At 44.8% G+C, this 243,793-nt stretch overlaps 1 protein-coding gene across 1 annotated transcript; it reads right to left on the bottom strand.

Moving 5' to 3' along the window:
* Nucleotides 1-2,394: 2,394 nt before the first annotated feature.
* LOC147703605 (serine protease 33-like) lies at nucleotides 2,395-147,549 on the bottom strand. The gene is made up of 6 exons (XM_086931941.1): nucleotides 147,273-147,549; nucleotides 135,390-135,416; nucleotides 119,114-119,279; nucleotides 19,645-19,907; nucleotides 8,512-8,681; nucleotides 2,395-4,444 (listed from the first exon to the last, which is right to left on the bottom strand). The coding sequence occupies exons 1-6, from the start codon at nucleotides 147,319-147,321 to the stop codon at nucleotides 4,172-4,174; spliced, it is 948 nt and encodes a 315-aa protein (XP_086788067.1). The 5' UTR covers nucleotides 147,322-147,549; the 3' UTR covers nucleotides 2,395-4,171.
* Nucleotides 147,550-243,793: the final 96,244 nt, after the last annotated feature.

Below are 243,793 nucleotides of genomic sequence, written 5' to 3'. Positions count from 1 at the left end.
GACAAATACAATTTTTAGTAGGCATGGGGAGAATATGTAATTTGCCCAAAATTACAGGATGTTGATACGTAGAAGAGACTCCTCAACTCCAAAATTGGAAGCTCTGGCCACTACGCCACATCCAATCCAATACTCACTTACTCCGAGCCTTGCTTTCTTCGGCCGTCTGACAGAGGACGCTTTAAGCGCAGCATGGAGAGGTGTAGCAAGGATGCATGTGCCTGCTGGGGGAGGTATTCATCTCTAAACTTGGGCTGACCTCCAGCACTTGTTAGCACTGTCTGGGCATAGGTCGCAGCTCATTAGTACCGGTTCAACACCCAAATATGGCAATAAACAACAGAAAGGGGACCAGTCAACATTTGCAAAGGTCATTCCACTGCGCGTCCCTGCATTTTTATAACTTTTGAACCGTATGGGCCAGAAAAGTATTTTTTTTTTTAATCTTCAGATTATGCATCTGATGAACCCTGAGCGGTAAACTCCGCTCGCAGAGTTTGCGGAGTTTCCTGCACTCCGCGGTAAGCAGAGCTTGCGTAATTCTGAAAAGCTTCGCTTCGCGCAGCGTAGTGGAGTTTTTTTCCTCGCTCGTGTTCACCAACGTCAAGTTGGCGAGCGCGAGCAAGAAAATCCACCTCCAGGCGAGATTTTTTCTCATTTGCGGTAGCCAACATCAAGTTGGAGAGCGCAAGTGTGGAAAATAAATCTCCCGGCGAGATTTCTCAATGCAGGGGGGGTCAAGTCTCTCATTGCGAGTGGTTGTGTATGCTTGCACATCGTAGTGTGACTGAGGTTTTTTTGCACTTTGCGTAGCTCCGCATAGTTAAACTCCGCGAAATCCGCCCAGGGTTACATCTGATGATGGATTATGTGGCAAATGCATAATAGTATGAAAAATGCTGTTACTGCACATTTTGCCTGTCTCATTAAACCAGTCATAACACGTTTTCAAAGTTTCAGTAACATGCATTGCAAAACTACTCCCCAAACTAGAATTACAACCAAAAAAAAACTGTATTATTAATCACATAGGCAAAACCTAATGCATTTAACAGTGCTTGTTTGAAACAGGTGTGATGTGGAAAAGAAAAGGTAGTGCTATTTCAGTGCTATAACACAGCTGCTGAAAGAACGGGAACCCCATCTACAAATGTTCTGGGGCCAGATGAATCAAGTAAATTCGCATTCGCAAAGGCCGAAATTTGCAGAATTTCGGCCTTTGCGAATGCGAATTTGCTAAATGGAATGTATGAAGCAAAATCTGGTGCAAAATAAGGAATCGCAAAATATGCGATTCCTTATTTTGCAGTTGCATTTAAGGAAATGCAAATTTAGCGATTCCTTAAATGCAATGTATGTAGCAAAAAAAATTTGCAAAATGCCCTTAAGGAATCGCAAATTACCACCAACTTCATAGTTGGTGGTAAGTTGCAAATTTCTTGAAAAATGCACATTTTTGCATTTTTCAAAGTGCCATGTGACGCACATACATACCCTTAGGGCATGTATGTTTGCCACATGTGCACCCATGCATATTTCAGTGGTGCAAAAGGGTGTCCTTTGGACACCCCTGCACCCTTGAAATTATTCTCAATTTGCGATTAGCAAATTGCGAATCGCAAAATGAGAATTACTTCCCATTCATTCCTACGGGCCTCCTGGCCAATAGAAATGAATGGGAAATTAGTCCTTAATTGCGATTAGCAATTTGCTAACCGCAATTAAGGAATTTTAAGAACTCGCTAAAAAAATAGCGAATTTCTACATACATCCCAATTTGCAATTCCCAAATAGCGATTTCTAAAAAATCGCTATTTGGGAATCGCAAATGATGGTAATGATACATCTGCCCCCTGGCCTCTGTAGGTCTGGGCAGGTAACAAAAGTGGTGCTCTGGAACATTTCAAAGTCACAGGCCAGATTAGGAGCAAATAGGGCGCCTGGCATACAAAGTGCCAGGAATCGAAATACACATGATGAGGATGGCAGGGGCGAAAACTGGAGAAAACTGACGGTACAGGCTGAGGGTAATGACGCTGTAACCAGCAACTCGTGGTTTCCGTTAGCAGCAGGAATGCTGCACACACAACAGAAGGACTCAGTGCAAAAACCAGTTGCAAGGATGTTTTATGCAAAGGAACCAACATGAAAGCAACAAGCCTCACATCAAGACACTGCTGCATGGCAAGTCTCTTCAAAGGTTTGGCTGAAATCAAGTAACAGCTGAGCATGATCACTTCCTGAAATAGGTACGCCAAAAAGCACTGCAAAAATGAAGTCGAAAAACAAATCCCCATTTATTTTAAATTGGGGTAAAATAACCGACTCCCAGAGTTCGGATCTCTTTTAGTAACAGCGGTGAAATAGACACAACGTGGTTCGTATGAACCTGCCTAAAATGCTGCTTGACGGAGATTGCAGTAGCAGCTTCTCTCCTCGATATAATGTAAGCATCAGCTATACATTAGATCCTCCCTTCTTCCTTGCTGCAAGATGTGTGCTGGTCCACGCAAAGAACTATCCACGCTGCTGTCCCCATCCACGGGGGAATCGTTGTGATTAGCGCAGCAGATGCAGTGGCATTAGCCCCAGCTGTGTGAGGCGCTTTCTCCACCCCAACTGCGAGTGTCTTTTTTTACTACCAAACTGGTCCAGGGGAAAGGCCATTTTTCTTGACAGACCTAGGGGCCGATAGCACCCTGCTGTGCTACAGTATAGCGACGGTGAGCTTCAATTCTATCACATTCACCAGCTCCGTGCAAGTCAAAAACAATTTTTACGCCCCATCACTTTCCAATGTCACCATCCGCCGCTAACCACAGGGCACCAGTGGAAAACTACCTCAACCACCATGGCTGGGGCCCAGTAGCCTCCTGAACGAGATCTGACCACCTATTTTAAGAACTGCTTTTTTCATGTAGTGCTTTAAATCCTTATTCACTTCACTCAGGAAGGCCCTTGGGTACCATTGTTAGTGGATAAATTCATAGTTCCATCTCTGTCCTCCAGCTGTGTGTTGCACGGTTCAGAATTTACCGGCTGTTGTGTATGATATTTCAGTCCTCCATTCTTTCTCCCATGGAAAGGGATGCTCTCTTTTCTATTCCCTTTCGGTTCCCTGCCAGCTCGCCTGCTTTAGTGTTTAAGGTCTCAGAAGGCCAAGTGTGTGGTGGTAGCAGCAAGCCTTAGCTAATTTTTATGGAGTTCCTCCTTCATATTTAAGGCTTCTGCATTCATAGTTTCCTTAATGCCCTGTTCACTCAATGAGTTTTGGTGATTGACAGATCTACTTATTTGTGAAAATTAGTTAAAACTTTTCAGACATGGTTCTTTCAGTACACCAAATATGTTTTATTCATATTATAGTACAACAATAAAACGTCAGTTCTTCTTGGCGAAAGGCTAATCAGCCGCCAATGCCCACACACTCATGGAATACTAAAGAAGTAGAATGGAGATAACAGGTATTATTGTAGCCCCTGATATGAGGAGACTGACCATCAACCTCTGAAGCTGGAAAGCCATGTGTCCGCCAAGGCTGTCTGTACACACGATTAAAACCATGGACTTTCAAGAGCTTCATGCAAGACAATGGATTGATGCAGCCTTTTCTGGTATACCCGCTTGTTTCCCAACATTGCAATACTCACTTGTATCTTTACATTTGGATTAATAGTTTATTCTCTCATTATGTGAGATGCTTGAATCCCATTATAGCACATCTGCTCTTCCAGCCTTTAGATGCCCTCCCCTTGTTATACAACCAAAGTGGCATAAAAAGCACAATACAGATTGTGGCTGCGGGCAACGACGCAATATTAGGTCATCGTCCTAGTTGTAACTATGTTCTACCAAGGAAAAGTGAGGGTTATGGGATATCAGTGTATTCAGATTAAAATCTCTTACAACAATCTTGTGTGATGGACGTAAATTTAAAATGTTCCATGATTCTGTCAGCGGAGATAGTAGACAGTGAGGCATGAAATATCAAGGTTAGTAGTAAGTACTAGGTAGTGTTGGAAATTTATTGTTCACGTTGATGTGTACAGGGAAGCTCCTCAACAGCTGTAGCATCAATCGTTAGTCGAAGTTTCTGCACTGGAAGAAGTGGGGTGTCTAGTCAGATCCCAGAGGAGTTCCACAATGGAGATGAGCCATGACTTGACCGCTACTAAAGGTGCCCCAGAAGGAAGGTCAACAGCAGTAGCAGTGGCAAAAGTGGACAGATCCAACCTCTGATGTGGCCAGCATTTGAGGAAAAATGTGCCTCCACAAATTTTACTTCAGGAACATTTTGCTGAATCCAAGTATTGTAAGCGGAAACCCTGGTGTACACCCCGGGGCGATTCCTTACAGCACATTTATCCCCCCAGCTCACAACGCCGGCCAGGTACCAGGCACCGTCGGAATCAGATTTACAGGCCAAGGGCCCTCCGGAGTCTCCCTGGAAAAGAAGACAAACAATGCACTAAGTGTCCCCAATTCACAGATTTAAAAAAAAAACTCTGCAGGCCTAAAAAACAGTAGAGCCAGATTGGTCTGGGGTTTACCATCAAAATATTTTGTTATAAATGGCAACAAACAAAAGTATAATCAGAAGATCAGATATACTGTACTTAACTCCACATCTATGTGCCATGAAGATGGATCTATCCTCAAAATATGCAGATGTGAAGTTGAGATTAGTAAATCTATCTGCAAACCAATATATACTTACCTTCGCGGCATTCTAAGTGTCAAAATTCTGACCATGGTATGTTTGCATTTTGCAATCATTCTGTAATACAACTGGTTCTAGAGCTGGTGTGCCTATATAGGTCCAATAACCTAAATTCATTGCACGTTTGTTATATGTAGGAAAACTATTGACTATATGAATGATTTCGATTTCGATTCGTTATATAGATGCATCATATAAGGCTATCCTAACATTAAGCATGCACACAGATGTCTTGGAACCGCATTATGCATCCATGGTTCAGAAAGAAGGCTGGGAAACAGGTGAGGAAAGGAAAGAGATCTATAGGGAAAACCAATTTAGAGTAAAGTAAAGATGGGTTTAGGAGGGAAAGAGTGTTTTGAAACGTGGTTAGAGATCGAATTTTGACAATTTTCCCAAGGAACACATTTCATCAGAAACCTTATGTTCTATCCATAGGATTTCATTTAAAATATGATAGAGATTCCGGGAAGGGAGGTCCTTGTTCTCTTGAAATAAACCAATTAAATTCTGGATAATCAACGACATAAAAGAAAAATCAATACTGGAAAATGGTGCTGCAGGTGACTTGGAGTCATCCAGTAACCTTAGATCTTGAGAGAGGTGGATTCAAAGAAGAATTGAGAGCAGACCGGTTTAAACACAAGATCTGGGGTGAAGATTGATCTAGAGAGTAGATCTTTTGGCACATGGCACTAGAACTGGGACCTTGAGGGAAAGTCCAGTATTAAAAGGCATACAGAGTTGGAATAGGGGGCCGATAGAGGAGTGTGGTGAGAAAGATTATAAAGTGACTGAGTGATAAAGAGGGCAACGCTAGAGAAAAATGTAGGGTGCTGGTTGGAGAAGAGTCTAGGGGTTCCAGTTAGAGACAGAAAATCAGTATGAAGAATTCAGAAGTGAGCAGCAGAAAGGATGGGTAAAAGCTGCCATTGACAGCCTCCGTTTCTCTGACCCAGGACATGGTCTTCCATGCTCTTGGTTGCGATTTACAAGTAAACTTTGCCAATAAGCAGAGACATTTGGATAAAGCATTGCCCCTGTGTAAGGGCTGAAGAATATATTAATCTTAGCAGCAGGCTGTTTTCTTACACACAGATTATGTGCAGGAAGAGGCAACAGCTCACTGAATACAATACACATGTCCGAGGTAGAGCTTAGCTAAGGTGGTGAAAAAAATTCACACCCTCATCTTAGCTTCTGCCCCCCAGAATGTGATACAAAAGCATAGTGACCCTCCCACTGTGTCCTAATGAGTAAGCAACTACACCAGTAAGTGGCTTTATGCTGACTGAATAGAACTGGAAAATGTTCATCAGGTTCCCTGCTGTTTGTCCAAGTTGTTTTCGGGTGACAAAGCAGTGTCAGTTAGATTTAGTCGGAAAAGCAGTCTGTTGACTCCATTTGGCCAAGCTGAAAGGGTTGTATGACACCATGTATGCCTAAATCTCATGGTCTTTACAACAACCGCGTCTTTACCACTTTGCCCTGAGCCTTAAAATTCGACCCTCCTGCGTTGTAATCTACCCACCCAAGCCCTATTACCTACACTAAACCCCTAACCTAAACGCTAAAACCTGGCCCCCTAGCCCAAAAAAACTACAGCCCCCAGTACCACCGCCATGAGCAATAAATACGGGCCCCAGCCCTGAAAACTGCCCCTTCACCCTCTGCCCTGAGCCATAAAACGTGGCCCCTGCCCTAAAAACTACCCCAATCCCAGCCTGAGCCCTAAATCCAGCCCCATCCCTAAAACCTACTCCCACCTACCCCCGGGCCCTAGCCCAACTTACCAAGCAGAGTCCCGGTCCTTCCTGCCGCATGCATTCTGCTTCCTCTCCCTGCCCATCCGCTAGAACGCCTACTGCCTTAATCACGCATATGCAAAAAAATGATGGATTTAGGCCCAGATCTCTGTACTGGGGTGAATGTGTGACATTGTTCTGCATTCTGTCCATCAATTGCTCTTTCTGCATTTGTCAGCCCGAGTGGGACGGGTTTGCCCAGACGTTGGTCCTGTGCTCTCCATGCCACTGGAGTCAGGCTATCCTGGCTGATGAGGGGTGAAACCCTGAAACTGGTCCTAGGATGCTTCTCTCCAGTTCAGGGAGGACCTGGGCTGGCATTTCGGGCTGGACTGTTCCCATTGGGCGCAGGGTCAAGACTGATTTGCATATGGCTGGGTTCAAACTGGAAATTCATGGGGAGCAACATAATGATGGATTTAGGCCCAGATATCTGTACTGGGGTGAATGTATGACATTGTTCTGCATTCTACCATCAATTGTTCTTTTTGCATTTGCCTACTGTATGCCCCAGAACCATGTTCAGGACAGATGCAAGTACTGTCCGGTTGCATCTATCACTGCTTAATTTGAGCCACTGCTTGCAAGCGTGGCCCACGAGCACTCATTTTTAGGAGCTGGAACGTATTTTTTCCTAATCAGTCTTTTTTTCAGAGTTTTATATAGCGCCAACTTGACCAAAAAATGTCATGTATCAGCGCACTTTATATGAGCACCAGTGGCAGTACACAAGGACACATGCATTTTTTTTGTTAGGCACTTTGCATCAGATACATGGGCAAAATATATTTTGAGGGCCCTTGTTGGAAATAATTTAGAATTTAAATACCCATTTTATGCTAACTCAATCCCGCAGATGCCAAGCACCTTGCAGAAGTAGGTCACTCAAAACTGTTGAAATATGCCTGGCCCAAATAAAGATGAAATTCTAACTACCAATAATTTTAAAATAATTCAAAGTGTTTATAAAATTAAAAATAAATGTGCCCTGCCCAGGACCCCAAAATCCCTTAGGCGATTAAAGGCAAAGAGAGATGCAACTAGAGTAAGGCAGAGAAAAGAAATGTTTTTATCTAGAAATAGGCAGCAGATAGGGACAGAGATATAGTGGTAAAGTTCACTTTCCCAAGGGGCTTCTTTAGAAGGGGGGCCCGAGTAATTGCCCCCTTTGCTCATGCCTTAAAACGTCTCTGAAGGGGGAAAAAAAGAAAGTGAAAGGCAGAATAATATTGGCAAATGGCGAATGCAGGGATAAAAAAGAATCTGCAGGAGAGATCAGCCAGGGGCTGTCTGGTAGCGTTTAAACAAGGCATGAGGGGGTATTAAGACTATGCATCCTGATATTCTTAGCTTTGAGCAAAACTTTGGTCCCCGGGGCTTATTGTTTTACAAATTAAGCACTGAACCAACTGCTTCCCATATTTCCTAGCATGGTATTCAGACTGCAAGCACTCAACATACACCAGTCATCTGAACATCCATTTGGTCACAAAGACTTCTTGGCTGAACAAAACAAGTAAAAACTGACAGAGATCTGCTAGGACACAGAAAGCCTATCCCTCTAAAGCTTTCATAAACACGTGAGTTTTACCTTTTACCCATCAGAATGAGCACATTTAGGATTGCCAATAGAGATGCAGCAGGAAAAGCGAGAAAACCATTAAAACGTTTCTGCTGTATTAGTAGCATTACACATTTGGAAATCACATTACAAATGATCACTGGTATTGCCCAAGGAATGCCGTCTATTTTAAAATATGGCAATTATAGGAACATATCGTTAAAAAAAATTCATGTTTTTTTTTGGGTCCCAAATGTATTTTAAGGAATGGAGAATCTAAGGGGCATAGGGGGATTTTAGTGCAAATACAAACTGGGAAACATGAACCCCGGCCTTGCACCAGACTGCTTACCATTATGATTTAGCCTCAGGACAGATTTCCATTACCCTGCTTGGTGGCACTCAGACACTTCAAAGACACTCACCTGGCAAGAGTCTCTTCCTCCAGCCTCATAGCCAGCGCACATCATGTCACTGAGGATTATGGGTTGGCCTGAGCTCACAACTGAACCGATATGGTAGAGGTCATCACATCTTGATGTGTCAATGATTGGGACCATCACATCCTGCAGAGTCTGGGGCGATGGGAGAGGAACTGTAGAAATAGCAATTGACAATTTGTTTTTCATTACACAGACCATGTTCAAATGGTCCTTTAACTTTTCCTGATGTGCACTGAGAATTCACTCACGTGAGCAATGTACATAATTCATAAAGTGGGATTTAGTGTATTAAAAATCCAGTTGTAATGTAGTTTAGTTGAAAACCAAAATTAGAATGAACACTTCCTTAAAGAGAAAACATTTATTCTCATAAAGACTAAACAACTTCATGCACTCCATGCCAGCAACTTCTGCCATTCCAGCCTCATCGGGAGTCAGTACATTGGAGAAGGTGGCTGGAATCTAGAATGGATACTGTGGTATTCTAGATTAGGTCTCTTGTAGAATTGTTAGTGATAGAACTGTTAGATGTCATTGAGAATGTTGGGGGGAGTATTCGTTGGAGGGGTTGTAGAAGAGATCGGTCGTGCCTGTCCGGTTTCCCTTCTGTGGTTGTTAAGCTGTTTCTCTATCCGGAATAAATCGCATTACTAAGACCTACGTTTCCTGACATCTATTACCACATAAATATTGACGACGTTTGGGATAAAGATTTAAGGATTGGAGACAGCGTGCACTCAATCGATACTCACGTTCACTCGATCGATACTCATCTTCAAACGGTCGACGAACTTTAAAAAATATTCGATTTCCTTCTTTATGGCGCTTCCCGTTTGAATATTCTCTGGTAACATACTCTTCAGTTTTATTGCATGCAACTTATTATTTTTTTTTTTTTAACCTACCACAGATACCGTGACTTTGGGATAGATTTGAGCAATGAAAACATAGATGCAGATCTGTGTCCATATTTAATTACAAGACCATGAGAGGAATCAGATCTAATATAGAATTGCCCATCAAAGACCACTTGAGCCTGAAAGTTGAGGCCGCAGATGTGACCCATAATCCTGGTGAAGTGAATTTGGTCAGAGAGATAGGGAATCAAACAGAAAATAAAAATACAGCAAATTTATCCCACCGCTTACTCCTTTAATCTAATTGGTAGAACTACCCATTTCATACTAGTGCAGACCAGCAGACCATCATGATTAACTCTTGTTTATGTTTATGTTTAGGTGATTTGTATTGCGCGCAAATACCCTAAGGTGTCTCTGCGCATAGGATTGTAAATTCAGACAGAAAACGCTGGAAGGAATCATTGATTAATATTGATTAAAAAGCCATGTTTTCAGTTGTTTCCTAAAAACTGTGAGGGTGGGACTGGTTTTGATGGCGAGAGGGAGGGTATTCCAAAGCGCGGGAGTGGTAACTAGGAAACGTCTATCTCCCCAAGAGGCTGTTTTTGTCCTTGGGATTGATAGAAGGCAGGTGGAGGATGAGCAGAGGGATCTGCCAGGGGTGTAGATATGAAAGGCGTTCCTTAGGAATCGGGGTCCAGAGTTGTTGTGAATGGCTTTGTAAGCAATACAAAGCGCTTTAAATTTGATCCTACTTCTGACTCGCAGCCAATGAAGATGACGTATGGCCGCGGTGATGGATTTGTGTTTAGGGATGTCGAGTAGAACTCTGGCTTCCGCGTTTTGGATCGATTGCAGCTCATTCAGGACCTTTACTTGAGCATTGAGGAAGAGAGCCTTACAATAATCCATCTTGGAGAAGAAGGCTTGAGCTGTTAAGGTTATGGTTCCTGATCAAAGCGCCAGGATGCCCTTTGGGTGACAGGTTCGCGCTCTACAAATACACTAAATAAATAAATAAATGAGGGCGGTGATAAGCATTTTTCCTGCTGAAGCTGGTAGGTAAGGGAGTAGCTTCCTGATTTTTATCAACATGAAGAAAGAGGAGGAGACCACTGTGTTGACATGGTGATCAAATACCAGTCTGTCGTCGAAGATGACTCCTAGGTTTCTGACCTTGGCAACAGGTTCTGGTGGGGGACCGCTTTCATTTGGCCACCAGATGGAAGACCATCCAGGGGAAAGGTTGCCAAAGGTCATGACCTCAGTTTTATCTGAGTTTAATTTTAAACAGTTTCCCGACATCCAGGAGCTGATGGCTAGCATGCCCTCCTGGAATCTGGGTGCCACTGCTGCTCCATCCTTATGCACAGCCAACACCAACTTGGTGTCGTCAGCATAGGTGGTCAAACTCAGCCTGTGCGCTTTAATGACCCTCGCCAAGTCCGACACATAGATGTTAAATAGTGTCGGACACAGCGATGATCCCTGGGGCACCCCGCATGGAAGAGCAAAGATGGGCGAGTAGAAAGTGCCCAGCTTTACTGTTTGGGAGCGGTTGGTGAGAAATGAGGAAAGCAGATCCTTGGCAAGATGGTTGATCCCCAAGGTTGAGACACGGTAGATCAGGATGGAATGATCGACCGTGTCAAAGGCAGCGGACAGATCTAAGAGTATAAGGACCGCTGCCCCACCTTGGTCTAGAATTGCCCTGATCTCATCGGTCACCTTTATCTGGGCAGTTTCTGTACCATGACCCTGCCTGAACCCAAATTGGGTTTCGTCTAGGAGGTTGTGTTGATTGATGTATTCAGAAAGCTGATGGTTCATGAGTGTTTCAAATATTTTGGCAGGGAAAGGGAGGCAGGCTATGGGCCTGTAATTGACTGATGCAGAGGGGTCGAGGGAAGGTTTTTTAAGAAGGGGTTTGATAACAGCTTTCTTCCACATAGCCGGATAGGAGCCTGTAAGAAAGATGGAGTTACAGATATCAGTAAGTGGTGCCGTGATGATCTCAGGGAAGAGTTTAAGTATGGAGGGAGGGCAAGGGTCTAGGGGGGAGCCCGATCTAATGGAAGCAATGAGTTTACTAATCTGTTCAGCCGGAACAGTCGGAAAGTTGGAGAATGTGGTACTGAAGGATGTCGGAGGGGGGTTGGGGTCAGAACCTTCGTAGAGAGGTTGAGAGGAGAAAGCTGAATATATGGTGGAGACCTTAGTAGCAAAAAATGTGGCCAAGGAATAACAGAGATCTTGTGATGTCTCGATAGACGGACATGAGGGCGGGTTGGAGAGGGTATTAACTACCTGGAACAACTTCTTGCTGGAATTCTTGGCAGACTCAATTTGGGATAAAAAGAAGGAGCTTTTAAGCTTAACAATGGATCGTTTGTATATAGCTAATGCATTATTGTATGTTTGTTTGTCCTGTGGCTTATAGTGTTTCCGCCAGTGTCTCTCAAGATTTCTACAATATTGTCTCTGTAGTCTAAGGTCCTCTGTGGACTCTTGCATCCCTATTCCATTTTCGTTTCTATACTACAGTTTTTTGCGGATCCAAGAATTAAGGACTTCACTCTTTATCCTTCTTCTCTTAAAATAGTTCTCGCCACCCTTGATAAGTGTACTACAGTATTGTTTGACCCAATTTCCTTTAAAGGAGTCACCATATGAAATAACTCCCAGTTGTTTTGTGGCCTCAGATAGCATGCTGACAGGAGTGATCTGCGAAGGTAAGAGCAGTGGACGGGGGAGGGATTCGTCAGACGACGAGGGTAAATTAAAGAAAATAATTGTTTTTCCCTCGTCGTCTGTCGAGTACCCCCCACACCGCCCCACCGCTCTTACCTGCGCGGCCGCTCCTGCAAGTTGAATGCAAAAGACTGAACATATTACAAGTTCCACCCTAAAATAATCATATTTCTAGGTCAACAGCAGTCTCGAAGATACATTTAGTGCTCTTAATACACTACAGTTACATTAGTCTGACAAATATTTCTTACCATGCAATATTAGGTGAAAAAGGAGTTAGTATGTACACCTTATGTAATTAGGCCCCACAAGGTTCGGTCTCCCCATATCTTTATACCCCCATCAAAGATTGCTATGTGTTTCTACTCCCAACCTAGGGAGACATCACTTAGCTGGAATGTATCAAATGAAGTCAAATAAAAGCACAGGAAATGCATACAAAAATGCAGTTGGTTTCTTCCTTGCTCATAGAATGAAGAGCATCTATACCCACAAACAAACAACAATGTTTGTCTTGTGGAAAAGATTTATTTTTTGATCCCACCACTGAATTTAGATGCCTTCATTGTTAATACAGTTAGTCCATGTCCCTGAGGTGTGTGCATGGACCAGATGACTTTTTCACTGCCATTATTTGTTCTCAGTGGGCTCCCATGGCCTTATTCAGGGAGGAGAAGAGTAAGGTGGTTTCTATCTCTCCTTGGTGCTTATCATGATTTCACCTTTCCCTTGTTGTTTCCCTGACATACCTCCATAGTCATTTTGAGCCAAAGGGATACAATGAAACGGTAGTGTGTCTTCTTATACATCCCAAGAATAATGACTGTCCCCTCGGGCCCCAAGCGAGCCCTTCAAACATTCCCTGTATCGAGGCCCAGCACTACCCGTGGGCAGGCAGATGGACTTGGGGGGGCAGTGGCTTAGCCCAGACCTCTTTATTAAGGGCATCCATCTCACGTAGACATAGCCAATGATCAGTGTACACCTCCCATTGGATCAGTTCCACCCCAGGGCCAGCACATGTATAGCCCAAGGAAGCCGGTCCTACTACGGTCAACATTCCTAATTGAAGGCCTTGCTCTGTGGCTGGCCTGGGCCTCGCTTTAATTCTATCGGATTGGGCACAATAGCCGGGCAGAATTGGACCACTATGTAAATCTAATATTCCTAGAAGAAGGAGGTTGCTTTCTAAGGGGGAAATGGTAGCTAGTAGCAGGAAGCAGGAAGAAACACCTGCACCCTTGGTGGCGCTGTTGGGACGAGTCTGAGTCTGAGCCGAGGTGTCCGAGGAGAGAGGCAAGAGGAGAGGAGAGGAGAGAGGAGCGTACGTCGCACCGAGGTACTACGAAGCCACGAACTGCGGGGGCCGCGGTGGACGCAGCCTTCTCCTCCCTCCCTCCCCCGCGAAGGCACAGTCTAAACAGCGGCAAGCGGCGGCGGCAGCGGCGGCAGTGGTACGAGCCGCGAGCTGCGAGGAGATAGCGGAGCGAGCTGCCGCCTGTGAAGAGCCGCGAGGAGGGAGCAGCTGTGCCTCGGGGAGTGGTGAGGGGGAGGCCGCGAGAGGGCTGCCTGGGCCGCGAGCGCTGGCATTAGCGGCGGGGACATCCACCCCCACCTCCACTGTACCCACCTCCACTCGCTACTCCCACAGACCAGAACGCCAGAAGCCAGCGCTGCTGCTGTTGGAGGTGGAGTGCCCTCCAGTGAGCTCCATGTGCTCTGCGCCGGACCAGGCTTTACAATTCCCTTCAAAGGAGCCGCAAATTATTGTTCAACGCAGCAAAACCCCTGGGCACGTCTGAGCGTGGCAGAGAGCCGCGGGTCGCCCCACATCGCGGCGGAGAGCCGCAATCTGCCCAACAGTGTGGCGGAGAGCTGCAACTTGCCCTATAGAACACCGGGCACGTCTGAGCACGGCGGAGAGCCGCGAGCTGATTCACAGCACGGCGGAGAGCCGTGAGCAGACCTACAGTGTGGCGGGAGTCACAAATCGCTTTCCAGTGCACTCTAGTGTGGCAGGACCCGCGAGCTGTCGAGCTGTTGAGCGAAACGAGGAGTCCAGAGCTCCCAGATTGAAACGCCGACGTGACATAGCGACCCAGTGGGACTCACGGGAGGCAGAGGCTTGGCCTGAATCGACCAGCTGGGACAGCTGTCTGTAAGGGAACCTGGGACACGAAGAACACACAAACTGACCCAGGTACGTGGCTACATGACAAAGCTATCCCTGTAGGATAGTAATTTCTGTCCTATACGAAACTGTTAAAGATCACTGCCAATCAACTGCTAATTAATTGCATGGAGCATATAAACATCTAACCGACCATTTTTACTTTTAATGATATAAAAATCTATCCACCTATTAAATAAACTAAACAAACCTCCACTGGGAAACAGTCCTTTTTCTCTTTGATTCACATGCAGTGGTGAAAAAGAGCTCAAGCCTAGACCTTTCTGGAGCAATGAGATCCGGAAAAGAAAGAAAGTACACTGCACCCAAGCGAAGGAAGCCCAAGCAACCAGACGCAGCTGGGGTTCAGGGCCACGCCAAGCATACTCCAAAACCTCTGAAACTCAAGAGCCTAACCCTACGGGATTACTTTAGAAAGACCCCATCAAAAACAGCAGAACCAATACAATTATTAGAGAAACACCCACAAGCCTCGGAGGCAACCACCTTTACAACCTCTGACCACTTAGGGTTTGACCTTAAAGTACCACCGCAAAATTGGGTATTCAACACAATGCCAGCAAAAGAACCGTCAGAGGTTTTTATTTTTGGGTCTACCTGCAGCAACCAAAATAGGGAAAACACCCAAACAGTTCCTCTCAATCTGGAGAAGCCCTCCACCCCTCTGGCAGACGATAACGGGGTTGCCCTTCAACCGCAATCACAGCTGGAAGATATCATGTGTTCAATAGAGGCCTCCCCTCTGCCGCTACAACGTACACATTTCCCGATTAAGCCACTTACAGGCTCCCCACAGCAAACAACGACGGCCCAAATCAATGGGCAAGCCGGGCGACCGCAATCCAATGGTAGTTGCCCACCTCTAAATTCGCTAACTTCACCAACAATAAAACCATTAACAGCATCAACCGACTCAAGTCCTTTACACAAGCTATCTCCGCCTCTTGGCCAAATAAGGACTCTATCTCAAAGTCAATTAGCGCCGATGGCACCAAACGACCAATCCATGTCGAATCTGTCCCTTTTCTTTAAAACCACCTCAAATCCCCCAAGCCCGAGTCTCACTCCGGATGACAAACCTAACATAGAAGAGGACACTACGACCAGTGTTTGGCCTCATCTATTGCAGACCCTCCAACAAATCGTGACCGCACTTAACTATCATTCAATAAAACTAGAGGTGAAAGTTGATTTACTAAACACCTTGGCACTCTTTACGTCAGGGATTGACGGCAAACTAGATCAATTGAATTTGTTAATCCTAAGAGCGCAAGCATCTGCAAACTTTGTTCAACCAACGTGCTGCTGCTCTTCAATCATTGACTCCCTCTCCCTGCTCCCAGAGTACCTCTCCACAGTTATCAGGGAGTAAAGCAGTTGAGGGGGGGATACGTGTCAGCCATACTGCAACCCACTAAACATCAAGAACAGGACAAACCACTGGAGGACTGTGGTAATAAAAATACAAAAACAAAGGAAGAAGAAACGGATATCACAGGATTAATTAACCGCCTTCCGTCGGTGAACGGTCACCCCCACAGCGCTCCAATAAAACCGACCCCGACGGATGAAATCTGCACGCTCCCATCATCACCCGTGCCAACAAACCAGCATGCCAAATCTGAGGACGGACGAATTAATAGTCTTGTTTCTTCGCCCGCTCCATCAGCCCTGGCCCCTCCCAGGCCTATTCCCCCTTGCAGTAAAAGAGAGCGTAAACGTCAACGCAAAGTGAGGAACAAACTCAGGGCTAATCCCATCTTAGCCCATTAGAATCTCTTCCCCATTTTTTCGATAACCGAAAACAAAAAATCCTCCATAGAGCCCAGCGCAGTGGTACCAACAACAATCCCAACAACAATCTTGAATGGACCAACTGTGGACTTACCCATTCAAGATCTGGCGAGGAGCCCTCAGAGCCTAAGAACATCAACAATTGCCCCGGCAACGAAAACAGGGGGTAGTGATCCTGCAACAAGTATAAGGGTGAGTCCAGTTAGGTCAAGCAACACTGGACGAGAGACAGCGGCAGGAAAATCTCGGCTTTTAATGGATCTCCCCCTTTCTGGGAATGAAAAAATAACGTCAAAATTGAGTTTTACCAAAACCATTTGCAATGACATAGCTGCTCGGATCAGTCATACTCCACAATCAAAACAGGCTTCCCTCCAACCACCACAGAAGCTACATAAAAACAGATCTGATGCAACAATAGAAAAACTGATCCCCAAACCCACAATTGCACCAGAGCCGCGAAGCGACAACCAATCGTGTCATCGGATTCTATTAGCCCCTGAGTACAAATCTAAGGGGCGGCACGATATTCTCAACAGATCAAATCTGCTGAAATTAGCGGAAGGCATACCGGGGCTAGTGGGTCTGGACACGAATAACATCGAATCAATTGAATTTCTTCCTCCACGAGGAAACCAACCCTCTGAAGTCACTGTTGTAACTTTCACGCAGGCAGGCTGGGCTGGAGCCTTTCTCGAACACAAGGCTACACTGCAGAATTGGGGGATTAGAGTGCACCCCTATTCAACACCAGGGTATCCAATCACGCTGCTATCAGGAGCAACTACACCCAACAAGCCGGCCTTCACCAAAAACACAGAGCATGGGAGGCCGTTCTCTGTTCTAAAAAATGCCTCAGGGCCGGATATCGAACTTAAATGCCCTGAAACAGCGGTGAGAAACAAGGAACCAGACCACGCCTGGGGATGGCTGCCAGCAGTATTGGCCACAAAAAGCAGAAACTGACCATCTGTCACAAGTCCATCAGCAAAAATATACAATTCATCAAAATCACTCCTTCCGCCAGGGATACAACAGCACAGTGTGGTCAGCAGCAAGGGGGAGCCACTTTTCTCACTGTGCTCATGGAACATCAGCGGCTTACACCAAAATGTTTTAAATGAAGACACTATGTCCTTCCTGGGGGAACATGTGGCAATTGCCCTGCAGGAAACATGGGAACTTGAGGGCCGCCCCATTGAAGGATTCATTGAATATCGGAAACAGGCACTGAAGGACAGCCGCTTTGGCCACCCTAAAGGCGGGCTCTCCACATACATATCCAATAATCTAAAAGGTGAATTCATTCAACTTAACCTGAAAGAAGACTGGCTACTGGGGGTCAAAATTAATCTACGGAGCAGACAGCGATTGCTCTTACTTATAAATGTGTATATTAATCCTAACACCCGCACAAAAAAAGACCACCTGGCCAGATTCTGTGAAACAATGAATGATATAGCCACAGAATATCCCAACTCGGACCGTATCATCACAGGGGACTTTAACACAAACCTTTTCCAGGGGAACATAGCAGACTCAGAAGGACCCAACCTGACCAGCATTATTAAGGCTGTCCCCCAATCCAAACCCCCCACGCAAGCTTCCAATATATTAGGCGAGGTCACTGTGTTGAGACTTTACAACGCAGGGTATCTGGTGGTGAATGAAGAACAGCAAGCGATTCCCCCCCAAACTGGACTTGGTCAAATGGAAGAACAAAATCCTACCTGGACTTTACTATTTGTAATTCGGAATTCCTGTCCAATTTGGCTAGCTTCTCCGTCCTGCCAAGACTCGAAAGCGACCATAGGCCATTGGTCGTTTCTTTTGCCACAAATTTAGCTCTCCATAAAAAGGCACCATCTACATACAAAGGAATACATTCCGATAACCTAAAATGCCTGAAATGGAGTGAGTCCTACTGTCAGTGTATCCTACAAACAAGCAAGGATTTTATCATGTGTGCTCTAGATCAAATGGCCTCCCCAACAGCAATATGGTCGCAGTTATGCGCACATTTGATCAGAATTTATCCAGCGACAAGGCAGGGCCCAAACCGCACACCGCCAGCAGGAGCAACAGCACTTCCCATGATAAAAACATTAAAAAGAACAAGAAACAATGCACTGAGGTTGCTTTTAAAATCCCCAGAGAACAGCAGCTTCCTCGATACATACCATCAAGCCCAAAAGGCATTCAGGAAGGCAGTTACCCAAGAGAGAAAGGACCAGGAATCTCGATTCTGGGTTAAACTGGTATGGGAAAGCAAACAACAGAACTCAAAGACTTTTTGGTCACTTGTCAACAACATCGATCGAAATACAACATCCTTTGGATCAGCAAACATCCAGGAAGCAGACTGGATTTTGTACTTAACAGAGCACTTCCAGGCACAAGATAACCCTGACCGCCCTGGATTAACATGGGCCTCTGACATTGGCACGAGCAGAACATCGAACCTTTCACCCAATCAAACGCAGGGGCCTTCCTCATTCGAGGAATTGTCTGAAGAAAGAGTAGCCAAAGCACTGACGAAAGGGAGACAAGACGGAGCACCAGGCCCGAATGGCCTGCCACAGAGGCTATTCAAATCCGACGGCCCTTTCTGGTCCAAGGTGCTATCAAATCTCTTTAACTACACCCTGAGCCACCAAACCATTCCGGACTCTTGGAGAGGTGCTATTATCCATCCCATCTTTAAAGCCGGAGCACGAGGCAACCCGGACAACTACAGATTAATTGCCTTGTTGGATATAGAGGCAAAGCACTTTGCAGGCCTCATTTTGGAGGACCTCAGACAATGGGCAAAGGACAAAAATCTGATTCCTTTAAATCAGACAGGGTTCGTTGCCAAATCAGGAACAATGACAAACTTATTGGCAATCCTCACCATCATTGACAAAGCCCTTACAAATTCCAGGCAGCCTTTGGTTAAGGCGTCTTGGGTTCTTCAGTGATTAACTGGATGCTGTTTATATCTGGTGGTTGGGAAAAGACAGACTTGCTCAAGCTCCTCAAGCTATATTGAGGATGAAGAGCTGGATGGAGTCGGTGCATCTCTCTTCTTCTTTGGCCCCACCCTTTTCTCAGGAAGGGCGGGCGAGAGAGTCAGTAGACCCTCCCCTGAAAGCTTATCCTCTCTACAGCAGTCTGAAGCCTTAGAAACCAACTCTAGCTACTACAAACCTATTCTAAATTCACAGCACTGGCTACCTTTCAAACTCCACCCACATGGGTGCCACAACGGATAGCCAACTTAGAGTGTTAACGGCCAGTTTCCTGCCCCAGGGTAGGAGCTCCTCAAAAAAGAAATGAAGACCCATGAACATGGGTTAGATTGACTGAAATTAACTCCCTGCAACAACCAAAGGCTGCATTTTAATGTATGGTAAGTTACACACCAAGCCAGTCAGCATTGTAACCTTTCTCAAAGAGACAGACAACGGTTGCTTTTGTCTTAACATTGATACCAACACAGATAAATCAATTACGTGGTGGTGTACCAACAACACTCACTTGATGAGCCAATGGCTCCCCAGCCGGTGACCCAGCAGTTTAAACCAGATGGGAATGTGACTGACGAGGCTGGCAGGCAGATGGGCAGGATGAAATCAGTGAAGGCCACTGTGGTCGTCAGCTCCAGCAGCAGGATGTCCCCAGGACCTTCTTCAGAACTGTAGAGCGAATTGGCGATGATCTGCTTGACTGTAGTGCACTGCGAGTTAGGGTTGGAGTTCGAAAGCTGGTACATTCCCAGGCAGACTGTGTAGGAGGACTTCCTACATGAAAAATAAAAAGATTTAGCCAGCATGGTGCTAACAATATGAAATGAAGGTCTGGGTCATTTGGGAATATGGTCAAAATCAAAAGACATGAGTTGAGCACAAGAGGTGTGGTTTAACATGTGTATGCTGCACATTTTATCAGCTGGCTAAGAAAATCCACAACCACATATTTCACCACACCCATCCAGCAAGCATTTCAGTCTCCCCATCTGGTGCACAAGGGTGTTTTTATTGGTAACATTCCTTTCATTCAAGGTCATAAAAAATAGGCTTTAATGAAGGCTTTACTTGCCTTCCAACCTTTATTCTACATTGAAATAAAACCCAGTCTGTATGAAACGGAAGCGGGCCTTCAAATCAGTCCGTCTTTTCCTTTCCTGCTTTAATGTGCTTCAACCGAATCTGTTAGCACATTAAACCTACAACTATTGACTTTGGCAATTCTCATTACCTCATGCGGTAACACCAGCAATATGTCAGAGGCAAGGCTTGCCCCTGTTTGCACGTGTCCCCGCTACACAATAATGATAGAAATTCCGGACGACATTGTGTGGACGTAAAATGTGCTTCCAAGCAGTGCCGATTCTAGAATGACGTTTACTCGCTTTATAAAATTGGACACAAGGTGGTCCCAGCAATTTTACTTTTTAACAATTGATAATTTTCTGATAGCAGCTGTAGGAAATGACCATCTTTTGCTTGATGGCTCCTCAGATTTCTTGCTGGTATTACCTGTTTTTTTGGCTTTAGAACTCTGTTCACTTTCCCCCTGCTATCCAATAGTAAAGTGTCTGTGCGCCCCCTTTTAACATGGTCAAATTGTCATACACATAACTGGAATATTTAACTTGCCTTGGGGGGCCAATCCAGCAGAGAGCTGTACCTGCTGTCACGCCAGCACGCCAACACGCCGAGAGCAGCTCCAGCTCCTGGGTGGGGAACGCTGTAAGTCTCGCCGCCGCTGCTCCATCCTCGCGGCTGGAGACTACAGCTCCCAGTGAGCTTTGCGGGCACTTCCTGCCTCCCGCACTCTTCGCGCCCGGAGGCGCTACAAAGAACAGATGCTCCCCCCGCGTCGCCGGACGCGCGCCGGCGACGCCGGGCGGAGCCCGGGCAGAGGGCGGGCAGTCTAAGGCCGTCCAAGGACGAACAGGGACGGGACGGGCCACATCCCTTACATCATGGGTACGCGTAAACTAGTAACATCGGTGGTAGGTGAAGTAAAGGCTAAGGTTCCTAAGTACACCACCAGCATAATCACTTATCTGACTACGAAAGTGGATGAACTCTCTACCCAGATTGCGGAGTCAGAGCGTGATCTGGGCCTCGAAACTATTCCAGTGGGCGCAGGCACACCGAACACTTCCACCATCAACTGTATTCCGTTGGAGCCAAGGGTCATTATTGAGTCTTGCAGAAATTATCATGCCCCAGTCCCCCACTGTACTTCCTATCCCGGTATTGCCAGAAACTGTGATACCTCCCATACCTGTGGTCTCTGGTGACAAAGAGAGCACAGCAAGCAGTCAGCCTGGGGATCAACGTGCTATTTACATCACTGAGGAGGGAATCTCGTCTCTTCTAGAAAAACTCTTCTCGGACAGACTTGAATCCGCCCTAATCCAGATTGCCTCTGATATAACTGAGACTCTGAAGGATTGTGTTAAGGACCTTTTGGCGAAATGCGACCGCATTAATGATTTTTTAAATAATCAGGCCCTTACTTCGTCCACACGAATGTCATTATGTCCTCCAGTTGTACAGGTTTATGCACCCAAGGTTGGCGGTCCCCTGACTAACACGGTTACTAATATGGTCACTGATAACCCTGTGCATAATAAAGGAAAAGCCAAAATGGGTATATCCACGCCTATTTTGGAAGCTGTGCCAAGTTTAACTCCATTAGAAAGGCCTCGAGGTTTAGAGGGGGGACGGGCGGGAATGATACCCCCAGTAAATTTACCACCGGATGCAACACCGTTTGTGGCAATACTGGTAAATGTGCCCAAACTTGCTGACGGGGAGGTAGAACAACACGAAACCCTTCTTAATCATGTCAAAAAATGGTGCAATGCGAACTGTTCGGGCGAAAGTAACATTGCAGATAATATACTGACAGGTAGAAGGGTCAACTGGGTGGGCAAAACTAAGAAATGTGTAGCAGGGGACTTTGTAATAGTCAACTTTAAATCTTGCAATGTCTCTAGCCGCCTCTTTTGGGATGCTTCCCCCCTGGACCCAGTAGGTAAGGGCGTTCGCGCTATGCCTCTGGGTTTTTTCTATCCCCCAGCACATAGGACAGGTGGCGCCGGGAAAACTAGGCTGCAGCATATCAATAACGCATGGGCTGAAGATAGACTAATTTCGCCTTTACAAGTTAATCAATGGGTGACAAAGCAATCCAGGGTTGGTGGTACAGTTAATACTTTAAGGAACACGCCTATTGACGATATAATCCTGTCGAATAGATTTACGGGTCTTGCAAATCAGGCAGATATTGACTGACTAGAGCATGATCAAACAAGCAAGAAAGCCCTTGGCCATGATAATACTAATATTGTCCCATCATGTAACATATCAACCACAGCCGGTGAAGGCCCAACAGATTTGGGTAGGGGAAATGTCAGGTTACTATCCTGGAACATTGCGGGCTTACGCGCAAAGCAGGAAGACCCGATTTGGCTAAAAAAGTTAAAAGACTATGATATAGTGGCCTTACAGGAAACTTGGGCAAGAGAAAATGTTTTTTGGTTGGATGGCTATACATCGTTCTTTGTTAAAGCCCAGAGTTCCCCGGCGGGAAGGGACAGAGGGGGCCTGTTGTTTCTAGTGTCCGTTAATATAGCAGGCAGTGTTAAGGAAATTCCCAGCTCCTCACACTATTTTCAGTTGTTGGAAATCCACCAAGCAGATAAAAATAAGATAGTTTTAATAAACTGTTACAATTCTATGCAGGGGGGCTCCCCAAATTTTGTCCTAGAAGGCTTATCTTCTCTTTTAACTGATTATATGTCAAAACAAACCACTTTTGTACAACTCATATTAATGGGAGATTTTAATGTTCACTTGTGTGGGCTACATTGCCAGATTGAGGATGCTGCTGGTCCTGATCACACGACTCTGCCACATTTTGAGCACAGCTCAAAGGGTTCAGCTATGGAAGATCTGTTATCATCTAATGATCTATATGAACCGGGGTTTTCTGATTTAAATGATCGTGTGGTCACATACAATGCGAGGGGAAGTGAATCGATTATTGATTATATTTTTATGTCCCCGGGTCTTCTCCGCTATGTATTGTTTTATAACGCCATAGTAAGCGGGTTCAGTGACCATAACCCGGTGTCGCTAGTTATGGACGGCTCTCTTGGTCTATGCAAAGGGGCCTTGCTGGCCACCTCTGTGAAGGATGTAAAGAGTAAAGACCAAGGAAGGCGTCTAAAATGGTGTAAAGTATGCCCTGAGGACTTTCTAGGTCTAATTGAACAAGAATTGGCAGTGGAACTTGAGACATGTAGGGATCTAGATATGGGGGGGAGAGAGGTAGTTGCCGCCTTTGAGGCTATCTGTGCTAGAGTGGAAGATGAGCTCACAGTTAGCCCAAAGAGGGGTCCTGCCCCAGCTTATGGTTGGTTGGATCATACATGCTCCAAAGCTCACTCTGCACTGTTGAAAGCGCTTAAACATTCCACCAGAGACAAGTCACTGGTAGCACAACTGAGGAAGAAATACGCTGAGGCGGTAAAGACACGGAAAAAAGTTATTAAAGAAGAAGCCTGGGACTCTTTAATGGATTCAACCACCCTCAAACAAAGTTCTAAATTCTGGTCTATAATTAATAACCCTTTATTTGCCCAATCAAGAAATATAGATCTTGAAGTAAATATCCCTGAAGCAGAGCGGCTTAAACATTTTTCTGCAATATATGGGAGTAACAAAGTTTCTGAGACATTTTATATGCCTTGCCATTCCATTTCGCTACCCAAACTAAAATTTAGTATAACTGAAGTCGAGGTTGCGATAAAAGGTTCCGCTGAGAACAAAGCCCCCGGTCAGGATGGGGTTCCTTTCGATCTTTATAAATTAAACTCAGAGATGTGGGCAATGATACTAGCGAATGTTTTTAACTGTGTACTTGTAGGGGGTTTTCCTAAAACCTGGTCATGCTCAATCATAGTTCCTATTTTTAAAAAAGGGCAAAGAAGTGACCCCAAATGCTACCGCCCTATATCCTTGTTGGATTCTTCTTTGAAGGTCCTGGGTAAAGTATTGCTTGTGAGAATTAATAAGTGGACACTGGAAAATGATATCTTATCGGATGCCCAGTACGAGTTCCGTTCAGGACGAGGTACAGAGGACCAATGTTTTAATTTACATTTGATAATCTCAAAATATACAACGGCAACAAAGGGGTCCATTTTTGTTGCCTTCATGGATCTGTCCACAGCCTTTGATTTAGTTAACAGAGCTCGGCTGTGGTCCATGTTGTTAAAATTGGGACTTGACCCTCCTCTTGTCCACTTTCTGGCTGAACTTCACAAAGACTTAAAGGCATCTATTAGAATGGATCAAGAAGGAAATCGCACAGCTTGGTTTAAATCGAGCAGGGGTGTACGGCAAGGCTGCATCCTTGCCCCCATGCTGTTCACTTTATATATAAATTCATTGGAGAAAAATCTTTTAACTGCTTCTGTGGATATACCGCGTGCAGGAGATACTCGTATTCCTGTTCTCCTGTACGCGGATGACGCTGCATTAATAGCCCGGACACACTTAGGTCTTCAGAGACTTTTAAATGCATTTAGTGAATTTATGTCCTCACTTGACCTAGTGGTAAATAACTCAAAATCCCATGTTATGGCATTTGGGGCCGTTAAAAATAACACCAAATCCTTCTATTGTAATGGTGAAGCGATCACTAGTGTCAAAGTTTTTACTTACCTTGGTGTAACTTTTGATACTAAGGGAAGCTGGATCCCACAAATAACAGCCAAAACTAAAGCGGTGAGGAGCTCGGCAAATGCAATTTTAAGCTTTTCAAGGAGACTTGGTGGGAAACCGAGTGGTGCATTATTAAGCTTGTACAGGGAAAAAACACTGGCAATAGCTAGGTACGGAGCAGGTCTGTGGGGCTATGTGAAAAGTGAAACCATCCAAAGGGAGGAGAATAAATTCCTCCGGTCTATATTAGGGCTCCCCCAGTCGACAGCCACATTCTCAGTTCATCAGGAGCTTGGATCAGGGTTCATTACCGATATCCTTTCAATGGCACCTATTCTTTTATGGATTAGGATTTGGATCAACAACAACTTAGGTTTGAATCATAAAATACTGATGGATTGTTTAAAACTGGACAAATTTAAAGATATCGTCTGGCTGTCATATATCTATAAGTGTTCATTAGAACTTGGACGCCCCAAGATATTTTCCTCCCCTCTGGGTTTGAAAAAAGCAGACCTAGATTGGGTCAAGCTTAACTTTTTCAAACTGAAGAGCTTGGAGAGAGAGGAAAACAACTTACAAGACCCACGGTCAGAGCCCATTTTTTGACGATTACTTGTCTAGCTATTCAACCGTACCTTACCATAGTAAACATCCCTTTTCATAGGTGGCTTCTGGTTAAATTTCGGTTTAACCAGATTTATACGGTTCTCTGTGATAGCCATGGTTGGTACAAGCCTGAGGATGCACCTGTGTGTAATTGCGATAATTTTTCTCTCCAAGATAATATGCATCTAATGCTGTTCTGCCATTTTTACAATATTCCAAGACAGAAGTATTTGGTGCCTTTATTGAAGGGCAAAGCTTTTTCACAGGCAAAACCAGCCCTCCTGTATTTACAAATGTTAGAATCACCCTTGGTTATGTTTAGCGTGGCTAATTACCTTGTTGCTGCTGTCAGGATTAGGAGGAGGAGAATGCAAATGTAATATAGGGGTCTGTGTTGGAGGATAAAATGTTTCTTTTTTATTCATCCATAAATTTTATCTAGCAATTATTTTTAGCCGTTTTAAAACTGTGTATACATATTGCTATTGTTGTATGAAATTTTTTATGAATTTGGATTGCCTTTTTTAATTGATTGTAGCATGCTTTTATGATTTTTAACTAAATCGAATAAAGTGGTTTTGACTTGACTTGAACTTGCCTATAAGTCCCTATTATGTGGTACAAAATGCTATAAAGGCTTAGATGTTTAATGCCACCAGTGCACTGCAGCACCTATTGTGCCATCTACTGTACTTGCAGTGCACACATGGTTTAGATCTACCTACGTAGCCTGTGACAACGCAAAACATGTAATTGTACTTGTCAAAATGAACCCCTTTTAACTGGTCGAACCTTTCATTTAAATATGAAGGCTACCCTATGTAGACGTCATAGTGCACATGGCATGTGTACGGCATTTAAAGGAAGTACATGTACAAATGAAATGTTAGCATGTCCTTACAGCGGTTAGCACCCAAAATCTATTTTCACTGTGTAGAAGCTGTCTTTCTTATATGATACCAAATACAGTAAGCTTCTAGGCCATGTTAAAATGACATGACACTCACGGCACGAGATGCTTATTCTTTTCCTTACCCTTAGAGACACAGCTTTAGTAATGCAAGGCTTGCTCAAAAACACATATGTAGCAAAAGAAGATGCTTGCTTCCACAATTAATGTTCTAGCATATCACATTTCACAATGTTCCTGGGCACTGTTATTATGCTGCAATAATTATCTTGAAAGGACTAGAATAGATATCTTAAAGTAGAGTGGAAAGTCCCAAAATCTGCCCTCGTGGGACACGTGGTCAGCAACAGTAGACTTAGAACCTTAAATGGCAAAATCACACTGTAGGCCCATAATTATTGGACAAATGAATTGTGCTCAAGATGTGCTACGTATGATATGATGGAGCATCCTTTGCAGTTTGGGCCTATATAAACTGTCACATACGTCACATCATAGGACATTCAGTATCTATGCTGTCTGTCTCCGTGTTGCACGTATTCTGAATTGTTTGCTGGTCTCCAATAAATTCTGCTATCTTCTGTACTGACAGAGAACTGTATTTGTGGTATTATTTCTTATTTCTATTTCAGCATCCTCATTTGGTGGAGAATGTGGGAGGAATGAGGGAAAAAGTTATACTATGGCTACAAAGCTGGGGATCATGGTTATTGGAGTTGATCATCATAGTAATAACAGTTTTGATCACTCTGTGCATCATGATCAATGTTTGTCCAGCGTGCTGTGCTGCCTTTTCTGCAGCCAGTGCCAACTGTGTAACAAGAAGTAGTAGTAATAGACACCACACACACGAAGACGAAGGGACCGAAATGAAATTGGCAAATAATTCCATTATGTGATTTGGTATCAGATGGGGGGATGTAGTAGCTGTCTTTCTTATGTGATACCAAATACAGTAAGCTTCTAGGCCATGTTAAGTTGACATGAGAGTCACGGCACAAGATGCTTGTACTTTTCCTTACCCTTAGAGACACAGCTTTAATAACGCAAGGCTTGCTCAAAAACACATGCGTGGTAAAAGAAGATGCTTGCTTCCACAATTAATGTTCTAGCATATCACATTTCGCAATGTTTCTGGGCACTGTTATTATGTTGCAATAATTATCTTAAAAGGACCAGGATAGATATCTTACAGTAGAGTGGAAAGTCCCAAAAGTTGCCCTCGTGGGACACGTGGTCAGCAACAGTAGACTTAGGACCTTAAATGGTAAAATCACACTGTAGGCCCATAAATATTGGACAAATGATATGGGCTTAAGATGTGCTACATATGATATGATGCTGCATCCTTTGCGGTTAGGGCCTATATAAACTCTTACATACGTCACATCATCGGACATTTAGTATCTATTCTGTCTGTCTCTGTGCCTCACGTATTCTGTATTGTTTGTTGGTCTCCAAAAAATTCTGCTATTTTCTGTAATGACAGAGAACTGTATTTGTGGTATTATTTCTTATTTCTATTTCAGCATCCACATTTGGTGTGAGAATGTGGCTCCAGGATCATGGATGACTTCACTAGCTGGCGGACAGACTTTGGCTTCCATCGGAGTTCGGAGACGTGAGGTTCGATAACATTTATGTTTCTTTTCTCTCCTCCGCTCCCTTGGATCCTGAGGAACTGCGTACACCTGTAAGTTGGACTCGTCATATCTCTGGTTCCTGCTAACGTTCTCTCAGCACAGCTGTTTAGCGTCTACATAATGACTTCTCTACTCCACTCTCCGCCACACTTTTTGCTCCTTGTCAAGGCCTTTCTGCATGCACCACTATGTTTGTGTCCCGGTAATATCTACAGGACTTGCTTTTGTTTTTACGGAGAAATGTCTCTCTTTGCCATCCTACTTATCACTTTTTTCTCTGCTTGTAGTGGCCTTTTTCTGGCTCAGATCACTTATCTTTTCTGCTGTTATCACTCTGCTGAGGACTGTGCCTCTGTTTGACCCTCGCATTTCTTTATCCTCCTCCCTTTGCAGGCTTTCTTTGATCTCTGACACTGGTCCCGATCTCTCCAACCTCCCTTTAATGTACAGCTTTTGCTCCACGTTTTAGTATCTGGTCCTGGCACCCTCCCCACCTGGCCGGTGACAGCAAACTTCCGCCAGTTCCATGCACACAGTGACTCCCTGGTGCTAAGCAGCACTTGGCTGACTATGTTCCAAGGAGGGCGAACTACTGCACCACCCTGTCTTGCCTGCAGAGAGTCCCCGGCTGATGGGCAAGGGGGATGTTCCAAGTTACTTCAACTGATGGGAGCAGAGGTCAGTACACTTTGCCACGTTCAACGTAAGCCGGTAAGTCTGGATTGGGTTTTTCTCTGCCCTTTGGGTTGTAGCAGGTAGCCACCCGTTTTAGGATTTTGGCAGTTTTGTTCCACTTGATACAGGAGGCTGCGGGTGTGGCACCCCTGTGGCTGCTCACAGTTTGTGTGCAGATAGGATATTGTCTGGTTTGTGGCCAGTCAGGCTTCTCTTTGAGGTTGAAACGGTTTTCTTTTTTTTCTTTTTTCTCCCGTGAGTAATACATTTTGAAGTTCTTATGACCTCTGAATCTGGTCCAGCTAACTACCCTCCCCTCAGACCCTGGCCCTGTATCTCATCCTTTATGAATGCACAGCTGACTCGGCCTGATTCAAGACTGAGGAGCTGGCAGCCTCCGGCGGGACGCCAAAGGAGGTCTCCTGTTGTGTCTAGGGTTACACCTAGCCACAAAGAGGAGGGAGCCTTAGTTGTTCTATTATCTATAATAGTGGGTTTCTCTGCATTTTTTATTGTGTCATTGTCCTGATCCTCTCATACATTGTGGCAAAATACAGTTAGGCTTGTAGGGTGTTTTGAGTACTTGTCAGGTTATCCTTTTGTTTAGGTATTTTGATGCTACGTGACTGACATAATTGATGCTGCTATTACCTGTCAACAAACTTAACCACCCTCCACCACTATTTACCACAATACCAAATGTCTCTTAAAATTCCCACCCCTCCACAATGTACTGGCTAGACTCATTTCTCTTTGCTCTATACTGTATATTACCTCCCACCTGCGTTTTCTTCCTTATGTCCTCTTGCATTTTATCCCTATGTCCTCTGGAATACCAATAATATTTTCCCTATTTCCACTGTTAATATTCTAGGATTAGCACACTCACTCAACACCCACTCACATCACTTTTCATCAACAGCGCTGCTGCGCAGGGTGCAACAGTGCTGCTTTCATGTTTTTTGTGTATTGTCTGAATTGCATCTGGAGTTTACCTCTTCTACACTATTCCTTTGAATGACTGGACCTCTTGGTGACCAGCCATAGAGTCTTCAATTCTGTCTACCCACTTCTCTCGCCCACTTACGGGATACTGGGAGATTGCAAGGAGACGGAACTACTAATCTTTCTTCTAAATACTTTCCTGTCACCCTTCACTCTGTTCATGGGACGCCAGTAATAAGCCCCCAGAACACTCTCTAATTCTTACTTGTGAAAGCTGTGAACTCATATCAAATGAACTGTCTGATTGCATGACAAATGGCTTCCTCTGCTATTTGTGAACAGCTGAAGTGTGGCTGAACAGCATATGATAATGCTCATCCACCCAGTGTACCGTGTATCTGTAGTATAGTGAGACCCCTGTTCCCAACAATCTGTCTGGTAAATTTGAGTTGTAACCATAAGGCAAGGAAGGTTAGTGCTTGCACTCCAACACACACACACAATCTCTCTCACCATGGGGAATTGCACAAGTAAAAGTGATTTAAATAGCAGTCAGACAGCTCCCCCGAACGATTCCCCCACCTACATTGTGGCCCTACGCCCAGGACTCAGTTCCATACTATTTATACACAAATGGCATGATCTGACAGCTAAAAGACGGGAATTACAATTCCCATGTAACGGGACTTACGATCTGAACAAGTTGTCATATTTGAGACAAATGTTAACATTAAGAGGGAAGAAGATAAGGCCCTCAGAATGGGAATCCTTTCATCAATGGGACTTGGTCTTAACGACATGCGTGCATTTAGCAACATAAAGTCAAAGGACCATAGAGAGTTACTAGACGTTAAAAACAGAATGATGAGTGAGATAGTGAAACAGAAAATAAGTGAGGATAGGAGGAAGGTAATATTGGACGTGGTAGGAGTATATCCATCCATCCAGGTAGAGCAAGAAAAGCAGGGAGGTAAGGAAGACAAGGGAGATGACGATTCAATACTAGAAGACCTTTTATTGGGGTGAATAAGGTCCACCACAGTCTCACCCTCCGCTCCCACAGAAGAACCCTCTGAGCTAACACAAGCACAGCAGGCAGACACAATAGCTTTATTACGCAAAGTTCTCAATGGGGACGCAACCAAGATAGAAGTGGACACCGTCCAAGACAGTGCAGTATTACAACTAATGAGGACAGAAGCAGTCAGGGCTGCATCCAAGTATTGTAATAAAAAAGAACAGTTGTTAGCAGAATGTGCACAGCAAAGAATGACAGCCCCACAATTAATAGATAGTAAATGAAAGCAGCTATTCAATGATACAACAGCAGACGATGGGCTAACCCTTACTCAGTGGCAGTAATTAATTTGGGATGCGTGCAAATATGCACTCCACACAGTCCATGACATCACCGTCATTGAACAAGTATTACAAAGGACCCAGCAGGCTAGGCGGGATAGTATAAGTAAACCGAATAGTGCTCCCTTTTCCACACACGCCTCGCCCACACTACCAAAGAAGATGCTGAAATCAGCTGTAGCAAAATGCAACACACTGTTACAACAGATGGTGGAAGGAACATTACCTGTAGACACTTTCACTGAACACCAGGACAGACAATACTTAGAAAAGGTGTTAACATTGGCTCAAGCACAACTGATGGATAAAGGCCCACACACTCACAACACATACATCCAGCAAATGAAGAAGGCACACCCGACACAGTAGCTGACCCACCTTTACCGGCACAGTATGGCTGGGATACGGCAAAGTTCAGCTTCACAGACTCAGACCTACTGATGTGGGAGGAGGCGAAATTCCAAAACACACTACAATATGCAATAGATAAATTACAACAATGGAAGAAGCTGGTGCACATATTTGCAGTGTTGAACGCAGTGCAGACTCTCATCCCTTGCACAGCAACACCAGCCCTCATTATGCCCCTATGAGAAGTACCTCCGCCACCAGGTAGTGGGGACAATAATTTGGCATATGCCCATGTCCCCTGGTCCAGACAAGATATCATGTGCTTTACCAAAGACTTTCCAAAGCTCAGAGAAGAACCAAGGAAATGGAATGTTGAGCTGGATAGAATGGCAGCATTGGGAGGATTATTATGGAGAGACTTTGATACATTACTCAACATAATAGTGCCTAAAGATTTGTGAGAAGATTGTACAGTGAAAATGAAGAGGCCAAAGGGGGAACCAAAGAGGGGAAAGGGAGGAGTACCAGGGGGTGAGGTGGAAGAGAAATACAGAGAAGTAGTGAAATATTTAAAAGAGAAAATACCAGAAGACAAGGTTAATTGGAATAAGATTACACATACAAAATAAGGAAAAGGATGAGAGTGTGCACTCCTATTTCGACCGCCTTCTGCAAATTTATCAGTAGAACAGCGGCCTAAAGAATCCAATGGGAGAGGCAATGCCAGCCTTTGTCACAACGTTTATCCAAGACCTGAGACCACTGATTAAAACACACCTGCAAACATCTTTTGTTTGCTGGCAACAAGAGCCCATAGAAAAGGTACTGCTCTGACTATCAGTCCAATGCACAGACAATTGAAGCGAAAAAAGTAAAGAAAGAGAAAGTAAAATTGATGGTAGCGCAGGAAAGATTTTATACAAGCCAGCAAGCGAGAGGAAGGGGCAGGGTAAGAGGGAAGGGTACCGGAAGACAACAAACCGGCAGATCAGCTTCCCTACCTTCACCCAGTACAGCTTGCTTCTACTGTAAAGACCCCAACCACTGGAAGGCAGACTGCCTGATATTAAAGAAGAAATATGGGGAAACACTGGCAGACAGACTAGAGGTCAGGTGAAGGAATATACATCGATATTGTATAATGTTGACCTAATGTATCCAATATATTAACATGCCACCTTCGGAAAGCCCCTTGTAAATACACTAGAACCATGCATACATTAAGAATCGGGCCTTGACTGAACAAAAGCCATTTTGTTATTCATTTCCCTGTGTCTCTTCCTTTAGTTAGGAAAACACGTGACTTGCTACTGTGTAGAGAGCCTGAGAGGTCGGCCTGGGCTATGAACGGACCATTGATTCTAACTTAGGAAACTCAAGGTCACATGTGTCTTTCTTGTAGGATGAGCAGATTCTTGCAGGCGCCGTGCCTGTACTCCCGTGCCCCAGAACGAAAGGGAAGCACCTTTACTGACCAACCCCGAATAGTTTGAGCTGAGTTTCGAATCAATCAATTGTACCTTATATGGGTTTTTCTGTTGGCTTCACGAGAAGTGGTACCTTTCAATGTACGGGGTCTTCATGAGGTATGCTGAAAGTATATATGCACTGTTTTGAATGTAATCCAGCAGTCTCCTCTGCGCACCTTTGAGGGTGAGGACGAGAGAGAGGCTCCCCTATATAGGGCGCTTTTGCAAAATAAACGATTGAACCTTCTCCATTGCCGATGATTTATTCTTGGTAAATAAGGTATATGGGCTATTGGTAAGTATAGCTCTATGGTATATATTTTTAGTACTTCAGATGGCGACTCCGCCGGGACTCCGCAATAGGGTCGTCCCCTCCTGTAAACAGGAGAAGAGGGACAGGGAGAGGTTCTGGTCGAGTGGGTGGATTGAAAAAGGCTCCTAATTCAGAAACCAGTTTGTGGTAGAAAAAGGAAATTCCACTCTTGAGCCCAGTGACCTTCCCAGCTGCTAAATAACCCTTCGCTGGAGTCCTTCGGGCTTAACCCGGAACAGCTGACAGTGTTGGTCTATAAAGGAGTCGGCAGTGGAGAACATGCAATCAGACCTGAGTGCACCAGGTGAGTGAATTGTATTGTTTGTTGATGTCATTGGACCAAGCACTTTGGAGAAGTGGCTTATTGAAACAGTTAACTGTATTTGGAATTTGGTGGTTAGTGAACCACAGGGAATTCGGGGGTCTGACGTGGCAGTGGAGTGACTGCACGGGCAGATGCCTCACAGACTTGTTTGGTGATTATTTGGGACAACATCGGATGCCTTAGTGTTGCACGGGGGTGCTCACTCGGCCGGATCCTCTTCGGAAAAGCCTTAGGAGCAACTGGGTAAGCTTGGGGTCTGGAGCTACGCGCCAAGTCGCCCCGGCCCAACCAGCACAGGACTATGGGATGGTCTGTAAGAGGGTTCATGGTTCGCCAGTCTGATGAACCCAGGGCAGTCTTTGGGCTGTCACTTTTGTGAATCTGTGTGGTCTGGAATCCGGCGTGATCAATTCCCCGAACAGGAGTCGACTGGCTCTGTTTGATTTGGAAGACATGTCATTTTGTATTTTGGAAATCATTGCCTTGTATTAAGAACCGTGACTGAATTGCGTTTATCGATCGAAATTATGAAGTTTATGTATGAGTAGTGAGTGAGACTATATGATTTAGGAGTGAATGAGTATGAAAGAAACAGAGCGTTGACGTGAGTAAGTCCAATTGAAACGGTATGAGTTATTGAATTTATAAACATGTTGTGTTTTAGTAAATCATGGCCTAGATGTATCATCGTTCCCATTTGCGATTTCTTAATAGCGATTTTTACCAAATCGCTATTAAGAAATCGCAAAATGGGATGTATGTTTAAAATCGCTTTTTTTTTGCGATTCCTTATTATTCCTAATTTGCGAATTCGCAAGTTGCGAATTCGCAAATAAGGAATAATTTCCCATTCATTCCTATGGGCCAGGAGGCCCGTAGGAATGATTGTGAAATAATTCTCAATTTGCGAATTCACAATTTGCTAATCGCAATTTGAGAATTATTGCAAGGGTGCAGGGGTGTCTCATGGACACCCTGCTGCACCCCTGAAACTTACATGTGTGTGCATATGGCCCACATACATGCCCTATGGGCATTTATGTGTGCCACATGCCACCTTCAAAATTGCTTAATTGTGAATTTTGAATGGAATTCGCAAATTAACACCAACCTGAAATTGGTGTTAATTTGCGATTTCTTAACCTGAATTCGCAAATTGAAATTGCTTCATACATGGCATTTAAGGAATCGCAAAATTGCGATTCCTTAAATGCTTAAGCAAAATAAGGAATCGCAATTTTTTGCGATTCCTTATTTTGCTAATTTCTCATATATCCCAAAAGATGCAAAATGTCCGTTTGCGATTCGTTAAGGCCGAAATTCTGCGAATTTCGGCCTTAACGAATCGCAAAAGGCTTGATACATCTAGGCCCATGTTTTGGATGTTGCTGTCGCCGGAGTGGACGTCTGGAAGAAAGACAGCCTGCTCCTCCGGAAGGCAGCCCCAGTTTTGATATGTACGTGAAACATGGTATCTCTCCCATTTTGTTTAATACACTTTGGAACAAGTATACCAAAGACAATTTGGAACTACAATGGCCTTTAATGGGGTCTTTTGATGAAAGAAAAATTACTTATTTACAAAACAAATTGTTTATGAAGAAGAGCTGTCAAACTATGTTCGATTCCTTGAACCTATGGTTAAAGGAGGCGAAACGGCGGCGAATAAGAGAAGAAAAATTGGAAAAAATTAAAGCAGGACAGACTGTAACCCAAAAAGCAGTAGCGTATGAAAAAGAAAAGGTTGAAAAAAATATTGAACAAATGGATAGACAATTTCAATTACAAACAGATAAGAGTTATATGAACGAACTGAGGCAGAAGATGATATAGAGGAATTATTAGAAGCCCGTCCGCCACTTCCATATGCCCCTCAAGGTTTATATCCTGCGGTGCCAATAGCTAGAACGGGGATGGGTGGAGCCTCATCTCCCGCAGAGGTGCCCTCAGTCGCTACCGCACCGGTAGCCATGCACCCTCCGGCTCGGTTGTTTCCTCCTCCTACCCTTCGTCCAACTACCTCAGACTTGATTACTTTGGTACCTGGGCCAGTTGCTGCTTCCCCCTTGCCCCAGGTAGTTTTAACACCCCCAGCCGTAGGACCAGCGGCCTCCCCTATGGGAATAACCACTGCCTCTTCAGATGTTATGCCATGATGCCCCGTGGGGGGTTTGGAAGGCCGACGAGTTTTCACTCGTTCATCCTTAGGATCTGAAGAAAAACGGACTATTGAGATTCAGGCATCCCAATGGATGCGGAATCCGATTTATACTTTAGAAGATATTTGGAGTACTATGAAAGATCTTGAACCAGTTGCGCAACAACTGGCATTAGAACACATGGCAATCTGTTTAATTTCCTTATGGGAACAGTGTTTTGAAGAAGGGCTGCCTCCCCAGATACTATGTGATATCAGGGATCGAGCTTTTAAGTTTGAATTAACAGTCGAAGAAGTATTTCGGAATGTCAAGACACTGATACATTATCGGGAGCGCATGCATAGGAAATGTCCAGACTGGGGGGCACAACATCCTATGAGAGAAGTACACCCTCTCTTCCATCCTGAGATTCCCGAGGTAAAAGATGTTGGCGGAGCAGTGATTAGAAATCGTGTAGAGTCGCGATTCCAAGAACAATGGGTCTATACCCCTTGGAAGCGAAGTGAGGTTCTTACATTAAAAGCCCAACTTTCTGACCCACGTAAAAATCCTACAGCCTGTTATAAAGAACTAGCAGCCCGTCCCGACGTTGTCCGGGTATGAATTGCTGCCGGCCATTAGTATATTGTTTTGTAGGATTTCGTTTAGATAGCATTTCTTATCTGTCACAGGCCTGTGAAACGCTCCGATTCACAGTGCACTGCTGATGCACTTAAGAGTGCCCGTTCAGTAGTGTGTGAACTCGAGTTTCCCTACTTTATTTTTCCTTGCAATATTATATAGCGCAAACTCGACAACATGGCTTGAGCACAATTTACATTACAGAAGAACACATTAATTTGTGGTAGGCACGGGGAGACAAAGCGATTTGCCTGGAATCCTAGGATGTTGAGCTGATGCCGAGATTCGAACGTAGCTCCCCAGCTCTAAAGTTCGCAATTCTAGAACTTGTGGCAGGAGGTGTGTCTAAAAGTGTATGTCGGTGCTGGCCATCAATGAGAGAGACATGTGCAATTTTTAAATGGGTGGTGAAAAAATATGAGTATGTTGCTGGAGATGTGGGACGCCATGCCACCAATGTACTTACCGGGGGAGGGTAAACACCCATTATTCCGCAACTTTCTTTCCGCATACCATCACTCTGCATACTTTCATTACGAAAGTACCATGACTCCGCAATGCCATTACAACGCTTGGCATTACATTTTATATGCTTTTACCACACATACATTTACAACGAAATTCGATGTAAATGCATGATTGGTAAAAGCATGTTTTTTTTTAATGTTTAGATAAGGTAAGTATGGGTATAGGGCTGTATGTTTTGGGGTACTGAGGTATATGTTTTGGGGTGTTTGGGTATTTCAAGGATTCAGATATAGTTTTGGGTTATGGGGTACAGGGGTAGTTTTAGGGTTTAGGGATAGGTATGGGTTTTGGGGTACGGGGGTATTTTTAGGGTTCAGGGCTAGGTTTGGGTTTTGGGGTATAGGGGTATTTTTAGGGTTCAGGGGTAGGTTTGGGTTTTGGGGTACAGGGGTATTTTAAGGGTTCAGGGCTAGGTTTGGGTTTTGGGGTACAGTGGTATTTTTAGGTTTCAGGGCTAGGTGTGGGTTTTGGGGTACAGGGGTATTTTGGGGTTCAGGGGTAGGTTTGGGTTTTGGGATACAGGGGTTTTTTAGGGTTCAGGGCTAGGTTTGGGTTTTGGGTTACAGGGGTATTTTTAGGGTACAGGGCTATTTTAAGTGTTCAGGGCTAGGTTTGGGTTTTGGGGTACAGGGCTATTTTAGGGTTAGGTTTGGGTTTTGGGGTACAGTGGTATTTTTAGGGTTCAGGGCTAGGTTTGGGTTTTGGGGTACTGGGGTATTTTTAGGGTTCAGGGGTAGGTTTAGGTTTTGAGGTTTAGGGGTATTTATAGGGTTCAGGGCTAGGTTTGGGTTTTGGGGTATAAGGTATTTTTAGGGTTTAGGGATAGGTTTGGGTTTTGGGGTACAGGGTATATTTATAGGGTTAAGATGGGTTAGTGTTTAAGGGTGTTGGGGTATTTTAAGGAGTAAGGGTGGGTTATGATTATGGGGTGCAGGGGTATTTAAAGGGAGCAAGGTGGGATTAGCACATGATATGAGACATGGCATGAAGGGCGGAACGTACCACATGCCCCCAGCGTTTGTCACGCCCCCAGCACACACCCACAGCACAACGCAGACACGCCCACAAGGGACTACTTTGCTGACACAGTTCTTTTACCTTTTAAATGTATATGGTGGGATTCTGCATAGCCTATGTCCTTCTGCTGCAACTGCCCTTTCCAATGCTGTATTGGGTGTTGTGATTGGTGCTGTGGTTCCTGAGATTACCCGCCTCAAAGGTGTGGGCTCTCTCTTTATTATATTAGTATGGATTAACCGAAGCTGCAAACTCGGCCGTCATGACTTTAGCTGATATTGAGTTATTTTTCGGCCTCTTGATACCAGTAGATATATGGAGACAGGTACATGACTCAGATCATGCTGCGGAACTTGGAGGGACCTTGGATCAGATTAAAGTTTAGGATAAAGATCGGAAGCCGGGTGATAAACCTAAAGATGAGATTTTAGCTATACCCGCTCGTATTATAACATACATGCAAACTCTTATTCCCCCACGAAAAATGGATTGGGATAAATTAACGGCTTGTAAACAGAAAAAGGATGAAAGTGTGTCTGATTTCTTCACCCGGTTTGAGAAGGTATTTATTGATTTTAGTGGACAAGACTTGTCCACGGAAGGTGAAACCGATCATTTGTGAATAGATTTGTCCTAATTTGTTGCCTGAAATAATGACACGATTAAAGGCTGCTGAAAGTACATGGACCACTTCGGCCCCTTAAGTTATTCTTAGCATGGCCCAATATTATGAACATCGGGAAAATGAGAGCAAGGACAAATCTGATAAAAAGGATAAAGAGTTAAAAACTCGGGTGCTGCTGCAACAGGTTAGTAGAGGACAAAGTGCTAGAAGGGGAGGAAGAGGTTCATTTTCAAGAAGGGCAATGATGGGACGAGGAGGTGGAGCGGGTCCGGCTCCTGATATAGGGATAAATCAGTGTTTCAATTGTAGACAAGAGGGACACTGGCGAGCTCAGTGCCCAATATTATAAGGGCTAGGTGCTTTTAATAGAGGAAGAGGACGAGGTGATAGTGATCGGAATAATATGAGACGCGGGGACATGTCCGGTGGTGAGTCAGGAAGGAACTATTTTGATGATCCTCAAGGGAGACAATACTACAATGAGGATTATAGGGAGGATGGATATGATGGAAATAGTTACACATGAGACAGCCACAGACAGAGCAGGGGCCACATATCAGTACCAGTTGACCAACAGGGGCCTTATGTAAAGGGGCAATTGATGGGGAAATCTGAGAAGTTTTTGTGGGATACTGGAGCAATGAATAGTTCTGTTGCTCATTCACTGGTCCCAGGGGCTGCTCTGTCTGGGAAAAATAATGTATCAGTGGATTTCTCAGGAATCCCAGTAGTAAGCCCCTTTTCTAAGCCACTTCCATTAATTATCGGCCCAATTAGTGTGGACTCTCCATTTTTGCTTACTTCCAGTTGTGGCGGGAATCTGTTGGGATTGGATATATTGAAGAAACTGCATGCTCGTATTTACTGTTCTCCTGATGGTGTTTATTTAACTATGCAGCCTCCTACTAAATGCGCGTCTCAATGTTTTGTCAAAAATGAACATCTTCCACCTGAATTTTCCAAAATTCCCCAGAAGCTTTTGGCAACGGGGGACACAGATGTGGGATTGTTAAAAATACCCCCGTTTCGATTACCTTAAAACCGAATGCACATTTGCCACGTATCAGCCAATATCGAATTTCGCCAGAAGGCGATCAGGCCTTATTGCGTATCATTCGTGACTTGATTAAGAAAAGAGTGGTAGATGAAACAGCTGCTAATGTCTGTAATAGCCCCATTTTACCGATTCTGAAAAAGGCCCCACTGGATGGTGACCCTGATTATAAAAATATGTATAGTTTTGTGATTGACTTAAGAGAGGTTAATAAAATAGTGATTCCCCAATATCCTGTGGTTCCGGATATCACTGCAATCCTTACTATGATTCCCCCTACTGCCCAGTGATGGATTTGAAGAATGCTTTCTTTAGAATTCCAATCCACCCTGACAGCCGTCATATTTTTGGATTCTCGTTATCTGGCCGCAGTTTTATATTTTGTCATTCTCCTCAAGGCTATACAGAGAGTCCTAGTATTTATAGCCAAGCACTAAAAGCAGTACTAGATGAATTAGTCTTACCCCCTGGTAATGTTCTCATCCAATATGTGGATGACATACTGGTAGCATGAGACACGGCAGAAGGTTGCAAAGAGGCCACTGTCAAACTATAGACTCATTTAGCGGCTAATGGTGATAAGGTATCCTTATCCAAATGTCAGTATTGTCGACAGGAAGTGACCTACCTTGGTCATTTACTGTCGAAAGCGGGGAGAAGACTAACTCCTGAACGAATAACTGTTATTTCTAACATGTCTGTACCCCGGACTCAATGTGATGTTCATGCTTTTCTTGGCATAACCTCTTACTGTCGCCAATGGATTCCTAATTTTTCTCTTCTTGCTAAACCCTTGGTGCATTTGACTACCAAAGATGTGCATGAACCCTTGCCCTGGACGGATGAATGTCAGGACGCTTTTGATTCTTTGAAATCTGCTCTTTGCTCTGCACCCGTCTTGGGTACTCCGGATTACCGAAAGCCTTTTGTACTCTACGTACATGAGGTGGACGGTTGTTCACTTTCAGTGCTAACACAGGGTTTTGGCGGAAAGCAACAACCTTGCGCATATTTTTCGGCAGTATTGGATAATGTTGCCAGAGCCCTTCCTAGCTGTCTAAGGGCTACTGCTGCTGTGGCGGTGGCCATTCGACAGTCGGAGGGGATTCTGTTGAATACTGACCTCACAGTGATGGTACCTCATGCTGTGGATATATTATTGAATCGAACAAAAACCCAGCACCTTACGAGTGCTCGATTGACTGGTTACAAATTAACTTTATTTGCACCCCACATTAGTATTAAACAATGTGCCGCTCTGAATCCAGCCACGTTACTACCCCTCCCTTCGAGTGATCAAAAGGACGATGTCCATGATTGTATATTTCGGACTGAAGAAGAAACGAAGGGACGAGTAGACCTCACTGACACCCCTTTATCTGAACCCCAAGGGGAGTTGTATGTGGATGGCTCATGTTTTAAATTACCAGATGGCACGACAGCAGCTGCATATGCTATAACTACCCTCAGATCTGTAGTGGAGACCGCTCTGGTTTCCCAGCACTCTGCACAAGCAGCTGAACTAATAGCATTATTAAGAGCATGTGAACTGAGTGAAGGTTTAAGAGTAAATATTTTTACAGACAGCCAGTACGCCTTTGGCGTAGGCCATAGTTTTGGGCGGCTGTGGAGGGAACGAGGATTTCTTACCTCCCATGGTCAGAGGATACAACATGGCCCTTTGATTGAAAGATTGTTGAATGCCTTAACCTTACCAGAGAAGGTGGCCATTATCAAGTGTAGCGCCCACAAGAAAATTATTGATACCACAGGGGAGGGAAATGCCTTTGCCGATCAGGTAGCGAAGGATACAGCGCAAACTAAAATGCCTGCTATGTTCCCCAGTGTATCAGCAAGGCGGGTGGCGGAGACAACAGTGTTTGACAATACTATTGAAAGTGTTAGAGAACTACAGAAAGAAGCTACCCCTGATGAAATAATAAAATGGGAACAGGAAATAGGGAAGTTGGATAAAACAATTGTTGGATTGACTTGACTGAAAAACATCGATGGCTTTTGCCCAATGCACTGGTGTATGCAGTAGTTGTGATGGCTCATGGTCCCGCTCACATTGGTGCAAAAGGCATTTGTGCATTATTAGACCCTGTATGGAATAACCCGAGTATTTCAAAAACTGCTGCCCATGTGGTTAAATACTGCATGGTCTGTTTGCAGTATAATCCAGGAGGGAGGGAGACAGTCCCTAGTGGGAATTTTGCGCCTCCTTCTTTACTGTTTAAAGTAATACAAATGGATTATATTCAACTCGAAAGGGTGAATAACCTCAAGTACCTGCTAGTGGTGGTATGTGCTTTTAGTAAATGGGTAGAAGCATATCCTACCAAAGATAACACTGCTATGGCCACTGCAAAAGCCCTAATCAAAGAGTTCCTGCCCCGATTCGGTTTGCCTCGAGTCATTTGGACGGACAACGGGGTACATTTTAATGCAGACCTTGTCAAATATATTTGTAATGGTTTATAGATAAAACAGAAATTTCATGCAGCACGACATCCGCAGTCTGCAGGGCTGGTTGAGAAATATAATGGTACACTGCAGTTAAAGATGGCAAAGATTCAAGAAAGCACGGGCTTGAGCTGGCCTGATGCTTTGCCCCTAGCGTTAATGTCATTAAGAGTAACCCCCCCCATTCACGAGCCGGGCTGTCACTCTATGAGGTTGTTTTTGGTCGACCAGCTAATGTGTGGGATGTCCCTAGACCTAGGACCTTCCGTGATATTGATTACCCTATGATGACAGATTACCTGTACGCTTTAACCAAAGATTTACGTTCCATTCATCAACAGGTATCAGCCGTACTGCAGCCGCTGCCGGAGGGTCACGGACACCGTTTGGAGCCAGGACAGTGGGTCCTAGTCCGAAATTATTAGCAGAAATCGAGTTTGGAACCGAGGTGGAGCCGTCCCTACCAGATTCTATTGGCAACTCGGACAGCTGTGAAAGTGGACGGGAAGAAACACTGGATTCACGTTTCCCATGTGAAAAAATTGCCCCTTCCGCTCCCTCTTGACCAGCAGAACTGAGACGGAATTCTAACGCAGGAAGGAGAGCGAAGGTTGAGTGGTGTGCCTTTCTCAGATGCCCTTGAAATCGGGCAAGAGGAAGGATCGTTGATACCACAAGGAGACAAATCAGTCCCAGCCCCTGAGTCCTTTGATAGGGCTGATTCCTCAGAGGTTTCTGAGAACCTTGTTGCACCGAATGTCCCTGCTGCTGTCTTGTTTCATGACCAGGGACAACCTGGCCATCTTCAATACAATTTACGGCCCCGAAAGCAACGCGGTACCCCAGTTTCGGATTCTAGGAGATAGGGAAAGACTTGAGCTGTAGGGTTGAAGGTAGCTGTTCACTGGGGTACTGAGCAAGACACTGGACTGAACCCGTTGAGAGCTTGGAACTGTTACATTGTTCTGTTCAGAAAGAAAGACTGTGTTACACTAAGGGCCTAACTTGCAACAGTGGAATCAAAGTGTGGTGTTGTTCCTTTTTGATGAACGATAGGAGCCTGCCTTGAGGCTCTTGGCGGACACAGGAAGAAGGAACCCTTTGGCAGTTGGCTTGCACCTTTTCCCGAGTTTAGTTTGGACTTTTAGTTAGGATGTATCCCTTTGCCCGGTTTGCCCTTGAAGATGAACGACCCCTTGCTCCCCGAACTTTCTCTGAAAACATCCCCATGTTTTCCGGTTGGGCTATCAGAGTGAGGATAGCCTTTGTAATAATTATTGCAGTAATCATGATAATATTAATGAGTGTGTTTGTGTACTTAGAATTTCAATATCCTATGCGTAAGGTGTTAGGTACTACAACAGCTCCGCCTGAACATTTATTTTATACTTTGCCTCCCCATAAGGAAAGACATCGAGAAAAGTATGTTAAAAATGTGTTCATTGAATTGTTACATGTAAATGTAAATGTGTGTATACTTGGAAAGCGCACTATCACCTATAAGGTATCTTGGCGCTGTATACCACTGTGGAACCCTTCCTGGCTTTCCCTGTGAGATGCCCCTTACTGGGCATCTCCAAGGTGAGGCCAGGCATCCTAGCGCTTTCGGGGCCGTTGTGGAGAATAAGCAAGCTATTGCCCAGAGTTGCAGAGTGGGACCCATGATTAGAGTAGGCACCTAGGCGAGAATTATCGAGTCTGTGGACATTGAGCCCAAGACCCTGCCGCGTCAGGAATTGAACCCTGGTCCCGGGCCAGACCTCCGCCTCAGGGTCTGCCGCTCTAATCGGTGAGCCACACTTGTCCACATCAAGCTCATAGCACCACAAATAGGACAAACTGTTGGGTATGTGGCCTTTTGCCATCTGTAATGCATTGTCATGATTTATTCATGTCTTTGCCATTATCACACTTAGCGAGTTGTGAGGCCTGGTTTCAGTTGCTATCTCCTATGTATTTACATTATGTAGCCGACCCCAAAAGATATACTGAAAAGGATTATGAAGCTGTTTTAAGATATATAGAACAACATCAGGGATTTGACGCTTTGGGAAACCAAGGAGAGGGATCTTTAGACCCAGATGCCTGTATGAATATGTATACCACTTATGAGAATGCTACTTGGCTGAAGAAATGTTAGATTTTGAACACTTTAACTCCACGCAATATTTCCAGTATTTCCAAGATCTTAATGTCACAGATGATAAGGCAATGCCAGTTCCCATTTTAAATAGTACTGCTTCATTTTGTATTAGAGGTAAAGGTCATGTTATGGTAGGAGACAGCAGATATAACTACACTTACATTTTGCATACCACTAGCACCCTGCCCTTGATAACTCCGTCTGTGTATTTTGTATGCAGTGAAAACGCTTACAATTGGCTTCCCCGAGGATGGGCAGGGCAGTGTTACCTGTCTTTCCTTTATCCTCCAGTATATATAGCCCCTTCTAACTATCATAAGAATCACCAGTTGACTAAACGAAATTCAGAATTTATACGAGCTAGTAGAAGTATCGATACTGACAGTACGGATCAGACTGACACCGCCTTACAGCAGTTTGTGGATATAGCAAAGGGTCTCTTTCCTATATGGGGTCCTATTTTTACCAGCAGAGATGTTAGATGTCTGTCCAGTATAGTGGAAAATGTAGTTCAAACCACCGCTGGAATTTTGACTAATCGGACGGTAGAGCGTCAAGCTACGAGGCTTGTTTCGCTTCAAATGGTGCTTGACGTCATCCTAGCTGATCAAGGAGGAGCATGCCGTGTGATCAGCAGCTCCTGCTGCATGTATATACTGATTCTGCTCCAACTATACATTTGGCCATTCAGAAATTGCACCGCTTGGCAGCGGAAGTTCATGCTGACACTGGTACTTGGTCTTTAACCGGGTGATTCTGGAACCTCTTGTCCACCTGGGGTTGGAAGATCTTCATGATCCTTGCTGGATTAATTGGGGTGGTATTTACTTGTTGCCTATGCCTGCATTGTGGGCCAGCATGTTGCTCTTATTGCGCTGCCAAGCTTACTTCCTCATTGACAGTTTCACGCCAGGCGAAAAAAGAGAAACAGTTAGTGCAAAAGGAAGTTACAGATCTGAAGCAAATAGATGAGGGTGTGTTTTTGGATTAAAATCTGCAGTTTTCTTTTTGTATATATTGGCTACATCAGGCCAAAAGGGCGGTCTGAAGGAATATAAATCGATATTTGTAGTTCCGTGGGTTTTTGGCCCCTTGGTTCGGTGGTTATGAACCCGTAAAATGAAAGTCGTCGGATATAGACGATTCTGGTGTCAGCGGACCGCAAATGACGAATGCGGTATGTACGAGTGTTTTCGCATTCATCGATCAATTAGAACACTATGTATTTAGGGATTTCGTTTGAACCTTCGGGTTCCATTTTGTGTGTGGCAGCCATTTTGTGTGGTTGCCCTCATATAGGCCGATGACTGCGGCCGAGTAAGTCCTTGAGACACGTACACCTTAGCTGACTTTTGAATGACCTGGCCAAACTGACTCCCTTGCCCGAGGCTGACCTCGCTAAGCTAGTTCCTTGTTAGCAGCTGGTCAGATAAAGATCAAAGAGCAGGACGTGCCGAAGTTTATGGTACACTGCATCCACCTTTTCTATCTTGCTTCCAATCTGTTTCTGCTCCTTCCTTTACGACATAATCACTGATTTAGGTTGAGGTTTTATGATGGGTTTGTCCGGCCTGATCGAACAAGAAATTGGAATGTGCTTGGTCATTTCTGGTGGGCTGGACAACGGAAAGTAGGATTGTCGTCATGTGATATGTTTTGAAATGTCACCATGTGATTGGCTAGTTTGTATGTAATCAATGCCACCTTTGGAATGTGATTTTTGGCATAAAAGACCATGCTCCGCTCATTGAATTTGTGCAGTCTCTAGCGAACCACCCGTGTGTGCTTCGTAGACCTCTGTTCCTGGTTGCAGCCAATAAACTTTGGTCTTTGACGTCATCAAGAAGTGTCCGGTGTCTCTGTACTCTAAGACAGGTGAATCCGAAGACATTGGGCATTTTCCCCTGGCGCCGCTGGGTTCTAAAACCCGGTTCTTCAACTGGCGCCCAACGTGGGGCGACTTCAGCGGTACCGGTCCAAGCCCGAAGATCGTGGAGAGCTTCGTGTGGAAATTCTGGAGGAAGGCCTGCCACTTCATCGACCCCTGTATGTCGTCGTGGTCCGAAAGTCTTTGCTGCGAGGTTCCCCGCTTTCCGACGGCTACGAAGGACTGCTGCCCTGACTGTCGCCCTGTCTTGGAGCCTAGACGATTTGTAGAGCGAGACGATTGACGGGTCTTCTGGTGGCGCCATCGACATTTCAGTTAAGTATGAGTGGAGCGTCTCCCAGTCCTTAGTTTGTTTTGGTATCCCTTTAGCGGATCGCTTTGATTTGGTACCTGCAGGCCCCAAAGCCAAGGGATTCGTGTATTCACGAGACTATCGTTTTCAGATTTTCCCTTGTAGTTTGAAGCTAGACTAGTGAGCGAAGATGCCTGGTCTTAGCAGACTTGGAAAGATATTTGGTTGTGGTTGTTCTAAGGATTCCCGGTTAGAGGATTCGTGTCCGGTTCCTCCGATTGGGACTCCGACCTATGAACTTCATATTAAACATGGAGTGGGTCCTATTGGTTATAATGACATTTGGGTAAAATGTACGAAGAAAGACGGTGTCCTACAGTGGCCCCATTATGGTAGTTTTGAAACTGAGATTTTAGATAATCTCGAGGTTAAACTGTTTAAAAAGAATGCCCGGCCGGCAATGTTTGACTCTTTCCGCATATGGCGCAAAGAAGCCAAACAGAAAGAGATTAAATTAGCGAAGAAAAACAAGAGAGAACAAGGTTTGTCAATGGTGCAAGCTGCTATAGCATATGGGGATAATGAGGATGAGCAAGAGAGTGAACAGATGCTCAGGGTTAGGAAGTTAGAGGTAGATAAATGCTACCCAGTTTTGCCGCTTAAAGAGCAGGAAGAAAAGAAAGATCTTGCGAAAAATCCTTTAATGTTGCATTTATTGAGTTCACCACCCCCTTATGTACAAGATGCTACGGCACCGCTACTACCAGTTGTAGTTCCACATCCTCCGATTGTAGTGCCACCTGCAATTCCTCCACAGCCAGCTCCTCTTCTGTTGGCTACTGTTCCTTTGGCGCAGCCTCCTCAGGGTCCGCCAACTTTGCTTCCTTCTTCGTTTGTTACTTCTACACCTATCTATAATACTCCTTCTGTTCCGACTTTGGATTCTCCTACTGTTGTTCCATCTTCTCTTATTCTTTCATCTTCTCCTTCTGCTAGACAGAGAATGACTGCTGCTTTTTCTGGTTTCTTTTCTCCTTTGTTGGGACAATTGGGTATGTCTCCTATTAGTGAGCGTAGACAATCACGTAGTCAGTTGCCTGATACAGATGAACGTACAGTTTTGGATCATTTGGTGCGTAAATAGATTACGTACGCTTCTCAGTATGATCTTGAGGGTGTTATGGATGTCTTCCTTCAATGGGAAGCACCAAAGCAACGGTACGTTTTTGAAATGATGTGTGGGTTCCTCCATGAACAATGGGTTGAAGAAGTAGGTAAAGCTCCTGATGAGTTGTACGGAATACGTTCTGAGTTCGCGAAAGGGACCGTTGTGGGTCCTCGTGACGTTGGGAGAGCAGTTGTGACTATTTTGTCGTTTCGTAGTGACACTCCTTCTGAACGATTGTTTGAGTCTGATTCGTCAGTTAGGAGAGCAGCGCGTCAATATCCGATGCGAGAGGTTCCTCCAGTTTGGAGACCTACTGACGGAAATGTTGCTGCACACTTTCAACGAGTATGGGTACATGTTCCTTGGAAGCGTGTTGAAGTTTTGGCAATTAAGCAGTCTTTGCCTGATCCGCGCAAAAATCCAGCAGGATAATATAAAGAGCTCACCCAGACTGGGGGTTTGTGCATCATGAACTTAGCAGATATAGATATGTTGTTTGTAAATGTTGTCCCACAGCCTATTTGGAGTAAGATTCGACATACGGATCATGACCAAGAATTGGGTGATACATGGGTTAATCTTCATGCTGCGAATGATAGACAAGTGGGAGGTGCTAAGCCTGAAGATATCTTTACTCAACTCCCTGGTAGGATAATTACTTATATGAAGACTTTGATGCCTGAAGTGCGTGTTAATTGGGACAATTTGTCTGCATGTAAGCAGAAGAAAGATGAGACGGTGTCTGATTTCTTCACGCGGTTTGAGGAGACATTTGTAGATCATAGTGGTCAGGATATGGCTACTGAGGGTGGTCAGAGATTGTTTGTCGACAAATTTGTACATAATCTGCTTCCCGAATTATGTAATAAGTTGAAAGATTCTGAGAGTGCTTGGCCTGTTTCCACGTCAGCGCAGATTTTGGCCACAGCCCAGTACTATGAAAATAGGCACAAAGATGAGTTAGAGAAAGCGGATAAGAAGACTAAGGAATTGAAGACTAAAGTTCTTCTACAACAAGCTTATCCACCCCGTACTAATAATCAACGCGATTATCAGCAGAATCAGCAATATTCGAGAAACTCGCAAAGAAACGAGTCTTCTCAACAGCGTTTTCCGTATGGGCCTAATCAGTGTGCGTATCGTAAAGAAGAGGGCCATTTCAAGAATAGTTGTCCGGTTTTGTTACAACGCACGAATGGTGCTTCTGGTGTAAGAGGTCGAGGTGCTCAACAAGCACCTAGAGGTAGAGGTTGAGGACAGAATCTGCGTTCTTTGCCTCCACAGAACTCAATGAATAGTTTTGATCAGCAGCAAGGTTCGTCTGGTAGGACAGCTCAGTACTATACGGATGATTACTACGTTGAAGGTGAGGAAAGGGATGGTAATGATTGTTAGGACAGCCATGGACAAAGGGAGGGAGTTGTTTCAGTTCCAGTAGATCAGAGTGGACCCTATGTTGAAGTGATTGCATCAGGTGTGTCAGAGCCTTTTCTGTTAGACACTGGTGCTACGAAGAGTTCTATAATACACTCTAAACTCCCTGGCGCACCTTTGTCTGGCTTTGAGAACGTTTCTGTAGGGTTTTCTGGCGCCCCGGTTACAAATCCAATTTCTGCTCCGTTGTCTCTTTCTGTTGGACCTCGTAAATTTGAAGCACCCCTCATTTTGACTACAGGTTGTGGTGAGAACTTGTTGGGATTGGATTTATTGAAGAGATTGTATGCGACGTTGTATTGTTCTCCGTCAGGAGTACATCTTACGTTGGGTGAGAGAGTGATCTCTCCGATGTACATGTCGAAAGACAGATTCCACCTGAATTGTCTTCTTTACCGGATTCGTTGTGGGCTGTTGGTCCGAACGATGTAGGTCTTTTAGAGATTCTTCCATATGTTGTGACACTGAAGACGAATGCTAAACTACAGCGCATTCCACAATATCGTATTTCGAGTGATGGTGAGCGTGCACTTTTAGCGATTATTTATGATCTGATCGAAAAGGGTGTGATTGAGGAAACGAGAGGTAATGTGTGCAATAGTCCCGTTCTGCCTGTTCTGAAGAGAACTGATTCTTCACAGCCTCCTGTATATAGGTTTGTGATCGATCTTCGCGAAGTGAACAAGATTGTTGTTCCACAGTTTCCTGTTGTGCCTGATATTACCGCTTTGTTGACTCTGATTCCGGCTACAGCCACATGGTTTTCGGTGATTGACTTGAAGAATGCTTTCTTCAGCATCCCGATTGCCGTGGAAAGTAGAGATATCTTTGGATTCTCTTTAGGAGGACGAAGTTTCCACTTTAAGCGTGCTCCTCAAGGCTATTGCGAGAGTCCATCGATCTATAGCCAAGCTTTGAAAACACAACTTGATCTATTGGTTTTACCTGATGGTGCTGCCCTTATTCAATATGTTGATGACTTGTTAGTCGCTGCTGACAATGAGGAGATTTGTAGAGAAGCCACTTTGTCGTTGTTACGCCACTTGTCTGATTTCCATCACAAAGTTTCTCTCTCCAAGTTGCAATATTGTCGACAAGAAGTAACCTACTTACCTCTCATCGAAGGAGGGAAGGAAACTGACCCCAAAAAGAATTCAGGCTATTGCGAAAATGAGTGTTCCTACAACACAGAAAGAAGTACGTGCGTTTTTGGGTATTACGTCGTACTGCAGACAGTGGATCCCTAATTTTTCTTTGCTAGCGAAGCCTTTGATAGCTCTTACTGTTAAGGATACTCCAAATCCTATTCCTTGGACTGACGAATGTCAGAAGAGTTTTTCTGAATTACGCAATGCGTTGTGTTCGGCTCCTGTGTTGGGTACTCCCGACTACAGTAAACCTTTTACATTGTATGTCCACGAGAGAGAGGGATGTGCATTGTCAGTGTTGACTCAACAGTTTGGCAATAAGCAGCGTCCATGTGCTTACTTTTCGTCGACTTTAGATCCGGTAGCTAGAGCGTTGCCGAGTTGCTTGAGAGCTACGGCGGCAGCGGCTGTTTCAATTCGACAGTCTGCTGGTTTGGTTATGGACAATACGTTAGTCGTAAGGGTTCCACATGCAGTGGATACCTTGTTGAACCGCACCAAGACACAGCACTTAACTAGCGCTCGGTTGTCAGGTTACGAGCTGACCTTGTTAGCGAGTCATGTGCACATTAAACAATGCAACACATTGAATCCAGCCACGTTGTTGCCGATTTCAGCTGACACAGATGATGATATTGAAGAACAGCATGAATGTTTTCTGAGAACTGAGGAAGAAACGAAAGGGAGAATAGACCTTAGGGATACTCCTCTTCCAGAGTGTGATGGTACTTTGTGGGTTGATGGTTCGTGCTTTAAGTTGTCGAATGGTGATACGACTGCGGCATATGCTGTTACGACTTTGCATACGATTGTTGAAGCTGCACGTATTCCACATAACTCAGCGCAAGCAGCAGAGTTCATTGCATTAACGAGAGCATGTGTGTTGGCAAAAGGAAAATGAGTGAATGTGTATACTGACAGCCAGTATGCGTTCGGTGTGGCTCATAGTTTTGGACGTTTGTGGCGTGAACGTGGGTTTTTGACTTCGCATGGAGCGAAGATTCAACATGGACAGTTGGTGAATGATCTCCTTGAATCACTTACCTTGCCATCGCAAGTAGCGATTGTGAAATGTAGTGCCCATAAGAAAGTTACGGATGATGTTGGTCGCGGAAATTTGTTTGCGGATGAAGTTGCGAAAGAAACTGCGAGAAATTTGATGAGCCGAATGTATGTTGCAGGTCCGGCGAGATGGGTTCCAGATAGAAGTATGTGTGAAGATACGATTGAGAGTGTGAAATCCATCCAAGCTGAAGCTACAGAGAAAGAGTTGAATGAATGGAGAGAAAGTAGGGGTAGATTGGATTTGAATGGTCGTTGGACTGATTTGTCCGAGCATCAAAAATGGTTGTTGCCTGACGCGTATGTGCTTCCAGTTGTTGCAATGGCTCATGGGATGGCACATATCAGAGTGAAAGGGATTTGTAAGTTGTTGGCTCCGGTTAGGCAGATTGCGGGAATTCCCAAATGTGCGGAGAATTTGGTTAAGAACTGTATGGTGTGTTTGATGTACAATCCTGGTAAGGGAACTCAAACACCAGCTGGTCATTTTGCTCCTCCTACGTATCCGTTCAAGGCTTTGCAGCTAGATTTCATCCACATGGAGAGGTGCAACAACCTGAAATATGTTCTCGTGGTTGTTTGCTCCTTTTCTAGATGGGTGGAAGCCTACCCTTTGAAGGACAATACTGCCTTGTCCACAGCAAAAGCCCTTATCAAAGAATTTTTCCCAAGATTTGGATTGCAGAGAATTATCTGGAGTGACAATGGGAGTGAATTTGTGGGTCAAGTAATGCAGAGAGTATGTGAGGGATTAGGAATCCGGCAGAAGTTCCACGCTGCAAATCAACCCCAATCAGCTGGTTTAGTTGAGTGCTATAACGGCACTTTGAAGTTAAAGTTGGCCAAAATCCAAGGAGCACTGGTTTACAATGGCCAGATGCTTTGCCTTTAGCGCTTTTGTCTACAAGAATGACTGTGCATTCACGAATGGGTTTGAGTCCGTATGAGGTTGTGTTTGGTCGCCCGGCGAATAATTGGGGCGTACCAAGACCGACAAAGTTTAGTGATCTCGAATATCCTGTGTTACTTGATTACTTGCACGAACTGACGGCTAAACTGCGTGTTTTACATCAACAGGTGCATGATAGTCTACCACAGGCTTCTGAAGATCCAGGCCACGCTATTCAACCTGGTGATTGGATCTTCACGAAAAACTTTCAGCGGAGCAAGAACGAGCAGCCCCTTTGGACAGGACCCCATCTAATTCTCCTGTCTACACGTTCTGCAGTTCGAGTGCAAGGCAAGAAACACTGGATCCACGGCGTACACTGCAAGCGGGCACCATTGACCTTACCGTATGACCGGTGGGTCCAGGAAGGACTTTCAGACTCTGAAACAGAAACTGTGCCACGATTTTTGCCATTCAGCGATGCCCGTCTGATTGGGACAAATTCTGAGAAAGAAAGTGACGATCTTTTGCAACAAGCTATGCCTCCTTTGAATCGATTGAACACTACTGAGCCTGAACTTCTGTTTCAAGACCAGACATTGCCTGGAAAAGATCGTTATAATTTGTGACCAAGAGTCATGGACAAATAAAATAAATAAAGTTTTTTTATGATTTTTCTGTTTGCAGGTTGACTCTCCACCGAAGATCTACTCATTTTTGTTTTTCGAACCGCCATCCGGGTTCAGCTGTAGGGTCGCAGTTGCCGAAGTCTTTGGAGTGCAAGCCTGAGACACTAGGTCGAAGGTTCTGGTTGGCCTAAGGGAGTTGCCCTGGGTTGACAGAGGCATTCCTTAGCATAGAACACCCTACCATCGCGAGCAGCATATTTAGTTAGGATGGATTTCTTCGAGTTGGAGAGACCTGTAAGGACAATGAGTTTCAAGAATACGATACAAAAGCTAATCACACGGAAAAGATTTTTAATATTGTGTTTGTTTTTGTTATTAAGTTTAATGATATTTATAATTGGTTATGTGACATTCTCTTTTGAAGTGACGTTTATTCCCACTGTGCAACCTACACTTCCACCTACTATTTCTTCTCATTCTTTTCACCCTTTGCCTGAACACGAGGTAATTAGACGACTGGAATTTGCCAATAATTCCTTTATTCAACTTTTGCACCAACACCAGTCAGTGATGAATACAACAAATTGTTGGATTTGTGGTCTAATGCCCCATACGACCGATAAAGGTATTCCGTACTTGGTTTTGCCTTTTAGTTTAAATGGTTCTATTTGGGCTTACAAAACGATGTTCATCTATGCCCATAGCGTCTATCCCCTACGTTCACCGAAAGACAATCCGAAGAATAGTGCTTTAGCTAGAGGTATAGTCGACATGGTTAAAGGGACAAATGCAATTGAGACTATTCCGAAGGATGAGAGACAACCATATAGTGGTTGGGATGTTACTGGATATGGAGTTAGTCTGAGTGTTAACCAGCAAGCGAAAAGTTCTCCACCGATTTGGATAGTGCCCCATCAGGGTCGCTATTGTCTGCAAGGTAATGGCAAGAATCCGAGAGCTCAGCTAGGGAAGAGCGTTTGTACTGATACCTATGTATTTACGTCTCAGTCTTCCCCAGCATTTCTAGCCGCTAAGGGTACTTATTTTGTTTGCTACGATAAAGCATATACATGGTTGCCCCCTGACTTTTCGGGCACATGTTTTGTTTCGTTCCTGTTGCCTCCAACTTTTACAGCTGCGGCAGATTACCATAAGACGAGAGTTGCTAGAGGTGTCTTCAGTCAGGAAGATACTGCAGGGCAAGAGTTGGAAGATTTCTTTAAGGGTTTTCTGCCGTTCTGGGGACCGATGGCAAACAGCAGGAACATTCGCCAGTTGACGAGAGTGGTTGAGTCCACCATAGTTGAAACTGCCAGTGCCCTTAGTAACTTGACTGCTGAGCTCCAGTCGGATAGACTTATGACACTTCAGAATAGAGTTGCTCTTGATGTCATACTAGCAGACAGAGGTGGAGTATGTAAACTGATTCAATCGAGCTGCTGCGTTTTAATTCCAGACAACGCTCCGTCAGTCTTCCAGGCCATTTCCAAGCTTCATAAGATCTCCAATTCTGTCCATATAGATAAAGGAGATTGGTCGTTAATGGGATGGTTATGGAGATTGATATCCACATGGGGATGGAAGATTCTGATGGTCATTGGGATGGTTTTAGCTATCCTTTTCCTGTTCTGTCTCAGTGTACAGTGTGCTCCTGCTATTTGTGGCCTCTGTGCTACTTCGTGTGCAAGGAGACCTGTCCAGAGAGAGGTACTAAGTACTAGGATGATGCTACAGCAACATATCGATGATCTGATGATGATAGACCTAGATTCAGATTGACATGGGTTTGGGCTTATTGCCTATGTAAGGGCAAAAGGAGGGTCTGTAGTTCTGTGGGTTTTTGGCCCCTTGGTTCGGTGGTTCCGAACCTGTAAAATGAAGGTCGTGGGATATAGACGATTCTGGTGTCAGCAGACCGCAAATGACGAATGCGGTATGTACAAGTGTTTTCGCATTCATCGATCAATGAGAACACTATGTATTTAGGAATTTTGTTTGAACCTTCGGGTTCCATTTTGTGTGTGGCAGCCATTTTGTGTGGTTGCCCTCACATAGGCCGATGACTGCGGCCGAGTAAGTCCTTGAGACACATACACCTAAGCTGACTTTTGAATGACCTGGCCAAACTGACTCCCTTGCCTGAGGCTGACCTCGCTAAGCTAGTTCCTTGTTAGCAGCTGGTCAGATAAAGATCAAAGAGCAGGACGTGCCGAAGTTTACGGTACACTGCATCCACCTTTTCTATCTTGCTTCCAATCTGTTTCTGCTCCTTCCTTTACGACATAATCACTGATTTAGTTTGAGGTTTTATGATGGGTTTGTCCGGCCTGATCGAACAAGAAATTGGAATGTGCTTGGTCATTTCTGGTGGGCTGGACAACGGAAAGTAGGATTGTCATCATGTGATATGTTTTGAAATGTCACCATGTGATTGGCTAGTTTGTATGCAATCAATGCCACCTTTGGAATGTGATTTTTGGCATAAAAGACCATGCTCCGCTCATTGAATTTGTGCAGTCTCTAGCGAACCACCCGTGTGTGCTTCGTAGACCTCTGTTCCTGGTTGCAGCCAATAAACTTTGGTCTTTGACGTCATCAAGAAGTGTCCAGTGTCTCTGTACTCTAAGACAGGTGAATCCAAAGACATCGGGCGTTTTCCCCTGGCGCCGCTGGGTTCTAAAACCCGGTTCTTCATATTGTATAATGTTGACCTTATGTATCCAATATATTAACATGCCACCTTAGGAAAGCCCATTGTAAATACACTTGAACCATGCATACAGTAAGAATCGGGCCTTGACTGAACAAACTGCATTTTGTTATTCATTTCCCTGTTTCTCTTCCTTTAGTTCGGAAAACACGTGACTTGCTACTGTGTAGAGAGCCTGAGAGGTCGGCCTGGGCTATGAACGGACCATTGATTCTAACTTAGGAAACTCAAGGTCACATCTGTCTTTCTTGTAGGATGAGCACATTCTTGCAGGCGCCGTGCCTGTACTCCCGTGCCCCAGAACGAAAGGGAGGTACCTTTACTGACCTACCCCGGGAATAGTTTGAGCTGAGTTTCGAATCAATAAATTGTGCCTTATATGGGTTTTTCTGTTGGCTTCACGAGAAGTGGTACTTTTCCATGTACAGGGTCTTCATGGAGGTATGCTGAAAGTATATATGCACTGTTTTGAATGTAATCCAGCAGTCTCCTCTGCGCACCTTTGAGGGTGAGGAGGAGAGAGAGGCTCCCCTATATAGGGCGCTTTTGCAAAATAAACGATTGAACCTTCTCCATTGCCGACTGATTTATTCTTGGTAAATAAGGTATATGGGCTATTGGTAAGTATAGCTCTATGGTATATATTTTTAGTACTTCACAGGGTCAACAATACCAGCACATTGCTTAGCGTACATGATTTAGAGACAATGGCCAGCAAGGATATATGTCAAATGGCATGCCCCAAGCACAGCAGGACTGGACAGGAAGAGACGGTGGGCGCAGTGAGGCAATGACTTCCCACCACCGCCACAAGATTCATTCTAGGGATGCCTGAAAGTGGAAGACTGCCTAATAGCTCCAGCAATAGCAGTGGACCAATCTGGCCCATATGTAATGGGAACAGTGTTGGGCAAAATAATGCCATTCTTGATTGACACAGGAGCTCTAAGAATCAATGCTAAAGGCATTAGATACGCCTAAAGCACCACTTTCGGGAGTACAGGTAACAGCAGTCAGAATGACAGGACAACCCATAGATGAGCACCTAACACAGCCGCTACAATTAGTCATAGGCAGCATAACTGTCAACGATCAGTTTATCCTCAGGAGATTCTGCCCAGTGAACCTACTAGGAAGGGACTTGCTCTGCAAATTACAATGCAACATAGATTGCTCACCGATCAGGGTCCTTCTAGAAAGCAGGTCAAATGGCCCTGATGTTGCAGGCTTTCATGGCATGCACCAACCCCACCATACCCTCAGAACTGCGCAACTGCGTGCCCCCTTGAGTATGGGCTATCAGTGCCAATTATGTAGGACAGGTGCTAAATTATCCACCAATACAGATCACATTGAAGTCAGGAGCATGCCTCCCAAGAGTGTCACAGTACAAGATTTCCAAAGAAGAGGAGGAAGGCATAGCACCAGTAATACAAGACTTCCTGAAGCAGGGAATATTAAAGGAGATACGCTCCAGCTCATGCACTACACCAATACTCCCTGTAAAGAAAGCATCTAAGGGCCCAGATGTGGCCCCTGTATATCGTTTTACCCAAGACCCGAGAGAATTGAACAAAATAGTGGTACCATTCTTCCCAGTGGTTCCAAACCCAGAAACAATATTGTCCAACAGCCCAGCAACAGCCACAAAATTCACAGTGTTTGACCTTAGCCCCGCCTTCTTTACCATTCCCTGCATCCTTACAGCCAATCATATTTCTCCTTCAGTTTCCGGTCTAGATGTTTCACAGGGTGTAGACTTCCTCGAGGCTATACAGAGTCCCCCTCCACCTTTACAAATGCATTAAAACAGATTTAGACTCCCTGGTGCTAGAGGAAGGCTCCACGCTCATCCAGTACATAGATGATTTACTACTGGCCTCACCATCAAAAGAAGCATGTATAAAGGACACTATTGCAGTTCTGTGGCATCTGGCACTGAAAGGTTACAAAGTTTCCCCAAAGAAACTACAGTTCTGCCTCACTGCTGTGAAATATCTAGGCCACGAACTCTCCGAAGGGACCAGGAAATTACTGCCTGACAGGATATCCACCATCACCCACTTTCCCTGACCTCACACACAAAAGGAGGTCAGGGCTTTCCTGGGGGTGGCAGGATACTGTCGGCACTCCCTGATTATAACACTAAATTATACCTGGGGGTCAAAAAAGTTTAGTCATTCAACATGGATCACAACACCAAAATCATGCAGATAACACCAGTGAGAGAACACCATACAACGTTAGTTAATGCTGGCCAAGTCAAGGCTCAAGAGCATATGGAGAAAAGTATTCCCATCAGAAGCCTCACTATACCGCCCTCTTTTTCATCATTTGGGTTCTCCTTACCCAGGAGACAGAACGGCCGGTCTGATGTTACCGTGACCGATAGATGTGATAGGTGGTGGTATGTGTTGTTACAAAGAGTGGCTACTGAAAAAAAGCAGTGTATAGTGATAGGAGTGAAATAGTGAAGGGTTGTACTAAAATTAGGTGAATCGGGTAGAAAAACAAAATGTATTAGTATCTCCCAATCCTAAGGTTAAAAATTAAGTGTAAGTGCGGGTTTGAAATAATAACCGTACTTAACGATGGTCAACATGTTTCTGCAACTTTAGAAAAGAGTTTCAAGTGCATTCTTCAGGACCTTATGCTGTTAAAACTACTGCTTTATATGAAAGAATAAAATGATATCACCTGAATGCTCCAGGTAATGTGTTCAACCATATACTGTTACCACATCATAACACATGGCGTCGGATCCAAACAGAAAGACAAACAAACAAGAAAAAGGAACATGTAAGTGTCATGTTCACATGGTCTATATCCATTAGTACCAGCATGCCATAGTTGCGCATTCACACTTATCAGGACACTCACCCATAAGTGGTGGTTGAGAGGCTTCACCCCACCTGGCTGCGGCTCAGGTATGTGGAGCACCGCTCTAAAGAATGAGTCATTTTGAAAGAGTTAAAATTAAAAAGAACAAATGTGGCTCAAATACTCCATTAAGTATAAAATGGATTGCTCAGTGGATAACCTTGCTTACACCGATCCCCAACGATCGGTTGTGTGACTACGTTAACCAATCCCAAGTATATTGTGCCTCGCAAGCATTCAGGTTACGCCTGGAAGGATAGCCTCCAGGTTTTAAGAAAGGCTTCCTGCGCTATCTCTCTTTTGTGTTTATAACATTAAGAAGATTGCCTGCAGGTTTTAAGAAAGGCTTCCTGCGCTGTCTCTCTCTTGCGTCTGTAGCATTGAAACGCGTTTGATTTTACATAAATGCAAATGATCAAAAGGTGTCTGTGGTATTTTACATTTTAAAACGCTACATCGCAAGAAATTTAGACACACTTTCAACTAGTGGGTTTTTCATCACGTTTATTATAAACGACCAATTGATGCAAATCACTTATTTAGCGCATCACGATGCCCTCAACACGTTGCAAAACAAACATCGACTCTGGAACTACATCTCCCAGAGCTCCCAGACCCACATGATCACATCTGATCATGTGACCCTATCGACTGAGAGCGAACGCGTACGTATAAACATCGCCCCGTTACAACGAGCGGTGCCCCCCCAGACAGCTCAGACGACTGTCTGGAGATACCGACGGTCAGGTGAGCGGATAGTATGAGCTTTATGCGCCTGAAACTAGCTAACGCGTGGTTGACAACTAATAGTCACGCGTTTCATGAAACAAACGGGGCAGGCAATAATCCTTGTTGGAATCTGTAATGAGTATCTCGTAAACCCTGGTGTGTCTAAATTTCTGGCGATGTAGCGTTTTAAAATGTAAAATACCACAGACACCTTTTGATCATTTGCATTTATGTAAAATCAAACGCGTTTCAATGCTACAGACGCAAGAGAGAGACAGCGCAGGAAGCCTTTCTTAAAACCTGCAGGCAATCTTCTTAATGTTATAAACACAAAAGAGAGATAGCGCAGGAAGCCTTTCTTAAAACCTGGAGGCTATCCTTCCAGGCGTAACCTGAATGCTTGCGAGGCACAATATACTTGGGATTGGTTAACGTAGTCACACAACCGATCGTTGGGGATCGGTGTAAGCAAGGTTATCCACTGAGCAATCCATTTTATACTTAATGGAGTATTTGAGCCACATTTGTTCTTTTTAATTTTAACTCTTTCAAAATGACTCATTCTTTAGAGCGGTGCTCCACATACCTGAGCCGCAGCCAGGTGGGGTGAAGCCTCTCAACCACCACTTATGGGTGAGTGTCCTGATAAGTGTGAATGCGCAACTATGGCATGCTGGTACTAATGGATATAGACCATGTGAACATGACACTTACATGTTCCTTTTTCTTGTTTGTTTGTCTTTCTGTTTGGATCCGACGCCATGTGTTATGATGTGGTAACAGTATATGGTTGGACACATTACCTGGAGCATTCAGGTGATATCATTTTATTCTTTCATATAAAGCAGTAGTTTTAACACCATAAGGTCCTGAAGAATGCACTTGAAACTCTTTTCTAAAGTTGCAGAAACATGTTGACCATCGTTAAGTACGGTTATTATTTCAAACCCGCACTTACACTTAATTTTTAACCTTAGGGATTGGGAGATACTAATAAATTTTGTTTTTCTACCCGATTCACCTAATTTTAGTACAACCCTTCACTATTTCACTCCTATCACTATACACTGCTTTTTTTCAGTAGCCACTCTTTGTAACAACACATACCACCACCTATCACATCTATCGGTCACGGTAACATCAGACCGGCCGTTCTGTCTCCTGGGTAAGGAGAACCCAAATGATGAAAAAGAGGGCGGTATAGTGTGGCTTCTGATGGGAATACTTTTCTCCATATGCTCTTGAGCCTTGACTTGGCCAGCATTAACTAACGTTGTATGGTGTTCTCTCACTGGTGTTATCTGCATGATTTTGGTGTTGTGATCCATGTTGAATGACTAAACTTTTTTGACCCCCAGGTATAATTTAGTGTTATGATATTGTGTTTGGGGTAGGTACCTGGTTGGTCGTTAAACTTGCCCTTAGACCCTCCTCTCATTGTTTGTTGTGTATGGCACTCCCTGATTGCCAAACCATTGCTAGCACTAATACACAAAGAGGTCCCAGATGTAGTACCTTGGTCACAGGACCATGACCAGGCATTTCTCGAGCTCAAAAGTGAACTTAGCGAAGCACCAGCGCTAGGTCCCCCAGATAACAGTAAAGACTTCCACCTTTTCTGCCATGAAAAAGGTGGGTGCTCATTGGGGGTACTGAGTCAGAAGCATTGTTCATTTTACTGCCTAGTGGCATTCTATTCTACCATACTAGACCCAGTGGCCTCCGCGCTCCCGCCTTGCCTTTGAGCAGTGGCGGCAGCAGCACTTGCAGTAGGACAATCTTAAAATATAGTGTTGGCACACACCATGGTTCTGCACGTTCCCCATGCAGTGGACACGCTCCTCACATCCACTAAGACCCAGCATCTAACAAATGCAAGTCTCACCAGGTATGAGCTGACACTATTAGCACCACACATTGTAACAAAAAGATGCACCACCCTTAGTCCAGCATGCCTTCTGCCAACAGAGTATGACCTGGATTACCTGACCTCAGATGATGCATTTCACAATTGTGCACTGGCTGTAGACAGGCATACAAAGGTGCGCCAGTCCTAAAGGACACACCACAGCCAGATGCCCAAGGGGATTTGTTTGTAGATGGGTCTTGTCTGAGGGATGACAAAGGGACTCTGCAGGCCTCCTATGCAGTGGGTACCGCACCAAACTACGGGAAGGGGGAAGGCTGATGGATACTAAAAGCACACAAGCGGCCGAACTCGTGGCACTGACGAGTGCATGGACACTGACTAAAGGAAAAAGAGCAAACATATACACAGACAGCCAGTATGCCTTCGGGGTGGTCCATGACTTTGGCCAACTATGGTCAATGAGAGGATACCTCACGTCAGCAGGTCAACAAATACAACACGCACAATTGATCAGTGATCTCCTCCAAGCCTTACTACTACCATTAGAAGTGGCTATCTTAAAATGTGCTAGAAAGTTGTGAGTAGGGAGCTACCCTTTCTAACAGGAAAATGATTGGGTCAACAATCATACAAAATATAGAACTCCTTCTCCTGGATTATATAAGTCATAAGTGGTGTACATCCCTTGGGGGACAATCTCGTTAGTGAAAAAAGGGATTTGCAGTATTGTACGGGTTACCAAATTTACAACTAAAAGTCTGTTGGACCCAAAGAGTACTATGAAAACTTCATGCACACGGACAAAAGTTTTTGTAAAATGTCATTCATTTATTTTATAAAGGTTAAAATTCATAATAACACAGACCTGTTATATGAAACAACAAGAAATACACTTTCAATTTTTGCAAAAATATACACTCAATGTTAAAAAGGGTTATAAGATTAAAAAATGCTATTATAGCATTATCTACATCAACATGTTAAAACATTACATTTATTGATCAAACAATGATATAGGAACAAACTGTCGACGAGGCGTTTCGGTGCCCCTTTTGGTCTTGCACCTTCTTCAGGACTCGTTCCCTGTATTGTCACATCTACAAAGATCACAGTACATTTCATTTGGTCCCATTCCATTATAACATCAAATGCACTTAGATTACTACATCTATTCGATTGTGCCCTAATATTTGGTAACCCTCACACCTTACAATCCAAGGTTCATTTATATTGTTCTTATGCATCTCTAGTTTTCTGCATATTTTTGATATTGTTAAGGATTTGAGTATTAAAATGATCTATCTACTGGGTGGACATATATCATGGTCTTATACTATAGATACATGCTAGATGTTTATTTAATTAACATCAAGGGCTGTTTGACTTATTGACTATACAGTCCCACCCCCATGTTGACTTACCCAGGTGAATTAATATCCTGGATCTGTTGTGTCAGTCTTTATGAGCCTGTTTCCACTTATGACTTATAAAATCCAGGAGAAGGAGTTCTGTATTTTGTATGATATCTTAAAATGTGCAGCACACACTTCATTGAAAGACTATGTATCAAGAGGAAAAACATTTATTGATGTAGAAGAGAAAAAGATAGAACGGACAGGCTGCTAGCTAGCAACGGTACACATGGTAAGCCACAAGAAAGATTCAGACATTAGCAATGATTCACTGCACTTTGACCCCATGCACATACAGGAAGAGGTTGAGGAAAGTGAAAAAAGGAATGGGTAAAGGGAAGATGTGTGCTAACAACAGAGGGGTTATGGACAGGGCAAAATGTGAAAATATGCCTGACTTCAACATGCTTCCCTCGATGCCACGCCTCTTTCACAGCCCCTCCCACGTGGGCCGAGACGGCATGATCAGACTGTTTTACCAATGTTGGTACAGCAGCAAGTTTTTCCAAATAGCAGACAGACTTTGTAGGCAATGCATTATTTGCGCACAGTATAATACTGGGAAGGGTACACCAACTGCACCTGGCTCTTTACCTCTGCCCCACGGACCCTTAGAAAGTCTTCAACTAGACTTTATCGACATGCCTCCCACCCAGAAGTATAAACATGCTTTGGTAATAGTAAGCATGTTCCATAAATGGACCGAGGCCTAGCCGAAAAAGAACTGTAATGAACATGTCGCTAAATGCCTCCTGAAGGAACTTACCCTGCATTTTGGAATTCCAGCCCTTCTGAGCTCAGACAATGGGCCTGCGTTCATTTCCCATGTGATAGGGGGAATATGCAAGGGGCTTGGGGTTTCACAAAAACAACACTGTGCTTATCACCCACCAGCAGCGGGTGCGGTGGAAAGAAAGAATGGGGTGTTGAAAAATAAAATTGGAAAGATTTCTACATCAACTGAACTTTCATGGGTGAGTGCACTACCGCTATCTCTGCTGGCAATGATAAGCACACCAGATAGGGTAACGAAGCTCAGCCCACATGAAATTGTCTTTGGCCGACCCATGAACATTATAGGCCACATGTCCACTGCTCCCCTGTCCATAACAGAATATTTGCTTTTGTGTTATTGCAAGAAATTAACAGAGACATTACATTATCTTCATAGCCAGGTTCTACAGGCCCTGCCAGAAGCAGCAACTCCACTACCACATGATCTGCAGCCCGGTGATTGGGTTTTCGTAAAGGCCTACACCAGATGACACTGCCTCCAGCCGAGGTGGAAGGGCCCCCACCAGGTCCTGTTGACGACAGCTACAGTCGTGAAGTGCGACGGACTGACATCCTGGACTCACAGCTCCCACACGAAATGAGCGCCTGGGCCAGGCAACAAAGAGCAAGCTCCACCAACACCGCCAGCGGCATCAGAGGCACCCCGCAAGTACAACCTTTGATCCACCAGGAAGGCGCACACAGAGAAGAAGTAAGAAAGAGGCAGCTACCTGCTTGCTGCAGGCCAGGCCTCCAACGGAAGGAACTACATAACAGAGGCAGCTTCCTGTGGTGCACAGCAGACCAGGCACCTGGATAACCTCATGCCAGAAACACTGGTTGTTTTCAGAAGCACCAACTGTCATGTGCTAGTAACCTCGGACAGTATATCGTAAAGGCACTAATGTCACCTCTTCACAAATGCTGCCAGTTACTGTACCATTGGGATGATAGGGATACAGAACTCGCTAGTTAGCGCTGCTGGCGTCTGTACCAAAAGACACTTAGCAGTACAGAACCTGCTAGTTAGATAGCAGGACACAATAACTTTAGGTACAGCTCCAAGTGGACATTGTAATAAGTACACCAAATGTCAGTAACAAAAACTGGAAATTTCAAGTCCATAACGATACAAGTAGAAGGAACACGGCTGCGACTAACAATAAGATCAGGGTTACTGGTATGGTCCGCAGGAATATAGATAACAGGTGTTATAAGATAATCTGTGCCAAACCCCCCGCTGCTAAGTAAACTGAGACTTCTGATACTGTACCTTACTTCACTTCCAAATTTCGGAGATATCCAACTATCAGAAAAAGACACAGTAGCAACTCGCTTTGACATTTTACAGTTTGTAGTATATGCACTTGAGAACAGTGGAATACGCATCATCAGAGATATCCAACTATAGAAAGGACACACATTTTCCAAATGAATAGAATATTGGGCTATACAGTAAACCAAACACCAGATAGGATTTATGTGCATATCACCTTCTTAGCTCCATGCGTAGAAACACCTTCAATATTATCTAGCTCTTGGCCAAGGAATCCGCTTCAAAGTAAGACTGCTTTTGCCTGTCTGGGTAGCCCACTCCAGTTCCCAGATTTGTGATCACCCACAGGTGTGTATACAGGTCCACAAGCTGAAAAACTCAAGCTAGGGATCTACTGCACCATCCTCCAGGCAGTGGGAGACGAGCTAGTGAAAGACCTAGATTCAGGCAACTGGGAGGAAAAGACAGTTGCTTGAGTAAGGGCTAAACGGATCGCGACAGGAAGACACTGATTAGTTCAATGCCACATCGTAGGGAGGAAGGACAAAGGTGGCCAGAAGTGCTGCTGGCAATACTATCACCAGTACCAGGAATAATAGTAACTACATTGATAATAATATATGCAAAGGATCCCGAAATACCTTTCCTAAATGGTCAAGTTGGAGGACGGGAGCGATGCAAATGCAACATTTAATGACAGAATTTTTTTTCCCCAGAAGCAGAAATTTGGGGGGGGAGGGGTTGACATTAAAGAAGGAGGGGTGAGAGAATTGTGGGATGAATACAATGGGACTCAATATGTTGAAATGATGATGTACGTTCGTATTATGAACATATCCGAATGTTATGTTTGCACACACCTGTCTACAGACACACAGAAAGGCATGTGTTACAATGTCCTACCTGTTACTAAAGATGTGGGCTGTGTCCTGATGCGCGATATGCTCTTCACTCAGCACAACATGTCCGCATCAGTTGCACCTCCTGAGAGTAGCATGGTTGCAACAGAACAGGGGACAATACCACCCAAAAGAAAAAGAGTCCCATGCATAAACATGCAACTAACAGAAAGACAAAGAGATGCTAGAAACATTTGACAGAATACCCAGGAATGAGTGGGAGGGCAGGGAGGATGGGGACAACATGACTACAGAGAAAGAATGAGAGTTTAAAATATCAAGATTTAGGATAGAAAAAAACCCTTTCCGCCCCTTCCTGCATCAGGAACGACAGGGTGACTCAGCCAAAAAGAATACCAAAATTACCGCCTCAGGGAAAAAGCTGCATTTGACAGAAACTAATGGAGAAAGACGCCTGGAAGGATTGCATTTCATTTGAGTGCACTATAGTGGAAATGGCACAAGGTGAACAGGGATTCATAGAATGTGAAGATAGGATAAACAGGATAAGGGGAATAATGAAAGAAAAGAAAGTGTGACAGGTTTCCATTGGTGAAAGCAACTGCACACACGTTACAAGGCTAGTAATCGGAAGTACTCACCTGGACTAGTGGGTTACAAGGGACTGTTCTTTTTTTGAGGCCAGTGGGTATACTTTTATTTGCCCCTGTGATGGTATGGCAGTTGTTACCTTGCCTCCATCCTGCCTCGCATGACCCACTCCACGGACCTGATGCAGTTAGAGAACACGAGCAACCAGCCAAGACAAATTAGAAGGACACCAAAGTGGGCAGATAATTTAATGACAGGAATAGGGGTACTGATCCCTGGCGTGGGTATGGTATGCACCTCAGTTAGGATACACCAGTTAGCAAGAATGATTGAGGACTTGGCTGACTTAATAGCAGTGGGAATTGGAAATATTACAGAAGAGCTGACTGCCATGAGGGCTGTAGTGACACAGAACAGAGTTCCGTTAGACATCATCCTGGCCAAAGAGGGTGGAGGCTGCAACATCATCCACCAGCAGTGCTGTCTCTATATACCTGACAACAGCGGGAATATATACAAGGCGATAGATGTAATAGATAAAGTAAGGGACAAATCACACAGCATACATACAGGAGGAATGTGGTAAAAAAGTTATACTATGGCTACAAAGCTGGGGATCATGAATATTGGAGTTGACCATCATAGTAATAACAGTTTAGATCACTCTGTGCATCATGATCAACGTTTGTCCAGCGTGCTATGCTGCCTTTTCTGCAGCCTGTGCCAACTGTGTAACAAGAAGTAGTAGTAATAGACACCACACACATGAAGGGACAGAAATGAAATCGGCAAAAATTCCATTATGTGATTTGGTATCAGATGGGGCGATGTAGAAGCCGTCTTTCTTATGTGATACCAAATACAGTAAGCTTCTAGGCCATGTTAAGTTGACATGAGAATCACGGTACAAGATGCTTGTACTTTTCCTTACCCTTAGAGACACAGCTTTAGTAATGCAAGGCTTGCTCAAAAACACATACGTGACAAAAGAAGATGCTTGCTTCCACATTTAATGTTCTAGCATATCACATTTCACAATGTTCCTGGGCACTGTTATTATGCTGCAATAATTATCTTGAAAGGACCAGAATAGATATCTTACAGTAGAGTGGAAAGTCCCAAAATCTGCCCTCGTGGGACAGGTGGTCAGCAAAAGTAGACTTAGGAACTTAAATTGTAAAATCGCACTGTAGGCCCATAAATATTGGACAAATGAATTGTGCTTAAGTTGTGCTACATATGATTTGATGCTGCATCCTTTGCGGTTTAACACACAAGATGATGGACGGAATGTTTCACAATGGCAAAACATTCACCCTCAGTCACAGATCTGGGTTTAATCCATCGTTATTTTGCTCACCAAGCCACCCCAGTTTGAACATGGCCACATGCAAATCAGTCTTGACCCTGTGCCTCATGGGAAAAGTCCAGCCCGAACTGCCAAGCCATGTCTTCCCTGGACTGGAATCAAGCATCCTGAGGTTCCGTGACAATTGTAAGTGGTGTTTCCGACTCGCACGAATATGGTCGAGTCTGGTATCTATGAACCGCAAAAGACGAGTTTAGTGGGTGTACGCAGTTTCGCTGTGCTAACCTAAACTGTTCGTCTGTTACGTGGGTATTTCTATCTGTACCCACGGGTTCCATCTTAGATACGGCATCCATTTTGTCTCTTGCCCTCAAGTAGCCAGCGAACGGACGTTGTCCGCTTCGCGACCCTGGGACTCCCAAGATATTTGCGGAAGACACATGTCCTTTGTGAATGTCTTTATGATGAGGGGGATGATACTGTAAGGTAGATGGCGCCGCTTGAGGCTCATCTTGTCGCACGGGTTTATTGTCTCAGCCGTGCATCTCATTAGGCACGTCCCTTTGATGCCTGTAGCTCGTGTTTCCCGATACCTCCTCTTTTACACCCTTTTCGATCTCCTCACTGTTTCCCTCTTCCTCTGCACCTGTCCTTGTTCCTATTTCGATCTGTTTTACTACTGATTGGAATGCGCTAATGGTGGGAAGATGGGTTTTTCAGTTGGGAACCGCCAAATGTTTCCGCACTTATGTCCCGGGCCTTGTGTGTATTAAAGTGACCAAAGCGACCCCTCTGGGGGATAATTATGGGAACCGGGTCATAAACTTTTGTGTTCAATGTAACTCTATGGGAAAATCGTGTATAAAAGAAGCGATTCACAGAACCAATTTGAAGCAGTCTCCCCAAGTTGCACGTGTTGTACTTGTCGTGATTTCTGTGTTCCCTGCAGCAAATAAACCTTGAATCTTTGACGTCCAAGGAAGTGTCCCGTGTCTCTGTGATTCGTACGCCGGAACAGGTTACCCACGAAGGTTTCAGGTGTTGTGCCCTGGCACCGCTGGGCTCTAAAAAACCCAGTCCTTCAGTTGGCGCCCAACGTGGGGCTGCATCAGTGGTACCGGTCCAAGCCCGACGATCGTGAGGAACTTCGTGTGAAATCTCCGAGGGAAGGTGCACCCCGCTTCATCGATCCTGTTGTCGAAATAAGTGGCCCGAAGACTTTTCCCGCGAAGATTCCCGCCTCCTGACGGCTGCGACGGACTGCTGCCCTGACTGTAGACCTGTTTTGGTGCTTGGCGTAGACTTTAGTAGAGCGAGACGATTGACGGGCCTTCCTGGTGACGCCATCGATCTTTGAGTTAAGTATTTGTGGGTCGCTCCCAGAGTTCTTGGTTGTGGTTACTTAGTTGTTTCATGGTTCCATTGCATTTGTAGTTCTTGGTGTTTTGTTGTGTTGTTTGACGACTGCAGCCGCCAAAAACCGGGGGTTTTGTTCTTTGCTGGGACTTGGTAAATCCCGTAACCCTTGAAGTTTGTGAAACTCGGCTAGTGTGCAAGATGCCTGGTCGCAGTACTTTGTTTAGTTGTTTCAGGCCTTGTGGTATGGATTCCCGACTGGAGGACTCGTGTCCGATACCTCCGGTTGGAACTCCCACTTATGAGCTCAACAGTAAACATGGGCTAGGCCCGATTACTTTTAATGAATACTGGATTAAATACACGAAGAAGGATGGTGACCTTCGTTGGCCACCACATGGTAGCTTTGAGGCTCCGATCTTAGATAATCTAGAGGTTAAATTGTTCGAAAGAAAGTCAAGGCCGGCCATGTTTGATGCCTTTCGGTTGTGGCGTAAAGAAGCCCGACAGAAAGAAATCAGACAGACTAAACGTAATCAGCGAGATAATGTTGCTACCATAGTGAAGAAAGCAGAGCAATTTCAGCGCGACAAGGAGGTTAAGGATAAGGAAGTGTTCGATAGACTACAGCGTATGACCGTAGACAAATGTTATCCTACTTTGCCTACGGAGTCGGAAAAGAAGGAAGAGGCAGTTGAGGATCCTTTAATGTCCTATCTTATGAAGTCGCCACCTTCGTACGTACAGGGTACCGCAGCTCCTGTGGTTCCGGCTGTACCTATTCTTCCGCCTATTCTTCCTGTGCCTGCTCCTCAACCTGCACCCGCTCTTCCGACTGTTCCTGCTCCTTTGCCTACTGCTATCCCTACTGCTCCTCCGCTTCCACATACTCCTGCTCCCGCTACTGCTTCTGTTCTGTTAACTCCTGCTGTTGCTACTGTTTCTACCCCTTCACTTGTTAGCCCTGTGTCCTATACTTCTCCCTCTACTCGTTCTCGTACTTCCCCTCTTGCGGCTAGCTTCTTTCATTCGCTCGGACCTGTCCTTGGGTCCTCTGGTTCTGATGGTCCTCAGAGACGTAGTCAGCTTCCTGGTAACAGAGAACGCGCTTCGCTATATAATATGGCGATGGGTTGGATGGCAAATCCTCTTAGAAATCCACCCCGTATTGTACTCGACACATTTTGTCAATTTAATATACCAACCCAGAGATTTGTGTTCGAAGAAATGTGTAAGGTCCTTCGCGATCAGATATCGGCCGATGCACCTGACGAGGTGCTGACCGCTTTATCTGATCTTCAACTTCAGTTCTCGAATGGACTGATAGTGGATACCAACGTTCGACGTGCTGTTGAGCGGTTGCTATCTTTTCGTCCCACTCCGATACCCCAAGCCTTGTTTGTTGAGGATATTGAAAGACAGCCAGATGAGTCTGGTCAATTTCCTATGCGTGAAGTTCCGCCTGTATGGATGCCAGCTGATCCTAATGCTCACCCTCCAACATTGGCGCACTTCCAGAGAGTGTGGATACATCTCCCATGGAAACGCTCAGAAGTGTTACAGGTGAAGCAATCATTGCCAGACCCTCGCAAAAATCCTACAGGGTATTACAAGGAATTATCGCAGCTCGTAGACGCTACGATAATGAATCTTGCCGATATCGATATGTTGTTCGGCAATGTCGTACCGCAACCGGTATGGGCTAAGATCCGTCAGGAAAATCATCCGAATGAATTAGGTGGTGATTGGGCTGCCATTGTAGCGGCGGACGCTTTACAAACTGGTGGAGCTAAACCTGAGCAGATGATTACTGCTCTTCCTCAAAGAATAATAACATTAATGAAAACTCTTATGCCAGCTATGAGGGTGAACTGGGACAAATTGTCAGCTTGTAAGCAAAAGAAGGACGAGAGTGTCTCCGACTTCTTTACGAGGTTTGAGGAGGCATTCATCGATCATAGTGGACAGGATATGGGTACCGAGGGTGGTCAGCGATTGTTTGTGGATAAATTTGTTTCAAACTTATTGCCCAATTTGAGCAATAAATTAAAGAATTCAGAAAGTGCATGGGCCGTTTCTACCTCAGCTCAGATATTGGCTACAGCGCAATATTATGAGAATAGAGAGAAAGAGGAGAACGACCGTGCTGATAAAAAGACGAAAGAGCTCAAAACTAAAGTGTTGTTACAGCAAGCGTATTCTCCACGTTCGAATCAGAATGCTCCCCAACAGAATAGATCGCAGTCGCAATCGAACAGATCACAGCCTCGTAATGACTCCTCCTCCCAAAGATCGTCGTTAGGGTACAATCAATGTGCTTATTGTAGACAGGAGGGACACATTAAATTTAATTGCCCTGTTCTGAACGATCGCAATAGTGGTAATTCGTCCAAAGGAGGTCGTGGTGGTTCACATCAGGTATCACGTGGTAGGGGTCGTGGTACTCAGAATGGTCGTTCTGATAACTCATCTAATTCTAATAATTGTTTTGATCAACGTGGATCATCGCAAGGACGATCTGCGCAGTACAATGTAGACGATTACTACGTCGATCAGGGAACTGACGACAGTAATTACTAGGACAGCCAAAGACAAGGAGAGGGAGTGGTATCAGTTCAGGTTGATCAGAGAGGGCCTTACGTCGCAGTTGCTACATCGGGCGTCGTTGAGCCTTTTCTGTTGGACACTGGTGCAGCGAAAAGTTCTATTATGCATTCGAAACTCCCTGGCGCACCTTTGTCTGGCTTAACAAATGTTTCTGTTGGATTCTCTGGCGCCCCCGTTAGCAATCCAGTCTCGCGCCCTTTGCCCCTTACAATTGGGCCACGTGAGCTTCAAGCTCCGTTGATTTTGACTACTGGTTGTGGTGAAAATCTTTTGGGCCTGGATTTGCTTAAACGTTTGTATGCAACTTTGTATTGTTCTCCTGCGGGTGTAAAACTTACGTTAGGAGAGAGGGTTGTCTCTCCTATGTACTTGTCTCTCGATAAGCTTCCACCGGAATTGAGTTCTCTTCCTGCGTCTTTGTGGGCAACAGGCCCCAATGATGTGGGCCTGCTTGACATCTCCCCTTATGTTGTTCAGTTGAAACCTAATGTGCGATTGCCACGTATTCCCCAGTACCGTATCTCTCTTGATGGCGAACGAGCATTGTTAGCGATCATTTATGATCTGATCGAGAAAGACGTTATTGAAGAGACTCGGGGAAACGTGTGCAACAGCCCTGTATTGCCCATTCTTAAACGTACTGATCCTTCGAAACCGCCTGTTTATCGTTTTGTTATCGATTTACGGGAGGTGAATAAAATTGTGGTTCCTCAATTCCCCGTTGTGCCTGACATCACGGCGCTACTGACTCTGATTCCAGCTTCTGCATCGTGGTTTTTGGTGATTGACCTGAAGAATGCGTTCTTCAGCATCCCGATTGCCGAGGAGAGTAGAGACCTTTTTGGTTTCTCTCTCGGTGGACGCAGCTTCCGGTTTAAACGCGCTCCTCAGGGCTACTGTGAAAGTCCATCGATTTACAGTCAAGCCTTGAAGGGTCAACTGGATGCGTTTAGGTTGCCTGCCGGTGCGGCCTTAATCCAATACGTTGATGACCTATTGGTGGCTGCAGATACTCAGGACATTTGCAAAATTGCTACGGTGTCGCTGCTGCAACATCTCTGTGAGTTGAATCACAAGGTGTCCCCTTCTAAACTCCAATATTGTTGTCAAGAACTAACCTATTTAGGTCACTTATTGTCAAAGGAGGGAAGGAGGTTGACCCCAGAGAGGATTGCAGCGATTGCGCGAATGGCTGTGCCAAAAACCCAAAGAGATGTGCGTGCCTTTCTAGGTATCACGTCGTACTGCAGGCAATGGATTCCTAATTTTTCATTGCTAGCGAAACCATTGGTGGCTCTTACGTGTAAGGATGTTTCAACTCCTTTACCATGGACGGAAGAATGTCAGAAAAGTTTTTCTGAATTGCGTGATGCATTGTGTTCGGCTCCTGTGTTGGGTACTCCCGACTACAGTAAGCCGTTTATATTATATGTTCACGAGAGGGAAGGTTGTGCTTTGAGTGTTCTAACGCAACCTTTTGGCGGTAAACAACGTCCATGTGCATATTTTTCCTCGACCTTGGACCCGGTAGCTAGAGCATTGCCGAGTTGTTTGAGAGCAACTGCGGCAGCTGCGGTCTCCATCCGACAATCAGCAGGATTGGTCATGGATAATATGCTTACGGTGATGGTTCCGCATGAAGTCGACACTCTTTTGAATCGTACAAAAACCCAGCACTTGACGAGTGCGAGATTGTCTGGGTATGAGCTGACGTTGCTGGCAAGTCATATCCAGATAAAACGTTGCAATGTTCTGAACCCGGCGACTTTGTTACCAATTAGCTCAGAGTCAGATGAAGTAGCAGAACATGATTGCTACTTGAGGACAGAGGAGGAAACGAAAGGTCGAGTGGACCTTAAAAACACCCCATTGGAAGACCCAGATGGAACACTGTATGTGGATGGCTCATGTTTTAAGTTGCCGAATGGCGATGTGACTACTGCTTATGCTGTTGTAACGTTGAATACTGTTGTTGAGACTGCAAGGTTGAATCAGAATTCTGCCCAAGCTGCAGAGCTGATCGCTCTCACTAGAGCGTGCGTGTTAGCAAAAGGGAAACGAGTGAATGTGTTTACCGATAGCCAATACGCGTTTGGTGTTGCACATAGCTTTGGACGATTGTGGAGAGAGAGAGGTTTCTTGACGTCGCATGGTACGAAGATTCAGCATGGACAGCTTGTGAATGACCTTTTGGATGCACTGACGTTGCCTAAGCAGGTAGCGATTGTTAAATGTAGTGCGCATTGTAAGGTGACGGATGATGTTGGTCGTGGTAATGCGTTTGCGGATGAGATTGCTAAGGAGACTGCCCGGAACCTTAGCACCCGAATGTATGTGACGAGTTCGGTTAGGTGGCCTACAGAGTCGAGCATGTGTGAAGACACTATTGAAAGTGTGAAAGAAATTCAGAATGAGGCCACTGAGACTGAGAAGATGAAGTGGAAAGAAATTACGGGAAAGTTGGATGCGAATGGTTGTTGGATTGATTTGTCGGATCAGAAAAGATGGTTGTTGCCCGATGCGTATGTGCTGGCCATTGTGACAATGGCGCATGGGTTAGCACATATTAGCGCAAAAGGTATTTGTAAGTTATTGTCTCCTGTGTGGAAGAATGATGGTATCACAAAATGTGCTGAACGTCTGGTTAAGAATTGTATGGTGTGCATGATGTACAATCCTGGCAAAGGAACCCCAACTCCTCCTGGCAGTTTTGCTCCCCCTTCATGTCCTTTTGAGGTGATTCAGTTGGACTTCATCCATATGGAGAGATGCAATAACCTGAAGTACGTCTTAGTTGTGGTTTGCGCATTCTCCCGATGGATCGAGGCTTATCCTCTTAAAGACAATACTGCTTTGTCTACTGCGAAAATCCTACTGAAGGAATATTTTCCTCGGTATGGAATGCCTAGAGTCGTGTGGTCAGATAACGGAAGTGAGTTTGTGGGAAGTGTGATGAAGAGTGTGTGTAAGGGCCTTGGAATTAATCAGAAATTCCACAGCGCCAATCATCCCCAGTCAGCTGGTTTGGTCGAAGGGTATAACGGCACCCTTAAACTGAAACTAGCAAAGATTCAGGCTACGACTGGTCTCTCGTGGCCTGACGCTTTACCTTTAGCATTACTGTCAACTAGGGCGACTGTACACTCCCGAGTAGGGCTTAGTCCCTATGAAATAGTGTTCGGCCGTCCTGCGAACGTGTGGGGGGTTCCTAGGCCAGGCGTGTTCTGTGATCTTGAGTACCCAATGTTGATTGATTATCTTCATGACTTGACTACTAAACTGAGGTTAATTCACCAACAGGTTTACGACGCACTGCCGACGCAGACGGAGGGTCCAGGCCACCAGCTCCAGCCCGGAGATTGGGTGGTGACGCGGAATTTTTCGCGCAAGAACAATTTAGATCCGAGGTTCACTGGACCCTACCAGGTTCTCCTTGCCACGAGGACTGCTGTTCGTCTTGAGGGACGAAAGAATTGGGTGCACGCCACCCACACCAAAAAGGTCCCTATTCCGTTGCCGGCAGACCCGTGGGTGAGGAGAGGCATTGCGTCAACTGAAACCGAAGGATTGTCGGCGTTTGTACCCTTTAGCGACGCACAGCCTGTTGGAGAATCCTCAGTGCAGCAGAAAGACACTGTTGAACAATTGTCATCGAAAGGCTCAAGACCGGAACACTCAACTGATCAGCAAGACGCTGTCTCCTCAACGGATCCTTTGTTTGACGAGCAGACACGTCCTGGGAAAACCCGATACTTTTTGCGATCTAGCACTAAAGACTAATAAAAGATCTTGCTTTGCTGTATTGACAACTGCATTATCCTGTTTTCCGTGATCAGTTTGAACATTCATATTATTGTGATTATTCCTGTATATATATATATTGAGTTTCATTCTTTATACCCTTTTGTTTCCACAGCCGAGAGACATTGTTTTTGTATATATATATTTGTGAAATAAAGGCCGTAGGGCCGCGCGCGTACTTCCTTCTGGTTAGTAGGTCTTGACGCTAGGTTAAAGACCGTCGGTTCCTGGGAACTCCTAGGGATTGACTATTGCTACACAGAACGAAGTGCGTCAAGAAACGTTGCGGACGGTCGTAGGGAATGGCGTTTTCGAAGCTGATGGACTTGGAAGAAACTCAGATACAAAGATTCAAGCTGCAACAACTCAGTCGTACGAAATGTTTTGTGTTCCAAGTGTTTGTGTTATTCTTGATTGTTTCTGCATTCTTGGCGGGTGGGGTGTATTATATGATCTCTGGTTTTCTATCTCCTGTTTTACCTACTCCTACAACTGATCCTAAACTTACTACTGTTGCTTCTCCCCATTCTTTTCATGTCTTACCCGAACACGAGCAGGCAAGACGTGCAGAATTCCGCAATAATTCCTTTATTCAGCTCCTTCATCAGCATCAGTTAGTGGTTAACACTACAAATTGTTGGGTGTGTGGGTTGATGCCACATACTACGGATAAGGGAATTCCATATCTGGTGTTGCCGTATAGCTCCCAAGGGTCCGCTCGAGCATTTCAAACAATGTTTCGAAGTGCGCTAGGTTTCCATCCCATTCGAGAACCACGTTCCCCCTACTCTGGTCCTACCTCGTATCAGAAACCTTTGTCTATAGCAATAGAGGATTTAGATAGCGATATCTATGATCCCTCGCTTATTCCCGAAGAAGAGGTACAAGCTTACAGGGTCCTGAGTAGAGGCGAGTATAGTGTGTTCACTAGTGAAAAGCAGCTTAAAAGCTCACCTCCGATATGGGTCGTACCCCACATTGGTAATTTTTGTCTGATGGGTCGTGGCCGAAGATCGAAAGCCCGACTTGGAGAGAGTGCTTGCACTGAAAATTACATTCTGCCGATGGTCTCGTCCCCTGTGTTCCTGGCTGCCAAGGGTACATACTTTATCTGCCATGATCGTGCATACGCATGGTTGCCCGCTGACTTCATGGGCTCATGCTTCATTGCAAATTTGTTGCCTCCGACGTTCACCGTAGATGCCGATTATCACAAGACTAGAGTTGTGAGAGGCGTAATTAGCGAAGAGGATACTGCCGGTCAAGAGGCAGGAGACTTTTTCAAGGGTTTCCTCCCGTTTTGGGGACCTATGGTGAATAGTAGGAACCTGAGGCAGTTGACCCGAGTGGTAGAATCGACGGCTAATATTACTGCCAGTGCCCTTGGTAATATCACCACAGAACTTCAGGCGGATAGACTTATGACGTTACAAAACCGTATGGTTTTAGATGTCATCCTAGCAGATCGAGGTGGGGTATGTAAGGTGATCCATTCGAGCTGCGGCATTTTCATTCCTGATAATGCTCCGACTGTCTATCAAGCCACCTCTAAGTTGCATAAAATCTCTGAGTCCATACACGTGGATGTAGGGGATTGGACGCTACTTGGGTGGTTTTGGGGCCTAATGTCGATTTGGGGTTGGAAAATTCTGATGATTATCGGAATTGTCGTGGCGTTCCTGTTCACGTGTTGCCTTTGTGTGCAGTGCGGTCCTGCCTTATGTGGCCTTTGTGCTACAACGTGTATGAGACAGCCGCCTGTTACCAATGGGACTCGGTTGGACAGAGCTATGCTACAGCAACATCTAGATGGTCTGATGAATATCGAGTATGATTCCGACTAGTGCTTGCCTACATGAGGGCAAAAGGAGCGTCTGAGGTTCCGTGACAATTGTAAGTGGTGTTTCCGACTCGCACGAATATGGTCGAGTCTGGTATCTATGAACCGCAAAAGACGAGTTTAGTGGGTGTACGCAGTTTCGCTGTGCTAACCTAAACTGTTCGTCTGTTACGTGGGTATTTCTATCTGTACCCACGGGTTCCATCTTAGATACGGCATCCATTTTGTCTCTTGCCCTCAAGTAGCCAGCGAACGGACGTTGTCCGCTTCGCGACCCTGGGACTCCCAAGATATTTGCGGAAGACACATGTCCTTTGTGAATGTCTTTATGATGAGGGGGATGATACTGTAAGGTAGATGGCGCCGCTTGAGGCTCATCTTGTCGCACGGGTTTATTGTCTCAGCCGTGCATCTCATTAGGCACGTCCCTTTGATGCCTGTAGCTCGTGTTTCCCGATACCTCCTCTTTTACACCCTTTTCGATCTCCTCACTGTTTCCCTCTTCCTCTGCACCTGTCCTTGTTCCTATTTCGATCTGTTTTACTACTGATTGGAATGCGCTAATGGTGGGAAGATGGGTTTTTCAGTTGGGAACCGCCAAATGTTTCCGCACTTATGTCCCGGGCCTTGTGTGTATTAAAGTGACCAAAGCGACCCCTCTGGGGGATAATTATGGGAACCGGGTCATAAACTTTTGTGTTCAATGTAACTCTATGGGAAAATCGTGTATAAAAGGAGCGATTCACAGAACCAATTTGAAGCAGTCTCCCCAAGTTGCACGTGTTGTACTTGTCGTGATTTCTGTGTTCCCTGCAGCAAATAAACCTTGAATCTTTGACGTCCAAGGAAGTGTCCCGTGTCTCTGTGATTCGTACGCCGGAAAAGGTTACCCACGAAGGTTTCAGGTGTTGTGCCCTAGCACCGCTGGGCTCTAAAAAACCCAGTCCTTCAATCCTAGGACTGGTTTCTGGCTATCAGCCGTCTTCAGCCAGGATAGCTTGACTCCAGGGGCTTAGTGAGCACGGGACCCGCGTCTGGGCATACCCTTCCCACATAGGGTGAACAGCAAAACACACAAGATGATGGACGGAATGTTGCACAATGGCAAAACATTCACCTCCAGTCACAGATCTGGGTCTAATCCATAATTATTTTGCTCACCAAGCCACCCCAGTTCAGACATGGCCATATGCAAATCAGTCTTGACCCTGTGCCTCATGGGAACAGTCCAGCCCGAACTGCCAAGCCATGTCTTCCCTGGACCAGAATCAAGCATCCTAGGACCGGTTTCTGGCTATCATCCGTCTTCAGCCAGGATAGCTTGACTCCAGTGGCTTAGTGAGCACTGGGCCCACGTCTGGGAATACCTTTCCCACATAGGGTGAACAGCAAAACACACAAGATGATGGACGGAATGTTGCACAATGACAAAACATTCACCCCCAGTCACAGATCTGCGGTTTAGGCCTATATAAACGGTCACATATGTCACATGATCGGACATTCAGTATCTATGCTGTCTGTCTCCGTGCCGCACGTATTCTGTATTGTTTCTTGGTCTCCAATAAATTCTGCTATCTTCTGTGCTGACAGAGAACTGTATTTGTGGTATTATTTCTTATTTCTATTTTAGCATCCACAACTGTAAAAGGCAGGTTGGCCATAGAGAAACATTGGGAAGCAGTAAATACTAATACTGTACCTCAGGAATAGAGCCAGTGAGTAAAATAATTAAACAACTGTTTTACCTGCCTCAATAATCAGACTGACATTTAGCCTCTACCAGCTCTCAGCCTGTGCTCAGTCTTGAATAAGTGCGAAAAACTAGTGCATTGACTCCCAGGAGCAAACTGTAGGCTGACCTGACTGGGAAGAGATAACTCCTCTTAACTACCCCGGATCTGCAGACTAGGGGCCCTGGACAACCTTTTTCAAATTGCAGTCTCAAACCCTACTTGTCAGCTCTGTTGAACTACAATTAACACTTTTTGTTTTGTCAAACAGATACACAATTACCACTTTTGAACATATAACTGAAACGGATAGAACAAAGTGCCAACATTATTCTTGTGTATTCACTTTCTGGTTGCTAAGGGACCCTGCCTTTGCCCTACCAAACTTCTGGCCCTGGATTTGTTGTGGGTAGAGTGCCTGCATCAAACTGGATTTTAGTGTTAGATGTGAGAGGAAACTAGACTACACTCCCCGCACAATCTTCCCACCGTCAGTGCCCAAGTTTAATTTGGACAAACTTACACCATCTTGAATTTTTCCTTCCCAATTGTATGTTGTGCTTGCTACACCATCTTGAATTTTCCCTTCCCAATTGTATGTTGTGCTTGCTTGCAATAAGGCAAACAGGAACTACAGCAAAAGTAGACAAGTCAGGGCCTAGGTAATGTTATCCATTGCTTTCGGAAGGGACCAGGAGTCAGCCCACCCAGCAGCTCATGCCAGGCATAAAAGTGGAAAATCAGAAGTGGACTGGGCCTTTTGTATGTGACCAGAGAAGAGCCCCGAGGGACCTGACCTGCTCCCTCTTGTACACAGGACAACAAAAGGGTCAATTAACTGGCCTTCTGTGTGGCTACAGGAACACAGCAAGCTGAAAGAGCCCATTTCCTGGAGTACCCAGCTGATCAGTGGCATCTTGATCTGTACTGAGCCCTGCTGTTGGCTTCTACCTGACACCCCGTTAGTCTCCAAGTGCCATCCAGAGGTCCTTGGGTGGTTAGAGCAGTACTTCAGTGGTGGATTGGTACTTAAAAAAATGAAGTCAGAAGGTAAAATATTTGACCAGGGTGAACCTGGTTGGGGTAACAATCCACGCTCCATTGCGATCAGTCTCAAATTGGGCCTAGGTCATGGCCTACTGTCACCATTGACTACTTTTGGCATGTTGTGCTATCTTAGCACTATTTCTACTTAAAAATACGATCTTCAGTTCCCTTTTTTGGATTTTGTCATTTTGGGGTCATTGTATTCATGACGTTTAACTCTATTTTTCTACTTCAGTTTGTAATATTTAGTGTCAGACATTTTGTACTTATTACTGTTTTGGTACTGTTAGAACTGGGGGTCTCTAGTTGGCAGAGGTAGGTACCACTGTCCAAATAGGGACCCTTGCTTCTAGTCATGGTAAGAAGGATACACTCTTTAGATAACTCCTGCTCACCCACTTGGTAGCTTGGCACGAGCAGTCAGGCTTATCAAAGGCAATGTGCAAAGTATTTGTACCAACACTCACAGTAACACAGTGAAAGCACCACAAACTGACTCCACAACAGTTTAGAAAAATAAAGGTATTTAATCTAAACTACACAAGACCAAAACAACAAAAATCCAACATACACAGTTTAAGAATATCGTTTCAAAAGAGTTCTTAAGGTTGTGTTAAAATAATCCACAGTTACGTCACGTTTTACCCAACAGTACCTTTAGATGCGACAAAAGTTCCAAGTGAAAGCTGCAGCGTTGAAAAGCAAGCGATGCGTCACTCCTGAAACCCTGGGGAGGCGATGCGACAGCCCCGCTGGACGCAGCAGGTTTGTTGCGGTGACTCCGGTCTGTATGGGGAGGGATGCGATACCTTGCGTGGATTCCGGTGCGCAGGTTTCGGTGGAAGCGGCTCACAAAAGGTACGATGCGATGATCTTTGGGACGGTGACGATCTTAGGTGCAGCTGCAATGCGCTCCGCAGCGTCGATCATCTCCTCCGGTGGCCCTTCGATGCAATGGTTCTGAGAGGACTCTTGCAGCGACGTGATGCGGTCCGCAAACAAGCGGTGCTACGATCTCACCCAGTGACAACAGATTCTGCAACAATACTCTGAGCGATGGTAATCTTCCCGCACCGTCCCGCAAGCCAAAGATGTGAAGACTCTGGAAGCAGAAACAGGCGCTGCGATGATCTCGGCCTTCGCGGTGGTGGGAATTTCCTCGCACTGATGGGGATGCGCTCCGCAAGCGAGCGATGTGTTAAACTTTGCAGAAAGTTCTTAAAATCTTGGTTTCCAGCTTCCCAACACAGGTACAACTTCCAGAGGCACCACAACTGGGAAGGACAGAACTCTCTCAGTAGAGTTCAGGGAAGCTGAGTGTGAAGGCCTTTTGTTCCTGGGACTTCTTAAGAGGGAGCCAGCTCTTCTTCAGGTCCTTGGAGATTCCTTGAAGCAAGGGGACACAGCACAAAGCATAGTCCTTCCCCTCTCCTTGGCAGCATAGCAACTGCAGGTCAGTCCAGCAAAGCAACAGCAGGACAGACTTCCTTCTTCAGTCTACCAGCTTTCTTCTTGGCAGAGGTTCCTTCTTGATTCCAGGATGATCTAAAGTTCAGTGGTCTGGGGTCCTGTACTTATACTCCAAAAAGTCTGTGTTCCCTTTGTGCAGGAGGGCTCTGAACCCGGTCCAAACCAGTTCTGGAGCACTCTGTTTACATGACTCCTTCCTTCCTTTCACAGTGCAGAGCAGAAACATCAGACGCCCCACAGGAGGTGGAGACAGCATTGTGGAGGGAAAGCACAGCCCTGGAGCACTTTGTTGATATGATTTCTTCTCTCCTTTCACAGTGCAGGGCAGAGACATCATACGCACCACAGGGGGTGAAGCCAGCACTGTGGGGGGCAGGCACAGTCATATTCAGGTCCCAGGTGCAACTCCTCCTTCCCATCTAGATGCAGATCTCTCTATTCACCACTGGGCAGACTCATTCTGTCTCCTGGAATCCCCCAGCCCTGTCACTCACAAACCAGACAGTCAATTCACAAACAGCCAAAGGCACACAGAAAGGGCAGACAAGAAAGCAGTCACTTTCTAAAAGTCCTGCTTTCAAACACAGGATTTAAAAACCATCCTTCCTAAAAGATGTGTTATTAAATTCTGAGTTCAGGGATACCAGACTTCAATTTTCTATTTTGCTCCTATGGGAAGATATGCAGGTAAACGTTATACACAGCATTCCCCATTATAGCCTATGGGCAAGATAGACTTTTAATAGTGAAAAACGAAAATGGCTGTAATTCACTACCAGAGCACACTAGTACATGCTATACCTTTCACATACACTGCACCCTGCCCAGGGGGATACCTTGGGCCTTCCCTAGGGGTGTCCAATGTGTACAGAAAGGGAAGGGTTAAGCCTGGTCAGTGGGGACACTGGCCAGGTTGACATGGCAGTTCACAGACTGCACACAGGCACTGAGGTGGCAGGCCTGAGACACCATTTTAGGGCTACTCATGTGGGTGGCATAATCAGCGCTGCAGGCCCACTAGTAGCATGTGTATCACCAGCCCTGGCACACTCAGTGCTCTTTACTAGGGACTTCTTGGTGATACAAATATGCCAATCATGGATAACCCATTACAATAGGGGGACCGCCTTAGACCTCCTGTCCTCCTTCCTGGAGGCGAGAGAGCAGCGGCTGTTTTGGGACGATTTAAAATCCGACAGTTTCATCCTCCCATGTGGTGTTCCGCAGGGCTCTGCCCTCTCCCCCACCTTATTCAATCTGTACGTCCACCCCCTGGCAAACCTCGTCAAAAGGCATGGCTTTGATTTGGTCACGTACGCCGGTAATACTCAACTTATCATCTCTATAAGTGATCGGCCAGAGACCATAGTAGCCAGTTTTCACACTTGCCTTTCTGAGATCATGGCCTGGATGAGCCAGAACCATCTGAAAATAAACACCAATAAAACGGAGGTGATGGAGTTCGGGCCGGGACAATCATTGTGGAACCAGTCCTGGTGGCTCTTGGAGGCTGGAGACTGCCCCTCTCCAGTAGGAAAATTCAGGAACTTGGGTATCATTTTCGATACCAAACTGAGCTTTGGCTCACAGATAAATAGTTTGATTCCATCATGCTGTTATCTTTTTTAAACTTTGAGGAAAATACTCCTGTTCATTCCCAAAGAACTCCAAAAGACCGTGATGGCCGCTCTCCTATTATCGAAACTGGACTACTACAATGCCCTGTTTCTGGGAATTGACAAGTACCAGCTGAAAAAACTGCAGTCTTTGCAAAACGCCGCAGCAAGACTTTTACCGGGTATTCCCAGAGGCCAGACAATTTTGGCGGGCATAAAAACCTTGCATTGGTTACCTATCAAACAGCGCGTCGAGATCAAAGCTCTTACTGTGGTACACAAAGCAATTTATGGCGGTGGTGCAAAGGATCTCCAACCTCTTTTTACACTTTACAATCCCACCCGTCCCCTCAGATCAGCCAACCAGGGCCTCATCGATACCAAAAGGATTCGATGGGCAAGATGGGGGGGTAGAACAATCACGTACTGTGCATCCAAACTTTGGAACAAGATGCCACTCCTTCTGAGGACTCAACCCAATCTCCAGTTTTTCAGAAGGCGCTTAAAGATCTGGCTGTTCACAGCCATATAAGACCTCATCCCCCCAGTCACTCCCTCTACACACCACAGCGCCAAGACACCCCGGCATTCGAATGCTTTACAAGCATATATAAACAATACCAATTTACACAGAGAGCATATGCACTTTAGCACTGATCAGCAGTGCCCAGAGTCCTATTACCAACAATCCACAGGTCAGGGAAAATAAGGGAGGAAGAAGCAAAAAGGGCCATTTCCAACAGGTAAAGCATAAATACTTGACACATTTCCGCAAGTTAAGCTGGACTGCTCTGTGCTATAGCTACCAGGGGGTTGACCTCCTGTTGATTTAGTGACCTTAAGGGTTCACTCTGATTAGTGTTGGTATTATTCCTAGAGGTGGTTAGTCACCCATCCAAAATAGTAATCTAATTTCTTACAGTAGTAACTAGCAGATGCCATCTCAGCTCTAACTGCACATGTAGTTTGCCATTGTAAGGGAAAAATTATATTTATTTGTATTAAGGTAGAAAAGGGCAAACATGAGCAATATTGAGAAGAATTAAAGAAAATTCTCCAAACCTTAAGAATGACAGATTACAAATGTTAGTACTTATTTACATCACAAGACCTTCTGAAACAAACACAGAATATAACGTCATAGGTGCTGGCACATTTATATTTTGGGATTTAGAAGGATGAATGGTCAAAATGAAACTGTTTGGAGTTAGGACTATTGCCTGTAGAGGCACCTGGTCAACTACATAGACTATCACCATAACGTTTCACTGCCAATTGAATGACATGTACTTCCATAGCATTTCTAGTGTGGAGCCTCAGTCATCACACCACATGTTAATGATGTAAATATCAGCCTATTGGTGGGCAGATTGCCAGAGTCTGCTCTCATTGATATAATTGCAAGCTCTCTGTCCAAAGACTATGTCTACCTTTGGATCACCTTCAAGATCCTTCAATATGGGTGGTTGACAAATATCCAAAGCGGAGCGAGATAATTTACTGTTGGAGGTAATATAGGAAATAATTGTAACTGATACCGAAGGTAAACTGCCAAAAAGGGCTACGACTCTGTACAAAATAGACTTGATCTCATTGGGTCTAGTCCGTGATGTGTTAGTACTAATATCTCTGTCCATGGGTCATGTTCAAGGAAGTCATAGTGCTTCAGATGGTGAAGAAGCAGACTTTGGATCAGTTATACCCATTTGAATTCTGATCTATTTAAAAATTTGCCTAATGGGCAAAAATCCTTGAAACCCCAGAAAAGGTGCAATTCTGTACCTGCTTTGAGAATGATCATCTTTTACACCCTATTTAGGCAGGATTCATGATTGATGGTAAGACCAAATCTTTCATCATCTCTATCCATTATATCCTCTCTAGAGATGCTGATCTGAACAATACAGCTCTGATCCTGCGGGCCCAGCTCTGGCATTTTATATAGTCAATCACATCATATTTAGCAATCTTTTATCCCATACTGGAATTGATGGAACAGTTCTGGACTGGTGCAGCTCTTCCTCCCGTCAGGTGGAGATATACCCTATTTCAAATCCACTCTCTAACGGTCTATGTATGGGTAGGGTAGCCTCAGACTCTTCATGATCATTGCTATTATTTGAATGCAAATAAAAGCAATGTCTTTTCCTAAATCCTGATTTTTGGTTGCTGTATAATCAAATCAAGGATTGCTGAATGATAGTGAGCTGAAGATTAGGTAGTGCTTTGCTGGGTGTTAACAGATTATTGCGCTACAACACAGTCAGATTAAATCACACTTATAAGTTATCCACAATGGATATCTCAGTTTTAAAAAATGTTACATTAACATTAGATTTCGGCGAAATTTCAATTAAGCCAGCATAATTTTTTAGTTTTGAGTAACTAAATGTATGCAAAATTGCTGCTATTATGCCACATTGTGTCATTTCAGGGAGGTAATTTTGTAATGCAAGCAGCATTATGGGTAGATTTCTTTTTTTACCCAAGCAGAGCATTTGCATAATATTTTAGCATAAGACTACAAATTTGAATGCGAGCAGCAGTGTTTTAAACACCAATGATTGGAAATGAACACAAAATTACATATTTGAGTTTAACTTTTACCCAAACAGAACGTTTGGGTATTTTTTGTTTTTTGAATGTGTGATTCAATTTTCATAATTTTGATAACTGTACAAAATTTAATGCAATTACACGAGAGCCAATTACATAAGTTTTGCACACACGTCATTTTTTATTGAAGAAAATTGCAACACAACAGAAATGTGTTTTCAGTTTGTACCCTACATCATTACTCTTAAAAGCATGGGAATACTGGTGAAGAATTTTCCTCCAGAAGGTTAGGCCACAGAGAAATTGAAACATCAGTTTCGGCTACCAATCACTGTTGAGGATTGTATCTCCTTATGTGAGTGATCCTCAGAGGATTAGAGTGGCAAGAGCTCTAGAGCTGCCCCTTTTGAATTATCATTTCATTCATTTTCGTCTTTATTTCGACAAGAAAAATGTCATAAAAGTGTACACAATAAAATTCATCATAAAACATTACAATTGTTAAAAAATACAAAGGTGCAGAAACCATACAATTCATTCAATAAAACCATTTGTCTAAGGTCAAAGGCCAATCACCCGAAGACACCTCGGGTCACCTCCCCCCATGTATCACCCCAGCAGTTGCACAGTTAGATTTCATCACAATTTACCAGATACTGTCTTCTGGTATTCCACATGGCAGCCAGGAATTTTGTGACCGCAAAAACAGTTATTGGTGATAAGTCTGTTTTTAATATTCGGTAAGAGTGGAAACACTCCCTAATGCCCATATTTTTACAGATGGGGATGATCCACTTCTTCCTAGAAGCCTTGTAGGAGGGACAGAAAAAGATTGTGTGTAACTCTGTCTCTAATTCAGCCCCACACGCAGGGCAGTTCCTGGGGGCGTTAGGGTGCCAACGTGAGGTCAGAGCTCTTATTGGTAGGGAGTCATATCTCCACTGGAGGTATAGCTTCCTATGACCATTAGGGCTGATGATGTCAAAAGCAGTCTCCAGTTTATAATGATCTTTTAGAACCAGGAATGATCTTGTTAATGTTCCAGTTTGGGCATTTGATAGACAGGCCAACAATTTTTGCTCGTAATACAGACTAACTAGCTCCCTTCGAGATATGCCCCTACACGCCTCTTCAGGATTAGACCATAATGGGGAGCAACCTAACCTGTCAAAATCCTGCCTGATATATTTCAGCCAGGAAAGATTCCAGACGTTGGGAGCTTTTAACAGTTCTACAAGCTCACGCCTATAACTGGCGAGTTCAGGGGTAACCCAAAGATGCCTCCAAAAAGTTAGAGGCTTGAGTCCCAGTTCTTCCTTGATTGATCTAAGTCCCAAGTCCATCCTAAGGGGGAGTAGGGGCGTGCTGGGAGGCAGGGATACCAACTGCCTAAGAAACCTATTTTCCGTAGTGATGATTGCTTGATGGCAACTGTGACCCCACAGTTCCCCACCATAGGTCACCACTCCCCATGCCTGCATTTTATAAATTTTAAGTGGGGGAGAAATAGGTTTTGAGATAGTTTGTTTTAGGAGTTTAACACCTTGGCTGCTAGGTGTTTTCCCCCCCAGTGCTGGAACCACAGAATTCCCTCTATTCATGACGAGCTCAGCTCGTCATAAGCACAGCTCAACCGTGCCTCATGACGAGCTCAGCTCGTCATGAGCATCGAAGAGGTTAAGGATCCCCCCTGCTTTTTGCGAGAGTTTTAATTGGGTTTTGGTCTGATGTTGTGCCCAAGTCATATTCTCATTAAGAGTTAGTCCCAAATATTCGAAAGTTTGCACTCTCTCCAAACGAACACCACTTATAGCAGGATTAGGGCGGGATGTTTTCGGTGGATTAAAAATCATAAATTTCGTTTTGGAAGTGTTTATTTCTAATCCCCGGTGATAGCAAAATGACACAAAAGCATCCAAGACTCGCTGAATACCCATTGGGGTCTTAGCCAACAACAGGGTATCATCCGCGAACATAATCGCGGAGATCCCTGTATCTGCGAGCCTTGGAGCGTCTCTATTTGGGACCTTATTCAGGTGGGTGATCACTCCGTTGACATAGAGGCAAAACAGGGTTGGCGCCAAAACGCAACCCTGCCTTACCCCCCTGCCAACGGAGAAGCTAGATGACAAATTGGCTTGTTTCCCACACCTGACCCTTGTGAAATTCTGTGAATGGAGGCGTATTAAGATATCCAAAAGGGGAGATGGAATACCTAAATCCCTCAATACACTCCAAAGTTTCCCCCGTGGGACGAAATCGAAGGCCGCACGGAGGTCAACGAAAACAGTGTAAAGCGAAACGCCCTGGACTTTGACCGTTTTCCAGAAATTGAAATTGAATTATGCAAATGAACCTACATGGGCCTTCTTCAGTACTGCTTCACCTGTGCAAAGATTACAATGCAAACACAATAAGATGATGGACAGAGCACTGAAACGTTTCAGACACTCTTCCCCAGTCACTAATAAATCTGGGCTAAATCCATCAGTTATTTAGCTCATTGCGCCCCCAAGTTCAGATCCAGCCATATGCAAATCAGTCTTGACCCTGTTCCTCATGGGAACATTCCAGCTGAACTGCCAAGCGAGGTCTTCCCTGGACCGGAAACAAGCATCCTGAGACTGATTTCTGGGTAAAATTCCTCATCAGTCAGGCTAGCTTGAATCCTGCTGCAAAATGAGCAAGGAACGCAGGTCTGGGCATACTCTCCGACCTTGGGGCGAACAATGCCAACACAATAAGACGATGGACGGAGCACTGAAACTTTTCAGACACTCAACCCAGTCACTATTAGATAGCCCAGACTGATTTGCATATGGCCATGTCTAAACTGGGGTGGCAAAGTGAACAAAAGAACAATTGTGGATTCAAGCCAGATCTAATTGTGACTGGGGATGAGCGTCTGAAAAGTTTCAGCGCTCCATCCATCCAGAAAGGATATTGATGAAAAACACAATATAAAGATTGGGTCTGGACGACTCATGGAGAGGGCAAAGTTGAGGTGGGAAAGTGTAAGCTATTCCTGCAGTTTGCAATGGCAGACCTGCTGTCATCGGTTTACTAGGACACTCAGGATGGCACAAATAGTGTTTCAGGCCCTAGTGACCCCTTTTACACCCATGCCCTGGGCACCCTTGTTACCACTTTACTAGTAACTTATAAGGGATTCAAAGTCTTTGCCAATTGGGGTTACCAATTTGCTACATCATGTTTAGGGAGAGAGCACTGGCACTCTGGCCTGTGCAGCAGGCTCCAGTGCACTTTCAGAGCCATACCCATCAGCATTGGGGCAAAAGTGTGGGGTGACCACACAAGAAGGGCACTTTTCTACAAACATCAAGGGTAGTGTGCCTGATATCACAGAGTTCCCATTATAAAGGGTTTCTGGGAAACAACTCAAGATTGGAATCTCTTCAGGTTGGGAAGCGGTTTGCTTTGTCAAGAGCACAGACATCCAAACGTGACACCTGCAGCTGCATTGGTACTGAGAGGCTGCAGAGAGGCCGATGAACTGGAGGAATGAGGCAGGGCTAGACATAGCATCACTGGCACCCGGTGCAACCGTCTTTGTTGGCATCCCCAATTACCTCCTTCCCTACAGATTCCTTCAGTGCCCTCCTCCAACATTGGCCCTTATATCTTCATAGCCCCTTACTCACATTTAATTTACTTTACTGTTCTACGCATCCCGATATAAGGTGCTGGGCATTTTGCATTACACACAAATTTTATACAGAGAAAATGAATCAGTGTGTAAAGCAGTGTTATAGAACTGTTTAGGTAACACAATGAGGCTTCAAGGTGTAGAAGTCACATGTCATCTAAACAGATATACATTATATATTGAGTGCTGGACCTGGAAAAACAAACTCAGGATTTAAAATGTAACGCAGTGGTTGGGGTTGTCCGCAATAATAATAATGTTCAGTGGATGGCTTGGTATCTTGAGTTTTAGACAACCAACAAAGACTACATATCCATGCAACCATAGGAGAATGAAGGACATAGCGGTATCATATTTTTTTTAAGATCAGTCGCTGCGGCAAAAGTTACGTATGAAAACATTGTAAGCTATAGTTACAATTTCTTGTACACCCCTTTTCCCAATTGTTCCAAACAAAACCAATATATAGATGTTTATGGGCAATTTTCTCGTTTCCCTCAAGGGTCATACACAAACACTGTGTACCTATAAAATCCGAAATATGTGTGTGGGGTTGGGCAGAATGCAAATTTGGTTTGGATATCTTTTGTGTGGAAAAAAGTTAGGACTTGGTTATTTCATAGACAGATTTGCGATGCAGTGTTTTCTATAGAGGCTATATGAAATTGAAAACGTGTGTACAATGTATGCATTCATATCTATATCACACATTCACGGTTTTCTTTTAGTGGTAGTCGTTGGGGATGTCAGGGAGGTAGCATTCCTTCCATCTAGAGGCAGCATAATATCAGAACGAGGCATGCAATGGTGTGTGTATGTGCATAAAATGTACCATACATCTACGTCTGAAGAATGTTGCTTACGCATGTGTGTTAATTGCAGCCTTTAACCCGTTCATTGTAGGCAACATGATGTTCTAAGTCCTTCGCATTACCTCTGTTGTGCAGAGAATAGGAAAAATCATATCCTCACACTGAGGGCCGGGGATCACTCATTGCATGCACCATAACAATTCCCTTTGTAATGTCCCTACCTCGCATACAAGGGAATATCTTCCATTGCAGTTTGAGATGTATATTTGTTTAGCTTCAATGATGCGCAGACCGCTATGTTCAATGATGTAAGCATAATTGAAACTGAAAACAGGGATAGCCAGGTGCTCAAGAACCGACCTGAATAGGACTTTACCCTTTCCTGGGATACCCTTCCCCATGATTGCCCAAGGGCAATCCCTCATCAGACAGCCACTCACTAGCCATCAGGGATAACTTCAAGGAGTGACCTGTAAGCATGTACAACCAGTTCCCTTCCAATGAGCGGTCATATATTCTTCCTGCCTGCATAGGGAGGGAGTTTTGAGGGGGTGGGAGGATTTACTCCCAATCTGCCCTGCCCAGGAGGGCAGAAAGCTAACTACGCACTAGGAATAACATTTTTTAAATAGAAGTTAGGAATGTGTTGGCTCATCCTGACATTAGGCCAAAACCTTCACCCTTATAGTCTTAACGGTGTGAGTGTGTGTTTGTGGGGGGGGGGGGCAGCCCAGTGCCAAGATGGGCAAGCCCTGCACTCCATTCCAGTTCTCAGTTAATATTCCCTGGTGGTCAAACTGCTCTCTCTGTAGTGAGCATATAGATGTAAGCTCCCCAGACTTCCCACCCAGGAGTTCAGAAAGCCCGTGAAACCACATGACAAAAGCATGAAGGACCATTATGGTGTGGGGATAGTCCTTGGTATCTGGCCCAATCTTAGGCACCTGACAGTATGTCTAGTCTTACCATTGTGCATTCCAATCATGTTTCCTGAGAAAAACTATAGCCCACATGTGTGGGTGTTCCTAATGCATGGACCTTGTGAACACCTCATCGGTGCTGGATTGACATCATATAGTCTAAGTTTTGTAACACTTCCTGTATGGTACGATAGGCGCACCCACAAATATGAGCATCATTTTTATCAGGAGAAAAGTTGTAGGAAGAAAAAGCTATTGAAGGGTTAATCATGTATCGCACCAAGTTTCACAAAAAAGGGCTCAGTATGGTGTCGGTGGGGGTGTAGGAGAAACTGTCTTCAGCACTTTAGAGGTAAAGAGTACAGTTTAAACTTCTCCAGGGAGGCTTTCTTAAAATGACACCAGATTCTTTCTATCCACTCTCACAGCCCACATTCATTTTCCTTTGTTGGTAAACTTAATTATTCACTTTTCTGGAGTTTAACATTTGAAGTATCTGCTTTTCCAGTTCCTGGTAAGTCTAGATCTATTGTGCAAACATGAGATGAGCCTGTGCAGAGGGCAATTAATAGGTGCTTTTTATTCAACTGAAAGAGTTTTGGATATTTTCTCATCTAAGTGTTAGAATAATGATTGTTTCAAGTGCTCTTGGATTCTTCATCTGTGTATGGCAATTGTGGTTTGTTGCTTGGGGAATAAGTGTGAATCTCCCAAATCAAAATGTTTCAATCTTGTATTGGAGAATTTCAATCAGTCTCCCTGAACGTACACTTAATGTGTGGTGGGTGCTTGTTATTTACCTGAAGGATCTTCATTCATATTGATATTACTTCGCACCTTTGTAGAGCACCTTGCGCTATCTCTTAGTTGTTATGGAGCCCTTTTATGGAGGGATACAACAGTATATGAGAGGGTGAGGTTTAGTTAAGTTACCTATGTTTGATATATGCCTTTGTCAGTGAATATTCAATTTGCAGTGATTTTCCAACAGCCAGAGGCAATGTCAAGTGGCCTCATCCTTTCTTTTGGTGATTGATTACAAGCCTATCCCGATTGTACCCAACAGTTCACTTGGGACGGAGCACAAAGTGACTACAGACACCGCGGATGGGGTGTGACTGAGGTAAGCAGTTACGAATGGGCCCGCGACCTTTTGGCGCGGAGCTCCTGGAGGTGGTGTGCAGGTAGGAAGACCACAGCAGCCACGCGGTCCAAGTGACCAACAAGTGAGCTGTTGAATTGTCCCATACTAGCCCTGACGAAGTTGCCGGAATGAAAGTAGGCAACGAAACATGTTGGCCTGTATACTTGTGAATGGCTAAATAGATGCCTTTTTTAGTTGAGGACGCTCACTGCATTTAATAAAATGTCCTGCGCCAGTAAGCGGTACCTAGTTTTAACTTTGAGGATTGCATCTCCTCACTTTATTGTTTTTGGGACCTGGGGGGCACTCGGTGCTGACTTTGTTTCTCTGATTTCTCACCTTGGAGGAATCTCTTTACTTTCACCTTTTCTTCCGTTTTGAAAGTAATAGATGATGATAGTGTTGGCACACCGGTAATCATATGCCGTAGCCCCCTTGGTGTTACTAACGTGAGGTGCTTTCCTATCTCCACACATTTTTTGCACAAGGTTTTTGGTGGTGTTATTTTTTCCTCCTTTAAAAAAGGCTTGTTGTGAACTGTGGTACATGATGGTGTTCAGTTGAAATTGTGAACAGTGGGACATACAGGCAAGAAACGACTGTACTATCCTGTAAGGGTAGATATTTGAAGTAGAGGCACCCCTGGTCCTTTGAATTATAATACACTGTTCCTAGTATGTCTGGTCTTTTTGAGATATATCAAACAGGAGATGAGCCTGTGCAGAGGGTAAATAATAGGTGCTTTTATTCAACTGAAAGTGAAAAAAGGTTTATTTTCAGAGTTTTGTATAATTGTTCATCTAAGTGTAAGAATAATAATTATTTCAAGTGCTCTTGGATTCTCCATCTGTGTATGGCAATTGTTGTTTGCTGCTTGGGGAATAAGTGTGAATCTCCCAAATGAAAATGTTTCAATCTTGTATTGGAGATTCTCAGTCAGTCTCACTGAACGTATGCTTAATGTGTGGTGGGTGCTTGCTATTTACCTGAAGGATCTTCATTCATATTGATATTACTTCACGACCTTGTAGAGCACCGTGCGCTCTTAGTTGTTATGGAGCCATTTTATGGAGGGATAGAACAGTATATGAGAGGGTGAGGTTTAGTTAAGTCACTTATGGTTGATATATGCCTTTGACAGTGAATATTCAATTTGCAGTGATATTCAAACAACAGAGGCAATGTCAAGCGGCCTCACCCTTTCTTCGGGTGATTCATTATAAGCTTATACCGATTGTACCCAACAGTTCACTGACTGTTAAAATCAGCAATATTTTCTTTCACTCAGTCCAAAGATTCTATTTATGGAAGAGTCTCTTGAGATTTTCACCCTAGTTACTTGTCACAGCAGGTATTGATGAATGTGTACTGGTATCACTTCATGCCATGAGAGTGAAGTCCACAGTCTCATCCTCAAACACATATTGCTGCATAGGGCCCGGAGGGGGCAACAGGTCCCCATGCAGATCTATTCTGTTGTCCAGGGTCCAGTATCGTTTTCAGCAAGGATTGGGCACCACAAAGCAATGCCTCAATGTGTCAGTGATTGTTATTAAGTACATAAGGTCCATGAAGTGCTCTTTACATCTTGCCTTCATGGACCTACCAAGTGCTTTCAACAATGTCAAATGGGACAAGTTGTGGCTCCATATGGGCAACATGGGACTGGAGGAACCACTTGTCACCTTATCACGTAGATTACACTCTGAGACCACAGTGAGGATTCGGTACGGCCTAAAAGGTGAGAAAACAAACTCCATACCATCAATGAAAATAGTCCGGCAAGGCTGTATTTTGGCACCTTTTTTGTTTCTTATTTATACGAATGGTTTAGTGCCCTACTAGTTCATAGAAAAATTTGACTATAAGTTGAGAGTGACTTTATCCCTGCACTATTATATGCGGATGATGCTGTCCTAATAGCTAGGACAGCAAACAATTTACGGAAATCCCTTGATGCCTTTGTACTAGTTTTTATGGAATCTCTGGACCTAAAGGTGAACCATAAAAAAATCATATTTTGGTGCGCTGTCCCAAGAGAACCAAGTCCAAAATATTTATGGTACAAAGCAAGGTGGTTGAGAAAGTTCCAAGCTTCTCTTACTTGTGAATCGTTTTGAATTCCCAGCTCTCTTGGGATCCTCTAGTGGCACTATGGGCTATGCAGACCACCAGAGCTATGGAGGCTCTTTTCTATTTTTTGCCTATTTGGGTAATAAACCTGTTAAAGAGAGGATTACCTAATATAAAGCATAAGGCCTGAAGATTGCCTCTTACAGGACAGGGGTTTGGGGCCGTAGTAATTGCTCCAAGCACCAGGTGATAGAGAACACTTTTATACAAAGGCTTTTATCAGTACCAAAGGTTCATCTACGTCCTTCTGCCACCACGAATTGGGCTTAGGACACATTGAAGACAGGCTTCGTTTGGCTCCCTTTCTGCTATGACGAAAGATCTGGTTTACCCCAGAATTAGAAATCACAGCGTCCATTATTCTAGATCGTCTTCTTTCATCCAATATCGATTTTATTCCCTGATTCAGTTTGTTTGGCTCCTTTACTGTCATGGGCAAAGATCAGGCTTACCCCAGAATTTGACTTCAGAAGGTACATTATTCTAGATTGTCTTCTTTCATCCAATATTGATTTTATTTCCTTGTTCAGTTATCATAAATGTACTTTTCAGGAATTGGACCTGATTTTAATCTTAATCCTTCTAACTTGCCCCAGCAAACAAAACTTGTTATCAAAACAATTTTTACAGTTGCTGAATCTGCAGGGTTCTTCAAGTCATCTCACTGTGGGTGAGTTCGTTACAGAACCTCAACCATATGTTGTTTTCCACTTTTTGAAGGGTTCCGGGGCTAGTATAACCCAAGATCCCAGCTCCTTATGAATCCACAGACTTCCAGTTTAACTAGTACATGTAGAGTATGCTCGTAATTGGTTTTCTCCAACTGGGCAGCAAATCTATGAACTGCCTCAGTTGATTTCAACAGTTGTTTAATTTGGATGATGAGGTGGTGTCCTCAGTCTAAGGATAAGGCAAATGGTAGACCCAAATAGATAAATAGGGTTACTCTTTCAAGCTTTATGATATCAATCGAGTGAGTTTGGACCTTGGTTCCCTTAGGCCCACAGGTAATCACAAAAAATTTAGAGTGATTGATTTTCAAATTCACATTCTTCATAAACCGAGTAGAAGAAACAAAAATTGAAGTCCATATGCTGTCCCTTGTAACATGGCATCATCCATGTAAAGGAATACTGTCTCCCCAGCTGTGGGCATCCTTTCCCACAGCTAAACGGGAATTTCTCCAAACCATTAAAGAAGAAGTAAAATGACAAAAAATTAATCACTGTTTTATCTAAAACTTATCTAACCTCTGCAAGCGCAATTTGGGTGCAGTGTAGTAATATCGACGTAGAAATATCGTCTTACATTAATATCTCCGCAAAATATCGAGTGGAACAAATATCGACAACAAAAATATAGTTTGACCAGAATATCAACTGACAAGTAAGTAATATTGATAACAATAATTTAGTTGTAATTAATATTGTTTACAAAAATATAGTTAACAAAAATATCGATTTATTAATAATGTTACGTATTTTAGTGTTTTAAATGAGAATTGTTTGTTATTTTATTATATGTTTTGGAATTGTATTAGTTATTAATGTGTTTTATGTTTAATTTTGTGTTATTACTTCCGTAGCGGGTTGTGGGTTTATAGGGGAATAGGGTGGGAAGTAATTTAATTATATAAAATTAATTGATTAATTAATGTGTTAATTAATAATAGTGTAATAATTAGTTGTTAATTAATTTCAATTAGTCAATAATTAATTATGTTAATTGTTTAATTAATTTTAGGTGTGTGTTGGGGAGTTCATACTTGTAAATGGTGTGAAGGGTGGTAATTTATTATTGATTAATTAATAAATAATGTTTTAATTAATTACCATTAATTATTTAGTAATTATTAATTGTAAATGTGTTATTAAATGTAGGTGTATGTTGTGGTGTTTTTAAGTGTATATGGTGTGAAAGCTGGTAATTTATTAATTAATTTAAAAAATACATTCATTTTTATTAATTAATTAGTAAATATTAAATGTAATTGTGTAATTAATTTTAGGTGTGTGTGGTGGATGTTATAGTTTTAAATAATGTGTAATTAATTAATTGTTATTATCTTTGTTAATAATAATATATTTAAATGTATATATTAATTATGTTTATATTGGAAATTAAATGTAAAACAAATTTTTTGATAGTTTTTTTATTGCTTTGCGTTCCAGCGCTTTCCTTACTATTGTACTCACTGGAGTGGGAATAGTCATTTTTACCCCTACGCTATCCAACACTTTCCCTACTGTTGCACTCTCTGGAGTGGGAATAGTAATTTTCACCCCTACGCTATCCAACGCTTTCCCTACTGTTGCACTCTCTGGAGTGGGAATAGTAATTTTTACCCCTACGGTATCCAATGCTTTCTCTACTGTTGCACCCTCTGGAGTGGGAATAGTAATTTTTACCCCTACGCTATACAGCGCTTTCCCTACTGTTGCACTCTCTGGAGTGGGATTAGTAATTTTTACTCCTACGCTATCCAACGCTTTCCCTACTGTTGCACTCACTGGAGTGGGAATAGTAATTTTTACCCCTATGCTATCCAACGCTTTACCTACTGTTGCACCCTTTGGCGTGGGAATAGTAATTTTTACCCCTACGCTATCCAGCGCTTTCCCTACAGTTGCACCCTCTGGAGTGGGAATAGTAATTTTTACCCCTTCGCTATCAAATGTTTTCACTACTAATGTTTGTATTTTGTTGTTAAATGTATGTATTATTTTTTTTAATACTTTAATGTGTTAATTAAATATAGAATATTATTTTTTATTCAAAATGTTTTATATATTTTTATTTGCATATAATTATTAAAGTTTATAAATTAAATTAAATAAAGATAATAAGAAAATGTAATTAAGAACATATATGTATATGTACACATTTATTGTGTTTATATTCATTAAATTAAGTTTATTTGTTATAGTTAGTTAAAATATAAATGTAATTTATTTTTTTTGTTAATAATAATAATAATAATAATATTTAATTATTTAATTTAAGTTATATTATTTTTTAAAGTCAATATTTTTTACATCTATATTTTTTACATCTATATTTTTGAGTCGATATTGTTGTACTTACCTGTTTAAGTATAGGGATTCGATATTTTTGTAGTCGATATTTTTACATCTATATTTTTGTTAACTATATTTTTGTTATCGATATTTAAACATGGAACCCGCAACTTGTACCATAAACTACCCTTGCATGCGTTTCCTGATCCCCCCCAGGGATTTCATCCCATAATTTAGACCTATTCACAAGTCGAAAATAAATGTCAAAGCAAAAAAAAACTCTAGGTAAATCCATTCCTTCTTAGCCTTGGTGTATTTCCCAGTTATCAAGAGGAGGTTGAGGCATTGCTCCACCATGCCCAAACCTGGGCAAGAGCCATATTGGACTTAAGATAGAACCCCTCTGCCCAACTCTCTAGCCTTGTGAGTTAAACTCTGCCTAAAACTTTCTCAGTTCAGTCAAGCTGCAAAATTGGGCAATAGTAGGGAAGGAGGTACCCATCTCCTTTGTTTTAAAATAGGAACTATGATGGCTTCAGACCAGGTGGCTTGGAGCACTACAGCCCAAATCACATTCTTCAATAAAAGAGCCTAGAAATAACTATTACTTTTAAAGAGGTTGTTAGAACTGGGGGTCTCTAGTTGGCAATGGTATACAACTTTGACCAAATAGGGACCCTTGCTTCTAAGTCAGGGAGAGGGGATTACACTACTGGATAACCCCTGCTCACCCCCTTGGTAGCTTGGCACGAGCAGACAGGCTTATCTCAGAGGCAGTGTGTTAAGCATTTGTGAATATACACAGTAGTACAGTGAAAACACTACAGATGGACACCACACATGTTTTATACAAATAAGTAGTCTTTATATAGACTTAACACAAGACCTCAAACGACAGAAATCCACCATATTGTACTTAAAATAGACTTAAAGATGATAGAAGTTACTTAATTGAAGTTGATGATGAGTGCGACAAAGTTCTCACAAAAGTACCTGGATGCGTAACGCAAAACAAACAAAAGGTTCGCAAGAAGGGAGGTGCGTTGGTTCATTGCGTCGGGGGAGACGATAAGTCGTGCCTCAATGCTTGCGCTGAGTAGGGGATGCGTCTTGGTCCTTACCGGAGAGGAGGTGATTCGTAGATTCTCGTGATGCGTTCCGGTTGTGATACGACAAGATGACGCCTTGATGCGATGAGATGATCCGGTGCGATAAGATGTCGTCCTTGATACGACAATGTGAAGATGATGTGTGCACGCCCGGTGGCCGTCCAGCGTACTCTGTAACTTTGGATCCGCAACAGGCCCTGCGACACGCTTCTCCTGTGATGTGACGGCGACCTTGCGGCTGCGACGCGCTTCCCCGGTGATGCAACGGCAACAGCTGTGACGCGCTTCTTCTTGATGCATCGCACTTCCAGCTCCCAGTGATACGCAGGCTTCTGCAGACAGAATTTCCAGCAAGGAAATTCAGGGGGGAGCTTGAAATGAAGTCTTTTGTCCCTGAGACTTCAGTAGGAGGCAAGCACAAGTTCAAGCCCTTGGAGTAATATTCTGCAAGATGATGAAAGTTCTTTGAAAGTTCCCTCTCTTTTCCTTGACAATAAAGAAACCTCTGCAGGATCAATGGTTATATAAAAATCCAACAGAGTCATTCTCCTTGTGGTATTAATTGTCAGTAAGAAAAGTTCTTAAGGTGCCCCCTGTTTGGGCCCAAATTTAATTTCTGATTCCAGTGACCTTGCAAGAAACCCCTGGGTCTTTGAAGGAGGATCTCTTGGATAATCTGATAAGGTGGTGAAGTCTGTGGGTGGCGTCCTTGTGGGCTGCGTGTTTGTTCGTAGAGCGTTCGTGGAGCCATATCTACTCCAGTTTCCGGCATGCACGTTAGGTGAACCAGGTGGCTCTCTTGCTGGCGTGGTTGATGGAGTGTTTCTTGAGTGGGGCGAGGGTGGTGGTGCAGTAGTCGATCCACTGTCTGAGGTTGCAGGCTGCGGTGTCTGGGTTGGTGGTGTCGGTGAGTGGGTTTAGGGCGAGGATGGTGATCAGCTGGTCTTCGGTGACTTTGCTCCAGCAGCGGCGATGCAGCTGTTGGGTGCGGTGGTGCGCGGTGGGTTTCTTGAAGGTCAAATGGATGCAGCGGTGGTCAGTCCAGTGGAGCTCGGTGGTGTGGTTGAAGGCGACGTGGGTGCCTGTGGAGAAGACGGGGTCCAGCGTGTGGCCAGCAGTGTGGGTGGGTGCGGCGACGAGTTGTCTGGGGTCGAGGTTGGCGAGGTTGTCGATCAGGGTGGCAGAGTTGGCGTTTTTGTTGTTCTCAAGGTGGAAATTCAGGTCCCCAAAGAGGATATAGTCCATGGAAGCGAGTGTCTGGGTACTGGCGAGGTCAGCGAAGGAGTCGCTGAACTGAGCCCCGGGTCCGGGGGGGTCTGTACATGAGTGCTCCTCTGAGGGTGGTATTGGGGTCGGTGTGGATCTGGAAGTGCAGGTGTTCGGCGGTGTTGAGGGTGTCGTCTGCATGGGTGGCGACCTTTATTTTGAAAGTTTTATAGAGCGCGAACAAGATCCTTACAGATATAAGAGCACTTTACACACAAATGGGATAAAAAGACAAAGGAGTAATAATTAAACAAGTCATTTTGTGCAAAGATGAGCAAATGGATAACAATAGAGTCAAGGTAAGGTAGCAACGGTGCATAGGTGGTCTGGCTGGACAAAGTCATGAGAGGAAAAATAATGAGTTACGAGATTTCTTTAGTCTGTATTCATGTGAATTTAGCCAAGAGGAGCGATGTTACTTCTTTTTTTAAGGATGCCGTGGATGAGATAAGTCTGATTTCTGGAGGGAGGGCATTCCAGATCCTGGGCGCCATCTCTGAGAAGGAGCGTTTATATGTTTTTTTCTTGTGGAATCTTTGAAGTTTCAAAAAAAGATTTTTGGCGCTTCTTGTGGCTCTTGAGCCACCCGAGTTTGTCAGTTTCTGAGCGAGGTAACTGGGCGAGTTGTGGTGCATAGCCTTGTGTGTCATGCATGCAATTTTAAGGTGTATTCTAGCTTCGTATGGCAGCCAGTTCAAGGATTTTAAGTCGGGAGAGATGTGTGAGCGTTTTTTTGAGCCCGTGATTAGTCTCGCTGCAGCATTAATAGTGGTTTTTAGGGGTGCGGTTGTCGATATGGGAAGGCCATAGAGGGCAACACTTCCATAATCTACTCGAGGGATAACTAGGGCTTGGACTGCAGTCCTGAAGTTATTGGCTGGGAGGAAGGGTTTCGGCTTCCTCAATGTGTTGATTTGGAAATTAGCTCTCTTTGTTGCATTGCTGATATGATGCTGCATATTGAGATTGCAGTCGAGGGTTATGCCTAAAGATTTCGATGAGTCCACGATGGTAGGCTGAACGTTGAGTGCAGTGACATGATTAAGCCAAGCCTGAGTGATTGGGACTTTGGTGGGAGGTGCTATTAGGAGGAATTTCATTTTTAGAGCGTTAAGTTTGAGATGATTCTCTGCCAGCCAAGTCTGTGTGTTCCTGAGCGTTGTGTTGAGTAGTTTGATGTCTTCAGGGCTGTGTTTTTTAAGGTAGAGTTGGGTATCATCTGCGTACATGTGAAATTGCACGTTAGATGCTTGAAGCAGTGCGGTGAGTGGTTCCATGACTAGATTGAACAATGTTGGGGATAGGGAGGATCCTTTTGGGACACCTAGTGTTACAGGAACGGGTGTGGACATGGTATTGTTAATCTTGAATTTCTGAGTCCGGTTATGCAGACAGGAGGTAAACCACTTGAGTACTGTCCCTGATAGACCCATTCTAAGATTCAGCAGATCGAGTAAGTTCTCGTGTTTGACCGTATCAAAGGCTGATGAGAGGTCGAGTAGGATGAGGAGGCAAGTACCGTTCTGATCAAGAATTTGAAGAGTGTCATCAATTATGTGTGTCATGACTAAATCCGTACTGTGGGCTGCTCGGAGGCCTGATTGGTGTGAGTTGAGTAGGTCAAAGTGCTCGATGTGTTTTGTCAGTTGGAGGTGTACACATTTTTCTAACAATTTGGCCAAGGTAGGGATATTGGTAATAGGGCAATAGTTGTTCAGTTCGGTGGGGTCTGCTGTGGGTTTCTTTAGTATGGGCGATACTTGTCCCACTTTGAGGGAGTCCCGGATGATTCCCTGCTGAAGTGAGCTATTAATGATTTTGGTCCAGAGCGGGAGAAGCAATGGGATAAAGTCCTTTACAGTGTTTACGGGCAGAGGATCAGTGAGGTGATTAGAGGGCTTCAGTGTGCTGAGAATCTTGCCTATATTTTCTTCCGAGAACGTTTCTAAGGATGACCACGAAGCATTGATTTTTAGATCAAGGGGTGTTTTGCTTTGAGGGCTAGAGTATAGGCTTAGATCAGTGAGGAGATCTTTCCTGATTAGATTAAAGAAAGTAGAGAATTCTTCACAGGTCGGTAGTGTACGAGAAGTGTTTTGTAGTCCTTGAGGTTCATCCTTTAGGGTGGACTTGTGGACGATGGCTATTCCTCCTCCGATTCCGTTGGCGAGATCCCTGTGGGTGATTTGTAGCCGTCCGGGATGGCTATGGCGATGTTGGGCGCGGAGGAATCGTTCCCCCAAGTTTCGGTCAGGAAGGCCACGTCTGGGGCTGAGTTGTCAAGCAGTTCCCAGAGCTCGATAGCGTGTTTGAGTACGGAGCGGGTGTTGAGGAGTATGCAGCGGAGGTGGTTGGGTCCAGTCCTAGGAGGTTTGGTGGTTCTGTCACAGGTGAAGCTGCAGGTGTGGCAGGAGAAAGGTCTGTGAGTCCGTTTCGGGGCGGCTTGGAAGCAGGTGGGCTTTCGGCCGGCATTGAGTGCGTAGAGGATGCTGGCGTCGTAGCGGAGTCTGGTGTTGTGGCGTTTGCAAGGTCCAGGGGTACTGGCACTGGGCGCGGTCCAGGCGCGGACAGGCGCAGACGGGCTTGCCACTGGTGCGAGTCCGCTGCGCGGCTGCTGCGCTGTCTCCATAATAGGGGAAGAGAGAGAAAGGGAGGAGCAGCTGGGAGGCGGGAGCGGGGTGGCCAATGGGAAGCAGGGGGGGTGGGGCCGCAAGGACGGCGGAAAAAAGGCGGGCAGCAGAGAACAGGCACGAAGCAGGTGGCGGCCATGTGATGGCGTGGGGAGCAACCTATCTGCGAGCAGAGTCAGAGGTCGCTCCTTCACCACTGCACGGTCTCCTTAACCTGGGGAGAGGGAGGGAGGAGCCGCCCAAAGCGTCTAACCAGCAAAACAGGTCAAAAGCAGAGGAAGCAAAAATGGAAGGGTGACTCACACCAATGACCAGGTCTAACAGAGGTCTTTCCGGGCATCTGGCTCAGCCGCGATGAGCAAGAAATTTGGAACCTAAATTATGGACGGGCGGTCACATGGTTGAAAGACAAGATAAAGGTGTGGTCTGGACTGCCTACATTTTTATACTTATTCCTTAATATCCCGCTTTCGCTATCCAAGGCTTTTTTCCACACTCTTTGCTCACTGCTGATTTCAATGATATGGGCCAGGAAGCTAGCATGCGTATCCTGGGAGCTGCTCACATTACCCCTCACGCAGCAAGGACTAGGAGCCCTGGATGTCCCACTTTTTTTATGTTTTGTGTGCAAGCACAATTCTTCATTATTGGCTACACCCTACCCCTTTTCAGCCTCATGTAGCAGTGGAGAGGGATGTTGCGGCTCCGGTTCCCCTTCAGGTGGCTATATGCGAAACATACAGCAGATCATTGGATGGAACAGATACTGTCAAAACCCTTCGCTGGGTCTGGGACAGTCTGCGCACTAGAGCAAACCTGAAGGTCCTTTATGCCCCATCTCTCCCACTGGTGTGGAATCCTATGTTTCCGGCATTGGCAGATGGGGGTAACGTGGCTATGGCAAAATCCATGGGCTTTTACACCTTTGCCGATCTCTAACCTGGCAATGTTTTTGGCGCTCAGCCGGGCCTCACAGCTAAAAGGCACGAGGAGTTTCTCTGAGCTCTTTCTATTTTATAATATAGGAGCGACTTGCAGGCAACTCCATGACCCCTCCTGAGCCACCCCACTCCACTACCTGCACTCGAACAGATGCACACAAATGTATCACCTTGCAGACTGATCACATGACTATATATTTCTATGCAAACCACAGCATCTCTGACTGTGCCTAAAGCCAACAGGGTTGGAATATAGAGCTAGATAATCAGAGAACGGTCGACGTCTGGGCTTTTTGTTGCACCCAACTTCTCATGCTTTCTACAAATTCTAAGTTGAGGCTAATACATTTTAAATACTTGCACAGGTTTTATAGAACCCCTTCTCAATTACATCATGTGGGGATCAGATGAGATCTGCTGTAGATGCAGCTTCGCCCATGCTACTTTCCTTCACATGTCATGGCAGTGCCCACCTGCAGTGGCCTTTTGGGCAGACATATTTAGCAAAATACAAGAGATTTTGCACACCTCAAGCGAACCTCAGCCACTCATTGGAATATTAGGGTATGTTAAAAATACCAAGCCAGAGAATTGTAAGTTACATGCCACGCTGCTCTTGCTTTCCAAACGCCAAGTGGTGATACATTGGGGTGATAGACGTGCTCCTGCGAGCAAGACATGGATACAAGATGTTCTTGTTAGTCACACTTAATTGACCACCTTTTGGGAGTTGATGTAGAAGGCCTCCTGACCCAAAAATAGATGGGAACCCTTTCTGGTTTGGGTGAAAGCTCAACAAAGCAGCAATACCCCCTCCTTAACCCCTGCTGATGCTTAAAGGAACATACTAACTGAGGTTGCACAGGCATAGATGGGATGTCAGGCTGAAATACTATATAGTTATGTTAACCTGAGGCCTGCGAATTACCCACCAATGGTACTAGTCACGAACACAAACCATGTGCCACACAGTGGCGTCACACTTGCGAACCAACTATCGTCTGAGGTTGCTATTTTGATACTAAACGAGAATGTATTGCTTCCTGACTGATTGTTACGTTTTTGTGTTAACACATCGAACTGTATCTTCACTTGACTATATTGATAGTAATGTGACCTGGAATGCGAACTGTTGTTTTTTTTGTTTGAAAAATGTCAATAAACAATTAACCCTTTCGATGCTGATGACGAGCTCAGCTCGTCATCACCAAAAGGTGTCGTGTGCTGATGACGAGCTGAGCTCGTCATGGTGCCACTAAAATGGCATTTTCCAGCACAGGGGGGAAAAATGCCCAGCAGCCATGTGGTTAAAACAAAATAGGTCTTTAACATTTTCTTTTAAGTAGATCTACAAATGGTATTGTCACCTCACCATCTGCGGAGTATGGTGTGGTTAAAAATTAACTACCTAAATTTGTATACCCTGCCCCCACCCAAGTTTTCAGAAACAAAGTTTGATAGTACGGTGAGGTGAACAACAAACTCAACCTAACGTTAGTGCAATTTAGTGACAAGGAAACTATCAATCTCCCCCATGTTTACCTATATCGTATTGTACAGAATGAGCACACCAGTAGTTTGAAAATCCTCTCTTGGCAGCGAATCAAATCTAAATCATGTATGAAAGAGAGCCCTTCTTGGTTTCTCAACTCAGGGCGCACTCTGGCTACATACCATGATAGCGATCATATAAACCCCTTCTTTGCAACTTTGCTTGTCGGACAGTCTGCACCGTGTACGACAATTGTCACAAATGTTGTCATTTAAGAACTGCACACTCCCAACCCGCCTGCAGGAGTTGTCCAGGCTTCCTATTGTGTGTGTGTGGGGGTGGGAGGGGTGAAGTCAATCAATTTAATCCAGATCTTGGAGCGGTCCACAGACATTTCTAGTGGGAATGGAAAATCATTCAATTAACGCCTTTGAATTGGGTATTGTTTTGCGAACTGTTAATTGGCAGCTTATAAAAGTAAACAAGTAGCATGGCTATAATATTTTCCACCACGTTGCCCCTAGATTGTGATGTAAAAAGAAGTCTTTGAATACCGCTCAATCTCCTGGGGCAGGGATCATCCCATAGCCAACCCTCATACCATGATTATTTCATCACAGAGTTCCTTAGGCCCGCCTGAGTTCCTTAGGCCCGCCTGAGTTCCTTAGGCCAGCCTGAGTTCCTTAGGCCTGCCTGAGTTCCTTAGGCCCGCCTGAGTTCCTTAGGCCAGCCTGAGTTCCTTAGGCCCGCCTGAGTTCCTTAGGCCAGCCTGAGTTCCTTAGGCCCGCCTGAGTTCCTTAGGCCAGCCTGAGTTCCTTAGGCCAGCCTGAGTTCCTTAGGCCCGCCTGAGTTCCTTAGGCCCGCCTGAGTTCCTTAGGCCAGCCTGAGTTCCTTAGGCCCGCCTGAGTTCCTTTATACGCCAATATGCTGCTTTGTTTTTCAACACAGCCCACCCCTCCTGCTGCTCTTTAGAAAGGACCAGAACATTTTGCAAAATGATAATGTTGGGGGTGCATTCAGGGGAGAACTTTAAGAAGGATGAGCCAGTCCCCTGGGATAGCACTACCATCCGACAAAAGACGTGCCTAAATCGTGGCTATACTGCCCTTTGCCACAGACTTGGGAGAGGTTCCGGATTGCTGTGATTGGACCACTGAATGTGCTGCAGTAGCTGAGCACTTTTGGTGGATGGTAATGAGTCACGAGCAGATACATTTGTTCCATATGCTGCATTATCTTGGTCTATATAAAGGCAGCACTCTGTTCGCCTACTGGTGCCACTGTATTCACTGTTGAGAAATTTAGAGCCCTTTTTTCCAGGACCTTTTGTTCAGCCAATATCTGAGTAAACGAATCCACCAACAAGGTCTCTAATTTCAAGAACGTTTTTGTAAAAAAACTTGTTACATTTTTAATCATTTATTTAATATCCGCTTTCCTGGGAAGAATAATTCTTCAACGAGTTTATTCTTGGTCTTTCCCTTTGTGAGATCCTTACTTTTGTTCTTTATCGGGATGTATTTTAGATGGTAGTTGGAGAGACAGCTTCCTCAATGTCCAATTATGACTCGTTTAAGGCTCACATATCAGCAGTAGATGTTGGTGTAGCCACTCTCAAGTTACAAACAACATCCAACATGGCAACAAACCGTGGGGACACGGCCAAGCTGTGAAGGGTCTCTTTTATTTGTCCCAATATTTCTTTTTTGCACCAGTCCACAGCGAAATTCTGTTAGACAGAAGAGTCGCTCTTTGACTATCCCTATTTCAGAGGTTAGGACACTCATGGCAGTAGTAAAATAGGATGCAATGGAAGTCACAGGTGCTGCTCATTCTTCCTCTTCAACACAGGTGTCTTCCTCTTGCCAATTTGTAGAAATTGAATTTCTACTTACTTAGAATAAATCCAAGGGAAGTGACCAGCCCAACGTCCTCCGGGCAGTGATGGGCACAATGAGGCTCACTTCCCGCACTAATGAAACTGAAGCTGCGCTAAGTAGCACTGATGAAGGCAGACTGCCTTCACTCAGGGCAGCAGCAATGCTGAGAACCTGTGGTGCCTCCTGCAAGTGCATCCCACACTGTGGGAACTGAACCTGTGCTAAGTAGCGCTGATATAGACAGCCCATCTCCTCTCAGGGCTGAAGTGAAGTCTGGGACCAGTGGTCCTTCCAGCAAGTGTTTCCTGCACTGCAAGAACTGAAGCCACTCATTGCTCGCCCACGCCTAAAAATCCCTCCACAATATCAGAACCAAATACCTCAACTAAAGAGTCTCCTTCCACGTACCCAAGAGGAACCTTCGCTGTGCAGACCTCGCCCTCATAGAGACCCTCGCATTTGCAGAACCAGAGCAGGAGGTAGAGCTTTCTCACATGTCACAGCCAAAGCCTGAAACGAGCTCCCAGTGAACATCAGACACTCTCCCACCCTCCACACCTTCAGGAAGAACCTCAAGACCTGTCTCTTCGATTGAACCAGAGCTGCACCCCCCCTCCCAGCGGCTTCAGACCCTCATGGGGGAGTAGCGCGCTTTATAAATCCCCTGATTGATTGAAAGCCATGCTAAGACATCCTTCATCCTCTCAGGGTTGCAAAGAAACTTGGAACCTGTGTTCCCTCCAGCAAGTGCATCCCACACTGTGGGAACTGAATATGTGGTAAGTGGCGCTGATGACAACAGCCCATTCCCTCTCAGGACTGCAGTGTCACCTGAAAACAATGATCCCACCAGTAAGCATGTCCCACTCTGCGGGAACAGAAGCTGCGCTAAGTAGGGCTGATGAACACAGCTCGCCTCCTCTCAGGGTTGCGGTGAAACCTGAAAGCAGTGGTCCCTCCGGCAACCACATTTAAGTCAAAGCAGAACAGTGAGCCATTAGGACTAGGGTTCTTGATGCTGGAGCCCCAGTAGCATCGTCTGATTGTCATCTTGACTTTGGAGCTCGCAGACCTTATTTGAGTCCTAATCGCTTTAAGTCAGGTCATGAATAACATTGAAATAATGAACCTTACCCCTAAACACCAGCTAAACTGACCAATTGTTGACAGTCCTGCCTCAAAGTTGACCCCCAATCTGTAACTCACAATTTGAAACGCTAATTGTAGATGTAAGATGGCAAACCAAAATCTTGCACTTTAAATCTTCTTGGGGTCCCCCAACTTTCTCATTTAATTTAGGATACATTTAGCCTAGGCTCTCTGTCGCTGATGATTACTTCGTCTAATGTTCACTGTGTGATTTACAAGGCTTCCTGGCATTGGTCTTCTTTGCACTTGGGTGACTCACTGCTCACCTAACAGTGCTCTTTAGTTGCTTAAGAGTGCTTCCGTTGATGGGCTTTTTGCAATTCTTCAAACCACATAGTTTTTACTGTTTCCACTGGTTCCTAGTAGTGGTGTTCTAACAGTGACGCCAATGGGGTGGTCCTTTGTCACGCATAAGCAGACAAACAAAGTTCCCTTGGCAGTTTAACAGTGCCTACAGTGGGTTGGTCATCTGTCGCTCCTGGGTAGACTCCAACTTGTACATCTTGGCTAGTTTAATAGGGTCTTCAATGGGACGGTTCCCCATCATTCATTGGGGTGTCAAACTGTACTCCCTTAGTGGCTTAAGAACGGGTTCTACGCAATGGCTGTGTGTTCCTATTGGGATAACAGAACTTCTTACAGTACTTCCTTTGTAGTTTAACAGTACCTCCAATGGGAGAGTCCTCTGCTGCTTCTAGTTAGACTCCATAGAACACTGCCATGGTTGTTTAACAGCACGCCAATCGATTCTGTCTCTAATGCTTCTTGAGTGCACTTCTTACAAATAGTGGACCCCAGCGATGCACATCAATGGAGGATTTCCACCTCGAATAATGTTAAGCCCCTGCATGTGTGACTGTTCCTAGTCTTACACTTAACAAGCACACTTCTATGCAATTACATTTGATGAACCATGCATCCACTGTATTGTCAAACCTTATTCAACATGCTGCATGCATGCAGGTATGTGTGTATTTATGTGACATTTCTCTAGCACAAACCTAGCCAAAAGGCAGCAAAGACAAGCATCATGTCAATGAGTGATAGAAGATGTAGCTGGTTTGCAGGTGGGTAATGCATTGTGATGTAGAATTATTTAACACCTTGGCTGCTAGGCGTTTTCCCGCTGTGTGCTGGAAATTGCTGTTTTACTTTATTTATGACGAGCTCAGCTCGTCATCAGCACAGCTCAACTGTGCATCATGACGAGCTGAGCTCGTCATCAGCATCGAAAGGGTTAAAGAAGTGCATCTTCAACCCTTTCCTAAATTATAGTAGCACTGAGGGGGTTCTGATGGATACAGGGATGTTGTTCTAGATCCTGGGTGCATAAATCTAAAAGGCCTGCTCCTTTTTTTTATTTGTACGCCTCACCGACAGTGGCTTTGAAAAAGATGCAGTTAGTTTTGAAGTTGGGGGCAGAGTAGCTAGGGAAGTCAATGAAGTTCTATCATGCGAATGGTGACGTCATCATGTTTCTTCAGGCCTAGGATGAGATTTACTGGGGAATGTAGGATGCCCTTAAGGTGTACTTTTACCATTTCAAATCTTATTTTAAAAAAGCTACTACCACCATGTGCACACAAAGGCAGTCTTCAGCAGCACCTCATGCATAGAAAAAGCAGAGTGTGCATAACTATGACAGGGGCATAAGACTGGCCCCTGCAGTTGGGGGTTGGGGCGTCACAGCTCTTCAGAGGTCCCAGAACTAGCCCAAAACCAATGCATACCTGTGAGATGTAGAAGACTCAGGGGCCCCTCATAAAATTCTGCTGGGGGTGACATCATTTTGAGTTACACTACTAAGAACTAGTTTTGGTCTCAAAAAATTACATTCAGAAGCAATAGCTTGCAAGCAGAGAGCATGATTTCTGTCCTAAAGTTCGGACATGGCATCCCATAAAAGATTATTATTCCAAAAATTGGTAAAGCCTTCAAAGTATTATGCTATCTGTGAGTATCTTTTAAATATATTTAGTCTTTGTCAGGAATGTGTTTGCATATTTTATTTTAAAACTATTTAGCCCTACACGGACACAAGCTTAGTGCTTCTGTTGTGCCCATGCCTTGAGACTGATATTGTAGCTCTCCATGTTTTTCTCCAAATCATCCACTAAGGGACATATGTATCAAGCCTTTTTCCCATTCGCAAATGGGCCTATTCTTAGAATTGGCCCGTTTGCGAATGGGAAAAAGCCTTTTGGGTTGTATCATCTCAAAAGGCCCTCGCAAAACAGGGAATCGCAAAATTTGCGATTCCCTATTTTGCGAATGCATTTAAGGAATAACAAATGGTGATTTCCTTAAATGCAATTCTGGAAGCACCCAAGTTGTGCGTATTTGCCTCAAGAAATCGCATATTACCATTTACTTCAAGCTGGTGGTAATTTGCAGTTTCCTAGAAAAATTCACTTTTTGCATTTTTCAAAGTGCCATGTGGCGCACATACATGCCCTTAGGGCATGATTGTGCACCACTTGCGCACCCAAGCATATTTCAGGGGTGCAACAGGGTGTCCTTTTGACACCCTCGCACCCTTGAAATTACATTTGTAATTTGTGAGGACCTAATTGGCACTCGCAAATTGCGAATGTCTTTCCATTCCTTCCTATGGGCCTCCAGGCCCATAGGAATTCATGGGAAGGTATTCCTTAATTGCGAATCGCAATTTGCGAATTGCAATTAAGGAATAAGTAGGAATCGCAATTAATATTGCGAAACCTACATACATTTCATTTTGCAAGTCCTTAATAGCGATTCGCAAAAAGAATCGCTATGAAGGACTCGCAAAACGATTTTTTATGCATATGCCCCTAGGAGTTTCACTTTCCATTTAGCTTGCTAGGTCTATCAGTAGCCACTGTGCCATCTACTGCATGCTTAAATACGAATTGCGATGTTGCAAATAGTTATAAAACAATGTTATGAATATCGTCCACAGCCCTCCCAGACCTAAGAAAGACTTGAGTCACAGGTTGTTTGAATGTTTGGCACCACATACATTTGCTATGGATGATCTCCTCCTGTTGGGCGACTTACTATTATGCTGAATGGTCTCCAAAAGGGAGGGATCACTTCTGCTTACTGATCATGAGATACTATGGTTATATCAGAAAACTATTGGCCCTACACATATAGCTGGCCACATGTTAGACGTTAGACCATGTGTTTACCAACTTTCAATATCTTCTATTTGATCCGCTCAAGCCCTTATTATTGATGTGTCATTACTTAAATAGTTTTCACTTCCCAAATAAGGGTGATCACTTTAATCGCTTGAGGGCTGGTAAAAGAATGGCAAGGCCCTAGGAAAAGGTTACCTCCATTTCCTTTACATCAATCTTTCTTGCCCCAAATATAGAAAACACTCAAGATATTAATATTGCCTTTGCTGACCATCAAATCTCTTTTCCTCATACTTTAAACAAAGTTGCCAACCTTAAACAGTGCTCCCTTTACTCTGTCAGATACCACATCCCTTGATATTCAGAGGAAATGAAAGCTGAACAAACGGTCTGCAGAAGTCTGGAGAGTAGATGGTGTGCCACAAAATCTACTACTGATAGAAAAAGCAGACAGACTTGCATTACGGAATCTTCATAGGAAGTTTAGAAAAGCCAGAAGATTATACACAAACAATAGAATTGACAAATCCTGTAACTCTGTTAAAGAATTGTTTAAAGTACTAAATGATTTTACAAAGCATCACGCTTGCATAACCATTATTCCTGCTTCACAATTACTATGTGACTCACTTGCAGATCACTTTAAGGGGCAAAATTAAGAAAATGTATTGGAATTCTCCAATTTAACATGATTACTGGTAGCTTCACCCACACAAGCTTCTCTTTACAACCCCCCCCCCCCTTGTCTTCATTCAGGGAGTTTGAGTCTAACACTCAGAGGCAAGTGTCAAAAATGTTGATTTCAGTTAAATCAGGTTCCCCTTCTGACCACAATCAACCTTATTTTGCCTTCCATGAAATCCTTGTTTAACCTTTCTTTCAATTCAGCAACAAAGCCTTTGGGATGAATTTTGAAAAAGCCCAATGCGGACTCTAAAGAGCTCACCAATTATCAGCCTATTTCTTTCCTTCCTTTACTAGGTAAGAGTTTGGAGGCTCTGGCGAAATAACAACTCTCTTCTTACCTAGATGATCACCCTTCTATTGGATTCCTGGCAATCGGGTTGTAGGGTCTTTCACGGTACAGAAACTGCATTGGTGGCTGTTCTTGACTCCATTAAACTATTTCTAGATGCCTGCTGTTAGACTTGACATCTTTTAGCATGTTTCCCCTGTCTTTTATCTTTCTGACCTACCAAAATTGACACTATTCTGGCTTGAGAGCCCCCCCTAAGACCCAGATAGAGGTGAGAGCCTTTTAAAGGTCTCACTGGTTACTACAGGAGGTTTATAAAGGGCTAAGGCACAATTGTTGCCCCCTTAACAGAGTGGACTTCAAGGAATCAGCCCAGGAAGGTGATCAGGACTGATGCCTGCGGAAAGCTTTTGATGCCCTGAAGGCAGGCATTTCACAGCTCAAGGCACCAGACTTCTTCAAGGAATACGTAGTGCAGACTGATGCTTCAGAGCATAGTGTGGGAGCGGGGCTCTCATAGCTGGACGATGATGGTCTAGATAAGCCTGTAGTCTTCCTTAGCAGGAGACTACTCCCCAGGGGACATATGTGGAGGGACATAGAAAGCAGTTTTTGTTGTGGTCTGGGCACTGAAGAAGCTAGGACCCTACCTGTTTGGGACTCACTTCCGAGTTCAGACATACCACAGGCCCCTCAGATGGTTGATGCAAATGAGGAGCGAAAATACGAAAATGTTGAGATGGACCATTTCCCTAAAGGGAATGGACTTTATGGTGGAACACCGCCCTGGCACAGAACACGCCAAAGCTGATAGCCTGTCCAGGTTCTTCCGCCTTAGTGAAGAGAACTCGCAAGAGGTTGGGTAGCAATCCCTACTTTCAGCTGGTGGGGACATGTGTTAGACTTGGCATCTTTTGGCGTGTATCCCCTGTCTTTATGCTTTCTGACCTCCAGGTTTTGGCTCTGTTGTGCAAGGGCTCCTGTTGTAAATTGTGGTTATGGATTGATGATTCCATGATTGTTAATTTGATTTACTAGTCAGTCCCTAGTACAGTGCACTGTGTGTGCCCAGGGCATGTAAATTCAATGATGCTAGTCGGCTTGCAGCAATGGTTGTTCCAGCCTCACAAGCAGCCCTTCAAATGTAAACTCATCCCTGCCACTGCAGTGTCTGTGTAAACAAACTTGCCAGGCCCTGACATTCCCTTTTCTTACATGTGAGTCACCCCTAAGGTAGGCCCAAGGTACCCCTGTGGGCAGGGTTTAGTGTATATGAAAGGTAGGACATATCCTGATGTGTGTGGCGGTAGGCAGACAAAATATTGATTTTAAAATATCGACATACATTAATGTCGATGTTTAAATATTGAAGGGACAGAATATAGAAGGTAAGTAATATCGATATTTTTAATTTCGAATGGACAGAATTTTGAAGGTAAGTAATATCGATTTTGTTAGTATTGATGTTAGTAATATCGATGTTACTAATACTGATGTTAGTAATATTGATTTTTATATGATTTTAATGTATTTTTCTTTTTTTAATGTATTTTAATTAAAGTTTGTATTTTAGTACCATAGCGGGTTGTGGGTATATAGGGGAATAGGGTGGGAAGTAAGTTAATTATAATGAATTAATTGTTCATTTTTAGGAATTATAAAATAATTTTAACTAATTGGTAATTAATTTTTATTAATTGGTAATTAATTTAATTTAATTTAATTGATTAATTGGTAATTATGTCCTGTAGAGAGTTGTGGGTTCATAGGGTGGGAAGTAATTTAAATGTAATTAAGTAATAATGTATTTTAAATAATTGTTTTTGTTAATTATATTATTGGTGTTTAATTATTAATTGGTAATTAATTATTAATGATTGGTATTTATAAATTTATTTTTACTTAATTATTCATTGGTAATTATGTTTTTAATAATTATGTATTGGTATTTGTAAATAGTTTAGATTTATTTAATAATTTTTAAAATATTTTTAAATATTAGTTTATTTATAAGTATGTTATTTTTAACTTATACACTATCCAACACTTTCCCTACTGTTGCACTCTCTGGAGTTGGAATAGTAATTTTACCCCCACTCTATCCAACACTTTCCCTACTGTTGCACTCTCTGGAGTGGGAATAGTAATTTTTACCTCTACGCTATCCAACACTTTCCCTACTGTTGCACTCTCTGGAGTGGGAATAGTAATTTTTACCACTACGGTAACCAACACTTTCCCTACTGTTGCACTCTTTGGAGTGGGAATAGTAATTTTTACCCATACGCTATCCAACACTTTCCCTACTGTTGCTCTCTTTGGAGTGGGAATAGTATTTTTTTCCTCTATGCTATCCAACATTTTACTTACTGTTGTTTTTTTTGGGAGTTATAATAGTATTTTACTCCCTCTGTTATTTAATATATTTAGTATAGTTTTAGCTAATGTAGTATATAATTAATTTTAAAATTATTAAAAGTAAATAAAAAAATGTTAATTTGTTTTGCGTAATTATTTAATTTATTTTTTATTTATGTTAATATTTTATGTGTATAGCTGAATTTGTAATGTATACTATTTTTTAATTATTTACAATTTATTAAAATAATTATTACAACTGATTATTAAGTATATTATATATTATATGTATATTATATGTATATGTTTAATTAGTTTGTTATTAAATTATGTATGTTACTTATTCATTTTAAATAGTATAAACATTTTAACTATGTTTATTATATTTTTAAGTATTATTTAATTTACATATTTTACGATATTTCTTTAAAAACAATATTTTTGACATCGATATCTTTTTCGATATTTTTGTACTTACCTTGTTGGAAATAGGATGTCGATATTGGTGACATCGATATTAATGCTCCAATATTTTTGTACCTCAATATTATGTCTTTCTATATTCTGTCCGACATTCGTGTGTTGCATGTCCTGATAGTGAAATACTGCCAATTTAATTTTTCGCTATTAAAAGGCTATTGGGCCCATTGGAAAGCATGGGAGTTAATTAATAACATCCTAAGCTCTAATGACAAACGGCCAGTTCTGTATTTGAATTAATATGATAGCCGGATTCCGGGTGTGATACCATGAGTTGTGTCAGTACTGCTTATAACTGAGAAATGAAATAACATTTCTGACAATAACTATGTCTTAATGCAAAGTATTTGTAATGTCATGATTCTATCATTTTTATGAACTTTTTTAGACTTAAAAATGTATTTTTTTTTAAATCGCAGATACATCTGATTGTTCATCAATTGGCAAAATGAACTTTGAGTAAATGGGCTTGAAATATAAATTGCTTGTTGTTTTATATGTGTTTGTATATCTTTTATGGTTATTCTACCGAAATAAAGATTTTTTTAATTGAATAACATCTTATAAATATAACTTCCCATTGGGACCAGATAGGAAAATAAAGTTTAGTATGCCTGTACTCAGAATATAAACATGAATCTTTTAGTAAAGATGATTTTTATATTCTGTGTTTGAAAATAACACTTTTAGAAAGTGGATATTTTCTTGCTTAGCCAATACATGTGCCTCTGCTGGTTCGTGTATTGACTGCCTAGCTTTGGAGTGACAGGGGCTGGGGATGTGCAGTGGCTCCAATGAGTCTGGATGAGTCAGGGCAGGATTGAATAGACCTGGGCTGCATTTACAGTAGTGGGAGGAGATTTCCTTGCACCTGAATGGGCCTGGTCTGGTAGAAATTGCGGTCTCCACCTCCTGCTGGGAAGCTGGGCCAGAGGAGACCAAATTAGTTTGGACTAAGCACAGACACTCTCTGCCTGAAAGGACAGAGGAAATTGGAATACAAAATATTGGGGCCCGACCCCAGAACTTTAGAACTCTTTTGGGCTTGATGACTGCCAAGAAAAAGACCTGGAGAAGCTGTGAGGAGGACTTACACTTTGCTGAGTATTTTGCTGTGACTGCTTCTGTCTTGGGCAGTAAAAGAACTGGACTGAATTTCCTGCAACTTCTTTATTGAGTTTCTCCAAGGGCCTGAGGTGGAGCTTTCCCCCTGTTCAAGAAGTCTCAGGAACAGCAAAGACTTCATGTTCTTCTGCCACCAGCACTGGAGACTGTGTTTTGTGCTGCAACTGAAGAAAAAGCGAGGCCGTCTACGATGTCGCTGCAGACTCTGTGTCCTGAAGGCACCACAGAGGGAACCGCTGCATGCTGCACCACAACCCTGGTCTCAACGCCACCGCCACCACCGCACCACTGCTGGTACCCTGACCTAGGCACCGCACTTCCCACCGCCTCGCTTCACGATGCCACCTTGGTATCCCCAAACATCAATGTCACTGCTTGAACCGTGGTTTGACGGCACTGCTTGTAAGTTACACGACGCCGCGTCCTCATCCCACACCGCAGCCTTGGCCTACAGACATCAACTCAAGTTTGTCAGCCACCGACAGCAATTCAGCAACGGCGACATCGCTGCTTGCACAATGACCTGCCAGCACCGCGACTAGCACCACATCATTTCGCACCACAGCCCTGGTCTCACCTACATCACTGGATGACCATCACCAAGCCGCTGCCTGCGCCACAACATGAGGGTACCGCATGCCACACCACTGCACTTCACACTACAGCCCCAACGCGATTATCCCGACTTCAAACGTGAGGAGTTCGATCTGCAAAGCGTTTGACTTCAAGAGCCCGAGGACTCCTGCACCAACCTCTGGAACTGCACCTGCAAAAGTTGGCCCTTCGGGGCTCATTGAGAGGTCGCAGACACCCTACATTTCTAAAAGGTACTGTTTTACAGGTCTTCCCGACACCGTAGCTGGCCCGCAACGCCGCGGTCAGCCAAAACCGTTTGGATTTGTTGTTGACGACAGCATGATATCCCCAGACAGAGCTATCAACTTCGAGGAACTGTATTTCAAGTCTATTAAGATTACTGAAGATTTCTGAGAACTGTATGATGGATGTTTATCCTTTTTGGTCTTGTTTTGGATATATAAAAATATTGGATATTTTTCTAAACTTTTGTAGTGTCTTCACTGTATTACCGTTGGTTATATGCAAATGCTTTACACGCTGCCTCTAAGATAAGCGGACTGCTCGAGCCAAGCTGCCAAGGGGGTGAGCAGGGGTTATTTTAGGAGCATAACTCCCTTATCCTGAATAGAGGGAAGGGTCACTACTTGGAAAAAGGTGCAAACCCTTGCCAACTAGAGACCCCCATTTCTAACACCCGCCTACCAGCGATACTAGTTTTACTCAATTTGACACTGCATTAAATACCGTCTCTCATTCCATCTTGGTCCACAGACACTAGGAGATAGGCATCCATAGGAAAACCCTGAACTGGCTTAAAGATGTTTGGGATAATAGGGCACAGATGGTTTCACTGGACTCGTTCAAATCTTAGATCATAATCCTGAACAAGCGAGTCCCTCCAGGACAATTCTTTGAGTCCTACTTTTTTAACATCTAAGTGGCACTGCTTGCGCAAATAAATAAATCTTGCAGCTTTGAAATAATTTCCTATCCAGATGATACTCAATTAGTCCTTTCTTTTGCGTGAAATCCAGAAAATGCCAAGAAGTAGGTTTACTGGTTGCATGAGGAAAGCTGCCACCTAGATAACGTCAAACTGTTTACAGCTCAATGGAGATCACAACAAGATTCTGCTGTTTAGCAGGGCTCAGGCCTATTAGTCGGAGGACTGGTGGCCTCCTGAGTTAGGCTCTGCCACTTATCCCAGGAGGACAATTTTTCCAGGAGCGAACAGATTAGGTCAGCATGTGACACATGCTTCGGTATAATGCGAATGCTCAAAAGGGTTTTTCAGAGGCTCTTGCTAAGGTCAAGAAAACTTTCATTCAAGTTCTTATAATGAACCACCTTGACTCCAGAAATTCCTTGCTAGTGGCTGTCAATGAGTCACTTCTCTCTAAATTGCAAGTTTTTCAAAATACGGTTGAGCGCCTGGTCTGTAAGCTTCCTTCTGGTTCCCCATCGGTTTCCAAACTGAAAGTTCTTCATTGGCTCCCAGTTAGAAAAAGGTCTCTTTTCAAGCTTCTTTGTCTTGTTCCTAAAACTTCGTCTGGCAAGGGTCCCGTCAGCTTGTGAGAGAAACTTTCCTGTCACTATCCTATTTGAAATCTTAGATCACAAGTTCAACTGTTGTTATGCCCCGCCACATCTGTACTGTGAGATATGGCAAAAGGTATTTCTCCTACTCAGCTCCTAATAACTGGAATAAACTTCCTCTTCATATTTGCTCCTGCTCAGATTTCAACAGTTTAAAAAAAACTCTTATAGACCTTGCTATTCTGATTGACGGTCTTGCTTAGAGCAGATTAGATATAGTCTCAATGCTTGCTCCATCGTACCTTGACCTTTCATGAGGACAGCTTGGAGATAACTGAGAATGTTATCAGGTACCCATTCGCAGATACAGTATAAGAGGTATTTCCTACAGATGTTCCCGCCCGTCAAAAATATATAAGTGCATGGATGAGAGTGCTTGCCCTTTTTATGTACCATATTGTGGTCTTATTTGATCTTTGGCTGGTAATTGCGGTATTTATTTCAATAGTAGTGATCAGTATGGCTTGGGATTGCTTACCTTCCTTATTTTTACTTATCCTCATCGTATATAGTTAGTTCGGAGAAGTGGTCTATCTGCTCGAGGGCTCCAGCCTATTCCAGGTAATATGGTCTCCATCGTTCGTCGTCGCTATGGTCGCCAGCCTGAACCTTTGAAAGATTAAATCATCCCCTCGCAGCGTGTGTTGCAGTATGGACGGATCGTGTATTTGTACGAGCGTTTGTAACCTTGGTTAGCGGACCACGCCCGCCGTATTTTATAACGCGGTACATTATCCGTTTAAGTTGGCAATTCAAAATTGCTGAATTAAGCTTCGGCTTCTGACTGAACTCCACGCCTTCGGTGGCAGTGTCTCCATAAAAGCGACAGCGACGCAGAATATAGCGACAGTGGGCATAAATATGATTAGAGATTCTAAAATATCAGGACTACTCCAGCCCTTCTAATTGACCTTGCGCCTGATAAAGCATCATTTATAAACAAGTTAGCAGGTATTAATAACTCCCACCCTAGTTTACATGCTGAATAAACCACTTTTGGATGTGCTAACACCGTGTTCTGAACCAAAGGCCCTGATGAGAATCCTCGCTTACCTGTAGGATTCGAAACGCGTAGGCCCTCCACCACCTTTAAGTCTGCCTGGGTGACAAGCCGAGCTGAATTGTTTTGCCATTTCTTTCACCCCTAGTTGTACATTACCTTGTTCTTCCACTTGGTTGACTGCATCAAAAATTGTATTTATTTAAACCTGTGTTAGGAATGTACTGTTTATGTAAATAATAATTTTTATAACTAATCTCTCCAGAAATTCAGCAGACTGTGGCCTATTCTATCCTTTTTGTATCTGTCAGTTCACTGTAAATATTGTCCACTGTAATATATGGTTTCATGTCCCCCACTGTCCCTGTATGATTGGTTGTTGTAAGCCTGTGACATGTCTGATAGAATGAGAGACCTTCCTTCCCACATTGTTGTACTTAGCATGTAATACGGTTTAATTTTGAACCAATTGTCCTTTGATAACGTTAAGCAAAATAATAAAAGCTACTGACCAGCTCCAAGCCTTGAATTTTACTTCAGGTTGATTGTCTTAAACTACTGAAAGGTTATTTGTATTTAACAAAAAAGCAACCAAGGCTTGCCAGGTCATTTACACTGTCTTCCCATGCACTTGCTTTCAGGACTCTTTTGTAGACAATTCTGAAAAGGCATGGGTTTTATTTTACACCCACTGTACTTACAGCCCGTAGTAGCAGTGCGCCGCCGACACCACCCAATTGTTTGTGATTAGAGTCCCTCCACAAGCATGCTCTCCGTCCACCTGCACACTGGCCTGCCATGGCCACTCCCCGTTGAAGGCATCCTGTCCACTCACAATCCGGCTGGAAACGACTGGTTTGCCACAAACTACAAAAAACAAAACAAAGAATGGTAACATGGCAGGGATCAGATCAAGATTCATAAGGGAGACTTGGGAAATCAGTCTTCATTTGTGTGAAGGCAAATGCGCTTTGAACACAACCTTAAAAACCTTGTTCGGATTAGAAGGCAGGAATTGACAAGTCATTGGATGAAAGTAAAAAAATGTAATGGCTTCAGCAATCATGAATGTCTGCAACAGTCATTACTGTAAGCAGCAGTGCAGCAAAATCACCCCAAAAAATATTTAATAAGAAAAACAGTCAATTACAGTTTTAATAGCAACTATGGGGTGCAAAAGTAAACAATCGATGCCACAATCGTTAACACTTGCAACACTGACTGGTCCATGAAGCAGTCAAAAAGGAGCACGGACGCCAAACAGGTGCAACAGACAGTGATGGCCAGAGCAAACAATCAATGTATTGTCAATGAAAATCAAACAATATTTTTTCAAAACCTAAAACCATTTAGTGGACTCAAATCTAAGGAGACCATATTTAATTTTTGGGGAAAAGCAATCAATGTGCAAGGATTCAATCCTATTAAAACAGCTAACTAAATAGACTCTCAATATTAGTTCCCAAAAGGTGCGCGCAACATTCATGAAAATTAAATGACATTTAAAAATGCTCATAAATCACTGCAAACTGCAAAGCCTCTTTCACTTGGTGGCAGCCTTTTGAAATTAAGAGAGACAAAGTCATTTTCGTCTTCCTTTTTAAAAGAATAGGAATAACTCTTAGTACATCAATGAGCGGTTCTTGTTTGGAATCGCATAAGTTGCAGGCGTGTCTGAATTGCCCTAACAGAATGCATAAAAAGTGCATGCAAATAAAATAATGTCCAATTGCTTTTGATTTACTCGCGAAAAGATAGCTTGGAGGAGAGGTTAGGGAAACCCTTCGTCATATTTCTGACTATTTTTTGGTTCTGTGGTCTTCAAGGTCTCTTGAAAAAAAAAATGAAAAAATCGAAATTGCTTCTTGGCTACAGATTTGAAATTATCCTCAGTTGTCAAGGAGTTCCAGAGGGATTAAGATTGTGGCGTGCTCAATGAATTGTCATGTAGTCAGAGAGTGCACGAAACTTTGTCTCGGTGAAAGGGCAAGAGAGAGAAGAGATTTAAAAACCTATCCCCACAATACCGAATTCTATAGCAACTAACTAAATAATGAAGAATAGGTTTTAATGAAGGCTACTGCAGATTGAATTCTAGTTTGATGTGTGAATGCCTCATAGAAGTAGGTAAGTAAAAGATGTGCCTGGTTAAGTTGAATTGTAGGCTGTATATCACAGAGGCAAGATTCCCTGGGAATGCCATTCCAGACATCTTGCCTGAATGACCGATAGTATTGGGTTGCCGAAGAAATTTATTGTAGAGTTGAGAGATGACGTATGCTACTGCTGGAGACTTCAAGAAACACCACAGGGCCTTGACTCAACTCAGTAAGGCTGAGTCCATATAACTAAAAAACGTAACAATTGCCAATACTGAGCAAAAAATCCAAAACCTGTTTATTAGACAGACCCTACGAATAAAACATATAGGTCCACGTTTATACTATACAATCAGTTGGTTTATTTGACAACTGGTTTAGAAATCACTTTAACAATAAAGCTTTTTATACATGTGTATCAATAATGAATACAATACAGAGGGAAAGGCTATATACAAAGAACTACATTACATCATACAAGAAACCAGCACACCATCAATGCACACCCTCAAACATACCTCATACAAATTTGGCCAGACACTAATACCACACACTCACACCATCCAAACAACACTGCAGAGCGGGTCAAAGAAACTTTTGGATGGCCCATGAACTGGTGGTCAATAATCTTAATCCCAAAGTCAAACAACACAATAGATCATATGTACTCTTAAAGCGATGTAGAGATGCTTCAAACTAATCACTATTTCACATATCTAACACCAAGATCATTAAATCAACAAAACAATCATGTTAAATGATTTGTTTGACGCGGGACACACAAGGTCGACGCGTTTCAAACCCAACTGTTTGTAGGGTTCTCATCAGGATCGTAACATTCTAATGTCCTCGATTGAACCAATCGGTGGGCTAGGTTTGGGGTACCGGGGTATTTTTAGGGTTCAGGGCTAGGTTTGGGGTAACGGGGTATTTTTAGGGTTCAGGGCTAGGTTTGGGTTTTGCGGTACAAGGGTATTTTTAGGGTTCAGGGCTAGGTTTGGATTTTGGGGTACAGGGGCATTTTTAGGGTTAGGGCTAGGTTTAGGTTTTGGGGTACAGGGGTATTTTTAGGGTTCAGGGCTAGGTTTGAGCATGTCTTTTGTGGTGGGCCATCTTGGGATGACTAGCCAGACGTGCATTTTAAATCTCTTAGCCAGCTAGGTTAGAAAAGGGACAGGCCTCCAGTGTTCTTGAGAACGCTAAGTAAGGCCACTCCCTTCAAACTAAACACTGCTCTCATGCTGTGAAGAAAAACCAAAGGGGATGATGGACAGAGAGTTGAACATTGCAAGCACTCACCCTCAGTCAACTGATCTGGGTTTAATCCATCATCATTCTTTAACTCACTCCCCCACCCCAGTTCAGACATGGCCATATGCAAATCAGTCTGACCCTGTGCCTCATGGGAACAGTCCAGCCCACACTGCCAAGCCATGTCTTCCCTGGACTGGAACAAGCATCCTGGGACCGGTTTCGGGTTCATAACCCTCATCAACCAGCCTATCTTGAATCCAGTAGCAAAGTGAGCAAGGGACCCCCTTCTGGGCATACCCTGCCAACATGCACGCGATTGATGCGTTGAGACAGGGGATCGAAAGAGTGCGGAGGAGACGTCTGACTTTTTTTAACCTTATTCCCATATAAAATAATTGTCTGGTGGGTAATGAAGACGGAAATGAATGTAATTTAAGAACTAGGAAAACGAAAAAGAATTGACATTTTTTGTTACCCGGATGGATTTCCATAGGTGATTTTGTGAAAAAAGTGGTTACTCTGCTGCCCGAATCCTGATGAGGCCTGAAAGTTGATGGGCTGAAACGCGTCTACAGAATAATTGAAGACACCCATGAATCTAAAATCATATGAAATAAGTTGGGAGTATTGTTGGAACAATATAGGCAGAAGTTTATAGCCTCAAATACTCTACAGATAGGGTGATCTTTTGTGCAAGGAATGCTCGGTATGGAAGGTTGTTAAAGAGCATCCTGATTAAATAGTAGGGCAATAAGAAACAAAAAGTAAATAACGTACTTGTTTGTGGTGTTGTGTAAATATTGTGTATATATAAGTCTATGTGATGTAAATGTTTTTACAGATGTGTAAGTGAGAGTAACAGTCTTTCTTCTTTTTTGTGTCTTTATTAAAACGTGAAAAGTGGGAAAGGAAAAAAGTAACAATAAATACAGATAAGTTCTTTGCTATCAAGAGTATCTGCAAGTTGTTTGGAATAACCTTTGGCTATTGATTCTTTTTAAATAGTAAAATTTTGTCTAGAGATTAGTATTGTGAGGAAGAGTTAATTTAAGTAACTCTTCAACCTACTAAGGTGTGGCAATTTATCCCAAGGCCTTATTTTTTGTTTAAAATGTTGTGTATTGACCCAGATGCCAAAGGGTTACTTTGGGTACCCCCTGTTTAAATAGGTGCGCTTTAAAATTAGCATGTCTTTTGTGGTGGGCCATCTTGGGACGACCAACCAGACATGTGCATTTTAAATCTCTTAGCCAGCTAGGTTAGAGAAGGGACAGGCCTCCAGTGTTCTTGAGAACGCTGAGTGAGGCCACTCCCTCCAAACCAAATGTTGCTCTCATGCTGCGAAGCAAATCTAAAGGGGTTGATGGACGGAGAGTTGAACATTGCAAGCACTCACCCCCAGTCAACTGATCTGGGTTTAATCCATCATCATTCTTTAACTCACTCCGCCACCCCAGTTCAGACATGGCCATATGCAAATCAGTCTGACCCTGTGCCTCATGGGAACAGTCCATCCCACACTGCCAAGCCATGTCTTCCCTGGACGGGAAAAAAGTATCCTGGGAGCGGTTTCGGGTTCATAACCCTCATCAGCCAGGCTATCTTGAATCCAGTGGCAAAGTGAGCAGGGGACCCCATTCTGGGCATACCCTGCAAACTTAGGGCGAACAAAGCAAAACCAAAAGGGATGATGGACGGAGTGTTGAACATTGCAAGCACTCACCCCCATTCAACTGATCTGGGTTTAATCCGTCATTCTTTAGGTCACTCCGCCTCCCCAGTTCAGACATGGCCAAATGCAAATCGGTCTGACTCTGTGCCTCATGGGAACAGTCCAGCCCGAACTGCCAAGCCACGTCTTCCCTGGACTGGGGTGAATGTATGACATTGTTCTGCATTCTGTCCATCAACTGTTGTTTTTGCATTTGTCACCCTAAGTGGGATGGGTATACCCAGACGTGGGTCCTGGGCTCTCCATGCCATTGGAATCAAGCTGAAGAGGGGTGAAACCCCGAAACCGGTCCAAGGATGCTTGTTTCCAGTCCAGCGAGGATCCGGCTTGGCAGTTCGGGCTGGACTGTTCCCATGAGGCACAGGGTCAAGGCTGATTTGCAAATGGCTGGGTTCAAACTGGAATGGCATGGTGAGCAAAAAAACGATGGATTTAGGCCCGGATCTCTTTACGGGGGGGAATGAATGACATTGTTCTGCATTCTGTCCATCAACTGTTGTTTTTGCTCATGCTTTGAAAGCAGCAACAGGATTGGATAGTGCTGTTTCCTGGTCCAGAGCTTCGAGAAGACACCTGAGGGAGGAGGACGTTACACTGCAAGAAAGGATGGCAAGATCATTAACCCCTTAAGTGCTGCCTCGGTGCATTGGCCGACGGCAGCACTACCTCCCCAGTGCTGCGCACGACCATTGGACGTCCATTCAGCACTAGTTCAAATGGACAGCGCAGCACTGGGGAGGAATGTTTAATAGGATCTATGAGGTTAATATTTGGTTTTTGTTATCCCCCCACCCTACCACCCTCTGTACATGCCTGCCGCCTCTGTGCTTTGTCCATGCACCACAGAAATTAAAAGGAAATGAGGCATAGCAGCGCTGCCAGTTAGAAGGCATCAAAGACGAGTAATGACAGTAAGCAATAGGCCGGTTGCCGGCCCATTATGATTATATCCCTATCTATCTTAAAAAGCGCTTTCAGTTCTAAGTCCCCTGTAGGTCCCCGCGCTCCTCTAATATGCAAAGGGCAATTACACCCAGATTCCACCTGAAAAGGAAAGGCGGCTGTTGTCCGGTCTATAACCCCCCCCCCCCCCCCCCCCCGCTGAGGCCTGGAACTCTCTCCACTTTGACCTACGCAGCCTGCAGTATTCTATCCAATTTAGAAAGAAACTGAAAACGTTCCTTCTCAACTGATATGTTCTCCTCTCTTTTTGCCTTTCTTCTCTCTGCTTTACTCCTCTTGGGCTCGCGTCGTGACACTCTTTGAATAGCTATGACCGTTATAAACTCTGTTAACATAACAGAACATTATTTGCACACAAAGGTCTCGCAAGCGAGTACACGAGCTAGCGCATGCGCATACAGGCTAGACCTAAAAATAATGATGCACATAAGAGTTAGAAAATATACCGTTGCAGCATACTATCATTTCTACACAGAGGTCTTTGCCCGATTATGAGCAAAAAATGCAGCACTTTGCATGATAAAAATATCACTTTACAAAAGTATAAACGTCAATCAGATTTCCTGGAGTCTGCATAGGACAAGGGCTGGTGAGTGGAACAATAACCACCACTGCCACCCCCATAAAAAGGAAGCCAAAGGAAAGATCAAACGTTTGTAGGTCAGAGTACAACAGTTAAAAGAATATCAACTGGACGCCTATAAGACGACCAAGGACGCCCTGGAGATGAGCTTGGACACATACAATCTTCGAGACGTCAATTAGACCGCAGCGGTGGAGTGTGCAGCAGGAACACAGGGAACAACATTTTTCATGGACCGAGAGATGACGAACAACATTGTCGGCATCTTCTCATGTTCATAGATGCAAAGAGAAATATGTCACCATCCTATACCATTTGATTTTTTGAGACGCACAGGTTCGTGAAACAAAGTGAATACTTCGAGGTGTGGCTATTGACAGGGCGAGGGAGATATCTCAGACTGTCAGACATGATTCACATTTCTCATGAACATAATTAGTTCACGGAGTGAAACAGTATACGTGGCTAAAATTAGGGTTTCATTATCTCCTCAGCGCTGAACTATTCGAATAGAGAAACCAGAACAGTGGAATAGAATGCCGTGAAACCGCTTCCCTTTCAGGGCTGAGTCACGCGTGTTTGGAATGTAAAGCACGGGACACTGGCGCTGGCATGGATTCAAGCACGCCAGGCGTTGGTGCACCTTTGGGCGCACTGAATGCAGATGAATGCGATTTCAAAAGCCTCACGCTTGGCATCTGCGGTCACGTTTTCTTGGAAAGCAAAGTGCAACTAAACTCTGCGGACGCTGAAAGCCTCGGGCTGTATTTGTAGTCGACAGATACTTGTTATCAACACGCTACATGATTGCTCTCACTAAATCAGTAACGCTGTAACCATTAGCACTATGCCCCGGTGCATCATAAACAAGGAAGAAAGACTATTCTAGCAGTCGCCTGCTATGGAAAAATAAAGAGGAGTCCGCCTTAAATCAGCACACGGACCAGTGACGGGTTATCCTCCAGGTTCATAAAGCATGTAGCAATACCGGTAGCAATAAGCCTCCATAGCCTCTTCCAATTTCCTTGTTCCCATGCCATCAGGACAGCAGGCCACGTGGCTGGTGTTGTAGTAGAAGGGATATGCATATGCATACATGCCAACATTTCAGAAGAGCAAAGTGGGAGATTAAAAAACAAATAATCGGGAGAATGTGGCCTTGAATCGGGTTACTGGCATGTATGGGCGGCTTTGGAAGTGTGCCACTGCAGGATCGGACATTTAAAATGGAAATGCACTTTTTTTCTTACCTTTCAGAAGCATGGAGCATAATGGCAGGCAGAGAGATGGTGATGCAAGTGTATTGCACTGGCCTGGCAGGTTGCTGGCAATGATTGCCCCCCCACCTCCTCTACCCCTTCCTCCCCACCCCCCTGTGTGGCAGCCCGGGCTGAAACAGCTTCCCGGGCAAACACACAGCCGCCCCTACCCCCCCCCCCCACCTCTCCCCTCCCCAGAACTTCACAGGTCTTTAAAAGACCATTCCCTTGTTAATGACGCTTTGTTTGTTTTTCACCTATTCTAGAGCCCCTGCATCGCCACTCTGATTATTGCTGGAAGAATTAACACATTACACAATAAATACCAAGCCCTGTCAGCTGAAACCCCCGAGGAATCGGGTTTTTGCTTGCAGGAATCTGGAGGCGGGAGAGTAGCCTTGAAATCGGTAGTCTCACACCTCAATCGGAAGGGCTGGCATGTCTGGATATGATGCCGAGGTGTCCGAGGGTCAGGTAAATATCTAGAGACCCTTGGGAACATGCCAAGCAATGTCAGATCCCACAGGCTGGAGAGAGGTAGACTAAAGTGGGTTTGAGAGCAGACCCACTTTCGTGAACCTACAGCAGACCAATGTGCAGAAGAAGGGGGCACTACCGTCAACAAGGGGGACGCAGCCGTTTCCTTACAGATTTTTGTTCACAAAGTACTGTTCACATTCAGTGAGAAAATCATAGTGATAAAGAGGGTGGAGCCTGTTTTTAGGGAGGGTCATTGAGTCAGCCCAGGTTTCTTTGCCTAAATACTCACCAGGGACCAACCCTGACTAAAACGGGCCGTTAAAAGGACAAAGGGGCAGAACATCCCTGGGAGACCCCCTCCACACGACAGCTGTGTAATCCAGAGGTAAGTTGTAGGTAGTTGGGATGCAGAGGTAGCGTAGAATGATGTGGCGATAGATTCTTTCTTACTCTCTCTAACCAGTGCTATATTGGGGAAAGTGGTGGACAAGAAAGTCTTGATGTCTGGGGGAAGGGGTGGGGGTGCACAGGTACGAGTCTGAAAGAGACTGAAAGAATTCATCAATTCGATCTGGACTAAGAGTAGAACTCCTGATACGAGGATTACAAATATTCTCTAGAGTCTCAGAGAAATAAAACTGAAGCTTATCTAAAACTTATGAGACTTAGATTTATGTACTATAGCTTGAGAGAAAAAGCCAGAAAAATTGGGGCTCCATACAACCTTTCATTAAAAAAAATGTTTTTGAAAACAATGGGAAACTTAGAAATAAGTAATTTTTAACAGACAACCTGCATCACAAATCAAGATTTTCTAGTAACAAGGCATTATGGCCCATGTACGTTCATTTTCAACATTCGTTGGGTCTAGTGTCCAGCCAGTCCAAGTTAACAGAAACACATAGCCTTTTAGGGTCAGCTATTGGCCCCTGAATCTCGGTCCCTTTCCTCAGGCCTTCTCAAGTACCTCAACATTGCTCAATTCATATTTACACTTGCTTATGGAACTGAAACATTCCAACATGTTTCAGCCGTGTCGGCCCAGATGGCCCATGGCATTCATCAGGACAAGATAAGGGCTCCTATCTACTCTCTTGGGACTGAGATGAGTCCACCATATAGGAAGACCTTCGTCAATATCTGACCAGCGGGGAAGATGCGAGGCCGGTTTCAAGGAGAACTACGAGGGACGCACCTTGTGGCAAGAGTGACTACAGGGGTTCCTTCAATTCCCCCCTTCCCATCAGTAATACCACCCCTTGACTTTGGGTTTCAAGGAACACCCTACATTTTAGTAGAGATTGACGAAGGTCATACTACATGGTGGACACATCTCAAAGTATCTGAACATCCGCAGCTGCCCTGGCAGTGGCAACCGCCCACATCCACACTGTGGTTCTCTGCATTAAGTGTGGGGGGAGAGACAGGACTGTCACTAACTGATGCATAGTCGAGAGATCTCTGCAACATATGTGAGGGTAATGGTATATCAGAATGGTCCATCTTGCATCTTTGATATAAAGCAGTATGTCATCTGCTAATAAAGTAACAACACGAATCGTGTCCGCAAGCAGTATCCCCAATTCCGCTCAAACCCTGCACAAATTCTTAACTGGCTCTAACACTAACGTGAATAAAGCGGGGGCTAGCAGACAACCCTGTTTGTGCCCTTACACACCTGCATGGCAGCCAAGGTATTTTTCTCTGTCCTAGCTCACACTGCCAGCGTATTATACAGGAGCCGAATAATAACAATTGTGTGATCTCCCAGGAAGTAGCATGCAAATAGGAGGAAATATTGACTCAGTTCAGATAATCAAAGGCCTATTCTTAGTTCAGAACAAGGCAGGCTGATCAGGGCCACGGTCGTGGAGCTGCCTCCACATTCCTGAAAAGCCTGTGAATATTTAAGGATGTATTTCTGCCTGGCACAAATCCATTCTGATCAGGGCACACTAGCTTTGGGATCAGGGGGAAAAATTATTCAGCCAGAATATTAGTATGGATCTTGTAGTCAGTATTAAGTATCGTTAATGGTCGAAATTAAGATATTAAGAAATGTCACATGATTCTCTACCCAGTTTAGTTATGGATATTAGTGTAGGTTCCCAAAGCGACATGGGTAAATGATATTTTCTTACTGCTGCATTATAAAAATGCCCCAGATGGTTAAAGATAAGATCGTAGAAAGTCTAATAATATTTGACCGGGAGGCCAACAGGGCCTGGGTTTTTGTTAGTGGCAAGGGATCCTTAATCTCCCCTACTGAGATAGGGAGAGCAAGTTCCTGTCACTGGTCTGGTGTGATGTGGGACAGAGCAAGATCTCAGAAGAAGGCTGTAATAGCCTCGTCAGGAGCATTCCAATAAGGCCATAAAGCTTTGCTTAATGATCAGTGAAGGTCACTTGAATGTCCGCTTGGGTATCAGCAGATGTGTCATGATTCAGCAAAGTGCAGGCGTAGTAGGTAAGGATTGGTCTCATCTTACCATTCAGGCAAGGACGGCACTAGGCTTGTCCATCTCAATATGGTTGTGTATGACACGCAAAGCATAATTGATGGAGTGGAGCCGGTCCATTAAGGTGACATGTTCTGTTTGAGCTGTCAGAAGTGCCTCTAGGCTGAAATCATTTAGAAGAGCCTGGATCCCTAGTAAAAGCAGGTCTCCTCACTGTTTCTCTAGTACCCCGTGGGTGCAGACAACAGTGCTGATACAGTGCCCGTAATCATCAGTTTAAAAGAGTCCCATTTAATAGCTCGAGATGAAGCAGTATGATTGTTGAACACAAACTAAGATGAGATCTGTTCACGAAGAGTAGTCCGAAATGCCTGATCTTCTAATTAAGAGGGTTGATGATGCCTGGTAGGCACAGGAGAGTGAGAGGTCCGCCAGTTGGTAGCTGCCAGCAGAGTGTTGTGATCTGACACAGGTAATCAGCCAGAGACAATGAGGAGCTAAGGGAGCAGAAGCAAAGTATTCTATCTAGCCATGGTTATAGATTGTTGCGGGGGAGGTAGTAAAAAGAATATATCTGGTCATCCAGGTGGTGCCTGCGAACGTTGTCCTCCAATGACTAACCCATGAAGCCAATGTGTGAGGTATTTGTTGTGCTCTGCAGTCAGAGTCTGGGCAGAGAAGTAAAGGATCAGTCTAGCATGCAGTCAATCACCCCCGATTATCCAAGGGATCCCAGACCATCAGGTCAGAACCCAAGAAAGATGATCAAAGAAGGAAGCCTGCTCAGAGTTAGGAGCACATATGCTACCAAAACTACCGTTGGCCACCTGGGCTGTGTTCAAACAGCAAAAACAGCCCTCCCCATCTAAGATGATGTGTCGCTGAAAAGGGACCCGCAGCCTAATCCACATCAGGCAACTTTGGGCAAATGCGGAGTAGTTCGTGGAGAACAGTTGGCCATGCCAGTGCCTCTGGATCTGATCAAGCTCAGATTCAGTGAAATGGGACTCCTGTACGAGCACAGTGTGAGTCCCCCTGCCTCTTAGATAAGAGAATACTGCGTAGCATTTTCTGGTCATTTTTATAGGTTTCATGCTCTAGGTGAAAAAGCTGTAATTGCTAAGCAGCATTGGCACAGTGCAAGAAATACAAGATAATGTTGTATGAGCAAGGGTAGGAAGACGTGCTGTAAAAATAAATTGTGCTAGTCACAATTTGATAGAGTGAGATATCAACCACAGCCTGCAGGGGGGTGACAAACATGAATATGGGTAGCAAATCAGAGAGCAACTGGCCCACCATTCAAACTATTAACAATGAGTAAGCAACATGGTGCCAGGGAAGATACATAAGTGAAGTGTCATTAGTCCAGGGAGGTGTAGATTTCCAGGGCAGGCTGAAGAGCCACAGTTAGTGTCTACTGGGCTCCAATGGAGGCTGCCTCGGTCCAACCACACGATGAGCAAAAGAGGGAGGAAACACAGTTGAGCCCCGATGTGAGCCAAGGAAAGGGGTTGGGGGTTGCCCTAGAGTCAACAGAAGTCTGAGGAGTTACAATAGGAAGGGCAGGTGATCCCCAACAGAGGTGTGAGAGAAGGAGGATCCAGTGTCGCTGGGAGAGTCTCGAGATTAGGCTGTGTGTAATGATCCTGGGCCATAGAAGGTTGATGATTCCTCTAGCGCTGACCTCTGATTGTCATCCATCTAAGCCTCCAAAGACATCACACCGGCACCAACAGTCCATCCGCACTTGTGCCAGTCCAATGGCACAGCTTGCGTATTTAGGGATGGAGGGCAACTAGAGTCCTAATCTGTTCCCATTCCCAGGCAGCAGTTTGAGCATCAAAAAAGTGTGACCTTTTGACATAAAAACATTTTAAAGTCTGGCTGGGAATTAGAGGGAGCAGGGGGGGCAGATTGTGTAGTTTACATTGGACCATGGTAAGGAAGCACACTGGTACTGCACTGCGATGTTGTGATCCGGGAAAAGCATGATGTACGCACTGTTGATTTATATCAGGGATTGCCATCAAGCCTCTCTCAGCGCCTCAACCTGCTCCCTGTAATGCAGCATTCTGGCTCAGAGTAGGCAGGGATCAAATCCAGGGAGGGTAGGCCTGCTCGCCAGGACCCTATATGCTCTTTCAATGGGTAAAAAGGAGGATAATTAGTCCGATTGCATAAAACTTGTATTCCAAGTCTCAAGGTAAGACACAGCTTCCAGACCACCCGCATTCTCTGCCAGTCGCTGAATGTGTATATTGTTTCTGTGGGACATACCCTTCACGCCTTCCATTCACCCCTTCAGGTAGGTCACCTGGTTCTGCAAGTCCGTGATCAGCCACCACATCTCTGCCAACTCCGGGCTAAACTTCACAGTGGTGAACTCCATTCGGTTGTCCCTGTCAGAGATGTTCCTATGGTCACCTCGAGGCAGCCCTAAATCAACAGCATCAATCTCAATTATCATCTTAGAATGTTAAATGCTAGCTAGGATAGAGTCCAGCTTTTCTGAGTTGTCCACTGCTACAGATGGAGGGGCAGGAGGTCGTCCCACGGTTCTAGTTATCTGGGTCACAGACCAGGGCTTTCCTATTGTGGCAAGAAGATCAACCTGTGAGGCCTCAGCACAAAGACAGGGCAAGACAGATGTGCTCAGACTTGCTTGCAGACACACCACCATGCCTAGCCGCACCTGCAGCTCATGCATCAAGGCTCCTGCTGTGCCAAGTCCAATGAGATTCCTAAAGGGTACAGGACATTTAGTCAAGCTCAGCTTGCCCAGCATGGTGCAACACCAACAGAAGTAGGTCCAGAAGCCCTCCACTTGGCAAGCTCCACACTGTATTAGCACACCAGCCGGTTGTCTCTCCAGGGACGGATGGAAGTCATGAGTGGGGGGGGGGGGCAATAATGGACACAACAGTAGAGGCAGGGAGGCACCCTCAAACTTTTGACTGCAGTGGGACTGTGCTCATCAGAGCAGTCAGTTGTGGTGTTGTCCAGAACAGGAGGTGGGGAGAAGGGGCACCCACTACCAGGTGCACAGCATTGCGGAAAATAAGACAGTTCCCAGGTATCCGCAGTTTCACTCTCAAGACTCCCCTAGGAGTTTCAGGATGAGCCGCTCCTGCACATGCCACTTACTGCAGGTGTAACCAACAAGCAAGTTCAGTGAAGATTGATGACAACTTTTCCTTCAAGCTATAGGTGGAGAGTGTAGTTGGGACTGGTTTAGGCTTTCTTCAGTTTCTGTGGAAGTTTGTGTTCCTGCTCCTGGCTCCTTGTCAGAAGATGGAAGTCCATGCCCTCATAACATCCCTGATAGACTATGCCAATTCACTGTACTGGGGGCTCCCTCTGTACCAACTCGAGAGACTTCAGCTGATGTATAACGATGCTGCTCAGCTCCTGCTTAGCATCCAGAAGAACACCTCTGTTCAGGCCCATCTCAAGGAGTTGCACCTATTTAGGAAAGAGTAAAGTTCAAGGGACTGGTGTTAGCCCATAAAGCTTTCTATGGCCTAGGCCCCAACTATCTAACGAAGAGGCTTTCTCACTGTCACCCATCTAGAACTTTACGTTCTGCTCTTGCGGAGCTGGCAGTGGGGCTTAAGAGGGAGAGATGGAAAGGGCACCTCTTTCTCTGGGTTGGCTGCCACAGGCTAGAATGCTGTTCTCTTTTACCTTTGTTCTACTAAGGATGCTGGTGCCTTTAAACATGGCTATTTCACTGCACCTTTAAATCTTTTGCTCATCTCTTGCGAGATCAGTGCTAGTTGAACCTGTAGTGCCAGGATACTCTATAGAGTAGGTGTGCGCTTACAAGTGCCATTTGAATTAGTTTTCACCGGGTGTGGGCCAGCCACTCACAGAGGCCAAGGCTGCTAGACCCAACAGCGGGGTCATAATCAGTAGCTACCTCGGGGGGAGGGGGGTCACATGGGCTTCTGCAGGCCGTATTGGATGGCAGTGTCATCTGTGTGGCCATCCCACCATCCTCTGAAAGTAAAGTATGTGGCACATTATGCAGGCGTCTGTCCAGTGGCCTACTGAGCTCTGGCACAATGCCCACCAGGCCACATCATGCCGATAAGCTCCTGTGGGGTTGACGAAACAAGGGGAAAGTAATTCTCCCACCACATAAGCATACTCCAGCAGAGGCCTGCCACTCTGGCTGGGATGGAGGCCAGCGGTTTCATATTTTACACTTGCAATTGGAAATGTATGTCCACAATATACAAATGGAAACCATTACTCAAACAAGTCTTGGATAGGGTAACAAAAATCCAGAGTGTTTGCCTAGGTGTCTTAAAGTGTCCAGGCTCACACCCCTCAGGCAGTCTAGAGAAAACATGAAAATTGTCCATAGGTATGCATCAATAAAGGAGACGTTCCACCTTGTGGTTCCAAGTAACATCACTGAGAACTCAAGCTCTGGTCTAAAATGCCACTTTGAACTACTTGGTGGAAAATAACTCCAGTGTTGATATCTATTGAAGAACAATTCTATACAGGCAATGTTAATTTGTAAATAAATAAATAACTACATAAATACGTTCTGGCTCACAATTTCTCAGAAGCCCCATAGTGCTAATGCTGAATGTTGTGGTTTAAGATTACAAAGGCTGTATCGTCTTGATTTCACCTCATGAACTTTTCTTCCAATGATAAACTCTCCCTGCCCCTTTATTCACTCTTCCAAGTTCTTTTTCTATCTTGCTTTCTCTCTTTGTCACTGTTTTTCGCCCTCTCTTTATTTCCGCCTTGGTTGCTTTTCTCGCTCGTATTCTGGGTCAAAGTCTGACGAATATAAATATGTTTTTGGGCCAAAACGAAGGGTTTTGGTGGCCTCCACCTTCAACTGTATTCATTCTACAATCTGCAGCTAAAAAGCCTGTCCTATCAGAAGGACACACAGGATTTAAAAGGGGTGTTAGCACAACCATGCATTGGGGAAAAAATACCATGACCATTGGCTCAAAAGAGATAGTAGGTATTTTCAGTTTTGAGACATTCTACCTTCTGTGAGGCAGTCTTAAGCCTCTTCCAATGGGCTGGCTCTATAACGGTGAGACCGGTGCCACTGTACCGGGTGCCGACCAGGTGCCGACTTCGGGGGTGCTGTGTTTGCAAGCGTATTGCAGTTTAAAAAGTACCTGCTTCCGCGTTCTTTGCCTCCAGCAATTTTCATACAACAATTAAAGTGTCATTATAACTGATTAAAGTTCTTCCTGGAGTGAGATCGTAGTTTTGTCTAGTGGAACTTTTGACTCAAAGTAGGAAGGGTTAATATAAATAGGTCAGTGCATTTGTCAGAGAGATCCTTTTGTTACTTGCAGTGTATACGTTTAAATCCTAATATAGAACAGTGAGCTAATACCCGTCAGTAAAGAGCTGCATGCAAACTGCAAGGTATAGATTAGAGCGTTAGGATTCTTTCACCAGTCTTCCAATATTCTACTATTGCAAAACGGGTTAAATTTGGTTGAATGTTAAAACATTTTTTATTATATTTATTATAACCCCCAACCGTGGTGTTCTGTTTTACTTTTGAGTTTGTGCTTCTCCAGAACAAACAACTCAAACCATACTGTCTCTCAGTATGGAGGACATGTGCCTCCTACACCTTGCAGTCCTCTGTCTTATGTAACATTCCTTCTCATGAATTTACACACATAAGATTGATTGTCTCTGTGTAATGTGTGTGTGAAGTAAAGTGCTCTGACACCCTGCACTGGTATAAGTGGCACTATAAATCTAATTAAATTCATCTGAGTGAGAGAGTGGTTATGGAGACTTAAGGTGCACTGTTGAAGGGTGGTAGGGAGGGAATCCTTGGCAAAGGTGGCCTTTGGGGACGCCAACAAACATTGTTGCACAGGGCGCTACCAGTGGTAAAGCCGGCCCTGCCTCTTCCCTATACTTGGTCACAAGACACCCTGGGTATTGTACCACTTGGGGGAAGGTGGGGTAGAATGGTGGAAGCTAGCCCTTAGAGCTTTACAGAACTCAGTGGCCAAGGTTTGTTCGGCCTTTGCCGGGTGGAACCTGTGATACACCACATGTGAATTGAAGGCTTGGTTGTGAGAGAAACCATGATGAGCAAAGTGGGCTTAGAAAAGGGATATTTTGTGAAGCATCTTACCTTGCGCAGAGGCCATCTCTACGAGCCCTGAAAAAGAAGGAAAATGTACAATAATTATAACTTTACATTAATGACAGCAGAATCGGTTTTAACATGGCATTTGAGGCTTACGAGCAGCGGTGATAACAGATATAAGGGCTACTAAACAATATTCGATTTATTATCTGTGGATGGAAGAAACCGCCGAGGAAAACCTAGGAATCTCTTGATACACACAGGCACATATGCACGAATTAGCTATATATGTATTTATGTATGCCTTCTTGGGGGGGTGAGGTGTTGTGTGGTGTGGCATGGCGTGTGTGTGTGTGTGTGTGTGTGTCCAATGGGTTTAAGTATGTGCTAGGCCTAGTGAAGTGTGATTGGTCATATGATGGTCATTCCGGCAATAGAATATTATACTTGGCACTTGGAAGGTGAGGTTGGCCCTGGTAAGGGAGGTTGGCCCTGGACCTGAGTCTCACCTTAGTAAGTGAGGCTCGCCCAGTAAGTGAGGCTTGCCCTGGACATGCACGAATGAAAGAGTGGAGCAGAGTGCAGTGCCATAGAGTTGTGCAAAGTCAAGTGACGCCGGATGGAGTAGAGCGGCATAGAGTAGAGTGGTGCAGTACCATAGAGTGGTGCAGGGTAGAGGGCAGTGGCAAAAGAACAGAGTGGACTGGTGTAGAGTGCAGTGGTGCAGAGCGGCTGTCCGTGCAGGTAAGCATGGTGGGGCAGGGGATTAAAGAGATGATGGAATAGGGAAAAGTTACATAAATAAATCCTATTCCATGTTCACTCAACATCACCCACCCCACCGCGCTTACCAGCATGGACCGTTGCTGGTGGTGCAGAGTATAATGGCATACAGTAGATTGGCACAGAGTAGAGTGGCGTGGAGTGCTGTGGCCTAGAGTAAACTGCTGTGGTGTAGAGTGGCACAGAGTAGAGTGTCAGATTGCAGTGGCATAAAGTGCAGTGGCCTAGAGTAGAGTGCAGTGGCACAGAGTAGAGTGGCATAGTGGTGTATAGTGCAGTGGCATGGAGCAGAGGTATAAAGTGCAGTTGCGTAGAGTGACACAGTTTTGTGGTGATGGCATAGAGTTCAGCAGCGTAAACTTATATTGATATAGAGTGGAGTGGAATGGAGTGGTGCAGAGTAGAGTGCTGTGGTGTGGAGTGCAATGGTACAGAGTGGAATGGTGTAGAGTAGAATGATGCAGAGTAGAGTGCAGTGTGATAGAGTACAGTGGCGTAGAGTGCAGGGCAGGGTGTGGGAGGGAAAACAGCAACTTGGAAGGGGGATGGGTGGGAGGGAATAGAAGCTACATAGACAGGGGTATGAGAGACAGGCGTTAAACCCCAAGCACCTATTTGAGTGCTTGAATACAAAGAAAAATGACCTCCACAAACAGGAAAACATGAATGGTCACATGTACTTGGCCTATGCCCCAGGGGAGGGACAAACACAAGAAGAGGACAGGACGCCCACATTCCAAAACAAAAACAGGGACAAAGGAAATTAAACCGCCACTGAAATTAAGAAATGGTAATCTATGGGCGGGCTGTAAACCCACAATAGGTAAATAACAAGTCTTGTAGAGAATATCAAGGCGAAATCTCAAAACAGTCTCTATTGCTTTTTCTTTTTACAATCAGCGACTATTGACACACTCAGTCGCCTAATATGAAGAAATGTCAGAACTCAACTGCAGTAACCTATTTTAGATGAGTTCTGAGTCACGACGACTGCTGACAAAGTCAGCAACAGAAGGGTAAGGACAGGTCATGAAGAAATACTTGGCTTTTTCAATTTCTGCTTGGTTTCTGTAGCTGTAAAGTGACAAACCGAAAGGACAAAAGGAGATATTTATGGCAACATGTTTATTTTTTGCACTCTTTAAGTAATTTTAGAGAAGTTATACATTTTCTGCATGTTTTTATACATTCTGGGTTGCTGAACCTTTTTTTTCCCTTTTAAAAAACTGACTTGTGTGAATCGGATTTGAATATCTTGTTTCAGCAAACATCTAACCACGTTTTGATGGGTTTAATTTACCACTAGGGATTCTATTTTTATTCTTCCTGTTTGCAAACAAGCTCGGTCTTTCATATGAAAGCGCTATGTACCAAGAATTATAGTGGTTTGTAGAAAAGGCGATTGTGTGCCCATGTATTTTAAAGGTACCAAGTACCCCTGCCATATATGATAAGGCCATTAAAAGTCATCTTGGAGTTCCACACCCTAATAGGGGAATTCAGCCTTCGGCCTTGTTCATCCATATGTTCTTGGAATTCTTCAGGGACTAGCAATCTCCTTGTAATGCAAGGCAGAGCGTAGTACATCCCACAAATAACATTAAAAGGGTGTTTTGAGCTATGCCGAAAAGTGCAGGGCAACCGCTGCCTATGTGAATAAATAGTAAATGACTACATGATGAGAGTGGCATGCAATGTGACGACAAAATTAGTTTGTTTACCACACACTAAAATCCGATAGTAAACTACAAAATAGCTAATTTCAGGTAGTTTTCAAGCATTTTTGGGGCACATTTTCAAGAAACGGCAACAAAGAATTTCAATTTGGTTGAGAAGGTACTAATCAAGATAAAAGCTTTGACTTGGGAACAATGAATGTATTTTCGGACAACAGCATGGAGATTTGTGCTGACATTTTATTCTGTGAAAATAATAAACCGATATTTTAAAACAAAATGAAAACGTTACTAAACAATCTAACACTTTGATGATTTCGGCAGATGTAAAACCACTTTGTGCTAATTTGAGCGTTTTATGAGTTATTCTATTTCTTGCTGCTAGAGGGATCTTGAATATACACAATTGAAGTCTGCTATCTAAACCTCAATAAACAGGATGGTAGATCAGCGGTCCAAGCCCGAGTGATAGGGTTTTTCAATCCCTTTGGTGCCCTTTCCACGTAGATTGTCTGTAATACTATTTGATCACCACTTTACAGAGAAAGAGTAGAATTGGAAAATGAAAGGAAGTGGATGGCAACTTGTATCACTTGGAATTGAAAGGAAGCCTCCAATTACACACCTTAACTAAATCTTGTGAATTTTATAGTTTCTCCTGGAAAACGTGTGTTTACACACATTGTTTGATCTAGTGTTTTACAAAGCTTTCAAACTCTACCATCCTTGGAGTGAGAATTGGGATTGCTTGGCAAACCATGAAGTATTGAAATATGTAGACACCACTTTGCAAGCCATTTGTTTAAAACCCATGCCATTACAAAGCGGCCATAACAATGACCGAGTTGTTACACCGCATACCATTACAATGCAAGTCATTACAATGACTTGCTGTAGGGGGCGCTGGATTTTGGAATAGTACAATTTACTATTCCAACTTCAGTCTGTGTAACAGTAGGGAAGGTATTGGATTTAAAATCCAACGCCGTCTGCCCCCTACAGCAAGTCGTTGTAACGGCTTGCGCTGTAATGGCATGCGATGTAAGTATGTGTGCATTGTCATGACCCCATTTTAATGGCATGCGATGTGTAAACATCATTGTAAATGATGTTTACCGTAGAGACGTGGACCTGTATGCCCCACTTGCTTCAAACTTCACTAGCTAAAGTTACTCCTCTTTTAAAAGAGCTTCCACTCTGAAGAATTTAAAGAAATTAGGATTACTGGTAAGTAATCTAACATTCTGAAGGTTCTATTCTTTCTTGCACTAGCATTTCTTGTGAGGTGAATTCAACCTCTGCACAGAAAACAATTCAGCTGCATGTTTAAAATGTAAGGCCTTCCGGTGTGGTTAACAAAACAAAAAAACCTTGCCCACCGTTCACCTATAGTCCACAGTAAATCAATACATGATTTGGTTCTCCCTCAATAACAAACAATGTATAATATATACCTCCTTTCCATTATTATTAAAAAGTAGACATATTTGAAAAAAAATATGTAATGCATCAATAGAATTTATCAAAAAGAGGTTGCCTCCTTACCCTATATTATTAATTCTTAAACACTCATACACACTCTTTAATCTGATTTCTGTAGTGTTTGGGAGGGGATCCTCCTCAGTTGATGATGCATAGTTTCAATATTCAAAGATACTGTTGTCCTCAAGAAAAATATCTTATTAAAGCAAATTGGCGCACATTTTAGGGGGTTTCAATAGATTAGTACGACCTTCTTCAGGACATGTACAACATATGAACAAATCAAGTGCGTGTAAATCCTCATCAATGCCACTATTACTCGGGTTCCCCCAAGTTTTTAAGTTGTGAAAATATAATGCCTGCACACCTTACTGGCTATCATAGATTGTACTGATGTTACCAGTATGGCCACAAAAAATCTCCGAAAGCTGGACCAATCAAAAGCGAGAGCGGATGGTTAGAAATGACTGGCCAATAAATTAGTAGTAATAGAGCAAGGAGGATTATACTAAAGGAATTGTGGAGTCTAATTCACTTGTCATTGTTTACGAGGAAAACCAAAGCAACCGCTCAGACCTTAGAGAATACCTCTAGTAGTGCTGTTAGCAAAAGTAATATAAAGTAAAGAAGCAAGGTTGAATATAAAAATGACACTAACTGCAAAGTTCAGACCATCAACATACAACCCCTGAAGGTGAAGGGCTGAACAGAGACAATAGAAGAGAGTCAGAATCAAGCGACCTCTAGCTACCTAGTAAGAAATCACTCCTTGTGGACCACATCAAAAGTTTTATTTGAATGTGGAACCCCAGCTAATAGGGCATCTGAGCCATGTGGAATTAATCCATGAACTAGCAAACTTTAGAAGAGGCCCAATACACAGCGACACCAACCACAAGATGCAAACAATAGTGGCACACAAAGGAAGCCAAGCAAGCACTCAAACAGAGTAAGCACGCCCTCCAAAAAGTGAAAATCAGGGAAGACCATGTCCATGGAGTGTCAAGGATAAAACAGAAGTGAAAAGAGTGGAACCATGCGACTATCAAAAAACAAACCATGCACAGCAAGAGGTGAGCAGCCAAGACAACACCAAAAAAGCTGCATCAAAAGATCGGAAAGCTCAAATACTCCTCTAACATCCAGCATAGAAAATATGAAAGAGGTAATGTTAGGACAGGTATGTTCCCTAAATGGTGAATGGGCTGTACCACCTTGATGTGAGTGCCAGACTGCATGTAAAACTGGTATATTGACTTTGGTTGGCCCAATCTGCATGCTAATCTAGCATGTGTGTAGACGCCTAAGTCTGTCCCTCATAATGCGATGTCTAGAAACATTTCTGCAGCCTGGAACGGTGCATAAATTGTGCCATCATAATAGTCAGAGGTTTACTTACATACCCTGGATAAATAACATAACTCAGTGGTGGCAGCAAACAGAGTTATGGGGAATCTTTGGTATGATGAGAACTTTTTCTCTGTGTTTGGAGAAAGTACAGTAACCTGAGATGTCTTCCCTAAAGCTCCACTTTCATGCATATGAACACTTTGTGCGGACATTCCATGTGCATGGGTGTCAAGTGCAAGTATGTGTGTGTTTAGAATAACAGAATGCATGTTAAGAATTTGAGTACTGTGACCAGAGGGGGTAGATGCAGATGCTGAAATGAGGGAGAGGAAAACAGAAACATCCTTTACTCTGACGTTTTTACTTCGTAGTACATTTCCACGCATTTTTTAGATCGTAAAGATTGTTGGCACGCAAGTCTTTCCATCGTAAGACTAAACCATGCATTTCAGGATAATTAAAAAAGGGGGCTTGGGGGGGGGGGGTGTCTCCCCCCAAAACTTTAACATGTTCAATTATTAACAAAGGAGTAAAGGACAAATGGAATTACATTTTTTATTAAAATGAATGTGTACATTTCCAACCGTAGGTGGAAGTGTTACACTGTGATAGATTTTTTCAGGGGCAGTAAGCCTAGTAAAAGTATGTGTGGTGGTGGAATGCGTGATGAAGGTGTTTGTAATGTGAATGAATATAAATGCGTGGTAGTGGTATGTGTTGTGTAATGTGCGTTGTAAAGACGTGTGTGGTGAAGGAAGGCGTGGTAATGTCACACAACCTAGGGAGAATGGAGATTGTGCTACTGGTAGAAATTCAATGGGGACCTTGTCAGCAAAGGAGTACTGCCTAGTTGTTCCTGAATACGGCAAATGGTAGTGGCAGATCTTAAATTTATGTTGTTGAAGTGGAATAAGGTTCTAGGCTGGGCTTTCCATTTTGTAATCCATTATTGTCACTTCTGAAAGGCTGATACAAGTCAGTGCAGCTTTCTTGCATTGTGCTCTTACTTTGGATAATCCTAGTTTAGGCAAGCTTCATTGCAACTTGCTACAATAGTCATCACCTTACAAAAGCGAGCAGCCAAAAAATGACATTTGAGAAGCTACAAATAACATATGAAAGAGAGCCTAAAACACTTCCGAAACCTCTGACAGTGAACCCCCATCCACTATCTGGAAAATTAACATAAAAGTGTGATCAAAACCACTTCACTGAGTTTCTGTTCAAAATTCTTCTTGATCAATGAAGGGAGTACTTTGAAAAGTATTCAAGGGTTTGCTGTGTGATCAGGACTGGAGTCCGCAGAAAAGCCAGTCTACCAGAAGCGAGTACTGCAGAAGTCAAGGATCTGCCTAGAGTCTAAAAGCATGCCTGCCTGCTCAGAAAGGCAAAGATAGCCTGGCTCTGCGGGGCGAGAGTCTGCCCAGGAGGAGAAGCCAAGGGTTTTCCTGTAATGAGGAGAATCCAGAAGTAGCCAACGGGCTTAAGGCAGTAAGGTCGTTGTTGTCCGGGATTGTGAGGAGCCTCACACTATAGTTATAGTTGTGAACTGTATGAAGAAGTTACTCACTTGAGCATCATCATGCCTGGTAATTCCTCCAGAGGCCCCAAAAGGTTTGGTGCATCTGCTTCCATTGAAAGAGTTTTTCTCTCAGGAGCAGCTTAATCGGCCTAGAGGCCTAAACTGCCAAAGACCAGCACTTACTTGCATATATCCAGAGGCCACAGCTAATGAAGTCCAATGGTCGAGTAGCAGGCTTGACACTACTCAATGTTTGTAGCCTAGCAAGGAGACCGGCCTCTGACTGCAGTCCTCCTTCACCAACAATCAAACTCAAGGGTGCAAGGTAGCTAACCTCATCAGTCAGGAATGCTGATCCACAAAGCTATTGAGCAAGTAGCATGGCGCTCTGCATACATCAAATTAGAGACTGTGGCTGATTCATTTGTAGGTGAATCATTCTGTTGGTAGACTAACTGTTAGACCTGTCAGCCTTAGGGTGGTCTTCATTAGACAGTTTGAATGCTTACCCCCTCTTTTTGTTGGCCTTAGGACTCTGAGCTTTTTAACCCCCTAAACATGGTTACATTTGGCATATCCACACTTGGGATATTTAATTTACCTCTAAGTCCCTAGACTACTAATAGTGAGCCTGCAGCATGGTTTGTGCCACCAATACAAGTATGCCTTTAAACAGGTCTCAAGCTTGCCACTAAAGAGCCTTTGTGTGCTGTTTTACTTTCACTTCAATTTGGTATTTAAGACCCTTTGCAAAGCCTTTAACTCCTCTTTTATTACACATACATCACCCTTGAGGTAGGCCCTAGGTAGCCCCTAGGACAGGCTGCTGTGTACTGTGTACATAAAAAGGACATGTACTTTTAATTTTTTCACGTTGTAGTAGTGAAAAACACCTTCATTCGTTTTTCACTATTGTGCAGCCTGCTTCTCGCATAAACTAACATTGGGAATTCCCTAATACACCTTTAGGCTGTAATTCTCGATTAGAAAGGAGAAACTCTCTCATGTTTCATATCTTTGGAATGGTGATGAAAAATCCTCATAACTGGTAAAGTTGGATTTAACTTTATTATATTAGAAATGCCACTTTTAGAAGGTGGTCATTCCTCTACTCTTACAGCTTTCTGTTCCTGCCGCCAGACTCCAATTCACGTCTGGGGAGGGTGACAGCTTTACTTTGCGCATTCCCTCTTGACAGGCACAAACACTGAAAGGGTAGGTGTGCCTGAGTGCCCATCTGCATTCTGATGGCTTATCCTGGGCAAGATGAGAGGTGGAGCTGACATACCTGAAAAGGCAGTATCCTGTTCCCACACAAATGGGCTGATTACCCCCTACGCATAGTCTGGAGCCAGGGCTGGGAAGAAAGGACTTCTGTGCATTTCAAAGACCTTTTTCGAAGTCAATCCGACTTCAAAGGCACAACTGGGTATAAGTACTGGTCTCAAACCCCCTCAAATCAAACACTTCTGGACCTGTAACTAATCTCTGTCAGAAGAACTGCTGTGCAGATACAAGGACTGACACTTTGCTGGAATGCAGATCTGGAAGACCTGCTTTTCTGATGAGCTACCCTGCTGCCTTCTGCTTGCTGACCCTGAGGGACAGCTGGACTCAGCCTTAAAACCAAAGTGATGTCTAAGGCTTTTTTGACTTGCCTTCTGCCATATGAGACTTAGGGCTGTCAAAGTCTCTACCCCTGCTCCTGTGCCTAATTCTCTGGAAGTAGATCCAGATACTAAACTATTATCTCTCATCATTATAGCTACTATCTATGTAAAAAAGAAAATGCAGAATTCCTGAGGAAGGCAAACGGCCGAAACGCGTTGAAGGGAATATATTCTGTATTCAAGAAATGAAGTTATAAATTGTTTAAACTAAAAAAAAATTATGAATCAATCAGTGTAAAATTACTGTCATGTGTTATATGTAAAAAAAACTTTGTATAAAAATAACAAAAATGTTTTGATAAAATATATAAATGAAGTAAGATATAAGAAAAAAATTGATAAACTTTTAAAAAATAAAATAGAAATGCTTAACAGAAGCTAGTTGGTGGAAATTGATCTATCCAAAACAACGTCTTGCTTACTCAGAAGTAAATGTGCACGTAATCCGGTGTGTACGGTTCATTTTTACAAAAAGTAGATCCAGATACTTGCACCAATAAAATCGATACACCTCCTGCTGTCTGCTTGGAGTAAAACAACCACATCAATCACTGCATCGTCGCCACTGAAGGACAAATGACGATATTTGACAACTTTAGAGAAACCAGGTGCATCGGCACCACACAGCACTGAAATAACTGAATCGCCACCACCACTGAAGGACGATTGACACATCCCTTCTACGAGTGTGGAGAAACCCAGCACATCAGTTCGTAATCAACCCATCACGGATATGGCGCTTGGTCTTCAGAAACCACAGCATTGCCATAAACACCTGTGAAAAATCAATGCATCCCTTCATCTGAGGGAGTGTCATCGATCGGGCATCCCGGATCTCATGTTTGCGACAAGGACTTAGGTACTTTTGCTCAGCGGGCACTGTGAGTCCTGTAGCCGGCCTGCCCTCCTTTATCAATGGCCTGAACTCTTGACTTTGTCCCAGTCCAAGGCGACCCTTTTTAACCCCTATAGTGCTATTTGCTTCTAAGTGCTATAACTGCATTTATTCTTTAAAAATTCGTAACTCAACTTCTACTCGTAGGCTTTTCGTCATTCTTGTCTTATTTTACTTTCAGAATCAATCTATTTTTATTTTTCTAAATCTTTGTGGAGTCTTTTTGTAGTGTTTTTATTGTGTTGTGTTGCATAAACACTTTTTCACATTGACTCTTTATATTAGCCTGACTGATCTGTGCCAAGCTACCAGAGGGTGAGCACAGGTAATCTTTTAGTGTGTATCTGACTTACCCAGACTATGATTGTGGTTCCTGCTTGTACAGAGTACATATTCCGACAACCTCAAACCCAATTTCGAAGACTAACCTTCCCTGATATAAAACATTTGGGCATACAGCCTATTGAATGGATTACGAACTATCAATTGGGGTAATTGATCATGAGTAGCACCTGTGCCTAATCAAAAACATTTAACTGTATTTCCCCCGCTGAGTCATCAAATATGTAGAGAGTGGAAGAGGGGGGGATAGAAGAGGGGGGAGTGAGATTCAGAGAGATGGAGAGAGACAGGGTAGGAGGGAATAAACTCTATAGGGCAATCACACTTCACCCTAGCTCATTAGTGAGGATGCCATCTTTTAACTGAATCTTTTTTCTTTTCTTTAAGTGTGTAGCATTTTGTTTTGATGTGAGATTGAAAGTGCCCTTATTTAATTTAAGAAAAGCACTGGTCTTGACAGTATTTCATTGTATCGGCTGCCCACCACCCAACATCCCGAAAAGCCTTTAACTGCTAGCCCTCTCTACCATGAGAGTCAAAGGGGGAAGGGGTGAACTTGGCCCAGTTTGTGGAGCTGTAGTTGGACAGATCCCAAGACAACTTTAGCAACTGACCAAAACAACCGTGTTTGGGGCCCAGTAGCATTCCAAAATGTCTCTGACAGGAAACTGAACCCTTGTTCTAGAACCAAAGAACAAACAGAACCCTACACCAAGATAGACAAAAGAAAGACAGAAGGAGAAGGCCCTGCCTTGTAATGTAAACCTTGGCTAACAACTGCAATCTCGAGGATGCTAGGATCCCACAAGTCAGAGAACTCTAATATGCTAGAAAAGCCTCTGATGCTCACCCACCGACATGGCAGCCACCTCCCACAACTTGTGAACAGGGAGGCAGGAACAGAACAAGAGGGACACAGATAAAAAAAGGACTGGATCAGAGTCTCAAACAATGTGCAGACGTTCCAGAGGTTTGAGACACACAAACAGAGAGCCTGGTGGTATGGAATGTTTCTGTCAAGGCTGGAACCCAGATATGGGCTGGGCTAGCCCCAGCAGATGGTGACTGGCAGGGAGAGAAGATAGCTAGCCACAAGCACAGCCATCAAATCCATGAAGATGTGACAAGGACTCTGACAGTAAAACAAAGGAAGTAGTGAACATAAGGAGGCCAAGTCACGCCACACAAACGGCTTATGAAGTTGACCAGAAGACCCGCAGTGCCCTGGGGAAAATCAAAGAGCATGGGCTAGCTACATTTAATGTGCCTCTCCACCACAAATGAGAGGTGGCAACATCTGGACGCTGCCACCACCCTAGCACCAGCAACTGCAAACCTGGAGAATGAAGTTCCTGGGTGCAGCAACATACCTGCAGCCAGTGAGGCGTGAAGCAAGCCTGGCAGTAGCCACACATTTGGAGTAAAAATGGCCAGGTCACTCGAAGCCAGTGGGCATCAAAGGAAATGATTGGAATATGGAAGCACCTGGAAGTTGGAGAACAGTGTTGTTCATGTGACCGTGTACCCAGGAGTACCTATTGCCACACTGTATGTAGGGTGTCTCTAGTCCACACAACACACTCCATGGCATCCAGGAGAAAGAGCATGTCAAGCATGACTGCGTGACAAGTCCCACAGAAGAGCAAACCTCAGGACGAGCCAATAGGCACCATATAAGAGAAGGAAGTCAAAAAGAAAGCTGTATAAATGGCAGAGAAGACAGAGCATAAAGGAAAGAGTCAGGCATGACACCCTGGCCACCCCAGTAATTGAAATGTGCCACAACTGAGTTCTCCAGTGTTCAAATAACAAGGAGAATGCCATCTGCCCACCTGCATCAGTGTAGGTATGTAATAGCCTTGTTTATGAGCTCATTCAGCGATAAAAGTTTCACCTTGATCCAGCCTGCACTCCGCTTTAAGCAGGCTGTGATCTCTCTGCATCCAGTCAATATTTTCCCTTTGCATGCTGGGACTTTTATTTCTGATTTTATAAGGGATAAACCGGACAATCCTAAACTGCATAGCAAATAAAAAAACACCCACACACAACAAATACACACAGCTGTTCTAGATAAGTTAATGACCGGCGGACATGTCAAATTTGAAAGAGCTCCGGCCTAATATATCTGCTCAAGTGAATGATGCACACAGGTTTCGATAGTTGTGACTGAGGGTGCAGCCCCCAGCTATGGCCACGGTCTCTTACCTGTGCTCAAGTGAACGAGAAGAATGAGCGCCAAGCCAGGCCCGGGCATCTCTTCTTCCAGCCGTCGGCACTCACTGTCTGCCAATAGATTCGGAGTGAAACTCAAACCACGACGTTTAAAAAAATAAATACAAGACTAAAAGATTTGAAAAGCTGAGCTTCAGTTGGGAAGCGAAAGTTCTCTCTCCACCCACTTAAGAAGTCGGCGCGCAGGGGCGAAGGAACCAGAGGGAGTGTATTTGAAGTTAACCTTTCTTCGTGCGGACTCGTCTTCTAAAACGAGTGTGTGTCTCTGAACCGGTTTTGATGATGATCCACAGGTGCGCTTCAGGGCGGAGATACCAATGACAGGGAGCGATCCAATCACCTGAGCGCAGCAGAAACATGCCAGCAGCCTCACACATACTACCAGGGGCACGGAAAAGAGGTGTGGGGTGACTCGGCTCCCCGGAGGGCGGGGCTAGTCAACAGAAGAACTTCTAACGACCCTGTCCCTTCTCGGTCGCCTTAAGGAGGCTGTTAATGGTTGCTTTTGCTTTCAAACATGTAGGTTGGGTTCAGAACAGGCATTGGCAACTATTTCTAGGCGACAAGGGTAGGGGTTCTGTGTGTGTGGCGAGCAGCGATGTAGATTTCAAAACCTGAACCCTTGTTTTACACAATCGGAGGGGGGACATCTCTGGCTTGAAATTTGGGACGAAGAGCCCCAGTGCGTTCCACACTCACTTTCTATTTCATCTGGGCCACCTTTACAAAAGGGAATTGTATAATCATTCGGATCAATTTAGCTCCCTTAATTAAGGTGTCATGAGTGTAATCCTAAATTCTACTTGCAGTATAAAAGCCTCTGCTATGTTATGTGTAGTCTCGCCCGCAAGGGTACCCTGATGCTGAGCAGGTGTGTGCCCGGCTCTGCCTTTGGTAGGTTGCTTGATTGAAAAGCCCGGTCTCCAGCTTTTTGTGCGATACACGATGAGAGGAGGTGGCTCTGATGTGGAGTGGGAGGTGTACCACGCTTTTGGAGCGTTGATAGAGAAAGTTTCTAAGTATGCGTGGGATGTGTGCGAGTAGGAGTCCTGCGACGCGGAGGTGTCTGGGTGGTTGGTGGAAAGAGATGCAACTGTTCAGGTAGGTAGGGCCTAAGTTGTATAATATCTTGAATGCGTGAATGAGGAGTTTGAATAGAGCACGTTTGTATATTGGGAGCAAGTGTGGTTCCCTGAGGTGTGGTATGAAGTGAGTTCTGTGTGGGAGGTTGAGGGGCTTCTGAGTTCTGGATGATTTGTGGTCTTCTAGTGAGTTGCCTGGTGATCTCGGCATAGAAGATATTCCCATTGTTGCACTTGCTGGTGAGAGTTTTTCTTGGTTTCCTTGGGAGTCATTCGGAGACCTTCCCCACCATCTGCAGGATGTGGTGCCTCTGCAGAGTCACATCACTCACACACCAAAAGCACAATATTATTGGCAACCAAATATCTCATGTGGGCGGAAGAAGATATCAAATGCCCAGAAACAAGGAACATATTTTGTTACTTCTAAAACAAATACTCAAACCAGTCAGCAAGGGAGTGCAGGCATTCTGTGGTAAACATTTCTACTTAGTATAATGGCAGAACTGGAGTTTCCCCGGTAGGTAAAGTTACTATGTTTCTAAGAGAAATATATCTGCCTTGTGTGTGAGTGTGTGTGTGTGTGTGTATAGGCGTTTTGGAAGGGCCAGGACTGTTAATGGAAAACAGTTTTTGTAAAACCGGCTGGCCTTAATTATGAGTTTGGTGGCAAAAATCACCAAACTTGTACTTAGAGTAAGTAGTGATTCCATGGGGTTCCTTAAATAACATTGATCATGATTTTTACTGCATGCAGAGGCATCATTATTTAGCACATGTTTTAAATACTGAATGTGTGTTCTTTAGCTTATGTGTAAATATTGCTTCTGATAAATAGCACATGCGCAAAACACCAGGAGGTGTTCATTTTCAAGCATTGGAAGTTCCTGGAATAAGGAAATTAATCCCTAAGGAGAACAAACAGGCAGAGACATATACAAATTACCCTAGGACACTCCAAAAGTCAAAACAAACCATCACCCATGCCCTCATCAGCAGCAGACTGGACTTCTGCAATGCACTCTATGCTGGGATCAACAAGGACCTCACCTGCAAACACCAGAATGTCCAGAAAGCCACTGCTAGATTAGTCCTCAACTTACTGCACCACTGCCACTTCAGCAAACACCTGTGGATACTACACTGGCTCCCCGCCGAAAAGAGAATCAACTTCAAGCTTCTCACTGAAGCCCCCAAAGCCCTTCATAACACCAGACCAGCCTGTCGTGATCTCACCTGTTTTTTCTACAAGAACGTCAGGAAACGGAAGAAAGATCCGCCACCTTCCCCAACCACCTATTGTGCCTGTATAAACAGAAACAAAAGGTAATCTGGGAAAGAAGGGAAACAAAACAAGGTAAGATGGAAAAACACTCCTCCGTGACAACCCAGGAACTACAGAAGTATGTCACCTCCCAGGAAACTGCTGGAATACGTCAGTTCTATTCAAATTAAGCTGCAAATAAGGGGAACACAATTTAGAGAAAATATCACAAACTGCAAATACTAAAACTCTTGGCAGAATATATATATACCTGAATGCCCTTTGTAAAATCAAGAATGTATAGGATGATGTAAATCTGGTCAGTTCTGGGTAATGCTGCAATGCAAAAGGTAAATGTAATATATGAAATTTTGCCCCCCCCCAAGAAGTTTGTAAACTCACTTTTCCCTATAGGTGCCCACTCACTTTACCTGTAGGTGCCTACCTGCATGAATCTTGTGACCCATTCAGTCTTCTTAAGAATTGCCCAACGGTAGACAACTAAATTATGCTCTAAAACTTCAGACCCAATAGTTTTTTTAAATACAAAACAAACAAGAAGGGAAAATAAAGAAAACAGCGCAACGCACTGAATACCGTGACCACGGTTAAAGTAGAGTTCTCTTTCTTTCTTTCTTTTTTACAGGAATCCAAAATCCAAACAAAAAGGAGGCCGGATGAAACAGGGATGGGACACCCCAATGAGGAAAACAGGAATGCCAAACAACACGGATGTATGGGGACTGTGAAGCACCGGAAGTGACGTGATTAGGTACAGGACAGCTAGAACGCGAAGCGCTTTCACTCGGGAAAGGCAGGGCTTTATCCTGCTCTGCCTATCCCAGCACATACGTTCCTATCGGGGGGCCATCTTGGTAGTTCGCGGGACTCTGCGAGCTTCCGCGTCTGCTTCCGAGTCTGCAATCTTGACCTCTGTGCCGGCAAACATGACACAGTCTACATGAACCACCGCCTCTCGTTCCACGCAACACAAAGGTCCCTCCGCTCAGCCGAGCTCTCTCTTGCGATGGTACCCTGCATCAACAATACCAGAACAGGAAGATGCTCATTTTCCTTCCTCGCGGCCAAGGCATGGAACACCTCCCTCTTCACCTCCGACAGACACCAACTCTCGCCAAGTTCCTGAAGGGCCTCAAGACCTGGCTCTTCGATGAATCTCTGTAACATCCAGGAGCTGGGCACCTCTACCACCATAAGAGCCTTGAGACCCCTTTGGGTGAGTAGCTGCGCTTTACTAACCCTTTGATTGATTGAAAAGTACACCAACAACTACTTCCCATGTAGGAGTGTGCAGGGATTCATTTTGTGTGGACATAGCACCTTGAAACCAGACAAACAGCATCCACTGCCATATCACTCAGTTATCACAATTAGAAACCTGTCAGACTCTTCCATCGTGGACTCAGGCAGGGAAAGAAAGTAGAGGTTTACGGATCCTGAGCTGGAGGTCCTAGCCAAAGAGATGGCATTACAGTCTAATGTGCTGCCTCGTGTTGACAGTGCCACCACAAAACAAACAAAAACATGCATGTGAAAGGCAATTATGAACAAAATCAATCCTGAATTAACATATTCACTAGATGAACATCAAAAGCAGGTTCCAAATCTTGAAATTCCAGGTACTTAAGCAAGTTTTCAATCACTAACACAATGCAACTGTGCCAGCTCTCCACTAAAGCTCTGCCTCAAGCTATGGGAAGAAAAAATACAAACATCTTCAACATATCTGGAGTGGAAGAGATGAAAGAAGGTCCTTAGTTTGCAGGAATACAAGGTAAGAGTAATGGCAGTTGTAATGGAAGTACATGTGGTTGGTAATAAGGTGACTTGACTGAGAATTTTCATCATTGTGAATACTGACCAATGTCATTTGATACACATATTTACTTTTATCCATGTATGTGATGTTTTAGGGGATTAACACTCTCTAATGGCACTTCTAACATGTGTTGAGATTGGACTACAACAATCATAAGGCATTGTAATGTTGATGACGAAGGGTTGGTTTGTCATCCCAGTTCCTTAACAGTGATGAGTTACCACAGTATGTTGCTTCACGTCAGGATCATGACTTTGTGGTTTAATCAATAGCACATAACACACCAGTTGTGAATACATAGATCCACACCACACAGCATTTGCTCATAAATGATATGCTTCATGTTACTGTTTCAGTAGGCTTGTTCCAGCCTATGTGAGGTCACTGGGTGTACAATGGTGCAGCCAATTGACCCTAGGATATCAGGAATTCCTGCTGTAACATAGATGCTTGCTTTGCTGACATTAGCTGTGTGGGTGTCCAAGGGGGACTGTTTATGCTGCTCACTCAATCTACTCAAAACATCTAACACTTGACAGAGTGCTTTTCTAAAGGTTGCCTGAGAAGTGCCACACAATCCTAGTGTCTGCTGTGTGGTGCCTGTTGCAAAGAATTCTAGTGCTGCTAGCATTTTCAGGAAGGGGGTGGTAGTTGATCTCTAAGTTCGGCTCCAGGGTATCCATAATGCAGAAAAAAAAAATTTGTATGGTATTTCCTCTGAATTTCAAACTGACTCATATTTATGTGTTCCCCACTTTACTCTGTTAATCCTGCCCTTACGGTGTGTTGCTGTACCATTTAAGGTCATTGATTGGTGGCCTGGTTTCCATCCTCATGCTGTGTTGTTTGTTGTAAAGAACATGGATCTAGCTTAGCATGATGTAGTGGCCTAGAAGTGCTGCATCCATGAAGGTGTACTGAATAATGACAGTTTGAGGAGCTGCAATCAACCTGTGAGAACTTCACCTGTCCTTGGCTGTTTATATTGGTCTAGATCTGTGTGCAGGTGTGTGAGCTTACATTTTTTTAGGTCAAGCAGTGCATGTCCGGTGCTGTGTTTTTTGCATTATTGTGTTGGTCTTTGATTTTTGTATTGTTTTACACATTTTCTTTAATTCCCAACACTTTCAGGACTTTTTCCCACCTGCTTTTGACTGGAGAGATTTTCCACAGTTTTTTTATGTAATAGGTTGTTATTAACCACATGCTTTATTTTTTGCAAGTTGTAAATAGCACATGACTAAATATCACATGCAGTTTTTCACTCATGATCAGACGATTTGTTAAAGTCATGTGCTCATTACTACACCAAACTCATAATCAGGGCCTTTGTATTCTCTTTAAAATTCACATAGGAAGAGGCTAGAGTGTGCTAGCATTCTTTTGACAAGAAGTTAACTTGTACTTTTTGCTGTTTGTTTATATTTCAGACTAAAACTATTGTATTTTATTGGTTTTCCTGTTTTTTAGTTTGTCTTTGTATGAAAATACCAGAAAGGCTGGTAAAATATTGTCCAGGTGGCAACCCTACAAGCAGGCTAGGTGGTTACTTTCAGAGCAGTGTTGACCGCCATGACCCAACCATGTTTTCAAGACCCTATAATAGTTACAGCTTCCCGCTGAGTGTGGATGACTTGAACATTGTAAACACAAGGAGAGGATGGCTGGAGCGCTGAAACTTTTCAGAGCCTCACCACCAATCACAGACATTGTTGCCGTCATATTTTTTTGTTTACAATCTGGCCCTGTCCCTGGACATCAATACACCAAAATGCCGGGAATAGTGGAAGTGACATCAAACATGCTTTGATCTTAATGGCATTGCAGGAAGTGACATCACATGACCTTTGATTCTGATTATTTCAAGGAAGTTATGTCATAGGACCTTAGCTCTGATGATATCACATTAATTAACATGGCTGAGGTTCCATACCTGCATTATTCATATAGCACAACACAAACTAATGGCTACTTTGGATGTCACCCACATTAGAGTGGTGACTCTTCTCCTGGAGTTCGGGGGGGGGGGGGGTAGGGGTAAATCCTACTGAAGACAATTTTTTTAAAATGCTGTCAAAAAGTGCAGAATTTCACATATTTGTTGAATGCCCATCAGCTTTTATGGCGTGCCAGCCCATGAAACCTGATACTCCCCAGGATTCGACCCATTATGTTTTTAAATGTGCAATGAGTGTCCCCCATGTCAAAAATTACCTCAACTGTGGGGAAAGCATTTTGTCGTGGTGCTCCCATATGCTAAGGGCGCCACAGGCACCAAATATTGCATACATGATACAATGCCAGAATTGTCCCAATATTTACTTCCATATCCCAGGAGTGACCCTTATGTGAAAAATTACCTCAGTATGTCAGGCCAGCGTTTTGTCATGGTTGACTTCTCCCATATGCCATGGCTGTTCTCTCTATCACCAATAATTACTTTCAATATGTTATTGCCAGTATTTTTCCATAGTTGCTCCCTATACCAAGAGTTCCCTAAAGTATTCCAAAATCTTTCCACAGGTGCCCCATATGGCAAGAGTTGTTATTAGTATGCCATTACCAGTATTTGACCCCGTGGGCCAACTATGCCAAGATTTGCCTTCAGTAGTCTAGTGCAAGAATTAAGTAATGGGTGCCTCTATAGGGCTAGAATTACCTTCAGTAACCCAGGGGCTAAGGCAGACTCTCAAGCATAATATTATCCTCCCACTCACGCTCACTTACATTTACTCATACACATTCTCAGTTACTCCGACTTTCACTCATTCATTCTTGCAGTCACTCATTCATTCTCACTCTGTTGCACTCACTCTTACTTTCCCTCATCCATTCACACTCACTGCCATTTATTATTAAACTGGCCCACTCACACTTTCGCTCACTCTTACTCCTTCATTCTCATTCACTTTTATGTATTCTCACAAAATTTGAAGCACACGTTCACACTCACATTGACTCTTACTCACACATACTCTTCACTTGCGCTCTCACTTATTCCCATTTACTTTCACTCATTTAGACTCATAGTTTTGCTCACCCATAGTCATTCATTCTCACTCACACTCCCTTGCACTCACTCTTACTCCCTCATTCTCACTCACTCTTATTTACTCTGTTATTCACTATCAGTGCAAGAAACTGTGTTATTAGTTGAGGGGGTTAAGTGCCCACCTCAAGTAATAACCACAGTCCATGTCAGAATGAACCACTAAAGTCACTGAATTAACCTGAGCTCAACAACATGATAGCTATTGCACAAATCAGGCAGGCTAAAATTAGAGCTAATGTGTACAGTATTACTTCAGTACTAAAATAATAATAAAGTCAAAATGAAAAGGGTTGTGTGGAGACCGTGGAAAGTGGTGTCATCATAACCAAGTATCTTGCTGGCTGCGTTCATGGAGGTTTCTGCAACGTGCGGTTAAATGAGCATTATGTGAATACCACGGACTTCTTGGATGCCATCAAGATCAACCTTGACAAGGCACTGGGGAAGTAGAAGAGGAGCCCTTTTTTGAGAAGCAGCAGAGAATATTTTTACCTCATTTTTAACATAAAAACAGGGTAGAAAATCCAGTTTCGGGATGGCGTACGTGGTTCTGATCAAGAAAAAACGACTTTTTTTAACCTTTTGAGATTCTGATTTTAAACTTGTCTGGTGGAGCTGTAATGTGCCCCTATTCCAGTTGACGTAGTTGTCGTGCCCAGGTGGTACTAGGACCCTGCAAGGCGAGGGTCAGGACAAGGGACACCGGACACCACATCCGGTCAGGGGAGGGATTAGGGAGGGCAGAGAATGACCAGACCTCAGGGCGAGAGGTCGCAGGACGATAGGCGCTGTATGACCAACCATGATACAAATCCAATAAAGATACCTGTATAGCACCACGACATCTGGCGTGTGTTCTGTGGGCCCGGGGAACACAACATCTGGCGACGAAGGACGGGATCAGGTTCCTGCGTGCAGAAATCGTGATTTGAAACCAGGAGCCCACCCTGGATCGCATCGTGGTCAAGAGGAAGAGGGAAGAGTGAAGCGCCATCCAGAAGTCAGCAGCGACGTGGGAGCCCACCCCGACCACCGCAAAAGAAAAAGCAACAAAGCCGGTAAGCACTAGCAACAAGAGCGCGAATTTCGAAGAACTGCAAAGCCAGTGCGAGCTCTCGCGAGAGTCTCGGCGGCCATATTGGGGCCAGGCGTGAGAGCCAATAGAAATGAAGAATAAGTGCAGCGGCCGTTTTAAAGTCAGGCTGCATCGTGATTGGTCATGAAGTCCCGCGAGAAGACGGTGGCCATCTTAGATGTCTTAGAGTCAGGCCTTCAAGCCAATAGGAACCAAGAACGAGCGCGGCGGCCATTTTGAGGTCAGGCACAGCGCGAAGAAGAAGGGAAATTGCCAAAAAAAAGTGTAGAAAAGCACTGGCAAAGACAACAAAGTGTAGAAAAGCACTGGCAAAGACAACAAAGTGTATGGAAAGAAGGGGCCAACAAAAAAAATAAAGACACAAAGAGGAAATAAAGACCACTAAAGAGACAAGGAACAATAAAAGAATAGAGAGCATCACAGACAAAGGAAAGAGACAAGACAAAGAACAAAGGAGGGAGTGAAAATGGCAGACCCCAAACCAAGTGCTCAATACAGGAGACCACTACCATTTAGCTTGTCTGAGCCTCAGACGGGGATAAGATGGGAAAAGTGGGTGAGACGTTTTGAGTACTACATCGACGCAACTGATGTTACATCAGCCAAGAAGCAAGGACTGTTCATAAATTTGGTTGGAGACGAGATCGAGGATTTGCTAGTGACCTTGCTAAAAGGAGACATCGACACATACGACAAGCTAAAGACGTGTCTAACGGCCAAGTTCGACCCACAAAGAAACGTGGACTTTGAGAGGTATAGCTTCATGATCGCGTTCCGACAGGCGGATGAGACCCTCGATGAATTCGCAAAAAGGCTGCGGAAACTGGTCACCCACTGCGAATTCGACAAGTTCGACAATGAGCAGGCAATAAGACTGCGTATTATTGAGGGATGCCGCGACACAGACTTTAGAGCCAGAGTACTAAAAGAACCAATTTCCCTAGAAAACTTCCTCGCCGTAGGAAGGGCGAAGCAAGAGCGACAGGCCATGCTAAAGAGATGGAGCGAGGCAAGGCAAGAGGGGGAGAACAGATACAACGAATGACGACCAACAATCGGCCAGGAAACTGGAGGAAAGACCGGGGACACCAGGCAGTGAAGAAGCAACCGAAGGGAACATGCCACAGATGTGGACTGGAGTTTCCGCACAGAGGGCAGTGCCCAGCCTTTGGCCAGACATGCCGCAAATGCATCGGGCGAAATCACTACGCCAGCGTGTGCCAAGGGACACAATTTAGAAACGACCGGGGAAGACCTGGAAGGGCACGGATGTCAACCAGCAGACACATCAGGCACGTGGAAGCGGGAGTGCGAGGCTCGTCTGCAGAATCAGGGGAAGAAAGTGAGGAAGATAGAACAGAACGGCTGTACCTCATGACAGACGGCACCACAGAATCAGACGAAGAGGAAGGAGAAAGTGAAGAGAGAATATGTCTGGTGGACAAAAAGAAAATAAAGAATACTGAATCGGTAACTATCAATGTAGGACCACACGAAACGAAGTTCGTCCTGGACAGCGGAGCGACGTGCAACATTATGTTCATCTCCGAGTAAAAAAGAATGAAGGTGCAACCAGTCCTGAAGCCATCGAGGGTACGAGTGTTCACTTGGGGGGCGAAGACACCAGTAATGAACTTGGGAAAGTTCAAAGAAGAACTATAATACAAGGATCAAAGGCTCAGAGAAGAAATACATGTACTAAAAGGAGACATTCCCGCGCCATGCCTCTTGAGCAACGTCACAGCCCAGGTAATGGGGCTGATGGAGATGACATATAACATGTCGAGCAAGAAAAGCATCTTGAAAGAATACCCCAAACTGCTAAAAGGACTAGGAAAACTAAAAGGACGGCAGATAACATAGCACATTGATGAGACGATCAGACCAGTTGCACAACACCACAGGAGAGTGCCCATACACCAGCAGCCAAAAGTGGCCGAAGAACTGGAAGAGCTACTAAAACAGGACATAATAGAGCCTGCAGGTGGCCTGACACCATGGGTATCGCCGATAGTAGGTGTCTCAAAGAAAGACAAATCAAAAATAAGAATATGTGTGGAAATGAGGATCCCAAATAAAGCAATCGAGCGAGAGCAACATCCAGGACCACACTTGGACGACATGATTAGCTGTCTCACAGGCACAAGAAGATTCTCGAAACTAGATCTATGCAAAGGGTACCACCAACTGGAACTAGACCCTCAGTCGCGATACATCACGACATTCTCCACTCACCTAGGCCTATTCAGGTACAAGCGTCTGAGCTTCGGAATCTCGTCTGCAGCAGAAATCTTTCAAGAGACTATACGACAAATAATAAGACCGGTCAAGAACAGCCTAAACTATAGCGACCATATTCTGGTGTTCGGAAAGTCAGACGAAGAGCATGACCAAGCACGCAGAGAAGTGTGCTCGCAATTAGAGAATGAGGGTCTGACACTCAACGAAGAAAAATGTGAACTGGGGCGCAGTGAACTTGTATTCTTCGGCCATATCTTTTCCAAAAGAGGAATGAGGCTGGATCACAGCAAAGTGGAGACTCTAGAAAAGGCAAGGAAGCCCACCGATGTGGCGGAAGTAAGGTCTTTCCTAGGGCTAGCAAGCTACTGCGTGCGCTACATCAAAGACTTTGTCACTGTAAGCGCCCCACTACGAGAGCTGACAAAGCAAGGACAGAGCTTCGTGTGGACAAACGAGTGCGACAAAGGGTTTGAAGAAATAAGGAAAGCCGTGACAGCGGTGGACCACCTGGCATACTTCGCCCCAAAACGATGCACAGAACTAACTGTGGATGCGAGTCCCGTCGGATTAGGGGCAATCTTAGCACAGCATCAACCAGGAAAAGACTCCCCAAGAAACATAGTGGCCTATGGGAGCAAGAGCCTGTCAGACATTGAGAAGGGATATTCCCAACCGGAGAAGGAGAGCTTGGCAGTGGTATGGGCCTGTGAACATTACCACATGTTCTTCTACGGGAAGCCTTTCACAATCATAACGGATCACCAGGCACTGATAACGATATACGGTAACCCAAATGCGAAAATACCGCCAAGGATAGAAAGATGGGGGATCAGATTGATGGACTACAATTTCAAAATAATCCACAAGCCCGGAAAAGAACAAAATCCAGCTGACTACGTGTCACAGCACCCCTTACCAAGAAGTCGGAATCAACGACAATGGCGGAGGAATACCTCAATTTCGCACTGAAGCTAAGCACGCCCGCAACAATAACACTAGAAGAACTGGAGCACGAAACAAAAAATGACAACACCATGCAGGAGATCATGAAAATCACCAAAGCACAACGCTGGAGACACGTAAACGCCAATACCAGCGTGGAAAGAGGAGTAGACAAGGAGGAGCTGTTAGCCTTCAAAAGAATCAACGAAGAACTATCTGAAAGTGAAAAAAGGATAATAATGAGAGGCACAAGGATCGTAATGCCCAGGACCCTGAGAAGAAGAACGGTGGAGCTAGCACACGAATCACACCGGGGCATGGTAGCAACAAAAAAGATGCTGCGGGAAAAGGTATGGTTCCCAGGACTAGACAGCATGGTGGAGGAAACAGTGACACACTGTCATGTCTGCCAAAAAACGGGGCCGACGTCCAAACCAGAACCGCTGCAAATGTCCCCGTTACCAACAGCGGTGTGGAAGGAGCTCGCAGCAGACTTCTACGGCCCTTTGGAGACAGGAAGCTACCTGCTGGTAATAATAGATGAGTATTCAAGGGTCCCCATAGTGAGATCCGTATCATCGACCTCAGCGAGCGCGACGTTACTAGTACTAGACGATGTTCTTGCAGCATGGGGCTCACCTCAGACTCTTAAAACAGACAATGGTCCACCATTCTCATGGGAGGAATTCAAGAAATGTATGGCATACCTGGGAATAAACCACCGGCGAATAATACCACTGTGACCACAAGCAAACGGGATGGCAGAGCGGTTCATGCGGACCATCAAAAAGACTTTACAATGGGCGAAATTGACACAGATATCGATTGGCCAGGCCCTATGTCAAGTATTAAGGGACTATTGAAATACCCCGCACAGCTCCACGGGAAGATATCCCGCTGAGCTGGTGCTAGGGCGAACAAGCAGAACAAGACTGCCGCAAATCAAAGAAAAAGAGAAGGCAGAACATAAAGACATTGCCAGAAGAGACCAGGAACAGAAAGAGAAGATGAAGAAATATGCCGATCAAAGAAGGCACGCGACAACTGGTAAAATAGAGGAAGGGGACATGGTGCTCGTGAGGCAGCGGCAAACAAGGAAGTCAGACAGCGCTTTCTCCAGAGACCCGCTGAAGGTAACAAAAATAACTGGACCCATGATCACCGCATCAGCAGGTCAGCACCATATTACAAGGAACAGCTCTCACTTCAAAGAACTGAAAACAAAAGAAGAAGACGGGCCAAAGTAAGAGCAGACAGGAGACGCGACAGAGGCGGAGCGACCAATGGATGCCAGAGAACAGCGACCAAAAAGAGAATGCAGAAAGACAAAAAGACTGATCAAAGAGATGTAAGGAGGCGGAGATGCAGTAACGGATGGGCGAGAGATCTCTCTCTCTCTCTCTCTCTCTCTCTCTCTCTCTATCACTATCTCTCTCTCGCACGGGACGCGGAGCAAAGAGCAAGCAAAGTTTGTTTACAAGAAAAGGGGAGATGTCGTGCCCAGGTGGCACTAGGACCCTTCAAGGCGAGGGTCAGGGACAAGGGACACCGGCCACCACATCCGGTCAGGGGAGGGATTAGGGAGGGCAGAGAATGACCAGACCTCAGGGCGAGAGGTCGCAGGACGATGGGCGCTGTATGACCAACCATGATACAAATCCAATTAAGATACCTGTATAGCACCACAACGTCTGGCGTGTGTTCTGTGGGCCCGGGGAACACAACAGTAGTGTTGGACTTCCCCAGGACTCTTGGCAGGAAGCAACCTCACCTACTGTAAATATCATGTCAGCCAGTTTTCCATGGTACATTTGTAGCAAATAAATCTTCTACAGTGGAAAAAAAAGAAATACAAAACAACAAAATTTACAAGAAGAATTAGACAAATGTAAAGAAAAATTGAGTAAAAATTAATAAACAAACTGTCACCAAAATGAAAAAAAATTCAATAGTGAGAACCGGATATGGCAATGTAAATGTGTCTGTAAACAACAGGGAGGGACATAAAAGGGACAATATTTAGAGGGGTCCAGTGTGCGTGTCCCATCAAGCTATATCCAAAAATGCACAAAGTTCCCCTAAGGGTTAGTGTTAGTATGGTAGGGTGGTCTGTCTTTCTCTCTCTAAGTACGGATATACACAAGGGTCAGGGAAAGGTATCCCTTGTCGGAACTAGGGATGCCTCACACAACAGGCTGGTTTAACGGCTGTTGTCATATCGCCAGCTAGTTGTCTCGTGTCATCATCGGCTTCCTGCTCCAACGTCAAGCTGGCGCTGCAATGCCTGACGGGTAGCACGTAGTGCTACGCTTTTGTGGAGATCTTTTGTTCCTGGCCGTTGATCGAGTGAGTGTGAGGGGCCCAAGTGGTGAAGTAGTGAGCTCGAGGGGATGTGTGTTAAAAAAGGTTAGTATAGTCTACTCCGATCAATTTATTCATGTAGCTAACTACCTTGTTAAAATGAGAGGGGTACCGGGACTCAAACAAGCTATGGGGATTGGTCCCGTTCAACCCTCGTCTGTGATCAGGTCAACATGTTTCATGCCTTAACGGCAATTCTTCAGGACCTAGGTTGTGCTGATAAACTACTGGTGAGCCCAAATTGGGCTGAGGAGTGTGGTAGATACAACCTGAAGGGTCAGAGACTGGAACAGGAGGAGTTCCTGCGTTGGAATCCACCCTAAAGGGAGAAAGATAAACATATAATAATGAATGTTCTCCGCAGATTTATCCGTCCGATCCTATATCCCTAGTGTGGAGCGCTAATTAACGTCCACCCGGGATGTGTGATTAAACAACTAAGTGGAGAGAGGAGAAAGAATACTAACATCTAAGGTAGGTTTAAAATAGGTACAATTTACCGTGTTGGGTTTCCAACAAACTTATATATACTGACTCGACCATGTGGCCGAATACATTGGTTGGTACTGTGAGGAAAAAATATATATATCGCCAAAGACTAGCTCTAGGTGAGGGAGAACTAAAAACGAAGGTGATCAACTTCCTTGGACTTACCATCAATAACTGGTGCTGGTACCCACAGACTGTTCTCGTGGGACCTGCGCTGTAAGGTAATTATCTGTAAAAGATAAGTAAGGAAGAAGGGGATTGTTGGTTAACAAGGAAAGTGATTTTGAGGGGAGCAATGGCGTCTCATCAAGGTCAGATAGTTCAGTGCTGCGAATGGAACTAACGGCTAGTCCCACTGTGGTCTTGCCTACCATCCTTCGGCACCAGTGGAAACATACCACTCAAGTCAAGCTGCAGCTCGAGCGGGAACCCAGCAGGCAAAACCGGGCTACCACAGCCACCACAGCGTACCCTCATGCGTTAACCGCGGTGTCCCCAGTGTGAGAAGCTCAGTGTGAGTAACTCACCCCTACACATATGTCCTGGACCGGGTGGTGTAAGGTTGAGGGTTTACAACATACAGCAACCCACAAGGGTAGTCACCGCGGCGGTGGGGGACCCGAGTACGCCACCGGCCACACACCCACGCCAACAACCCGGGAGAGGGCAGTTCCACCATGGAGGATGTACCGGGCCTTAGTTTTGATGAGGATGCCATCGCCGAAGCCCTAAGAACTGCTCCACCCCTATTGAACAATCCAACTGCCTCTGCTTCGGGCACGTCCAATGACGACTGGGTGACTCTTACGGAGCTGAAAAAAGAACTGATAAGTATCACCATACACGGGGTGATGATGACAGAATATCTTAGAAACAACATAGCTCCACAGGGACTAATTGTTAACCTTATACCAAGATTGTTCCTGGAAGACAAACAATTCAAAACAGGCTGGTGCCAGGTGTCTTGGAAATGCACCAAAGATTTACTGTTCTTAATAAGCCAAACAGCGAAACGCCTTGCAGATGCCTAGTTAGAGAAAATCTCGGCCATAGAGGCCACGATGAAGGGTGCCGTTAATAAAAATAACAAAACCGCCTTCACCACAAAACTGGCCGACATCAACCAGGAGATGGCGGATCACCATGAATATCTTCTGAAACAGAAAACAGACAAGTTACAGAAAGATATCTCTAAATTCGAGAAAGAGAAGGTTTATCCTTATCTTAAGGATGACTTCAAGAGTAAAAAGAACAACTACTCCTCAGATGATAATTCGGATGAGAATAATAGACGAGGATCCACGAGCAGCGACTCTAGTGGAGGACAAGCTCCCAGAAACGACCGGATCCAACATCGACCCTATTGGCAACAAGGATACCAACAAGGACCAATGTTTCAGGGGCCCCCTCACATGACACCCCCATTGGCAATATCCCTTCTTCCCACAGGGCCCACCACAATTCTACCCTCTCAATCTGCCACCTTTTCAAGGCAGAGGTTGGGGCAGAGGAAGAGGGCGCAAACGAGGAGGACAGAAAGGAGTCCAGTGGCCAGACCAACCGACACCACAGACCATGATGGAAACCCGGAGTGCCACCACCAGAGGGAGGGGAGTCTAATTGTTAACCTTTCCTCGAGAACCCTGACCCCTGCAGAAACGAGCGTCTTGGAAAAAGGATTGGGATTTGTCCCCACACCCATCCCAGACAGCTTCCAGGAGATGATTGAAATCAAGAATCTTTTCAGGAAAGTACGGTTACGAGCCTTTTTTGATGGAAAACCTGAACCTACCAACCAGGATACCGGTCTCAAGAAACCTTCCACCTTTACCCCCACGGATGGGATGGTCCCTCCTGAGGTCCTTACCTTTGAGCGAGCGATCCTCGCGAGTCTGAAAAAGAAACCACATATCAAACAATTCCACAACCTGACGACTGCTGAAAGACAAGCCGCGGACACCTTGGGCAATGATGACACTATTGTTATCAAGCAAGCAGACAAGGGGGGAGCCACGGTCATACAGGATCGCCACGACTACGATCTCGAATGCAGACGGCAACTATCCAACACCACCCACTACAGGCCCCTCACTGTGGACCCGACCAAATGCTTGGCCACCACCATCATGAGTCTGGTGATCGAAGGCGAAACAAATGAGTGGATTACTAGGAAGGAAGCTGATTTCCTCATAACACCGGAACCTACAACACCATACTTCTACACGCTTCCTAAAATCCACAAAGGCATTACTACAGTCCCCGCAGACCTATTGTCTCCGGAATAGGATCATTATTAGAACCTTTGTCCCAGTTTTGCGACGTCTTTCTGCAACCAGTAGTAAAGAAGATCCCCTCCTACCTCCAGGACACCAGAGATGTCCTTCGCTTGATAAATGATGTGGACGGAAGAACAGATGTTGACCTCTTATTGACCTTAGACGTGGAAGCCTTATACACGAACATCCCCCAACAGGCAACCTTAGAGGCAGTGGAATCCACCCTGAGATTGGAAGAATGGACATCCCCCACCCCGATCTCCTTTATCATGGAATTAGCCAACATAGCCCTCACGGAGAACTTTTTCAAGTATGAGTCAGAACTATACCATCAGATCCGTGGAACTTCTATGGGTTCAACCTTCGCGCCGAGTGTGGCTTGTATATACATGGCCGCCTTCGAGAAATATTACATCTATTCTCCAGAACGTAACCCATTCCTTGAGAACCTCACCCTATGGCGTCGTTACATTGACGATATCCTGATTTTTTGGAAAGGAGACCGGACCAGTTGCAATGCCTTCTGTACGTGGATCAACCACCAGGATCCATTCCTGAAATTCACAGGAACCATCGCTGAAAATTCAATACCTTTCCTGGACCTCACAATCATACTGGGCCCGACAGATATCTCCACCACCCTCTACAAAAAAGAGACTGATAGAAATAGCCTCCTGCTCTATAACAGCCATCACACCAGGGCACTGAGGGATAACCTCCCGTTTGGTCAATTTCTCAGGCTCCGCAGAAACTGCACCGCGACCTCTGATTACCAACGGGAGGCGAACATCTTACAACACAAACTCCAGGAGAGGGGGTATCCAACGAGACTACTGAAACGATCGGCGAAGAGAGCTCTCAACAACAACAGAGAATCTCTCCTGGAAACACACACAAAGGAGAAAGAGGATATTATCACCTGTGTAACATCTTATACGAAGAATTCCTCTTTCATCAAAAAAACAGTGAACACTCACTGGGGAATTCTGAACTCGGTGAATTTGGACATCCCCCGCCCTCGTTTCGCCTTCAGAAGAACCACCAATCTGAAGGATCAATTGGTCCACACCCGACCTAAAAAGACGAGCACTCGCCCCCAGATCACTCTGTGGGATCTGCCCCCAGTCACGGGGCACTACCGTTGTGGCAATTGTGTCGTCTGTCCTCAAACTACACAAACCAAATCAGTCCAACTCTCAGATACCTTCACGTGGCACTTGAATAGACACACTTACTGCAACAGCAGCAAGTGCATCTATATGCTGACCTGTCCCTGTGGTCTGAAGTACATTGGAATGACGACATGCACGGTCAAGGTACGCATTATGGAACACAACAGCAATATCCGATGCCATAAAACTCATACCCGCCTTTATGAACATTGCAAGCAACAAGGTCACGCTGCTGAGGACATTCAGTGGGTTGTATTGGAATGGCATCCATCATCAAACCAACAGGCCCTCTACAGAATTGAACAGAGATGGGTACACCGCCTACATCTAGACACTGAGGGACTAAATGACTCCGTCCCCTGGAATATACTAACTAGATAAACTTGAGCCAGGATGACATATCTCCCTACTTTGTTTCCGACCACCCCCACGTTAGGTGCACCCTTTCGGTATGAATCCTACACACTGAAAGTACATACCGACATGTTCACACCCTAGTGGTGCAGATACAGCTTGTTATACTGCCCTACCTTGTATCCCTACATTGCAGCTTTGACATATTGAGAGAAGGGCTTACAACTCTACAACTCTGCATCATCCTTCCCAATACATTTCGGCCCTCCCATGCATCTTGATTCATGACCCATCAAATACAGCGTTGTAACTATACACTATGATTTGCTGACCTCCCTCCAATCCTGATGTTGTACCCAGAGATGAACCTGCCACTTCTCATATATTACCTCTATCACTGGGGGGCCTTACAAACCTCTGTGTCCCCCTTAGCTTCTCCATCCCTGCGACAATAACGACCGCTATGATCTTTATTGCGATCACAGGGATAAATCTCCATACCATTATGTAACTGGTTTGATTCCTGAACGCCCGCCGGAAGGGACAGGAAAACACAAACATAGGTACTCTAAATGGCCCCTTACCCCATTCTAAGATGGCGCGCCATCTGGAAGCGCCGATATCTACACGGCACCACCTGTACCAGCTCAACATAGCTACACAACAACCAATCTGTGTACATGCCACCCATCCACGAACCGTTGTCACATATCTTTGTGACCGATCCTGTCATTGTTATGGATCAGACGCCCGACATAAGGGATATGACTATATATTATGGTTAGTCCACAGGCTTTTGAACCCCACTCCAAGATGGCGCTTGGATCTGCTGCCATGACGCATATACGTCGTCATCCCCACGCACCGTGATCTCTGATCTGCTTAGCCGTGTCGCCTAGCAACCATACACTGGACACGCCCCCGTACTACGGCATCAAACCCGGTAATATAACGGCGCTGGAAACCACACAACACCGACAGCTGCTCTACGTGCCGAGCCATGTCGGTGTGTGGGATTAGGTGTAGAGGTAACTTCCTCGCGCCACTAAGGTAAGGGGGCCGCTGTGGTGGACATGTACTCCTGATACCATTCGGGCTCAATGGGTCTTCGGACGAAGCCCGCTGTTTCTTGTTGACCTGCCGCCCAGGGGCTCTAGGGAACTGCCCTCTCCCGGGTTGTTGGCGTGGGTGTGTGGCCGGTGGCGTACTCGGGTCCCCCACCGCCGCGGTGACTACCCTCGTGGGTTGCTGTATGTTGTTAACCCTCAACCTTACACCACCCGGTCAAGGACATATGTGTAGGGGTGAGTTACTCACACTGAGCTTCTCACACTGGGGACACCGCGGTTAACGCATGAGGGTACGCTGTGGTGGCTGTGGTAGCCCGGTTTTGCCTGCTGGGTTCCCGCTCGAGCTGCAGCTTGACTTGAGTGGTATGTTTCCACTGGTGCCGACGGATGGTAGGAGAGACCACAGTGGGACTAGCCGTTAGTTCCATTCGCAGCACTGAACTATCTGACCTTGAGGAGACGCCATTGCTCCCCTCAAAATCACTTTCCTTGTTAACCAACAATCCCCTTCTTCCTTACTTATCTTTTACAGATAATTACCTTACAGCGCAGGTCCCACGAGAACAGTCTGTGGGTACCAGCACCAGTTATTGAGGGTAAGTCCAAGGAAGTTGATCACCTTCGTTTTTAGTTCTCCCTCACCTAGAGCTAGTCTTTGGCGATATATATATTTTTTCCTCACAGTACCAACCAATGTATTCGGCCACACGGTCGAGTCAGTATATATATGTTTGTTGGAAACCCAACACGGTAAATTGTACCTATTTTAAACCTACCTTAGATGTTAGTATTCTTTCTCCTCTCTCCACTTAGTTGTTTAATCACACATCCCGGGTGGACGTTAATTAGTCAAGTCAAGTCAAGTCAGAGAATTTATATAGCGCACTACATACCCAGGGGGTCTCAAGGCGCTTAGGAAGGGGGGGAGGATTACTTGTCAAATATCCACGTTTTAAGTTGCTTTCTGAATGCTAGGTGGTTCTGGGTAAGGCGAAGGTAAGCGGGGAGGGAGTTCCATGTTTTAGCAGCCAGGTATGAGAAGGATCTGCCTCCCATGGTGGTCTTGTTGATGCGAGGTACAGTGGCGAGGGCTTGGCTGGAAGAACGTAGTTGGCGGGAGGGGGTGTAGAAGGACAGTCGTGAGTTGAGGCATTGTGGTCCGATGTCGTAGAGTGATTTGTGTGCGTGGGTTAGCAGTCGGAAAGTGATCCTCTTATTGACGGGTAGCCAGTGGAGGTCTTTAAGGTGACCAGAGATGTGTTCGTTGCGCGGGATGTCTAATATGATCCTGGCTGAGGCGTTTTGGATTCGTTGGAGTTTCTTTTGGAGTTTGGCGGTAGTGCCTGCGTAGAGGGTGTTTCCGTAGTCCAGTCGGCTCGTGACCAGAGCATGGGTGACTGTTTTCCTTGTTTCGGTGGGGATCCAGCAAAATGTTTTTCTGAGCATGCGAAGAATGTTGTAGCAGGAAGAGGATACGGCGCTGACTTGTCTGTTCATTGAGAGTGAAGAATCCAGGATGATGCCTAGGTTCCGTGCGTGGTCTGTCGGGATGGGTGCTTTTCCGAGGGCTTCCGGCCACCAGGAGTCGTCCCATGCAGAGGGGGATGTACCTAAGATGAGGACTTCAGTTTTGTCTGAGTTCAGTTTCAGACGGCTTTGTTTCATCCATTCGGCAACTTCTTTCATTCCTTCGTGTAGGTTAGTTTTGGCGGTGCTGGGGTCATTGGTGAGAGAAAGGATTAGTTGAGTGTCATCCGTGTAAGAGATGATGTTGAGGTTGTGTTGGCGGGCGATGGCCGCGAGGGGGCTCATGTATACGTTGAAGAGGGTGGGGCTGAGTGAGGATCCTTGTGGTACGCCACAGATGACTTCAGTGGCCTCGGATTTGAATGGTGGAAGGCGGACTCTCTGGGTTCTTCCGGTAAGGAACGAGGTGATCCATTCAAGTGCTTTTCCTTGGATTCCGATGTTATTGAGGCGTTGTAAAAGAGTGCTGTGGCAGACTGTGTCGAATGCTGCAGAGAGGTCGAGGAGGATGAGGGCGACTGTGTCTCCATTGTCCAGTAGAGTTCGAATGTCGTCTGTTGCTGCGATGAGGGCGGTCTCAGTGCTGTGTTTTGCTCGGAAGCCAGATTGTGAGGAGTCGAGGGATTTGTTGGCTTCGAGGAAGGCGGCGAGCTGGTTGTTGACAGCTTTCTCGATGACCTTGGCCGGGAATGGAAGGAGCGAGATGGGGCGGTAGTTTTTGAGTTCGGTGGGGTCCGCTGTGGGTTTTTTCAGAAGTCACCGGAGTTCAGCGTGTTTCCAGTCTTCCGGGAAGGTGGCGGAGTTGAAGGAGCAGTTGATGACGTCTCGGAGGTGCAGTGCTATGACGGAGTCTGCTATGTTGAAGATGTGGTGAGGGCAAGGGTCTGTGGGGGATCCTGAGTGGATGGAATTCATCAGGCGGATGGTGTCCTCAGTGGAGATTGGGTTCCAGTCGTTAAGGGTGTTCACGGGGGGAGAATGTTCAGCAAATGGTAGGGTGGGTTGGTTTCCGGGTTGGTTGTCGAAGCTGTTGTGGATGTCTGCAATCTTGTTGTGGAAGAATGAGGCTAGGGAGTCGCAGAAGGCTTGAGAGGGGGTGATGTCGTTGGAGTTGGCCGAGGGATTGGAAAATTCCTTGACGATGTTGAAAAGATCCTTGCTGTTGTGGGCGTTGTTGTCAAGTCGGTCCTTGAATGCTGTTTTCTTGGCCTTTCGGATTAGTTGGTGGTGAGTGCGGGTGGCGTTTTTGAAGGCGTCCTTGGTGCTAGTGGTTGGGTCTTTTTTCCAGGCCTTTTCAAGGGAGCGGCATAGTTTCTTGGACTTCTTGAGATCATCGTTGAACCATGAGGCCTTTTTGCTGCCAGGTTTGCTTTGACGTTTCTTCAGTGGTGCTAAGGTGTCGGTGGTGTTGGATAGCCATAGGGTGAGGTTGGCGGCGGCTTCGTTTGCGTTAGAAGAGTGGGCTGGGGTGTTTAGAAGGAGCGATGCGGAGATTTGGTCCGTGGTGATTTTGTTCCAGTTTCTTTGCAGAGTTAGTTGGATGTGGTTGGTGGGTTTTGGTTTGTTGTAGGTGAAGTGAACGCAACTGTGGTCAGTCCAGAGGAGATCCGTAGTGTGGCTGAAGGAGACATGATTGCTGGAGGTGAAGATGGGGTCGAGTGTGTGACCTGCGATGTGGGTGGGGGAGGTGACCAGTTGTTTAAGTCCGAGGTTGGCGAGGTTGTCCAAGAGGGTGGTGGTGTTGCGGTCGTTGATCTTTTCAAGGTGAAAGTTGAGGTCTCCCAGAAGGATGTAGTCTTTGGAGGGGAGCGCGTGTGGAGTGATGAAGTCTGTGATGTCTTCACTGAATTTTGCGCGGGGTCCTGGTGGTCTGTAGAGGAGGGTGCCTCTGAGTGTGGTCTTGGGGTCGATGTGGATCTGGAAGTGAAGGTGTTCGGAGTTAGCGAGGTTGGCGTCAGAGCTGGTTGAGATGCGGATTGATTTCTTATGGACGATAGCGATTCCTCCTCCTGTGTGGCCGGTACGGTCCTTGGGTATGATCTTATAATCTTCAGGGATGGCAATGGTGATGTCAGGGGCGGAGGAGGCGTTCATCCATGTTTCTGTTAGGAAGGCGACGTCTGGAGAGATGGTGTCTAGTAGATTCCATAGGTCAATGGCGTGTCTGTGGACCGAACGAGTGTTGAGAAGGATGCACTGTAGGTGGTTGGGGTCAGGAATCTGCGTTTTGGTCGTAGCGGAGATGTTGTCGGTGCCGATGAATTTGCAGGAGTAGCAAGAGAAAGGTCCATGGGTGTGTCCAGGAGCGGCTTGGACGCAGTTGGGGGCGCGACCGGGGTTAAGGGCTACGAGGGTGGCGGCATCGTAGGTAATGCGGGGGGCTGGGAGGGACGGGGGCCAGGGGGTATGGCGCTGGGCGCGGTCCAGGCGCGGACGGGCGTAGATGGGCTTACCTTTGGCGCACCTTCGGCGCGGGTTGGGCGCGATCACTGCGCGTGAACGCTGCACGCGGGAACTACTGTCATATATGGATAGTGGAGGGGGAGGGGCGAGGGCGGTTCAGCTGGGAGGCGGGACGGGCTCAGGGAGTACGACAACAACAACACCGGAGACAAAATGGAGGGGGGAGCAAAGCAGGGCGCCGGGGGATATCGCGCAAATAATGCTAATGCAGGCACAAATGTTCCAAACTAGCGATGATAAAACAAATAAGTTTTCAAGTAAAATTGCGATGCTACAGTTACTTGCTATGCAGCGCTGATCACCAATACCGCGTTTCAGCAGACAGGCAGACCAGGGAGCGACCACTCGGGGCAGGAGCGACGAGGAGTCACAGCGCTACGAGGTCAGGGGGCGCTGAAATAGGTAGTGGGAGGGCGGCTCAGCTGGGAGGCGGGGCGGGCTCAGGGAGTACGACAACAACAACACCGGAGACAAAATGGAGGGGGGAGCAGAGCAGGGTGCCGGGGGATATCGCGCAAATAATGCCCAGGTGCTGCGACGCTGAAACCGGCATTGACCGAGCACCCTTGGGAGAGGCGCAGTCTCATCATGACCAACGCTCTATATCCACATTTGTGAACCCCAGGGCGAGGCAAGCCACATTTGTGACTTCAGCGCACACTGGTCACATTGCTGACGTCCGAAGTATAGAGCCATCGATGCCCTCGAACTTCTGATTCCGGCGCTCGCATGCATTTAAAAGTGCGGCCACCCGGTTCAATCATAGACGGGCGCTGAAGCTTTAAACTACCGAAACACCACAATTAATGAACTACGTGGACACTGAACTACGTGGACACACAACCGCTTGCCTGACACCACTTCTTCCGCCTCTGCCTAGAAATAACAGAGACCTCCATTGTGGGTTTTCTCCGCGTACCATAGAGGCTTGTCTCATTCAGGCATGTTTTGTTATTAGATAAGTCCTGATGATGATCCCATGCATCTAATAGAGCTATAGGGATCGAAACGTCGACACCCAAGAGTGGGTTGACACTCACATTATTGTCTAAAAAGCTTGTGTACATTCCACTCCAGGCGACACTGCCAGTGATCTTTGAATTTTCTGCAGTGCCCTGTCTTTGCTCTTTTTCCTTGCCTGAAAAACACCCTTTTTCTCACCCTACATCTATCTTCCCTTTCTCTGTCAGTACGGCACAGGCTTGTGTCTTGTTATTATTGTATTGTATACTTGACATTGATTTTTGAGAATAAACTCCTGTCCCGGCTGGGTCAGGATATCTTGATCTGTATAGTTTCCATTGTGTTTCTTCACTACTTTCAAATGTCACCAGCTGCCACTGTACCTCTCCTGTGCTGCAGGACAGCAGGCTAATAATTCTTCCTCAGATTAATAGACTCCAGAGAAAGCTCTCCCGTACAGTAAAACGTCTGAAAACAACATTCTTCAAGCCTTTTACAATGAGCAAAACGTAGGCACGGGTCAGTCCAACTTCCTTCAAACTCCTGATCCATTAAAGCACTTTAACGCCTTATCGGGGGTAGTGAGCACTATTGAAATGCAACTACAACACAATATAATCTCCAAAAACAGCTCCTGCGCACGCTGTTGGTCAACATTACCAGAGGGACTCTGTACTTCTTTCAGCAGATTGTAATCCAGCCAGTGAAAGAAACAGCTTTGATATACTGAATAATATTCACATGTAGCCACTCCATGGAAGAATGAGAACACAGTGAATCAATCAGTTGGAAAACAATTCAGGCACATAAGAGGCGTGGCATGGAGAGTTACCTAGGGTGCCATCTCACTGTAAACGACTCCTGATTTTATGTGACAACATCCCTTAGACTTGCTCTTATGTCTGACTTGGAGCTTGCATAGGGGAGACTTTAGATGTCCGCCACACTAAAAAGCAAACGTTCAGCTACCAGGGTGGATGACTCAGTGGCATGCACGCTCACTGTGCTAATCCCGTGTCACTTGCTTGTTGTTACGTTCCACCACAGTACACAAGTTGAGTTGATATAGTGATGATAAAACTCGGGTGGAGATATTTCAGGTAAACTTGAATCTCATAGCAGTAACAGCACATCATGTAAGAGGCAGGCAACGTAGTGGCCACAGCGCGTCAGCGCCTCATCTCAACTGTCAAACTCTTCAGCTGGCGTTCTAGAATGCCAGCTGATGCGTCACAACAAGTGTTTGCACCCGCTGGGGTACGGGTGCCCTGAGGTGACAAGGGGCAAAGGGTGAAAAGGGAAAGCATTACAACACATCTCCTTCCTCAGGACGAAAAAGGAGAGACCATATCAAATAACTGTGATGCTGTTTAATACAATGCAAGTAACAATTTCTGTTTGACTAAATGACATTGTGCAAACAGTGAATAAAAGCGGACATTTGTTAATAACACTCAAAGTCTTAAACCAAAAAGGTTTAGCTATTGCCCGTCCAGTCCTAGCCATGCCCGGTTATCTTTCAGTCCTAATAACCCCCGCGGAGTAACAGGCATCATGCTGACTCGCTGTGTTCTGACTCTGTGGTTCCCTCACAACTGTATTCTTGTTAACAACTCTCTCTTCTTGCACTTCAACAGCCGGTGCCTCATCCACCCTTCGGGTCTGGTCATTCCCCCCCTGGTATCTACATCTGAGTCATAACCAAACACATTCCACATCTTAGTTTGTTTGTTGTACACCATCATCCTCCTGTTCTGGATCTACGTGTGCATCGCTTTGTTGCAATAGCCCATTCTTACACTTACTCCTAGAGAGTGCAGAAAAGTGCCAAACTTTTCCAACTCTCAGCAAGGCTGAATTGCACAAAATGTTCTTCACCTCTAAGGGTTGTGTGTAGCGACTCTGTCCTTTTTCTATGAACCCTGTGAGTCTTACTCTCACTCTGTCACCCAATTCCAGGGAGACTGATCTGCACTTGTGTTTTGAGTTGTGATATTCCTTACTACTTGCTTGTGAAAGTAACAAATTCTCTTTCACTGTTTCCGGGGACCATTAAGCCTTTTTTGCTGTTTCCAGCCATCCAACATTGTCCTTGCACATCGGTGATCTACCTCTCATTAAGACAAAGGGACTTGAACCTGTGCATTCATTCAGAGTCACTCTGTATGCCCACACCATTTTGTACAATTCAATTTTCCATGCCAATCCATTATTGCTTGCCAACTGTACTATTCCCTTGATAACACGGCTGAACAGTTTCACTGCTCCGTTTCCAGCCGGGTGATAAACGGGGGTGCTTTTGTGGTGTATGCCATTCCTCTCCACATACTCTCTGAAGTTTTCCTAAATGAATTGTGTCAGTAGTGACTATGCTAGGAAGATTAGGATTGAATACATGTGAAGCCCAGGCATTGCAAACATCCTCCTTGAGTGAGACAAAACTTCTTTGACATTCATTTATACATTCAAATATTTTTTTACTTTTCAACAATTGTCTAATTTCATACGTTTTGGTAGAAAAGTTTTTTACAAATTTGGAATAAAATTCCACCAAACCCAAAAACGCACGTACCTCTTCTTTGTTTTAAGGCAAAGTCGCCTCTATAATGGCACCCAACAGTTCAGTTTTGGGTCTGATGCCGTCTTGTGTTACCTCATGGCCTAGATACGTCACTTGCGTCTGTTCAAACTTACACTTATTGTATTCCGCTGTCAAACCTTTCTCCTTAAACTTCTGTAACACATTTAGTAAATTACTGTCATGCTCCTCTTTACTCCTACCCATCACCAAGATGTCCTCTTGAAAGATGAGCTAATTCTCAAAATCCCTGAATATCACATGCATGAGCCTTTGAAACATTGCGGCTGCTGATGCTAAACCAAAAGGTACTCTTTTAAATCTGTAACACCCAAACGATGTAATGAATGTTGCTAGTGCTCTGCTTTCCGGGTGCAAGGCTACTTGGTGGTAAGCCACCCTGAGATGGATGGTGGAGAACCATTGCATTTGTTTTGTGTGAGCCAACATCTTATTGATTCTGGGCAGGGGATGCTGATCTACTTTTGAGATTTTGTTTAGCTCGCGCAAATCGATGCATAGTCTCAATTTGCCATTGGCCTTTCTTACTATGACGAGAAGGTGACACCCACTCTGAGGATTTCGTGGTTTCAATTATCCCAGCTTTGTGTAATGCTTCTATTTGATTTCTAACTTCCTTTCTCAATGTGAAGGGTATGTTCCTTACTTTATGTATGCATGGTTTAGCATCTTCCTTCAGTTGTATTCTGTTCTTAAATGCTTTGAGTTTCCCAATGTGACCGCTGAACATTTCGGGGAATTCTTTGTACACGAGTAAACTGGGGTAATTTTTTGCTTGCATGAGTAGAACAGGTTCTGGGCTGTTAGGGTCCAGGATGATTCCTAACTTTCCTTGATCCCTCCAACCCAGCAACGAAGGGCCCTTGACAGATACATATAATTTGCGTTGAGTGTCTCTGTTTTTAAAAACAAATTTTAACTCCCTGTAGCCTATCATTTCAATGGGTCCCCCCTTGAATGTCTTCAAGGTCACATCTGATTGAATTAAGTTGTTGCCTAAAGTATGTGCAAACTCTCCTTCCCCCACCTCCTTATTCACTATGGTGTACGGGGATCCTGAATCTGCAACTATTTCTATGTTCACCCCCCTATCACCATGTTGCATGTGGGTTTCTTCTTTTACCTTCACCCGTGTTAATGTTAAGCACCTCGGGTTCAATCACATTAAGAACATACATGTTCATATCTGATTCACCGAAAGAATCTGAGTCAAACTCCTCCTCCTGCACAACTAACTTAACCTTGTTGTTACCTTTCCTCCTATTGCAAACCTTAGTGTAATGTCCTACTATGCCACAATTGCTACACCTTTGTGAGCGGGTGGACACCTTCTGTCATCAGCTAAATGATCCGCACTACCACATCTGTAGCATTTCCTCTGTGGCTTTTCCTTGGTGAGATTATTTTGCTTTGATGCATCTGTAATCCTCCATTCCTGTTTGTGCGAAGGCTGATATCTATGCTTCCTCCCATTTATTCTTGCCACTGTTGATGCTTCATCTTGCTTTGCTTTGCTTTCAGTCAGTACTGCTTTAGCACACCTACCAGTCAATTCTGCCCTCTTCACAATATCAATGACTTCCTGTAATGGCTTCTCACCATTAGCCCATAATAAGTCCTGGATGGCAGAATTAGCTGAGCACATGACAATTTGATCTCTTATGAGTTCATCATGCAGATCTCCCCGACAAGTTAAGGCCAAATTTTTGATTGCTGCCAAAAAATCCTCTATATACTCTTCCTTCCCCCGTTTCCTATGGTAGAATGTGTACCTATCTAGCGCTACACAAACTAATAACTATCGAAATCTTCCAATGCATTCATGTATACATCTCCCTGCCCACCTGTGCGTATTTTCTTATTTATTCGATTGTATACTTTGAGACCCCCAGCTCCTAGGCAGTGCAACAATATTCCCTTTTTCTGCTCAGGTGTCCTATTGTTCTTTCCAACATCAAATGTTGATATATAATCTGCAAAGTACTCTCGCCACTCCTCCCACTTAAATGCTGGTTCTCCAGCAGTGGGCAGGAATGCTTGTGAAATGAAATGAAATGAAAGAAAACTTCTATAGCGCTACTTAGCCCAGAGGCATCAAGGCGCCTATCAAGAAAAAATCACAGAAAAGGCAGATACCACAAACTAACGGTAGGCTTTGGCAAAGAGCCATGTCTTCAAAGCCCTTCTAAAGGCTTGCATTGATGGCAGGGACTTAATTTCACAGGGCAGAGTGTTCCACAATTTCGGAGCAAGGCTAGAAAACGCCCTGCCTCCCCACTTAGCTCTTCGAACGCGGGGAACTGATAACAAGAACTTTTTGGAGGAACAAAGGTTTCTGGCGGGGGCATACGGGACCAGCAGGTCTCTTATTCCTCCCGTCCCATTCCTGGTCAAGGCCCCATAGATCAAGCAGAAAACCTTTAAGGAAATCCTGGCTTCGATCAGAAGCCAATGCAGGGATTTCCTAGCGGCAGTGGCTGACGAGCGCCTGGGCACGACCAGCACAAACTTAGCCGCAGCGTTCTGCACAATTTGTAGTCGCTGTAACAGGCCCTTGTTTATTCCTGAGTATAAGGCATTACAGTAATCGAGCCGGGAAGCTATTAATGCGACCACAATTTGCTTGCGGGCTTGCAGGGACAGATAGTGTTTGATCTTCCGCAGGATCTTGATAATACCCCAACAAGTGGAGATTGTCCTATTCACTTGTTGACCCATGGCAAGGGCCGGATCAATCATGACTCCCAGGTTCCGAGCCAGGGCCGTGGGTACAGGGCAAGCTCCCAGGGATGAAGGCCACCATTCCGCGGACCAGATGTCCTCCTTCCCACCGAACACTAGGATCTCTGTCTTCTCGCCGTTCAGCCTCAATGAATTGTCAATCATCCATTGGACAACTGCCTCCATACAGTGTCTAAAATTGGAGGCAGAGGAGCTGACGGACTGGGCAAGAGACACCAAGATCTGAGTGTCATCAGCGTAGGAGACTACCTCCATCCCAAACGATCTAATGAGCCTGGCAAGTGGGGTCACATAGATGTTGAAGAGGGTCGGACTTAATGCCGATCCCTGTGGGACCCCCACACTGCACAGGATTGGATGGAGATAGGAACTCCCCCAATTTAACTCTCTGTTCCCTCTGGTCAAGGAAGGAGGCCAGCAAACTAAGTGCTGGCCCCTCCACCCCTATCTCCCTCAGCCGAGATATTAACACCAAGGGAGACAGGGTGATAAGTTGTACACATTCCGAAACGCCATATTGGTTTGAGTTGTGGGCGCACTGGAAGTTGATAACTCCGATAAGGAATCTTGATTGTCCATGTGTCTGGTGACTGCCCAGGGATTGTTTGTAAAAGATGATCCTAGAAGTGAAGACCAGGATAATTACAGTTCTGTGAGCTCTTGCAATACATTTAAAATGTAGGGCTTTCTCTTACATTTGCAAAAGTCTTAACTTCCCCGTTATAAACTTGAATGGTTATAACCACTGTGTAAAGGAGATGTTACAATACTTCCTTTTGAACGCTAGATGGTGTCTAAAAACAAGATTCTCCTCACAAAATTGACAAGGAAGGATCTCCTGTTGCCGGGTATGAACTGGCTCGCATTAGTGTGAAATTTATGTCAGAATCAGAAGTTAGGCGCGCCCCTTTTTAAACTTTCAACGCGCAGCTGCGCATGTTAATCCAATGGCATATAACGTTGAGGAAGCAGGGGCGTAGCACGCTTTCAGTCAGCTGAAGTTATTCAAAATACTTTTGCTGAGTTTTCAGTCAGAAACACTGCTGCCAGGAATACGTTCTCCGGTCACGCAAAGTAGTGGAATTCCCAGGGTTGTGTGACCAAATCGCAAAGCAGATTTGAGGCTTATGGAGATGTAAAGAAAGGTGCCAATGACATGAAGAAAACGTATCTGTGAAGATATGTGCAGAAACTGAATCCTATCTCTTCATGTATATCGGCAACTGCTCCAAAGCGGCGATTTTCTGAGGCACCTGCGAAGTGACTGCTAGAGTCCGGCAGCCGAAGTGAAGTTTTATGCGTTGGTCCGTCGATGTCCCACCCTCGTCGCTATTATAGTGATGATAAAACGCGGGTGGAGATATTTAAGGTAAACTTTATTCTCATAGTAGAAACAACACATCATGGAAGAGGCGGGCAACGTAGTGGTCAGCGCCTTATCTCAACTGTCAAACTCTTCAGTTGGTGTTCTAGAACGCCAGCTGATGCGTCACAACAAGTGCTTGCACCCGCTGGGATACGGGTGCCCAGACGTCACAAGCGGAAAAGGGTGAAAAGGGAAAGCATTACAACAGTTGACTTCAGTGAATTTATTCCTTAATCCAACTCTGGTGGCGCACAGATCAACCATGAGCCTGGAGGTAAAACCGTTCTCTTAATCTGGCACTCTAATGCCAGGAAATACTGAACAGAATGTATGGAATGTACAGAACACAAGCGTGCACATAGTTTTATAGCACACTTCTGTCCATTTTACAATAATAAATAGGAAAAAATGTGAAAAACTACTTTACTGTAAGACAAAGCAATATAATACAAGGAATGATGAAGAAAGGAAACCTATCTTGTTGTTTGATCTGTTTATTGAAGATTTTTTTGTTATAAATATGACTACAGAACAACATACCATCATACAAAAACGTTATTCAAAGCCAATAGGTAAGTAACGAGTCCATGTCGTACATCAACAGCTCAACTTCCTGGTTACATCAGCAAATTTATACTTGACTGGTAGCGACAAGTGGCATATTATGTCACTCAGAGAATCACCTCCCTTGGTTTATAATGCTGTACAATCACGTTAAGGCACGTTACATCTTCCATTATTCAATACTTAGCTAGTACATAAGCATAATTCATATGGCTTCACTCCGCCATAGCATAGCAATCCGTTTATGAATTTTTATGAAAAACACCAAACGTGGGACAAGCAAATAGTAATGGGAAAAGGAGGGGAAGCTAGGGCTGCACAGGGGTAGTGGAGGAAACTCCGATCCTAGTTATCATAAGACAGAAGCCTATCTATTATCACATAGGTGCAAAGCCAGACTGCCAGAAGAGATGACCAAGTAGTGTGGGGTACAGGGAACCCTGGTTACACATTAATACAAAGCTTGGGCCATAAGTCTACCCTTTTACAACCCATTATACATCCGGAGTGGAGACATCCAGCATGTATTCTATGCTGCAGAGATGGGAAATTTTCGCACACCCAGTGTGTCCTCCCTTACCAGGGAGACCACTTTGTCCTTCACCCAGTTCAGCATGGAGAGTGTTGGAAGTGGGGCTCCTTGTCCCTCACCTCCGCTGCCAAATGCTGGGGGCGCGAGTCCCTGTCTCACACCGCTGTTGCTAAGTGTGAGATCTGGACCCCTCGTTTCAACGTTAGGCTAAGTAAGGACACCGTCTGAGATAGCCCTGCTCACCCACTGTAGTGACCGAAGTATTTTCAAATGATTGGGTCGGTTATGATCTTTGCCCACCACCATCTCAGCATATTTTAGCCTAATATAGTGATATTTTGGCCTATTTCTGACTTTACTTGTTTATCGTTTCAGATTATGGTGCCAGGGGTGCGAGTGATGCCATCCTTCCCCCCCGCTTTCCTCTCCTTCCCCCCTGTGTGTGAAGACCCCCCCCCCCAAACCCTCCCCCAAGTCTGGAACCAGACCAGACAGTGGAAGGTGATGTCCTGTGGCTGATGGCTGACGGGAGCTGATGATCTATGGATGACCGGATCGGATGGGGTTCTTCCTTGTCGAGGGGATACAGATGAAGATGGATTTAGGAGAGCTGTGACCCTACACAGATGGACAACAAATGGGTGAGTGGTCTATGAAATGATTTTCATTTTTGAAATATAGAAATTATATGGATGTGATACAATACTGATGACATCTTTAACCTGTATGTGATATGTTTAGTCACTAACGGTCTGTGTGTTTTGTCTTACATGTCACTCCTGCGACTCCTGTGGTTCCAAACATTATACGGTAAAAGTATGTGGTTGTATGTCTACATCTCAAATACAGTGGTGTCACTTTTTCACATTTCATGAAGCAGTAGTTATTCCACCCCTTTGGTCCTGACGAAAGCATTGGAAGTATTCCACTTACATGCTGAAACATGTTGACCATTTATTACAGATATTTTGTTAAATCTGTATCTGCACTTTTTTAACCTTGGGAGACTGGGTGACACAATTAAACTTACTTTTCATCTAGTATATCCAATTTTATCTTCACCACGATCACTCTTTTCTTGGACACTGCTATTTTTCAGTAGCCACAGAACTTTTGAGTCAAAATTACTCCTGCACCCCTCCATTAACACATAACTCTTTACATCACAATAGGTCATAATAACATTTATTGACCTCTTCCTTTTCCATCTCCTGGGCAAGGAGTACCCAAATGATGTAAATAAGGGCGGTACAGAGTGGCTATCTGATGGGAATTTTTTCTAGCCCGTGGAGTGCTTAAATTTATAATTTGTATCTTCACTCCTCATTTTTGTTCCACACACTTTCTGTGATATAATGTAAGTTCTTGTTGCCGCAGTTGAGTTTCATGTTTTTTCTGTTGACCCCCTAGGTACTCTATGTGTAAATGGTAATTTAAAGTGGGGCACGTACTTAGTTGGGGTCATTAAACTTGCCCTTGGACCCTCCTTAAAAAAATTCTGTATAATGACCCTCAATCACCACCATTGTGTACTGACTTTAGTGTGCTATGTTACCTTAACCTTAATGTAGGCTGGTCTTGCATATGCTTATTTCTCTTCTGTTCTATACTCTTGCTGTTTTTCAGTAGAATAATCTTGTCAAAGAATAGAAGGTATGGGATGTCGAGGTGCAGTGTTGTTGGTGATGGTGCACACATGTACTCCATGGTGGATACTGAGGGATTAAGTGCATAATGTTATTTGAGTTAGGAAATTATGAATTTAGCCTATTGGCTTTGACGAGGTCTAATGTCATTCTGTTTTCCAAGTCTGAATTTATTAGTTTAGCTGCTTCAGTTGTAAGGATTCCCTGGGCTGACAATTTATAATGTTAGGGCTATTAGTGGACTGGCTTGTCTTATAGTTAAATCTGTTAACCACACCTTGATAGCTTTATCTGATTTCCTGCTTGATATGCGTGGTGCTAGACAAGCTATTTTGCAGCATGGGGTTGGTATTGATTTCTTGCGGAACAGGACCATAGCTGTTCTAATCTTGATGGATAATGTTGCTTTGGTCTTTCTGATCATTATAAATCCATCTAATCTCATGTAATTGCTTTGCATGATTGTCATCTGCAGTTCAATAGACCCTTGATAAAGGACTGTGGGATTAGCTCCTTGGGTGATTACCTGATGCTTTGTTTTATCTTGGGTGGTGTATCTTTTAGTCATCTGTTTTTAGTTGCATTATGCTGTTGTATTCAATGTGTGCCTAGTTTTTTGAATATGTTTGGCCCTAGAACTGCTTTTGTTCATTATGTCAGTTATGTTTCTTATTATTTTAGTAATCGTTTGCATATTGTTTGAAGCTTTGATGGTGTTGGACAATGGTCATGGGTGGAATGTAGTGACCAAAGTATTTTCAAATGATTGGGTCGGTTATGATCATTGCCCACCACCAGCTCAGCATATTTTAGCCTAATATAGTGATATTTAGGCCTGTTTCTGACTTTACCTTGTTTTATGCCAGTGCTGACTATTGCCTTTGACATGCTTTCATGTTATCTTGCTTTGAAATTCATATCATCACATAGACGTAGTGATGAGTGGACCTGAAGTTACAAAGAAGGGTTTGATTATGTCTCTTTCTGTTTATGACTTCATCTTAGTTAATGGAAGGGCTTGCCTATTGACTTTGGCATGATCTTATGCCTTCTTGCATATTCATTTTGGCACTTTGCAGGAGTAGAGGACTATGCTTGAGCAACTCCATATTCTAAACTGCAGTCATCCTCTGAGCCTCTTTTGGTGAAAGGTTATGTTTTAATTCCGAGTTGTTATTCGCTCTTGCTAAGCTAGAGAGGGCCGGTTCGTATCAGAGGAATGTGCTCACTAGATGCCGGAGTCATAGCAAAATGCTTGGCCAGCTGCTTGTTGTGCTCTCTTGGTACGAGGCAGTACAGGAATCCAGTGAGAACGGTAGGCGGAGTTTGCTAGAAATTTCGATGGAGAGCTGCATACTATATTAGAGAAAGGGGGTCCGAGAGAGGGTGAGATGTTGGTCTGGTGGTTTGGCGGTCTGGTGATACATCACAGTGCAGACGTGCAGTCTTGACTGTGGAACGGAGAGTCCTGACCCAACCAGAGAGGGAAAGAGAGACGGACCCTTCTTCATATGCAAAGATGCCTAAGATTATGGTGAGGTGTTCCATGTATATCTAAATGTATCTAACTATGCCTTTTACTTTCAGGTTTAATGTATATGTATGTGGTGGTGATTGCTATAAATGTTTACTGTGATATTTAGTTATTTCTTCTTCCTTGTCATCCTATTATCATTTAATAAAGAAACCCCAGAGCATATCATTTGTTTGTATTCCTTGTGACGGAAGGTCGGGACCCTTTTTTACCAAGTACTTACAGAGGGATGGGCAATTCTCTTCTAATGGGTAATTGTTGATATGGGAGGGAAATCGGCTCCCAGCAGGGATGTTTAAATTTTAATTACTCTATCCAATACATTGCTAGGAGGAGCATGCGCTGTGTACCCTCTCGGATGGGGAGGTGTTGTGATTTGCTGTGTACCCTCTCGAATAGGGAGGTGTTGTGACTTGTTATTTGTGAGCTCCTCGGCAATGGTCTTATATGCTGTTAGTGTTTATTCCTTTCTTGGGTAAGTATTATGAAATGCTGTGTCTTTCTGGATCCTGAGAAAGGATGTTGTAAGTAATGACCTGGTGACTGACAGAAGCACCAAAATATACACCCCCTTAGTAGCTTACACGAGCAGCCAGGCTTACCTCCAAGGCACTAGTGTATAGTATGTGCAACCACACTCACAACAACCCAATGATGTCACCATAAATAGGCTCCACACAAGTTTTTATAACACAAATATTATCTTTATATAAGAAGATATACGATATGACCACATGGTGGGTTGGTAGGTTCTAATCCAAATCACTGCTTCTAACCGACAGTTAAGCTTACTTCTAACTGTTTCCAAAAGGTTAGGCCAGCCTTATTGCTAGAATCACACATGTTGCAAAAGAAACAAAATACTGCAAGGCGTAACGCTATACTCCTGTACTGTGCAATAGAAAAAAATGGCATACATAGCACCACAGTCATGTGCTTTGCAATAGAAGGAATAATGCAATACATATCACTACCAGCATGCCCTGTGCAAGGAAGAAACAAAACAATGCATCATGCTACAATCATGTAATGCAATGTGCCACTTTATAAGCACGTACTGTGCGATGAAGAAATATTGCAATGCGTCACATTACAATCATGTACTCCGCAAGGGAAAAATATCGCAGTGCGTAGCACACCAAGCATGTAGTTCGTCTCACTTCTTCTCCCGGTGCACTCAACGACCAGGCACTCTTCACCAATGCCTCGGCTTGCACAGAGACACGCACCCTGCACATCCGAGTCTCACTTCTCCCGGTGCACACAACGACCAGACACTATTCACCAATGCCTCGGCTTGCACCACGACACGCACCCTGCGCATCCGAGTTTCAGTCTCTTCCTTAGATAAAGCTACAAACTGCAGGCCAGGCCTGATCATGAAGCAAGGGTCAGTCCTATCCAGCAGTCTCTTCAGGTAGACGTTCTTCTTGACCACGAAAGAGGTCAAAGCCTCTGCAGACTCGACCTATACATTTCGCTATTCAAAACTACACCAAATTCTAGGGGTTTCAGTTCTCTTAGTTATACCCCTTCATTTCTTTGAAGTTAGTTGTGCTCAGGGGTCCCTGACCCCTGCTTAAATCAGTTCTGGGTGCCTCCCTCCCAGTGTCACCTTTTTCCCATTGATACTGGGGGTCTGGATCCTTAATCCCTCAGAAGGAGATGGGTCAATTGGTTTATAGCACCAGCCCAGGCCTTTTCACCTCCTGGGCTTCTCCTCCCCTACTCTACAGATGCTGGGCAGCCTGGTGCCACCTCAACCCCTCCCTGGGCCAAAACCTCTCCCAGCTCCTCACACCTCTCAGATCCACATAGTCAATCCACATTTAGCAGAGACACCCAGAAATGCTTAAAGCACAAAACTCAGCCACTTTCTCAAAGAGTGGCTTCTGAACACACAGTGACAAAACCACTTTCATAGAAAGATGTGTTATGACACTGTGAGTTCATACATACTAAACTTCACCTCTCCATTTTAAACTTATAGGAAACTTGGCTAACAAACACAACACCCAGCCACCCCTATACTGTCCTATGGGCAGATTGGCCTTTCACCAGTGAAAAATGAAATGGAGTGTTTTTCACTGTCAGGACATAACACACACCTCAGTATATGTTCTGCCTTTTACCTACACTGCACCCTGCCCAAGGGTTACCCAGGACCTACCACATGGGTGCCCACTGTGTATGCAAAAGGGAAAGTAAGGCCTGACACGTGGTTGTACTTGTCAGGACAACATGCTAACTTAGCACTCTGCGTGCAGGCCCTACACTGGAGGCCTTAGTTCCCTTCTCTGCATGCCTTTGCATTACTAGCCCTTGCACACATAGTGCATATCACTACGACTTTTACTAGTAACGCAAACATACCAATCATAGCCAACCAAGTACCATTGTACTCTACACAGGGAACCCTTGTACTTTGACACTGATCAGCAGTGGCAAAGTACCCTAAGCATCTGAATTGGCAACTCTATGTCAGGAAAACGGTCTAGGGGGAAAACAAAAAGTTTAGAGAACTTTTGTCAAAAAAAGGCGCGTCCGAGTCTCACTTCTACTGGTGCACACAATGACCAGGCATTCTTCACCAATGCCTCGGCTTGCACCGCAACACGCACTCTGCGCATCCGAGTCTAACTTCTTCTCCCGGTGCACACAATGACCAGGCACTCTTTACCAATGCCTCGGCTTACACAGCTACACGCACCCTGCACATCCGAGTCTCACTTCTTCTCCCGGTGCACACAACGACCAGGGACTCTTCACCAATGCCTCAGTTTGCACCACAACATGCACCCTCCGCATCCGAGTTTCAGTTTACTCCTGTGTGCCCATGATCAAAAGGCACAACTTGCGAGGGTCTCAAGCTGCAAAAGCTCGGGCACACCGCGTTGCTTGTGTCTTCCCCGGAAACTTTTATGTTCTTGTGTTTTCAAAGAGGGAGCCAGCTCACCTTGGGCCCATGGGGTTCAGGACACAGAGCAAACCACAGTCCTGTTCAAGAAGGGGAAGACACCACCCACTGCAATGTTCTTTCAGTCTCTTCCTTAGTAAAAGCTACAAGCTGCAGGCCAGCCCAGATCACAAAGCAAGGGTCAGTCCTATCCAGCAGTCTCTTCAGGCAGACGTTCTTCTTGACCACGAAAGAGGTCAAAGCCTCTGCAGACTCAACCTGTCCGTTTCACCATTCAAAACTACAACAAATTCTAGGGATTTCAGTCCTCTTAGTTATACCCCTTCATTTCTTTGAAGTTTGTTGTGCTCAGGGGACCCTGACCCCTGCCTAAATCAGTTCTGGGTGTCTCCCTCTCACTGCCACCTTTTTCCCATTGATACTGGGGGTCTGGATCCTTAATCCTTCAGAAGGAGATGGGTCAATAGGTTTATAGCACCAGCCCAGGCCTTTTCACCTCCTGGGCTTCTCCTCCCCCTACTCTCCAGATGCTGGGCAGCTTGGTGCCATCTCAACCCCTCCCTGGGCCATAATCTCTTGGGCAAAGTGATTCTCTTTCGAGCTAGGTCAGGCCTCAAGGTTAATTGAAATTAATTGGTTATTTTCACGCTGACTTTAGATACGGCTCAGTTTACACTGGAATACCCATTGAGCTGGACGACTGAGGAGCCTGTCTGATATTCGGGCATTAGAGTGCACATAGACTCGGAAGTGGAATTCAAAGTAAATTACAGGAAAGTGGTGTCCAAACTGGAAGATGAAGTGGACAGAAATATACGCTTACCCCTTTTATTAGCAGGTAGGGTGTCGAACATGAAAATGGCAGTCCGTCCACGTTTCCTATTTTTATTCACAAATATTCCCATGGTCCTTCCGAGGTCCTACTTTTGGTTGCTGATAACCCTGATGGTGCAGTTAGCCAGGGCAGGAAAACATGCCCGAGTTAAGCGGGACATCCTAACGCTCCACACAGCTTGGGTGGGCTTGGAGCTCTGGATCTAGAATTGTACTATAGGTCTGCGCAGGGAGCTCATGCGCATTACTGGATGCATGACCTCACCGACACTCTGCATTTCTGGATTGAGAGTGTGGTGGCGGCTCCATCCCCATTGTCATCGCTTCTATTTAAACCTCCTGATTGCAGGACTGGTATCCTTGACTCTATTAATGCGAAAATACACTCCTGGCACCACCTTCTGAAATTACAATTTAGCTTCATTCTATAGTCCTCTAGGACTCCGTTGGAGTGGTGCCACTGGTTGCCTCCGTGCAGGGAAAAAGGCGTGATTAGGGCCTTAAACACTATAAATATTCACACAATAGGAGATATGTTTGTTGAGGGTAAAATGATACCTGAGAAGAGGCCATCCAGGAAGGACAGACTGATACACCATTGACCCATTTCCAAATCCACAGGATGAGGCACTCATTGAAGGAACTACTGGGCAGTGGGTTGGATGAGCCACCAGAGGTTGATCCACTTACAAATGTTATCAAGGCTGATTCACCAGTGCGAATCATCTGCAGGATACCGAGTTAACCATTACACTAAGGCTAGGTAGGCAGGCAGACCTGGACCGGTTGATTGATGACAAAACTTGGAAGTATTGCTGTGAGAGCACACAGTGTATTTGATTAAATAGGCGTCATAGGTTGATACATTTCAAATGACTAAATAGAGTATATTATATCCCAGAGTGGCTCTGCAGGTACGGTTTGCGTGACTCTGCAGCGTGCGAGTGCTGTGGTGCAGACGCAGCAGATTTTTTTCATCTTGCCTGGTCATGCCTTGGGATTGCGACCTTTTGGGCGTTGAAGACTTTGGGGGAGATCACGGGAGCAATACTTGAGCCTGACCCTATGCTCACTCTATTGGGCTACTCCAAACATTTACGTAAGGTGATTAGACGACTGGTAGACCTGGGACTCCTAATGGCTAGGCGTAGGGTTGCGATCTGCTGGTCTCGGGGCCCGATCCCCACTATAATGAGCTGGACAAACAACATGATATATTGCAGCACAGAAACAGAATATTATAGCGAATTATTACCCCCCACCTCCGCAATCGGCCTAAGAACTTCTTGGAACTATACCAAAGCTATGTAGCTGCCAAGGCAAATGGAACCAATCCTGTTGAGAGCTTTGAAATGTAGCCTTGGAAGCTGACCGTAAATATTTTCCCGTTTTTGGACTGGGAGATGCGCTTTGACTAGTGGCAGCCCCTTAAGTGCCTAAAGACTAGAACGGGGAATTGGGCAAGTACAGCACTGATCTGAACCACAAACATTATGGACGTGACTCGCAAGGTGATGATGTTGAAACTGTACGATGCAAGACACTAGCATTATTATACTGTGTATGACTTTGTGTACTGTGTATGTTGCTGCAAGAACGATATGTCTCTGTTTTTGTTATCAATAAAAAATCTAATTAAAAAAACAATATTTTACTAGGGTATGCTCCCTGATCGACTCTGTAAACCACTTCACCACATGTCGTCCTGTACCCATCACATGCACAAACTGCATTAGAAGATGCATCAGAGGCTCCTGTGTGATGTCTCCCCACCGAACATCTCATCGCGGCCATCCAGGAAGCATGATTTAAAAACTGGCCTGGGGAGATTTAGTCTTCGTTTGTGATAGCGAGGAATGGCAGCAACGCACCCTATTCGTATAAATCATCCAGGGTAGTTATACCAACCTTCACCCATCCAATAAGGTCCATACTCTGTACATGACCAAGTGATTGTGATACCTAATAAGTAGGCCTGGGCGGTAACTTCCATTCCGCTTGCGGAATTTGGGTAATTTTGCGTTCTGCTGAGAAATTTTGTCAATTCCGCGATCCGCTGCTTTGCGTAATTTTTTGCTGGTTTGCGCTTTCAAAATGCATGTTCGTGAGATATTTCTCCCCTAGCAGGAAAACAGCATTCGCGAACAGGAAAAAACATTTCAAATGGGCGGAACAAGCAATTACGTGTGTTCGTGGAACTTTTGCGTGCTCGCTGAGATTTTTTACCGTTTCGCGGAGCTTTGCATAGTGCGACTAAACAAATTCCGTCCACCCCTACTAATATGGGCCGGGATGGCCGCCACCCCCTCCCAACACCAATTCCCCATGGGAAGAGACAGACACAAGTTTGAGCTTTTGGAAGGCGGGGGGGAGTTACCCCCCCAGCCGTATTTATTAAAATATGAAACAAAATTTAAAACTTTAAATTAAAACGTTTCATGAATCATGTACAATTTTACTTTCATTACATTTTGATGAAGACAAGTTCTTTGGCTAACCTTAACAAATCTCTAATACAAAGGTTTCCTAGCCGAGTCTAGCATCCTGAAAATGCATAACATTCTAAAATAAAATTGTACATCCTAGCATTAAGGGCCAACGGCAAGGTCTTAACCGGTGTCAGATCCCTACTACCAAATTCCCGCCCTCACAGTGTGAGTGGCGCATGCGCAGAGGACTTTACCCTCGCTGCCAACTGTAACTTCCCTTTTCGTGGGGGCCCCCTTTCACTCGACGCCATCTTAAAGGTTGTCCGAGTTCTCGTGCGAGGTATCCGTAAGAAGGACAGCGTGGACTCCCCCCCTTCCCCACACTCTCTTCCGCCGGAGCGGATATCCGGCCCCCAGGAAATTCGTAGGAGGGGCAAATAGTCGTCTCCCCCTGGGAGGGGCCTATGGCCGTCTCCCCCTAGGTGACCCATCCGTAGTGGGTGCCGCCTCCCCGTGGGAGGGGCCAATGGCCGCCTCCCCCCGGGCGCTCCCATCCGTACTGGGTGGCGCCCCCCCAGGGACCTTGAAATCACTGCTCACCGATCATGACCTTACCGCCCGACCAAAAATAAATACGACAGTTGTTTTACCTACTAAGGAAAGAAAATACGCCTAATCTGCAACAGCTTGACAATTCATCAACTTTGACATTGCTACAAAGGGAAAAAAGTCCTAAAGCACAAGACAATTTTATTATTTGATACATTCCTCTACTTTTCTACAAAGGAAAAAAGGCCTACAAACATTTATTCAATCAAAGGCATACATCCATGATGCAAAAAGTGACTGTATCTTTTTAATACATTCGAATATCACCAACAATTACTTTATTCAAACAAAAAACATTGCAAAAAGGGGCTGGTGGGTGGGTCAAAATTGCCGCTTGTTCCTTCGAGGGCTCACGAGCAACGAGTGGTGCAGCCTCCAGAGCACTGGAACAAGAGGAAGCTTCGTTGGATTCCCGCTCTATTTATCCATCTGCGAGAGGGCGGGGGCCCGCCTCAGGTACGCCCATCCGTGCGCGGACTTGCGGGTTAGTGTCTGGGACAACCCCTTCTGGGCGGGAAGGGCGTGCTCCGGCTACGCCGCTTTGGGCATACCAGCCGAAACACGCCCCCCGCCCACAAAGGTTTCCTGGGGGATCGGGGCACCCATCCATACGATCGGGGGGACCGAGTGGTCTTCCCTTTCCATATGGGCCGGGATGCCCGCCACCCCCTCCCAACACCAATTCCCCATGGGAGGAGACAGACACAAGTTTGAGCTTTTGGAAGGCGGGGGGGAGTTACCCCCCCGGCCGTATTTATTAAAATATGAAACAAAATTTAAAACTTTAAATTAAAACGTTTCATGAATCATGTACAATTTTACTTTCATTACATTTTGATGAAGACAAGTTCTTTGGCTAACCTTAACAAATCTCTAATACAAAGGTTTCCTAGCCGAGTCTAGCATCCTGAAAATGCATAACATTCTAAAATAAAATTGTACATCCTAGCATTAAGGGCCAACGGCAAGGTCTTAACCGGTGTCAGATCCCTACTACCAAATTCCCGCCCTCACGGTGTGAGTGGCGCATGCGCAGAGGACTTTACCCTCGCTGCCAACTGTAACTTCCCTTGTCGTGGGGGCCCCCTTTCACTCGACGCCATCTTAAAGGTCGTCCGAGTTCTCGTGCGAGGTATCCGTAAGAAGGACAGCGTGGACTCCCCCCCTTCCCCACACTCTCTTCCGCCGGAGCGGATATCCGGCCCCCGGGAAATTCGTAGGAGGGGCATATAGCCGTCTCCCCCTGGGAGGGGCCTATGGCCGTCTCCCGCTAGGCGACCCATCCGTAGTGGGTGCCGCCTCCCCGTGGGAGGGGCCAATGGCCGCCTCCCCCCGGGCGCTCCCATCCGTACTGGGTGGCGCCCCCCCTAGGGACCTTGAAATCACTGCTCACCGATCATGACCTTACCGCCAAAGGGCGGACAGTTGACCGACTATTCGGCCCCCCCACACCTCCTAAAGGTCATGTCTCCTCAATGCCACTAGCCATGCTATGAAGTCTCCGATGAGTAAATCATTCCCAGCCCTGGACAGGTGAACCCCATAATTCAAATAACAGTGATCACCCCGAATACACCCATGGGGAATGCTTTGCAAATGTGCGGAGCGAAACAATTTCTCAATTTTGTTGTTGACCCTCTTTACCGAGTGGTTCAACGCCGTCACAGAGATACCCCACCGCCAGATTCTTCTGGGGATCATGTGGGACCATGCGATCGTACACCCCGGGAGCCTCCTAGCCAACCAGCCTACTGTCGACAATATGTGTTCTACTAAAACCCGTCTTCCCAGTCTTACCAGGTCGTTGCCTCCCAGATGTACTATGATTACAGATGGCGGTGACCTTTGCCGCCCTAAGAGTTCCTCCACAAAGGTTTGAAATTGGTCAAAACAGAGGCCTCCCTTCCCATGGAAGGTCACTCTGAACCCATATTCCCCAGATGCGTGAGTCGCGTCACCTGCCTTGAATACGTACCCGGCACGCCTCACGTATGAGTGGCCCACGACCCATACCACTTGATCTCCAGTCGGTGATCCTTGACCGCTGGTCCTCTGGTGTTGGGTCGATCCCAATTTCCGCCCCGCGTCACAGGCTTGCGAAACTGTAATCCAAAGAAAAGACAACAAGCGTGAGTGCATTTCATCAGTCTTTTACAACATGTGCAGTCGCACATACCTCTTGAAACAGTTCGAGGACCAACGGTCTAACTGTTTCACTTCTTCCGCACCCAGACCCCGAGCCGTAGCCTCAGTAGCGGCCCCTATTCTGAATGAGTGGGTCCCAAAATCGAACGGGTTCAAGCCCGCCGCAGCAATCATAATTGCCAGCACCCTCCGGAACTGAAATCTCGTCAACGGGGTGCCGTCCTTGTGTCTAAGCAGGGTCCCCCCCATGTTGTCGACCTCTGTGCCAGGTAGTCCACTAAGTACCTTATGGGACAACTGGAGCTCCCTTGAGCGCGCTGCAAAACCACACTATTCCCCAAAGCTTCCTGGTCTGTCTTGGACCTGGCTATCGAGATCAGCAGAGAATCACCCCGTACTTGAACATGATCCCTGCATAGACCTCCCTCCACATCCTTCTTGTTCCTTGCTACGAGTTCACTTACCCGCATGGCCCCGTGGAATGCCAATGCGAAAGCCGCTCGGAACAGAATTACCTCGCTGGGCGAGGAGCATGTCTCATCCAGTTTTGCTAGTAGCAGGGACAATCTGTCTAGCCCAATCGGGTGCCTTGTATCTTGTCTGCGACCTTCCAGGCGCTGCCAACCGTGGAGCGCCTTCCTGACTAAGAAGGAACCCGTCGGGTCCCGTATCCCATGGAGCTGTGCCATGAATGATATGGCTGCCCTATATCTGTTGGCAGTTGCCGCCGATCGGCCTTCCTTTTGAAGTGCCACCAAAAACCCGAGGAAGGATTCTTCCCGCCCCCAGCTATGTCTCCCTACCGGCCCTAAAGAGGCGCATTATGAACGAAACGCTCCCTCATAAGCTTTCCTCGTCCTGGGCGCTAAGCTGGCTGCCACGAGGTCTTGTAATCCGGGGACCGATTAGCCATAGTGCTTCAGGGAACGGTGCCGCCACTAGTTCCGCTGTGGGTAGATAACCCCTGAAAGCCTGCATGTGTGAACGAGAGAGTGCATCAGCTGCATTATTCAGTACACCCGGCACATGTTTTGCCCTGAATTGTACATTCAATCTCATGCATCGCAATACAATTTCTTTCAACAATCTCAATATCCACTTGCAGCGTGCTGCCTGGTGATTAATACACTCGACCACCGTCATGTTGTCTGACCAAAACACCACTGAGCAGTTCCTAAAGTCTTCCGGCCATGCCAGCAGAGCCACCCAAATGGGGAATAGCTCCAAGAACCCAATGTTACCTGTTAGGCCACTTGAGTGCCACCACGCCGGCCATGTTTGCGCTGACCACCGGTTACCAAAGATTGCGCCAAATCCCACACTCCCAGCCGAGTCGGTCCACAAACCCAGTTCGTCAGACGATGCTGGGCGTTTGTTCCACGCCACTCGACCGTTGAAATCCGCTAGGAATGCCAACCAAATGCGCATGTCCTGGCGAACTTCTGCCGACAGTCTAGTGCAGTGGTGACCTTCCTTGAGGCCTACCAGAGCTTGCGCAATGGAACGTGAGAAGGGGCGAGCCATCGGCATCACTTTTAAGGCAAAATTAAGCTGACCCACTGTCTGTTGTAACTGGTGTAGGGTCACCTTGTCCTTACTGAGACATTGTAACAAGGAAGCCCTGAACTTGGCCACCTTCTCAATTGGCAGACGGAAACATCCCTCCACTGAGTCGAGCTCAATTCCCAGAAACTCCAGTGAGGTAGATGGCCCCACCATCTTACCTGGCGCTAATGGGACCCCAAACTCCCCCATGAGTGTGCAGAAGTCCCGTAGTGTTTGCGCACATTCCGCAGTGTCCGCCGGACCTAGAAAAAGGAAGTCATCTAAATAGTGCATCACCTGTCTATGCCCAGTGGCCTCGGTGAACGCTCATTCCAAAAAGGAGCTAAACATTTCAAAATAGGCACATGAAATTGAACAACCCATGGGCATACATTTATCCATGTAATACTTCCCTTGAAACGTGAATCCCAGCAAGCGCTGGTCCTGAGGATGTACCGGGAGCAACCTGAATGCCGATTCTGCCAACAGTGCACCGGGGCCCAGGCGATTCAGCAGAACGACGGCATCATCGAACGATGCGTATCGAACTGAGCACACCTCAGGGTCAATAACCTCATTTACCCAAGCTGACCTCTTTCGCTATTTTCTTGGCGGCCACCGCCGGGTTATGTTGAATAGACAGTTGGTTCTTACAGAAGGGGCTCCCCCGAAAATTTCCCGCCGGGATTTTGAAGCCATACAGAAAGCCATTCCTCAAAATCCCGGCGGATACATGATCTGAGTATCGGTTCAGCCAGTGGGGCAAAGCCAAGATATCAATGGGCGGAAATGTTTGCTTCCAAGGCACCACCTCAATCCTGCTTGGATCCCCCCCTTCCTCCCGCACCATTGGACTTGGATCGACAGCTAGTTTCAGGGTGTGAGGAATTCCCACAGCCCGAACAGGCGTGCCGGAACCTACACGTTCCTTGAGGCCTGGTACAGGTTCCTTTGTTGAATCCCCAACAAACCCCCCGCTTGCCTCCATTCCCGCCGGACCTGGGATGCGGCTCCCCCCCGGCGTTCGTCCGAAAGGGTTGTGCCGGCTTCTGTTGGTTTGTCCCAGAAACGCTTGTGCTCGGCACCGACGTACCAGCCGGTCCCGGCAAAAGTTGATTATGCCACGACACCGTGTCCAGACAATCCCATGTTAAAGCTCGTTAAACTCTTTTGCTTTTCTAAAATTAACGTCATAACCCTTCCATTCGTTTCCCCCGTACATTGCATAGAAATTCATAATCCTGTTCTGGTAACATGATAAGTCGGGCAACACTTCAGGTTTACGCTCCCCCATTACTGCCGTGAAAATAGAAAAGGCCCTGACCCAGTTCACCATGGTCTCATCGACCCTGGATTCCGCCATCTTGGCCTGCAATACACTGGGGTGCCATAAATCTTTCTGGGTCTTTGCATATTCCACCTCACGATGGTCAGTCAAAAGTGAAAACATATTGATGTATTTGTCCCCCCATATCATTTCCTTCGTGGCCGCCGGAATGTGCTGAGACAAACTTTCCCGCCTTGAAGGCACCGAACTCTCCCCCACCAATGGCAATGGTCTCTTACCGGGTTCAGCCGCCGTGTCCGTTGTCTTCGCTCGACCATCCGTCGTGACCCCCGTCTCTACCTGTGGGGAAATATAAGGTACATTCGCTGTCCCGGCATCCCTTGACTGCCGCAACTGCTCAATAATTAGTCTGGCTTCCTCAGCCGGATCGCCCGCAGCCACTGATCCCCCTGCTCCCTTCTTTAGCCAAGGTAATACTGCAGCTAACTGAAGGGCCAGTTCTGGGGGCATTTGGTCATCCCCAACTGGTGTTATTACTACAGGGATTGGTAAACCCATATCCGGACCTGGTACCGGGCTATCCACCGGCGCGACTGGGCTGTCTGCGCCCGGGCTCGATGGAGGCACTTCTGGGACTGGGACCTCCCTAGAACCCGCCCTCCCCTTATTTCTCTTACCCTTACCCTTCGGGGCGACATCCGGCAAGGCCGGCCCTATGACCTTTTTAGGCCGCCCCGAGAGGGTGTTCTGGGCTGCCATCTGCTTCTTGATGTCCGCTAAGCCTCGACCGATTGCGTCCACTTTACCCATTTTTCGGTCCATCACCGCTACTCGGTTCACCAAGGTGCGTAGCATCTTCTCCATCTCGGAGCTCTTTCCCGCTTTCTTGCCAGACATGCTCTCGGTTACTACGCCCGACCTGATCCACAAGGTCTAGATCTTCCACACGCCTGACACTGAAAGAGAAACAACAAAGATTACAAGTTCTCAAAATTGCCGCTTGTTCATTCGAGGGCTCACGAGCAACGAGTGGTGCAGCCTTCAGAGCACTGGAACAAGAGGAAGCTTTGTTGGATTCCCGCTCTATTTATCCATCTGCGAGAGGGCGGGGGCCCACCTCAGGTACGCCCATCCTAGCGCGGACTTCCGGGCGGGTGACTAGGACAACCCCTTCTGGGCGGGAAGGGCGTGCTCCGGCTACGCCGCTTTGGGCATACCAGCCGAAACACGCCCCCCGCCCACAACGGTTTCCCGGGGGGATCGGGGCACCCATCCCTACGTTCGGGGGGACTAAGTGGTCTTCCCTTTCCATAAGGGCACAGGGGCATGTACGGTGTAATATGTCTGGTAAGACAAAGCGCCCTGAGGAAGCATTTCTGCGCTGTCAAGACTAATAGGGGGAGATATTAATTCGATTTGTTACAGGGATGGAATATTGAAAGAATTTAGTCCAGAGAATACGGGGGGTGGCGCTCTGCTGACTCCGACAAGTGTAGTTCCTCCACCCATTTCGCCACACACATGATTTGGGATGCTAAAAAGTAATGTTCTAGGTTCGGGAGAGCCAGGCTCCCTCTCGAACGAGGCAGGTATAATTTCACCAGTGCCACCCTACACCACAAGTTGTTCCAAATGAAATCCCGAACAATCTTCTCCAGTGAGCGGAAGAAGGACACAGGTAGATATAGCGACAAGTTAGCTAAATAATAAAGGAGACGAGGTAACATGACAATTTTTTTTAATAATTCCATCATGCCTATGACATAGAGGTTGAGCGACTTCTACAACTTGTTCTGAGACTTGAGAGCTGTGACCACCCTCATAATATTCCCGTCCACAAGATCTTGGTCATTGTGGTAAATGTGGATACCCAAATATTTGAATGCCACCAGCTGCCATAGCACTACCATCCCATCTACCTCCCAGCCTGGATCCTCCTTACCAGTATTAAATGGGTACAGGCTAGATTTGCCCCAGTGTACCCCCAACCCAGACAGAGACGCAAAAGGCCTCAGTGTAGCAGAAATGACTTGTAGGATTACCAGAATATCTTTAACATACAACAAAATGTCATGCACAGAAAGCGAAATTGCTTGCTCGCTATCCCCAAGTCGTATCCCTCAGTCTGGTGCCAAGCTTCTCAGTGCTGTCGCTAATGGTTCAAACACTAGGACGATTATCAAAGGAGATTAGGGGCACCCCTGGCAAGTCCCCCATTATATCGGTATACGGTCAGAGAAGAGAGTCCCTAGCCACATCGGAACTGTAGGAGCCCCATACAGTAATCCGATACGGCTTAAGATATAATGCCCGAGTCCGAATCGTTGGAGCACAGCAAACATGAAGGGCCATTTCACCGTGTCAAAAACCTTCTCCAAGTCTAGTACAATACAACCTGCCGATGGCCAGTCCCTAGTAGCACAGTGCATCACCCTGAACAGCCGCCGTACATTTTTCAACGTGCTACAGCATAAACCCGTTTTTATCTTGGTGAACCATTTGAGGGATCAGGGATGCCAGTCTATTTACCAGGATACTCGCTAAAATCTTATAGTCCCCGTTCAGGAGCGCCAGGGGACGGTAAGCCCCTATAGAAGTGGGGTCCCTATCTGGTTTGGGTAGTGTGATCAATGTAGCCTCCGTCATTGAGGCCAGGAGGGCAAGTCTCTCAAGTGCCTTTGTGTATACTTTGAATAGCTGTGGGCCTAAGGGGTCAGCATATGACCTATACAATTTGTGGTGGAACCCGTTGGGGCCTGGAGCCTTCCCAGAGTAAAAAGCCCTCATCGTACCCAGCCCCTCATCCAGCATGCATCTAGCGCCATCTGCCGCTCCCACGACAGAGCCGGAAACTGAAGCCCTTCTAAGAACTGCTGTATCGCCCCTTCAGAGGTGGGTTGACCAACTTTAAATAGCCGCGTGAAATGTGCGGACAGCTCACCATGGATTACTAGCTGCGTATACCGGAGCCCTCCATCTGAAAAACGGAGATCCGTAATTGGTCAACCAGACTGCTCCTGTTTAATCAGCCAAGCAAGAAGGGGCCCCAAACGATCAGCCTTAGAATGCACTGACATGGAATGTGCTACAAAGTTAAGGCAGCGTTGTTGGTAAAGTAGCTCTGCATGTTTCCTGCATGCCTCCACCAAATCAGCCAATCCCTCAGCATTTGCTTTTGCCCTAGATTCCAATGGCAACAGACGTTTCTCTACATCGAGCAGGTACAATGCTACATGTTGTCGCATCCCACAGCCCAGTCCCAAACACGTCCCTCTCAGGGTGACTTCCACAGTCCCCTTGTTGAGTGTGAACTATTCTTCTATAGCCACACCAATCGTCTTCAAGCATGGCCGGTTGCAGCCTCCATGTAGGGACTCTTGGGATCCCACCCTCCCAAGCCAATGCCACACAGTGAGGATTGTGATCTGAGTGCGTGCGTCCCCAATACTCTGATTTCGAGACATAGTGGAGGAGGCAGGGGGACCCAAAGAACCTGTAGGTTATGAGGTGCCGAGAAAAATGAATACACCTTCTCCCTGGGTGATGATCCCACCAAACATCCACCAGACCCCAGCCCCGTGCCCAGCCCTTCAACACCGCAGAGTTGGTTGTGGCAGCCCTGCCTCTCAGCGGCAGAAAGGATCTGTCAGTCCTCACATTCAAAACACTGTTAAAATCCCAACCCAACAACCATGGGTCCTCACAACACCTTCCCAAAGCAAGGTAGAACTGGCCAAAAAAGTGGCCCAAGTCCACATTTGGTGCGTACACGCTTCCCAGCAGTACATGACGCCCTTAGCCTTAACCAGAACATACCTGCCCTCCCTGTTAGTAAGGACCTCATCCAGGGTAAAGGATGTCCCCAGGCGTATCCAGATCAGGGCTCCTCTAGCAAACAGGGATTGATCTGTGACATATATTTTACCCCTTCACCTGCGTCAATTAATCTCTAGCGCATTTAGGTGGGTCTCCTGCAACAATGCTACATTCACGTTATGGGTTTCTAAATAGGAATACACTGCTACATAAGGAAGGCACGCAGAGACCCCGGACATTCCAGCTAAGTATCACGTAACCCATGGTAGAGCGAAAAATAGCAGACAATATTGAACAATGGTCTCCCCTACCCAGAAACCTATACTTGGCAGATGGGCTTGCATATCACCAACATCAGTGCCCGTGAAAGAAGGAAGAAACCTTATAAGTGCAACTTCCAAAACATTGAGGCAGTGTCCAAACTCAACATACAGCAAACTAGCTACATGTCCTATCAGCCCCAAAGAGATGGGGAAAACAGGGGGTCGTGCAATCATGCAGGGTGTACTCTTTGAGTCCCCACCTGAGAAAATTAATATTACATATTGTCATATTACAGATCCATCAATCAAGGACAGCAGCCCCCCAAGGTCTCAAAGACACCCTCAACACACCAGACCTCTCCCAACCTGATACATGATAGGACACAAACATTAGGAACACTAGCCACCTCCCACAGAAATTCAACCATCCGCTCCCGCTATTGTATTCCCAGGAAATCCATTTTCATACGATACCATCTGCCATCTGAGGTGTATAATCTGGCATTCTCAGGGACACTTTATCAGAGGAGTTTGCTACCGACAGAAAAGACCCCCGTTGGTGCGAGACTTTCATAGTGTAGTCCGGAAAAAACAACACCTTGGTGTTTTCATATTGGATGTCATCCAATTTCCTCATCTTCCAGAGGATCACATCCCAAAAGTGTGAGAGTCTAAAGATGAGCAGGCTCACCCTATCACCGGGGGCCGGCTTCCTACCTGCGACACGGTGCACCAATTCTATGGTAAAAATGGTGAGAACCCAGTATGCAGTAAGATGGTTTTAAGCCAGGTTTCCAGGAAGGTGACCGGATCCTGGCCCTCCGCACCTTCCAGTACCCCAATCAACCAGATGCTGTTCCACCGTGAGCGGCCCTCTGCATCCTCAATGCGATCTTTGAGATATCAGAGTAGTATTTCATGGGCGTTCTGATGTTTATCTTCGAATTCTTTGGCTGGCTTCAGTTCAGCAGCAACCTGTTCTACAGCAGTGACCCGGTCCTTCAAATTCTGATGGTCTGCATGCCGCAGGTTGAGATCCATAGGCACCATGTCTAATTTGACCTCCATGGATACGCTAGAGAGCTCAATAGCTTGCAGTATAGCGTTCAAGCGATCATTAGGTGCTGTATGCTCCCCTACAGGTTGCGGTGAGTCCGCGTCACCGGTACCCGCCACCTGTGAGGAAGCCCTTGATCCGGTCCCTCTGGTGCATCCCGTTTCCTGTGTATTACCAGATACTACTGTTGCAGCACTAAAATTGACCCACAGGGTCTCCCAATAGCGTCTCTTGACCCAACACCAGGCCGCACTTCCACCAACTGCTGTGATAGGCCTCAGGCCACACTCACAGTGCTCGCCTCTCCGAGTAAGATTGGGGCATCCCGTCTACGCACTCTGCAGCCATCGGAGCACCGGGCTATACGCCACCCCTACATTCCGCAGCGTTTCGCCACTGATCTCCTGGGACCTGAATGGTCTTGTCAAAGTGCACCCATCAACGTCACACAGGAGTTGCCATCCACAGCACCCCTATTAGTAGCATCACCGCTTCTGGATGTGGTCATATTGGCGCGGTTAGTGGGGGTGACCCACACCTGCACTTCCCATAGCACAACAGTATCTTAATTGGATGCCACATATGCAGAGACCTGAAAACAACTGGGGTTGGCTCATAATCAGTAAGGCTGAGCCACAATCAATAATCAACAAAGAACAAGTGCCTATACTGATAGTGATTTAGAAAGGTTTGGCCACCAGAACAAAGAAGGTTTTTCAGAGCTGGGGTGTGCTAATAAATTGCTTTTTATTATAATATCTAAGTCAAAAAAGTATATTTGTATTAATCATATACTGTTGAACAGAAACAACATTTTTTTGTAAACGCAAAAGAAATTATGGACAACAACAGTGAAGTGTTAAAATCCAACATGCATTCCATATTCAGTCATATCACAATCATACCTTGCCATTCATACACAAAACACATACAAATACACAGCACGATTAGATATAAATAAACAATTGTGCTGAGTATTAGGTCTGCTACAATATATACAATTATATATACAATTTTATGCAGAGAGGTTCACAGGGGCCTTTTTCAGCCTTAAGGGATGCTGCAGGCCTGTTTGTTTCTCTCCCTGCTTCATCCACCTCAGAGCAGCCACCTGCTCCACCTCACCATCTCAATTGGTGCCCCCCATGAGGAAGTCCCTCGATCAGCACTAACACTGAGTATCTAAGAGCGCCTCCACACAACTGACCTGGTTGCTCAAGGGGGCAACACACATCCCCTCTCAGCCTCAACCTGAGTGCGGGGCTGGCGCAGCGCGGCTCCAAAAATTCTTCATAGATCACCACCAATAAACCCACGGAACCTCTTACAACAACTTACAACTTTGGGCCCATCAATCTGATTATTCATACACACATTCAATCTGTTCCGAGGATTCAGTATGTGTTCAATAAGTCGCGGTGCACTAGTGGAATGCCTAAACAATATTTTATACATTATTTACATCTGCAGTTTAACTTCTAAGAACCATGGCTTTTGTTTTAAACAAGGAAAACAATGTCATTCCACTATTTAAATTAGGATCTGCTAGTAAAAGTTTCCTATAAGGAATATCAAACTGGTTTAATTCTTTATTTATTTAATTTTTTATTTTCTCAAGTTTCAAGTTTTCTAGCATGATCTCTATATTTAATAAGGCTAAAAGAAACAACTCAGTTTGTAATAAAACCCTGAAAGAAAAAGGTTACACTTTCAATAACATTCATTTATTAGCAAGTGACAGCGGAAAGAAATAAGCAACAAAAATATTACCCAAATGGATGTATGTATGTATGTATTGGCATTTATATAGCGCACTACTTACCCGTAGGGTCCCAAGGCGCTTCGACCGCTGCAAAACCCTTCCTGGCTTCCCTGAGAGATGGTCCCATAATGGGTATCTCCAGGGTGAGACCAGGCATCCCCGGCGGTCTGGTGGGGCCGTTAGTGAAGATGAGGCAAGCTAATGCCCAGAGTTGCCGAGTGTGATCGCTGATCAGAGTGGGCACCGAGGCGAGAGAATTATCGAGTCCGCTGATCCTGGTCCAGAAACCTGCCGCGCCGGGAATCGAACCCTGGTCCCGGGCCGTCCTCTGCTCTCGGGTCTGCCGCCTCTAGCCAGTGAGCCACACTACTGCACTGGAGAGACGAAGACATCAGTACAGAATGCAATAATCCCAAAATGGAAACCTCTCTGTCTCTCTCTGTCTAAGGATGTCGCACCCATTCAAAAGTTAAGTCAAAAGCAGAACATTTCTAAGTCTCTGCTCCTCAAAGCAAAAAATATTGTGCAGACCAACAGTATCTCAGGGTGCAAAAATCAGATTGGAAAGCAAGCTTTTTCCAATGTCCGAAACATCCTTTTTATACCCTTTTTCACTAACTTATCTATCTAAATTCGTAAATCTTAAGTTCTGTTATGTCTGTGATTGATCAATTTGGAGCCGGATGAGCATAACCTCATCAATCTCTATGTAAATTTCCTGCAGTGTCATCCTTACTCGCTGTAACTGGGGTTTCTTTACTAAAAGAATGGCTTCCTCTAAAGTGCCCTTTAAATTGTTAGTTAGCTTTTCTTTCCCATGGGTAGGATTTTTGCTTCTCAGTCATCTTTGGCTTAGGCCCCACAAAATGGCCATGCTGCCCTTGACCCACGCTGTTCAGTCACAGGCAGTCTGAATCTCCAACTCTGGTGCATGCGTACGTCTGTCGCAATCTCATATTTTCAGACAGACTCCATTTTCTTTTATTTTGTGTACCCATTAGGCTTCAATTTAGGAACTATCACGAAAACAAACACAAATAGATGTAAGTTTATGAAATATAACCCTTTCTGTTTACCTCCCCCCTACTAATGATAACCCAGTTAGTATTTACCTGGCTTTAAGCAACAAATATGCATAAATCGACTTACCCATCTTCATGTATTATGCCACAAGTAAACAAACAAAAGCACATTCATGCAGGTTTTATTTTAGTACATAACATATGCGTACATTTTAATACACAAAACTCGACAAATTAATAGTTTATTTTCTCATGCAACACATGCAAATTAGTATCCCACGTGTATTGGTGTATGCAGTTTATGCTAAGTTGGTTAATTTTCAAAACCACACATTTTAGTACTTGTCAGTGTTATGGAGCGTTGGTTTTACAAGGGTACACAACATTTTGTTTTCCTGCTCCATCACCAAATTATCTCCCAAAATTTTGAAGTTTTTTTATATATCTCAACATGTTTCAAATCCTTTTAATTAGTATTTCTTATAACTCTGTCTCTCCTAGCTTCTTTGTATCTTGGTACATCTTCTCTTTATACTGTTCCATTTCAATATCTCCTTTTTCTCTTTCTCTGTTTTGCTTTTCTTCAATCTTTTTATTTAAAACTCTTTTTACATTACTTCTTCGGACACATTGACAACTAAGTCTTAGAACTAAAATTGCTATTATAATTATAGTCACTGGTATTAGTATTTTACCTATTATAGATCTACTTATTTCATAAAAACCATTTTCTTACTGAGGCTAAACTTTTACCAAATTTCTCAAGTACACCTTCCACTTCTAGTGGCTCTATTTCTTTATGAAATTGGGTAATATTCATAATATATCTCTCAATGTTCTGACTTTTGTCCGGGATATAGGCATAGCAGTGCTGGACCTTTAAAATACCACAGACTCCTCCCTCTTTGGCCAATAATATATCTAAAGCAAGTCGATTTTGCATCACCATACTTCTCATCACAAACATTTTAGTATTGACCAATAAAATCCTCCAGCTGCATCTGTTGACAATTTGTCTACAATCGTTGACAATTTTCTTTTTCTATTTGCATTAAATGATATACCCACTGCTTGTATCAATGCCCCAAAAACATCACCTATTATTTCAATTACACTTTCTCTTTTACGCCTGCTTAAGGGCTTGCCAATCTCATGAATTCCATTTTGTGCCTCTGTCAACATGGACATTTTTGGGAAAAACCAACCTAATATAACATGAGCCGTACCAACGGTCCAGTAATCTATAATAAGCTTTGTTCTCACACAGAAAGTAAATCTCAGGGAAAACTGGATCATTTCCACCTTTAACACCATCAATGCTGATGGTATTCCCCTCCTGTGCTGATCCCAATTTATTCCCATTGTTCATGACGAGCTCAGCTCGTCATGAGTGTACGAGAGGTGTACCTCATGACGAGCTGAGCTCGTCATGAGCATCGAAGGGGTTAAATCCCCATCCCCCTTTGATAATGTATGTGTCTTCACATTAACTTGCTCCCACTAAATAATTGTCATACACAGTATTGTCTCTCTGAATACATCATTTCCCCAACATTTGTGTATCAATATTTATCGCCACATTTACATTATGTTCTTCAATGTTATCATCTGAAAATGCCCATTTATTAGATTTAGTTTGTTTCACTTTTTCTCGTCTTTTATACTGTTGTCGCCTTTCTTTTACCATATTCAAAAAAGATTTTTCCTCATTTCTCATTTTACAAGTCAAATTATGTTTAAATGCATAGTCATGCGACAATTCTTGCGTTTCCCAAAAATATCCTCCAAAAACCTTTGCATGCTTAATTTTGTTTAATTCAGCTATAATCTTTGGCTTCGGGAATACATCATCTGAATCAGAATAATAATACTCCAATTTACCAGATCTATAAAATAAACTTGTTAGAACACTACAGGTCATACCATATGCCAATGGCAAATGGTGATGTCACACGCTCGTACACTGATTCAGGCAATTTTACGCAAACGTAACAATCGCTGGCATCCATTGTCCTTACATATTCTGACAACAATTTTGAGAATTCTAGAGAAATCACTCTCAGAGTTGTCTTAATTTATTTCAGGCCTATATACACATAATTTCTCATCTTCTAAATCATTAGTTTTGTCTTTCAAACTCATTGGTTTTCAATTTTTCAATGTTAGGAACAAAAGGGATAAAAATAGCAAGAATTTACCATAATATCAGTAATATTCCAGTACAAATTAACCACATTCTACACCATTTTCTAAATATTTAACATTTTGATTTAGTCACTTCATTAGTAGCCATTTTTTTCCACAAAAAAAACTCTTTAACTTTGTTTACCTCTGCACAACTTTGTCTCACCTACTAAGGGCTAGATGTAGGTAAATAGGTTTTACCGATTCTTAAATACCTATGTAGGTAAAAATTCGGTAAAAAATACCGATTCGGTAAGATTCGGTATTTACCGAATCGGTAATTACCGAATCGGTATTTGCCATTGATTCCTATGGGCCTTGAAGCCCATAGGAATCAATAGCAAATACCGATTCGGTAATTACAGAATCAGTAAATTTACAGAATTGACAGGGGGAACAGGGTGTCACTTTGACACCCTGTTGCACCCCTGTTTCAGGCTTGTGTGTCATGTGACACAGGTGTACATGCACAGATGTGCATGTACACAGGAATTCGTTATTTACCATGTAATAGTATTACATGGTAAAAACCGAATCCTGAATGGCCTGTAGCACTGTTAACAGTGCTACCTACATAGCAAATTACAGATTCGGTATTTTTACCGATCAGTAATTTCGGTAAAAATACCAAATCTGTAAGTTTTTCAAACCCCTACATACCAATGTCCAAATACCGGTCGGAAACGGCCGAAAATCGGTATTTTCTGCCGTTTCCAACCGGTATTTGGACACCTACATCTGGCCCATAATTCTTTTAATTTTCAATTACAACTCTCCTTGGACATATACATTTATCCCCTTCTTTAAACTTATGACGTTTCAGGAAGGTTTTCTTTTTGTTACAGTCTATTCACTTTTCTTTTCAGCCCTTTGGTTATACAGATTCTCTTGACTGGTATTTACCTCTCTTATTGGAGGTAGTACGATGTAAGTCCATTCAGGTGACTTGTATTTTGGATTTAGTCTTTTCACCCTCTTTGGCCGCTGTACAATTTCTATTTTTTTTCCCAACAATTCCTTTTGACTGGCTATTTCATTCACTTGTTCTTCTTGTACTTTTGCTCTATTGACCAGTTTAATTTTCAGTCTGTCAGTTTCTTTAGACCAATTATCTCCTTTTCTCACTTTATTTATGTCAGGTTCAGTAGCACTTCGCTCTACTCTCCAGGTTCGTTTTCTTGAACTTCTCCTTAATTCAGTGTCATCATCACTGTCATCATTTTCAGTCTCAGATCTTTCTATAGTCTCATTTATAATGACTTTCACAGGAATTGATTCCTTTTCAGAATTCAAAATGTTTCCGGTCAGGCCTTTCACTCTGTTAGGAACTTCTCCATAGCTGGTACCGGGAAGCTCATCCTCATCGTGAGTTATTTCCTTTTCACCAGTTTTGAGATTTCTGTTCCTGCTTTCAGAGCTTTCAGACTGTGCTTCAGTGTTTTCCAATTTACTAGCTTTCTTTTCACTTGGCTCAGCGTCCTTGCTGGTATTTGTCTCTACCAAATCTTGACCTACAGGCCGATCTTCAATATTTGGTATTTCTAGACTTTCATTTTCTCCTTCTGATGCAGAACTAGTATCTGATATTTCCAGATGTCGACTAATAGGTCGAGCTTCAGTATCTGGATCTTTTTCTGGTTCACCTTCAGTATCTGAATCAGTGGTGCTTTCACCTTCCTCCTGCAGATTTTCTGGCACACAAATAGTGTGGCTAGCATGGGATGTATGATGTTACAACGCATACTTTTACAACGCATACCTTTACAACGCATTCCATTACAACGCATGCCATTGCAACAAATTGTCTAAAAACTACCTTTACAACGCATTCCATTACATTGCATGAATGGTAAGTATTGGATAGTGTAGGGGTAAAAATTGCTATTCTAACTCCAGGGGGTGCAACAGTAGGGTAAGTGTTGGATAGTGTAGGGGTAAAAATTACTATTCTAACTCCAGGGGGTGCAATAGTAGGGTAAGTGTTGGATAGTGTAGGGGTAAAAATTACTATTCTAACTCCAGGGGGTGCAACAATAGGGTAAGTGGTGGATAGTGTAAGGGTACTATGCGTTGTAATGGTATGCGTTGTAATGGTATGCCTTGTAATGATTGCATTGTAATGACATGAGTTGTAATTGTATGCATTGTAGTGTCTTGTGTGGTAATGGTTACGTTGTGATGACATGCGATGTAAGGGATGCTGCGTTGTAATGACTGCGTTGTAATGGTAGTGCGTTGTAAAAGTTGCGTTGTAAAGGTTGTTTAGCCTAGCCTGCACCGATCTTTTAAGTCCAGCGCATTTTACTGCAGTAGTACTACCAAGAATCACTTGTCTTGGCCTTTGCCATCGAGGCACCTAACAATTTCTTCTCCTGTGAACTTTTATTCGCACCCAATCTCCTGGTATTAGATCATGAGCTGGATGTTTTTCTTTCATTTGTGAGTCAGTTCCCACCTGATTGAACACAGAAGTTACTACGTCAGACCGATTTTTGCAGTAATCCAGTATGATAACATTGTTTATGCTCAATACCATATGGCACATATGCTTGTCTCATTACTCTTCCCATCAGAATCAGTTATTGGTCAACGCTGTACATTCATCTGAAAACGTTGCCATTTGCAGCATGTCCCAAATATGCTTAAAGTGCTATCACAAGCCATTTGTCTCAGAGCCTTGCAGTTTCTGCCATCGGCAGAGTGCCACATCCTCTTCCCCCACTGAACACCTTACTGCCACACTGAGAGAAATTCACAGTGCTTTCAGCTGCAACCCAATTGTGCCCCATATAAACACCTGGAAGCACTCCAATTCAAATTATGCACTAGACTACAGTAATATGCTGCCTGAAAAAAGTAACAACATACTGGAAAAAAAAAAACACTCATAGGGAATACAACTTAAAGCTTTTACACTCATTATTCAGAAATCAATGAGTGTTTTTGATTGAAAAGTTAGCAGCATGAAAAGAAAAGTAGCTCTTCACTGGCAATATCTTTAAGGTGGTGCTAATGTGTTTCAGTGTAAATAAAACCAATATGGCCATTTTGGGACTACTCTGTCTTGTCTTATTTTGTTATGTATTTGTTTATATTTTAAATCCTTTTTTTCTCTCCTTCTGAGGCAGCATTTTGGAGTAGAAAAGTGTCAGACAAATCCACCCCTGGACTGACTGGGATGAATTTCTCCTCATTACTGTCAGGTGCAGCAAGAGGATTTACAGGTGAACGCTCGAACCAGACCCCGATCTGGCCTCGAGAAGTCCCACACACCTTGCCATCTGTTTCACTGCGCAAGCCGCTCATCTGGCTATAGGTCCTTGCCAGTCCAGGTCCTGAACTGCTGTCCTCCAAGGGGGTGTCCCCTCCCTCATCACGTTGTCTCGGGCACTCCGATTACAGCACCCTCCAACAAAAAAACTCTCCACGTCAATGTGGGTTTGGAAAGCAGCAGGTTTCTCTTAATGCATTCACTCCTACAACTATGCACTGCCTGACTGCTGTAAGCTTCTAATCAAGGGTACAGGCAAGGGCCTGGGCTCTGCATTCCGTAGGGGCTGCTCTCACCCCTCGCAACCTTCCTCGACAGGAGCCCCGCCTCGGGCCCGAGAAGCACTGTTGCATTGTCCAGTGTGCGAGGAAAAGACGGGGTGTTGGAGCATTTCCGGTGGTTACAGACTCCAAGGTCTGCGAACTAAGGAGGCCCTGTCTGCAGGGTGAAGATAGATGTCTTGTTAAACACTGTGTAGCTTGTGGAAAAACACGAGCTTTACTGTTTTCCACAAGCTTCTTCAGCCACAAGGTGAAAGCGGCAGAGAGGTGCGCGCTCCTCTTAATGAAAACCTTCAGAGGATGCCTGTGCTGCATCCCAGGAGGTGTCTCAGAATAGAACTCGAAGCACGAGACAGACACTCCCTGCTGGCGACATGAAGAGGGATCCGGTGCCCTCCTTATAGGATCATACAGCTACAGGCGTGTTGGGAAGAGTGTAGGCAGGTTCATGGCCATCTCACCCAGGTCATGCTGCTGTAATTCCAGATGTGTGTATATTGGAAAATCATGCATATGCAATAGCTTTGAGACACGAAATAGTCAGGAAGCAATAAAGATGTCATCACCTTTATTTTACATTGCATTGGATGTACCCAACATATTTAATACTTACTTACATGTTATCATGTACAGGGGGAAGCACCCAGAGTAAATCAAACACAATTTCAACTGACTAACAAATTGCAGACTATTTTGGATCTACAGCCAGGGGGGCTCAAGGGCGGTGATACCGGGGCCCCTACATCGGGTGCTGACTTCAGGGTGCGTCCTATTTGCAAGTTTATTTTAGTTTTAAAAACACTCGCTGGCCAGTGTTTTGTCTCCAGGACTTTCCGAGGTTGGCCTGGAGAGTTTTCTTTCCTGGTTGCTATACTTGGAGCAATCGGCAGAGTGAAGAAGCAGGGGCTGAGGGGTGAACAATAAAGCCTCATTAACATGTAAATGGTCTTTCAAAGACCTGTGAAGTACTCGGGTGCGGCTGTTTGCGCGCAGAGAAGCTGGATCAGCCGGGCTGACACTTCTTAACACTCTAAGGAGGGGGAGACACCAGATGGTTGGGGGTGTGATTCTATTGAAGTGAATGACTAAATATACTAGTATTTTCCCGTTTTTATATATAAAAACAGACCAAGGAAAACTTGTTTCCCGTCTGTATTTAAAAGTAAAAATCCGTTTTATCTGAAAACCGGGAGCCCTATTCTTAATTCTGTATTTTATTGTTCCATTTACTTGTTCAACCACCCCCGAGGCTTCTGGTCCGTAAGCACAGTGCAATTTTTGTTGGATATCCAGTGCTTCACAAATCATTTGCATTAGCTCATTGTGGAAATGGCTTCCACGATCTGTTTCAATTGTTACTGGAAAACCATACTGTGGCATAATCTCTTGTAACAAATGTTTGACAACAGTTAATCCATCATTTCTCTTAGTGGGGAATGCTTCAACCCATCGTGAGAATAAGCTGATAATTACAAGGACATACCTAAGTCTGTTACATGGTGGAAGCTCGATAAAGTCCAATTGCATTCTAGTAAATGGAACTCCCTCCCGTCCTATGGTTCCCAGACTTACAACAGTTCTCCTTCTTGTATTCATTTGTTGACAGACAAGACACCTCTGGCACAAACTCTCAGCAATCATCCTAAACTTCGGATTGTACCACGTCTGTCTAACAACCTGATCATGGCATCTCTTCCTACATGGGCTTGACCATGGTACATTCGGGCCATATTTGAAATCATGCTGTCTGGCATTACTGGTCTCTCATCTTGATAAACCCAGATTTCATCCTCCTCTCTTTGTCTACATCCTGCCTTTAACCAGTTATCTTTCTCTTCCTCATTGGCCACGTCCTGCATTTGGTTTACTTCCTGCCAAGTCTCATCTATGGTGGTTAGCATCAAAGGACTTGAAACATGTTCAGTTTGTCTATCCCGATTAATGGACGTTTTTTAGCACAATATTTTGCAATTGAGTCAACATATTTTTTGCCTCTTGTGATGTAATCATCACCTCTTTTGTGGGCAGCACATTTGACTACCGCTAATTTGTCTGGTAATTGAATGGCATCAATCAGCATTTTTACAAATTCAGCGTTTCTGATGAGGGATCCTGCCGAAGGCGTATACCCTCTTTGGGACCACAGTTGTCCATAATCATGAGCAACCCCAAATCCATACTGACTATCAGTCACTATGGTAATCCTGATTTCTTTTCCCATCTTACATGCTCGAATCAAAGCAATCAATTCATCAATCTGAGCTGATCGGATTCCTTTCAGACAAGATGCTTCCAACACATCTGCTCCTTTACACACAGCATAGGCAGCACTTAATACATCCTCATCTGTCCTTAAGCATGATCCATCCACAAACATCACATAATCTGACTCAGTTAAAGGAACATCTTTGATCTCAGATCTTGGTGTTGGCAATATTCTAGTACATCCAAACATTTGTGATCCACTTCATCCCTTACTTCCACATTCATGGCAGCAGGTAATAAAGTAGAAGGGTTCACGTTCACACACCTAGAAATGGTAACATTATCTGTACCTAAAATTATTTTCTCATACTTGGTCATCCTATTGTTGGTGAGATACTGTGTCTTGCTCCTAGTAAGGAGAATCTCCACCGAGTGAGGTACATACACCCTCAATGGAAATCCCATCACTATGCCTTCACTTTGTTCAATACCCATGCTTGTAGCAGCTACTGCTTTTAAACACCCCGGCAATGCTTTTGCAACGGGATCCAAAACAGCAGACAAATTTGCAATTGGTTTTCTGAGTTTTCCCTGTCTTTCTATTAAATCTGACAATGCACATCCTTCCCTTTCACTGCAGTACAGTTCAAGCTCTTTTTCATAATCTGGCATTCCTACAGCTGGTGCTTCACATAAACTCGTTTTTAACTGCTCGAAAGCCTTCAGTTCTGTTTTGTTCAGTGTTATGGGGTCTTTTATGTCTAATTTTGTCAATCTTTGTAAGGGTTTTGCTGTTAGTGAAAAACCAGTAATCCACTGTCTACTATATCCGACCATCTCAAGGAACATTCTCACCTGTCTCTGTGTTTTTGGTTGCTTCATTCCCTGTATCATTTTGATCCTCTCAAGTGTAACTTGTCTAATTCTTTTTGCTATTTTGGTCCCAAATATTGCACTTCCTTTTGACAAAACTGTAATTTTTATGGTGACACTTCATGTCCTTCATCTGCCAAATGATTTAACAGTGTAACAGTATCTGTAACACATGCATCCCTCGTTTTTGATGCCAACAACAGGTCATCAATGTACTGTACTAAAATTGATTCTCCAGGTAGGCTTAGGTCTTCGAATGATCTCTTCAGTAATTGATTAAAAATCAAAGGGCTCTCAGTATACCCCCTGAGGAATTCAACACCATGCTAGGATACGATTTTTAAATTGTGGAACGCAAAAATTGTCTGGCTTTCTGGATGTAATGGAACAGTGAAGAGCGCATTACATAAATCAATAACGGTGTATCATTCTGCATCGTGTGGAATCTGGTATAAAATTACTGCTGGGTTTGTCACAATCGGACAACATGGAACAATAATTTTGTTAACCTTTCTTAGGTCCTGCACTATTCTAAATGTTCCGTTTGGTTTTTTCAATCCCATTATCGGTGAATTACACGGACTGCTCTCTATTTCCTTGTTCAATCTTTTTTTCCATCAATGGTGTTATTCCTTCAATTATCTCAGCTGTCATTTTGTATTGAGGGGTATTTGGGTAAGTCACTCCTTCTTTCACAGAAATCTTTACAGGATCTACATTTCTCATCAAGCCAATATCTTCTCCTGTATAATTCCACACCTGATCTTTAACTTCTTCTTTTAGTTCCTCTGGTATTCTTTCTCGCTCAAACACAGGAAACAGCCTATTCTTTTCTGCTTCTATTAGTGTCATTGTCATTTTATACAGACTATCCTCACCTGGAGTTTGGAGCTCAATACCATCCGGCGAGCAATGAATGGTACAGTTCATTTTGCACAATATGTCTCTCCCGAGAAGATTTGCAGGACTACTGTCACATACAATGAATCTATGCATGTCTTTAAAATTTCCAATTTCAACCTCAATTGGTTTTGTTAAGGACGTTTTGATCTGCTGATTTGCTACACTTACCACTTGGATGTGATCACCGAGAGAGGAAGATTTTGGATTCCCACTGATCTAACAGTAGAACGGGTAGCACCTGTGTCCACTAGAAAAGTTACATTTACATCATTCACTTTCTCATTCACATATGGACCAGACTGATCTACCTCCAGAGTAGCGCCAAGCACGCACTCTTCTTCTTCTCTCTGGCACCGTCAGAAACTATCATCCGATTCACTCCTGTCCTCTCTCAGCCAATGCTGCAGATTCACATGCACTCTATTATTTCTCGTTACCTGATCTCTTGCGCAGAATACTCTCTCTGTACTGTATCTTTGGATGTTTACATTGTGAGGAAGTGAAGGTTGTGGCACCTGACTCTGTGGATTAACTACCTGCTGCTGTGGCGACAGTTGCTGAATTATCTCACTCTGCACCTGTGGATTCAATGATGTATTATCCGAATTAACTCTTGGTGGATACTTACACTCTTTCTTCCAATGCCCCAAGCTGCCGCAATTATGACATGGGTATTTCTTTTTCAATTCTTCTATGTTCCCTACCAACTTTGGTTTTCCAGGATTTCCATTTACTTTAGACTGGCGTCCTTCTGTGATTTTATTTTCTAACTGAGCTGCTTGATGTTCAGCAACTTTCACTTGTGCCCACATCGCTTTTTCTTTGAGCTTTCTCTGCTTAACTTCAATTTCATCACTGCAATACTTTGCATGTCTCAGAACCTCATCCACTGAACACGATTGCCATCCCATCAAATTATCCCTAATCATATCCCCTATTTCTGGCCTCAGTCCGAACACAAACGATATACAAAATGACTCATGTCTTTTTCATTTAATTCCTCATAACCACTATACTGTTTAAATACTATTAGTAGCCTTTCATAGAATGCATGAACTGACTCTTTAGCCTCTTGTATTGTTCTGTCTATTTTTACCCAGTCTGTCTCTTTTGGTGGTACTTTATTTATCAGAAACACAATGACTTGATCATATTTTCGCATCACTTCGGGTCCAGGAGCACCTGTCACCTTATCTCATTGATATTCTTGCTTTGGCCAATCCACTGTAATTTTACATTCTAACCATAAATCTGCTGGTACTACTATGTCAAATAGCCCATCTAAATCTTCCCATAGAACTTTTGAGACTTTTACAAATCGATCTACTTGTCTATACCATTATACTGGTTTCTCTCTCAGTCGGGGAAAATCATTTGTAAATGATAAGATATCCGGTCTGCTCCAAGGTACATGTACATATCCTCCTCCAGGTATTTCCCTCATTGTAAACTCTTTTGCTACTTTTTTCCTGTCAATTACTGGGAATGCCAATGTAGACCTATCGTTGCTTTACTCTTTTTTCTTGGACCATATAATTTTCCATTTGTCTATATCTCCCCATTTGCTCAGTAGCACATTTAATTCTTTTGTTTGAGTAATTCTCCCTGTCATATTCATATTGTCTATATCTTTGTAAGTAAAATCCACTCTATACGGTTTCTGCAAGCTTTTGTATTTAGTAAAATCTACATCCATTTCAATTGCCAAGTGTTTAAATCTTTCATGCATACTTTTTGTTTTCCTAGTAATATTCTTTCACATAAAAGTGACTTCATCATCCTGGTAATTTTTCAGTTTATCTGTACCAATTGTTCCAATTATTAATTCTTCCATATCAGCCTTTAATCTTGCTACGTCTAACAATGTTGGCTCAGTCTCTTTTAGTTTTAAGGTTTTTATCCAGTCACTTAATTCTTGTTCGGTTGGCCCTAGTTTGGGTTTAGTCAATCTTTTCTCAGCACTTACAGAATCTGATTCTGCTCCTGTTGGGAATTTATACGGAAGGCTCTGGTTAAATGTCAAATCTGGTGGTGTCATTTGGTTAGTGCATGCAATTCCTGACAAATCTGGATACATCTTTTCTCTTACTTTCTGCAAACTCTGATTTAAAGGAATGGTTAAAGATGGCTCTTTTATTTTCTGATTTTCAAATACTGGAATCACTAGGACCTATTGTCACCGCAACAGTTACAGCCTCTATATTTTTAGTAAGCTCCTGTATTTTCTCTGCCAATTCATTTGTTGAACGTATATACTCAGCAGTACTCTGTTGTGCTTCAACTTGTTGTTCTACTCTATTTTCATTACTCTCCATTTCATTTCCCTGTTTAGGTGTTCCTGTATATCTTGTTCCTGTTGTCGGAACATTTGGTTCATATCTCATTTCTACTCTTTCTGGAAGGTCTCTAAAATTTGAAAATCGTTTCTGACAATCTATCCCCTAACTGTGGTGCACTTGGAGTTGTACTTATAGAGTTTACTTGATAAGGCAGAGGTCTTCTGTTTAGGATTTCTTCCAATACTGCATCCTCAGATCCACAATCCTCATAACCTCTTTTCCTTCCTTCTAAATTATTTTTCTTTTCTGTACACTTTCGCCCTCTATCTTCATCTACCAATCTAACCGGATACATTCCATCACACATGTTTGCATTTCTCCATCTCTGTATCCTCATCTCAAGTGTCCCTCTCCAGAATCTACGACCTCTATTTACGGGTCCTAAATAGTCTCCAAACCTATCACATTCTAATTCATGCATGTCATCTTCCCACTCAGCCAAAGCCTCAAACTGTGTTGGTCTAGGTCTCAGTTCAAGCTTCATCATTGTTTCTCTTAAATTCCTGAACACAGCAAGACTAAAAGATCATTCTTCAGTAAAGGCTAATGCACCATCATTTTTTGTGTACCTCCCCAAATTCTCTAACCATATACATGTATGGTAACCATATTTTGTCATCATATATGATGCTGGCATTTTCGGCACCGGAAATACTTTTCCCTCTCTGGTTTCAATTGCTTTGTCCTTTTTGAAAGCGTTTTTCAGTTTTGGAAACCATGTAGGTTTCTCTTTCTCCATTCCGTAATAGAATTCAATTTTTGTTATTAATCTCCTGATTTTCAAAAGTCTGCGTACACTTCCGTAAACTGTTTCATAACACCAGCCTATTGCAGCGCAGTTCACACTAACGTACCAATTAGAACAAGATACGTTTCAACAGTGCTCAACCAATTACTTCGCTGCTTTTACTGATGCACCAATCAGCCCTTACTCTGTCTTGGTCACACTGACCAATCCCTGCGCGACACTTTTGACGTCAGCCCTGCCGGCTTCTGCAGCTTCGACTGACCCCTCATTTACAAAAAATATCGAGAAGCCGTATTTACACTTTTATACAACTGAATCGGTTAGTAACCACATAAAACAACTCCATTCGTCTGTTTCGCTAAAACCAAAGTGATAGTTTCGTCTATCACTCAAGTATTCTCTTTTTCCAGTAAACAGCGCTTACCTCTTCTCTACCACAGAAATTGTAGTTTCGCCAATAGGATAGTACTTCCGTCAACCTTACCGTTCTTTCAAGCTTGGGTTGAACTTTATTACTATCTCCAGGTAGAGCTCCTTGCTATACATTCACCACTTTTACACAGAAGATCCCGAAACTTGTGATGTCCGACAACACCACCGTGATATACGACGATATCACTACCTTTTGAAACAGACTATGCGATGTGAGACTTCACTTGCCACAATTCCTCTGCCTGCAGACAGAGTAACCAGCTTCCCACACTATCCGGAAGCCTCTTTTAGACTACACATAATGCGATACGAACTCAACAGATGTTAGTCCCAATTCTGTACATCAGAATTCTATATATTCTACTCTATACATCATATGTCCTAGTCAACCTATAGCAACCACTACTATGCTACCAAGTATTACTGGCACAGTGCGGCTCCAAAAATGCTTCATAAATCACCACCAATAAACCCACGGAACCTCTTACAACAACTTACAGCTTTGGGCCCATCAATCTGATCATTCATACACACATTCAATCTGTTCCGAGGATTCAGTACGTGTTCAATAAGGGAGTCACAGTGTAATAGTGAAATGCCAAAACTATATTTTATACATTATTAACATCTGCAGTTTAACTTCTAAGAACCATGTATTTTGTTTTAAACAAGGAAAACAATGTAATTTCACTATTTAAATTCGGATCTGCCTGTAAAAGTTCACTATAAGAAATATCAAACCGGTTTAATTCTTCATTTATTTAATTTTTATTTTCTCTAGTTTCAAGTTTTCTAGCATGATCTCTTTATTTAATAAGGCTAAAAGAAACAACTCAGTTTGCAATTAAACCCTGAAAGAAAAAGGTTTAATTTTCAATATCATTCATTTATTAGCAAATGACAGCGGAAAGAAATAAGCAACGAAAATATTACCCAAATGGAGAGATGAAGACATCAGTACAGAATACAATAATCCCAAAATGGAAACATCCCTGTCTCAAGATGTCGAACCCATTCAAAAGTTAAGTCAAAAGGCGAAAAATTCTAAGTCTCTGCGCCTCAAAGCAAAAAATATTGCGCAGACCAACAGCATCTCGGGGTGCAAAAATCAGATTGAAAAGCGAGCTTTTTTCAATGTCCAAAACGTCCTTTTTTATACCCTTTTTCACTAACTTATCTATCTAAATTCGTAACTCTTAAGTTCTGTAATGTCTGTAATTGGTCAATTTGGAGCCGGATGAGCATAACCTCATCATTCTCTATGTAAATTTCCTGCAGTGTCATCCTTACTCGCTGAAACTGGGGTTTCTTTGTTAAAAGAATGGCTTCCCCCAAAGTGTCCTTGAAATTGTTAGTAAGCTTTTCCTTCCCACGGGTAGGATTTTCGCTTCGTTGTCATCTTTGGCTTAGGCCTCACAAAATGGTCACGCTGCCCTTGACCCATGCTGTTCAGTCACAGGCGGTCTGCATCTCCGAAACTGGCGCATGTGTACTTCTGCCGCCATATGGATTTTCAGACAGACTCCATTTTCTTTTATTTCGTGTACTCATTTAGGCCTCAATTTAGGAACTATCACGAAAATGAACACAAATTGATGTAAGTTTACTAAATAAAACCCTTTCTGTTTATCTCCCCCCTACTAATGATAACTAAGTATGGGCGGAAAATCCGTTCCGCTCGCGGATTTTGCGGATTTTCGGTAAATTCGCAATCCGCGAGATTCGCGAATTTCCCGCAAAATCCGCAAATCCGCGAGCAGCGGATTTTATGGCTTGCTCGCACTGTTCGCATGAGTTCGCGGCTTCCCAGTTCAACTTCGCGCCCCGCGAATAAGCGCTAAATTGCAGAAATACGATCTTAGCAAAACTGAAACTACTTACCAGGTTCAAAAGTTCAAGCTCATCATTAGTAGCCATTTCCTGTAGTGCTTCCTGAGGGGCCCCTCCAGAGTTCAGTTGCCTACTTGCAACTATTATGTGACCCTGCTCTGACCCTCAGAATAGTTACACATATGCCACAAAGGTCCTGAATTACAGCTAAGGGAGACAAGCAGGAGCCAGGCTGGAAGTTCAAATCCAGTGACACATTAATCAGCCCCTAATTCATTATTGTCAGTTGGGGCAGGGCAGGTGTTGTAACTAATTTTGCAACAATGAAAGCACTTAGCAAGTGCAAAAGATCACTAATCAGGAAGCACTAAGGAAGCAGGTGCCAGCTAAAAAAATATTCTGTGACACATTAATCAGCCCCAAATTAATTCAGGTCACTTGAGGCAGGGAAGGTGTGCTTTGCTTTGCCAGAATAATGTACACTGGACAACCAGAGGGTGCTGTGATGAAACAGAGGGTGGCATGGGTGGGCCAGAGGGTGGCATGAGTAGTCAGAGAGTGGCAGTGGTGACAGAGGGTGGCAGTGATGAAGAAGAGTGTCCCAAACAGGCTGGACACGTAGAAACAACAAGTTCGCAAAACTTGCGACCGGACAGGTAAGTTCGCGTTTGCGAAATTGTACAAAACCCTCGCGAACTGGCAGAAACCCGCGCGAACAAAAAAAAAAATCCGCAAATTCGCGAGAATTCGCGGATTTTGCGGATTGCGAGTTTGCAAATCCGCAAAATTCGCGAACGCGAGATCCGCAAAATTCGCCCATGTCTAAGAACCCAGTTAGTATTTACCTGGCTTTAAGAAACAAATATGCATAATTTGACTTACCAATCTTTATGTTTTATGCCACAAGTAAACAAACAAAAGCACCTTCATGCAGGTTTTATTTTAGTACATAACATATGCATACATTTTAATACACAATACTCGACAAATTAATAGTTTATTTGCTTATGCATTACATGCAAATTAGCATCCCACGTGTATTGTTGTATGCAGTTTTTTCTAAGTTGGTTAATTTTCAAAACCACACATTTTAGTACTTGTCAGTGTCCTGGAGTGTTGATTTTACAAGGGTACACAAAATGTTGTTTTCCATCTTGCTCCATCAGGGCACCGGTCAGCTCCTTAATTGCCAGACGTCCCGCTGCTTTCTGTTCCTAGGGACCGGTTCCTGCGCGTGCTGCCTCTGACCCTTCTCCAGCAGGGGCATGGCACGGACCAATCTCCCTGCCCGGAAGGTGGGCCCCAGGCACTGTGTCCTGCCGCTCGCAGCTGTACCCCACCGCAGCTCACTGGTGCTCCTCCGAGTACCGTAGGGGCCCCCCCGGCACCGCCGATGAGATCGCTGGATATCTTGGAGACCGGCACTGCCCCAGTCACCTCACACTGCTCGTGCCTGGGGCTCTGTGCAAGCCGCCTTCTGTGTGAGGAGGGCGAGGCCCAGTCACAGGTGCCCCGCCAGCATAACCATGGCTGCCCCTCCCTTAGCCAGACGCCGGCGTATCGCTGCACCACGGGCAGCTCACTCCGCGAATTGCCCGCAGGTCTCTGCTGACTCCCGGGGGTGCCACTATAGCATTGCCCACCAACTTGCGGTGCAAAATGTCAGCAGTGGAGGAGAATTATACCAAATTAAAGGGACATGCGATTGAGCGCTCTTAGAACGCGTCTGCCATGCTGTCCCTGCAGGCCACGCCCTCTATGAAAGGACACCTAATAAGAGTACAGATTGAAACTTTTCAATAAGACACAACACGATTTCTATTCACAGAAAAAATCTTCAAAATGTTTGGTTTTGAAAAAAAAACTCTGATGATTCTCCCCTTATGGAAATCAGTATTATTCAAACTTCTGGTTGTGCCATTGAATAATATTAAGGTACCTGCATCATTAGATGGGGTAGCTATTCGATTCATTCTCTTGTTTTTTACATTTGAATCGGGAGTATATGTAATATCCTCCAACCAATCATAACGGTTTACCAAACATGGACATGTCCTAGGTGGAGTTGTAATGGGTGTTGGCAAACATTTCCTTTGAAATAAAACAGATGGCTAGCATGCCACAATCTACGATCACTGAGGAATACTGCATAGCCCAATATGGCCTTAACACTCAAAGGGGCTGAAAATGTACTTTCCGTTTTTTTAGGTTGAGACAGACAACTCATGCGCTGTCTCTTCAAGATCTGCTGTAATCAGTCTGTGGGCTTCGTGCCATTGCTTCTCATTTGTCTATGTTAGAGTCCTTTAAAAATCCTTGCTTGCTAGTGGTCAGTCCTGCCTCTTCGCCCCTCCTTTCTCTCTTCTGCTTCTCCCAGGAGCAGGGACTTAGTACTGTCTCATTCCACTATGGTTGTCTATCTGTTCTTTGGGGGTGGGGACTATTTTTCTTAGTTCCCTGCTCTGTTACTGTGTGTCTGTGTTCAGTTTCAGTGGCCTAGCATCTTACGTTTAAATATAGCAGTCTTCCTCCAACCGCCTCTTAATGCCACAGTTGTGTTACTGCCGACTTCCCTGCTATGCCTCCTGCTCCCGTTAGTGGTATTTTATTTAGGTTTTATGCACTTTTTAATGTCCACCATCAGTTGGGCTTTCTTTTGGTAAGATATTTGTTTGGTTTGGGCTTCCTTTTATGGGAATTGGGCTTGTTTGTGTTTGTCTGCCTCTGCTCAAGTATTCTGTTTACTTCCCATTAGCCTGCCCACTTGATTATTCATGTTTCCCCCCACCTCTCCCACAATAGTGCTTATCGGCACCCATCACCTCTCCGATATTGATGCATTTTTAATTAGTGCATTTTGGGACAGCCAGTGGGAAAGTTAAGTGATTTGCCCACAATCATTCTCAGGATGTTAAACTGACACCAAGGCTCGAAAATGGATCTCCAGCTCCCAAGTTGGCAGCTGAGCCACGTCTTCTCACTCTGGGGATCCATGTTGGAATCTCCCTGAGTTTGCCTCAAAGCTGCTGCTCTTATGCCACACATTAGGAGCAGCTCCCTCTGCAGGCTTTTTGTTTCATTTCTGTTGCAAACTTAACCCAAAGGTATTGCAGCGCTTTCCAAGAGCACCAGTTACATTACACAATGACTGTTTAATATTTTTTGTAGACACGGAGAGATTATTTGGCAGCTGAGGACATTACTGAAATGCCTTTAACAGAGCTGCTGATTAATCTCCCAATGTAAATGTGTCATTCTGTAATGTTACTGGTGCTCGTGGAATGCGCTGTCGGTCACCATTGTAAACAAGCAGCATTAGTCAGTGACAGCAAAGCCTGTGCCACCAGTGAATCCTGTATTTCTCAAACATCCATTGGTCTGGAGATATTTCCACGATGTGAAAGCAGTGTACCAGTTCTTAGTTCTTTTGTATTAAGTGTGCAGGTTGTGAATGTCATTTAGTTTGTCTGTGCTTGCCTCAAACAGGGAGTGTTGGACTCCAATAAGTCTTCTAAAGGCCATAAGATTTACATTTATTCTTTTATTTGACATTTTCTGTGAATTTCGGAGCTTGGCATTCCTTTTGGTGGTGGTGTCGGTTCGATTCTATCTCTGCCTTGTTCTGGGTATTAGGCTTGGTTATCGGTTTTAAGTGCATCCTTACATTTTGTCTTTATTCTTTTCTTGCCAAAAAGAGGAGACTTGAAAATCCTTCCTCATTGACTCGGGGGAGAGTGGTTGTGTATGCTGCTCTAGATATCCATTGTTGCTGGTATCTATTTGACAATCGTTTGAACTGAATCAGGGCACGAGGCGGCCGTACCCGGCAAAGGTGGAATCTCAGAGCTCCAATAGAATGCATATCTGAAAAACATTCCTAATAAGAACACAAAATACAGCACTGCAATTTGGTCTCAGCATAGTCGATTGTACCATGTCTAGGTTTTTCAGCATATCATCCATCTGATTTGTCAATATCAGTAGCACTTTTTGTAGCACATAACTCTCAAACAAACTTAGAGCGGCCAAATAGCGTACAGACTATCGGCCACATGCATCATTGTTGCCGTTTGCGAAATCTTAATTGCGAAAATTAAGGAATCGCAATTAAGAAATCGCAAAAGGCTATGCATTAAGAAATCGCAATTTTTTTTGCGATTTCTAAAAATTCCTTCATTGCGATTCACAATTTGCGAATCGCAATTAAGTAATCCCTTCCCATTGATTCCTATGGGCCAAGAGGCCCATAGGAATCAATGGGAAGTCATTTTCAATTTGCGATTAGCAATTTGCGAATCGCAAATTGAAAATGCAATTTCAAGGGTGCCTGGGGGGACCAAAGGACCCCCCGCACCCTTGAAATATAACTTTAAGTGCATTTTTCACACACACATGCCTCAATGGCATGTGTGTGTGTGAAAAATGAAACTTTTCGCAAATTACCATGAAGGTCAACTTCATGATAATTTACCTTTCCCTATTTGCGAATTCACAAATTTAGAATGTTCATGCATTGCATTTAAGAAATCTTAAATTGCGATTTCTTAAATGCAATCGCAATTTTAGAAATCGCAACATCATTGCGATTTCTAAATTTGCGAAAAATATGATGCATCCCAATTTTGTCAATTGCATTCGCAAACGGCCGAAAATTGCGATTCGCACCGTTTGCGAATGCAATTGACAGTGATGCATGTGCCCATATGTCTTTTACCCATCCACACCATATGCATATTGGTATCTGATTAAGAAACATTTGCTAAGTGAGCCTCCAACTAGGAGGCGACGCTGCTATGGCTGGATGCAAGCAGTGTTGCCAGATGTTTTCGCAACTTTCAAGCCCAAAAGCAATGGAAAAGTAGCCCAAAATAGCCCAATGTTGCCACTCCATTAACGCATGTGTAGCCTGACTACAACATTCAAAAATATATTTCTATTTCAAAGATTATATGTTTTGTTACACATTATTCAGGTTACCTATATTTTGTGCACTAAAATCAAAGTTGGTCTGTCAGGAAAACTGTCACTCACTTGATATTGCATGGTGTGGAGCAAGCTGCCCAAAAATGTTCTGGGTCCAATTTTGATGACTGCAACTGCGGAAAAATTCTTCTTGGGAAAGGTGCTCAACAGCATGAAGTTCCTTTTGCATACTCATGTCAGGCCCCCCCAGAGTAACGGCAATATAGGCCAATGCTCCATGTTTTTCACACTTGTTTTAATGCTCCAAGAGCAATGCTGAACATCTCTTTATATACGCAAATTATGTATGTTTCGTACTTTTTGGTACTCATCAGAAGAGAGCAGTCCATGGCATGGGGTTCAGAGCTTGCTGCGTGATGTTCTCATGAGCTAATACCCAATACAGTGCAAGTGCGTTCTGCAGACTCACAGAAGAATCTCCATTTCCGGTTCTTTGCTAGGCATCAGTATGGTGGATCCTTGTTCAGACAGTGGAAAGTTAAATGTTTACTGCTTTAATGACGTATACTATCATAAGTGCAGTAGGTGCAGTGCCACTGGGGTCCGTCGGTGTGAGAGGCTTAATTTACTCCAATTAGGGGTGAGAAGCCTTTCCTCCATGAGTGCGCCCATCTCACGGGCCACAGTGGTTGCAAGAACCTACCTACCTTATGACCCTTCTACTTACAGGAAAGGGTGTTTTAACCCACAAACTTACCACAATGTGAAATGAACACGATTTTTAAAGTGTGCCAAGCTTAATACAAAACATAAACCTCAAATGATGGTCTGTGTGCATTGAAAACCTGCCAAATAAGCTAGGAACTACAGAGGATTTAGGATGTATAGGATTTTTAAAGCGCAGGAATCACCCCTGGGGGTGACAAAGACACTGAAAACAAAGTATGGACGAATTACACTTGGACATTCACATTGCCAATAGCACCACCTCCACAAATGTGAGAACACTTGAATTCCAATGCTTGTTTCACACAGCTAGCATGGTTGTGGCCTGATCAAAGAAAAATGACACGAAGGCAAAGAAAAATGGTACAAAGGTGCCTGCAGGCAATTCAGTCAGTCAGTCAGTCAGTCAAACCACTTTATTCGATTAATTAAAATCATAAAAGTACAATACAAAACACAAGACACAAAACAACAAGGTACTCTTTCCAATACAAATGGGCGACACATAAATGTAAACAATTTCTACACAATAAATATAAATAGTTAAAGCTAAAAGAATATATCAGATAAAAACAGTTACAGGATAATACAATTCAGGAAAATTCATAGTTCAATCATCATAGGGAATCTTTTTCTCCTGAGGCGGACAGCAGCAACAAGAAAACTGGCAATATTAAAAATATCCACTCCTTGGAGTCTTAGGGGGAACTGAGGTACAGGCCGCCCCCCACTCAAAATGTACCAAAACAGAAAAGGCCTGTCCCCCATGACACTCCTATTTGTCAGCTAGGCTACAGGATCTATATGGGTGTGTGCATAACCTTGTCACTACCCCTTTCCTTGTTATATCAAGGCTCTTTAGTTCCTGCACAAGTGTCACTCTTTGTCACAGTACAAACAAGGTAAGGTAAAAACTGCCAAGAAACCATCACCCATACCACAAAAATTGTGGAGAAAGAGAGTGAGCACCTCACGATAGAACCACCAATGGGATTATCTGGCTAGCAAATGCCAGTGTACCCACTTCTCATCATCGGTTGCTCACTCTCATGAAAGTGGAAAGAAAAAGACAGAAACATAGAAGGAAAGGACAAACAACATGTAATGATCCTTTTCCGCCTAAACAGACAGACAATGCGCGGTTCCGTGCCCCAGCGAATAGCAAATCCCAATCGCTGTTTAAGTGTACATAATTCACCATTACCCCCTGTGAGACAAAGAAAAAGTGAATCTCGCGCATTAAAATTGCAGAACTCACTAACCACTCCTGCTTTTATTCTGGGCTGTGAGTACTCCAAATTAAAACAGCTCACACTGAACCAAGTTTCATGTGAGTCTAAATCGCCAACATGTTTCGTTGCTGTGCTTTGAGCAACTTCGTCAGGGCAAATAGGGGTTCGCCGCTTTTAAATTCCACTCATATCTGGTTTAAACCTGAGGGTTGCATATCAACTGCATACCTGCTACCTTTCTCAGGTGGATATCTGTGTCGTCAAGATCACGTATCCTAATCGAAACCTGCCACAGGTCAAGGTTTCCCAGCCGGTAACTACACACTCCGTCACTCAGGCACAGCTGTTTGTACTGTGACAAAGAGTGACACTTGCGCAGGAACTAAAGAGCCTTGATATAACAAGGAAAGGGGTAGTGACATGGTTATGCACACACCCATATAGATCCTGTACCCTAGCTGACAAATAGGAGTGTCGTGGGGGACAGGCCTTTTCTGTTTTGGTAATATTAAAATATTCCAGGTGTTATCTGACAGTTGAAGGTACATTAGGGCTGGTCTGACCTGTAAAAAACCCTTTCCGCTCAGGAGCGGAATTAAAAACCTCTTCCTAATATCAGTGTAAAAATCCCAAAACATTATAAAATGCATGGTCTCCTGAGTTGAAAAGCTGTCACAGTTACACTGGGCTATGTCTTCTGGTTTACACCAACAAGGGAAGTTACCCAGAGAGAAGTGGATCAGGTTGAAGCAGAACCTGATCAGAAGCCAACTATGAAAGGGCTTTGTCACAATTCTTAGATATGGCTCTATTGATGGCGATGAAATTATTAAATATTGAGCCCTGACCAAAGGTTATTTTTATTTCCTGATCCTCCCGTTCCAGCCGCAGTATATTAAAAAACTGCGATTTCACCCATTTTAGATCAGTTTTCTTGAATCCTTCTGGGGCATTATAAATGTCAGGACGCCCTAATTTTATCAACATATCCTTAACGTAAGACAACCACTGGATTCTACTGGCTTGATCCAAAACAACACAATCCCTTAAAATCTGGTGGTTAAACGTTAGTTCTGGGTTAAGCCAGGTTTTTATCCAGCAGGCCAAGGGAGCCTATCTCACCAAGTCAGACATGTATCCCATCCCCAATTCCTGATGAATAGCGAAAGTTGGCGTTGATTGGGGGACAGACAAAAGGGAGCGGAAAAATGTATTTTCAGCCATCTGGACCCCTACCACTTGCTTGTACCCCCAGATATCAGCACCATATGTGGTGATAGCCAAACATTTCGCCCTTTAAATGGCGAGAATTGCCTCACAAGGCCTAGCTCCCTATTGCCGCGCAAAACCCAGTAGCGCTGATGACGATCTCACTACTGCATTCTTTTTGGCTTTGAGCTGGGGGACCCAAGAGCATCTGACATTGAATAAAACCCCCAAATATGTAAATACAGTCACTCTGGTCAAAAGGGTTTAACTTTGTTCTTTCGTTGACCCATAATCAGGACGTGTGATTTAGGGATATTTACCACCAAATCCAGGGAATTCATAAAGATCCCAAATGCATTCAGGAGTCTCTGAAGGCCTAGCAGGGTTCGCGATAATTGCACGGCATCGTCCACGTATAGGAGGACCGGAATGGTCCTATTTCCTGCACTCGGGATGTCCAGGCTGGCCTTATCCAAAGTTTTGTCTAGGGCATTATTATATAACGTAAAAAGTAAAGGGGCTAATATACAGCCTTGGTGAACACCTCTACCAGACTTAAAGTGTTGTGTACATTTGCCGTCCTGAGTAATACTAACAGCTGCAAAAAGGTCCCGATGTAAGTCAGCTAAAAAATAAACCAGACGAGGATCAATCCCTATGTCAAGTAAAATGGACCAGAGCTTTGATCTGTTAACGAGGTCAAAAGCTGACGACAGATCCATAAAGCCCATATAAAATACATGGAACCTTTATTTGCAACAGTATATTTGCTTGTCAGTAAATATAAGTTAAGGCACTGGTCCATGGTACTTCTGCCTGATCTAAAACCATACTGAAGATTGGATAAGACCCCATTATCATTTACCCAATCAGTGACCAGTCTGGAGGCGAAAATATCCACTGAGAAAGGACCCCAAAGGTCGTTCAGAGTCTGGAACACTGACCGATCCAGGCGCCAAATGCTGCAGTGCTGGAAGTGGCGCGATTGGTAGTCCGCCTCCGAATTGTCCTGGCCTGGGAGGTACTCCGCCGTGACCGAGACCTGATGATCGAGGCAATACTGCCAAAAGCTGGCAGCCAGATCCGACAGGGCAGTCGACCTCGTGCCCCCCAGATGGTTCACATACCGGACCGCCTAGATATTGTCCATCTTGAGGACCACACAAGACTGTACTAAATCTTTCGTCCAGCACCGCACTGCGAACGACCCCGCCAGAAGCTCTAAACAATTTATGTGTAACTTCTGTTCTTCCTGTGACCACAACCCGCCTGTAATAAGGTCTCCGCAACGAGCCCCCCAACCGAGCCTGCTGGCGTCGGACTCTATAACCATGTCCGGAGCAGACCCGAAGATAGCTCTCCCGTTCCACGCCTCCATATGATTCAACCACCACCGGATCTCGGCCTGAGCGTCCGCGGATAAGCTGACCTTGTGGGAGTAGGGATACCCCTTCCGAAGGAAATAACCCTTGAGGCGCTGGAGAGCCCGGTAGTGAAGCGGGCCCGAGAAAATAGCCTGGATCGAGGCGGATAAAAGGCCCACCACTCGAGCCAGTTGTCGAAGGGAGATCAGGGGCCTGGCCAGAACACGCCGCAACTCGTGACAAATTTTGGCACCTTCCTGCTCGGAAGACTGAGCGTGGAAACCGTCGAGTCTATGATGAATCCCAAGAACGTAATGGTCTGTGTCGGCCGCAAAAGCGACTTCTTCTCGTTTATCACAAACCTGAGATCCTGAAGTAGAGACATCTCCATCTGCAGGTGTTCCACAAGGCGGCGCGGGCAGGCCGCCGTCAAGAGGAGATCGTCGAGGTAAACGATCATCCGGACATCCCTGGACCTTAGCAGTTCCACCGGCGGTTTGGGAAACCTTGGTAAAACACCAAGGGGCAGACGAGAGACCGAAGGGGAGAGAAGTGAACTCGTAGGCCTGGGAGCCCCAGAGGAACTGAAGGAATCGCCTGTGGGGAGGAAAAATCGGAACTACCAGATAGGCGTCCTTGAGGTCCAAACGGACCATCCAATCGAAAGGTCTGAGGAGGTCCCTGAGAAGGTGAATCCCCTCCATTTTGAAATGGCGATAAACAAGCCATTGATTGAAGTCGGAAAGGTTTATCACCGGTCTTTTCCCCCCATCGGTCTTCTCGACCAAGAAAATGTTGCTTACAAAACCTCGGGGTGCAGAGAGGTGCGAGTAATGGCACCTTTGCGGAGGAGGGAGGAAACTTCCTTGTCCACAAGGAGGCTGTCCTGGGCGGAAAACTGTATGGGACGAGGTAACAAGTGTTGAACTGAAATCTCTCACTGTTTGTAAAACCCATGCATCGCTTGTGATCGACAGCCACACCTGAAAACACCGTGCCAACCTCCCGCCTATGCCTTGTAGGGAAGAAGGGAGAACTCTCACCTGGGCTAGATTGTGAAGGTCCTCCACGCTAGCCTCGTCCTTTGCCCTTTCTTCCACGAGCGGGGTAGAAATTTTCAAACCTGGACTGGTCCTGATAGTCTCCGGAGCCTTTTTGAGACGTCTGGCGTTGTTGCTGGCGACCGGCCGAGCGGCCCCGTCCTCGGCCGGCCCCGCGAAAAACACGACAGAACATTTTCTTGATAGCTGATTGGGCGCGGTCCAGTGACTGGAAGGTATTCACAAATTTTCTGAGCTCTTTTACAAAAGGCTCACTAAAAAGGCCTCCTTGGGCAAAAGCCCCCGCCTCCGAATCTGCCAAATCACCCAGCTTCGGGTCGATTTTAATAAGAAGCGATCGGCGGCGCTCCGTAGACAGGGCACAATCGGCGTTGCCCATAAAAATCACCACACGCTGTGCCCCAGCCCAAAAGAGTCTTGGGGTTAATGATGGAACCAGATTCCTTGGCTTCTTCAGCCATATCCAGTATTTTGGTGATAGGGCCCAAAGCGTCAAGGAGCTTATCCTGGCACGCTCGCCAGGATCTATCGATGCCCTTCTTAGGATCTCTAATAAACTTTTGAAGAAAGGTGCCCATCATGGAGTCGATTTCTGGAGTAAGGGCCACCTTATCGTCAAGGGAAGGGTGCGGGCACTCCGCCCGCAAACAGTTGCGAGCCTCCTTCTCAAGAGGGTGGCGGATGTGGGCGGCTACATAGGCCGCTACATTATCGGCCGGAGACCACTCTGAAGACCTAGGGTGGACGATATTGTTGGGGTCCAACATGTCCGCTGTACTAGGGGGCTCCTGTGACGCCCCAGAGACGGGGGCGGGGGGGGGGGGCTGGGGCTGGAGAAATAGAGGGTAGTGGGTCCGAAGCAGGGGAAATGGGCTGAGGCCTGCTGGCCATTAAGGCCTGACGCAATCCATCGAAAGCGTCCCCTTCCCCGCCAGATTCACAGGAACGTTTAGGAGGGGGAGAGCCAACAGAATCTTGGGAGGTGGAGGGCTGGGGTGGGGCAGGGACTAGCTGTTGAGAGAGCTTCACAAAAGCCTGGTCAATTTGGCGTGTCAACCTGTCTTCCAAGAGGGAAATGGCTTGGTCCACCGCCCTATAGACGGAAGTATCCACTGCCTCATAAAAGGCGTCTCCCCAGGGCCTGTTGGCATGAGGATCTGCCTCTTCATCCTGATATTCGTCGTAGTACTCCATTGGGGAGTCGAAAGGGAGGTATATCCCTGGCCGGGACGGGAAGGCTCAGCAAGGCTGGGTGGCAGCCCACACTTCAGGCTGTGGAGGACCACTGATCAACGGGATTCAACCCCAGGGACTACTGGCAAAGTTTCAATGGCCCTTTCTTCTTCAGGGCAGCCGGCTGGGAAATGTCCCTTAACTTTCCATGCCCTCCAATACAGACCAGATGGCATAGATAGCAAATGTTGCTAATACAGGCTTCGCAGGATTGCCAATGCAGGAGCGTGGGCACAAACCGCAATACACCTTAACGGCGTTCTGCCTCAGCCGGGGGCTCCCAAACTGACGCGCAAGCGACGTTTAAACCTCTTCTGAAGAGAACAAGCATCGCGCGGCGTCAGCCCTACACGCGCACCCTCTAAAGGCGGGAATACCAGGGAACCGCGCCAGTATACACCGCGTAGGTACGGGAGAACCCGTAACCGCGGCGCCCCCTTTCCCCGCGGAAACTCTGCTGCGGGAGAGGGAGCTACAATCGCGTACCCGAAACTTTTCACCCGCCGAAGACGGCACGAAGCGAGACACGCGTACACCACGCGAAGGTAACAAAGCAGCGCTTATACAGTAGTTAACAAATCAGCGCGTACACAAACATTTGCATAACAAAGCTCTTAAAACTGTAACGTCAAGGGAAACAAATTGAAGGTACTTATCTTACTGTGCAACAGCGAAGAAAGAGGAAGAGAGGACACGGTGAAAGGACTATGTAGGGGCTTCCAGGACCCTGATTGGACATTGACTGTGTATGCCATTGGCTGTTGCCAGGTGTCGCTGGTTTTCTTGTTTAACTACATTTTCCCAAGGTTTCATGGGAAATGTAGTTTTTGTTCTATCTTCGCTGTTGTGAATAAAGTGGAGAAAGAAGGCATAATCCTCGCCTCCAGTCCTGACATAGAATCTTTTTCTCCTGAGGCGGACAGCAGCAACAAGCAAACTGGCAATATTAAAAATATCAACTCCTTCGAGTCTTAGGGGGAACTGAGGTACAGGCCGCCCCCCACTCAAAATGTACCAAAAGCGAAAAGGCATGTCCCCCAAGACACTCCTATTTGTCAGCTAGGCTACAGGATCTATATGGGTGTGTGCATAACCTTGTCACTACCCCTTTCCTTGTTATATCAAGGCTCTTTAGTTCCTGCGCAAGGCCTTTTCTGTTTTGGTAATATTAAAAATATTCCAGGTGTTATCTGACAGTTGAAGGTACATTAGAGCTGGTCTGACCTGTAAAAAACCCTTTCCTCTCAGGAGCGGAATTAAAAACCTCTTCCTAATATCAGTGTAAAAATCCCAAAACATTATAAAATGCATGGTCTCCTGAGTTGAAAAGCTGTCATAGTTACACGGGGCTATGTCTTCTGGTTTACACCAACAAGGGAAGTTACCCAGAGAGAAGTGGATCAGGTTGAAGCAGAACCTGATCAGAAGCCAACGATGAAAGGGCTTTGTCACAATTCTTAGATATGGCTCTATTGATGACGATGAAATTATTAAATAATGAGCCCTGACCAAAGGTTTTTTTTATTTCCTGATCCTCCTGTTCCAGACGCAGTATATTCAAAAACTGTGATTTCACCCATTTTAGATCAGTTTTCTTGATCCCTTCTGGGGCATTATAAATGTCAGGACGCCCTAATTTTATGAACATATCCTTAACGTAGGACAACCACTGGATACTACTGGCTTGATCCAAAACAACACAATCCCTTAAAATCTGGTGGTTCAACGTTAGTTCTGGGTTAAGCCAGGTTTTTATCCAGCAGGCCAAGGGAGCCTATCTCACCAAGTCAGACATGTATCCCATCCCCAATTCCTGATGAATAGCGAAAGTTGGCGTTGATTGGGGGACAGACAAAAGGGAGCGGAAAAATGTATTTTCAGCCATCTGGACCCCTACCACTTGCTTGTACCCCCAGATATCAGCACCATATGTGGAGATAGCCAAACATTTCGCCCTTTAAATGGCGAGAATTGCCTCACAAGGCCTAGCTCCCTATTGCCGCGCAAAACCCAGTAGCGCTGATGACGATCTCACTACTGCATTCTTTTTGGCTTCGAGCTGGGGGACCCAAGAGCATCTGACATTGAATAAAACCCTCAAATATGGTCACTTCAGCCCCAATACAAAAAAAGGTTTTAACTTTGTTCTTTCGTTGACCCATAATCAGGACGTGTGATTTAGAGATATTTACCACCAAATCCAGGGAATTCATAAAGATCCCAAATGCATTCAGGAGTCTCTGAAGGCCTAGCAGGGTTCGCGATAATTGCACGGCATCGTCCACGTATAGGAGGACCGGAATGGTCCTATTTCCTGCACGCGGGATGTCCAGGCTGGCCTTATCCAAAGTTTTGTCTAGGGCATTAATATATAATGTAAAAAGTAAAGGGGCTAATATACAGCCTTGGCGAACACCTCTACCAGACTTAAAGTTTTGTGTGCATTTGCCGTCCTGAGTAACCCTAACAGCTGCAAAAAGGTCCCGATGTAAGTCAGCTAAAAAATAAACCAGACGAGGATCAATCCCTATGTCAAGTAAAATGGACCAGAGCTTTGATCTGTTAACGAGGTCAAAAGCTGACGACAGATCCATAAAGCCCATATAAAATACATGGAACCTTTATTCGCAACAGTATATTTGCTTGTCAGTAAATATAAGTTAAGGCACTGGTCCATTGTACTTCTGCCTGATCTAAAACCATACTGAAGATTGGATAAGACCCCATTATCATTTACCCAATCAGTGACTTTGACCAAAATCACCTAACCTAAAATTTTGACGGCAGAATCAATCAATGAAATGGGACTGTAACACCTTGGGTCCTCTCTCTCCCCCTTTTTAAAACCAGGGATGATAGTGGACTGGGACCATGAAACAGGGAACCCCTGGACAAATGTAGCATTAAAAACATTTGCTAACATTTTAGCCCAGAATTTAGGGCCACCCTAATAAAGATCGGCAGGGACACCATCAGAGCCTGGTGCCTTATTACTAGATGAATCTATTATTGCCCTCTCAATGTCCTTCTCTTTAACCCCTTCGCTGCTCATGACGAGCTCAGCTCGTCATGAGGCACAGTTGAGCTGTGCGTATGAGGAGCTGAGCTCGTCATGAATAAAGGTAACTCTGTGAATCCAGCACCGGGGGGGGGGGAACCTCTAACAGCCAAGGTGTTAAAAACCAACAGAGGTAAGTCATTACCAGTATCTAAAACTGTAAAAGACTCATATGGCTCGTTTGACCCATAGATGAGATTCATGGCTGCCAAGGTTTCAGATTGCTTAAGTGTTACATTTAAACAAAAACTTTGTGTAATTATGAGTGACATTCAACGACTTCGAGTGACACTTTCTCACAAACAAAAATCAAGTAAAGAAAATGAGGGAAACATATAAACATCAGAAATTACAGCCATTCCAGCAACAAGAAACTATGAAGATCTTAAAACTATTTCAAAGCACCAGAAATGGAAGGACACTATCCGATATGGAAATAGACTGCATAGTTGCCATGATTTAAGAGCGGATGTATGACGTTAGCATGCATACTATTACCACGCATACCTTTACAACGCGGTATTTACAACGAATACCGTTACAACGCATAGCGCTTTGAGGTGCTGGATAGTGGTAAGTATAATTTTATATTCCAACTCCAGTCCCCGTGGACACTAGGGAAGGTGTTGGATATAAAATTAAACGTATTCCCTATCCTAGAGCGCCCCCCAGCGCAATGCGTTGTAATGGTATGCGTGGTAATGCCTGCGCTGTAATGGTAGTGCGTGGTAAAAAATGCGTGCTAAACATTGTATACCTTTAAGAGCGCTTAGGTGAGCCTTTTTCAAGGTTTCAGAGTACTTATGAATGACATACAACTACTAATGTTCTGACATTAAGAGTGACACTTAGAGCAAAATCAAAAAATTAAGTACATGGAAACAGACAAAACAAAAATTACACTGATTTGAGCAAGGGCAAACTATATAAAGAACTGCTGCAGAGCACCTGATCCTACTGAAAAATGAGCGTATGCCCACAATCTACTCACATTCTACGTGATTTTACTCTTGTGATCACTAGTACTGCTTGCGAAACGACATATAACTTGCCCAAACACCGTGACAGGAAGCTAGTCGAGTATTTCGTATGATTTTGCCTAGGCCCTGCCAGCGTGACAGCAATGCCTTTGTGGGGGCCAGCAGGATTTGTTTTTAAAAATCTGATCCTGTCTGATGCTAGTCACGCGCTGACCAGTGACACGTCCAGGCAGGCTGCTGAGGCATGAGTGCATTATCAGGAGTCTTCCCTGTCAATAAACTAGTATTTCATACCGTGTGCGGTGCCTAAGCCTGTTTTTCTTTATCATTAATGTTATTTTTGAGTGGGACTCATGTGCGCACATCTGTCACCCCAGCATCCTTCTGTTCTTATCCACTCCTTGCCCTGTATTTTAATCACAACGTCCTGTGTTCCACACTGTGTGCTCATCTACCCCCCACCCCTCTAGTCATCCCTCTCTTTGCCCTGTGTTTTCATCGCCCCTTCCTGCCCCCAGTGTTGCACTCTGTGTGCTAATCTGCCACTCCTCACCTCCCCTATTACACTCTGTTCTCATCCTTTTCCTTGCCTAGTGTTATCTCGCCCTTTTCCCCCCTGTGCTCCACTTCTCAGTGCACACATCTGCCACCCTCTGTTCTCGCCCTCTCCGTGTCCTGTGTTTTTTCACCCCTTCCTGTCCCTGTTTTCCACAATGTGTGCTTGTCTACCGCCCCCGCGGCACCCTGCACCCCTCTGTTTTCACCCCTCTCCTTGCCATGTATTTTCATCACCCCTTCCTGCCCCCGTGTTCCACTCCATGTGCTCATCTGATGCCCCAGTCGTCCCTCTTATTGCCCAGTGTTTTCATCACCCCTCTGCTTTGTCTCTTTCCCAAGTACACAAAACCATACAGCTGGAACCTATGATGTCACCATACCTGCTGCTGCTGCACACGCATGGGGGCGGCCGATAATGTGCCTCGCACAATTGTGCAAAATATTGCTCAGCCATATGCAAATCAGTCTTGACCCTGTTCCTCATGGGAACTGTCCAACACGAACTTCCAAGCCAGGCCTTCCATAGACAGCAATAAAGCATCTTGGGACCGGGTTCTGCGTAACACCCCTCATCAGCCAGGCTAGCTTGAATCCAGTGGCAAAGTGAGCAAGGGGCCCATATATGGGCATACCCTGCCAACTTAGGGTGAACAAAGCAAACACAAAGAGATGATAGACGGAGCACTTATACTTTTCAGACACTCCCACAGACCTGAGTTGAATCCATCATCCTTCTTTAGCTCACTTCACCACCCCAGTTCAGACACAGCTATATGCAAATCATTCTTGACCCTGTGCCTCATGGGAACAGTCCAGCCACAACTGCCAAGCCATGTCTTCCTTGGACCGGAAACAAGCATCCTGGGACTGGTTTTGGGTTAACAGCCCTAATCAGCCAGGCTAGCTTGAATCCAGTGGGAAAGTGAGCAAGGGACCCACGTCTAAGCATACCCTGCCAACTTAGGGAGAACAAAGCAAACACAAGGAGATGATGGACAGAGCGCTGGGAATTTTCAGAAATTCACCGCCAGTCACAAATCTGGGTTGAATCCATCAATCCATCATCTCCTTGTGTTTGTTTTGTTTGCCCTAAGTTTGCAGGGTATGCCTGGACGTGGGTCCCTTGCTCACTTTGCCATTGGATTCAAGCTAGTCTGGCTGATGAGGGGTGTTACCCTAAAAACGGTCCCAGGATGCATGTTTCCGGCCCAGGGAAGACCTCGCTTGGCAGTACAGGCTGGAATGTTCCCATGAGGAACAGGGTCAAGATGTTCCCATTAGGAAAAGGGTCAAAAGGCTGATTTGCATATGGCTGGGTCTGAACTGGGGTGGCAAAGTGAGTTAAAGAACATTGATGGATTCAACCCAGATCTGTGATTGGGGGGGGGATTGTCTGAAAATTGTCAGCCCTCCACCCATCATGTCCTTGTGTTTGCTCTGCAAAGGACAGGGGGACAGCTAGCAGTGAAAGGCTGGTGTTTTGTTTATTGTATGCTAATCTCTCCTTCAGTTTGTTCGGTGGTGATGTGCCTTTGCTGAGGATAGGGGCAAAGCTACCAGTGAAAGGCTGGAGTTTTGTTTTGGGTGCTAGTTTTCTGCTGCACTTGTTTAGTGGTGGTGTGCCAGTGAAAGTGCTTGATAGTGCTAGTGTGTTTAAAGAAACTACTTACTGGGTTTTTGTAAGGCAACAAGTCTACTTGCAGATTATCTCTTGACTGTTCCAGGGGGTAGTAGGCATAACTAGGTTTTTTGTACCCTGATCTTTTTTTTTTATATCCCTCAGGCTCCACTTAGGGTGGGCAGGCAAGACAGGGGTATGCCAGCGAGTGCTCAGAAAGGGGGTAAGCGCACACACATGGAGGAACTTATGGAAGCTGTGATGCACAAGATGGATGCCTTGGACCAGTCCTTGGCATAGTTGAGGGATCACCTGAGTGTGAGCAGGGGGTACTAGAGGAGAGGCCCAGGTGGGCATGGGTGGGTTCTACAGCAGCATTCCCACTCTTACCTATGAGAGCGAGGGGCAAGCATTGTAGGAACAAGGAGGAGGTGCCCCCGCAGGCTTTACCAGAAGAGGAGGTGCCAGGTCCCTTTGGGCTGGACGAAGGGGGGCCAGTTGAGGAGGCGAGAGGAAGTGTGCTCACAGGGGCAAGCTTACCAGGTGCAGTATGAGGGGCACATAGCCAGCCTGACTTCGCGACATATCTGGCTACTGTTTTACTGTGGCTTTCCAAATTTGGCATGTTAGCTGCCCCGGCTTAAAGGAGGGCCATGTTGACAGAAGGTGATTTGGAGAAGGCCAGGAGGTAAGTGGCACAGCTATAGGTGTGCAGGCCACAAGGGGCCCAGACACGGTCAGCCATGACAGTAGGGGTGGGTGGCACGGTGCCTGGGGGAGCAATGTATGTTGTTATCCCGCAGTCATTTTCCCCACAGGGAATCACAACACGGTCGTTACAACGACCGCGTTGTGATTCCGCATACCATTACTCCGCAAGTCAGAATAATGACTTGCGGAGGGGGGGCGCTGGATGTTGGAATAGTATAATTTACCATTCCAACTCCAGTCTGTGCGGACAATAGGGAAGGTGTTGAATTTTAAATCCAACACCTCCCCCCTCCGCAAGTCATTGTTCCAACTTGCGGAGTAATAGTTTGCGGAATCACAACGTGGTCGTTGTAACAACCGCGTTGTGATTCCCTGCAGAGAAAAAGATTCATGGTAAACGTTGTTTACCCTGGGCAAGTAGTCAGGTCACAGTAGCCAACCAGGTTGATGCCCAGGGGACTATGGCTATGGGCAAGATCCGTCCTGATCCAGCGCAAGGCAGTACAGTAGCAACTGGAGCACTCTCCAAGACGTGTTGGATAGAGGTATGACAAAGCTGCTACCAAGCTTAGGCTTAGGGGAAATACGTCAGCCTGGGAGTGGTTGGGTAGGCATATTGCGCCTCAGGTGAAGGAAAAGATTTGGAAAGGGCCGTACATGGGTATGTTTGCTCCTGGACAAGTCGAATAGGGAAGAAGCAAAAATGTGCATGGAGTGTTTACACTCCAGGGACTGTGGCCACTGGCTTTACAAAAAGAGGGTAGAAGAGACTTTAACCGATTGGATTAAAGGGTTCTTCAATTATCACACAGTTTTAGCCGGGCTATTCTCTTGCTTGGATGCCCAGCTGGCATGTTACCAGAACAGGATTGCTTGTCCAAATGATGAATAAGGTGGTGTGGAATAGAAAGAATATGACAAAAAGTTTAGTTGTACAAAGGCAACTGATCCTGACGTGACATGAGATCAAGTTGATATTGTTTTATGGTTATGGCATATGAAGCAGGTGTGCCAGGACACCACCCCCAGTCAGTCCTTTCGGTCAGGTCCCTCCAGCAATGCAGGGGGTGGGTAAAAGGGGACATGTTGAGACTACAATAAGCAGTCCTGTACCAGGCCACCTGGGTCGTGTAAACTTAAGCACGCCTACTCCTTTTGCGTTCTCCCCTCACTTCCTGAATCTAAGTGTCTTTAAGAAATCGAAGGGTAGATGGGGCAACCAGCAGGACTAATGACCCACTCCTATGCAAGGCCCCTCCACAGTGAATGTGACAGCATTGATACCATGACTTAAAAGGTGTGTGAGCATGGTGGCAGCACAGGTTCTTTTTGAAGGTTTTAAGGAGGGTTTCAGGACACCAGCCCCAGTGTACATTGGCATTTCCCATTGCAAGAGTCAGCAATCTCTGAGGTCTAACCGAGCAGCGGCTGCAATAAAGATTGCTTACAAAGTGAGGATGGGGAGGGGGCCGGCCCATTCAAATCCGTACCCTCGGAAGGTTTTGTCTGCTCACCTTTTGGGGTGGTGCACAAGAAGGACCTGGGTGAATTTCAGTTAATACTTAACATGTCTGCTCCCAGGGGGCAGTCACTAAACACAGCACATGATGGTTTTTTATGCTCTGTCAGGTATGCCTTATTAGACCAGGCAATGGTACTGCTCCAGGAGCTGGGTCTGGGTACCCTCTTGGTGATATCAGACAAAGTCGGCCTTCCGGCTTCTCCCTGTGCACCCTCAGGTCTTTCTTCTTCTAGGCGTTAAGCTTGAGGGGAAGTATTATCTGAATAAATGCATGCCCATGGGCTGCTCGGTCTCTTGCTCATACTTTGAGAAGCTAAGTTCCTTCCTAGAATAGGTGTTCAGGCAGAGAGCAGGACATCGGTGGGTACTGCACTATTTGGACAATTTTCATTTCTTGGGCTCTTATGACACGCCAGAGTGCGGTGAAGGATTGCAGTCCTCTGTACATTGATGGGGGAGTTTGGAGTTCCCCTAGAGCAAGGTAAGACTATGCGACCATCAACAGTCATTGAGTTCCTGGGTATCGAATTGGATTCTGGAGCAGGGGTGTCATGACTCATGAGAAGGTCTCCACTTTCTTCCTCCCATTGCAGGATTGCTTTAGCAAGGATAAAGTAACATTACATCAGTTACAGAAGACAGTTGGACAGCTCAATCTTGCCTTCAGTGTCATTCCTATGGCCACCAATTTTCATGTTCCATTGTAGAGGCAATATCAGGTTTGTAAGAGAAGCACCACCACATCAGGCTGTTCTGCGAGGTATGTCAGGACTTGGGTATTTGTATGGCATTCCTGCAGGATTTCAATTACACTGTTGTGTGGCCCAGCCTTACTAAGTCCAGTGAGGAGCTGGCCCTCCTTACTGATTTGGTGGATAGCGTGAGATTCAGTGCCATCTTGGGACCAGCAGGGTGTGTGCAGCGCTGGCTAGTGACTTGGGTGGAGTCAAGCCTGACCACCAACATGGGTTTCTTGGAACTTTTTCTAATCCTTGTGGCATTGTCCACATGGCCAGAACAGCTTTACAACCAATCAGTCATATTTTGGTCTGACAACATGACAGGGTTGGGGTGCATTAACCAACAAGCGGCCAAATGTAAAAATATACTGAGGTTGTTGAAGGACATAGCGCTCCAAAGCATGAAACATAATGTGTTGTTTAGGGCCAAGAATTTCTCAGGGGTGCTAAATAATGCTGCTGATACTCTGTCTCGTTTCAAGATGCAGGTGTTCAGGTCAGACGACCCAGAAGCAGCTGAGCCTCAAGACCATCAGTGGCCACTTGGTGCCCAAACCTATCAGACTTCGTGTTAGCTAGTTTAGCACCCAGGACGAGGCGGGCTTATGAGGGGGCATTCAGAGCTTACTGTACTTTCCTCTGAGAGGGGTGGGAAAGGGTCTGGCCTGAATCTTGGGCTAGCCCATCATTCTTGAGAGCATTGAGAGGGGGGGCAATCTTCAGCTTGAGCGCAATGCCACATAGCAGCAATTTCTTTCTTTTCAAAGATGTGGGGACACCAGGATCCAGCTATATCTTTCATAGCGCAGAGGGCTTTACTGGGATGGCAGCGATTATAGGTGACCCAGACAGATGCCTGGTGCCCCATTGGCATTAGCACACTATATGCAGTATTTGGGGCCCGATGTAGGTCACCAAATACCGGTCGGTAATGGCCGAATTCGGCCGTTACCGACCGGTATTTGGTGATTGAGATGTAGGGGGCTATATTTTACAGAATCAGTAAATTTACCGATTCTGTAAAATACTGAATCAGTAATTTTACCAATTCGGAAAATTCCTGATGTAGGTAGCACTGTTTCCAGTGCTACAAGCATTTCAGATTTGGTATTTTACCACCCAATCCAATTGGGTGGTAAAATACAGAATCCAGGTGTGCATGCACATGTGTGCATGCACACCTATGCCATGTGACAGACGGACATGCCATTAGGGCATGTCTGTGTGCCACATGGCACACATGCCTGTATTTGGGGTGCTAGAGGGTGTCAAAGTGACACCCCCTGCACCCTTGCTGGAATCAGTATTTACCGAATCTGTAAATACCGATTCGGTAAGGCCCATTGATTCCTATGGGCTTCAATGCCCATTGGAATCAATGGGCATTACCGAATCGGTATTTACAGAATCGGTAAATACCGAATTTTAACGATTCGGTATTTACCGATTCTGTATTACCTACATCCTCCCCCTCTATTTTACCACTTCTTAAATACAGATTCGGTATCATTCGGTATTTAAGAAGTGGTCAAATAAAATTACCTACATCGGGCCCTTGGTGTGCTGGAAAATGTCTGTAGGTCCACTGAGGAGGTTTACCTTTTCACATCAGCACTTGCTTTGGCCTTTTAGGGAGCTTTCAGGGTGGGGGAACTGGTGGCAAAAACAAGAAGGATTGACAGGGATGGGCTGCAGTTGGCTCACGTGCTGATGTCTGAGGGTTCATTGCCTATCACTATACCATTTTCCAAAACTGATCAGGTTGCCCGGGGTACCACATCATCTTGCACAGTGTGCAGGGTAACACCTGCAGTCCCAAAGGCAACCTCAAGGTGTTCTTGGCACATAGACCCTGGGGTGGGGGGCGGGAAGCCCACTCCTAGTGCATTTTGATGGCACCCCTTTGACGAGGTTTCAGTTGTCCCGGGTGTTTGGGCTGGCCCTGAGGATAGCAGGGATTGACCACACGGAGTTCAGCTCTCATTCCTTCTGAATTGGGGAAGCCACAGAGGCCACAGCAATGAGACTCTCGGGGCAGGCAGTGCAGATGATTGGCAGGTGTCCTTGGAATGCTATAAACACTATGTTAGGTTGCACATGATCTAAGCTTTGATAGGGTGGTCAATAACTGTTTTTCCTTTTTTTTTTCTCACAGTTTTCTTGTCCTGTGATGTCCAGATTCCTCTGCAGCCCTAGTGCACGCCATGGTGCTAGAGTCAATCCAAGTCTTGGTTATAGGGCATTCATATGTGCAAAGGGTAAAACATGTTTTTCCGCGAGTTACTTTGTTGACAGAGCCCGCCAGGTGGGATTCCATGGGCATTGGGGGGCCCATCTAGGACAGCTAAGGGACATGCTAGAATCATGGCTCCACAAGGGTGGTTCGCCTCCAGGAATAGTGGTTGCTTTATCTAGGAACAATGATGTAGTACAACTGGGTAGGAGGGACGTATTTGAGGCTTTGATTACTGAGATGCTATGCTATGCTATGGTGACTTGTATAGCGCACGGCTGCCCCAGCGAAGGGGCGTCCCAGCGCTGCAGAAGGACAGATTACAGTGAGGAGGAGACGCTAAGGATGAAGCTATTGTTGAAAGAGGTGTGTTTTGACAGCCTTTCTGAAGGCTAGGAGATCTTGTATCCCACGGATAGCTTCAGGAAGACTATTCCATAACTTGGCCGCTAGGAAGCCGAAAGAGCGGCCGCCCATTCTAGCCAGTCTGATGCGGGGGATGATCGCAAGATGCTGCCCCTCTGATCGGAGCGATCTCCTGGGGATGTACTCTGACAGAAGTGGGCGAAGCATTGGGGGGGAGGAAGTTTTAAGGATTTTGAAAGCGAGGCACAATGCTTTGAACTGGACCCTTTTGCCCACCGGGAGCCAGTGCAATTTCCTCAAGGTTCCAGATACCGAGGAATGGCGCGGGAGACCAACCAGAGCCCTGGCAGCCGCATTCTGAACTCTTTGCAATCTAGTGATTTCAGCTAGATTAGCCCCCAGTAGAAGGGAGCTGGCATAGTCCAGTCTGGAAAGGATGGTCGCCTGGACGATTAGTTGGCGAGTGCGGCAGTCAAAGAACTTCAGAATGGGCCTGATGTTACGCAGGACGCCAAAGCATGTGGCGGCGACTTTTTTTGTGTGGTGCGTGAACTTTAGAGCAGAGTCCACCCAAACTCCCAGGTTTTTGACACATTCCTTAGGCGTAGGGGGTGGGCCTAGCGCATCCGGCCACCAGCTGTCACCCCAGGACGAAGTGTTTTTGCCCAGGAGGAGAATCTCCGTTTTCCCGGCGTTTAATTGAAGAAAATTTGCCGTCATCCAGTTGGTGATGTCAGTGAGTGTCTGTTTAAAGTGTTGTGCTTCCAGACCACTGTTGTCATTAAGTGCCACCACCAACTGGGTATCGTCTGCATAAGATACCAGGGCAAGTCCATTTCTTCTAGCCACCTCTGCCAGGGGGCGGACATATACATTGAACAGGGTAGGGCTCAGGGAAGAGCCCTGCGGCACTCCCTGTCCAATGTTATGTTCCTCAGAGATGTAAGGAGGGGTAGAGACTCTAAAAGACCTGTTGAAAAGGAAGTCTCTAAACCAACCCAGAGCTGACCCTGTGATTCCAATTTCCTCCAATCTCGACAAGAGGACCTCGTGTGACACCGTGTCGAAGGCAGCACTAAGGTCCAACAGGACCAGTGCTGCCGTGCCTCCGGTGTCAAGGATGGTACGGAGGTCCTCTGAAACACTGAGCAAGGCGGTCTCGGTGCTATGACCAGCTCTAAACCCGTGTTGAGAGTCATCCAAGATGTTATTGGTGAGGAGGAAATCTGTCAGAATGTTGTTGACGTGTGCCTCGATAATTTTGGCAGGCCAGGGAAGCAGGGAGATAGGTCTAAAGTTCTCAGGAAGCAAGGGGTCTAGAGTGGGTTTTTTAAGAATGGGAGAAACCCAGGCCTGCTTCCACTTGGAGGGAACTTTAGCGGTCAGAAGGGACCGGTTGATGATTTCTCGGATGTGCTCAGTGATAGACTCATGGGCTTCACAGAAGTTATCCGGTTTAAGGGGATCTGCCGGAGAGCCTGATTTAATCTTTTTGCAGATTTTTTGGAAACTCTCTCGCTCAAGCGTGGGTAAAGAGGAGAGAGAGGGCCTAGTGGGATCAAAGATGGCCAATGGCTGCGGGCCTTTAGGAAAGGTGTCGTAGATTTTCATGATCTTGTTGGTGAAGAAGTTGGCCATATTATTACAGAGGTCAGGGGAAGTGATAGTGGTGTTAACAGTTTTCTTTGCGGTAAGATCTTTCAAAATTTTAAATACAGCTTTCGAGGTGTTAGAGCTGTTATTGATTTCATTGGCATAATATGCCGCCCTTATTTTGCAGATCTTACGATGGTAGGTTTTTTGAAGCATGACATAGTCTAGTTTTAGTTTGGCATCGTAGTTTTTCCTCCAACCCCTCTCTGCCTTTTTGCATTCCTTTTTCAGGCTTGCTAATTCGGAGTTATACCAAGGGCTAGCTGTGTGGGTGCAAGCCTTGGTGCATCTGGCCGGGATGTTTGGCAAGGAGATGCCTGCAGGCAGTCCTAGCATGGTCCCACATCGTGCCACAGTTGCAATAGCGAGGTGGAGAGTTGGTATGGGCCCTAAATCATTCTGTGAAACAGATTAACAAGAAGATATCTTTAAAAGAATTTACAAATTCACAACCTGACCAAGTATAAAGATAAAAACTTCTAAGAATTTAACAAGAAGATAGACAAGTTTTTCAGGTCTCCAAAACTCCAGATGATTCTGCACAGTTGCCTACACGGTGGAGGTCTCTTGAGCAGAATGAGATCCACCTCTCAATGTTGGGTGATAAGATGTTTCTGGAAAATATGCTGGCATGGTTGACCCATAGGCGGAGCAGGGCATGACAATGTCTAGTTATGGTTAGGAATGGCTATGTATTAGAGTCTATGTTAAGGTTAGCCATCCAAATATGTAAATAATACTGTATGTGGTGCTATGGGTGTTTCTGCATATTAATTTAAAAATGTATATTTTAATATGTGTTTTGTTGTGTGTAATAAATACAGCCGGGGTTGTTTATGACCCCTAACCCAAAGGTTTCTGAAGGTATTTGCATGTAATCGGTCCCAGAAGGGGGATGATGGGGGTAAAGGCCCAAGTAATGGGAAGGAGTCTACAGTGGTGGTCTGCTTCCAAGTCAAGCTTCGGGGGCTTGGACTCGGCAATACCTGCCCTTAGGTATGGTAGCGCCTAAATTGACCCCAATTTGATGTTCATCAGGAAACTTAAGTGATAGAGCGCACAGGTCACCCGGCTAACCAGATAAGCACACTTGGGCCCATAAAAATATGTTTTCACTATACTTTAATCAGGTAACCTACATGCCACTATCAGCAATTCAGTTTCACTTCTTTTCTATTTCCGTGTACCTGACTTACCAATCCTCGAAACAGGTACCTAAGATCACAATGGATCAAGGAGCTAGCTGTGGAGTAAGTAGACAACACAATACCATATACAATTGAATAATGTTTATATTCTTTATAATGACCACAGACTCAAGAAGTTTTGAAAACCTTTATCTAATCATAATCATTATCATATGCCATGAGACAAAGATT

This window comes from Lissotriton vulgaris, chromosome 7 (genome assembly GCF_964263255.1).
Source record: "Lissotriton vulgaris chromosome 7, aLisVul1.2, whole genome shotgun sequence".
Classification (NCBI taxonomy): Eukaryota; Metazoa; Chordata; class Amphibia; order Caudata; family Salamandridae; genus Lissotriton; species Lissotriton vulgaris.
Note: the sequence above shows the minus strand (reverse complement) of the source record. Positions and strands in the feature narration are given on the sequence as shown.

Bases quoted from the DNA above. Each gene is read 5' to 3' on its own strand.
- LOC147703605 (XM_086931941.1), bottom strand. From the start codon at position 147,321: ATGCCCGGGCCTGGCTTGGCGCTCATTCTTCTCGTTCACTTGAGCACA. The intron at 135,417-147,272 runs GTAAGAGACCGT...CTTCTTTTTCAG, and splicing joins TCTCGTTCACTTGAGCACAG to GGCTCGTAGAGATGGCCTCT. The intron at 119,280-135,389 runs GTAAGATGCTTC...TGTTTTTTGTAG, and splicing joins AGAGATGGCCTCTGCGCAAG to TTTGTGGCAAACCAGTCGTT.